Source organism: Saccoglossus kowalevskii, chromosome 3 (assembly GCF_978046115.1).
Source record: "Saccoglossus kowalevskii chromosome 3, keSacKowa6.1, whole genome shotgun sequence".
NCBI lineage: Eukaryota > Metazoa > Hemichordata > Enteropneusta > Harrimaniidae > Saccoglossus > Saccoglossus kowalevskii.
Window position 1 is genome coordinate 31712606 of NC_140643.1, and position 288358 is coordinate 32000963.

At 33.9% G+C, this 288358-nt stretch overlaps 7 protein-coding genes across 8 annotated transcripts; 5 read left to right on the forward strand and 2 right to left on the reverse strand.

The window, feature by feature from the left end:
- Window positions 1-2255: 2255 nt before the first annotated feature.
- On the reverse strand, window positions 2256-133311 carry LOC100370359 (sentrin-specific protease 8-like). Its single transcript, XM_085497056.1, has 6 exons — window positions 133193-133311; window positions 97971-98059; window positions 48868-48976; window positions 18361-18476; window positions 6283-6333; window positions 2256-4124 (listed from the first exon to the last, which is right to left on the reverse strand). The coding sequence occupies exons 1-6, from the start codon at window positions 133309-133311 to the stop codon at window positions 3961-3963; spliced, it is 648 nt and encodes a 215-aa protein (XP_085353182.1). The 3' UTR covers window positions 2256-3960.
- LOC144361748 (uncharacterized) lies at window positions 101842-102542 on the forward strand. The gene has a single exon (XM_078013549.2). The coding sequence runs from the start codon at window positions 101868-101870 to the stop codon at window positions 102279-102281; it is 414 nt and encodes a 137-aa protein (XP_077869675.1). The 5' UTR covers window positions 101842-101867; the 3' UTR covers window positions 102282-102542.
- Window positions 133312-141719: 8408 nt separating the features above from the next.
- Window positions 141720-169418, forward strand: LOC100369915 (histamine H1 receptor-like). The gene is made up of 2 exons (XM_002734496.3): window positions 141720-141880; window positions 164991-169418. Exon 2 carries the CDS (start codon window positions 165085-165087, stop codon window positions 166900-166902), a length of 1818 nt encoding a protein of 605 aa, XP_002734542.2. The 5' UTR covers window positions 141720-141880; window positions 164991-165084; the 3' UTR covers window positions 166903-169418.
- A 57513-nt stretch (window positions 169419-226931) lies between these two features.
- Window positions 226932-229684, forward strand: LOC100369095 (kelch-like protein 26). Its single transcript, XM_002737993.3, has 2 exons — window positions 226932-227777; window positions 228475-229684. Exons 1-2 carry the CDS (start codon window positions 226938-226940, stop codon window positions 229399-229401), a joined length of 1767 nt encoding a protein of 588 aa, XP_002738039.2. The 5' UTR covers window positions 226932-226937; the 3' UTR covers window positions 229402-229684.
- Window positions 229685-235140: 5456 nt separating this feature from the next.
- Window positions 235141-239715, reverse strand: LOC100368950 (uncharacterized). 2 transcript variants are annotated; one of them, XM_085497057.1, is made up of 5 exons: window positions 239011-239715; window positions 237472-237638; window positions 237209-237292; window positions 236117-236193; window positions 235141-235436 (listed from the first exon to the last, which is right to left on the reverse strand). In XM_085497057.1, the coding sequence occupies exons 1-5, from the start codon at window positions 239579-239581 to the stop codon at window positions 235388-235390; spliced, it is 948 nt and encodes a 315-aa protein (XP_085353183.1). In that variant the 5' UTR covers window positions 239582-239715; the 3' UTR covers window positions 235141-235387. The 2 variants fall into 2 exon arrangements, with proteins under 2 accessions (XP_085353183.1, XP_006820501.1); XM_006820438.3 differs by having other exon boundaries at window positions 238855-239715.
- Window positions 239716-239938: 223 nt separating this feature from the next.
- On the forward strand, window positions 239939-249086 carry LOC100368797 (polynucleotide 5'-hydroxyl-kinase NOL9-like). Its single transcript, XM_078012030.2, has 12 exons — window positions 239939-240150; window positions 240864-241319; window positions 241505-241916; window positions 242874-243091; window positions 243278-243375; window positions 244397-244430; window positions 244874-245004; window positions 245280-245487; window positions 245778-246003; window positions 246502-246574; window positions 248012-248142; window positions 248941-249086. Exons 1-12 carry the CDS (start codon window positions 240059-240061, stop codon window positions 249058-249060), a joined length of 2199 nt encoding a protein of 732 aa, XP_077868156.1. The 5' UTR covers window positions 239939-240058; the 3' UTR covers window positions 249061-249086.
- Window positions 249087-254548: 5462 nt separating this feature from the next.
- On the forward strand, window positions 254549-285580 carry LOC100368642 (uncharacterized). The gene is made up of 6 exons (XM_002737990.4): window positions 254549-255094; window positions 264439-265841; window positions 267841-267924; window positions 275984-276242; window positions 276906-276973; window positions 282255-285580. The coding sequence occupies exons 1-6, from the start codon at window positions 255037-255039 to the stop codon at window positions 282639-282641; spliced, it is 2259 nt and encodes a 752-aa protein (XP_002738036.1). The 5' UTR covers window positions 254549-255036; the 3' UTR covers window positions 282642-285580.
- The last annotated feature ends 2778 nt before the right edge of the window (window positions 285581-288358 follow it).

Below are 288358 nucleotides of genomic sequence, written 5' to 3' on the forward strand. Positions count from 1 at the left end.
TCTTTGATATTTATTCGACATGTTTGCTCTCATGTCGATTTCATGCATTCAAACAACTACTCATTGTCACTGCAGCTCAGTTTCGATGTCGTGTTACTTAACCATAACTGTCAATAACGTAGCAGCTATGGAAATGTGACAAAGATGCGACCCGAGTTAAACTGTTGGAAAGATGAAATATTCAATAAGAGGTGTTTGCAGTTTGCAAATGCTGTCCGGTAGCATTATGGCGGTTAACATGAAATGAAACCTGGATGTGCTGTCATGTATGTGCATCTGTCAGTAAAATACACCTCTACACTAATTTTTTTATTGTATTATATGTCAATGTAACTACAATACAGTATAATGGACAATTCACACACAGAGCTAACTAAAAATATATAACATGTCGGTAGTACAATGCCATCTTCACTGTGAAATATAGGTTTGAACTGAATATAAGCGCCGACGAACCTGTGTCTCATCCTTAAGTGCGCCCGTAAGTGACATACATGCACCCCACACACGTGCAGTCATTGTATAACTATATGCCAATGTTACAAACATGTGCCACTGTTAAGGTAGTCATTGATTGTACATTGAAATACACATTTATACATGTACAATCATTGACAAACGCCAATGTAACCATTCATTGACTCGCAGTACATGCAGTACGCCAAATAAACAGTTGTATGCATTGGCCAATGAAATACTCACGAGATGTGTGGTCATTTTATTTTTTAAAATGCTAATTTAAATGCTGCTAGGCATCAGATAAAGTGCCCTCACCATGTCAGTTAGACGTGGTGTGAGAATCTGCCGAAATAGAGGATACGCTCATTACACACACAAGGTTCAGCGAACATTATTTGCATTATCTATAATACTCGGTATTTATTCGTTGTATTAAAAAATAAAAATATATTCTGATGAATTTCGCAATGAACGACGTAATACACGTATATATCTGTGGATAATGAGTCTAGTAAAATCGCACAGCTGTGCAAAACTGCAAAGTATTTTTCTTTGATTAACTTCTAATTCCATGTTGCAATTGAGATTACAGGCATTGCCATCGGCCGAGAGCTATTAATTCATATGCGTACGAGTCCAATTTCCATGTCCATGTCCAAAAACGTAAGGCACGTAAATCCCACATTAAATAAACATGGCATTCAATAATGGCAATGCCATTATACGCCCAAGGGGTAATAGGCCAAGAAACCTACGACTTACGCGTACATACATATTACACCATATTAATTTGCGTTTTCCTTTCCTCGATGATATCAAATATTCATCAAAGCTAGGTATATAATTTAGTAGAAATACTATAGCTATAAGTATTATTTTCGAAATAGAATAATGGTTGCAGCTAAACGGAAGGTTTTTACCTTTTTTTTTATTAGTGGTATATATTTTAAGAAACTCTTTGATGTTATTTCGTTTGTTACAAGAAAATAAGTAATACTGTACACATACTGTACAGATACGATGACAAAGTTACATACTGCGAGCCGGCATGTATTAATGAAGCACTAAAAGTATTCCTTGTATCATAGCGAAAAAAACTCAAAGGCAGTCTACTCAAACACACGTCACGGTCCAATACAAGTCAGTTCAAAGTAATCAAACGTCATTTCTCTTACTGAACTGCATGTTTTTGATAGAGTGTTTATTCGCACGTGTCCGGCGCCTATGACGTGATGTCAACAATTTCGTCGCGCCAAAGCGGCGGAAATATTCCCACGCAACCATGCAAAAGCACCTAACTTCTTGTACTACTTTTCATTTATCATTGTCTCTAAATGTAATGCTATTTTCTGCACAGGTACGACTGTTTGTCGAGTTTCACTCTATTCAACACAATCTGACATTAATCCAACAATTTCTCTCCACCATATTGGTCGGCATTCCATTCCATCCCTTTTAATCACTACATAGAAATATTACACACAAATCGTAACTAGACCACAGGTCATACAAATGTCATATAGCTTTACACCAGTGTATGTTGACATTAACGCAATATCCCACTCACTGCTCAAAAATACAAGGCAACATTAATCACCGCACAACAATTTACAGTTTATCTGGCACCATCTTGCTATCAACTTTGCAAGGGCCTCTTATATATGCACCTCATAAACTAACTGTATATTATAATGTAGCAAATTAATTTTAAGAGCACAAGCATTCATCAATACAAAAATGTTTTCCACTCAAACAACCAGGTACAGCAAGGGTATAACAATTAACGACTTCATGCATAACTTGCAACACATTTTTTTTATTATGTTCTGGACAATCATTTTATTTTATGCAGTATATAAAAATGCTTCTAGTAATTTTGGTGATGGAGCCAAACAATGCTCAGACATTTTATTTACTGCAAAACCCCATTTCAATTCATATCACACAGAATAAAACCAAGGCTCAAAGGCATGTTGCAACATTTTATGCACACTGCCACTGTTTTAACAATAACAATATTGAGTATTGATTTATCCTTGCAGATTATCAATAGTATGCACCAACTGAGACCCACAGTTTAATTTACAGTTATCTTCATTCCATAGTTATATATTCCAAACACATAGCCAAGCATCTGTGGATAAATAACCTCTCTGCTCAGTTAAATACAATCCTCTGTCTAATTTGCATTTTTTCAAATCGATGATTTAATCAAACGCATCAACAGCTATAACAGGTAGCACCAAACACTATATAGGAATATAAACCCTCAATGCTTTCATAGGTCTGATATCAGATATCAACCAATTACAGATTTAACACAGTTAGCAAGAAATTATGGCATTAATTTGTTAAATAGAGTTGTTTAAATATACTGCATGTCCGCAGTATGTACATGTTACACTATAGAGATTATATGTATATCTTCATATATATTTCAGAATGAGGAAATTAACATTTCCTAGTAACAGCTTTAAGGATATGAATGTGATTGTTCATAATTCTGTTAGAATTAACAATCATTCTTTCCTCATAGTATATTAAAACAGAGAATGTAATTTCCCCTTTCACTTTAAGGACAAGGTTATATAAGTAATATAAACATTTGAGGATTCAATAATGTACATAGAAATGTCAATATTTCATCACAATAGAAATATTTAATATACCAAATAACAACCCACATCGTTATCATGATCCTGACATTCAATATAATACAATTGAACAAGCTCAATTGTAAGCCTTAGTAATAAAAGAATATTATAAAAAAATATTAGCATGCGAATTAGGCAACAAGTCAACACTTTTTTTTAAATGGCTAATCATTTAAAGGCATTTGAGCAGGGTGAAACACAAATCTTTGTGAGATTCTTTTCACTTCCAATTAGCCATGACAGACAATGTAAATACTCTGCATTTACGCTAAAGAGAATACGTCAACATAACTACTCTTATCCATGATGGATGCAGCTCTCAAAAACTCATTTACAGCACTTTAGTCTTAAATACACACTTGAAGTGTGTCTACAAGTGTGTTTCCATCTTCCTCCTGTCAAAGTTATCACACAACATTCAGCAAAGAGTGCTAAAATTATACAAAAAAGGTCATTTCTGCATCATTTAAGTGTTGAGTTTACATAGTAGTGAGCTCTCTTTGCATTTGCATAACACATAATATAACTGATTGTTAGGTTTGAACATGACTTTGAATAATTCATATGAAATCCATTGATTATCATCAAAATGTTTCTATAACACTTTGGCAGCTTTCACAAATAAATGTCTAAAATTTAAATTTATAAATATATAACCAGGCAATATTCATTCTCTGATTGGCTACATTAGGGCATGTGATGTTATTTAATAGCTTTAGCACATAGAAACAAATATGATATTCATAAATGTATTAATGTGACATCTCATCTATCATCAGGAATTTCAGTGAACTAAGCAACACAATCACAACTGTAGTCTAAAATCAGGCACTCATTGTCATCTCATCTATGCTGGGTTACTAAGCGACAGTATAAGAGTTTTAAGCGCATCTCGTTTCCTAGATACAGCCTCCTGAGTTACTGCATCCTTGAGTGATATTTTACAACCTTGGAGTAATTGTTTACAGAGATGTTCAGTAGAACAGATGACAAATAAACCACAGTCATAACCTATAAAAAGTAGATAATTAAACAGTTTCTTATTATAAGCATAAAAACAAAAACACTTCACACAATATCAGGGATACGGTATCCTAGCAATTACGCAATGATGTGACATATTAGACAAGAGAAAGTTCAGCTAAAATCAAGCAGGGGAATCAATGCCCATTATGTGCATTATATCTGAGTAAAGATTCAAGCTGAGTTAAAATACATTAGTTATTTTACAGATGAACCTTTTGATACTTTGTCTTTCCTATCTAACTACAGATAAACTTTTCACTCTATTTCGTCCATGAATTGAGATAAATGTAGAAATTAAATTAAACCAGATGACTAATATCACATGGCTTAGTTACTACACACTGGATTGTGACATTATTTGAAGAAAGAAAAAGGCCCCACATCAATTTAAGCTGGATTGTTGAATTTCATTATTTTTACAGACTTACAGGCACCAAACAATCTATCGATAGCTCCAAAGATACCACAGTTGCCACTTGAGTTGGAAATACTAACTACAATGAAATAATTCATTCAAATAAAAATTAGCAAAATGTAAACATTGGAATATAAATTATAGATATGTGTGAATGTATTTCTTCAGGTGGTCCTCTGTATGCCATCTATCATGAAAAGCATTCTGTGTATATTTAGATACAACTTGAAAGCTGGACAATATTGTATTTGCTATGAATTGCAAGTTGAACTGCTGACCATTCAGATACAATTTAATACATCATGCTTTTTTTCAAGGCGTATAAATAGAACACAAATATACTAACATTACAAACAAGTTTAGGTTTTATATTATTAATGTATCTTATCAGCATGAAAACTTGAATACTACAATGCAGATCAGAAGCTACAGAGTAAGATGCAAGCACACAGCAAATGTGGATTCCAAATGACCTGGATGACACCCAACAAGAATGAAATTTAGATGTATTTTACTATGATGCAATATCTTTATCACTCATATTGACATTTTGAAAGAGCACTTTGAGACGTCAGTTCGACTGGTTGGTCTAAAGTGATGTAATTTTAATTATTGATGAGAAAACTGTCTTGGGAAACATCCTGTCCAATTCAATTATGCTCTCGTTCAATTAACCTAACTGGCTGTGACTTTTCATGTGTATTTTTTATAAAAAGCTGCAAATCTACGCAACTGTATAATATCATCACAGTGGAATTACAAATTCATTGTTATGACTAATATCTGATTAACAAAAAGAATCTCTGTTTTCGGCTTCTTCTATCACCAACTCCCTCCTCCTTGACTCCTTTTTTTTTACCAGTCTGAAGATTGTTTTTTTGTAATTTTCTACAATTTATATTTCAGTGAATATAATATAATAATGCCTCAACCCAATTCAATGTGAACATAATTCAGCAATGTAAAGTTGATTAGAAAAACATACAGTGTACAGTATCTCAAGGATGTGTACACATGTCTGAAATAACACAAGGCAATTACAAAAAGAAACAAATCACCATAAAAATGATTCCTTAATAAGATTCAGATGACAGTAAGTGTGAAGATCAAACAAATCCAGCAAGCCTATGCTAACATTATTGAACTTTTAACTTGAACAGACCAGACTGAGAGCTAGGGGTTTGTTGACAACACTAATATTGACATGTTTGTAATAATGACTGTGTACTGGGCAAACCAACACAGAACATCGGAATAGTGTTTACCTTCAACATATTCATGCCAGTATGAATTCTTTGGACAAATATTTGCGTTAAAAATGCAAAAAAATGTAAATATCACACTTGATCGAGATTGTTGAATTGTGAAAATATTTCAATGTAGACATTGACCGACTGTAAGAGTCTGCAGGCTTCAGAAGAGAACATTTGTATAGGATAAACCCATGCATACATGTACAATAATGAAATTCTATCTCAATCTCTCTAAAAAGAATATAACCATGAGTGAACATTTAATCAAAACTCAACGGATTGGCATTATAATACTTACTACAGAGGACATTAATCACAAGTAATACTTGAGATACAATGAGGAAGAGATGGACTACAATAAACTAAGTTTAGGCATTCTATGCCTACCTACAATTAATTTACATTCAGTAAATGGTTAGACTTAGGAAAATGGTATATTTATATATACTACTGAAAATCAAAACAGCTCACTTACTGTTTTTCTGTTGTGGGCTGTCTGCAGTTACAAACTTCACTTCTGTCTTGGCTGTAGAGTGAAAACAGACAATAACAAAGATGCTTACATCAATATTAACTTGTAAGATTTATTTATCAGTCAATAGTAGAACAAGCCATGCATGGCACAGTCCCCGTTAGTTATCAAATTTAAGATATAAAGTTTTGTTTATAGTAATATAGCTGGAATATAAACATGTCAGGAATATGATGATTGTTTAACATTTAAATGATTGACATTTGTATCTGATCGTCAAACGAGTATTGAGAGATATGGCTCTAGAACAACATTAATTAAAACAAAATCTGCCATTATGAATATGTGTATAATGAATATATGAAATTTGAACATAGTCAGTCAAAGCATGTCAGAGATATGGCTCTAGAAGCCCATTCATTAAAACAAAATGGCCACTAGTCAGCCATTCAGAATCCGATCTAAAAAATAAAACAATTTTTTTAGCACAAAAATAGCCACCATTAGGCCACTTTAAAAATGATCGTCAAACCAATATATCCGTATATCTGTGACATGATGTGTAATGAATAATTAAAATTTGAACATAATCAGTCAAAACAAGTCAGACATATGGGTCTGGAAACCCATTCATTAAACCAAAATGGCCACCGAACAGCCATTTTGAGTCTGATCTGAAAAATAAAATGACGTGCATCAGTAACCCGTAATGTCTAATGTATGTACCAAGTTTGAACAAAATCCACCCATAAGTGCCAGAAATGCTTGATATTTGATGATTTTTTAGCACAAAAATGACAACCATTCGGCCATTTTGAATAGGATCGTCAAACCAATATATCTGTCTGTCAAGGTCCTATAATGTCCAACGTATATACAAGGTTTGAACAAAATCCATATGTAAACAGCCGGGAAATGCTTGATTTTGATGATTTTTAGCACAAAAATGGCCGCCATTCAGCCATCTTGAATCAGAACGTGAAACAAATTGACGTGCATATGTATGATATCATGTATGATGTATGTGTGAAGTTTGATTGTGATTGGTCCAGGCATTTCTAAGATACAGGTCCGGACGCACGCACAGACGCATGCATGCACGCACAGACACACGGAGGTCAAAACATAAGTCCCCGTTTTCGGACTTCGTCCGAACGGGGACTAATAAGTGGTTTCAAAAGATGCACAATTTGTCAAAATCATTGAAGCGACAGAAACATATTTTAATAATTAATTGAGTGCTGAACTGAATTGATGTCATTTTCTTGATTGTATCATAAGAAAAAACTTAAAATGTCAGGACATATTAATGTATGTCAGTCATATCTGTTAGAACCCCAAAATAGAAATTAAGATATGTCTGTGTCTAAATACAAGAAACTATATACAATAAACATACATTTTTTACGAGTATTCAGAAGTCACTTCAAATAAATGATGCCTTATTTATGCTGATTGAATTTGCAGCTGGTAATACAAGGTGGTATGCAGGGTTGACAACATTTTAAATAGAAAAAATAAGTTGTTAAACTGGATCTGATAACTACAATGACATGTCTTGTATTTCTACAGAATTTGAACAAAAAAATCAACTTTGACAAAATCTGTCATAAGCACATGCACAAATGAAACAGTATGGCTACCAGTCCGTCAAGAATAAAACTGTACAACAAATTAAAATGCAATAATAACCAACCATGAGCAATGTGCATACCAAGTTGCATGAATTTCCCTAAGGATGTCAGAGAACAGCTCAGTTCATGACAGTAAATAGCTGCCAGTCAATCAAATTTTACTGAATCTCAAAACAGATTGCAATGCATCAATACCAAATACATATTGTTCTAATATTGTTATAACTTTAGCATGTTTGGGATATGCTATCAAATACATGTAGATTAATAGTTCCAATATATATTCATTTTTCATTTCACAAATACATTTGTAAACAGTTGTAGAAAAAGCAAGCATCTAAAGTTTAAAAAAAAAAATTGGAGTGCAACAAGTAGTTTAATAAATTACCGGGTATGTAATTTTATCCATTACTTCTCAATAAAGTCAACCAAATCATCTGTCCCTGTTATTAAACATTTTGAACTATGAAGTTGTCAAATAATCAAAATGAATATATTTGTGCTGCATGTGCTTGTATAGTGCTTGTAATATTGACTTATAAAGGTTAGAGCAATGTAAATTACAATTTTTCTTAATATTCATTTCATATTGGTTTATATGATTATTTGATTTTGTATGTGACAAGTTTGAATGAAATCGATCAATGCATGCACACCTAAAATTTGGTATCAGAATAGCAGGCATACTTAATTTTGGGTCATTTTACAACCAACATGGCCGTCAGGCAGCCATTCACATTTGTAACAAAAAACAAAAACAAATCATAATCCAGCCACAATAGAAAGCAAAATGTGTGGGTGTGCACAACTTTCATAACATGCAAATATTTTAAATTGTACCAGTATTAAAACTGAATGTAAATAATACTAGTACTTTTATTTTAGATATAAGCAAATTCGAATAAATGTATGCATGCTGATTGCATTCACAGCTGGTAGTACTAGCTGGTGGGCAGGGTTACACAGAAGAGCATCTCACAATTATGAAAGGTCAAAGCTTGTTCAACTATGATGAATTGAGCAAGCTGCAAAAGTTAATGTATAGTTTATTCTAAAATTAAACACAATAAGTTAAATTATGGTCCAGAAATGATCAATATCTGACTAAGTGAACATGTATATATGACAGAAATATATTACACAACAGTCATTCTTTAGTCAAAGAAACAGACACCTCCTCCAAGTGAGCCAGATTTGAAATTGTAACAACTACTTCATGTAACCACATTCAATTATATGATGCAAATGAACTAGTAGTACTATTTTTAACTTTCACCCTTCATATTTGTTACAATAATAATATCCTTATCAGACTTCAAATACTGGTAGACTTGCATATATTTAAAAAGATACATTGCTACTGTTGTGTTATATCATATGTGACTGACCCTATTGTATGAAAATAAATGTACAGTTATTCTTCTTTCAGCTTTTACAGGTATAGCATAAAGTACACCAATGTGTTCACAAACTGCATGTCCTCCATGTACTACTACCAGGGGAATGTGAATGTCATCAAAACATGATCAATGTAGGTCTCACTAATGAATGAAATAAACATATGTTCTAGATTTGCTAAAATCAACATCTTTTGTAGTTGGGAGAACTTTCCTGGCAGCCGTCTTGATTGATTATAGCCTACATGGTTTTCAACCTGTCAATGTCATACTATTTTTTTTTTCATGCTGTAATGTGCATATGCTGACAACAGGGTTGTTTCAGGTTTAAAATGCTTTTCACAGCTCAAATTATATTTTGTGTTTTCTTGATAAAAAAAATCCAGGTACCACAGAAAAAAAAATACCATTTTTCTACTGATTAGTTTCATTTTAGTACTGTTCAGAATCATGTCAAAATATCCATATGGGAATAACATTGTCGGCAATGCCAATTCACAGAATTCTATAGCATCTCTGTTCTCTAATTTTAGACAAATATTAAGCAGGAACTAAGTGATGAAATACATACGGAGTAGTATACAAGGGTGGTTTTAGCATTTATCATCACAATTCAACTCTGCATGGTTCTTGTGTGAATTGTGAATGTAGGTTTTTAATATGTCAATGATTTCCTGCCAAAATGATACAACTGAGATATTTAAAATATACATTGTATATGCATGGTAAAATGGACAACTTGTATGATTTGTTGTGCAAAAATGCAAATTAAATAATTAAAGCGGGGGAGTAGTCACCTGCGCATGCGTCAGATGGCGATAGCGCGTGTGCGCAAGTGATGACCCTCCCGCTTTAATATAGATGATTCAACAAATAATGGCTTATACAAACCCCCCCTCTCCCAAAACAAATCACATTGAAAATTTGAAAATTAGATATATTTTTACATACACAATGCAAATTACCCAGAAATACAGAAGCCAGGCCATCAAGAATGTGAAGATTCAAGAGGAAGCATTAACAAAGGCCTTACAATTCAGAATACAGCATGTATATTGAGTATGCAAGATCAATATAAATTAGCTAGTAAGACATAGTATGTCAGATTATCCCTTATGTGATCAAGTCAATGTAAAACTACATGGGGCTGACAAGATTAGAACTTAACAAGGATAATTAGTCAAGTGATTACCAATAATAAAGTGGAAGCATGTCCATTTGTTTCTGTATTACCTGACAAGCATATACAAGTTTATGAATCATGAAAGAAAAGTGGAAATTATCTATTATACAACGTATACAATTTGTCTGTGTTCCAAAATTAGAGTGAAGTATTGTTTGGTTACATTTTTAACGAGTAAATCATTTGTTCACATGATTCACATACACCCTTATTTGCATATTGAGTAACCAGGAGCCAACAAAATGTCAATCATCACTCAAGTCTCACAAATCAGGAAGTTCTTGTATGCATAAAATTAAATCTTTTAATTAATTCTCTGCTTTATATTTTGCTTGAATATACCACACAATGAGCGGTAAGTTTGACATTAGCAGGGGGGAAAATGTTTTTCATTTTGAATTCTGTTTTGAGAAATCAATTCTTCACCATTTGGTGGAAGTTTGTGGCCACGTCCGGCAAAGTACCACACATTCGTCTGCCGACGATCATTTGGGTACAAGAAAACATCTCAGTACCTGTGAATAATAATTTACTCAACATTGTTCAACTCAAACAGCGGAAAGTCTTCAGTATCAAAGTAATTTATATCTAATTTACCGAAACAACAATCTCAACACAACTACAATTATAATGGATTGAAAATTAACATTAAGAGCAAACAGAAATACAAGAGAAAATACTATGGCATTGAATCACTGGCCAGTTGACAAATATGGGCATGTAATTTATTAATTATTCAAGTGGGTGATCTTTGGTACTGACATCACTTCTTACATGATTTTTCAAAGGCTAAAAATTGCATTGAGATATGCAAATTTATAGTGAGTGGAACACAAATCTTATATAATAGCAAATGCTCTGGAGTTTATGTTTTAGTAGGGAAGCAAAGAAAACCGACAGAGACAGCTTGGGTAGACATCTACAAAAATCTACAAGTCAGCAGAATTGTGCAGACTATCCAGTGGTCGCCATAATTATGCTTCTTGTATAAATTGCTGGTGTAAACCAAAGATTATGATATTCTTTTAATTACTAGGCACAACTTATGTCAACGTAACTTTTCTAGAAGGAACAGAGTATATATTATGGAAAACTAAAAGTTGAATATTTTAATTACCATAAATGATATCAAAGATATGAAATAATTTTTTGTCAAAATTTAAGCAAAGCAGATTTTGCAGTCATGACTTTAAAAATCTATTCTCCACTTCACTCCAAATGAGTTGTGCTATAATATTGTGTGTCATCCTGCAATCCATCAGATTGTATTTAGAAGCAAGAAAAGAGAAGTTACAAATGATCATGATCATGATCTTAATGGCTGAATTGAAAAAATGATAATATCTGTAAAACCAGAAACATGTTATTACACACAGCACAAACCATAGGAAGTCTCTCAAAAAAAGAGTCTTGAGTTCAAATTTTTGTTATAACATCTGGCAAATTTATTTTGAAAATATATTATATAACGCCTAAAGGGACTCAACCAGATATCCAAAGATTGTTTATGTAGTCTAAATCTGTGACTACCAAGGGGATACTACTACCAGTATTCACAATACCCATTGGTAATAGTGATAGTTGGATAAGTTCAAATTTTATTTAATATCTTTCAAACAGAAAATTATGTTATCCATAAAAGGCTTTGGTAATGTTTCATGTCCTTGAACTTATTCCAAAGAATGATCAAACCCAAAGATACAAACATCACATTTCCATTGCAACATAACATTCAACAGTGAAAATGTAATATGATCTTCTCAAGTATGATTTGACCATTTCATTATATCAAGGGACTAGGTATTAGTTTACAGGTATCTATCAGCTTTGGAGAAGACATGTTTAGTATATGTATTCCAAAGAGACAAGTTCATCAAATATAACTAAATATCTTATTACCGGTATTTATACAGTACTGTGGCATTCAAGCAAGTGAATATTTTATGATTGCTCAACTACATTTTGTATGTAAAAACCTTTATTAACTTGTTAACCGAAAAAGAAATGTCACGTTATCTTTACGGCATCGGTATTAATAAAGCTGATTAGCTGATTCAAAACTTGACCTAGCTATATAATACAATACATAGTAGTATATGAAATGCAGATTACATGCATGTATACATCATATTGCACATATACAAATTAATGTTGGACCGGGTTAGAAAAAGTAACCATACTGCTCACTACATTATAAAGAGTTTATTTGAAATGCTCGATCTGTTTATATTATCAAGGTGTGTGCATTCAATTTGTTGCAGTTAATCAATTTGGCCAGGGGCTTTAAAATAGTAAATTAACTTTTGTAGCAAATGCACATGAAATGTTTATCTTGTTATGATTTTTCCCCAAGAACTTGGGCACACTCACCCAAATTGCGACCAGTAAATAAGTAAATAATGCACATGCATTTGAAGTTTTGATCTTTTTCACAACATTTTAATCTCCCTGTTTGCCCAGTGGTTAAACAAGTTGGTAATATTGTGTTATTCACCATGGCTAAAACTAAAACTACACTTTCCATGCATGATAGTTGCATCTACAATAATTTCACACAATTTATTTCTAAAAGTGAAAAATTGCATGATATATATGTATCAACAAAATGCCTACACAAAAGAGCTCTTAGGCAGCTGTAAAAATTTACCCTCAATTCATCCAGAATACTATCATTTATGACACACACACAAGAGCATGTACATGAACCAATAATTTATTTGGCAAATAAGACCATCGTACACAAAAGTGAGACAATGCAGACTGATAAGATGGTCCCTGGTGCCGCCCCCAAAATGAAGAACAAAGCAGGTGTAAACTAGCTGGCTTACAGTTTCTAAACTAAAATACAAACTATCGGTAGACTAAGACTGAAAACATGTTGGTTGCTGCAGCATAGCTGCATGATGTTAGTATGGAATGGCAGATTGCAGCATTACTGCAACTGGAAAGTATAGGCAGCGAATGCTGTGGCTACACCATGGTTATGCAGCGGGGGCTGCATGAAGTTAAGAGGTTATGGGTAGAGGCAGCGGGGGCTGCAACTACTGAGTTTAGACATTGACGCAGCGAGGGCTGCCTGTTAAGTCGTTAATGAGGTATTATTAATTACAATAATAAAATTAACAATAATAAAACCCACACAAAATATACCGGTACCTGAGAAAAAATATGAATGATCTTGGGGGGATATGGGCTAATCCCATAAGCGAAGTCCCCGAAATGATGCAATTGTTTCAATTGCAGAATAACCCCCACCTGTACATATCACAGTCAAGCCATTTTTCTCTCACGATGAATATTTTAACGTCAATGTTGAAAGCCTAAAATCTGGTAAATTCGATTTCACAAATAACAAATTGGATATGGATTGTATTTCTACTTTTTATGTCAGACTATGGTATCAATCATGGAGAAATTACTGGGTGTGAGGGCTTGCCTTACTATACCCACTCAATAATTAATTGTCATGTCAGTTGCAAATGACTGATAATAATTTATTTTGACTGCAATACTAAGTATTATTTCTATCAAAGCCCACACAATTTGAAAACAAATTTATGAGTAATGATTTGGCTGATTTTATTTTCACCCGAGAGGCTGGAAGTTTTTATGCCAAAAAAAATTTAGGGTTATAATTTAAAAGCAAAACAATTCTTCCATCCAAGTGAAAATAAATCAGATAGTAAATAAATTTACTATGCACACAAATTCACAAGATCTAAAGACCTCAGATTTACAAGCAGACTTGAATGGAACAGATTAATCCTGAAATTTGCACTAAATACTGTAACAACAATGTTTTCTTGCATGCAATTATGACTAATTACACGCATACAGTGTGTACATACATAAATAAATTCACAACAAGGCAAGCAGTAATTCACACAGCAATAAATCACAAAATAATTATTTGCAATTCCCCCTGGACATTGAAATCACCTTGTTACAGTGTATATATAGCTAAAGAGTAACATGTATTTGTCAATATTACAGGTCATACTACTTGTAATGATATTCCTCAAGCATTACCATAATGTCAGAGTTTTAGATTAGGTTCCATATACAAATCACTTTAATTGAATCAATCAGTGAATGAAACGCCAACAGGAAAGGCTGCAAGAGATGCATGGATTGAAGATTGAATGAACCCATTAGATACAATGGTTAACAGAGTTCCAGTATCAATACTATCATTACGCAGCACCATGCACCTTTTTATCACCCTCTGATTAGCGGATATTCTTTCTACAAATGCCCTTTCCATATTCAATCAAATCATTAAGCATAAATATCTATTCAAGAATATAGCACCAACCAAATATCTGTATATTATTATCAAAATATTTTTTCTAGTAGTATTATCACATATCAAAAATGTATTTTCTGAAATATGCTGTTCAGTGATACAATATCAAATATGATTACATACAGGAAAGAGCATTCTGCAATATTCCAACTTAAATCAGATTTGCATACTACACAATATACAATTTGTGCTAAATAATTCAATAAGAATTTCCACAATCCAGTTGATGTGTTCATTTCATTGAATTGTTCCAATCATGTGACAGAATCTATAAAGCTACTGTCAAAACATGTACATGTATCTATAAATATCAGCACACAAATATGGTTACAATGTAACATTTAATGGATACTTTTGAATGCTGCTCAAAAATTATTGGGATACAGTCAATACAAATATACCTTGGCTAATATAAAATATATATATCTTACAGTCTATTTGTTTTTAAAGAAACTGCTATAATTCATATGAGAAACATAATGCTTTTATGCAAATGAAAAATAATAGGTATAAAAGTGGCATAATCATTTTCTGCTGTAAATGCACTTTAGTTTTTAAGTTAGTCAGCCATTGGATGTAATACATCTTAAAAAAGGTGCTGAACCTGCCACTTTGATAAGAATGGACGTACAATACAATAAAAGACTACAATAAAATTGAGAGCAATCAAGTAATTGCATTTTATAGTTCCTATGAAATATCAAGTTTAAGAAATATATATGGCCTGAAAACTGCATTTATTTAAAACAAAATGGCCACCAGTCAGCCATTTTGAAACAAACCATAAAACAATATACAACATGCATCAAGGTCTCATAATATTCAATGTATATACCAAGTTTGAATGAAATCTGTCCATGTACAGCTGATATACAAATCCAGAATTGCGTAAATGCTTATTTTGATAAATTTTTAACATCAAAATGGCAACCATTCGGTCATCATGAATCCAATCAATATGCATATGTGCAATATGATGTATATATGCAAGCCATGTCAAATTTGAACATGACCTGTCAAGGTATGTCAGAGATATAGGTATGAAACAACATTTGTGACCACATAAATGACCATTATTCATCAATTTTGAAACTGATCTGAAAACCAAACAGACATGTCATGCATTAGGGTCTCTCATTGTCTGAACAGAGACTAAATATAATACATACAATAAAATTTTAGGGATAAATTTATTTTTGTAACTTGTATATCAATTATAGAGCACAGTTAAAATATACAATTTTAATAGACTAAGTATCAATCGATTAATTTTAAGAGCTGTATATTTTGCTACATTTTGTACCATAGATGCAATCCTGAAATATAGTGTTTATAACATCACTAGCAACTAGCAAATTACTACATCTATTGAATAGTTAGATGTCTAAACTAGACAAAGTGGTTTTAATTTCTAATCAGAAGTCTAAACCCGGAATAAATAATGGAATCATCCACCAGGTGCACTGCACCTACATGTATGGGGCTCATAAAAGATTCCAGGATAATCAGTTCAGTGCCGACAAACAACAGCTCCCCAAGAGCAAAGTACAGGAGTCTGAGGGGGCTGGCAAGTAGTGCAAGTAATTGGGAGTGACTAATAAAAAAGTAGACTAGTTTGGAAAGTAGTCTTTCTAGTTTATGATGTCACTAGCCAATGACTACCGCTAGTACTAATGGATTAAACAAGACATACCGGTAGCGTGTGAATTTTAGAAGCGAAGCTGCAGGCACCATGTTTGAGATCATGCACAAAGTAAAACACCATATGGATTATCAAGAGTGAAGATTTACACTACTACAGGTAGATAGGAATGAGGTAGATAGTAGTATAAACAGGGAGCATGTCTGCTTATAGTGACTATAGATGCATTTGTCAAGTTTCTACCTCAAACCCCACGTTTCATGTTTATATGTTCATATGTGCCTGTAGTTTTGATTACGATATGCCTACACACTGAGTAGAATCAAAGTGAAAAGCCATAACTTGAACGATGAATGAATTAAGTAGGACTCTTAGACTTGTATTTATCATTCAGGATTATTGATTGGCGATCAAAGCCACTTTGTCTAGTTAGGACAAATACACAATGTATCTAACTATCCAATGGTATAAGTAATTGGCAGTAACTAATAAACAAGACTAGCATGGAAAATAGTCATATCATACACATTAATAAGTAAAATAACGTATTAAATTTTGTCATGCTGGTTTCTAGTTCCATCTAATGTTTCATTTTATGCTTATGTATATTGACACAAACGACCTCAATGATGATATTCTAGAACCTACATACAATCCATGTATATAACAAGTTATTAATTTAAAGTGATTCAAAATCTGGAATTAATTCTATTATATAAATTAAGGTACCATATTTGTTCTATTACATGCTTGCGTAAATATATTGTATTTTTATTTAAACACTTCAAACAACAAGAAGGCAAAAATACGTTGTTTTACTGGTGCTTCTATAATAGTTTAATCCTAATCTGGTCAAATCAATGTAAAAGTACGTTGGGCTGACAGAATAAGGGTTAATAGAGCAAACGCACATGTCAGAAACAGCCAAGTCAAACTTTGTCATGACTAATAGACAGTGACATATCAACTGGTGTGGGGTCAAAGGTCGGATTTCAATTATGAATATTTCATAAAAGATACAACCTATACAAATGTGGAATTAATTTTAATTTAGTTCAAATGACTGAAATGAGTGATGAGGCACTTACATTTACGCAGGTAATATCTATCTGCTGTCACAATACAGCTACAATGTAGCAAATGCTACTGTAAGTGTAAAAATTTATTTATACAAACAAACCTGTATACACAGATTATCATTTTGTATTATAATTATCAAATTGAAATTGATGCCATTAGTCATTTGGACTGTATGGCTTGTAGTACATATAAATGTACATGCAGTGACATGTTGGATGTGAATGTGTTGAATGTAGCTCTCTTGCACAAATTAATTATAGTAAGAAATCAATGTTAAAACATACATTTTATAACACTTTGTTAACTAAGAGACACATAAGCACAGTTGGTATGCTGTAAAACACCTAGAACATTATGTTTCAATAATGATACAATGCAATCAGAAATTTGAAAACATCAAGAGATTACAGATTGTGCAACTCTAATCTGAAATAGGTCAGTTAGGAATACCAATTCCATTAGAAGTCTGACCTGATGAAACCTTTCTGTCAAACACATTTACCAGACCCATAAGAATAATCAAGATTCTTTTCAGGTGAAAACACTGAAAATTGTCTCTATTATGACAAAGTTTCTACAAATTCATATATTGAGAATGAGAGAAAGAATATATTGAGAATTTGCAAAATTGCAAAACAGATTTAATTTAAAAGCATTCAAGCTACCATTGGGACTACAAAACTGAGTCATAAGCTGATAATCATTGAACAGTCACATATACTAAATCACACAGTATCATGGATTACTACTACAAGACTACACTGCATCTAATGTATTGTTTTACACTGCTAATAACCCTGAAGATTCACTAACACACTTCAAGTATATTTCTACGTTACCTTTGACATAAGTAGCTAATTTAGTGCTCAACGCCGACACACTCTGAGAGTAGTAACTGCCTGCAGAGTCATAGTGACTGAATGATTCATTTTCTCTGTCAAATACCAAGAGAGTCCTGGAAAAGAAAGAAAGTATTAAAGTAAAATAACAATTTGGGAACACATTCTGTGATGAAAAGAATCCTCATTAGCTGTAGGCTAATAGGTTTTATCATACTGTAAAGCACACATAATCTATTTGGCTTAAAAGGTAAAATAATAAATATCGGTAAATAATTTTAAAATTGCATATCTTCAAACTCCAAATAATCAACAAACTCGTATTTTATAAATTTGTAGATTTATAAATAAATTCGAATCAACACAAATTAAACAAATTGAAGTGATAGGACTTTTCATACAACAAATATACCATCAAAATCATCAGGCATGAAGGCTGCTGAGTTCAATCTAATGACAGGTTATGTGCAAAGATTGTCAATATCTAAACTGAGCTGGAAAAGTCAATCACCCATATCTCAGTTTTAACACTGAGCTCAAATCCTCAAATCCGGCACAAAAAAGATCAATCTCTTCACGAGTGATTGTGCCAGACACTAAAATAAGGGAAGCCTAAGTCACTGAAGATTCATTCATCTATGGATGTGACTTGAGAGAAATCATGGATTGAGGTTTGCAGGTGTTTGTGTTTGACCGAGCTGGTTGACACCACTATAGTGCATTAAATAGCCATGAAAACTACTATATATCATTAATTATACAAATTACCAAATGTCATTACCCACTCATTCAATATATCCAGTTTTATAAAGTGGTCACCCAGGGGATTTTCCTGCATGTATACTTATTGATAATTTAATTTCTTATAGTAATTTTTATTGGTAATCATAACAAGGTAAATAATATCACATACAGTTTGTATGCTTCACAGTATGTGATAAAGTAAAAGAACATAAAAAAAGATATTAGCTGACAGCTGATGCAGTCACAGTGGTGCACATTACTACTTACACTAGTATCCTCAAAAGGAAACAAAATATATACTGATTGCCAAGGTGATTGTTTTACAGTTATCATTGGAGATCAGCGATGATTGTGATTGGATTCCCCTCATTACATGGCAAATGGCCTGAGGTAGGATGTTTTTTTCAAGACTAATGTCTCTTAGTTTCATTTTACCACTCATCCAGAACTAAAGTGAAGTTGAGCCTCACTGACAGACTGTGCTGAACTTCATTCCAATTTACATTCTAAGAATGTATATAATGATAACAAAAGTCCTCCTTTAAAAAACATAGCAAAACTACCGGTACTATAAACCTCATTTTGATAAATGTAAGGGAATTAACTTTAACTGATATATTAAATTTTGATATTTTTCACTTGGTTTTAACTTCACTGATTGTCCAGTGTAACAATCAGTTCTATTTTACTGTAACATTAATTTTCATGTGGATTTATTTAATAGCAGATTTCACTTATCAACAGAAATAGTGTAATTGAATCACAGGGAATAATTAATACTTACAAATAAGACTATGGACTTGAAATTGTATGAATGTGACATTATTTAAATATGCAAGACACACAATTAGACAAAGATAAAATTTGTTTTTCAAACACCTAAGATTTCCTTCATTCTCATTTTTTGTTTTTCGTCATGTTTCAAATAAATAGTTTCTAATATGGTCAAATTTTTTTATAAATATACATTAATCAGGTATTTAAGTGGGAGGGTTGTAACCTGCACACGGTGGGAATTGAGTCCCAAGCGATGATAACAACACATGCAAAGGCTCATATGGGTAGACGCTTGTTGGTAAACAATGATACGCTACATGTATGGCCATCTGACGCATAATTGTCATGATAACAATGCAAATTAATTGTGCTGATTAATTCAAAGCTAATTTTATATGGACAATCTCACAAAATTTTCTGGCACAGGAATATTCATTCATACTATACAATACAGTTTATAAAAAATGTACATGTACCATCTATTCAACATTTGCATAGACAGGAGGCAAAAATGTGCAGAATGTTGCAAGAAAATGCGGGTGACAAATATGGCATTTTTAAAGACAAGGTCAAATCATGCATTTTCACAGAAAAAGTAACGATTGGACATTTTAGGTCACATACATGTAACACCAATATCAAACAACAGTGACATGGTGTAGTGAATAAAAGTAGAATAAAATGTTTTTTTGTTTCTTTTCAAAGGTACAAATGTACATAATCATTCAGTTTATTTCAGCTGGCATTCTATTTTTCAGTCTGTAATAGGAACCCAACATTTTGACATACTTTAAAATTGCATTGAACTGTATGTGCAAAGAATGCAATAAGGAGTTGTTATGGTAATCAGTGTCACTCTATTACCAAGTAATACTAATTTTTATTACTAAAAATGTCTAATACAGTTGACATACATGTAACGCAGTTTACATTTTCTACTGGGAATTAATGCTGATCTCATTTGCAATCCACCAGTTAACAGAGTTTTCAGTTTAACAATCTGTTCATTGGACAAACTGATAAGATAGAACTCAGTACCTGACATGAATCACCAATCAATTAATTGATTAAATTCTACAAAAAAAAAACTCATCTGCCCTGAATAGCTAATAATAAGTGTGTGTTGGTGACGTATTTTATGAACTATACATTACTATGTGAATATCATGCTGACAAAATACCAGTACAGAACAACTCTCTGAAATAATAATATTTGCAGTATTTTAATTTTAGTTGAACATTGCCATAGTGATCTTGTTGAAAAAGTAGATGTTTTGCTATTTAACTGTTATCTTGAATAGAACATAGAACAACTATTACTTGTCTTCATTGATGGTTATTAGATGCATAATGAGTTCTTGTTTCAGTGAACTTGTAAACTGTTATTTTAAGTTAAAATAACTTTGCACCTTGACTATTAAAGACTGTTAAGCTTTAATAAAGGTGCAATATCTGAAAAAAAATAGATTTTAATTTACAAAAGTTTAGGGGAAGTGGGAATGAACCAACAACATCTACCACAGCAAGTCGAGCCTCTAATGACTGAGCTATTGACTGTGACTTGTGATTGAGGGAGGGGGGGGGGGTATAAACATGTACATGAGAATGGTCATTTCATTGTCACATGGTATGCATTGAATCATCTATGAGCAAATGGCAAAGATAGATCTGTGTTTATTTATAACCTCTGTTCAGTAACATGCCTGGAGCAATGTAATCTTTCAATTTTATCGTTTTTAGTGATACAAGTTTGAAACACTCACTCAATACTTGCAATTTACTCAACTCTGACTAAAACTGTAGTTTTATATCTGGAAACCCACATGGTGTTTTTAATACATAATAAAAACTATTCGTCGGTCCGCAAGTCTGTGATGGGTAACTTTTTACTCAGACAGGATAAAATCCCAAATTCCAAATTTGTGTGATGGGCTGCTATAAGAGAAAACAATTTTGAACTGTATTATTTACAAATACAAACGCATCATTATTTTTTGTAAATTCGCCTTTCAATCATTGATAAAAACATTTCCACATGCATTAGAATTAGAGTAGAGCCTCATTATAGGGAAGCTCTCATTCTAGTCTCAATGCACATAATGTGATTGTCAAGACTTCTTGTTTACATGATCAGGTGACATCTGAGAAAACAAATTTCAACTGTGTTCCAATTGAGTTGTGCCTCATAGCAGCGATGTTACACCGTTATTTGGGGGATTGAGCCTTCACCAAAAAGAACAAGTCATGCATGACACAGTCCCCGTTAGTTATCAAATTTAAGATATATAGTTTTGTAATATAGCTGGAATATGATTTTTTAACATTAAAATGATTGACATTTGTATCTGATTGTCAAACAAGTACTTGTCCATATTGAGAGATATTGCTCTGGAACAGCATTCAAAATCAGCCATTTTGAATACATGTATATATATATAACATGATGTATAATGAATATATAAAATTTGAATATAATCAGTCAAAGCATTTAAGAAATATGGCTCTAGAAGCCCAATCATTAAAACAAAATGCCCGCTAGTCAGCTATTTTGAATCCAATCTGAAAATTAAAATGATGTGCATCAGGAACCTGCAATGTCTAATGTATGTTATAAATGCAAGAAATGCTTGATATTTGAGGATTTTTTTAGCACAAAAATAGCCACCATTTGGGCACTTTGAAAAGGATCGTCAAACCAATATATTCGTATATCTACATGTATGACATGATGTATAATGAATATTACAAATTTGAACATAATCAGACAAAACAAGTAAGACATATGGGTCTGGGAACCCATTCATTTAAACAAAATGGACAGACAGCCATTTTGAATCTGATCTGAAAAATAAAATGATGTGCATCAGGAACCCGTAATGTCTAATGTATCTACCAAGTTTGAACGAAATCTATCCAGAAATGCCAGAAATGCTTGATATTTGATACTTTTTTAGCACAAAAATGGAATCGTCAAACCAATATATCTGTATATCTATGACATGATCTATAATGAATATTTAAAATTTGAACATAATCAGTCAAAGCAAGTCAGAGATATGGCACTAGAACCACATTCATTAAAACAAAATGGCCGCCACTCAGCCATTTTGAATCTTATCTGAAAAACAAAATGTCTAACGTATATACCAATTTGAACAAAATCCATCTGTAAACAGCCAAAAAATGCTTGAATTTTACGATTTTTAGTACAAAAAATGGCCGCCATTCGGCCATCTTGAATCAGATCATGAAACAAATTGCCGTGCATATGTATAATATCATGTATGATGTATGTGTGAAGTTTGATTGTGATTGGTCCAGGCATTTCTAAGATACAGGCATGGACGCACGGACGGACACACGTAGGTCAAAACATAAGTCCCCGGGGACTAACAATGAAAGGAAGGTAGCTAATAATGTATACGATAAGACCAAGAGAAATCAAACAAATGTAGCATCATGGAAATTGTAATTTGCATGGCTAATTATGAATGATGTGCGGGTAGGCAGGAGGTTTACTGTATAATATGTATGTCAAGCAGCCAATTGTCCTTTCACACCTCAAAAATTATCAATAAAATTCAAGGAAATAGTACAGTTAAACATTGGCAACGTGTCTGTGTTTTATTTTGTATTAACATGTCATTATTAATGATATAGTCTCTGTTCGAATTAGAGAAAATGTTATTCATGGCAAAAATAGTTAGTAATTAAGAGTGAATAATTGGTTGGTCTAGTTTAAACAAAAATTAGATTAATTATATGACTTGATGGTCAGAAATTAAACGGGATATGATATTCATGCACTTTTTGTATCTAAACTTAATTTCTTTTGTCAAGCTTGTGTACATAGATACAGTAGTATGGCCAATAAGCAAGATTGCAGGCAGTCAACCATCTTTGATCCAATTGTGAAACTAATTTTATCCTAACATGTATAATTTGAAGAGAAAAAAAAACATGTCAATGATACATTTTGAAAAAACAAGATGGACGCCAGTTGGTCATTTTTGATTAGAACACAAAACGAATCACCATGGACATGTATCTCAACATATATAATGTTTAATAGTATCAATTTTCAATGAAAACCGACAAACCCTGTCCAAGTTACCACATTTTCCAAAAAAACATGATTTTTGATTTGATTATGGAACAACCTGACATGAACATGTATTCCAATATGTATGATGTAAATATATGTGCCAAATATGCATGAAAATTGTCCAAAAGCCTTCAAAACAGCAAGATGATTATGAAACAAACTGACATGAACATTTAATCTAAAATGTACAATGTATACATATATTAACAAATTTGAATGAAAATGACAAACTATGCCCATGATACAACATTTCCAAATGGCAGACTTGGCCATATTGTTGTTGATCCGATCACAAAACGAATCATCGCAGACATGTATCCAAACATGTATAATGTATCTACCAAATTTGAACAAAAACTGACAAAGCATGCATATGATACCACATGTTCAAACAAGCAGCCTGTCGGCTGAGATAGCTCCGCTGTTAGCAATGCACATTTCAATTAAAGAACTGAAGACATCATTAGAAAATGAACAATATGAATAGTATCAAAGCAATCGGACTTACAGTTTTTAACAAGAAGTCGAAAATATCACTTTTTACCAAAAATTACAAAAATATTCACCAAAATAAATTAATTAGAGAATTGAAGATATCATCACAAAACGAACAAATCTGAGAGAGGTCCACATGTAGTACCTATATATGTAATATCAAAGCAATCGGACTTACAGTTTTCAACAAGAAGTCGAAAATATCACTTTTTACCAAAAATGACAAAAATATTCACCAAAATTAGAGAATTGAAGATATCATCACGAAATAAACAAATCTGAGAGAGGTCCACATGTAGTACCTATATATGTAATATCAAAGCAATTGGACTTGCGGTTTTTAACAAGAAGTCGAAAATATCACTTTTCACCAAAAAATGACAAAAATATTCACCAAAATTAGAGAATTAAAGATATCATTACAAAATGAACAAATCTGAGAGAGGTCCACATGTAGTACCTATATATGTAATATCAAAGCATTTGCACTTGCGGTTTTTAACAAGAAGTCGAAAATATCAGTTTTTACCAAAAATGACAAAAATATTCACCAAAATTAGAGAATTAAAGATATCATTACAAAATGAACAAATCTGAGAGAGGTCCACATGTAGTACCTATATATGTAATATCAAAGCAATTGCACTTGCGGTTTTTAACAAGAAGTCGAAAATATCAGTTTTTACCAAAAATGACAAAAATATTCACCAAAATTAGAAAATTAAAGATATCATTACAAAATGAACAAAACTGAGAGAGGTCCACATGTAGTACCTATATATGTAATATCAAAGCAATTGCACTTGCGGTTTTTAACAAGAAGTTGAAAATATCAGTTTTTACCAAAAATGACAAAAATATTCACCAAAATTAGAGAATTGAAGATATCATCACGAAATGAACAAATCTGAGAGAGGTCCACATGTAGTACCTATATATGTAGTATCAAAGCAATTGAACTTGCGGTTTTTAACAAGAAGTCGAAAATATCAGTTTTTACCAAAAATGACAAAAATATTCACCAAAATTAAAGAATTAAAGATATCATTACAAAATTAACAAATCTGAGAGAGGTCCACATGTAGTACCTATAAATGTAATATCAAAGCAATTGCACTTGCGGTTTTTAACAAGAAGTCGAAAATATCAGTTTTTACCAAAAATGACAAAAATATTCACCAAAATTAGAGAATTAAAGATATCAACATGAAATGAACAAACCTAAGAGAGGTCTACCCAAGGTACATATACACCAAGTATCAAAGCATTTAGGCTTGTAGTTTTCAAGAAGAAGTCGAAAAACTAAAACATTGACACGGACGACGACGACGGACGACGACGACGACGGACAATCACTCATATGATAAGCTCCGCTCGACAAAGTCGACAGCGGAGCTAAAAACGAAATGGCTGCCAGTCAGCTGTCTTGGATTGAATCAATAAATCACTGAATATACACATGTCCCAGATAAAATACAAGGCACAAGCAAAGAATGAACAGATTTGGTCCACAGGGTTCTCAAATACAACTCCGGATGTATGGACGCAGACGAAATTATAAGTTCCTGTTTCAAACTTTGTTCCAACAAGGACTAAATACAAAAACAAGCAGCCTGTCGGTTGAGATAGCTCCGCTGTTAGCAATGCACATTGCAATTAAAGAACAGAAGATATCATTAGAAAATGAACAATATGTATAGTATCAAAGCAACAGGACTTGCTTTTTTCAACAAAAATTCAAAAATATCACTTTTCACCAAAAATAATCATCAAAATTAGATAATTGAAGATATCACCACGAAATTAACAAATCTGAGAGAGGTCCACATGTAGTACCTATACATTTTGTACATGTAATTTCAAAGCAATTGGACATGCGGTTTTTAACAAGAAGTCGAAAATATCACTTTTTACCAAAAATGACAAAAATATTCACCAAAATTAGAGAATTAAAGATATCATTACAAAATAAACAAATCTGAGAGAGGTCCACATGTATTACCTATACCATACTCGACCGCGTTAGCGCCCATGCCCGGGCAAGCGCCCACCCCCCACTTTTGCGCAATTTTTATATTCGGGGTCACATTCGGCAAAGCGCCCACCCCTTCAAAATGCAATTAATTTAAAACTTGGTCTTGCGTAACGAATCTTGGTAATCGTTTTTATATGATACAGCGTGGATATCGACCGTTGTGAACATGTGAATGCGAAGAACACGGTAACTGTGCGTAAACTATGCTTCGACAATGACCTGTTAATACAAGTAAAATGCGGTAAATATTTCATGCCATATTCAGTTTACCTCTCAAAAATGGCTAGTTACTAGTTTTTTGGAAAAACTATGTCGTTTATTCGCCGAAATCAATTCCAACAGATCGTACTTCGACATCGATAATTCACTTCCGCATTGCGTTACCGGAAAGTCTTCGGGAATTTACGAAGAATTGCGTCAGTACAACACAGCATTGTGATTGGTTAATAACCAACTTGACCCATTAGGTCAAAGGACGCCACTGCAGGTGAAATCTGCAAATGCATCATGGCGGAAAGTGATTTTCATCGAGAGTTTGCGTACGATCCAACACCTTCGTCAGTGGAGATAATATGACAATTTTGACTTCGACTGTGTTCCAACAGACTCAAATGTTTTTAATTTCGTAAATTCTGGTGGTACGTAATTAATATTGTAATAAAATGTGCATATTTTTTGTGATCATTTCTGTTTCTTCATTGTGAAAATCAATGACGACTCAACTAATTTCGTAATTTGATTTCCCTCAAAGACGTAATCTGTTACTTGATGAATCAAATCGAGGGGGGTGCTCAGGTAAGCGCCCACCCCTAACAAATCGTGATTTTCTGAGTTGAGGCCCCTGGGCGCTAACGTGGTCGAGTACGGTATATGTAATTTCAAAGCAATTGAACTTGCGGTTTTTAACAAGAAGTCGAAAATATCACTTTTTACCAAAAATGACAAAAATATTCACCAAAATTAGAGAATTGAAGATATCATTATGAAATGAACAAATCTGAGAGAGGTCTAACCAAGGTACATATACACAAAGTATCAAAGCATTCAGGCTTGTAGTTTTCAAGAAGAAGTCGAAAATATAAAACATTGACATGGACGACGGAGACGGGCGACAGACAGACAATCACTAATATGATAAGCTCTGCTCGACAAAGTTGACAGCGGAGCTAAAAAAACAAGACTGGTAACTTTCTACCAGGACAGGCAACTTTAGTTACTAGTCCTGCTGTCTGGCAATAATTATGCCCAATTTCATACATTGTATTGTAATAATACATATATCTTGACTTCTGATGTACATTTTCAATAATTTTATTGAAAAACTATAAAAATGCGTCGTCGCCTGAAATGTCACAAACTGTTTGTTGCAGTTTTCAGTAATTTCATGCATAAAGATAAAGCTAACCGTACAAGATGATCCACAAGAAAATCCCTCGCAAAATGTGAAAGTAAAGATACATTCGGGGATTAGGTAAAGTCAATGCGGTCAGGACTATTGGGAGACAAGGCGGATGTTATCACTGTCTCTATGGGAAGATCAATTTTTCATAACCAACCTTCTATAAACTGAACGTTGACGATTTCACAGGTATAATCATAACAGTAAATGATCAATTTTGATGTACAAACATGATTGGCATTAGTGAACAATTTCTCTTTAAATCAAGTGAATTCAATATAATTTACATTGGATACATATTATATGCAAGCTGGTTTCTAACACACACACACGTTTTAATTGTGTTTAAATTTTGATCCACATGAGACTGGACATGGTACATGTTTAGATGCATTCTCTAAGTGGACAAGAAAAGGAAGTATTAAACAAGTCAAAAAAATTACCATCTACTAAAATATGTTGATTGATGTATAACATGCAAAAATTATTGTAGACAAAGCAAGTGAACTACAAACTGCACATTCCATCTTGAAATACATTGAAGTCAACAAAGCCATGTACTGTTATAAATTATTTATCAGGCTGAATATTTATAAACTGAAATCGCAGTTACATGCATGTATTAGCTTGCACAGTGTGCAAGGTGTTCTAATTTATGCCCAAGCCAATCCAATCCAATCATCTCACTTGAATGAGAATGATTCAAAAAGCTTATAAATATTAATAAATACAAACATGTAGATTTGTTGACTCCAGTGTAGTTAAAGTATGTGTAAAAGTCTTGCAAGTTTTTTTTTACTAGACTATTTGGGTTTAAGAAGAAGTCAGAGTTTTGATTGACTGGTTTGGTACCTTTTTTGGATTTAAGTTGAACAGGTAGTAGTAACTAAGACATTCTGAATTTGTTGTAGTAGCACTATATTGGCCACCTATGTTTCATAAATAAAAACATTAACAACAACGCATCTCTTTTCTGTTTTTTTTGTTGTTTTTTTTCGAACAATTGGAAAAAAAAAACTTTTTTATAAGCCACTGATTGTAAGTTTGTCATTATAATGGTTTTCCTTGCGGTCCTGTTCTGGTTTGTCTCTACATCAAAGGAAGTATATTAACATTAACAATAACGCATTTCTTTTCTGTTTTTTTTTTTTTTTTCGAACAATTGGAAAAAAAAATACTTTTTTATAAGCACTGAATACAATGCATTGATCTGAAATTAGTTTTTTAGCATCTATATGTACATTTGTTTATGAAACTCTTTGTGATTGGTCATGTACATGTTTTGGCTGCCATCTTTGATTTCTTTTAAAGACAAAGTGTTTTTGTTTTGTTTTTACTGATGCCACATTCATCCAATTATCAAACTCCTTCAGACAGCAAACAAACAGCTTTAATTTTATCTCAGTCTTAATTTTCATTGAACTAACTCCTTGCAAGTTATTTGTATCACAATTTAGCATACTTAAGATTTTAAAAAGGAAGAATGACCACTGATTGTAAGTTTGTCATTATAATGGTTTTCCTTGCGGTCCTGTTCTGGTTTGTCTCTACATCAAAGGAAGTATATGAAGAATATTATTATTTTTTTGGTAGAACATAGCTAATTTGCATACAAATAAAATTAAAATAAAGTAATTTGCATAAAATAAAAGTTTCACCAAAAATATTGAAAACGCATTTTATTTTGGTCATATGTCTTAGCATAGAAATGACAGTATATTGATAGGCCATAGAGTCAAAGTAACCAATTGGAATACAGATATGCGTGTATTGGCAATACTTTAGGGTATACTAACTGGAAAAAATTGAGTGAAATTACTAATGAGAATAAATAGTCCTCATAAAACTAGCACACACACTCACCCAAATTTAACATAGGCCATAAAATGAATTGATTTCTATGTGGGCAATTCAATTCTTAGTGACACACTTGATTTTTTTAATTGAGATAACTTGCCAACTCAAACTCAAACGCCATCATGTGTCAAGCTTTTAGTTCAGCTTTGTAGAAGATGACTGTGTGGTTTTAAAGGAAACTTGAAGGGTCAAATAAAACAGGGCAAGTGACAATAGCTTCATTATATTCTCATACACTGTATCAGTATTCTTTGCTATTAGAGTAATCGTTTCCTAAAGAGTCCCATTAGCTGTGTAAATGCATGATTTAGCCTTGCATGTCCTTAGTCTTTATTAAATGCCATAATATTTCCAGTCAAAATGTTGCTATTTTTATATACTTTTCAATAATTCCTTTGTTAATTTTGAACCACATGGACATCATTTTCATAAGGGCTACGGGTCTTGACCAGCTTTTTTGAAAAATATTAAGGTTTATTTTGCGAAAGGCGACAATTTACTTATTAAAAGCTGGAAAAGTTGGAAAGTATCTATCTACATCTAATGTATGAAAATCACACTGCAAGTACAACTCATGTAATAAAACACCTAATAATTTCATTATTAAAGTTCTAATTCACACATGCCTACTTTAATTAAGAACATAATTTGGCCACTGCTTCAATTAACATTTCAGCACGTTTTTTATACCACGTGGGAAATGCCAGCATGCAGAGAAAATATTAAATAACTTCATAGACTCGGTATAATACACCAAGAATGCAATGTGATTGAGATGCCATTCATAATGCAATCATGAATTCCTACAATCAAGGAACATCATGAACAACATACTTTTTCTCTCAGTGAAGTAAGATTGGACGAAACCTTTATAGATCTGGAATCATCAAAGCCACAATTCCCGACTCATATACTGATTTATGAACCACTCCAGAAAAGAATTGCAATTCCATCAGCACAGTTATATGTAGTAGGTATAGGGGCAATTATCACAGAATAACACAATGAGAATATTGCCACTTCTTTCTATCATCCAAATCCTTTTACCATAAATGATTACAGGCTCCAACAGAATTCTAATATCAAAAATATGGTACAAATGGATTGTATTTTGATGGAAAATAAAGATCAAGTACTAAACAATACAGACAATATTGTATTTTTCCACAGGGGCATAAAGCCCTTAAAAGACAAAATGTAATATTCCTGAATTTTTTTTAGCATCAACTTCTATAAAATTCAAATTCACAGGAAAATGAATTTAAAGAACCAGACTATAAGAAAAACGAGGCTAAAAATTTGAAGGCGTACCTGCCATAAGACGTGTATTATTTCAAATTTATCTTAGCTTTTAACGATTTTTATCTAGAAAGAAAACACATTGGATAACATCAGATAATTCCCCTAAGAGATTACAAACTACAGTTATATGAGACTGTATAATGACCAACGGATTAGAGTGATGTGAACAAAGGCATAATGGTTAACAAGAACGGGTAACAATTTTTCTTCTTACATTATATACAATTTAAATATGAATCACTGTAGCTATAAACAAATTAAATAAAATGAATTGTGGAAGGATTTTACTCAAAATAGCATTTCAAATATTAAAAAGAACTAGCACTGCTATGTTTTGCACTGTTTGCCAATGGAAAGGCTTAATATAAATGAGATGCTCATTTTATTGTATATTTTCTATTGTGCCCTAACAGATGCACTTGAAATATAGCTTACCGTATTTGTAAACAGTCAGTGTATACTGTGGAACAGTAATGTTTGCCAAATGATTGGCCCTTTTATTGCTAACTAACATATCACAGGCACAAAGCTTTCCCCTAATTTGTATGAAACTATTCTTTTAACAACACAAGTAAAATGTTCTATAGTAGTAATGGTCAATCAATTGTGCCATTGATATGCATTTTGAAATAGAACAAATCCTTCATGTTATAATGATTAATATGAATTGATTTAAACCAAAAACTAATTAGCTCTGTAGATTATCCAAGAGAACATATGTGTAAATTTAATTTTTTAACAAAATCCATTGAATGCTTCTTCAGTGGAACAGACACACAGATACTATTAAAAGAATAAACACATGTGACATACTTGAATGGGTCAGGTTATATGCAAATTAATAACTAATTAATATACACATATTTATTCCAAAACCTAAATCTTAGTTTGCACAGTACACAACAACTGAAATGAGTCACTATGTGCCAATTTTTTCCATAAATAATTGTCGAATGGTATACAGTTGTTATATTCATGTGACATGTAAGAGCAATACATACAAAATATATTATATAAATATAGATAACAGATACAATATTACAGTGAAGAAATATATTCTCTTCTTTCAGAAAATGGCCTTTTTGAACTACAATGGAAAATGAAGTGGTGCAACATATAGAAGTGTATAACTTAGATAAAAGTAGCAGGTGTCTGCTCACTTTCAGCTGGTGTATATTATAGTATACATATTTGATTTCACTAAAGACTGCACATAGGTTGGTAATTAAATGAGCAGATACGTGATATATCAGGTCTTGCGTGTACACAATAAGAGAGGCAAATAGAAATGCTAGAAAGTATCCTATGTGAACTGAATTCAATATTTTTTGATACATGTATTTACTGAACAACCAACATACCAGTAACTATTTAAGTCTCAACTTCGATACATAAATTGATTAAAACTAATTTTTTTTTAATGTATTTTTTGCGCCAAGTGACAGTTCTGAACATTGAATGTCACTGTTGTCTCTCCTGACTGTTTTTGTATGAGCAAATTGCAAGTGCTAGTGCTGACACATAGTGCATTTTTGCCATACATGTATTCATGTTTGGGACTACATGACAGGGCTGTGCAGCCATCTCCCTATCAAATGGCAATTTTAATGTGCAATCCTGGCGTCAACCAGGCTTTGGCGAACACAAGCACCTGCTGAACTTAACTTAAGGTTCCCCCAAATGTGCATTCGTTAGTCAATGAATTTCAGCCAGTGGAATAGGGCTTTCAATTGAGTTTGTGGCATACTCACCCAAGGTAGGGGTCGACCCTTTTGATGTTCAGCCTACTGTAGGATTTGAACTTGGGTCTACCGATCTTGAGTCTGATGCGACAACCACTAATGGCACTATGCTACCAGTGAATCAAAACTAATGAAGAATCGTGTTTTAATGATCCATTTGAAACAAAATAAACAAGATTCTCTGTATGCAAATTAGGTAATTAATATGCAGAATATTATAAAGCTTTATGAATGTATGTAGAAAAATATCAGTTAATGCTAGGTGAATTATTGGATTCCAGTTTTATTCAGTAATATATTCTGATATATTCTATCTTCAGGCAATGTTGCTTACACATACAACTTACAAGACAAAGACAGTAGGAGATACATATAAACGCCCCATCCCCCCAAGTTTCCCCCTCTCGTAAGTCAGAGAAATGAACATAGCATATTAAACTATTACAACCTTATCCATTAAGAACCTAGAATAAATAACAAATGTATGGATGGATAATAAACTAAATGTACTGTACAAATCTCATTGTTCCGTTATAGAATAACGTGACATGTATGAAAGTTTCTAAAAAAAATAGTTCAGCAACATATCTAAGCAAACTTTGGCAAGAAAAATACTAGCCAATATGCTCCCAAATTGTTATTATATGTACTGTATTAATCTCAATGTTCCTTGTCAATAGTTTTAAATAATAGTGCAGTAATATATTTAAAGGAAAGCAAAAGTCTAGCTTTTGTTACTCTGTACATGAAATTTGAGATCTATGAATGAATTCTGGCGATAAAAACAACTTGTATGTGCTGCGGAATGTCGTATAAACATTTTGTAGCGGGTATAAAACAGCCTGTGATGTAGAAGACATTAATCATGAACATGATGTCACAGCCATGTCACTATTGTACATATATTTTGGGCGGTAAAACTGTGGTGAACCCAAATAATAGCAAGTGTGATAGTTCAAATGATGTTGAATTTGATATGTCTACATTATTTGGAATAAAGCCATATCAATTTGAGCCCAATTACTGTGCAGCCAAAATAGATGTAAATTCTGCCAAAGATGTCAGTACAAGCAAGAAACTACAAGTGGTTTGCTGTTCCAAAGTAAGCGATTTTGGGAAGACTAGACTCCATGGAATGGTGTTCACTTGCAAACTGTACATCGATGCATACTCAGTCCAAGTATATTTGTTGCAAAGAAATGTCAGGATTGGACGATATACATTTGTATAAATGGTAACCTTATATTTATTGCTATGTTATTCATATAAAATGGTCTATTTTATATTTTATTTGTACTAGTAGTTTTTCAATTACGTGGCTTTCTAGCTTATATAACTGAATGTTGATTGGAATTACATTGAAGTAAAACACATGTAGCTTCTGTGCTTATAGATGAATGCCGACCCTGGAAGTATACCTGATCCATGATATCAGAAGAGACTAACTTTAACTAATCCTAAATAGGTTAGATAACCATGAAAGAATGATAAAATAATTATTTACATTATTCTAAAGGATACAATTTTTATTTTTACGTGTAGATTTTGTAACAAGACTATATTTATTTATTTTCAGGGCTTATCGGCTTTATCACTTACTGGGTTCACAACAAACTTGAATGAAATGTACAAAGGGTGATAACGTCATATGCAATTTTAGCAATTGGTTTTCCAAACGGACAGCATAGTTTTTTAAAAGTTTTTTTTTTCTTTTTCTTTTTCTGTACACATAATTTATTGTGACTTAAAATAAATTGTTAAATAAAGACTTCATAAAGAGATATCCGTGTACCATGTTTCAATAGTCAATTTGGTATAATATATGTATAGAAATATTGCAAAACTAATAATGAATGTAAGGTGTAACTGTGAGCGTCTCCTGACAAGTGACAAGTAGGACAAAACAACCAGCATCCAGATCAGTCGTATTCCACCAGAATTGTTTTGTTATGAGTATGTTGCATCTCTTCCTAAGGTATATGGTTGTAATGCATAATTATTTAGTGTAAACTCCTACGTTACTAGTACAGCTTATTAATATTTATCTACTATAAATAGCTTGTACATGTATGTTGCAAGTAGGCATATTTATATTTATTTACCAATAACAAATTACCGGTAGTTAGTACATTTTTTTGAAAAGGGCATAGCATGGCACATGGGAGTTATGTTTATTGCTGGAATTCATTCAGAGATCTCAAATTCCATGCACAGTTTAGCAAAAGCCAGATCTCTGCTTTCCATGAAGCAAAATATAATCTTAGCCTAATTTGAAATAGGCTGGAAACACTGCACTTGTCACTTGCTTGTTTTATACTCATAACATATCGGTTTACTACACATCTAATTGACAGATCTTGGAAAGCATATTACTAACATCTGGTTCTTATTATCAGCAGTATAAACATCATTCTGTGTACATCTAAAAATATTTCATTTCAGTCAAGTTTTACCCCAAATCTTGAAAACTTTGCTTGCTAGTTACAGCAAAATTGAACTTGGCTGACATTTCAAAGTGATTGATAAGATTCTGAAATTTCAAAAAAATCAGATACAAATTATTGTAATCACATGAAGAAGACAATTTTAAGTGAAATTTAATAAATATCTTAAAAATTATACATCAAAGATGTACATGTACCATAATAACACTTGGTGGTGATCGCAAACTGGTTAATATAATATCCAAGTTTGTTGAATTTGGGATAAAAACTGTTTGTAAAAAATGTTTTACAGTGTAGTTAACAACGACAACATCAACAAGAATGACGGATATTTTCAGTGATAAACATTGCCTTTCATCTACAATGATACAGACAAAGTAAAAAAAAGAGTCTAAGGGTAGGCCAGGTGACATGCCAGGTGATAAATAATAATTATACTAGCAAACACCAGTCATTGAATATGACACAGTCCCCGTAAAATTTTTGAAAGTTCTCTTTGTGCTCGTCATATTAAAGTGGAGGGGTTGCCAGGAGCGTGTCCTTGAAACTTGAGTCCAAAGTGGAGTATACAACAGATTGTTTATTTAAAGTCATCAAATTCAAACATGTGTTGCATGATGACTCTCCTGTTTAAGACATAGCAAAGAAAAACATAGATCACACAAGTGAAAGCATGTCCAAGTTATCACATTTTAAACAAACAAGATGGCTGCCAATCGGCCATATTTGATCAAATTGCAAATTGAATTGACATATACATGTATCCATTTATGACATGCTAAATATCAATGAAAATGATACATGGGTGACAGAGATATTATAGTAATATGGCCAAAAATAAAAACAGCCGATATTCGGCCATCTTTGATCTGATTATGAAACAAAGTGACATGTATGATGTATGTGCCAAATTACGAATGAAAATGGTACATGAATCTTAGAAATATAGCAGTAAGGCCAAAAAGTCAGATGGCTGTCAATCAGCCATCCTTGACCAGATTTTAAATCAAACTGTCATGGACATGTATCCTAACATGTATAAAGTATGTGCCAAATTTGAATGAAAACTGACAAAGCATGTCCAAGATACCACATTTAAATTCAAAGAAAGCTTAGAAAGAACTCCCATGTGCTGAGAGTATTGGAGACACATTAAATATAATTTGAAATTACTTAGCTGAAAACTAATTATGCAAATCAGAAAATTAATATGAACAGATTTGAGTGTAAAACTAATGAGGTCTGCGCAATGTAACAAAAAATCTATGTACCAAGTTTAATTGAAATGTGATTAGAACCAAAAAATTATGAATTATTATGCTAATTAGGGAATTAATATGAACAGATTTAGAACTAATTAGGTTTGTACATTGTCCTAGAGCATCTTTGTACTAAGTTTCATTGAAATGGAATAATTAGTACTTTAGATATCAGTGTGAAAGCTTAAAATTGGTTAATTATGCAAATTAGGTAATTAATATGTACAGATTTTAACCCACAATTATCCAGGTCTGTCTATTGTTCTACAGCATCCATGTACAAACATTCATTGATATGTGATGATTAGTACCTGAGATATCAGTGTGAAAGTTGGAAATTGGTTAATTATGCAAATTAGGTGATTAATATGCACAAATATTTACTGAAAACTAATTGTGTCTTTGCATAATTCTAGATTCATTGAAATGTAATGATTAGTACTTTAGATATCAGTAGAAAAGCTGAAAAATAATTATGCAAATTAGGTAATTAATATGCACAATTATTTACCCTAAAACTAATCAGGTCTCTGCATAGTCCTAAAGGATCTATGTACCAAGTTTCATTGAAATGCGATGATTAGTACGTGAGATACCCGTGAAAAAGCTGAAAATTAACTAATTATGCAAATTAGGTGATTAATATGCACAAATATTTATTCAAAACAATCAATCTCTGCATAGTCCTTGAGTATGCAAGTACCAAGTTTCATTGAAATGTAATACTCACTACTTATATCAAAAGCTGAAATTTAATTAATTATGCAAATTAGGTAATTATATGTATTGATATTACCATGAAAACTATCAGGTCTGTGCAGTGTCATATGACATCTACATGTATGTACCAAGTTTCATTGAAATGTGATGATTAGTACTTGAGATAGTGGAAAAACCGAAAATTGAAAATCTTTTATCCAATTGCGAAATTGTCATGGACTACCGGTAACATGTATCATGTATCCTAACATGTATAATCTATATACTATAAAGTTTGAATGAAAATTGACAAAGCATGTCCAAAATACAACATTTTCAAAAAACAAGATGGCTGCCAGTGGGCCATTTTGAATTGAATTGCTAAACCACTGCATGTGCATATGTCCCACATAAAAAACTAGGCACATGCAAAGAATGAACAGAATCGGTCCAAAGGATTCTGAAATATGACTCCGGACGGATGAACGGGCGGAGCCAGAATTCGGGACCGAAGTCCCTGTAAACTGTAAAAATGAATTAAGTACTAAATACAAAACATACCAATGCTGGTAGAGCCAAATAACTAAATTACCGTTAAAGTCCTAATATAAACCGCATACGTAATAGTAACGATGAATGATGAAAAGTTTTTTACCAATTTCACGTGCTTACCACTAAGCTTTTTGTATGTCAAATATGATAAATACGGTTTTAATTTGGAGTACATGTATCTTTTCAATTCATATTTCAAACAGGAGGTACAACATGCAGGCAGCTCACTCAGGTGCAAGGTTATTCACAAGTGTATGTTTGGGAAAGGTATTGTTGGAATGATAATGGCAGGCAACAATTTGTAAATAGTTTTGAAACAGGTGCCACCCAGTGTCTATTAGTTGAAGCACGTAATTACATTCAATTTAGTGATGATTATAACATATCAATAGGATATATTACAAGTGCACTAAAGTTGGGTGGTGCTGATACATGTGTGGCCCAAAGAGAAAAAAGAACACACACAGTCAGCAAAAATCCCTGTGGTTTAATTTAACATGACGGGTAAACTTTGTATGTCACCAACACATTTGTTGACATTGGACGACACTTTAGTGAGTCGATGACACACGTAGAATTTTGGAAATGAATGTAAATGTTCCCACAATGCAAAATTTCTTTTTAGATTTTGAGCTGTTGCACTCATTAAATTATTACCAGAAGCTGAGAAAAATGTAAAATGATAAGAATATTACAAAAATCACACAAATATATGAGAAAGTATGCACCCTGGCAGTACAGGATCACATAGACTTTTGCTATGCAACCTACATAATCTTGTGATAACCTCATAATATTATACATCAACTTTTACCATGCTTATGCCTAACTGTTTTTGAAGTTTGGTTATAAGTGCTTTCAATTTGGGTGGTACATGTATAAGTGAAAAATTATCACTTATAGTGAATTTGTACACTCAAAAAAACTAAAATGTGTGAGCTTTCAGGGGTCATGCATAAATGCATATTTGATAATAATTTCTGGGATATGTATAATGTAGGGCTAGTAAACCTATTTATGGTGTTTTACAAATCATTAATAAAGGGGAATGCACTACTACAGAAGAGCTCAAATGCACAAATGATGCAATGTGATAAAACTACTAACTGTGAAAATCTTAATTAAAATACATCCATCTTTTGCAAAACTATAATTTAGTTTACACAATTTTATTTCAATTAAGCTATATATACTGGTAATGGCTTGTAAGATATATTGGTTGAACAATTAAGAGATTGATGGATGGAAAGAGACAGTATTACCCAGTATATGTACTTACTTATACTGCTTTATGCTCTGCACATACTAAGACCCAAAAGTGGGAAGTTAGACAAAGAACAGTCATGTAAGGTGCAATACTTTGAATTTGAATAATGAGAAATAGCAATTGACTAAATTCAGTAGCATATCTAACCTAATACAGCCGCCCCCAAGAATGTCAAATGCATCATGACTTTTTGATCAAACCTAACACAACTCCCTGAAATGTCCAACCTAGCCTATGTACATGACATACATGTATAATGATATGACAGCTGCCCCAAGATATCAAACCTAACATGACTTTCTGAAATGTCAAGCATAAAATAACTCTCCATGAAATGTCCAAACTAACATGACTCCATGAAATGTTTAACCTAACACGACTCCATGAAATGTCTAACTCCCTGAAATGTCTAACCTAAACATGACTCCATGAAACGTCAAACCTAACACAACTCCATGAAATGTGAAACCTAACAAGACAGATGTTGAAACTGAGATGTTGAGATGTTGAAACTAAAATGGATCTCACTTTCTGACATATCAAACCTAACATGGCTGATATTATAATCATGATGTAAATGACGACAATGTAAAGCATATACACATGTTGTTGTAAGTGAATTTCCATATATTGAATTTTATTTAACAAAAAGATATATATTAAATTCATAGTTTAACATAATATGATCATTAAATACCCAAAACATATGGCGATTTTTGCAACACAGTGTATGGTTGTCAACATAAAAGATCAACTGGACTACCATACTCATGTAAACCATTTCAATATTGTGACCCTGTATTGTTATTGTGCCAAGGATAAATGTCAGCCCATCATTTTGAATCAACTTATAAATTTAATGACCTGCATATTTAGTACATGATGTATATGGTTCTAATGTAACTTTGTATAACAAGGGACCTTACAGAGTGGAAAATGCTCCACTATCTATACAATGTATATAGATTGTTTTCATGACAACAAAGTTGATCATGCTGTTTATGAGGACAGATTAGGTAAAGGATATTTGGTTATAGTTGTTACTGGCCATATCATCAGCCAGCTATTTTTTTCATAATGGCCGACTGGCAGCCATTTAGTAGGTCAAAAATACTTATTTTGTTTACAAAGTTCATTCAGACTTGCTACAGAGGCAATCTATTATTTCAAAAAACATCCTAGTAGATTTTTGTTGAAATTAAGTACAATATGTCTGACTGGCAGTCGGCCATTTTGAATCAGATTGTCAATCCAATACATCTGTATATTTATGACATGATATATAATGAATATATAAAATTTGAACATAATCAGTCAAAGCATGTCAGAGATGTGGCACTAGAACCGCCTTCATTAAACCAAAATTTGTAATCTGATCTGAAAAACAAAAATGAGGTGCATCAAGGTCCTATAATGTCCGTACCAAGTTTGAACAAAATCCACCTGTAAACAGCTGAGATCTGGTTCCGGAATTCCAGAAATGCTTGATTTTCATCACTTTTTACGGGAAAAAAAAATATTCATTAAAATTAGAGAATTGAAACTATCATCATGAAATGAACAAATCTGAGAGAGGTCAACATATACTGGTAGTACCTATATATGTAATATCAAAGCAATCAGACTTGCGGTTTTCAACAAGAAGACGAAAATATCACTTTTTACCAAAAATTACAAAAATATTCATCAAAATTGGAGAATTAAAGATATCATCATGAAATGCACAAATCCGAGATAGGTCCACATGTAGTACCTATATATGTAATATCAAAGCAATTGGACTTGCGGTTTTTAACAAGAAGTCGAAAATATCACTTTTTACCAAAATGACAAAAATATTCACCAAAATTAGAGAATTTGAGATTTTGACATGAAATGAACAAATCTGAGAAAGAACCATCCAAGGTATTTGCCTATCAAACATTCTGACTTGTGGTTTTGAAGAAGTTGAAATTGTAAAGTTGACGATGACGGACAATCAGTAATATGAACAGCTCCACTGTGTCGACTTTGTCAACAGCGGAGCTAAAAATATTGTTTATGTAAATGTTTATAGACCTGTGATAGGCAAAAAGTATAGCAACAGCTCAGGTAAATTATGAAGTTGTCAGGAAAATACTAATAATATAACACTGCAAAACCAGACCAAATTAGACAACATACCAGACATTTAGATCATTGTTTTTCATATCACTTTTTACGTTGTAAGCATCTAGAGCAAAAAAAACATGATTGTTTGTATATCTATTTGGAGTTGGGTTAATATATTATTTAGATACTACTACTAGGTATTGTAATACCGGTAGTTATACAGTAGAAGCATTTCTGAATCAGCAAATGGATTATCAGGGCTTTGTGAAAAGTTTGACTAGATGCATTGTTGACTTTTTATTCCAACTACAAGTGTAAAGTAAGATCTAACCAAAACACCACATAATCTTAATAGTGCATGGGTAAATAGTCTACAAAGAATGAGTTCAAATTATTGATGACAATAATAGTCAGTTTAGAATTTTAATGAACAAGTCAAGTCATGACTGAGATCTGGTTGCGAAATTGCAGAAATACTAGATTTCTACACTGAATTCATAACATTAAAATGGCTGTCTTTCGGCCATCCCGAATCAGAGCGTGAAATAAATGGATGTGCATATTAATCAGCAAACAAAATGTGTAAGGTTATTCCAAGAAAAATGCCTGAGAAACACTGTGGGCAATTTCAAGTAATAACATTTACCAATCTTTACTACATTATAGGGCAAAAAGTCAGCTATACTGGATTGGAGCTATAAGTTCACATCATGTGTATAATTAAGTTTATTCCCCTCACAGTTTTTCACAAGGACTAGTCGATCTGCAAAGAAAGCTGACAGTGAAATGAAGCCAAGTCACCCAGTGATGTAAACCAGATTGAAATCTAAAACGCTGTAATGCAATTCTTCATTAGCTATACTTACCTTGCAGCATTTTACATCATAAGAGTCCCCTAGAGAATGTTTTTTGTCAAATGAATCCCCAGAACACTGAAAAGCAAGTACTCAAGCCAACGCAATTAGCACATCAAAATATTATCGAACTGAGATATTAGAGTAGTCAATTGCAATTTAATGATACTTAAAAATATTTTGTAAAATGTCCTAAAAGGAAATCATCATTACCTTAGTCACATATAGCTACAATGCCTCTTTATGATTTGAAATCTACTCAGTTGTTGCTGGTATAAGTGAAACTTAACAGAATGTATAATGTCTTAACATTGGAATTTGTATTGTTTAGCATATTAACACAGTAAAACACATTGGTATTGAGAAATCATGTGTTATACAATATACTTAATGCTACATTTTTTGAAGAAGGAAAAGACATTTTTGTGTTATTGCAAAAGATTAGCCAATTTCAGAAGAAATAACAATGACATTCCCAAAATTTTGAGGGAAACATTTCTCTATAGCTTTGGTGTAGTTAAATAGACAGTTAAAAATAGCATTTTTTACCAAAAATGACAAATATATTTACTAAAACTCAAAAATCAATCATAGTTTGCATCAGAGTCATGATCAGTACATTGTTTTTGCACTTGGAAATTGGCCATTTGAAAATTGCAGTGTTCACAATGACAATATTTTGCGAAAGTCATTGGGAGTTTGTCAAGGACTCCAGGAAAATATTTACTGCCATAAAATTTCATGATTTAACCCGACTCACAGAATTCACATAAATTTGTTTCTTGTGAAATTAAAATAGTTAAATTAGAGTAATATTGCTCATTAGGCAGTACGGTTGATAAGAAGCTTGTAGCATAAGTAGTCTTACAGGTTCAGCAGGGAATGTAGTTAATGAACAGTACAGAGTCACGAGACTCTTTGTGTTGTATTGTGGGCATACGTTTATGTAAAATGAGTAAATTCTATCACTCAAATTGTGGATTTGGCCTCAAAAGGTAATCAACGACGACATTTCTAGAATATTTATGGCAACTATGAATGAAAGATTATTTGAGAAACCACACATGTCGTTCACATTCATAAAATGCTTATAACATTGATTCCATACTAAAAAGAAACTAATTATAATCGATAAGAATAAGACTTTGAATTATTGCCAGAACATGTTGTTTGACAATAATTTTTTCCCTAAAGCATCATTAGTTTATAATAGTGCAATTCGTTTTATGATATTTTATTACTGTAATCTGAACAAAATTCATAATTATTTTAGTGCACATTCATTGGCCATTCAACATTCATAATTTATACCTTTCTTTTAACGATAATGATAAATGAATTTTTTTTTGGTTTTTGATTCATTATTTTCAATCCCGGGCTGTCATTAAAAGAAGCATCAGAAAAAGACTGTTTTTTGTACTCACAAGGTAAACATAACGCAACTATTACAACCTTGCCCTTCGAGAATCTAGGTATTAAATAAAAATTCAGGATGAAAACAAACTTGACTGGTTGTTACGAGTTTATCACACTAGTGATTATCTGACTTTGAGGACAAAATTTTGTACTTTAATACTACATGTTCAATATTCAATATCAAAGTCGTTTTTTGAATAATATAGTGAATTTCATAGAAATTCGCATATAATTTTGCGAAGAAAAACACAGGTAAAAATGATAAACAAACAGCATATTCAGTTACTGCACAGTCTATGTAACAGGTCTTGGAAAATACATTACTGACATCTGGTCTCATGACCAGCAGTGCAGTGCATTTCTGCAATTGTTTGTATAAAGTCTAAAAAAAATTAGCAAAATTTGTACATGTATGTATATATTTTAGAAATTGTACATTATATATTGTAAATATTATACATTATATAAAAGTTTCACCAAAATTAAACTTAGTGGACATTATACAATGATTGATAAGGTCAGTTTGAAGAAGAAGACAATTTTAAGAGAAATTCCACAAATATTTCAAAGAATATACTTGGAACAAGTACAAAATCAAACTTGGCTGAGATCCCACACTGGTATATACAATATCCTAGTTAGAAAGACATTTATTTGGTTTATAATTATTTGAGTAAATATTGTAACCCCCAAAAAAAGATTTAACAGGGCAGGCATTTCCCCCTCATATAACTTTCCTTATAAGAAAATGATCTGATAAGAATTGGTTGAGATATTGAAACCACAGGAAATGATAAGGCTACGAAGCCGACAAAAAAAATGGCAAGGATGGGGACAGACATTTTCTCCTTATATACCTCTGCCTTCACCTAATGATACGGGCAAGATAATAAAATAGGAATTAAGCAGAGCTATAGCGTAATTTAACTCTCTCACTATAAATGACCATTAATTGAAATTCTGACTCCAGACTGTCTAGTACACAAAGTAATCGCCCTTCCAAGACAGTAAAAGTCAAATCAAAACCTAGGAATTGTTAGCTTAATTGGTAACCTTTACATAGTCTAGTCGCTTGAAACAGGATCTAGAAATGTTGCAGTTTAGATGAGAAAATAATAATCCTAGGCGTGTTATTTTTTGGATAGAAAAATAGAGGGCTGCAAAGTACAATATGGGTCATCAAAAGAAAATGGCACAAAACTATGGTGCTGAAATATTGATTTTAAAATTCACTCACTGTAACAACAATCTGATGAAGGCTAATTCATACATGCAGAGACTGGATTTAGTTAAAATATGTTATTAATCTTGCTATTAATATTAAGCATAATGATACTGCATAATTATATCCACAGTACGACAAAGTGTCGCGACAGATTCACATTATATTGACAGCCTAATTATTAAAGACTGCAGGCCCCTGCTGCTCATAAATTTGTTTTTTAATTCTCGCAAGATACTTAGATTTGTATAATTACACATGTCTAGCTGGAAAAACTGGTTTATTCATCAGACATAGATCCTATGAATTTTAACCTGTTGATATTTGAAGCGCCCTCAATTGGCAGGATCTGTTACTTCTGAGTACCAGCTGAATGAATATTCAGTAACCCCTTATCACCTGAGGTCGTGATGTGATGTAAGAATTTTGTAGGAATTGTCATACCAATAAGATTAGTGACAGCTAAGTCACAGGGTTCAATAGTTTATGACATTTCTCATCGAACACAACAGTAGATTTGCATAATTAGCTACGTCAAAGTTAGACAAACTGGGTGAAGACTAACGTATGAAAATAAAACATGCAGGTATAAGACACACAGCCCAGTAAGTATGTGATAACCATGTAGTAACCTTTATCACTAAGGTTACACCCATTACCAGGCGCCTGCAAAATCTTGCATGTACCCCCCCCCCCCCTTCCCCGGCAGGCGTTGAACCACACTGATGGAAATGCCTCGCTACTGCAATGAGAAATTAGAGAAATTAGAGACATGATTAAACAAAATAATTAATAAATTGAGTAAAGCAATTAATTAATGCTCTATCTGCAATATAATACAACTTGCACATATCAATCAATGAACAGAGAAATTTGTCAGCATATTAAAAAGTTTTGTCACCTTGAAAAGTCTTTTTACAATCATGAACAGACTCAAAGAGCAGGCTTGTCAGACGAGCTTGTTTTTGAACTTGGCAGCTCTATTATAAATTTCCAAGCTCTGAACCCAGCAGTCTGCCTTAGTTTCAAACACTGGAATACAGTACATAAACCAAATCATGGCATGGCATGTGAGGAGAGTTCGCAATTCTTAAGATCCTTGAGATATTAGGAAATGAACATGTTGCGTAATTTTGAATAGCCTGCTACCAGCACTTGATCAATGGCCACAACATCGCCAATGAGTTACCTATAGAGCCCTCTGTTCATGAATTAGTGTAAGGAAACCTATAATAGTTACTAGTCACCATAGTGTGCATGTGGAATGAACATTTGATTTTAGTTGTCCCTGATCCAAGGCTTCCATCAGCAATAACAAAGTGCATGATCATCAACACTACCACTAACATCACCACCACCACCACCACCACTCCAGTTTGATCATTTTACCTCTAGTTTTTATAACTCTACTAGTGGTGATAGGGCCACAAAATGACTGTATTATACTGGAATTCAGTCAACCTTTTGGCTGGAAGAAGGCTTACTTGCAGCTCCCTGCATCTTCAGCCTGAGGCCAAGGCAGCCAATATCTTAGATGCCAAAGCTGACAATCTATATGGTGTTTTAATGTTTGGCACCTTAGCACATTAATTACCTTGATTAGTTTGTCATCAGCTAGTGGGGGTTGACTATCTGTATTTCTCAACCCACAAGGCAGACTCCTTGAATAAATGTGCATGATCGGCATTTCTCGATTTTGAATGCATTGTGTAGCAGCAGCAGTATTGAGCAGAGGAAGCAATAAAAGTTTCAACTTTTTATTGCATGAATTGAAGGCAGATGACAGAGTGAAATGTATTGCACTGAGACTCAAGTCTGGATATACATGTATAAATAATATAACAGATTTAACTGCATCAACACCAATAGCCACCAATCTATCACTTGGAGTCGAGAGGGTAGATATCTAAAGACTGAAGTAGCATTGTTGTCTTCAACCTTGGAGATCCCTTGGTAGCATTGCTTTGATTGCAAGCTCAGGTGATATAGTGATGTGATATAGTGGTGATGTGATATGATGTGATATAGTTGTGATGTGATGTGATATAGTTGTAATGTGATGTGATGTGATATAGATGTGATATAGATGTGATATAGACGTGATATAGATGTGATGTGATGTGATGTGCTGTGCTGTGCTTTTCCAATGTGACCTTAACAATTTCAACACAAGGTCGCTGAGAAGCCAGGGTAACCAGGGAAACAGGTAGCATGGCATGTTGTTGCTGAGTATTGATTTGAGTGATTAATGATCTTGTCACATTATGCTGCAAGATAACCAAGGCTTCCATGCAATTTACAGTGGACGCTAAAATATACTGAACTCAAAAATAAACTCAATTCCCTTTGAAACACTGTTAACATTTCTTGGAATATTCTTAGTGGTATTTGTTTTTGCACTTTCAATTTCAACTAGCTGACACTACTGACACAACCATAATCATGAGGGGTGCTGAGTGGTAAAAATTACAATAAGGAAATCCTAAACACTGTATAGTTTTGTTTTGGTTTTTTACCCATGTAGTACACATGTTATGTTGCGAAAGACTATTTAAATATGGTTGTAGACATGGCTGAGTAACACAAAATGTTGTGAATGGTCTTGTTCATACAAAAATTACAACTGTGGAATAGCCCTGTTTATCTCCGAATCAGTTGCAGAGACTGCTCTGTGGATGATTAATTTTTTGGGTGAGGTTTCTCTGTAATGGGACAATCTTTCACTTCCACCACCACGTAATGTTGTCTGGTCGACAGAAACATAAATGAGTTTTACCAAGGTACTGAAGAATTACAGCCGTTGACAAGTTTTTTGTACATGTACATATCAATAGGGCATGCATTTAACTACTCTGCTTTAAACACAGTGAGTGAACAAAACCATTTTGAAATAGTAGATTTTGATTACGATTCAAAATGAAATAAGATTTTGACTAATATCACTAACATTATCATTGTCAAAAATAAAGGATGATGCAACTATAGCCAACCAAATTTTGGTTCAAAATTTGATTAATCAGTCTAGATAACCAGTAACACACAGCTTTCTATAACAATGCTTGTGAACACCAGTCAGCATATGATAAAACAGGTTCAGTGAAATAAAACAGGAGGCGCCTTATAGTCTGTCCTTATAGTTCCCTTATAACCAACCACGGGCTATAACGGAACTAAACAATTATTACAACACTTTTTACAAGTATTTTTGCAGCAATATAATCCAATGTTGATATCTGACATACATGCTTCAGTTCATGCATGAAAGATTCCATGGTAACAAAATTACCATGTAATAGGAAAAAAAATTGTTTATGAGGCTACATTACAACCGACTACAGCTTTATGGCTGGTGCATGACAATTAGCGTTGTGGAATTAAGGCAATTTTACTGTTCATAAAACCAACATTGTTACCTACTTGCAAAATTGTATATTTGTTCTCATGAACCAACAGACTCAATTTAAACTACAGCATCAAACACTATTCAATGTTGCTGATTGTATGTACCTTCCATCCAAAACCTTGCCCAATTGGCAAATTTTCAGCAGGGAGAAATCTTTTGGGTACAAAATTTATTTACTAGTATCAGAAAACATATAGTGCAAATCAGAGTTTCAGAAATGTGCCGTATTAATCATAAATCATAATCAGTATTCTAATTTTAATAAGAGTAATTTTTGGACATTTAAATACATTCTGGCATTCAATTTCACAGTCATATTCAGAAATATGATATGAAACTGTGACAAGTGTGAAAGGGTAAACTCTGTTTTACAATAAGCTGTTATCACCAGGATACGTGTTAAATACTTCCTCGATTATCAGTTTATCTCTCCAAAATCCCAATTTCCTGTTTCTTTAAAAAACATTGCGCCGTTTTTTTTCATTAAAATCAAAGGTAAAAGATCGTACTGCAATACTTATAAATCACTTCCATGTTGTGTTGCGTTGTGCCATCTGGCTGTATTTGGAAATTCCCAAGTACGTTCAGCTGGCACCACTAAGCAATCTGATTGGTTGATAAGGTCTATCAGGTCTATTTGTGCACGAGTGTTTGCATGCGGCCAAAAACATTAGCTAATAGGTTGAATTTAAAATGCATTTCATGATAAAAAAAAAATATTTTGTACATGTATGCTATTATAACCACAACTGAGTAATAATCAATGTTTTAACAACTCAAAGAGAAATTAGAAATATTTGAATATATGGAAATTATGTGCAAATGATATGGAAATTATACTCACCAATGAGACCCCCCAGCAGACTCGCGTGATTCATTATCATTGACAGCCAAGAAAATCAATTTCTTACTTTCTAGATTCAATGGCTCCAAAAATATTCCAATATCTGAAACTAAAAACAAACAAGTCAATGACAAAGCCCATGTTTTTGGGGTCAAAAAGGTTCACTTTTACCCTTTGACCGATTTTCATAAAATTCACTACAGAGGTATATCGTTAAATTGTACAGATGCACGTCAATTCGTTTTTTGATCTGTGCATGTTATTAAGTATGTTTTGGGGTTGAAAAGTGTCATTTCCGCCTTTTCTAAACCAAAAAAGACATTTTGTTTCCCAATGATTTTTCTCTAAATATACTACATTGTATCTCCCACAGATTAATTTTCAATCTCCTCAACTGAATAGTTATAAAATTAATATAAAGAAAAATTGTTTAATAGTATATAATGGAGTTGACAAGAGTTGTGTGTGAAAACTTTAAGTTAGTTTAAATAGTTTTTAATAGAGTTAATCTGGGTCCTACTACAGTACAAGGATTGCTGCCGCTGCCCCGCGCGTTAGGTATTCCCCCTGTTCGCCTCCGCGCGTGCCCGGACACTCCCTCGTGTGTCCGGGCGTTAAATAGTAGGACCGGTTAAGGGTGATTTATTAGCAGAATCAAAATTTTTGTTAAATAATGCCATTTTTTGGTATTTATTGCTTGATGTTTTTCTTATTGAACTTGGAATTCCAGTGACTGCGACAATCACTGATAAGTTTTCAAATCTTGTCATAATTTTGCAATAGACATATTGCAAAGCCCATCACAAAGTGTTTGGTAAGGTAAAAAAAAAACATCAGATGGTTTAGGACAGATTTTCTGATTGTTCCACAAAGAAGAACCTACCGGGTATATGCCACCTTTGACCTAAATCCTAAAACTAACCAGAACCATCACAAACCACTAGTAAACAATGCTCTCACTGAATTATTAAATTAAAATATAAAAGCATTTTAGTAAAATTCATAATTAAGAAAGGAAAGCAAGAAATAGCAAACATTTTCCATATAATTTATCTTCAGACTTTGGGATGTTGTAAATTTTGAAAAAAAAATCTAAATTTACAAATAACAAAACACGAACATACGGTAAGCTAAGACTTAAAGTCAATTTCAGATGCAGAAAAAAATTCACAATGTTTGAACATCACTTGGATGACAGCCTTGGTGATATACGAGTGTTAAGCTTGGTAACTTTACTGGACAGTGTAATTGATTATAAACAAACCCAAATACAAAAAAATTAGGTCAATAATTAAACCTGCGGCATCCACCAATTTAAAGAAAATTTTGATATTTTTTCATTGAAAAATAATTTTGAAATTTCCATCAGAAATTTAATGTAGCAGATTAGGGAAATTGCAAATCCTAACCCTAGCTTAAAATCATCATGAATTTGTATCATCTAAACTTGCTGAATAACAAGTTATATATTATTTTATTATCAAATGTTATCACCTGATTTTCCAAATCATTTGCTAATTATCATTTGAACTTTGAGAACAAACTTCTTTCATTAATTAAAAATTGGAATTCAACCAATGATAAATGTTCAAAATAGAATGTAAAGTTAAAGTTCGTGTTCTTGTAATATTTGATGTTGACACTTGTGAAACTGGTGACTGGGGTTCAAAGTGGTTCAAGGTTTCATTGCTAAAACTAAATTGAAGTAAAGTAAAGTAGAAGATAATCAATTAACATAATGGAAGTTACACTCACTTTGTTCAATTAGAAAGACCATTTTAAGGTCAAAGACATTAGGTGAAATGGATGAATTTGTCAAACTGAGTTCATCACATTGAAGGAATACATATTTTATACTGTAAACTAGAATATTGGAAATCACATGAAGCAAAAAAATATGTCAGACTCAATGTAAACTGTTCTATAATTTTACGCTAAAAATCACTGTGACTCTTCCAGTGAAAAGTTCACTGCTACAAAATATCCCACCCTGAAATTAATGAAAATATGTTGACAATTTTTTAATGGCAAACAGCTGGTGGAGAAATAAGTTAATGAATTAAGAAGTCAAGAAAAATTAGTTCTAGACAGGGAGTCACCATGTCTTTTAAATTAAGTCGCCACAAACGAGTTCAAACTTTCAAATGTTAGGAATTATTAGTATGCCAGAGAAATGGACATAGATAAATTTTTACTGCTCTTTCCAATCTTAGAGTTGGTACAATGTACATCATGAATTAGTGGTAGCTAAATTAGCTAATCTTGAATTTGCAAAAATATAGGGTAGCTAAATGTAAATTAGCAACATCTTGAATTTAGCAAAATTACAGGAGAGCTAATTTTTTAGAAATAGCCAAAATACCAGGTAGTTAAATTAGCAACATCTTGAATTAGAAAAAATACAGGGTAGCTAAATTAGCAACATCTTGAATTGACAAAAATACAGGGTAGCTAAAAATTAGCAACATCTTGAATAAGCAAAATTACAGGGGAGCTAATTTTTTAGAAATAGCAAAAATACAGGGTAGCTAAATTAGCAACATCTTGAGATAGCAAAAATACAGGGTAGCTAAATTATCTACATTTTGAATTGGTAAAAATTGTTAGACAGAATGGAGAATATTTATAAAACATTTGAGCACAGTCCCTCTATCCCCGGTCTGGAAACGACTAGCATTCTTTTGTCTCAAACCACGTTGCGGGTAAACAAACAGTTCACACCCAGGCCGAGGGATTCAGGAAGTCTGACATTCAGAATATTCATTAAAATCAGCAAATTTGCCGTCATGCAAAGCAATACCTCATTGTATGACTTCACTTTGACGTCAATTTCGGGCAACTACAACGTAAACAAAACCTGTAAACAAAATTAGTACTATAAAAAACCAGCGTACCAACTTCATAAACATTCAGTTTCTGCCATGTAAAGATTAATATCAGGTATGATGTTCATCTTCTAGTTTTTATAGGGAAAAAACTTCGCGTACTAACATACTAACATCGCTAAACAAATCTTGTCAAAATGTTCATGTTAGCGTGGTCGATCGAAAAACCTGTGATATTTCTGATTCTTGGGGTTCCTAACAATTCAAGTCAACTATACAACAACTATTGATTTTATTCGATGCAAAAGTATAAAACAATGCTTCAATATTTGTATATAAATTATTTTTTAGCACTGAATAGCGTACCTTGTCATTTCAAAAATGTTGCATTTACATTTATGATCAAAAATGCGATTTAACATTAATAAAATGCGGTGTGCAAAATAACAAATCAGTCCACCAATTTTTAATGATATGTTTCGACCATAAAATATCAAAATCAAAGACAAATAATTGTTTCGCTTCGAGAAGTACCTGGTAAATAAAATGGAGTTCATTTCAATCACCCTAAAATCAAACACAAAGAATTTCTGGGTAAAGGTATGAAATTGTGTTGCGAAAATGTGTCACTGCTGGTAAAATAGATGAATTAATGAACAAATCGCCGGCTAAAATATACCTTATACAAATATCCTGATTAAAATATTATGTGAAAAAGCTCAAATTCTGGAATAAACAACTAAGTTGTAAAAAAACACATAGTATATATAATGACGATGTCAAAATAGTGACCGACTGTTTACTGATCACGTGCCATTGTTTCGCACATACCCGCAACGCGCCTTTGCCAGGAAAGGAGGTCAATTCACACCTAATACAATGACCATTTCCAGACCGGGGATAGAGGGACTGTGATTTGAGTGAGCTATTTTATATTTAAACATTTGCTGTACACTGATAGAAATGTTATTTCTAAAGATGCAATAAAACATAACAAATCACTGAAAATGACACAGTTCCCATTACATTTTTGAAAGTTCTCTTTGTGCTCGTCATATTAAAGCGGTAGGGTTGTTGCGAGCGTGTCCTTGAAACTTGAATTCCAAGTTAATTACAAGTTTATTTACATCAAAACACATGTTCTGTGTAGTAGTAATATGGCCAAAAATAAAAACAGCAGTTATTCAGCCATCTTTGATCTGAAAAAAAATGGACAAACGGATAGACTCAGGAACTCACGAACGGTCGGGACATGTATCCTAACATGTATAATCTATGTACTAAGTTTGAATGAAAACTGACAAAGCATGTCCAAAATACAACATTTAAAAATAAAAACAAGATGGATGCCAGTCGGCCATTTTGAATCGAATCGCTAAACCACTGCATGTGCATATGTCCCACATAAAGTACTAGGCACATGCAAAGAATGAACGGGATCGGTCCAAGGGATTCTGAGATATGACACTGGACGGACGCACAGACGCACGGACAGACGGAGACCGAATTATAAGTCCCCTTTTTCGGACTTCGTGCGATCGGGGACTAATAATTATTATTATTATTAAAACTCTGACTAATGTCAAAGATACTAAATTGGTAACTGGACTTTCACTATAATCATATTCACTCTTAAAACACATGCACTTGTATGATACAAGCGTGTCATTTGCAAAGTCAAAATAAATCATATCCTAATGAATAATATTATAGTAAATGCAATTTTTGTTACATGTGCACTTATGACGTGTGTGTTTATAGTGATAAGCTTATTGTACAATATTTTGAAAAAGATTTGTACTTTGTTACTTGATTGTAAAAGAGCAAGTTTCTAGACTGTAAAGAAACAAGTTACAAAAAACAGACATGGCTACAATATTCTATTACTGTAAAATATATTATTTTAGCTGGGATTAATTTTGCTGAAAAGACTTTTTTGGGTGTTTTGTAATGGAATTTATTTTCACTGATTTTTGACATGTCAAATGTAAAATACACATGTATAGGAAAAAAGGTATATTTACTGGATTTTATTTTCACTCAATCATTCCTTCAGCGAAAATAGCAAAAATTAATTCCAAGCGAAAATAAAGTATTTTACAGTATGAGCCTAATTGCATGTAATCCGGCATGAACTCATCTACAGTTCCAATATTCCAATATACGATATTAAATCAACATTATGACAATTTTATATAAAATGGTGTGAACACACTTGAAACATAATGAAATTTAAAACCATGATGAATTATCTTTGTGACACATATTCCAATTGACAATAGTATTAGTAAGAAGTAGTGACATGATACGAGTCAACAGACCCGTAATGAGATATCACAGCTGTCTTCCAATATCGCAGTATTTTAAAGTTGCATCAGAGCTGTATTAACATTTTCATGACCCTCCATACATGAATATAATGTCACAAAAAAAATGACAAGTCATGAATGCTAGCTTGAACATGAACAACCAACCTCATAAGTAAGTAAGTACATTCTGCTTTTTTCATAAAATCACTCACACTGCCACTATATAGCCAACATGTATACATGTAGTTTTAAAATAAATGTTTCACTGGACATGCATGCATGCAGTAGCCATGTCAAGTATGTGCCTGCTGATGTACATGTGCAGTAAATTTAGAGTCTAGATGAAAAAAATGGATTCATAACGTCGCTTCTTCAATAAGTGAAGATAAACATTAGGGTTGTCACAATAACAAAATCAGTAACTGAAATTAACCATGATGTGGCTATAGATACATTTAATAATTAACAGTTGAAATATTTGATTGAATCACAGAAAAGTCATGACATTGACATTGGCAAGTTGGTAGAAGAGGGGGGGAGGGGGGTCAATGTCAAATTGAAAATTATTTTATTTTACATATCAATTCCAGCAGTAGGTATTATTAGTTTCAGCATTATAGAATTCATCCATTGTACTTGAGAATTAACTTAGAAATAAATCCTTACCAACAATCCTTTAAACTCCTTAAATCTGATAGTCTCCTTTATAGCTTGATAGAAAACGCAGGTGTATACAGAGATTTTCCATTTTGAACTGATCCTCAATAAGAAATCAAGGAACCATATATACATGTACATGGTTCTATTCCATCATGCACCACTTTTAATTATTACCTGCAGATACTTGTTTTCAATTTTTTGCTGTTTGTTTGCTACAGGGTGTTTTATGCTATTGTTTACCTAACACAGAGTGTTTTTTTTTTTGTTTTTTTTTACATTGTCATGAAACTGCTATCAAGTGTTATTTTTATTTCCCATTAAATAAGCTGCACATAATACACATAGCACAAAATGTGTCTAGAACATTTAAATAAATTTACTTTATAAATCAAGAGGTGTTAACCTCGGGGTATATACTGTATACCTTTTGTAGTCAAAAGGTTAGTCATAGAAAGTCTTAGGTTAGCCTATACTTTTGATTCTATGGGGTGCTTGAAGTGGAGCAAATGATCAGCCAAATCAAATAGTAATAGCAATAGATTTGAAAAAAATACCTGTACACATGAAAACAGTGTGTCTTACCTGTCATGGTTATTGAGATCATGGAGGTAAAAAGAGATACCTCCATGTTGAGATTGAATAGGAAGAGAATTTGAATTACCCCCCCGGTATTGGCGATCTGCTCCGCTAGGATCGCCCTTATAATCACTTTTGTCATTTAGTGTGTATGATTTCTTCTGTGATTTTTTTGGCTTGGCCGATTTCTTTCAAACTTGGCAGGTAGGTCACACCTTCACCCTAGTTATTAGGAAAAATCCGCAAAAAAATTTTGGCCCACCGTTGCCATAGCAACAGCCAAAAAACTGATTTTTGGATAGCTTCGCTCCAAATGTATCTCCTCCTACAAATTTAGGATACAACACTTCAGACATAGCTCATTCTACTCAGCTTGAGTGTGGACACAAAGTTACTATTTGAATTTTTGATATCTTTTTTCATTACCGAGAAATTTGACCCAAAAGTTAGGGTAACGTTTCACCAGCAACGGTTTTTAACTCCTCTGTGATTTTTCGGCTCGGCTGATTTTGTTCATACTTCACAGGTATGTTGTACCGTCACTAATTGGAAAAAAATCCTGGCCCACCACTGCCATTGCAACATCCAAAAACTGATTTTTGAATACTTTCGCCCCAAATGTATTACCTTCTACCAGTTTTGTAATAGCAGTGTTCAAATGACCATGCTTTTTATTTTGGCCATGTTGCCCACTGGTAGGAGATCACCAGCGCCGACATTGTTACACTGTATCAACGTAATCCCAATGCAACTTTGAATGACTGTAAATGCTGCCTTCATTCTAGAAAATCCTATCGCAAAACAGTTGAAAATAATAAATGTAACAGCAGAATACGTCCTAGAACAGTCACTCTACTAGTAGAATGACTGTGGTCCTAGTAATAAACTACATTTGTAAGTGACTTCTAAAGACTGAATGGTGTTTGCGAACTTTGTATACGGGCCCATTTAGTTATAAACTGACGTTAGCTTCACGTTTATGTCACACCATGGAAACAGCCAAAAACATATTGCTTGTTTTTGAGCGGAGCGGATCGCCAACCAGCCTACCGGCTTCTTTCTGTTTGTAATTGCCATTAACTTAACAAAACAGTATGCAAAGTTATGTTAAACGATTGGAACCTTATTTTGTACACAAAGAATGGGTACACATGCAGTTTAAATTTAAATTTACGGTAACTAATTTAAATTATGTACATTAAGAATTTCGAGTGCCTTCTATATCGATATAAATTTTTAAGTTAAGCAGAATAAAAACAAATTGAATCATATATAACACAGTTACATGTAATTGCACCATACTTAATTAAAACTGCCCTACTCAAAATTCACTAGTAACAATATGCTAATTTTACTATTTGTATGTATAAAATTACTTTAGAGGTAAACTTCTCCCAAAAAATAAAACTACGTGTACTACTGGTAATATTTCTTCTACACACAACTATCCATTAAACTAATAATGTCATGTGAATTTCTCCCTCACTTTGCCAGTAATTTTTTCGGATATTCAAATTATCAGTGTAATTATTGAATTTAAAGATCGAAGCACACTGTAAATTATTTTGCTAATAATATTAAAATATTGATGTTAGTATAAAAATTGTACTATTTATATTATTAGTAATATTATTAAGATCTTATAATTATCAATAACTATTTCACACGTTTGGCACACAATAACATTTTGCCATGTATCAATCAGCTGATTATAAATTAATTGCATCATATAAATCATAGTTAATACTTGAAAACAAATTATGCTAATGAATAATAAATAAACACAGTCCCTGTGGGTATCAAAATGATCTTTTATGAATTACGTGTAAATACCAGAAATCCCAAAGAAAAGAATGGACTATGTGTGAAAAGAAAACAATTTCATGCAATTACCTAATTATTTAATTGTGCCAATTGAAGTTGGCATGGTTCTTGCTGGTGATGTGTCAGAATTACACTGACATTTGTATGACAAATTATGTCAAAGATACAGCATTGGGACATCATTTCTTTAAAACAACATGACCATTAATCAGCGATATTGACACTGATCTACCAAATTTGAATGAACTACGTCTATGTACGATCAAGATCCAATTCTGGAATGGCAGAAATACTTGATTTAGACACATTTTTAGCACTGAAATGGCCATCATTCGGTCATCTTGATTTGGATCATGGAACCAATTCATGTCTATATGAAATATATGATGTGTGAGGTACATGTCACAGATATGGCCCTGGAACAGTATTTAAATAAAAATGATGTGCATAAAAAAAACATTAAAATATTCAAAATAAACATACCATGATATAATAAAATATGTCCATGCAAGACTAAGATCTGGTTCTGGAATAGTAGAAATGCCTGATTTTGATGGATTGTTATCACTAAAATGATTGATTCAGCCATCTTGAATTGGATAATGATACAAATGCAGGTGCATACATGTATGTATGATATGTAATGTGTGTGTGAACATTTGATGCAATCGAACATAGGATATGTTATCAGCCAATGCAATTCTGAGATACATGTACTGGTAGACAGATGCTCAGATTTGAAACTATATCAAAAACCCAGTTTTCAAATGACGGCCATACAAGAACAAAGAAGAGGATGTCACAGTATTTGTAAACATTTCTACATCAGTCAGGCATCAAATTGTTAAAGTTCACTTACTCAGTTAATCCTTCAATCTGTATGCTAAGTTCAGTCTGTGCAGCACAATTAGGTACCAAGGAAAGATGATTAAAATTATGTGGTTTATCAGGTAAGGCAGTCTGTACATGATCAGATTTCCAGTCAAAGTGCCCTAGTTAGTTTCTTTGATTTCTCTATCCAAGTGTACTTTATTTATTTATAGTGCTAGATTAAATTACTAGAATTCCAAGTAATTAAATTTCCAGTTCCACCTGCAATTTCCTTACTGTTTAACATGGAATATATACTCCCAAATATTGTGGGGCAAAAGAACAGGAAATATAATTAGGATAAGAAGATTACTTGATACGTAAAATCAACTGAGTGATGATGATAAGCAAATCAAACATATGCAATCAGTCAAACTTCAGTTGAATATAAAAATGAGGTTGCGATTCTTTGCTAGGTAAAAACATAGCAGTCAGCTATTTACATAATGTATTAAATATAACCAGTTATTTTATAGTTAGTATTCAGTTGAATAGAAATGAGAACAATGAGACTTTGTTAAGTGAAATATACAGTCAGTTATCTACATGAGGCCTCGCCAAAATAAAAAAAAAAATGATCAAATTGTTATACAATTGAACCGCATGACTATTTGCCAGGTAATATTATCTTGAATAAACTTTTTGAATGCCATAATGTTGGTATTTAGACCATTTTGCAAATTTCTTTATAATTTCTTAATTTTGCATGAAATTTTTCTAAAAAAACATGGAAAGATATGTATAGGTTTATGTTGAGAAACTAATAGTGTGGCTTTCAAAAGGTTAATTATTAGCTTTAGTTAGATGTGTATACTGTAAACTGTTATAAATTTTCACAATTATTATATATTTTCAAATGAAATGTTAAAATTTTAATGATTTGATTATTTTTGGAAATAAATGGCTGCCAACACAGTTAAATTCTTATTATCAGCCAACATCAATAGAATAGTTGACATGATAATAAATATGTTGGTTTTTGGGGACATAAATGGCTGGCTCCTACGTGCACTGACGCCATCTTGTTTATTTTTTTAGTCCACTGAGTGTAGGGTTTTGATATGATTGCAAACTCATGGGTTCTTCTGTACTGGGTTATTGATGCAATTGTCTAATGCTGGATTACTAGCCGTTTCACGTAAATGATGTGCCCTACGACAATTGTGGTTTATGAGGTTATTTGAGTATTGCATGTTCCAGTCAATTTAAAGACTCTAAGATCTATAGATTAGTAGTGCAGTGTACATTGTATCAATCTGCTATGTAGCAGAAGTGACAATTTTATTACATACATCTTTAAAAAGGATAGGATGCAATGTTATCTGTGATATATGATTAACTTGGTTCTGACATGTATGAGGAAATGACATCTTGGTTTATGTGCCTAATGTGTATGGGGAATTCAATGTTGAGATCTTTCTGAGTTGCAAATTTATTTCGTGGTGCTCGTCTTTGGATCTACGTTAACAAAATTGGTCAAGGTGTACAAATGAAAATAAAATCATGGCTGCTAGTTTGGTCATTTTTTCACAATAAAATCAGATGTGCATTATAGCAAGAATAAAATCAGCCCGGGACATGCCTGAGAAACACTGATTTCAAATGTTGCTGTTTGGCGTTTTTTGTACAAAAATTGTTATCAGTCGGTCAAAGGTCAACTGAACAAAAAAACCAAATCAATGTGCACATTCTCCATACAACTTCAAACCAACCTTCAACATAATCAGTCAAGGTATGTCAAAGAAATGTATGCACAGATGGATGGTCAGAACCCAAAACATAAGTAATCATTTTGAATTTCGCCAAATGAAGATAACTAGATATTGTACAATAAATGAATAATTATGAAATTAGATTTTATTCTATCCAAAGTAAATTATGCATATCAAGCGTCTGAAGAGCCAACATTAGAAGACTATTCACTAGCAACAGAGATACTGTCACGAACATGTACTGTACATTTGTGATATAAGTGAAGTTATATGACATTATCCAAAATTAATAAGGAAATTAATATTTGGGAAATGTTAGAACCAGCTTTTGAGTCAGAAAATTAGATTATTGCAACAGCGACAGTAAAATTACTGTTAACTCAATACAGAGTTGCAATGATTCATGGGAAAAGCTTTGTTGGTTTTGTAGAGCTATTCCATAGGAGTACGGAACTGATTAAAATGAACATCACATACCACACTGGAACTGTAGTGAATTGAAGATTCCAATCTAGGAGTGCACGATCTCTAGGTATGGGATTTCACACTCACTGTCAAATACTCCCAACACCTAATACCAGATAGGCAAATACTATCACTATGGTGCAGTTAATTAAATAGAAAATACATTACCTGAATATTGGCTGAATTAAAAGATAAAGTTGACATGTTTCATTAGACAGTACAGCACAAGAAATCATCAATCCACACAAATGATGATTGCACTATAGAACATGACTGAATTAATCAATGCAACCTACTGTGTTCCAGGGGAAAATGTAGGACAAGAAATTTGTATTTTTTCCTTTCCTTTGGTTAATTTTGAGATTGTTCTCCAACTGTGATCAGAATTTGTGATGATTTTGATTAATATTACATTAAAATACCATAAGCATATACAATAACTACTTTTTGAATATTGAAGTTTATTGAAGTTAGTCCAATAGGTGTATACTCACATCAGTTTGTCGCTCAGTGATTTTTCTAGCTAGATTTAATGTTTCCCTCTTGTTGTATTATCTTAATAATTTGTAATATTATTGGTAGTATCAAATATTAGTTTAAATGTTTTTGTATTATTAAAGTGACAATGATTTCAAAGTCAAGCATATGAGTGGCTAAAAAAATAAGAAAGTTTACAGAGACCAGAAAATACCCATGCATAACGTTTGAAAGTATCGTAGGCTTTTTTATGAAACTTACCATGATTATAATTTTTGTTTAATATTAATGTATGTATGTATGTATGTATTGAACATAAATTGTATAAATACAAAATAGTGCAAATGAATGTATTAAAAGAAATTGAACGTGAAAGCATGATGTAGTTACTGTAATGTACTTTATTTTCGCTTGGAATTAATTTTTGCTATTTTCGCTGAGAGGATGATTCCGTGAAAATAAAATCCAGCGAATATACTTTTTTTCCTATATTTCACATTAAACTCATCAAAAATCAGTGAAAATATATTCCATACGAAACGCCCAAAAAGCCCTTTCAGTGAAAATTAATTCCAGCGAAAATAAAGTATTCCACAGTATTTGAAATTGCAAGTTAATATCTTGCCAAATCTTCTAATTTTCCATATTTTGGCCACTTTTTAATACAATACAAAATAGCAAACACAAGTATAACAAAAAATGAAAATGTGCTCACTTTTTTTGATTTGCATATTTGCATTCATGTATATGGGCAAAAACCAAACTCAACCTACTGGAACATTGAATCGGACAACTTCTGATTTAACTAACCAAGGTTTTAGAATAAGAGGTATTAATTTACACAAACAAAATTATAATCATCTTTCAGAGTTGTAGTTTATGAACACAACCATTAGCTAATCGTCTTTTATTATTAGTATGCATTTTCATTATAAAATTTGCATGACTGCATAAATTTCTACATGCTTATACACGATATCTTAGCATGCTACTAGCATGAGAGAAACTCAAAATAATTAAATTAGCTGGGCATGCACATAGCAATGTGCATGGTTTTAGCATAGCCATGCACATGGTTAAATAGGTCATTGCCATGCACATGGTTACATGATGTAGGTCATATTGCCATGCACATGCTTAGGTCATATTTCCATGACCTTGGTCAGGTCATGTTACATGTACTAGTACATTACATGAACACACCAAAAACATCAAAATTAACGTAGGTCATGGGGGCAATGAATACCTCAATTTGAATGTGTTTTAAACAATCAGATTTTTACTTCACAATTTCAACCAGTCCAATGCAATTTGAAATTGGGTGGGTGTCTGTAGAATACCAATAAGCTCCAATTTATATTTGCTGGAAAATTACTCCCACTCAAATTATCTTTCTAATACTGACAATTAATGCAAATGGATATCTGTATGACTACATTGGTTAACACTAGATTCAGTAGATAAATGCAGGGTACATGTAGTTGACACATCCATCTGTTTTAAATTCATGACAGATCAACACACATACAGTTTTAGATTTGATGGTGTCTTCATGATGTACATGAACAGAATGAATTTCAAGCTGTTACACATTTTTGACAAAAACTGAACAAATTGCCTTACCAGCATGACACAAAAAATGTATGCATGTATTCATGTATCATGCCCAATATTTTCGAGTGCATGCATAGTGAATATCACAATGGAAGCAATCTTTATTAATTGTACTGGAATTTGATGTTGTAGGATCAATTACTTTACTCATTTTGGCACTGCACCTGAGCTAACTATGATCATTTTAAATTTTCTAAGTTAGCACCAATTTATTGTTTATTGACTTTTAAATAATCTGAAAAACTATATTAATTTCAAAACCTGCCATTTAGGCTTACAATGGTGTATTTAGAGTTTGCTCTCTGTTTGATACAGATAAATTAATGTGGAAATCTAAGCAGAAAAAAGACATGTCATACAGTTAAATGTTTGATTCACATTCCACAGTAAGAATTGACTGGTTACTATCACATGTACCACCATGCAAGTACTCACACTTGTATGCATTTGACATATAACTATTTCACAAAAACGTTAATTTAAAATTAATTTACCTATGCTATAAATACAACTGTGTGGCAGTAATAATAGTTATTGAATTTGCTTTGAGGAAATGCTATGATCATAACATTGCTTCTGCTAACACAAAAAAAATGCACAAGATTGAGATACCTTCAGCAATCATGATTTCATTAGCATTCTGTAATTAACACACTTAAACAGAATTATAGTTCTACAACTATGTGTTTTTACAGTATTCAGTGCATGACACTTGCATGGCTTCCTCACTTTTTATGTGTGTTGGCGTAGTTTTATTTTAGGGGAAGTCTGAGGCGTGGGTACAATTCAGAACCTTTTTTTTCCAATTTTACTTGAAAATGATCATTATTTTAATAATAATAATGAAAATTTGTTTACAAATGTTCATTTAAGGACAATAGAAACCCAAAACTTAAATGTATAATATGTTTCACAGGCACTTTAATTTTAACCATGTTGGACGTAGCACCTGGCAGTTCAATACTGTTAAGCATGCAAGATTATAACCATGCAACATGGTTATATTTTCATTGAGCATGTAGTGCTATAACATGAGCATGTGTGAATTCCACAAGCCAAGTTCTTTTTGAACTTTGCATTTCACATGGCTATAAGAACTGTGTATTAAGCAGGCTATAGGATTTAGGTGTTTAAACATTAACAAAAATTACTGTCATTCAGAGTAGTCTATGGTACAGCCATTTGCCAATCAACAACATGTACTTGTATTTCATAGATCTAAACTTCATTTAAGGTAGAGATGCAGTTTACCTGACAGGTATTTTAATTAGTTAATTAAGAAACCAAGATGACCTCCCTTGTCCACAAAACTATACATTTTCGGAAGACTTATTGTATGAATTTTAAAGTTTTGTTAGTATTTTATTTTTATGGACACTGTAGTTTGAAATATGCACACAAATGTGCTTTTTTGGTCAAAAGTGATTTAAAAAAAATTAGCTTCTAAACCATGCTTCTGTTTCCTGGTTTATGTGTACATCTGTTTACTATGAAGAAAATGCCGTCTTGAAAACTGTCTACCAGTTGTCAATTTTGTAAGGCAGCAGCTCAAATTTCACTATTTCAAGTTTATGCATAAATTAACACCCAGGCTAGTTGTCTGTACGATTGCTGTAACACTATTCAACTAAATACAATGCCCCGACGGCGTTTTGAAGATAAACACATTGTCAATCATTTGTGAAAATTTCAAAACAAAAGATCAAAGCGTCTACGAGCTATTTTTTTTTAAGTTCTGGAATGTGCACTAAAAAGAAGCTGAGATAATTGCTAATTTGCATAACAATTCACTCAGTAAGAAGTTTGCTAATGCTCATAATTAAAATGGCTGTTACAGTTTCAAATTTAAATGACAATATTGTATTATCGTTTTGTAAAAAGTTAAATACAGTGCATAATATGGAGATCCCGTCATTTCTTTTTTCCACCATGTTTTTTTTTTATTATTTATGTACAGCCTTGGTAAATCTTGCTAAGCATTCAAAAGGGATAATTTTGCACCAGTTATCTATATTTTAAAATCGTTTTTTGAGTATGTTCCACTATTCACAATTCTACAAAATTTCAACAGTCCATAGCCAAGACTTTTTGGATAATAAAAAGCAAACAAAAAAATTTCACTCTCAAGTGCCCACGAACCTGCATCTTTACCTTAAACAATGGTCTAGATGCCTAACAAATTTTATTTTAGTGCCCTTTGATATTCCCTGTATTATATATATGCTAAGGCAATTTTATCTAATTTAGCATTGAAAATGGGTTGCTAGAAAGCTTTAGCTCTCAACTGCAAAACATAAGCTTTATAATATCATGTATACTAGTTAATGCACACTTGATGATGAAGTATGTAGTGGGCACTTAATCTGTTACTCCAATTATGCCTGCACTTGAACTTCAAGGGTCAACATACAAGCTTAGTATATTTATGAACAAATTTGTTGTCATTCACATTTTTTAATTTGTGTGCTTACTGGATATAAAGTGATTTTGATTTAAATTTCAATGACAAATTCATTATTGTGTTGTGATGGAAATATAAGTTATAGCCAAAATATTGACTTAATATGTTTTAACCAATATTTTGGTTTATTCTTTTAAACAAAATCATTCAAAGATACACATGTACAGGTTTTGCATTCAATGATTATCCTGGTCTGGACAATACTTCCCACTGACATGTGAAATACCAACATTGTAATAATATCATTGAGCAAAATATTCAATTTTAAAATACTGATGCCTCATTATTGTCTTTGAAAAATGATTCAAGAAATTAATTTAAAAAAAAAATACATGATGTTAGAAAAAAGAGCAAATTTGAAAACATGAATGTACATGTATGTTTCACTATTTTCACTTTAATGAGAGCTGTCAAATTGCCCATTGACCCTAAGGGACTTTTATACCTTATTTCATCTATATTCTGCATTGGATATCACAAACTGTGCCAAAAATTAATTTAAAATAATGAGAGGTGTATAAATCAAATTTACTATAATACTGCCTCAAATATCTAATACTCCTGTAAAGGTTATTTGTATACAAGTATTAAACTTACACTTTAACTTGTCCCTGATACATATTGTAAGTATCAGTTCAACAAGTTCAACTGTGATTGTGATCTCTCTCTATCTTACTATTATAGCCCCAAGCAAAAAGATTTTTACATTTATTTCAATGATACATGTGCAAAATAAACATTTACCCCATAATCAAGTACACAGCCGATGGCTATAATTGCACCCTCCTATCCAAATGTAAAATAGTGCCAGAGGGGAAGCGTACAATAGAATTATAAGACTATATACCAGATATAGCGATCAAGTAAACAAGCAATGTTTCTTTTATGAAACCACTGCCTTAGATACAGTCATACCACAGTGATCGAAGCATGAAAGGGGAAGAATCAATCTTAGGGAAGAGTTGTAACATACATGTATACGAGAAAACAATATCTTTTCAGTTCTGTAATTGAGTATGGAGAGACAAAAAGTTGACAGCAGGCAAATATAAAAAATAGGTATGTCAAGTTACTATACCATCTGTTCGCTCACCAGGGCAGTAAGACATCAGGAATGCTACCAAGTTGAACCACTGAAGCCGAGTGCACTGTACTAATAAGCCAGGCGACATTAATCAATATTATTTTAACTGTTGTAAATTCAACAAGTAAATTCACAGTTGAGTTAACAACAAAGAATAGATGCATTAGAGTAACACTGCCAGAAAGATAAACCCGTTTTTAAAATCTTATGATGTAACAGTTTCAATCTTCACATATTTTTCAAAAACTGAACAACCAGTCAGTGAAATGAAAAATCTCATTTGTAAACTGCTTCAGATCTGAATCAAGTAAGCTATAAATCAAATTTCTATTTATTAACACTAGTACATTGATTTGGCTATAATATAATTTCCTAAGTGCCTTAGGCTGTTGGCCTCAAACATTTTGATTACTTGAACAAAAAAAATGCACATTTAAATTAATACATACATTGTATTATACAACAATTCCAAGTACAACAAATCTTAGCTTCAATGCCTTCCAGTTTATCCTCTTTATTTCTTGTGTTAAAGTGCATTCCTATTCCAATCAAAGAAAGCTTAGAAAGAACTCCCGTGTGCTGAGAGTATTAGAGACACATTAAAATTAATTCAAAATTACTTGTACTTGAGATATTGATGGAAAAGCTGAAAACTAATTATGCAAATCAGAAAATTAAAATGTCGAGTGTAAAACTAATAAGGTCTGCAAAATGTAACATACCATTTATCTATTTATATGAACAGATTTTAACCCAAAACTGATCATATTTGTACATTGTCCTAGAGCATCTATGTTGAAAGTTGAAATGTGATAATTAGTACTTGAGATATCAGTGCGAAAGTTGAAAATTTATTAATTATGCAAATTAGGTGATTAATATGCATAAATATATAATACCAACAACTAATTGGTTCTCTGCATAGTTTAGATTCATTTAAAGGTGATGATTAGTACTTGAGATATCAGTGAAAAAAATGAAAATTAAATAATTATGCAAATAAGTTAATTATTATGCACAATTATTTACCCCAAAACAAATCAGATCTCTGCATAGTCCTAGAGGATCTATGTACCAAGTTTCATTGAAATGTCATGATTAGTACTTGAGATATATGTGAAAATTAGGTTATTAATATGCACAAATATTTATCCCAAAACAATCGATCTCTGTATAGCTAGAGCTTGAGTATCCATGTACCATGTTTCATTGAAATGTAATGCTTACTACTTGAAATATCAAAAGCTGAAAATTAATTTATTATGCAAATTAGGTAATTAATATGTACTGATATTACTCTAAAAACTACTAGATCTTCGCAGTGTCCTGTGACATCTAGGTACCAAGTTTCATTGAAATGTGATGATTAGTAGTTGAGATATCAGTGGGAAAGCCAAAATATTACTAATCATTATGCGAATTAGGTAATTAATATGCACAGATTTTCATCCAAAACTAACCAACCTGGCATTAGTTCAGAGCATCTATGAACCAAGTTTCATCAAAATCCAATGAGTGGTTCTTTAGATATCAGTGGAACAGTCATGGAGCAGCTAAAAATAAGCTAAGTATCATGCAAATTAGGTAATTAATACGCACAGATTTTTACTAAAAACTAATCAAATCTGAGCATAAGTTCAGAGCATCTATGTACTAAGTTTCATCAAAATTCAATGAATTGTTCTTTAGATATCAGTGGAACAGACGGACACACACATACAGACAAGGTAACTGCAAAGACACACAGGAGTCAATAATATTAGAAGTCATTTCAAAAGATATAGTAGCCCCCCATCAATAATTTACTACACTGAAAATTTAATTTAATGCAGATTAGGTAATCAGTGAGCACAAAATTTAATGGTAAACCGAACATGTGTCTGGCTTATCCCAGAGCATCTATGTACCAAGTTCCATTGAATCTGAGAAGTGGTTGGGATACTGGTAGAAAAGCTAATATGCAAATTAGGTCATTAATGTACATTGTATGGATTTCAACCAAAAACTAATCAGGGCTGCACACTATCCCAGAGTATCTATGTATCAAGTTTTATTGAAATTTGCTGAATGGTTCTTAAGAAAAAGTGAAAAAAATTAAAATTGGCTAATTAATATGACTAATTATTTAGATAATTAATATGCACAGATTTCAACTAAAAACTAAATCAGGTTTATGCATTATCTTAGAGGATTTATTTCTCAAGTTTCAATGAATCTGTTTAATGGTACATGTGAAGCAAGTGAAAGTGCTTTAAATTGGCTAATTTATATCCAAATTAGGTAATTAACATGGGCAGGATTTCAACCAAAAATTAATCGGATATTTTCCCAGAGCATCTTTTTATCAAGTTTTTATTGAAATTAGTTTAATAGTACACAAGAAAAAAATAAAAATGCCTAAAATTTGATAATTAATATGTAAATTAGGTCACTAATATGCACAAATTTCAGCCAGAAACTAATCAGGTATGAGCATTATCCCATTACCGACTCCCATTATGGCCACCAGTCAGCCATTTTGAATCCGATCTGAAAAATAAAATGTTGTGCATCAGAAACCCGTAATGTCTAATTTATGTACTAAGTTTGAACGAAATCCATTCATAAATGCCAGAAATGCTTGATATTCGATGATTTTTTTAGCACAAAAATGGCCACCACTCGGCTATTTTGAATAGGATTGTCAAAGCAATTTATCTATAAATCTATGACATGATGTATAATGAATATTAAAAATTTGAACATAATCAGTCAAAGCAAGTCAGAGATATGGGTCTAGAAGCCCATTCATTAAAACAAAATGGCCACAGTCAGCCATTTTGAATCAGATCTGAAAAATAATATGTCTAACATATGTACTAAGTTTGAACGAAATCCATCCAGAAATGCTTGATATTTGATGATTTTGTAGCACAAAAATGGCCACCATTTGGCCATTTTTAATAGGATCACCAAACTAATACATACAGATGTATATCTATGACATGATGTATAATGAATATTTAAAATTGGAACATAATCAGTCAAAGCAAGTCAGAAATATGGCACTAGAACCACATTCTTTAAAACATAATGGCCGCCCGCCAGTGGGCCATTTTGAATCTCATCTGAAAAACAAAATAACGGGCATCAAGCTTCTATAATGTCCAATGTATATACTAAGTTTGAACAAAATCCGTCTTTAAAGAGCTGAGAAATGCTTAATTTTGATGATTTTTCAGTACAAAAATGGCTGCCATTCGGCCATCTTGAATCAGATCGTGAAACAAATTGATGTGAATATGTATAATGTCATGTATGGTGTATGTGTAAAGTTTGATTGTGATTGGTCCAGGCATTTCTAAGATACAGGTCCGGACGCACACAGAGGTCAAAACTGCATTCAAACAGAGACTAATAATGTCTAATGTTCGTACCAAGTTTTGATTGCAATCCATCCACACACTACCGAGATACAGTTCTGCAATGGCAGTAATGCTTGATTTCAGTAATTTTTTTAGCATAAAAATGGCCACCATTCAGCCATCAAATACAGGTGCATGCATGCAAGCATGGAGGTACAATGTAAAAACATAAACGCTATAGATTTTGTATAGGGATCTACAGGAAATACTTGGTACGGAAGTTTTTCCAGTAACTATGGTACATGTATAACTGAACTACATGTACACTGCTGCAACTCTGAGGGATTGTGCCATGGCATTTGCTGGTTCCTTGCTGAAATACTTCTGTGTGATCTGTAAGTGTGAACATGGAACAGTTATGAGGTCATTGACACATCACTGTTGGGAATCACTGATGATACATGTAGTAAGTAATGGGGTGACCTCCTTGGTTACTGTATGAGCTGTGGCCTCTACATGTAGCTATGTAATTGTTGTTCTGTTTGATAAAAAGCTTTCTGAGCACTGATATAATTATCAGAAAAGGTATACATTTTCAGATCTTTTTAACGCAGGGACAATTTGTCCCAGGCCCAAGCTAGACAGCTTTGTTTGCTTTGACAAGTGTGATGGCAATCCCGACAAGATCTGTCACACCATTGCTGTTAAACTTTTTCAGAGCCCTAGACAGTGTGCTGCCTACTGTATTGTATTCCTTCATGTTCATGCACTCCAGATTTATGTTTTAAAGAGCACACCAAGTGACAATTTAACCTGCCTAGTTCAGAGATGTTGCCTTGCTGCATCCCAAATGACGAGAACTACTCTGTTCACAACATACATGTACATGTATGACAAAAAAGCCTATAGTGCCAAATTGATTGGCATCTCAGAGTTACTGCGAGTATACATCTCATTATCACAACACTTTCTATATGATGCTTCATGGCTTCACAAACATCTGATTCATAGCTATCAGTTACAGTCTATGATGCAGACGTTGACGTTTTCCTCACGTGTGAAGACTATGATAAAGAATTCTTGTGGCATCTGTTGTTACATGCAATATAGTCATGGCCACAGTTATGACAAGCAGAATGGTTCTCTCTACACAAAAACTAATGACAGTACACCTGATGTACAGGTGCATAAAACACGAGCAGACTTGAGCAGGAGTAAAATCACTCATCAAACCAAAATATGAGACTGATTAGTCAACTATCTTGAATAAAGCACTCAACAAAACAACTTCTACTACTTAAGTAATTAATCTTGGTAGATTAGACACAAATATTTCACACAGCGCTAGAGCATATACTACAACAGTTTGGTTAAGCAAATGCTTTTCAGTGACACTTTTCAGTGCATGGTGAAGACTTATTACTAACTATTCAAATTCATGATGGTCAAGAACTTGAAAAATCTAATTTTATTTTGGATTACCCAGCATGCATTGCAGTCACACTTGGTACCATGGGTCAAATTCTTGGGACCAAGCAGAAGATAACACAACTTATTATTTATTAATCAATAAGATAATCACAGATAGTGGTAGAGTCTGGCAAGTGATGACAAACATGATTTTATTGCAAATGTGAATGGCTGAACAGCAGTGTGAAAGATTGGACTGGAGTGTGGATGGCTAACAGGAGCTAGGGAGATTGAATAAAGTGGGAGAGCGAATTTGGAGTGTCGATTGCTGGATGGTGCTAAGATATAATTGCATATGATGGGAATGTGAATTAAATGGTGAACAGGAGACAGATATTGGTTGGTAGATGTGGATGGTTGGATTGGAGGGTGGATGACTAACAGGACCTAGGGAGATTGAATAGGGTGGGAGAGCGAATTTGGAGTGTCGATGGCTAGATGATGCTAAGATATTGAATATGAGTTAAATGGTGTACAGGAGCCAGATATTGGTTAGTGGATGTGGATGGTTGAATTGGAGTGTGGATGGCTGCATGGAAGCTAGGGATATTGAATAGGATGGGAGAGTGAGAGTGGGGACAGGATAATGGTTGGAATATGGACTGTGAATGTGGACAGCAGTGTAGATGGATGGATTGTGGGTGGCTTGATGGTAGCTAGAGAGATTAAATAGGGAAAACAGGAGAGGAGTGTGGTACAGCTTGAAATGGGCTGTGAATAGTTAGACAGCAGTGTGGCTGATTGGATGGAAGTGGTATTGAATGGAATGATAATGTGAAATGGTGTACATGAGTGTGATAAAGGTTGGAATGGGCTATATAGGTATGGTTCAGGTTGGATGGAAGCTAGGGGTATTGAATGGGATGGTAGTATGAAATGGTGTACAGGAGTGAGATAAAGGTTGGAATGGGCTATATAGGTATGGTTCAGGTTGGATGGAAGCTAGGGGTATTGAATGGGATGGTAGTATGAAATGGTGTACAGGAGTGTGATAAAGGTTGGAATGGGCTATATAGGTATGGTTCAGGTTGGATGGAAGCTAGGGGTATTGAATGGGATGGTAGTATGAAATGGTGTACAGGAGTGTGATAAAGGTTGGAATGGGCTATATAGGTATGGTTCAGGTTGGATGGAAGCTAGGGGTATTGAATGGGATGGTAGTATGAAATGGTGTACAGGAGTGTGATAAAGGTTGGAATGGGCTATATAGGTATGGTTCAGGTTGGATTGAAGCTAGGGGTATTGAATGGGATGGTAGTATGAAATGGTGTACAGGAGTGAGATAAAGGTTGGAATGGGCTATATAGGTATGGTTCAGGTTGGATGGAAGCTAGGGGTATTGAATGGGATGGTAGTATGAAATGGTGTACAGGAGTGAGATAAAGGTTGGAATGGGCTATATAGGTATGGTTCAGGTTGGATGGAAGCTAGGGGTATTGAATGGGATGGTAGTATGAAATGGTGTACAGGAGTGTGATAAAGGTTGGAATGGGCTATATAGGTATGGTTCAGGTTGGATGGAAGCTAGGGGTATTGAATGGGATGGTAGTATGAAATGGTGTACAGGAGTGTGATAAAGGTTGGAATGGGCTATATAGGTATGGTTCAGGTTGGATGGAAGCTAGGGGTATTGAATGGGATGGTAGTATGAAATGGTGTACAGGAGTGTGATAAAGGTTGGAATGGGCTATATAGGTATGGTTCAGGTTGGATGGAAGCTAGGGGTATTGAATGGGATGGTAGTATGGAATGGTGTACAGGGGTGAGATAAAGGTTGGAATGGGCTATATAGGTATGGTTCAGGTTGGATGGAAGCTAGGGGTATTGAATGGGATGGTAGTATGGAATGGTGTACAGGGGTGAGATAAAGGTTGGAATGGGCTAGGAATGATTCAATGGTAGCATGGGTGGGTGGATAGATGAAAGGTAGGGATATTGAATAGAATGGTTGTGTGAAATGATGGACAGGAGTGTGATATTGGTTGAAATGGGTTGTGAATAGTTTGACAGCAATATGTATGGATGGTTGGACAGCAGTGTGGATGGTTGGATTGGTGTGTGGATGGAAGCTTGAGATATTGAATAGAATTGAAGAGTGAAATGATGGACAGGAGCCTGATATTGATTGAAATGAGCTGTGAATGGTTGGACAGCAGTGTGGATGGTTAGATTGATGTTTGGGTGGCTGGATATTGAATAGAATTGGAATGTGAAATGGTGGACAAGAATCTGAAAACGGTTGAAATGGGCTGCGGGTGGTTGATATGGCAGTGTAGATGGTTGCATGGTTAGATGGGAGCTATGGGAGAATGAATAGTTGGACTGGGGTGTGGTTGGCTGGATGGCAGTGCTTGTGGATGGTTGGACTAGGGACAATGTGGTTTGCTGGATGGAAGCTAGGGATATTGAATAGGATGGGAGAGTGGAATGGTGGTCAGAAGCCTGATAATAGTGGAAATGGGCTGTGAATGGTTGGACAGTAGTGTAGATGGTTGGATTGGTGTGAAGCAAGGGATATTGAAAAGGATAGGAATGTGAAATAATGGACAGGAGCCTGATAATGGTTGAAATAGACCGTTAGTGGTTGGACAGCACTGTGGATGGTTGGACGGTTGTACGGTACAAGCTCAGATAGTGTTCTGCTATGAGTTTTAGGGATATGTAATATTTATTATTAGTGTTGTAGGAATAAATGACAAAGTTTGTAGTCAGTAATTCTGAAAGATAGTGAGGAACGAAATGCTATGCAGCAACAAATTGAAACTCATTTCATATTAAATGTTATCTCTACTATATCATACATATTTTATACATTCGGCATTCATAGCGTAGTCCTTCAATCACTAAGCAACTGTGAAACTACTGAGTCAATACTATATAAATATATCAAAGAAAGCTTAGAAAGAACTCCCGTGTGCTGAGAGTATTGGAGACACATTAAAAATTAATTCAAAATTACTTGTACATGAGATATTGATGGAAAAGCTGAAAACTAATTATGTAAATCGAGTAACTAATATGAACAGAACAGAACAACAAAATTATGAATTATTATGCTAGAGAATTAATATGAACAAATTTTAACCCAAAATTAATCAGGCCTGTCTATTGTCCTAGAGCATTTATGTATCAAATTTTATTCAAATGTGATAATCAGTAATTGAGATATCAGTGTTAATTAATTATGCTAATTAGGTGATTAATAACCATAAATATTTACCAAAAACTAATTGGGTCTCTCTTTAAAAGTTTCATTAAAATCCAATTTGTGGTTCTTTATATATCAGTGGAACATTATGCAAATTAAGTAATTAATATCCAATTAAAACTAATCAGGTCTCTGCATAGTCCTAGAAGATCTATATAGCAAGTCTCATTGAAATTTGATGATTAGTACTTGAAATATCAGGCAAAAAGCTGAAAATTATAACTAATTATGCTAATAAGGTAATTAATATGCACAAATATTTACCAAAAAATTAATCAGAGGCCTGCACAGCCCTTAAGCAACTATGTACCAAGTGTCATTGAAATGTGATGATTACTACATGAAATATCAAAAGCTGAAAATTAATTAATTATGCAAATTAGGTAATTACTATGTACTGATATTACCCTAAAAACTATCAGGTCTGTGCAGTGTCCTATGACATCTATGTACCAAGTGTCATTGAAATGTGATGATTACAACTTGAAATATCAAAAGCTGAAAATTAATTAATTATGCAAATTAGGTAATTAATATGTACTGATATTACCCTAAAAACTATCAGGTCTGTGCAGTGTCCTATGACATCTATGTACCAAGTGTCATTGAAATGTGATGATTACAACTTGAAATATCAAAAGCTGAAAATTAATTAATTATGCAAATTAGGTAATTAATATGTACTCATAATACCCTAAAAACTATCAGGTCTGTGCAGTGTACTATGACGTCTATGTACCAAGTTTCATTGAAATGTGATGATTACTACTTGAAATATCAAAAGCTGAAATTTAATTAATTATGCAAATTAGGTAATTAATATCTACTGATATTACCCTAAAAACTATCAGGTCTGTGCAGTGTCCTATGATATCTATGTACCAAGTTTCATTGAAATGTGATGATTACTACTTGAAATATCAAAAGCTGAAAATTAATTAATTATGCAAATTAGGTAATTAATATGTACTGATATTATCCTAAAAACTATCAGGTTTGTTCAGTGTCCTATGACATCTATGTACCAAGTTTTATTGAAATGTGATGATTAGTACTTGAGATATCAGTGGAAAAGCCAAAAATTGATTAATCATTATGCAAATTAGGTAATTAATATTGCACAGATTTTTACCCAAAACTAATCAAATCTGCGCATTAATTTGGAGCATCTATGTGCCAAGTTTCATCAAAATCCAATGAGTGGTTCTTTAGATATCATTGGAACAGTCATGAAACAGGTAAATATCAGCTAATTATCATGCAAATTAGGTAATTAATATGCATGGATTTTTATCAAATCTGCGCATTGGCCCAAAGCATCTATGCACCAAGTTTCATCAAAAATCAATGTATGGTTCTTGAGATATCAGTGGAACAGACAGACACACACACACACACTAACTGCAAAGACTCCCTTTTTGTGCTTCGCAAACGGGAGTCAAAAAAAGCCATCAGATTTCCTGAGGAGTGAGCAGAGGTAGGTCACTGTTTTGATTAAAGGACTGTGATGGACCATCTCCTGTAACGGGATACATCTATCAGTAGTGTACATCTCAATTGTGGAATAGCCAGGGTTAGGCTTAGGAAATCAGTGTACAATTTACATACCTTGTTTTCACCAAAACAGTATGACTAACACACATACCAATTTTCAAGAAGACGAATTTGAATTTGAAGATCAACAAAGTACAAATTGTCCCCACTCTAATAAATGCCAATCAGTAGTGCAATTCACACCTTGTTTATAACAGAACTATTTAACTATATTACAAGCACAGTGTCAGGATGTAATCACATAACACCGTGGCCACCAATTTCTTGGAATCGAGGTCAGCTTTGACCAACTTCATGACAGGGACGATACTGAAATGAGGCTGCAACCTGTAGGCATCATTTCTGAAGATGTGTCTGGTCAATTGACTCACCTTGAGACAAGTGCCACATGCCATCTAAACAGAACAAAGATTGGCATCGCATGGTATGCAGTATGGTGGAATGTATGTGGGTCATTATGTACATAATAGTGAGCAGAATGAGACAAACGTGCTCGCTGAAAGCTGACCTGTAATGTCAGCAATGCAGACCATGATTGATACGGTAATATTAATAGTGTGCAAATTAAATTGAAACAAGCATTGAGAATGCACAGTCCCCGTTCTGTATTAAATACTAAGTCCATCACTAGTAGAAATTCACAGTTATGGAGATTATTTGTGGTTAGTGATGTACTCTGTTGTTGCAAAAATTTAACGGTTTTAGACAAAATGGCTGTCAATTCGTCAAATTTGATCAAATCAGGAAATAACAAAACTTACAGTGCTATCTGTGAGGATAGTACTTGTGTGCAAATTCAATCTGAATCAGACGATGTACGAGTCAGAAACTGGCACAGACATCGGGGAAAAAATGGCTGCCAGTCGGCCATTTTTGTTTGAATCTCAAAAACAAATTGACATGCACCTGTAACCCAATATGCTAGATCATATGTCCATCTTCAATAAACATTTCCGGACGTCTTTAAAGACTGTGATTAATGATTTTAGAAAAAATGGCCATCAATTCATCAAATTTGATCAAATCACAAAACTTTTGTGCAAACTTTATTCTGAATCAGACGATGCATTAGTCTGGAATCTGCGCAGACATGAATAAAAAACAGAATGTGCACCTGTAACCCAAAATGCACGATCAAGATACAAAGTTTGAATAAAATTGACCTGTCCACGTCCAAGAAACATTTCCAACAGGTTCCAAATATATGAATTTAGCGAATTTTAGTTCAAAAATAGCCACTAGTCGGCCATATTTTATCAAATTGACATAAAAATTGACGTGGATATTTAAGTCATAATACATTCTTTATGTTATGTTTGAACGAGCTTGGTCACAGCATGTCTGAGAAATGGCTCCGGAAGCATGGATTGGCCCCAAATTAAAAGTCTGGATGGACATGGACTAATGGAATGAAATGCCCTGCAGAAATTGAGTGACTAAAGCAATAATAGTAGCAGCAATAAATGCAAAAATCTAATGTTAAACAAATACTGCATACAGAAAACCATAAGAGATGTATAAAACAGTCTTTGCTTGACATGGTAGCCAGAAGCAGACAAATACTAGACTAATGCTTACATGTATTTTACTACACTAGCTAGGCCAAACAATGAATACAGCTATGCTGTAGAATTAGAGATTATGATGTAAAGTTGATATGCATTGCTATGCCATCTGCCATCACCTTTATTATGAAGTGCTCCTACAACACAGATGGTTAAGTGTGATGCACCAATAGTGACATTTGCCTCCAACCAAAGGGCTCGATTTTTGATGATTAGTTCATTGATCATTGAATATAGAAGTTGTTTAACTTGTTCACTCAAAGAATTGAAGAAAGCAGCTGTGAACACAGACCTGATCATGGGCTATTTTTTTGGGTGCAGGTTTGAGTAATTGAGTGTACAAATTTGCAGCATGGTACATGGTAGGCATGTCCTCCATGAAAACATTTTTAGATGAAAGGAGGTACATGTATGTGCGACCTAGAAAATATGCCATATGCAAGTACCAATTTGCGAGTCGCAAGTAGCAAAATATGCCATATGCGAGTGGTAAAAACGGCATATGCGAGTGGTAAAATGTATCATTTGCGAGTAGCAGAAAAGGCCTATGCGAGGGGTCAAATGTGTTGTTTGATAGTGGTAAAACAAAGGCCAGGAAAACATGTGTATGTGAGGGGTGAAATGAATCATTTGTGAGTGGTAAACATTATCCGTTAGAATGCATACGGGATCTCGGTACTACAGGAATGCCAGTTTGATCAACGGCTGGATTTGCTTGTGTATAATAACGTACGTTCAAATGCATTTTATCATAGCAAAATCAAATATTTACCCTGACGGTAAGGGGAATAAAATAATCAAGAGTACAAGCCATGCATGGCACAGTCCCCGTTTAGTTATCAAATTTAAGACATAAAGTTTTGTTTATAGTAATATAGCTGGAATATAAACATGTCAGCAATATGATGATTGTTTAACATTTAAATGATTGACATTTGTATCTGATCGTCAAACGAGTATTGAGAGATATTGCTCTGGAACAGCATTAATTAAAACAAAATCAGCCATTATGAATATATGTATAATGAATATATGAAATTTGAACATAGTCAGTCAAAGCATGTCAGAGATATGGCTCTAAAAGCCCATTCATTAAAACAAAATGGCCACGAGTCAGCCATTCAGAATCCGATCTAAAAAATAAAACAAGTTTTTTAGCACAAAAATAGCCACCATTAGGCCACTTTGAAAAGGATCGTCAAACCAATATATCCGTATATCTGTGACATGATGTATAATGAATATTAAAAATTTGAACATAATCAGTCAAAACAAGTTGGAAATATGGGTCTAGAAGCCCATTCATTAAAACAAAATGGCCACCAGTCGGCCATTTTGAATGTTATCTGAAAAACAAAATTATTTGCATCAAGGTCCCATAATGTCTAATGTATATATCAAGTTTGAACAAAATCCATCTGTAAACAGCCAAGAAATGCTTGATTTTTAGGATTTTTTAGCACAAAAATGGCCGCCATTCGGCCATCTTGAATCAGATTGTGAAACAAAATGATATTCATCAAGGTCCTATAATGTCCAACGTATATACAAGGTTTGAACAAAATCCATCTGTAAACAGCCGGGAAATGCTTGATTTTGATGATTTTTAGTCCAAAAATGGCCGTCATTCGGACATCTTGAATCAGATCGTGAAACAAATTGAGGTGCATATGTATGATATCATGTATGATGTATGTGTGAAGTTTGATTGTGATTGGTCCAGGCATTTCTAAGATACAGGTCCGGACGACCGCACAGACGCACGCACACACGCACGGAGGTCAAAACATAAGTCCCCGTTTTCGGACTTCGTCCGAACGGGGACTAAAAATGACATTTTAAAAAGATAACTTTGTGAAGTACATTACAAACGGCAAGGTGACGAGTGTCATGTTGACTGCAAGGTAAATCATGATAAATTTAAAGCACACGATGCAATCGTCGTTTGGATACAACACAAGTTGCTACTATAATGTATGGTCAAAGATTGACTTCCTTTGTGAAAGCTTAATTTTGAAGTGAATCCCAGTTCTAGTCCCTTGAAAGACACAATGTGACTGGAGATGGTTCATGTCTGATTGTAGTGTTTGAACGTCATGACTAGTGCTGCTCAGTGTGCTCAACCAAATGTATTGCTTTGCAGTACATAGTTGAACTAGATTTCTTCTTTGCTGCCTTTCCCATTGTGGAATGATGAAAAAATAAAAATTACTAGAAAAATGTGCGATGAGGCATGTAGAACAAAGATCTAGCAATGAATGATGAGTGATTACATAAACTGAAATGGAATGCAATGAATGTGCAATTTGATTGACATATAAGAAGGGATATGCATAATGATGTAAACATGGGTAGGCACAGCTGATTGAAATTGAAAGTCAGCTGGGATTAAGCAATGAATGATGAGTGATTAGATAAACTAGCAGTCCCCTGTCTCAGTTTAAATTTGTAATTGTTACATAAATAGCAAAGAAACAATGTGATAAAATTGTAACAGACAAAAAAAAAGTTACCTATAACAGATGATTGATTTATAGGTAGATAGACAAATTGGTGTGATTGAAAGATAAGATTGAAAACAAATCTTGCCTAATGACATCATAAAGTTAATGAAATAATCGTTAATGTGATGAACTAATTTGAACACTGTATAACAGGGACACTTATTGACAGGCTGACATGCCAGATTATTCAACGTACAGATGACTTGGATGGTACATTGTAGTGTGATTACAGAAATAAGTAGAAAAGGGATCAAAGGCTAGACTTTCTAATACAATTAGAAAAATTGCACATAATACATGTATTTGCGCAGTCAAAGAGCGCTTTGCAAAAAACAAATCAGACACAGGAATGAAATAATCTATATACATGTGAGATACAATGTATGAGAGCTAGACCACTTCTAGAAGTAAATGTACATTACAAAACACAATAGGACATTGACCTGCAGCTACATGTATAACACACAAATTATCATCACAAATCATCCAAGTGCAAGCAAGTTCTAAAACTGAATGAATGCATTCACCGAATATTACCTGGGCAGGAAACCAGGTGCCTGAACAAGGCAACAGCATTGGTCCTAAGCCCAACCTGATGTGTGGTATAGTGGTTTAGCACGTCCGCTCAATATTGAGATGGTAGGTTTCAATTGGCTTTTCAAACTAGCGCCAAAAAAAAGTACTTCCCACCCATTTAAGCTGCCATGCAGGCTGGCAACATTTCTACAGTAAAGGAGACATAAATCGTCAGGCCTTGTGTGTGCCAGCTATTTCATTTTCGGACTTCAGCACATGTTAAATCACAAACATTTGCATTTTACACTTTGAGGTATATATTTCTTATGTACTGACCTGTGAAATGCTTCTGAAGTATTCAAATTTGACCTTACTAACTTGATCTTGGTAAATTTAATTTAATTTAATTTATTTTTTATTTAATAGGGGTGTTTAAAATAAGTAAATAAAAGACACCGCAACATTATGTTCAGCACCCTCTGTTTCGTGTCCTTAGCTCAAATGCACATGTGGTTATTACTCATTATTATTATTATTGTTCATTATCACCTTTGTCTAAAGCTTTGAATTAACCAAATAGTTCATAACATTTCATGAACTGTTATGGCAAGACTTTGACTGACCAAATTAAGTGGCTATACAGTAAACAAAAATCAAAGAAAGCTTAAAAAGAACTCCCATGTGCTAAAGGTATTTGAGGCATGAAGTACAAACAAGAAATACTGTATTCACTGGTTTTATTAAAATTTGATGAGTGGGTGGTACCTCATGTTATCTGTGGAGCACATATAAATTGGTTAATTTAATATGCAAATTAGGTAATAAGTAATCACAAAATTTATTTGCTAAGTTTTATTTAATCTGACTAGTTGAGATATTGGTGGGAAAGTTAAATATTGGCTAAGTAATATAAAAATTTAGTCATTAATATACATGGATTTAAACCAAAAAGCATCCATGTACCAAGTTCCATTAAAATCTGTTGAATAATACTTGTGAAACAAATTAAAATGGTTAAAATTGGCTAATTATTATGCAAATTAGGTAATTAATATTCACAGATTCTAACAAAAAACTAATCAGATCTGCGTATTATCCCAGAGCATCTAAGTACTTAAAGTTTTATTGAAATCTGTTGAATGGCTTTCGAGAAAAAAATGAAAAGGCTTAAAATTGGTTAATTAATATGCAAATTAGGTAATTATTATGCACAAATTTCAAACAAAAACTGATCAGATCTGTGCATTATCTGAGAGCATCTAAGTACTAAGTTACATTGAAATCTGTTTAATGGTACACGATCGAGAATGCGTAATATCAGCAAATTCATATGCAAATTAGGTAATTAATATGCACAGATTTCAACCAAAAACTATTCAGTCTGAGCATTATCCAAAAGCATCTATGTACCAAGTTTCATTAAAATCTGATAATGGGTTTTTGAAATAATAGTGAAACAGACATACACACACACATAGATGCACTAACCGCAAAGACTCCCATTGTGTGATTCACACACAGGAGTCAATAAATTTGGCTAAGTCATAGTAAATGCTTTAAATGTCATTATAATTCATAAATTGTAGGCTAGAATGGCATGAAAAATTAGTGACTTCATGACCAGGTTAGCCAAATGTTTGTTCAACCATGTGTAGATACAATTTATATAACAAGATGACTATGATTCAACCATCTTTCATCAAAACAAAGCAGTGGCATGTATACATGTAGATAAGCCATTATATTTTGTAGGTTGTCATACTTTTAAGGTTTTGAATAGAATCTATACTGCTACACAGAGTAACTCTTGAAATATTGCACTGTAAAAACAAAAACTACCACAATTCTGCAATAAAAATGAATTTATAGATTGCATCATCTCTACCCTATTTCATCCTACAACTCAATAGGGCATGTCGGGAGAGCACTCTGGTCGCACACACTAGAGAACAGACAAGAACAAATTTTGTTTTGAATGATTGCATTCAATTGATTTTCACTGAAAACGATAGCCCAATCCATATCCTATACAGTTTATGATCTTGATTGTATTAAGTCTCCAGTTGCTTGCTAGAAGCAACTCAACAAAGCCCCTTCAGCTAGACACTAGTAAATTCACAAGAGCAGTGATAATATGCAGTGGTTGAAATCAAGTCTAAATTACATGCTGTGGGCGATATGCACTTCCACATTTTTGGGGAATTTTTCAGGCTCATGCAGGCCTGTGGGGAATTTTCTAGATAATGATGGTATAACACTGTTGGAACAAATCAAAATTAAATTTAAAACTACACTTTATATAATACTCACTTCAAATTATACAAAGCATATACAATGTGGATGAAGAGGTATAACGGTCGTGAGTTTCTGCTATGTAACATTATAAAATCTCATTAGTTGAATGTGATGAGTGCATGATCTCAGCACACCTCCCTACCCACTACTTTACTACATTTACTACAGAATGAACTTATCACACATGGAATTCAATTTAGAGCGACAAGATAACAGAATGTTTGATGATGAAGAGAAAAATTTGACATGGGATGATAGATGGAGAGGATGATGGACAAATTACAGATGAGAAGATCAGTTAAATGGAATGCCAGGAAATGAATAAAACATATCCAGGTAGTAAAGCATAACTGTGACTCAAAGAATACTGGAAGAAAATTGACAGGATTACCAAAATGTATTGGCAGATGGATAGATAAAAAAGAAAAGCCTGTTGATTGACACATGACTGACAAGAGAATTATCTCAGATAAATAGGTCATACATTTGACATGAAGACATGTGATAAACTTTAAAAAAATGCAATAATGAAAATGTAATTGCAATTTAACATTGATAGTAAAAAACTGAAAGATCAAAGAAACTGCAAGACTACAATTAAACTTGTAATATAAAAATGACACAGTCCCTGTTAAATTTGTGAAAGTTCTCTTTGTGCTTGTCATATTAAAGTGGAGGGGTTGTTGTGAGCATGTCCTTGAAACTTGAGTCCAAAGTGGCATAAACAACAGATTATTTATTTACATCAAATTTGAACACATGCAAAGAAAAACATAGATCACAAGTGAAAGCATGTTATCACATTTTAAGCAAACAAGATGGCCGCCAGTCGGCCATATTTGATGAAATTGCAAATTGAATTGACATGTACACGTATCAATTTATGGCAGGCAAAATATCAATGAAAATGATACATGAGTGACAGAGATATATAGTAATAAGGCCAAAAATAAAAATAGCCGTTATTCATCCATTTTTGATCTGATTATGAAACAAAGTGACATGTATGTGCCAAATTCGAATGCTTGATCCGATTTTGAAACAAATTGTCATGGACATGTATCCTACACATGTATAAAGTATATGCCAAATTTGAATGAAAACTGACTAAGCATGTCTAAGATACCACATTTAAAAAAAAAAACAAGATGCCTGCCAGTCGGCCATCTTTGATCCAATTGCAAAAGAAACTGTCATGGACATATATCCTAACATGTATAATCTATGTACCAATTTTGAATGAAAACTGACAGAGCATGTCCAAAATACAATATTTTCAAAAAACAAGATGGCTGCCAGTCGGCCATTTTGAATCGAATCACTAAACCACTGCATGTGCATATGTCCCACATAAACTACTAGGCACATGCAAAGAATGAATGGAATCGGTCTGACGGATTCTGAAATATGACTCCGGTCGGACGGATGCACAGACAGAAACACGGACGGAGACCGAATTATAAGTCCCCGTTTTCAGACTAATAAAATCTCTTAATTCAAATGTATCATATTATTTGAATTATACAAGGGAGATACATAATATGAACATATATTTATATACCCGTATATGAATATATATTTATACATGTATGTTGCTGGCCACCTAACAAACAGATGATTGCAGATACAGTATTGTTGCAACAGCCTGAAGAAATGATGCATATGATAAGCATACAAATAAATCCTCTCGCATTACCCCGATTGAATTTGAACAGGTCACCAACAATTGTATGGCTGTGAATGACTTAACTTAGTATCTTTAGCATGTGTGATGTTAATAATAATGTTGAAGGAAAGTTTGTTTACACATACATTTGTACAAATGTTACGGGTTGTATTGGGAGGGGGCAAATCTAAAACAAGCAGCAAGTCGGCTGAGATAGCTCCGCTGTTAGCAATGCACATTTCAATTAAAGAACAAAAGATACCATTGGATAATGAACAATATGTAGACTTGCTGTTTTTAACAAGAATTCAAAAATATCACTTTTCACCAAGAATGACAAAAATTATCATCAAAATTAGATATTTGAAGATATCACCACAAAATTAAAAAATTTAAAAGAGGTCCACATGTAAGACCTATATATGTAATATCAAAGCAATTGCACTTGCGGTTTTTAACCATCTTGAATTTTCAAGGCGAATGTTCCGGCGAAGCACTCCACTATCACCTTGAAGTATTTCATTAGGACTACGTGTATGTGACAATGCCCTCACAGTTTAGAATCAGTTTACCAACAGCCAATCGTATTGCTTCTTTCTTCAACGTGCTTGGCCAAGCTATCACAATCTTTGAGGCGGAGCAAGTCACAAGACGCTCCACGTTGCTATTTAAGACGCGCACCACTCCCATGTAAATACATGTGTTTCTATGGGCTCTGTGCGAGCTGCTGTGAAACACCGATCGAAAAGCCGGTGAAAATAGCTAAAATTGAGTAAACAGCACAAACTTAAATCCTGAATAACCATCCCAAAATACCGTTTTCTGAGAATTTATTGGCCTTTGTTTTCACCATGATGGTTGCCAGGTGGTGAAAATGTCTGAGGGGGGGGGGATAAATGTCGCTGCGCACAGTGGAAGCTGTGTTGGCTTGGATGTCAGGCCAATCACGATGGGCCAATACAGCGACGATATCCATACTGATGTTCAGACCAAAGCTATTCAAACTATACTTAGTTCCGAGACTGGTGTGTTCGTTATTAGTCGCACTGGAAATAATAGAGTAGGTGTTATATCTCAAAGCTCATGATGTCACTGCCTGGGGGAAGCCCACCTCTCGTAAACCATACTCACTTCTTCTAAACTAAACCATTGATAAATGACCACCCACTTCTAAACAAAATAACGTGAAATGACACCCAAGTCGAGCGGCACATACCCGTATTGCACTTCTATGCAAGTAGCCCCCCCCCCCCCCCCCCACCTGTCGGGTGTCACTGCAACATATATCGACAGAAATGAAGCCGAAGACATCAGAAATGCAACGCTCCAAGCGCTTTCTGGCATTCATTGTAACAAAGCTTTCTATTGGTCGGTAAATTTTCCATCGCGCAACCACGTGACATACACTTTTATGAATAGAATTACCGCACGGTGTTGTAGTGGGAGGAATATCCGAACGGAACAACACCGTGCAGGCGGACGATGTTTTTAACAAGAAGTCGAAAATATCACTTTGTACCCAAAATGACAAAAATATTCACCAAAATTAGAGAATTGAAGAAATTTGAATTAAACAAATCTGAGAGAGGACCACATGTAGTACCTATATATTTAATATCAAAGAAATTGGACCTGTGGTTTTCAACAAGAAGTCGAAAATATCACTTTTTACCAAAAATGACAAAAATATTCACCAAAATTAGAGAATTAAAGATATCATTACAAAATGAACAAATCTGAGAGAGGTCCACATGTAGTACCTATATATGTAATATCAAAGCAATTGGACTTGTGGTTTTTAACAAGAAGTCAAAAATATCACTTTTTACCAAAAATTACAAAAATATTCACCAAAATTAGAGAATTGAAGATATCATCACGAAATGAACAAATCTGAGAAAGGCTTGTAGTTTTCAAGAAGAAGTTGAAAATGTAAAACATTGACACAGACGACGGACACCAACTACGGACGACGGACAATCACTCATATGATAAGCTCCGCTCGACAAAGTCGACAGCGGAGCTAAAAATCTAACTATTACAACCTTATATAGATTGTATGAATTTGAGTCATAAGCGGAATTGTACAAAAATATACAAGATTATAGATATTAATAAAAATTCAATTAAAAAAATGCTAATTTATCACCTTCATAAACTGAAAAAAAGAAAGATTGCAGCCTTAATAATAAGCTTTACTGTTGATAACGGTTACTAATAACAGTGAACCAGTGAAAATACAAAATCACACATGCAGAAAAAAAATGAGAGTAATGTAAATACTGGTATCATTTTTGAACAAACAAGAACAAGTAATTAATTAATTAATATTCATTATCCTCAATTAATACATGTACTGTATAAATATCAGGATTCATTAAAGAATAATACAGTCATGTATAACATGAATTTTATGAATGTTTCCAAATAATACAACAAATTATTACATATGTACTGCAGTTTATTTTGATTCGTCCCTGAAATCAAAATCGGTATTTCCACAACCCATATGCAAATGAGGTCTGACAGCAAACAAAGTAGTCCCTTCAGGAGTACCGTTTTTCAAAATAAACAATATTTAGAAGTACGATATTTTCCCCTTGGGGTACATGAATAAACTTGCCAAGTGAAACGAAATTTGAACAACTGTTACAGTAATGGTACTTTTAGGCAGTCACTTATTTTGAGTCAAACTAATTTGCATATCACCCATGCAATAATGGGGCTAATCTGCACTGGCTCGGAAGGTTGTAAATGATTAGCTAGTTTGAATTTGCATAACAATACTGACAATGAACGTGCATTCAATGCCACAAGTTTTTTTGTTTTTTTAGCCAATCAGAATTCATCTTCCGAGCCAGTGCAGATCAGCCGCAATAATGTTTTCGGTATTTTCACAATCTATATGCAAATGAACATGGTATTTCCATTGGCTACCAAACTATTTTTATTTTGTAAACACATTTTCGTCTGCTATTTTTATCCGGTTCAAATCGTTCAGCAACATTTTTGGCATGTCAGGTGTACATCACATAAAATACCACGATTGGGAGGAGTTAATGTATGTTGATCACCTGGAAATTGAGTTATATAAAGGGCTCTCGAAAGATCCACCCGTAGTAAAATCAGTGATTACTATAGAGCCGCAACCGTTGAACATCGAGATACCAGGAGGTTTCTGCTGGCGACGTTGCGACGTTACTGAGTTCCAAATTTAGATTATTAACACCACATGAGCAACATTTTAACCGGTAACCAAGACTTATTCAATCCACGACTAGCAAGCAATATCACAAAAGAAATTGTAGCTTGCAGCTCAGCGACGACTGCTGTCGACGAAAGTCATCCCGTCTGTGGAGTACCGCAGTTGCACGGCTTGTTTGCCAATGCACAATTCTGTGGAGGAACTTTCAACTTAAACATAAACTGTGTATCATAATCATCCAGTTCAAGTTCTGGCTCTGTCGTGGCCCCGACTAAACGTCCACGAGTAATTTATTCGGACAGTGATTCAGATTAGACGTATGATTATTTTATTTCCACACAGACAGTGACACGCGTTCTACACTGGCATGCGTTGCTAGGGCGTAACACTGTCTTGGAACATATTAATGGGCAATGGGGTTCCCCGATCTAAATTCCATCCGATTTGTTGCATGTTCTTTCTTTAATATGAAATAATCAAATATGGAACATATGTACGTAATAATAACAGAACCCCACACCCTCCCCGTGGCTTTCGTTCCGTATGGAAGTTATTTTCACTTGAGATGCGGTGTATTCTGCTGTACTTTCACGAGCATCGCTCGTGAAAGTACGGCCGCAGGATACACCGCATCACTCGTGAAAATAACTTCCATACGCAACGAAAGCCACGGGGAGGGTGTGGGGTTCTGTCATAATATCTATTAAGCAAAACTTGAAGAGAAAATTACTGGCCAGCATTTTGGCAGGAAAATTTTTGTGGCAGGGAAAATATCGTAACTGGTTACTGCTCTATCTATTAACATATCTTAGACAGCATATTACTCACATCAGGTACTTTTGATCAACAGTATACACATCTTCATTCTGTGCACTTATTTAAACTTTATATAAATAGTTATTGTTAATGACATAGTCCCCGTTGTAGTTAGGGGAAATATATCAAATATCAAAACTGTACATTTATTCATGACTTTCATTATAACACACTTCCACGTAACTATTTCACTTTTCCTAAACATTATCATCTACTAACTCAAACATGTCTATACCTCCTAAAGGAGACAGTTTGGTACAATCACCGTCCCTCTGGATGGTGGTACAATGGAACAAAATGGTGGAATGACCAGTCAGTACTTAAAATCCATAGCCAGTAGATCCAAATTAAAAAAAGAACACCTTTTCAATTTAATAACACCTATACATCATCTACCCCTGTTTTTATGTTTTATTTTATTTTTAGTAATTAAATTCTCTAATAGTATACTCCATTGTTCATGTACATCTGTTACTCATGAATTCATTTATTTTTTTCTTGTTTTTCTAATCTATTTAGCTCTTCACAACCTATTATACATATATTTGCTTACATACCGTTAACAGAAAAGCTTTCTTTTCTTTTTTTCAGCCATATATTATATTATTATTATGAATATAATTGAATTTTGATGTATTACTATTTCGCATTACGCACATGCTCAACTTGCCCACCCTTTCTGAAACGGTCTAAAGTCGTGAAACATGGTCATTGAACATTGTTTTACTTTTCTGAATAATCCCAGTAAAAAGATCAATTGTCACTATTGTTGATTGTGCTGCATTTATAGCACTAAATGGCAACTATTCGGTCAATCTTGCATTGGGTCACAAAGCATGCATACAATGTTAGCGCGATATGTGATATGTGGAGTTTGAACATGATCATGCATGACAGATGAATGCACAAATAGACTCTATACAAACAGAGACTAAACGAAACACTAATTATTACGACCTATTCAATTTCTTTAAATTATCATGTTTTATGTATTTTGTAAAATTGGTATTTTAAATTTTTATTTTAAACAATGATTGGTTAATTAATATGCAAAAAATTAATTTGAAAACAGATAATTAATATAGATGTACCAGTATATTACCACAACATAGTAAACCCAGATTAATGCAGATACACACAAGATGGTGCACGTATGACATAATCAATACTAGTACATTTTTAAACAGATGAAATTGAAAATCCTTAATACTGTTGTAAGCTTTAGAAATTAGGCTTTAAAGCTATTACAATAAAAACATGCATATATTATATATTTATATAATTGCATTATGACAATTTGAAACCGTGCACTATTGTTCATGAACAGTCGTCAATCAAAAATCGAGAGGAAAGCAGTTTATAAACCACTATACGAGTATATGACCTACAATCATGTATGTTCCTCAATCACACTGCTGGCTACAGTGACCTCAATATGAGGACACCCTCAAGACAACAACTGACAAGCATTCTATTTATTTGTGGGTACTGTCTATCATTCAAGCTTCTAAAAAGGAGACATTTCTAAGATGCAGAATTAGACTAACAAAGATATGTAATGATTTGTGTGAATTTGCAACTGCAACTAACAATCCAATTAGATACTATTCAATGAAGCATGGAGATAATTTGTTTTTAGATAAATATTTCATATTTGATAAATAACAGTAATAATATATTAATTATATTGAAGATCAAATTTTCAATTAATTTCACGATCAAGGTACTATATTTCAATAAAGTGTACAGCAAAATAATAGACTATGGTAAAATATCCTTGAATAATTGAAGGATTTCTAAAAATTATCATGGAAATGCACTGTGCTCGCTTAAAAGCGTGACAGAGCAAGAACTCAATTAAAACTACTATTTATTAATTAATTACGGCTTTGTCTTTGGTTTTTATAAAAAACAGTGTAATAATAAGTTATGACATACACAAGAATTGATGGGACACAATTTAAAAAAACAAACCTCTTGAACTACATTACGAGTACATAATTCTAATCAAAGGTACATGTACGTCAGCAACTCATCGTTCGCTCACATTGTTTCGTACATTTTGTATCTGTTCATCTCTCTCTCCATGAACTGATGTGAGCGTAAATATTTGAGATCGTATCTGATTGGGCGCTATAGAAAAGTTGTGACCAAATCAGATTTGTTATTTCAAAGCAGTTTGAAGTTTGAGCAGTTTGAAACAATTACCGTTTTATACCACCCCCCTCCCACCCCCTCCAAGATGTTTTCAACATCCTCATGAGTGCAGTTTAAGAAAAGTTTTAACGTGAAGATGTGGCATAAGCATCTAATTATGTTCAGTCTGTCACAATTATCTCATCCTATTTGATCTACACCAACCAGTACAGTATCATTGTCTGCCATTATCGGTAGTATGGAAACAGTGTTTTGGTTGATGCCTGTCTGTTGTTGTTGTTACACCAGTCTGATCACAGTCACTTATACAGTTGCAGTGCCAACAATATCACCATGTTTGATAAAAGTCGTACATTTGTATTTATATTTATGTTACAAGTGACTATGGTCTGATGATCGATGAGTTCTGAATTCATCCTGGGGTTGAACATCTCTACCTGTAATCAGAGGATGAGTACATATTTTTTTCACTAGTGTGATACAGATTCAAAGGGCTGATCAAAGCTGCTGGCCAATTGAGCAATCTGATTGGCTGATCATTTCCTTATTTCAACTGTGGTGGCGCAACTAACATACGTCACTTTCTAATAATATACTTCACGGTATTATGTGGTATTATGCGGAAGCAGTAAGCTGAAACATTATACCTTGAAAATTCAAGATACAGCAATTGGACAGTGTGAATTTGAGATAAGCAGAATTCTGCAAAGAAAAGATGAAAATTACCTAGCAAATTATCGAGATTGCATTCTCGAGTTATTAGCAGGGATAAACAGAAATGAGTACTTTTAATGAACAAATGGCTGTCGGTGAATTTTGAACAAATCCTGAAAATTAATGAAAGTGTCTAGGTAAGCCAACAGGTGTTACAAATATTCTAGTTAGAACAGAATTTGAGAAGATAATGCTCTACATATATTATCAGGCCATTTTGGGTTGAATATGGTCATCAACTAGCCATTTTAAGTCTAATCAAAAACAAAATTTGGAGCATACAATGTATAGATATGTATACTATCATGTACCAAGTTTGAAAAAAAATACAATCCATGAACTTTGAGAAAATGTAACAGATGGACGGCATTGATGGAACCTAATCCATAAGCCCATAAAAGCCTAAAAATAGGTCTTTAATTCATTATATAGTAAGCATGTAACTCAGAAAATCCATTACATTCAGCAATAGTCATCTATTAATATCTTCAAAAGACTTAATATATTGTTTATACACAATCTCTTTTAGTGGTATGGTGCTGGCGAAGCAACAAGTTTGGCGAGAATCATATAACTACACATACATGTATTTAACTTATGAACAACAGAATCTCATTGCATGCATGTACATGTAGTTATTTAATCGCAAATAAAATCAGAGATGCAACCATATAGCCTGAAGCATTAAGAACATCCTGTGCAATTCACTGATCATTCACTTGTCTGAAAGTGTTAATCAAAGTTAAACTCTGCAGAGCACCCAAAGGCATGTAAATATGAAATATGCAATCATTGTTGTTTTATAAAAACATATCTGGGAAATGAAAACTTCCAACAGACAGCAACAAATCAATGGCATTAAAGATTGAGCTTATCAGCCAGCAGATACATGTAATCTGTACCAATATATAGCAGGTTTTTGAGGTTTTTCTTTAAAAGGCTAAAATGAGAAAGTATGCAAATTAGCAACTTTATATGCATGAACATGACACCAAAACTAATCATGTCTTTGTATTACTCCTACATGTATGTACTAAACTTGATCAAACTAAATCCACTCAGATTTTGAGATTTTGCAAACTCAGGCAGAAATGAGATAATATGCAAATTGGCTACTTAATATACATAGACATGGCCCCAAAACTAATCATGTCTGCTAATTACTAAATAAATACTAAATAAATGTACTAAATTTGGTAAAAATCCACTCAGAAATTTGAGATTTTGCTTTTAAAATGCTGGAATGAGAAAATATGCAAATTAGCTACTTTATATGCATGCACATGACCTCAAAAATAATCATGTCTTTGTATTACTCCAAAGTACCTATGTACCATATTTGATAAAAATCCGCTCAGTTTTTGAGATTTTGCTTACACAGAGATGGACACACAGACACACCAACTCACGTGTTTTAACAGACAGAATAGTTTAAAATACACGATAGCACAATTGGCCATCGGGTAATCCCTTAGACAAACATTGATACGACATATGCACTACCATATTCACCTACATTTTCAGATGATTATGTATAGGGTAGGTTGTATAGTAACTTTTAGAAAATGTCTGAATTGGAGATCAATTTTCAAAATGTTTTATATGGCAGCAAGCAGACATTCATTTTAAGCGTTGGGCGGGACATGCCCAATGAGCATGCGCAGTTATGACACTAGTTTACATCCCTTTAGTATTTAAACACTCATCTGACAAGTGTTTTATACAAACCATTGAAACACATTACATACAAGCAATGTACCATACAGTAATTCTTTTCATGCATAAAGAAGGACATACATGTAGATCAGATAATTTGGCAGAAAAACAAATGAATTCAAATTCATCAAGGTTCACATGCACTCAAATTGGTCAAGATTAATCTTTCATAAAAACTGGCAATGATATACCAAATATTAAAGACGTAGAAGGTTGTGAACTCTCAAAGGTCTTCTCATTGTCTCCTTAACAAAAGATGAGATTCTTTGTTCTTTCGTACTCTCAAGGTTTTGATAGAAAACTGGTTGCCAACAACTTTATTGTGCTACCTGTAAATCCTTAAAACGTCACAGCTCAGATCAAGGCTGTGATATTTCACTGTCAAAGGACATCAATTTGTATTGTTCGTGGGGACTAATAATACAAGTTGGACAACTCTCTATTGTGTTTTGATCACCCAGACAGTGTGTTTACGGCAATAAACAACGCACCTTTGGATTGAAGACACGGACCTTGCTCTCGTAGCTGAGTTTTATATTACTACATATAACAATAACCAATACAGGATTAGATGATAACACGTAAGAACATGCTAGGCACACAGAACTTTTGTTACTTTATTGTTAGTGTGCATGGACTGATCATCAACCAGCCTTAGTTTGGAGTGTGCTTTAGCTCAACCATATCGTCTCTGGTGAGTGAAATCTATGACAAGATTAAACTGTAAGCCATCATCGTATAAACAGAAATCACAAAAGTAATCCTAGGAAAGTGTAATGTCATTCCCCTGTAATATTCCGATTTTTTTTATAGCTTTTTCTTTCAAATCGAATGTATTGTGTACATAAATTGGAATTAGCAATTTCAGGTGGCAGCTAAGTTCAAGTTTATGAGGTACATGTATCTAATGATAAAAAAACATGCAAATTGAGGTATAATGTCAGCAATAAACCATTGGCTGTGACTTAAATTCCTATATGCTGAGCAGCAGTGTTAATTTTAACATGCCTGCAGGTGTAATCAAGATTCTATTCATGATTTTCTCACTGTATAGACATCAGATTCTTTGCCATTATAAGCAAATTCATAAACCAAAACACATTACACGGATACTGGTGAACTTGTTGATGATGTGCTAGTATAGACAGCAGTAATTAACTGCATGACACTGATGTTTTTCTTAAATTTTATCTGTTGTCACGCAGAACTCACAATGTTCTCTAATTCAATTTCTCAGTATGTAAACTTGTTGAAAGATCCAGATTTAATATTACTATTGTCACGAATAATCCAGGCCCTATCAAAATAAGAATGCTTTGACCACCATTGCCCATCAGTATTTTTGTATAGTTGGCATGGGTCCAACAGGCAGCATGACATTCACAAATAATAACATAGCAGACTGATAAATTACAAAATGTAAGAATGTAGAAGCACCAAATAGTGTCAGGACATTGACAAATAATAAGCACAGGAGTGTGACAAATTATGCGTACATAGAATCATCAAAATAGTGATGTTGACATTAACATCAACCAACAGCACTGCACATGGATGTGAATCTGCAAAGTCGTATTTCAAATTACTGGTGGGCACAGTTTCTAATTATCTAATTTGAATAAACATTTCACAAGAGGGCATACTTTGGTTTGGAGTACCTAAATTGTTTTGTCAGTGTTCAGTGAGTCATACAGCAATGAGTAATTTAAATTCCAAAAACAGTACAGTGCAAACATCAGAAATATATTCATCATCCATACATTGTATTTCAACCAATCCCTTGCAAGACGGCAACAATAAACTCAAATACACCCAAATACTTAATCTACTGACATCTAAGTAATTAACTTCTTTGTAACATGATATATCAGGACATTTTGTCAGATTTGTTACAGTAATCTAGCAGTTATATTCCTAGACAAAATAAGGGGGCGCCATAGGCTCCATGTACTTTTTATACGGACAATTTCACCCTGGGTAATTTTATACATTTCAAAATTAACAAAGCTAGGATATTGTATTAAAGTATATTCAAAAACATATTGAATTACTGTACACCCAAGTTCAATCCATGTGATTTGCAAAATATCTTCACAACATCTGGAGCCTCGAATATGATATTAGTTTTACGTTTCAATACTAGAATTTACACATCATATACCGACAAAATGATTTTAGTTGATAAATAGCTATCATGAAATAAATTGTTTTTGCAGCTCAGAAAATAGACAGTATTCATTCAATAAAATAGTGAGTGTAACAGGACATTTTTAGAGGCTGAAAAAGCTTCACACATGTACATGATATATGTATAGTGTCATGTATGCAAAATTTTTAATATCACAATGTTTAGAAACAAACTTGTAGGATTGATTACATAAATAGCTAATCCAATCCTACATGCAACAACTCATTCAATCACAAAATCTGATGAGATTTTACACTACATATGTACATGTATGTGCACAACAAATTTATGTGAATAACAATGTAAATGTCAAACTGAATTCAGCTATTAATCTGAATTGCGCAAATCAGCTGACACATGATTGTTAGCTGATAAATGTGTGACAATTGTCATCGCAATCAAGTAAACTGCTGTGAACATGCTACTAAAATACATGCATCTATAATCAAGATGTAAAATTATGAATTCAGACAACTTATACATACATGTTCTCCAGTTTACAACATGACACATATTACAGCATAACTGGTATTGACATGATGAATGATGCATAACCAGTTTTAGCATGATGTATAACTGGTTTTATTAGCATATTGCATGACTGGTTTAATGTGATTCATAACTAGTTAAAGCATAATGTATGATGCACACCAGTATTAAATGTGATTTATACAATTTGAAGAGGGACAGCAGTTGGGTATGGATTTGTGGTTAAGGAACCATATGTCCAGAGGGTTACATTCCTTTTTTCTTTATCCTGGATTTTTGAGCGTTTGGGACTTAAGCCTGTAAGTTAGATATCCTTTATCAAGTCATCACTTTAAGGTAATATGCAATATCATGAGTTAACTATTGAAGCTTTATGTACAACAGGTTTTAGTCTGATTTATTAATTTAAAACTGATTTTTACAATAATGTATAATTACATGAAAACCATGATTATTTGTTATGAATTATTCATCATGATTATATTCATCATTATACTAATATTACATCATACTACCTCATCTGTTTTTATTTATGCATCTATGTAAAACCTGTTCTATTTATATATAATGCACAAAGCGGTTATGCAACTCATTATTACAATAACAATGATTTATAATATGCATATAATAGCATATTTACTTTGAGGTTAATTTATCAAATATGATAAAAAAATATGTGCATAGGAACAGGAATTGAATTTAATCATGCATGGTATTTGAAAGTGAATGATGAAAGCACTAGCCAGTGGCAAGATTTACAAATGTCAGAGAGTATTCTTGCATTGCTTCAAAAAGTAGTTGAAAAACCTTTGTTGGAAGCAATCAGTACAAAGGTATAATGTGAAAGAGTGCACATATAAAGCATTACACAACATAAACATATTGATAATTACAGTTTCTATTCTCTGACTAGTTAATGAATTTCTACAAGGTAGAATCATAACAAAACCATTTGTAGGATGGTATTTAAAATACACTATCATATATTGTGTACAAGGGATTCATACAAATGCATGCAATTGAAATTGTAGTAAATTACCAATTTCTGTAATTTATGAAGCAAAAGTGTTATTTTTCCTCAAAGTGACAGAATTCTTTTTAAATTAACCATCTTCATGTTGTGATTATTACTAAATACTGCATACTCCAGTCAATCACATATACCGGTACTTACTAAATAAAATGTTAGACACCATGTGATTTTTTAATTCATTTCCCAAAAGCTTGATTACAGAATACGTTTGTGATAGGGGAAAACACTAAGTATATTATTTTCTAACTTTTTGAACATATAGCAATGTACATGGCAGAAGTGCGTGATTTTGATGAATTTTCACATGAAGATGGCTGCCATTCGGCCATCTTGAATCAGATCGTGAAATGTATTGACATGCAAAGGTATCCCAAGATGTACATGTATGTGTGAAGTTTGAATAACATCAGCCCAGGCATGTATTGAAAATGGTTGACATGTTGAAATGTTGTTTTTTGATGTTTTGGAAAGCAAAAGTGAGATCAACGTACATATGAATATAACAATGTCTTGTCTTAATGCTTACATTGAACAGATTCAGTTAAGATGCATCAGAAAAATGTGACATGTCAGTTGATGACATGTTAAAATTTGGAGATTTAAGGTTTTCTTTGACGAAAATGGTCTCCAAACGGTCATATTACATCAAAATCCAAAAATAACTGAAGAGAACATGCTCTCCATGTTATACCAACAGAGACCTGGTTCTGGAATGATTTTGATGAATTATTTGCATTAAAATGACCACCAATTGGCCATCTTGAATTTGATCACAAAACAAATAATCATGCAATTGTATCCTATAATTTAAAGATATGTGTGAAGTGACAACATGATTAGTCCAGGCATGTCCAAGATACAAAATACTCAAAAGTTCCCATATCTACCTACATTGTGCCTCATATATTGAGGAACTGATTGCAGAACCTATTTTTAAATTATTATTGGTTATTCACATCTCTCAAGCGATCTTATACAATAATCAAATATCTGGTTTATTACATTTACAATATATATTCAGGATATATATTTATTGTCCCATAATTTATGCACTTCAAGTTTTATAGGGATAGTATAAAATTATAAACTCATTTTGTGAAAAATGATATAAATCCTGATACAAAATAAAGAAATAAAATGTTGTACACATATAAATAGAAACTGGGCATCTATTCCAATGGCAGTTATTTTTATGTGAGATATCTGTCGCCACTGTATCTAATTTTCAGCTCAATGAATATCGGTTATTTGCACTAAAATAGTTAATGTATTGAACACTCATGGTTTTGATCACATAAAAACGTATGGTTTGAATTGTGCTATTGTCAAGTACCCTTTACAGCTGAGATAAGTACCAAATATACCGAAAACAAGTTGCTTTACCTTTGTGACATATTACTCAAACACATACACATTAAGGAGTAAAAGTGGTTGTAAAAGTAAGTTAATGTGCTTCACTTTATTCTACAGTATAAAAGAAGCCAATCAAGGCGATCCCATGTCTTAAACTCAGAAATGCATATTGCCTATTGCCTAAACGGTTGATAGAGCATCATGAATATAGACTGAATGTGGTAACACCCCTATTAATCAATGGTACCTTCCATTGCAGAGATGATTGATAGTTGATGGTGGTGAGGAATAAAATGCAGAGCACCTGTGTGTGTTGCTAACATCTATGGTACGTGTTCATTGAACAAGCACTGCAAATCACTCTAGTTGAGCCTACGGATTGTATTACTAAAGTCTTGTGAACGAAAAACAGAAACACCAAAAGGACACTTACCGGAACTGAGTTTTATAAACTGTGTTACATCAGGACTAATAAAACAGACCTCTTCGTTAAAGTCACGGAACTGTTCCTGCTCAAAATACCTGTCAACAAACACATCAGTGAAACCATTATAAGGTAGGTTAATTTAATGCTTTTTTAAAAGCCCCATCAGCAATCCCTGTTGTATTATGTGCATACTCATCAATCTACTGTTTCCATATTTACCTCCAACACTGCCCTTTGAATGACTTCATGGTTATAATACATTGAATATGTCTTAATACACAACATATGTATTGTTTATCAATCTAACAAATTTTGAATTAAGTTAGCATAGCTAATTAAACCTTCAAAAAATGTGTATATTCGATTTTCAAAGTAGTCAATGATATTTGTTTCAGTAGTCATATCACTTCTGTTAAACTAGAATCGATACACTAAAACTTTTTTGATTACCAAATATAAATAAGACGGAATGCATATACAGAGTCATTAAAATGAGCAAACATCCATTATGCCTAAGTGTACATCAGCTCAAAGTTTTTCAATCTAATGTTACAGACAGACATGATAACAATGTGATTAGATAACTTCAATTACCAGTGATTATACAATTTTTCAAGTCATGTCAGTGAGACAAGCAATGTTTGTCTGTCTGTAAATTACCATCCAACCTCTACAATGATCCCCCAAATATGAATTGGTTAAAATCTCAGTAAATAACAATTTTATTCATGCATGTAATCACCCTTTACATTGCATTGTATAGTGTTATTTTTTTAATCCTTTTCCACCCTCCAAAATGAGAATGTTCCAAAAATAACAATGTCACTGTTTCAGATGTCATTGATATTTATATAATATTATGTATTTTCATGACTAGGGTATCAATATGTAATTACCCATATTTATACACAAAATCTTCAACCAAATTAATTTTTTTTTACATATTCTGATAAAACTGGTAATAAAGTATATTGATTGATTAGCGCGTACAAAACTAGTTGTAGTCACCAAGCAATCTCAGCTTCACCAAATATGCTGCGAATCATAAATCTCAAAAACGTTGCAAACAATAATTTTGAATTATTAGTATCTTAATAAGAGTAGATGAGAACTGATTTATTTAGTAGTACTGGGAATATGCATCAAAAAACAAATGAATAAATATATAGTGAATAATCATCCATCCTAATAATATCAGAATAGAACCAATTCATGTTTCATTTGGTTTGTTCAGATGTCTCAGTAGTGCGTCTGCGCTTCACTGCCAGCGCGTGCAATAAAAAAAAAGAAAAATGAAAAGTTTCAGTACACAGCGTAATTACACACAACTGTAGAAGACATGCGAGAGATTGATGTGATTTTCCCTGAAAACATCAAACTGATTAATACTGCACTCTCATTTACTTGTGACCAGTAATTACAAAACTGGATTTATTTATTTTTTAATGTGAGCAAATGCCAAGTTAAAATTAAATGCACAGAGAAACTGGGTGGTAATAATCAGTTGTTTGCATCCAAATGTTAAAGATTGGTATTATTCATCAAGTTATGAATACATGTATACAGTACAAAAAGCAGTACAATTTTTATTATTAATAGGTGTTATGATTAACAAAAAAACACATATGGGCAACTTTATCATAGTAGATTGTGAACCCATGTACAGTTGTAAGGTACAATTCATCAGTCACTTGTTGGTTGTAAACAAATGTCACATTGCACAGTACAGAAAGCAGATACATATAATGAGTTTTGATATTAGAATCCCTGTACTGAGAATGTAACTCAATATTTTATTTTTGTTGTGGCATCAGCAATTTTTCTTTGTTTCTTATAGAAGGCATAGAACAGAATTTGTGCCAAGCTATTTCTTTGAGCAGTTTGAGTACATGATTTCATCTTCATACATGTATCCTGTTTAAAACTATAGGTCAAGTTGATCACACAGGGGAATTAAGCAATTATGGAGTATCAACAGAGTAAGGTATATGTTTAACCCCAATGTATCACTAAAACGCAATACCAACTTAGAATACAGTGCCAAACAACTTTTACTAGCAATACATGTATTAGATCATGACTGTGATTAATCTATTAAAAAATAAAAGTCAACATTTAAAATTAAAGCTGATAAGCATTTGTGCCATATTGGTCAAAAATTAACAAGAAATTAGGGAAAAATGAATAAAGTGCATGTCAATTCACCAACATTTTAGGTAGAACAATTATGGCATCAAAATATTGGATAAGATAAGCATATTGTAATAATTATATTTCCTGTTGAACCACCCAATGAATTTTATGTCAAATCACAGACATACATGTAAATTATTTTTAGAATAGACATAATGTCCCAGGTGATTAACAGTGAAATTAGTGGTTGGCCTTGAAATGCGAAAACCTATAAAATGAAGAGTCCTAAGGGAAATGTGGAATTACAAAAGCTCATCAGCTCATTAATACTTCTAAACTGAAAAATAGAAGACTGTTATGGTTCTTGGTTGCAGAGTGTTTATATCAGAGTATGCCATGGTACTTATTGAATTCTAAGGAATACAGAATAAAATTAATAAACTTTGAGCTAAATTTTCATTCAGCCAAATATTGTTGATAGTTGAACATTTTTCATAGCTGAGTAGTTTGATGCCAATCAGTGGTCAAGGTTTATAGCAAGTGCATTAATAATGCATAAACTATTAACATGAAAGGACCTGCAGCTTGTTTACATCTATGCTGTAAGCTAGCCACATTTTGAATACTGTAAAAGCATCAATGTTCACTAGTATTAATTATAAGTTGTTTTTTTTTATCATATTCACTGGGTTTTAAATTTACAGATTTCCGGTGAAACAATCAGTTAAAATATTGTAATTTTAACATGTGAACATTTAGAATTTAGAAGATTACACTTTTCAGAGACAATACCTAAATTATAAACCTACCAGTAGTAAAAATGAATGCATTCACAGTAACTCTGAGGCTAGACACATGGCATTAGTGATTTTAACATTGTAAGTTGTTTATATCAACTGCCATAAAATAGACATATATTGACTTTTGTATAAGTTTCAAGACATTTTTTTACGTAATCAATAGTCAATCAAAAGTTTATTTAAAGATTAAATTAATATATATTTAACAAAAGAATATGGTGACACAGGAAAATATTAATTAAAATGTCTTCTTGTACATGTGGACACCACCTGTAAACCAACTTTGGTGAAAACCACAGAGGCTACAACATTTTTGTTTTGCATATTTAAATTCAGAATTTTCACCTAAATCCAATTAGAACTTGTTTTTAATCTAAACTTATCCTGTAATTACATTTGAATTAAAAAAGGCATTAATTTTTCTGCAATATACATGTAACATATTTTGTCACCCACTCACTCACTCACTCACTAGTATTACAGGTATTGCAACAATACAGTAAATAATTTGTTCCTTGCTACAAATACTCGAAACCATCGTGGCTACTCTCCCAATAAATAAAATATTCATTCTTTGAATGTTACTACAGTTTTTGATTTTTTAAAATTTAGAATGTTTGTATTTTGAGCCAAAGTGTATTCAATTTTCTGACTCAAAATACATGTAGCAACCAGAATGAGGTAAAGGAAAAAGTAACAAACTCGTGTGGGATACTAAAGCCTGGCGCACACGAGAGCTATCAGCTCAGGCAAAATTCATTCGTGGCTGTTTGCTTAAGCAAATATCTTCCGTGTGCGCGCAACTTTACGCAAGATTTTAGTCACTCGGGGCGAAATGGTGAATATCTATTGTGTTTGATAAATTTCGCCACTCGTGGCAGAATGCTTTCCGTGTGCGGTGAAATGAAAGCTATCTGCTTACGCGTACTCGTAAGTGCGCATGCGTCGCGAATGTTTACATAACAACAAAATGGCTGCGCCCACGGAATGGAGGAGGACCGATTCGTCATCCGAAGATGACGAGATATCGCTGTTGCTTTTGCTGCTTTTGCGCCGTCGGCGTCGGCGATTGAGAGCGGCATGTCGCAGGAGATGGACAAGGTCATGGGTTATGAGAAGGCAAAGCCAAGGAGCCTACTGCAACCTCATACAGGAGTTGAATGCCGAAGATCCTGACAAATTTCGTCAGTACCACCGACTTGATAAACAGTCTTTTCAAGACGTATTAGAAATGGTCAGCCCATTTATCACTAAACAGGACACCACAATGAGATGCTCTATTACTGCAAGTGAGAGGCTGGCTGTTACTTTACGTTTTCTTGCAACAGGTAAAGGGAGAACATCAAATCTCATTATCAAGCCAAAGAAAAAAAAATTGTTTTAAAATTTTCAGTTCAGTAGAGATTTTTATTTTTATTTATTTTTTCCCAACATATTCAGTCTACATATCGCATCTGTGCATTTTAAATGTTAATTTTTGACATGATGAAATTAACTATCAACTTTTGTTGATTTTCTATGAGAAGATATTATAAAGAGATATTTGAACAAAGAATAGCTGTGGCTGCTATAATACAACAAATCTTAACTCATGATTAAAACAAAATGGAAAAAAAAAATTAAGAACATTGAGATGAGACTCAATTTTGCTTTTGAAACCTACTTTGTAACCCTGCAAAAAATTGAGATGCGTAAAAATTTCACAAAATTATTACCGGTATTATCTAATTACATAATATACCTGTTTTATTGAGCTTCTCTGCAATTTCAGATACAGCTTGGTTCCTCTTATCCCTATTCTTGAAATCCTTTGACCTTACATCATACAGACAAGGGTAATCCGGCCAAATGTCAACAAAACTCTCTTCTAAGAGAGCGTCATTCACAAATTCCGAGTCCGTGGGCGCAGCCATTTTGTTGTTATGTAAACATTCGCGACGCATGCGCACTTACGAGTACGCGTAAGCAGATAGCTTTCATTTCACCGCACACGGAAAGCATTCTGCCACGAGTGGCGAAATTTATCAAACACAATAGATATTCACCATTTCGCCACGAGTGACTAAAATCTTGCGTAAAGTTGCGCGCACACGGAAGATTTTTGCTTAAGCAAACAGCCACGAATGAATTTTGCCTGAGCTGATAGCTCTCGTGTGCGCCAGGCTTAAGATTTTGCATTGCCACAATATGGAATAGAATAGAATAGAATATTGCTTTATTAAAATGTTAAAGAAAATTTGACAATTCATTTTTGGTTTCTACACATGTAGAAGGGAATAGAGCTAAACACAACACAAAAAGTATGACAAACAAACAACAAACAAGAAAAAGTAAATTTAATACTGTGTTAATATTATTCGCTCTCTTATATATGCTGTTTTTATATAACTAATTAACCCCAGTAATTGTTGTCTAGTATGGGCATTCATAATAGATAGTATATTGTCATTGTTTTTGATACTGTTAGTATTATCAAACAAGGAATATAATTCCTATCTTTCAGATTCATAAAGTACACATCTGTGATAAAGTATATTTCATCCTCTATGACTTGGCACAAGACTCAGCAAATTATATTTTTCTTACCACCCTAACAGCTTGAACTGTTCAAGGCTTATATCAATATATCCCCCGCCACGGTACAAGTAGCTGGTTGTAGGGATAAAAAACTTGAATATATTGATGCTACAAATGGTGTGTGAATGACACTCAGCTGATTATATCCTTCTAAGTACCCTCCAGTAACAGTGTGAGCTGACCAAAGCTTATTTCAGAATACTAGTAGCTGCATGGTAGTATCATATTATATACAGTAGCCAGTGTTTATAAACCCCGCAGAGATAATGTGCAAACAAACATGGGATAATAAACAAATTCTTATATCGAAAAAACCTACAGTCTGAATGTACATACATCATGATAGTCTGATATCAGTATGATAGATTTTACAGCCAAAATTTAAGCTGATATGATAATCTTACAATAGACCATATTCTGTTTGCAATCCAGAATGTCTGATTGCATCAGAAAATGTATTTTCTAATTATTAGGTACACACTAAAAACTTTAACAATTGCAATGCAAAGTGGAATATCAAATACAAAAACAATAAATGTTTCCTATTTCATAAACAGAGAGCATTTGCATAAGGTAAAATTTTATGGAAGTCACTGTGAGACCTTGTTGTCTTAGCATACCTCAGAGAAATCTGCACTGCTAGTACAATACTTGTGACAATTTTCCCAGGCTTTCCCAGTTGCTTCTAATGTATTTATGAATGGAGGATAACATAAAATAACTAAACTTCAAGTTTTATTGTTGTAAATATTTGGTGTGAAACAAATATAGGCATGTGAAGTAATGTAATGTAACAGTTAAACAAATATTTTGTATTCACAAATATCAGAATCAGTAATTTCTTATCAAAAGCAGAGCATCACACAGCAGTTTTAAAGTTTCCATAACCTCAAAGCCACCAAATCGTTCTGAGCATCTTCAAGATATAGGTCCCATATTAAGAATGGTGACTTTGATTGTTATACAGATCAATGCATACAAAAAAAAGAGAGCAACCAAGCATGGTCCTAGCTTACACTTTTGGGATAAGAATTTCATGAAACATATACTAAATTATTCTTTGTTATTGGGGTACAGGGAAATTGCTATGTCATTGTTTCCATAGAAACAAGCATGAGCACCCTTGATTTTTATTCACTTTTTGCCAATTACGTAATAGACCCTTCAACTCAGCAATATATCAAAAATTTAAAAGGCTTTTAGAATTTTTTATTGGTTAGCCATATGCATACAGAGCTCTACCAATAAAATAAAAATACTTTTAATAGTAATAATAATTTTACTTCAAATTAATATTTCCGATTTGTACTGACAGTCAATTAAATCAAGAGTAAATCAAGTTATACCCAATATTCATGTTTTCATGAAAAACAAATCAGATTGTCATTAAGATTTTGAGAATGAGATACTGAAATATAGCCTTACACAAGGTTGTTGCCATAGTGAAGCTATCATATAGAACTTTCTATTATAATTATCCAGCCATCTGTTAATTTACTCACATGTATGTGCCATCAAAAAAGGGTCATTGTCAAAGACATCTACAATGTAGCTATTTTGAGTACCTGGTAGTTACTTCAGGACAAAGAATACTGAATATTACCTACTATATATCATGTTAATTTATTTGAACCTCAGCTTCTTATAAAAATGATAAATTCAAAAACAAAATCAATTTACTGTATATTATATAAAAACAAAACTGATCCCTGAAGCAAGCTGAATATCAAGGTTGGGTTCAATAACTGACTACATGCACGTGTTCAGTCATTAAGATCATTGCTGTGCGCATGATAGAACATCACTTTGTTCACTACACAACAGGTGTTCATTCAAATATTACAGTATCGAACAATGTTCACGCTTGGCAATTTTGTATTGTCATCCTGTTTTCCAAGGCTACTTTAAAAAAAACAACACCTATTTTAAGTGAGTGTGACACAAGAAGTTCAAGGTGTCTATAAACTTTAAGTACATGTGAAGCAAAAAACAAACACGTCTTGAAAAGAACCTAAAGAACAGGAAATGTTAAAATGTAACTCATTGTTATGTGTTTCCTCTCAAGTTCTCTCTAATTCTTTAACAACAACAAAACAAAAGAAACTCTTAAACACCTCAGCTCCCATATATTTTAGGATTAGTCACCTAATAGTGGTCACCTCGTTGTCACTTTTTAAGTTGGTGCAGGTTTATTTTTGTAATGAATTGCTTTTGACTGACATTTCAAGGCTGATTTGAAAAAACGTTTTCTTGCAAATTGAGTGAAATACACCAATCACTGTCTAGCCATAGGGGTACTATCTAAAGGGTAAGCTCTCTTACCTTTGGATTGCACTATTTGTAAATGGTTAATAATCTTTTTAAATAAACAAATCTGCGTTTTGAAGTCCTAATTCAGTTAACATATTATTTTTTTTTAATTCCAGCAGGTGAAATTTCTCAGTAGGAATTAAATTGGTTTTGTAAGATCAAACAGTTATTCCTGATTAAATTAAAATGTTTTCTATGGATGAAACGAAAGTTAGTTCTCTGGAGGTGTCAGTGCAATATTTTAGTAATTATTCCGCTTTACTCCCACAAATCTATTTCTTAAAGAAAATGACACTGGCATCTCAACTTATTTATTGATGAAAAGAAAATCATTTTGTGGTAGATTTCAAGAATAAAATTAATCAAGGTAGAAACAAGTCATTGAAAATTTTTGAAAGTTCTCTTTGTGCTCGTCATAGGAGATGAGGAGTTGTCGCGAGCGTGTCCTTGAAACTTGAGTTCCAAGTGGCGTATACAACAGATTGTTTATTTACATCAAAACATGTTTTCCGTGTACGGTAGTAGTAATATGGCCAAAAATAAAAACAGCCGTTATTCGGCCATCTTTGATCTGATTATGAAACACACTGATATGTATAATGTATGTGCCAAATACGAATGAAAATTGTACATAAATTGTGGAAATATAGTAGTAAGGCGAAAAAGTCAGATGGCTGTCAATCGGCCATCCTTGACCAGATTTTGAAACAAATTGTCATGGACATGCATCCTAACATGTATAAAGTACATGTACATGTATGTGCCAAATTTGAATGAAAACTGACAGAGCACGTCCAAGATACCGCATAAAAAAACAAAAAACAAGATGCCTGCCAGTCGACTATCTTTGATCCAATTGCGAAATAAATCGTCATGGACAACTGACAAAGCATGTCCAAAATACAACATTTTCAAAAAACAAAATGGCTGCCAGTCGGATATTTTGAATCGAATCGCTAAATCACTGCATGTGCATATGTCGCACATAAGGTACTAGGCACATGCAAAGAATGAACGGAATCGGTCCACAGGATTCTGAAATATGACTGGACAGACTGACACACGGACGGACACATGGGCGGACGGACGGACAGACTCAGGAACTCACGAGGTATGTAAATGTGTCGAAATGGACATAGTGCGAGTGGTTAGTGCTAGTAGCACTAATCCGAAAAACTACTAGATCTAGTGCTAAAATGGCACTAGATCTAGTGCTAAAACGGCACTAGATCTAGTGCTAAAATGTACATAGTGTGAGTGGCATTGATATCGCGTTGTCAACGACGTCAAGACATCCCGTAATTCCCTGAAAATAAATTAATATTTATGTAAAATTGTTATATCTTTCATTCATTGGAAATGTGCTACAGTGGGAAAATTGAGAATGTCATTGTTCACGTTTGTCGTAATAGACCGTTGGAACAATGCGATCGGCCGGGAAACTAGCTGAAACAGTGAAACTGCAGGTCGAACTTCAAAATTTTTACAAATTGTGAATAGATATACTGTATGAAATGATATTGTGAGGAAGTTTGTGTTTTCAACTTTGGCAAATGGAAACTTTATGTAAATGGTGGAATTCAGCGTTGTTTTTTTTTAAAATCAATGATGTGCCGTTTTATTTCTCGTCGGCGCCACACTTATGAAAATAGATGTTCGAAAATGAAATTATGATATCATATGTGAACTAAATAACAAATTGGTATACTCCTAGTCTAAGTCCCGGGTCTCTGTAAAGCTCGGTGGAAGTTGTGTGTACTGCGACCTGTGAATGGGCATATACATATTCACGCAATCCTGTTGTTACATTGTATCATGGAGGAACTAACGGAATATGATGTAACCTCGCCGATTTTTTGATTTTTTAATGTGACCATATTATATATGTCTAGACACTTTCTCTGCTATAATATTTTTTAGGAGCCCTTAGGATTTTTTGTTGTAGACTCTCGAAATCTTGTTCTTGTTACAGTTGCTAATAATTAAAACATGTGAAGTAATAAGTTCGTCTGTTGAATTTCCGGTTGTGAAATACGTATTTAACCCTTCACAGCTAAACAAACCCAGTGTATGGTCGCGTTAAAAAAATGGGACCAAGAAATCGTCCAGGGCGATTTTTCGGCAGTTTTTAAATTTATTTTTTAAAACATTTTGTCGTAATTTATCGGACATTTCAATCGTTCCTGACGCCTTAAGTTTTTATTCAAGAGCCTGTTTATTGTGACTAGCGTAAGCTCCGTTTGGACAAAGAGCTGTTATCACTGTAAACAATGTTAAATTATTCTCCTTATGCTAAGTTCATCTTTGAAAACAACTATTTTTTTATTTAAAAAAATCATGCCATTTTCCCATCAAAATCCAAGCCAAAAGAGCGTACTACAACATCGGCAAATCTCTTCCGCGTTGCGTTCAATAACATTAACATATTTAAATGAGCTATGGTGATTTGAACGCGTTGGCATCATCCAGCATTTTGATTGGTTAATTAGCGATTTGACCTATTAGCTCAACTCACGCAAGAGAAACATGGCGGATACCCTATGGCCCTACCGCATCAAGCGTTTTTTATATGCGATCGGAATCAATCATTTGCTTACGATGAAACTAAGTTGAATTTTATTTGAATCAACGAATTTATTTTTTGTGTGTTATTATAATCACTACTGAGTAATATTCAACGTTTGTGAAACGTAGCATGTCCGGATTGAGCATCTGTGATCGCTTGCTGCTACGCAATGCAGTTGTGTTCCTTTTTATTAGAAACATCGTTTGAAATATACTTTTGTTACCAATAAAATAAAAACAAATGTATTTGAAAAATGACACTGGGCGACACTGTAATGACATTTCAGGTGGTCTACTTTTTATTTCAGCAAGAATTATTAATTATTGTTAATTCTGCAATAGTTTCTTTCATCTTGGGTGGCCGAACTGACGGCCTAGAAAGTCTATGTCGTTGGATACAATGAAAATTTCCTCCCAAAATATTTGATAATTATTTTTTGAAATTTTGAACCCCAAATAAGCGCCCATCACCCATGAAATCCAAAGGGCGATTTTTCGGATGGCCGAATTTACGGCAGAATCCGGTATTATATAAAGAAAGTATTATTATGGACAACTCACGCATATTTCCGATGTTTTATACTGTTTGTAGTTTGCATATGAAAGTGGTTGTTGATGCCCCTCCTATAATTCGACGTCGTTGACAATGCAATAACAATGCCACTCGCACTGTGCACATTTTAGCACTAGATTTAGTGCCATTTTAGCACTAGATCTAGTGCCATTTTAGCGCTAGATCTAGTGCCATTTTAGCACTAGATCTAGTACTTTTTCAGATTAGTGCTACTAGCACTAGCGACTCGCACTACGCCCTTTTCGACACATTTACATACATGAACTCAGACGGTTGGGGGCATGTATCCTAACATGTATGATCTATGTACTAAATTTGAATGAAAACTGACAAAGCATGTCCAAAATACAACATTTTCAAAAAACAAGATGGCTGCCAGTCGGCCATTTTGAATTGAATCGCTAAACCACTGCATGTGCATATGTCCCACATAAAGTACTAGGCACATGCAAAGAATGAACGGAATCGGTCCAAGGGATTCTGAGATATGACTCCGAACGGACGCACAGACGCACGGAGACAGAATTATAAGTCCCCGTTTTCGGACTTCGTCCGAACGGGGACTAACAACCACTACGACTGCTTTGATACTTGAATCATGTAGTACTGAGTAGCATTTTTACCTAAAAGCATTGTTGTCTTTGCAAATACATTTTAAATACATGTATTAGTATCGTACTTCCCTGAAAAAATTACTTCATCAATAATCAGAAAATTTCATCTGTAATTTAGCGAATAAGCCATCAGTAAAATAAGCAAAAACAAGCCAAGCATCGCACAGTCCTCGTTAGTTATCAAATTTAAGATGTACAGTTTTGTTTATAGTAATATATTTGGAACATAAACATGTCAGAGATATGGATCTTGAAGCTGATGCTTGATTATGATTTTTTATTATTAAAATTTGAACATAATCAGTCAAAGCATGTCAGAGATATGGCTCTACAACCACATGCATTAAAACAAAATGGCTGCCAGTCCGCCGTTTTGAAACCAATCTGAAAAACAAAATGACAGGCATCAGGGACCCATGATGACTGATGTATGTACCAAGTTTGAACAAAATCCATCAATAAACAGCTGAGATCTGGTTCCGGAATACCAGGAATGATTGATTTTTCTAGCACAAACAAGCAGCCTATTGGCTGAGATAGTTCCGCTGTTAGCAATGCACACTTCAAATAAAAAACTAACGATATCATTTGAAAATGAACAAATCTGAGAGATGTCTATCTGAGGTACCTATATGTATAGTATTAAAGCAATTATAGTATTAAAGCAATTCGACTTGCTGTTTTCAACAAGAATTCAAAAATATCGTATAGGTGTTGTTGGTATTTAAGGGATTTTTCCACACAAAAACGTCGAATTCGGTCAAATTTTGTTATCGGTTAGCTTATTATAGGGATTCCTTTGAGACAGACAAGACGCAAAAAACTTTAACAAGTGTTTTTTTTAAGAAATGCATCTCAAAGTTTTTTGAGGCATTTTTCTGCCAGAATTAGTGATTTAGTGATTAGTGATCCTTTTTAGCAACTTTTGAGAATTAAACAATGCACTTTGGTGAATTTCAATGGTCATTTTCAGCAATAATAATAAAAACTGTACAGTTTGTAGACCCTTTAGAGACTTAATGGCTCAAACATCCATATGCAGTCATATTATTTTAGCACTAAGTTTGAATGGATCCAGGTATGATGATTTTAATGATTGGACCGTTTTCAAACTTCAAACAAAGACTAATAAAATAAAATTTATGTAAAGACAGGGCTGTCAGACAATGAATGCTCAAAATCAAATTTGCACCAAATTTGCAGTTGTTAGGTAAAAGGAATCAATTTAAGCAATGTCTCAGTTCTAACATAATTAGATTACTTAACCCAATATAAGTGTAAGATGTATAAGAGAATCATGCTTAAATTGGGAGAAAAACTTGTCAGGCAAGAACATACTGAGACACTGTTTGACTGAATGCATGTTAATGTTGGGAGCAATACAAATAAACAAATCTCAACATGTTTCTGTAAGTTTTCATTGTCAGAACCTTCCCATAGGATTGCTCACATCTGTACAATCAGTAGACGTATGTACAAAGTATGAATGCAATTCATCCCCGTTTGAACAAAATCCATCCATGTACAAGATTCAGTGTAAGAATAGTACAATTAATTTGGAGGAATTGTTAGAACAATGATGTATGTGCAAGTTTAATGGTGAGCAAGTTCTCCTGAGACAACATACCACCCTGGGACAACAACTACAATTAATGACTGAATTCTATGGAACCACACCACTCTCAAAGACTAAATCCTGCCAGCATGGGACCACACCACAATCAATGACTGAATTCTATGCAACCCCACCACTCCCAGACTGAACACTCCCAGCATGGGACCACACCAATATCAATGACTGAACCCTATGGGAATGTATGTATGGGGGTCCAAAAACTAACTCTGTGACGCGATTGTTTTAAATGGTAAAAATGGTACGGTAAAAAAAAGTGTGTAAACACTATGTACCAGCAACTTGCCGTACTGTTCGGTGATTGGCAAGCACATGGAAGAAAAATTGTGGGACCAAACAAATGAATGTTGTACGTCTGCTTTGACTTTTTTTTTCTTGATTTTTCAATAATTGATAAAACGGTTACTTTGTACCTTGATTCATCATCCCAGCTTTTCAAAATTTCGGAAAGACCAGTGCTCAAACGCTAACACTACTACCGTTTCGTTAATATTTGCATAATGTTTATAACATGTATATGTATACTACCGGTAATACTCTGTTGTTGGCGATTCTGATAGAACGGGTGACAAGCTTCCTGTCGAAAACAATGCATATTAATCTACCGTCTATTGTCAGCATTATTATCAGTCAAAACTTCGTCTGAGAAATCGTTTTATTTTCTAAGTCTATATTCTATTTTAATAACACAATGACGATGTAAAGAAAGAAAGCAAAGACGCCAATGACAGACGAGGCAAAGAAAAATCTGCAAGGAAGGAAGTGAGTACAGGAAATCTGTTGCTCGTCGACATTGGCCAAATAAACAATGCCATCGTTTCCATTTATGCAGAGAGCGTGCACCCATCTAATTTTCTGTTGACACTGCCGTTTTAGTTTTCTATTTTCAGCAATAGTTTCAATCCATTCACATAGCCTTACTGTACGTTTTTTTTTCTCTTAATATTCTTAATAAAACGATATTGATTGCCTAGAAACAGTTTGACCCGCTACACGCTTTATTTGGGAATTCAAAGTGATGAATATAGTCATAACAAATTATACTTGCAAGTGAAAAAAAAAAAAGAACGTAACATCATGTGAAATGTACTTCGCACTCTACTCGCTTTAAAGCTGCCGCCTATGCTAATGAGCATAGTTGCGGACGAAGCCTTACAACTTCAAGATGGTGTTAATGTTACCAGCTCCCTGATGTTACACCGTAATAAGGCAGCGAACACCAACGTGCATGTGTTCTGTAACCCCTTTCATCCCCTCCGGGGGGTGGTTATATATGTTAATTAATCAATGTTAAATTCTTGCTGATTACCAAACCGTGCGGCATGTCGTCGGTAAATACTTGTTTACCGTAGTTCGCGAGCAGTCGGCGAAATAACCACTATTATTAATGACTGAATCCTATGGAACCACATCACTTTCAAAATCAGAATCTCCTCACCCTAGAATCACAATACTCTGAACCATCTGACCATGAGACCACCACACCACAAGAAACAATATCCTGTGATCGCACAATGCTAAAACTGAAGAAGGAATTGTATTTCGTGATGATTTTATTAGTATTTTAGTTCTATTATATGACATACATATGTATATGAATATGTGGTAAATAATAATAATAATAATAAAGATTAACTCTTCATGTCTGTGAATTACTTTAGTCTGCCATAATTCAGTAATTGTGAATCCATGCGCATCAGACAAAAATCAAAATCGTTAAACCTAAGAGGACTGCTACAATAATGGGAAATGCAGACGACCGACTTCAATAATGGAGAAAAGCACCCGACCAGCTGATCTCACAAGTACACTAACATGTACTGATCACATTTTCTAAGTCTAACTGCAAGAATATAAAAATAGAAATGTCTGATGATGTTCTTGCTGTACGTGGCCCCCTAAGTTGCAATAAATCGAATCAAAATGAAAAATACAACAGATACTGGTACTGTGTTGCCACTACCGGTAACATCGCCAGCCAAATCGGTAGATGCACTGCGTTTTCTAACTCGTTGGCATGTAATCATTCTTCCTTCGTCCATCTTGTCAAAAAGATTGAATTCAGGTTGAATAAAGATGAATTTGCATTTAAAAGTCAGATAGATTGCGAGGAAGCAATTTACGCGAGAAAGGACAAGATCTGGGTCACAAATACCGTACTTCGCATTAAACACGCATCAAAATGAAAAATACAACAGAAAGAAAAAGTATGGAAGAATACTGATAAACACTAGAAATTCTCCTTAGGATACCATATTTGCTATATTAGTAAGACATGAACTTTATAATTCACATAGATACGTCAATGATCGAAATAAGTTATATTTGAATGATTCAGCATAGCATACTACATGTATGAATACACGTTTTGGTTTTGCAAGTGCTTTTAATAGAGAAAATATGGTATACATACCACAATTCACAGAATTCATACCACCAAATGGGTGATACATGTAAACAGTTCTAAAATACCAATAAACTCTGGTATAATCTTATGCAATGCACGCAACTTTTACTCTAATACGTACAGTATGTTTCTAATAGATTAGTATAGCGAAAATATGATACATGTAGTTGAAATAATTTTATCCAGATTGTGGGCATGCCTGACAGTGTCAAATTATTATCCAGGGCTGCCTGTAAACATTCTTTGGATGACTAAGCCCACTAATGTAAATATTTCTGCTTCTCTTCAATTAATATAAACAACAGATATCTTTTGGCTGTTATATCAACCATATTTATTTTGCACAGATAAAGAAAATGATGTTCCCACTTGATAGACATTCCTGAGACACCATAGCAACATTCCAGTATTGTCTTCCAAAATATTAATGCATCATAATACAACACCTACCCATCACAAAGTCAACAAGGTAAAAAGAAAACAATGTCAGGTGTTCTTTAATAAATGTATAATTCAAGCGAGTTTTCCCATCCAATCAGATTACTTGACTTACTAACAGAAGCAGCTCAAAAGGGTTATGAGGTCAATAGGCTTCCTAGTACTAGGAATTCTCATTTCATATACGTATATACTGAACGCTTGCAATTAATACTGAGGCAACTAAAGGTACATTATACACCAAGGTAAGATTTGACTATCTTTATTAGGTTTTTATTATACTACATTTATCAAGTGTTTATAAAATCAGATTATGAAACTAGTACATACTCAGTTTCAAATACATTTTAACAATTTGAATGGTACTAGTATAGGTATAAAAAGTGTTTTTATATTATGCCAGACAAAATATTTCTTGTTTGGAATTGCTGGCACTTGCCAAATCGTATTTTGATATATTTTTTCTGATTTGTATCAAAGAGTCTTTTGACTGTTTGCAGCACTGCAGAACCTTTATAGGCCATGAGTTGTATGTGCATCTTCCCAGCCATATTATTCATAGCTATTGTTCATCATTGATGATTGTCTGCTTTAACATTTGCAATATTTTCTTTGATATTTTATGTTCATCGTTTAAAGGTCATTCAAGATGGGTACAACTTTTGCCAAAAACAAATTCTTCGCTTTCAACTTTTGGGCAAAAAAAAAATCAGATAAACTAAATTTGTTTTCATCTGTCTTAAAAGAGGATTAAGTTCCAATGTAACACATTCTGACTTCTGTGATAATTCACAAAATCAAACTATTTTGGTAACAATCAGTCTCAAGGCAAATATACGAATGAAATAAACAGTTTGAAGTCAAATATTTTAAACAGCCTTCATGGCAGTAAGAAGCTTGTACTCAATTTTGTGTCACTTTTAATGTTCACTTGTGAGAAAAATTACTATTTACCCTGGCAATAAATCATTGGCATATAATAAATTACTTAAATCCTAACTACTATGCCATACTACATTCTTATTACTTCAATATATTTGAATCATCAAAGTAAAACGATACATGATTCCCTATGATGCCTCATTATAAAATAACAATCCTTTATTCCAGTTATCGTACAGAAGGACAGAACTTATAGGATCATAGAATGATAACAGTGATTTGTCTGTTGATTGAACTAAACAGCTCTCAAACTATATTTCCTGTCGTGTGTAGTGACTAGATTGATCACTGATACATGTAGTTGTGAGACCAAATCATATCTACTAAAAACAAGTCGGTCATGATAACTTTAAAGAAAAATATTTTGAATATTCACACCATAAGACACTAATTTGACTAAAGAGGTTCAGCAGGTCATTCAATATGAAGAACAAGCACTGTTTAAATTCAATTCACTATATGCCATGATATAATAGCATAACTAAGATGTTTACTGTCAAGATACATGTATCACACAATATTTAACTAGTTCTAATAGAAGCATATCATGAAACATACCAATAAATATGCTAGTTGCGTGTATTATTATGCAGAATTACATGAAAGGTCTAATGTAAAACAGCTAATTATTATGCAAGGTTCACATATGAACTGTGAAGCTTGCAATGGACAATGGACACAGGGGCAATATCATAACAGAAAAGAATATTTCATCCGGTATGTGTGTATATAAAAAACATTTTTACAACAAATGGCTTCCAGTCAGCCATCTTGTTTGTCAGGTGAGGCCTGCCTATCAGTGAGTGGTACAAGTTGTATTATGCCTTCAGAGACTGATAGAGACTGCTAGGCTGAACTTATAAGCCATTAATTATTGGCAACACACATGAGCTAACCTTCGACAATCCTAGTAATTTCCCTTCTTGTTTTCATTCAGTGTTGCATGACTGAATTCACATTGTGACTGATGGGCCAAGATTAATCTGTACATTCTTCAAATTCAATTTTAACCTTGACAACAATAATCACTAGGCAGTGATGGCATAAGGAAATAGGAGTAGCACAGATCCAACATTCTAGTTAGTAGTCGGCTAATCCATGTTTATAGCTTCCATTACAATCTTGATATTAAAAAATTCCTCATGATTTATTACACCCAATGCCATATATAGTACATTTAATTAACATTAGCATAAGCAAGGTGGCCAAAGTCAACAGTAATGTTACTAGTGACATGAATACTTAATTTCATTAGGTACATGTAATAAGAACACATAAAATAAAACCAACATTGCCACAAGTTGGTCATTTTGAATCAAATTTCAAACCAAGAGGACATGCATCAGTAATTCACCAAGAGTGATGTCAATCCTTAGATTATATGAAATTGGCTAAGGTACACATGTCTGGCAGAGGTCATCAAAATGTAAAACAAATCAAGATGCATATTATTATGTCTCATCTTTGCACTAACCTCTGGTACTTTGAAAAAAAACAGGTAAGGCACGTGTACATTCAAGAAATGGTCAAGAACACATGAAAATAACAGAAACCATGTGATAGAAATGTAAAATAAATTTCATTGAAATTTGAATAAATTAAAGACAACATTCAAGACATTGTGTCTTGCATTTATTAAGAAAATAGGAAAGCTGTATTTGAGAAACAAATAATTAATTCAAAGAAAAAGAAATGACTGCCAGTCTGGTCCAGGCATGTCCAAAAAATGTGAGCAGACAGACTCTAAAACACAAGGCCCCAGTCATTTCAGACTATGTTTGACAAGGACTAAACAAACATGCTATAACAAATGAATAAAAAAGTACAAAAAAAATAAAAACATGATCCAAGGTCTAATGCTACAATTACATTGATGGTGATTTTATGAAACAAGTTTAATTTCACAAGACACAAATTATGTTTTGTAAAAAATTACCTCAATTTGGTCAAAAATTCTCTAAAATTATAGATAAAATATAAGAAAATGAGCGACATTTTGCATGCAAATTTTGGTGGGAAAAAATAATGATGTTCAGTCAGAGAAAATTAAAGAAAATTTGAATTGGCAAAAGTGATATATACCTGTAATAGGATTTACAGTGCGGTGCTAGAAGTGCATTAACTTGCTCATGTCAGAAATGATGCAACTATTAACACACACTGAAAAGTCTGTAAATTGGATCATTATTGGGAAAATCAACAGTGTAATTTCATTGCATTTACTTCAAGTGTTGCTGAATCGAACAATCATCTCCAATAAAGCTGCTGAGACTTGTATAGGGATTATTATAAAAATATATAATAAACATTACATAATACTTTTTTATGTCATTCATAATACAGGGTAAATTTCATCATACCATGTTGTATATAAAAATATGTAGAAAGATATTAATCTAAATTTATTTATATACAATCCAACAATATTTTCTCTTAGTTTGACGTCTTCAGACACAATTACCCAATTAATGCTTCTCTGGTGGTAATCATAGGTGTCTGCTTTACATCAGACTGAGAGAATAAATTATATTTCTATAGTCCAAAACAAATAAAACAGGGAAAACCTGTTAGGCAGAAGGCGCATCTTTCACAGAACCCTCTTTTAGGATACAAGCTATTTTTTACATGCACTTAGGACAGGAAAACATACAGAACTGACAGGTTTACATCCTCTTCCACTGGATGCCATATTCTCAACACTGCGAGCCATATGTGCTCTTTGTTTTCACTGCTGAGCTGTTCTAGTACATGTATGTGATGATTAACTATGTGATATGTATACGCATCAATGTGTCCTGCATGAAATGCAGTTATATAATATTATTATACATCTGTCACCGTAAAGCCATAAGTTACAGCGTGCCATATTTTTGCGGTATTTTACAGGGTATTTTCATCCTACTATATTAGGAAATGCGAGTTCCAAAGTTGGAATGATTACACGCGTAAGCGTTCTCTAATAGTAAACAAACATGGCTGCCATCAGCGTTTGACCGAACTCCACACAAAGAAGTTCGCTGATTCTGTTCTAAACTATTTGGATTTTGGCAGTCCTATGATGTAACCATGGAAGGAAAAGATGTATAATAATAAGGTTATTACGAGAATACTTCAAAGTATGCACTCAGACAGTATGCTGCATGTCGGTCGATACTCCAGCTGTACTGTCTTCTGGCATACTTTGAGGTATTCTCTTAATAACCTCATATCATATTTATCACATGTATCATGCAGTAGTATAAAACCATGTAATATTTTTCCATACTGAGCTGCCAATCTGATTGGTTCTTATACACAGTTTGAAATTGTGAAGTTACCAACTAGTCACCTCCTACGATGTCAAAACATATCTCGTTCAACAACTAGACGAATTATTTTTGTGAAAAATGTTTGAAATATGTTCAATCTGAATGTTCTTGCTATATTTATAATAGTTTCATGCATTCACAAATTCACGTTTTCGTTTAAAATCGTTGTTTCTAATTTTCTAACCTTACAGTGGCAATGCACAGAATTCAATTTCTGAACCGCCACTACTGCTTGTGGATTTACTGTTAAAGATGCATGAAGACTGCTGATAAACTAGCCAACAATTTGCCAATGTATTTCTATAACAGTTAATATTTTGATGGTTCCAAAAATTAATTATTTGTTTTATCACAGCTGATAAACTTGCCGCAACACATGTTCAAGGAATACATTTTGCTGTATGCAAGTGAATAGAATGAGCTTAAAGGATACACGCACACAAATAACAATTCTAATGATAGTTTTTGCTGGTGAAACCTGGATGAACCTGCTGGAAATGTGATAAATATCAAAATTAATACGATATTACATGATCACTCATTGGATGTTCTCTACCAGTATATGGCATCCGACAAACATAAAAAAAGACACATGTGACATAACATTAAATGGGAAATTATTATACATGTATACTGTAAATGCATTAATCATTTACCAGGTTTTATTTTGCTATTTTCGCTGATAAGTAAAATCTGCTAAATTAAATATACGTCAACATGTAAAATAACAATAAAACTCATTGTTTCTTTGACAAATTCATGAAATTAAAACACAGTATTGCTCAAAATATCAAAATAGTGAAATTTATTCACAGCACATGTAAGATATTTTTGAAACATGATTCTGATTAATTATTATAAAAATAATTATTTATTCACAGCACATGTAAGCTATTTTTGAAATGCGATTCAGATCAATTATATTAGTTACATGTATGGATTTGAGTATTCCTCGATCATGCAACAAATGTATGCCACAATGTACCAGCATTAATATGACCTGATTTTAAGTGTCATGAGTGTCACAATACCCATCACACTTGAATATAAGCCTCACTGAATTGTATCAAGCAGTGCCCCCCCCCCAAAAAAAAGTTTCCTAACATCAAGGTCAAAGTAATTACTGGCACTATTCACAAATCCAAATTAGTTTAACATGTTGTAGTGGTATATTGATCAATTAGATGATAGGCATAGTACTAAATTGAGCACAGCCTACAGAGTAAATGAGTTACAGGTGTAATGCCTTGACCTTCAGAAAATGTGCATTTTACTGCCAGCAAGATGATGCAAGTGTGCTAAATTGGAACCATGTACTCTGACATGTTGAGATAAATATCACATACATATAGCCTGTAGCTTGTATAGTTATATTTCATAACTATAACATATGTAAACTTATTATTCATGATTTTCAATATTTGCAAAGCAAGAAAGTAATATATCACAAAGTGTCAGGACATCACATGGCTATATCTAATAGTGTCAGAACAAGGTGAATAAATATCTCATAGCTCAATGTATATCACATGGAAGAGGTATAATCTAGTGCATGAAAACATTTATTGTTTACTTTCTTTAAAAGAAGTAAATTTCTCTACTACTCTAATAATAAATATATTTTCGTACAAAAATGTTGATGAGACTAGCATGTCCACAAGAACTCCTCTTGTCATCTGAATATGCAGTGTTGAGACATTTCTTTTGAAGCGGATTATTCTTGATTTTCATTTTTCTCATGCTTTTCCTCTGAGACTCAAGAAGAAAGGGTCATTCTGAAGCAGCGATCGCCAAAACGACCTCCCATTAAATATGCTTAGGTCCACTTACTGTAATACCTGTGGGTACACGCCCATCAACTACTAATTCCTGGAAGGCTGACAAACTGTAGTCATCACAAAGCATCTAGTTTTTGCAATAAAATAAGATCAAGAAGCAGACTTTCAGACACAATGCATAATCTAGTATCTGGACATGGTGGAGGATAAGCCCATAATAATCAATCATCCCAACTCATTAACCTACTAATATAAACCCATTACAGACATTTAATATTAGACTAAGCAAGAAAGTTATTTATACTAACACTAATTATCTTAACATAAACGTAATGGAGGCCAACATGTCCATTACACCATTATGAATACAAGACTCAGGAAATTCAACACTTTAATTCCAATACCACCAAATGTGGTTGAGAAAATATACATCCAAAAATCTGTCAGAACATTAATCATCAATTATAATACATACTTTCAATTTATAAAGGTTCACCCATGATAGTGCCAGAAGCATTAGTACTGAACTGTAAAAGTAAGACCCAAATGTACAAAATGGTTCATTATCATTCATGTGGCATATTATGGAGGTGGTTTCTTGAATCTGAGTGGAATAAATTACACTGACTGACAAGACCAAGAATATTAGGAGGATGAGCCATGATATTTAACCTCATTCTGAACTTAAAATAGCAACTTGAGTTATAATTTCCCTGAGGCCTGCTGGGACATCCTTCATACTATGAGGTAGTTATCTCATTTGTTCAACAGCAGGGGTGTTATAATCATTATTCTTTTTTTTTTCATCTTTCATTTTTCTTCCAATGATTCTGTAAGTAACTCTAACCTTTGATGCAGACCAAAAGTAGATAATTATAAAATTTCAAAATACAAATGTATGGACATCAGTCTCCTAAATAAATTCATATTCTCTGCTAGCAAAAGAATACAATACAGTATGCACAGAAGCAGTACGGTGATCATATTGACTAATGCATAGCAGCATTAAAATAAATTGTAAATGAATGCAAATTTGTTGACAGAATGAACATAATTGTTTTTGATGCTATATGTATAAATAACGTATATCTTTAATATGAATAATTTCTCAGGTACAAATGTATCAGATATGTGAGCTACAAACTATTTTTTTGGATTTCAAATACAACTAACAAGTTATTTACACAAATGTTAAGTGTATGTACATGTACATGTACCTCTAATAGAACAAATATGGTATATATATATTCAGTTTTATATGTAGAGCTCTGCTAATGAATATTTAAGTTCTAAATTAACAATTGTTCTTAATCAACAAGATTTTATTTACCTCACTTCACAGGGTACTCTGGCTGAAATGTAAGTCTATCTGATGATGATCTTGTTGAATACGTTAAACTAGAATATCAAACTCTTCACTACAGTTAGTTCATTAGGCAGTAAACTCACACAAATCACTGACAACTTTGTAATCTGCACAATAAATAGTAAGATTGAAGAAGTTAAGTGATAGGGGAAGTAATTGCGCCTGACATAGACTAGATAATAAACAAGTACTGATGATCTCTACAGCAATCCATCCTAATACATGGCACAATTCTTCATACATGTACCTGCACGTAGGCTCATAAAATGTTCAAGTTCAAAGTTCAATGCAACAAAACTTAGCTCACCATGCGGTTCTATAGTTCCCCCCTCAAATTCAATATTTTGATCACAAGTTAATATTTTTCACATGCAATACTTGCTCACAATAAAATATAAATAACTTTTCAATTGTACTGAATCTGTCATTTTGTTATCTATTTTGCCATGCACTGCTTTTATTTATTGAGTCTAAATAAGGGTCCCATTTGTTTTACTTCCACAATTACCATATAATATTAACATTGAACATTTGACAGATTTTGATTTTTCAACATTCTCGAAATTAAATACACTGCATTGGTGCTTTGGTGCGGTAAAGAGTAAGAGTTTCTTGAGTGTTCTTATTTGTAGATGACAGAACTCCCAATTATCAGAGAAGAGTTTTAAATATACATAAAGTCAAGTAATATGACATTCAAATTTTAAATATTCATTCATGAACTATTTGATGTGATGCATGTTGAAATCATCCACAAAAATGAGAATATTTTTATAACTATTAATTATGCAAATTAAGCTGATTAATATTCAAGAATTTTTCAGAACCTGAACACTTGTCTCATAACATCTGCATACTAAGTCTGATAAATGGTTCTTGAAATAAGTTTAGAATAGTGTTCAAATAAAATAGTTAATATGTAAAGTAGCTGATTAACAGGCAGATTTGAGTCTACCAATCTATCTACCAATAAACATTACCCGGTAGATACAATGCAAATCAACAACAGCTAGATTTTATTTAATGCCATTTTTTTAATTAGCCTTTTAACGTTTTATTCATTTAAAATATCACATGCATAATGTGCATTATCTCCACAGTGTTAACTACAATTATACGTGCTACCTGACGGTTGTTCAGGGCTTCTGGATTTATATACTGTTTGATAACTACAGATTGTGGTAAAAATGGTTATTGTTTACAAGCTCATGTATCCTGTCCTTTCAAAAGATTTCTAAAAAATTCAAGCAAATTGCTGCAAATATCAAAGGAGCAGAATTGTCACACAGAGTATGTAAAGTGCATGAAATAAAACACCATCATGTTCAAAATAATAAGCACACTTGCACATACAATGATACAGTGGTATGCAGTGTAACTGTTATTTCAGCAAAAATTCTACTTCTAATACACTCAGTCATTTCACTAATTCAAACTGTGGAATTAGGCATGTAATCTGACAATGTTTTCCCTTAGGTTAACATAAAGCAAAAACTTGTGATTATCGCTGAAGTAGCATCAATCCTCAACTATGGCTCAGATTGATACAAAACACAGGCATTAATCTTGTGTTTGCAGACATAAGACTAAGAGAAAATATTGTGGGATTAACATATAATTATCTATAAAGTTCATTTGGTCAACATAGCATATTATCCCATAAAGATTTGAAAAATAACATTTATTATTTTGAGAAATGACTCCAAAATGTATTTCTTCAGTTTACATTGTCTACAAATAACACAGAGATTGATAATATTCAGAGGTGTCATACATTTATTTAAAGACAGGATGTACATGGTCATGGATGGTGACTTTTCGTAAGTTATTTGAAAAATTGATAGATGAGACAAATGGTTAGTCAATTATTTTTTATTGGTTATATGTTGCTTGACCTTCTGAACATACCAGACATACATGAAGTACAAATACCGGTACACTAGGTTTACAGTTGCAACAATTCGCAATAAATGTGAATAAGGGAATGATTTTAATTTTGAGAAAATTGTTAAATCATGGCCTAGAATAAAATCTTCATCTGTAGTCAGATACAGATTCAAACCCACAAATAATAAGATCTTGCAATTATTCCAATTAACTGAAAGTTTCATTGAGTTTCACCCAAGGCAAATGAATGGTTTTTAGAATATCAGTGTAACATGACTGCATAATTAAGCACATCCACATGTACATGTATTAAAATTAATATTATCTTAAGATCACTGTGCATATAATCAATGATTTTAATTTGAATAGATGACTGGCATTTGAAACATCATTTGAACAAGATATGTGGTTAGAGAGATGTACAGACTCAGACATATCGATGACATATCATAACATCCATGTTATGCAATTATGTTTTTTATTACATGTATATAGAGATGATAAAACTAGAATAGATACTTCATAATTTATAGTTGTAATTTCAGAGCTACAGCGTTTGATTTATTATTAAACCAATTTACAATTGCCTTTTAGCACAAAATAAAATAGTTTTTCACATAATATATAATGTAGTTTTGTTACTGAAAAATAACACTATTTCTCAATTTGATTCAAGTCATCAGTTTTCACTAGTACTTTTTCAACATTATTTTTGAAAATTTGATGAATATTTTATGGTAACCAAAGGAAAAAAAATTATCAAATTCATGTGCTGAAAATATGCAGCCATATATAATTAAATAAAAGTCATATTGGACTTGATCAAGCAGATTAATTTGGGTATGCATTTACTGAAAGTTGAATAATAAGCAAGATATTCAATAAAAGTTAATACACTATATTCTCCTCCAACTGAAAGGCTTTCTAATTGGATGACCATTTACTAATGAACACCGTATTTCAGATTTTCCTCTACCTGTACAATTCTAAAGCATTGTATATAATTTTAATGTACCAATATATTTCCATCTTGTATCTGCTTTAAATTATCTTTATAAATATCAACAGAAGAGGACATATGGTACTTTTGTTGGTGAGCAATTCCCATACCAATTTTAAGTAGAAATAGGAATTTATAAAACTCAAAATTTCAGCAGTTGTGTTTGAAACTGTGTTCTTATACAATCTACATATTTATTATAATATTCAATGTTCTGATTGAATAAAATCATAACTACAATGATATACATTCAATGTAATACAATTGCTACCAGCTTTTAGCTACTGTCCTGCTAGTAAAAGTTACACATAAAAGAGCAATTGAACGATACCTAGAAATACTACTTTACAATTAAATTTCTCAATAAGTTTCATTATAGTCTTTGGATTTTTAACTTGGTTGTGATGATAATAAAGTGGCCAGGTATGTCTGTCACCATTTTCGACAGTGGCAGCATTGTCGTCATCGTTACACTTTACACTTCTTGTGATCAGGATAACTCATTAATTTGTATTCAATCTTTCTCAAACTTTACAATATTATCATCCAGTGAACAAACACTGCTGTCATTTATTAGAGAGCATACAGTTATTTATTTAGTTATACTAAATCATGACTTGCTTTAAAATGATGTTAGACCTTTGGCCCATACACCTCTACTAAACTGAAAGTGCAGTGAATCCCCCCCCTACAAACTCCTACTCCAAAGAATTATACCTAATTCTTTTGTTGTTTTTTTTTGATAAATTATTCATTTCAATGAGTTTGAAACCGTTATGATATGAATTTCATCATAAATCACAACACAGTTCACAAATTATGGGCAAGGTAATCAATAATTTTACTATGTTTTTATGTTACTATGTTTTTACTATATCGCTCAAATTTTTCTGTACATTTTTTCTTCAATATTTCTTGAAATAAACCCTAATTTTGGAGCCAAGGGTCAAAATTTTAATCAATATTAATTTTTGGGAACTTTTGAATCTCAAACATTAAAACAATATGTCTTAAATTATATTTTAAAGAATTAATATAAAAGAGGGGTATGAAACTATAAAGATGTGTCAAACTTAATGTCTTCCAGCATCTTTTTTAAGGTGTACTCCACAAATATTCAACATTGCTTAGCTTAAACAATGTACACAATTTTAAAAAGCAACAACACAAATCCCTTTCAGCATTTTGCAAATGAAATCAAGAATTAGGATTCAAAATTGTCTTCTCTTTGTACTCATATTCTTTGTAATTACAATTGCTTCACTTTCTTGGCAGATTTAGTAAAATCTAAATAATCCCTAATGGGCAGATGCATTCCTGGCATGGTTGATATGGTACCATTAATTTAAAATCAGGAGCTTGTCTACTAGATCCTGGGTATCTACAAGGCTTTGATTCAGTTCAACTACATTAACTTTCTAGACATTGACATTAAGTTCTAAAAGACCATTAGACACAGGAGGCCATTACTGTTATGATAATCTAATCATCCTTCACAAGTCGCATACCAAATTTGAACTTAATAATGTCCAAATATAGGAAAATGTTCTCGCAATAAAAGAGATATGATGCATATTTTCATCACATAGTAAATATGTATTTATCGAATTGACCACATTTAATATGAATGATAAATAAATTATAGGTACAGGTACAACTGTATGCCATGGCCATCATGTACACCACATAAACATGAAGTATTGCTCGTCATAACCATCAAGTGGCCATGGTTCATGTAATTTATAATAGTGAATTGAATTATGGGAAAATAAATTCTAGATGCATATACTATTGTTGATCTTGTATATGATTATGGCATAATATCATAATTCAGACATTGTACAAATGTTATTCTACATTTCTTTATTATTGCTTTGGTTTCAAATAAAATGCAATGAAAAATTTACTGGGAATATAATAATTCAAATACTGAGCCGCTTCACAGGTTTTCCACCGGTACTCAACAATGAACAATGTACCAGTGATTAGTACATTTATTGAACAATGTCCATACATTTTTAGTGCATTTTGCACACTAAAAATGTTAAAGATCTACTATCATCATTGTATTTTACATGCAATTGTACACATCACATGGGACCCATATCAAAAGCAGCAACTAGTACAGTGGCACTTAATTTTTAAACTAAATCTAAAAGTACTGCACTTAATGTGTCTATAGATTATTTTAACTGTAGAATGACAATTTAATTTGCATATTAAGGAGTAAAATCCATTTGTTTTATAGTGTTAGCTATGAATATTGCTACACATAAAGTGTAAGATTTGTACATTTTTGATAAAACTATTTCAAGTTTATACTGAACAGTAAAACCAATTTTATGGTAGGAACATTCAGAGTTGTATTGAAATGTGGACCAAAATGACAATACGAAGCTTCAAATGTGAGTCACATGTAACAAACAAATTTAATAAATCTGGACAGCACGACATTCCCATGAGAAAAAGTCTTTAAATTGTTTGTGATGTTTATTCAGGACAATTGTTAAAAGTATAGTCTCAGGTGAACAAGAAAACAGCTGAGGCATTGACCATTCCTATCTTCATCTGGCGCCAGACTAAAATCCATAACATTAAAAGAACAGACAAAATATAAAGATTTTTGCCACTTGGGAAAAATCATGCTTGAATAATGGGCAGCCATAGTACAGAGGCTTCCAATGAAAAATCACCAGATACAAAACTTTTCATTCACTAAGCTGAAAATAGAGTAAACATTGAAATTTATGGCTTTATGTCAAATGATGTATTTCAGCCGTGCAAAGTAGCATGTAACATAAGATTTAATTCTGAGACAGCATTATCCATTGATTTCATTAATCAAGTACACTTTGTACATTTCAAAACAAGCCAGTGACTAGATGGAATATACCAAATCATTCATGTAACCCCAGTGCTATTTGGTAGAATAAATCAGTACATGCTTGTCAAAGTTTGAGAAAACATAAATAAACTAGTCATCATGTGACAGGCTTTAATCAAATCAGTCTGTATTTTTAAAGAAAAAGTTACCGAGTCTGTTTATTTTCAATAAGTATAGGCAATTCCCCACTAATGTAAGTATATTCGAAGTTCTGAGTTTAATGAAGCAATGGGTGGTATTGTTTGCCATAAAATATTTATGACAATTTAATTGGCCATAAACAAACAACAATAATGGTATATTGCATATGTCAACGAGTTGTTTATGTTTGCTATCAAATCATGCCATGAATTAATTTTTGCAAGAATTTTTTTCATCTTGTGATTAAGTGCCCTTGATCGATGATTCAATTGGTAAAGTATCATAATCATTAATTGTGGCAAGTTTTTCTATACTCCTGTCTGCTAGTAAGGCCTACATGTCAGACTGTCACCATGTTTGTTACTCTCATGTGCATATGTTAGGCAAAATTAAAAACAATCTTATTCTTTGCAAAAACTAAATTTTTTATCATCATAAATCTCCTACTTTTTATCAACATCAAACACCATATTGGTTCAAAAAAATGGATAACAGATTACATTTTTGCAACCTAAATGGATTCCATGATCACTCATCCACATTACACCATATTCCTTGAAAACACAAGTTATGCATATGTCCTTACATCCTCCACTGCATATCATACAAATGGGTTTTAGAGAAAAACCTTGAATCAGTTAACTGAAGATAATTAACAAATGGGTAATTGAGTTAACGATTTAGTCTTTTATAGATGTCAAATCTAACCTTGTAAGAATTTTTTTTGATTAGTTGATGAACTGTGGAGATAGTACACTTCTAATACAACCATGATATTGGACTCCTGTATTTGTTCTAATAGTACATGTACATGCAAAGTTTTTATGACTGATGTTAGTGTGGTACACTTTCAATACACTTGCGGGTACATGTGATTTTATTAGATATGTAATTGGTTGGTTAAAGTGTTCTGTCAAGCAAATGGGTAATGTATTCTCTACTTTCAGTTGTGCACAGATTGACTAATAAGAATGTAAACTGTGATATTCCATTTTGCACAATTGCACTGCAGCTTTCAAAATCTAATCATTAGTGTTAATTCTAGCTACCACTGAATATACTAGGTAATGCATTCTAAAACCTAATAGGAGAGATTTAAAAGAACTACATGTATATGCAAACATATTTGCTTCATTAGAAACACAATTACATGCACGTAATTCCAACAGCAGTATATAGCCTAGGTAAGAAAAAGGGCTTATTTAGGCATGTTTGATGAATACCAAATATGCTTGGCAATTTTCATGTAAACAAATGTTTTTACAGAGAACCTATAATATCTTATCATGCAGAGAATATGGTACATGCTCACAATTACCATTTTTTTTGTTTAATTGGAAGTCATAATGTAGTATAGCAATATAAGACCAAAAAAATCAAAATTAGAAGAAAAAGATGTATTAAACATATGAACCCAGACAGAGCAGTGATGTACAGAATATCCACTTTAGTGAATCAGTGAAAATAGGTAAACGCACTGAATTGCAATCATTGAAAATCAAATTTGAGTGACACTAAATGACACCATAGCTTAGAGAGAGTAAATGTTGCTCCACATGTTCAATATTTTAATTGGCTTGATTTTAATTCATGTGTAGTATGTTTTTGACCCTGCAGGTAGTTGCATAGTATAGGAAACTATGAAAGCAATATTGGAATTTCAGATTAATTGGATAAACTACAGGCGACTACAGGTTACATTGAACATGATTGTAGCAGCCATGATACATTATTCAAACATGTACATACAATAATACATTGATCATTTATCAAATAAAACATGATGTAGTTATTAAATAGTGGGAATGATGAGAAGTGCAGTATACATGTAGTAGAACACAACTACATTATGCCTTACCATCCTTAACTAGAACTGTTGAGGGAGCTAGTCAATATTTATGTACTACGCATTGTGTGCCTCCTGGCAATGTGCACGTATTAAGTTCCACTGAGATCAAATGAACTAATCACCCATGCATTCACCTAGTTCAAATCAAATTTAGTACAGAGATCATTTTTGCCTAGATTTGTCAGTTCATGTTATGGTGCAAGATTCAGGAAAACTTAGCTGCCAGGCACTGTTTGCATGTGCATATAGAATGCACACCTAAACATTTTAACCAAAGTACTTCATTTGCTAGTATCACAAAGATCATTTTAAAACAGTACCAGTAATACAAACAAAATTTCAAAAAACGCAGCCAATGACCGTTTAGAGTTTTTCTTGAACCCACAAATAAAGTATTAGAATTCATTCATTTGCTCACATGTCTCACTAAAAAACCCAATAGTTACAAAACCATATTTGACTGATAATTTTTAGTTGTTTAATATTAAGCTATACTAGACAATGTTAATGACATAGTTAATGTCATTGTAAAATAAAATAGATAAATATTTTATATTTAAGAAAACCATGCTTAGATTCATATTGAGGCATCCAATTACTTGTGCATATAAATTTATTCAAAGTTCTATTCTACTTTCTGAAATGAAAAAAAGGCACTTGCATCCCTTGCAAATGGCAAGTAACTAGTCATCGCCATATTGTTCCATTGGGCCGGGAATCCGGCCCTGGATTCACCTGACGTGAAGTGAAGTGATTTTTAAAACATTCCAAATTTTGTTTTTTGAAAACAAGTCAGTAATACTGCAATGACACCATGCCTATTCAGTCTGCCTGCTCAGACTAGGGATGGTTCTATCATTTGTGGCTATTTTTTGTGTAAAGTGATAACAAAAGAAACGATTAAAATTCGTGCAAATTTTGATAGTAAAGGAAAAACCCTACTCCATATATAGAACAACCATGAGCGTAAGCGTTGACATCTAGTAACCAAGGGAAATAGAACATGGAACAAGAATGTGATAGAAAATCAGAATGCAGGAATCATTACTAGTGTACCAGCCTCTTGTGGCTTGGGAACCAACCAAAATATACAATGTATGATCATTAAAAAAGAATATACTGCCTCCTTTGTATGCACGGCTGTGTTTGATTAACATATTTGACCAGTATCTACATTAAAAATTCATATCAGTAGTTTGTATTATAGAGAAAATCTATATAGTGAGTTTTCACAGAAAATTAGATTTTCTACAATTTGGACTCAGTAATATGTACTATACCAAAAATACAAAACTAGACTACCGATAGTTTCAGATAAAAATGTGCTTTTTTTTTTTTATTAATATATTTTCCTTCTATTATCCAGTTATAAGCTAAACCAGTCTACTTCAGGTCAATTCACAGACTCAAGGTCAAGTTCTTTATTCAACTATGGGATTGTAATTACCAATTCACAATTCTTGCTATGTTGTCTGAAACAGGCGACAGCTGTGGCTCGTATACAATCCAGAAGTTAATCATACACCTCGTATGGCACTGATTCATAACATTATGTAAAACACCAAGCACAATTAGTGCAATGATTTTTCCATACCGTTAAATGAATGTGTTCATTGTGTTAAATTTTAAGAATAAAAGCAAGCACTCCCGACCGGGTTCAAGTTGGTTACAGAAAACTTGTGAAGTTAAAGTTAAAATCTGTAGTGAATTTGTTTTCCGGCACGAGTTTTACATGCACAGAGACTTACCAAAAATATAAGCCAGTTTCTTTCAAATAAGCTAAGTTAATCAAGATACAAATATTCGCGAGAAAAGCATTGCAATACGGTATGATGACATTTTTATCTGGAGTGAAATGTACTGCCCTTCAAATGTTCTCAAATAATTCCAATACATTTATTTTATAAGAATTTATACCTGTTTATATTTTACATTACTTAAAGTCATTAAAAATTATGTTTTTTCAGCCAAAAAATGTATGTACAAAAAAAGAATATGATTAATAGTTCCATTTATATAATAAGTTTATAACATGTCCTCACACTCTTTGTATTATCATAGGTTTGTCGTTGATTTACATCTCCAACCTATTAAACAATGGACTGAATTCTTATCAAAACTCGCACAGAATTTATGTTCACTTCGTCTTAAATAATCATGGACAAATAAATACAAGTTGCACCAAAATTCTGGTGTTTATTGAACTGCTATGATTTGTATTTACAAATCAACAAATTTGATATTGAAATGACTCCTGTATAACGTAGCAATTTTTACATTACTGCCATTGACTTTTAGCTTTTTTCTTATTCATCTGATATTTACTTGGCCGCATTTTGCCATTCAGACACTGACAAGTAAGTAAACAGAGTTCACATGGAATTCAAGAGTCACAGCTAGTCCCCAGAGTGAGTATAACATTTTCAAAAAAATTCCCATGGTAATGTGTCTGGTACATGAAATAAAATATTAAATGTGGTTATATTATTGTGCGAGAGAGATGCATGTTCAATGTGATAAAATCATTAACACATGTTTGACAATATCACAATTTGTTTTCTGCCCTTGGGCTGGTGGTCATCACCACCATCACTTGAGAAGACAGCAAATTGTGATATTGCTCTTAATTAAAAAATTATAATTAAAACATTCCAAATACTGAATGACAGGGTGTTGGCCATCACGACTCAAATGTGCTTGAATTTTGTGTAAATAAACAACATCGTTTATATTGAATGATTACCAAAGACTACGATTACATACTATTATTTATATAATATTTTATCCAAATGTGTATGCATTACCATGCATAACACCAAGACATAGGTACGTAGTATACACACAGTCATCACAGACTAAGTTTGCAGTAATAATTAGGTGAAAATTAAATGCGTGCACCAATGCACAGTATCATTATCATGCAAAATAACAACAAAATACAAGGATAATCCCAATATTAATATTGAATACTGAACCAAAGACTCTACAATGTATGACTAAACTAACATTTTACTATAAACTATATTTTATTAATTTTACCGATTACAGAAAATTACGTCAGGGCAAAAACAGGAAAAAAAAAAACTGTGATGAGTGATGTTCCAACAAAATGTGTCATTCAGTAATGAATGTAGATGCCATTCCACACTTATATGACCTCAATTTATATAAGTCAGTGAATACAGCTATTTAAGAGTCAATACACACACGACCTGGAAACACGAGATGTCACATTACGTTAAACGTGATGGCAATGGGTTGGGTTGTAAGCATGGGTAGGCCCAGGGTGAAGACAAACACCATTAAAGCATGTCGGGAGTCAGTTTCACTTGTCATTGCAGTGCAGACGACAGTCTCTGCACTTGTCATTGCAGTGCAGACGACAGTCTCTGCACTTGTCATTGCAGTGCAGACGACAGTCTCTGCACTTGTCATTGCAGTGCAGACGACAGTCTCTGCACTTGTCATTGCAGTGCAGACGACAGTCTCTGCACTTGTCATTGCAGTGCAGACGACAGTCTCTGCACTTGTCATTGCAGTGCAGACGACAGTCTCTGCACTTGTCAATGACGTAAATGTTTGGAACTGCGCATGGGTGGAGCTGCGCATGCACGAGCCTCTGCTTCAAAATATCCGCGTAGACGGGTTGATTCATATTGCTCTGGTGTTTCGATTTTCACAGGATTTAACCCGTTTTAGTTCGAATAAAGGAAATGTAAGTCGATCGATAGTTTCTACCGATATCATGCTTGAGTTGTGTGAAGCGGATCGAAATATAATTTGGAAAATCGTGTTATTTTCTGGAAGTTTCGATGTCATGGTGTCAACGCTTTCCTACCTTGTGTTATTACTAGTATATGAGTAGTAGGGGAATTTACCGGCGACTGAGTAACTATGCCGATCCCACTTTAGGCCATTTTTTATTATCCAGGAAACGTTCCGAGCGCCTGTGGGTTCAACTTGAAGAAAGTTCGTTAAAGATTTGATATGTAAATTTGTAAAATATCCTACGCTATACTCACTCAAATGCAAATCCAATAACCGTGTCGTTCAGCCACCGTGAACCTTCTAGTAGGTTTATGTCAGATTTTCTCAGCAGACTATCATGGAAACTCAAAACAATTTCATCGGTTTCCGCCATGTCAATTCGTTGCGCACGGTGTTTCTGCGCACATAAGGACCTTTATGTTGCCTGTTAAAACAGGGTAGCTAGATTTATGATATTCTTAGGTGGTCGTGTAAAAGGAGAAATTTAACCTACTGAGTTGAGTCTGTTTTGACGAATTCTGCCTAAAATATGCTACGCCAATGTGAAAATTATCAATAAGTCAGTGGAGACTGGTATGTTTTACACGTTATATCTTTTTCTGCTTTTTTTGTTCAATTGCTCTCTGAAATTGTTTATGTTTATTTCCGAGACTAGTGTCACATCCCGGCAACAAACCGCCCAGTGTAGGAAGTACTATGTGCTATCGGTCTGCGTCTGAAAGTAATTTTCTTAGTGCTACAACCTTCATTTTCACTTCCACTTTTTTTTTCAAATATCGAAAACAACTTCACAAATAACCATATTAATGTTTGTATTCGAAACGAGTATAAATTGTTAGTGTTTTTTTTTTAATTTAGGAGCGAATTAAGCCTGAGCGTACATGTCAATGACAGTGCAGTCATGATAGTATTAGTACCAAGAAAATGCACGGGGATGGGTAATGGTTTTTGTTTGTGTAATGAATATATATTACCCCTACAACGTACACTAAATCTTATATCAGGGTTGCTTTAGTGTGTCATATATGCCCACAAATGTGTGTGTGTATATATGTATTTAGCTAACAATACCATGCTTACTGGAGTATACAGCATTAGCAAATGTTTGAATGCCAGTAGGCGACAGTCTCAAGTGTTTGTTCTTAACAATTGTTTTAAACGTGAAAAAACGCTGAAAGCTGCGATAAAGTGTATACTTATTTGTTTACTTCAAATGTTGCGATTATTAATCAATTTGACTGGCGGGTAGTCTCGACAAATCACCAGACCGATTGTGGATTTATTTCGAGTACCCTCGGGGAATTTTCTACTAAGGCAAACACTTTGTCACAATTGCGCCCACGTGATAGTTTAGCATCACACGTAAATGATAGCCGTTCAATCATATACTCGCATAATTGTTGATATTAAAAGAATGCAAATATAATTGGCGACAGTGAATAGAATAAATACAATCTATGGATTCTGGCACCGATGTGTTACAAATAATGTACGAAATATTACTCGACTTTAAGGTATGTGGATTTTCGTTATGAAGTACAGTTCTGCGTTTTCCATCATAGCAGTTGAATAAACACTAGAATTTAGGTGCAACTTTTTGCCAATTTGTATTTATTTGCCCATGGTTATTTTAGACGAGTGCACATAAATTCTGTGCGAGTTTTGATCATTTATTGAGAGAAAAATCACAAAAAAAGTTTATTTTGTTAAATGTGTAAACTGTAGACTTTGGCATCAAAGGTTAAATAGCATCGCCACTAGTGTGCTGTTCCTCCAGAAGAATAAACATTTTTTTTTTCGGTTCTTGTAACCAATCCGTTGCTTGATTGTTTTCTTTCAAAAAATAATACCATGGATTCTAAAGTGCGGTACTTTTAATATGTATTTTTTCAAGCAATTCTCATATTTTTGTGTCAGAGCCGTTCTGTCAAAATATTTGTCTAGCTCCCTGCCTAACTTGAACATGCCAAATACCCGTTAAATACACAAGGAATGTCACCACCCAAATATCACCAGGAGTCATTTAGCATTTGATACGACTTAGTTGTTTAATGACAATCGAGTGAACAGTATAATGTCATATGTAGCACTCGAAATTGTAACGCACTCAAACAAACTAGCGCAATTATTGCTTCAACCAACAAATAAGGGACATGCCGACGGAGAAAAAGAAAAAGAAATGTGGGAAACGAATATTAACTCTTCTTCGTGAACTTAAATCAATAAAGCCCTGTTAAATGATGCGCCACAAAACAACAATATTATTTCGGAAATCCCATTGGTGTGAGCTGAATTTCATTAAACACCATGCCATTTACTAAATATTGAAAACGATACTCCCTATGGGCTCATTTGCATTCAACAACTCTTATCTGACTTAGAACGCCAGTGTAACACTGCAGTTATGCTGGACTAATAACGCATATGCCATCGTACGTTCAGTCGTTTATCACTTATTCATTTGTACATGTCTAAAACATTTCTAAAATAATGGTACTAGAAATAAATGTTTTATCTTTTTCTTTGGTTGTAGTCGATTCTAACTCATTAGTCCCATAGTCTGACTTTCGGTCACATTCGTGTCGGGGACGTACCTGAATGTCAGTCGGAGTCAACATTGTCCTCAAGTTCAAGGCAATCACGCATGAATGCATATCGTGTACATCCCCGATGGTATTCTCATCAAATAATTACTTGCAGTTGTTTTTGTTGTAGACCTTGTTTCCGTTTGCCATAGAAGAGTAAGTACCATGACCTCATTTGACCGGTGGTTTATAATTGGGCTCGCTGACGTCTAGGTAATCTATTACTGCACCAGCGCCATGAATGACATTCCAAACATATACTTTACTACATGTATTAATGTAATTCATACGGTTGTATGCACTGAACACGGGTTAACATTTTTGAAAAATATAATATCCTTTATGATATATTGGCAATTTAGTTATACCTGCTGCATTGTAATTACTAATATTTAATGCAATTATTAATATTCTGAGTGAATACTGAAGTTGATTCCATGTTCAACGCGACCAGTGTATAAGCGATGCATTATATACCAACGTTCTCAGCTCAGCACCATCTAATTCAATATTGTATTCTGTTAAAGTTGAGGGTTACCCTAACAAATATATATTCTCACGGAAATATTCATTATCATAATGTAAGTCGCCATCGACGATCAAATGCTTGTTTGCCATCTCTAATGCCCATGGTTTATTCTCTTTATTCATGTGCGATATCGTCATCATCCACCATCATGATGATGCTTTTACACCCAAATACAACGTCGATTTTACCTAGGTTATCATTATCTCTTCAGGAAGAAACTGAACAATAATAGGTTATACAGACCAAATGAGGAACCAATTCCTCTGAAAAACAAAACAGAAACTAATATTTCTCTCTGCGTTTTCCAGCCTGAGTGACATTGGAAGCATAAAATCCAGGACCGTCAACGGGGTGGATGTTTCGACTTGGGTTTATAAACTCCCTGATTTGTTTTTGAGTATTTTTCGTATCACACCGGGCTATTTAATTAAATGTAAATTTTATATGGAATGAAAACTCGACATACCTCGAGATTCAACACATCGAAGCGCTAGTAATGTGTGAGATGCTACAGTAGGAAACTACAGCTGTCCCACTGATGACATGACACCTTCTAGAAAAGTTTTTCGTAGTATATTCTTGAGCTGAAAAACACGAATTCCATCATTTCAAATCAACGCCCACCCACTCCCTTTCCCTTCGCTCTACAGAACAGCCTGGCTGTTTGATTAAACGGATCTTGGAAGCAACATTTTACCGCCACGGACGGATGCCAGTGGGTTGATGATGGATAACCGACTCGCGTGAAGTCATGTATGCGTTTTTGCACCTCATCGAGTTGTGATTGGTTTGTTGGAGCGCTAGCTGGCTATATGTAACTATACTATCCGATGATCACGACTTTGATGTTGATAGTAAGGAAAAGGTAAACGTTATTTTGCATGTCGGTACATCGTTAGTAACGCCCTATATGCGACAATGAGACAAGAGCAAGAACAACTAAAATTGAAAAAAAAAATCTTGTTTGTGCCAGGCGACGTTTCTGGCCATTGAAATCACTGCTGTCTCCCCTGTCTTATGTGCCAATTGTAAGTGCATGTAGAAGGAAGACAGGGCAGATATAGACGTACAGTCGGCTTCGGGAGTCGAACCTAGAATCTCTCTTATTCGAGGCGAATATGCTAGCCACAGTGCAAAGAAGGAAAAGCACTGTTTATAACTATTGTGATACATTCCATGATCATTCGTGTAAATGTATGGATATCTTTCGCAGTTCTGTCACCACCACACGCATTTATGAACGTGGCCTACTAGTTTCAGTACTTGAGAGCAATGCACCGAGAAATAGAGAGATGCAATAAAAGCAACATGTCGAGGTAGTTCAGCTGGCGTACGGCTGAGTGGTTTTAAAAAATCGATGTAAGTCGTGATACAGATGAAGTGGTTAAATGTATACTATTATATCGCTTTGAGGGAGCTTACGCGGCAAGCCCGTCGCGTTCCGTAGATAAGTCAAGACTTAAAGCACGGTTATGACCTAAATCGTAAGTTAGCGGAGAATCGATGTGCTGTCGGGCTCCCACCGCGTGTCGCGTCGTGATTACCACGTTTTGATTTACTAATCTAGATATCTCGTAAAATGTGTATTACTCTTTTATGTTTTGTGGATATAAATGGAAAAGGCAAGAAGTTGTCGCTGTACGTGTGCAATAGCAGTTTACTAAATGCCAATGCCAATGAAATGTGGCTACTTTGCCAGTATGCCATAGAAGTCAACCATTTCCCTCTAGCCACTCTCGCCGATCACATAAATACTCTCTTTACACGCAAACATGTACACAGTAAGCGACATAAATTAACAATTCAGTTATTGTTGCTAGTCTGTATGGTAATGTCTACGCGACCTGTGACAGAAAATTCAATAGTTTGCCAGCATGCCATAGAAGTCAATCATTTCCCTCTGGCCACTCTCGCCGATCACATAAGTATTCTCTTTACACACAAACATGTAGACAATAAGCGACATAAATTAACAATTCAGTTATTGTTGCTAGTCTGTATGGTATGTGTACGCGACCTGTGACAGAAAATTTACGCCAAGTCGATTTTTAGCCACTTTCCTTATATTTTACATTCATTCGGATTTTCACAACCTGGAGCATACTCAATAAAGGCTCAAAATAATACAGTTAGTTAGACGGGCTTTTATTGCCCAAAATTCCTGACATATATATACAAGAAATGTCCAAGTTGATTGCATCATGAAATGTCGTCACCTTAGGGATATTGAAAGCAATGCCATTTCGTGTGTATTTTATGCAAGTCGTTGGATATTGAAAGTTCACTGACTTCATTGCAGTGCAACATAAATTACATACCATGTTGTACTCACCTGTCGCATATAGTAATAATAGTACATTTACCTCCTTATAATAGTAAATCATACATCATAATAATTATTTGTGCTAACCACACTGTGTTAATTACGGCTTCAGTTGCTAAAATCACGATGTATTCGTAAATACCCTTTTCCCTCATTCTACTTGTCTGTCAAAAGTTACGGAAACGTGTTTTTTTCTACATACCATTGGGGATCATACATTTCGCGGAAAATCATTCTGATATTTTCCGACAGGAATTGTCAAAAGTCGCGGAAATGCGCTTTGGCTTTTCATTAGGGGCGTACATGTACGCGTAGATACCCTTATCCCTCATTCTGCTTATCTGTCAAAAGTTGCGGAAACGTGTTTTTTTCGCATACCACTGGGGGTCATACATTTCACGGGAAATCTTTCTGATATTCTCCGAATGGGATTTACAGGATACTTTTAAAATGCCATCGGTATCTGTCTGAGCCTCTCCCGTGATACATACTTTAAGCTTCGCCGCCAATAGCTGCCATGGGAGTTGGAATTTTACTCGTCCAACTCGTCAGTAAGGTTTTTCTTGGAATGATTATGAAAACTCTACTTTAGCTTCACTTGTTACTGAGTAGGTGACGAGAAAATTTACTGGGAGAAAGGGTAGATGTGAGTTCAATGTTATACACCTTAATCTAAACCACATACGTAGGCCGCTCCCTAAATCATATTGTTCAATGCTTAAACGGCTTATAACTATATTAATAATTAATTATCAAGTATTCGATTAAATAATCATGTCTACTTGGTTAATAATTTTCGTATTAGAAAATACGCTTATAAGGATAATATCTAACAAACCATGTTGCTTGAGGGCGCGCTCAAAAGGTTTACATTTTTAAGACGTTTTCATCTTAACTAAACATTTAATAGGCAATTTATGTGAAATTAAATGTTTTTGTTATACTGAAATGTAACAGTCCTTTAAAATGGCTGACACGTATTATACAGGTAGATCATTACACTCCGGGCAAATATGTTAAACAAACACATTAACAACATATGTCATCACGATTATATTGCATAATTACAATTTAATGTTTCATTTGAGTGGTATTCTTTAACTTGGATTTTCATAATATTTTCAATGTAATTTAAGATTATTTTGTGAGGAAGTGGGGGAATAAGACTGACAGACAGAACACGTGAGTTAAGTAGTCGCCAGCGTTCATACATGAAGCTCAGGCTTCTGGTCTTGTGTTTTTCCGTTTTCGAGGTTCTCTAACTTTCGAATTGGTGCTGCATACTAGTATTTCCTGAAATTTAACGGGATACATGCACTCATATGTACACAGAATATCCGTAACCATCCCATAATCCGAGACAAAGAAAAAAACGAAATAAACAACAAATGTACATTTGCTCGCCATTTTTCTTTTATTGAAATCATACCGCCATTTGCAGCAAGTGATAGTTAGCAAGTAAACGTCATGATTACCTGTTTTTCAATAAATCGAAACCTTGTTAATTTTCCCATTTGAATATAAAACAATATTTGTATTGATTGGTAGGTCTGGGGCTGTTGACGAAAACGGCGACATGTGGCTGGAGAGATCTAAGACCCAGGAATAAACATTATTTTAGTAAATAACAACAATTTCTTTCGGAGATTAATTTTATTATCATTTTTGGGTTAAACGGTCGTACTTCGGTTGTTTCATCTTAGCTCCATCTCCCATGATTGTTGTCGAAACGTGCTTTACTTGGATCAAAACTGCCATTGTTAAATTTCATTTTCTCAGGCGTGATTGTTTTAGAAGGGCAATAGAGTTAGTCCCACGTGTATGTGAGGGTGTGTGATTTCATGTATATTGGTTTTACATGTCTCATAAGTTGGTCTCAAACGTTTATGTCCGATTTCATTGTGTCTTTTAGATTCCCTACGATTTCCCCGTTAAACATATCTGTGTAATATAGTGTAATGACTAATCGTGTTTCAAGAGTCTTAAATGGCCGGCAGATGTTCCCGGCAGAGTTGAATATTTCACCAACCTCATGACGACATGTTTGTGTTTACTGTGTCGGACGAAACGCCTGGGTTTGCTGTGTTCGGCGATGCAGTGAATTAAATACTAGTAACCTGTAGTTTTCTAGTGTATTAAACGACCTTGGATGTTTAACGTGTTTCCTGTTCCGGTCTGATAGTGGGCTGCTCGTTTCACGGCTGTTGGATCGAGTGTATACCAGCAGAAGCGGTGGCATCCTGTATTACAGGTGAATGGATTGCTATAGTCGCCTTTACACATGTCAACGCTCCTTTATGTTTTTAGTTGAGATTTATATGTTTGTTTAACCATTGTGGTGAAAGTGATCTCTTCACCCCATGGTGTAGTCAATATGGGTATTTTTGGTATTAAATTGCCTCGGGTTTATTATTATCTAGAACAACTATAATATATCTGAATAGGCTAAAGTAAAACATATGTGTGGATATTCCTGATGCCAGGCTGTACCTGTTACGTAGTAATTGCTTTTTTTGGACCAATGTCGCTTTTCACAACGTGACGGCGAATGTGTTCCAATTACACAATACTAATCACGGACTGGTAACACAATTATTGAGCGTACATTGCATACCTGTCAATAAACTGCAATGTTACTCACTTGGGATAATAGCCGCTGGTGTATTTCCATGGCAATGCCAGTAACATGTCGCGTAAAATGAAACACGCACATAAAATGCATCAGTTACGGCATTCCCTGACCTTGTGAGAGATCATGTAAATTGTTACTTTTTACCTGAAGGGATATTTTCAGGCAATCTAAGCTCATTTATTTCACTATTATTTAATGAGTTTTAACGTTTTGTTTGAAGCAACCGAAAGCATTAACATGTACAATTTAAGTTTGGGAGTTCAGACACGCAGTTTATTGACCGAATTAATATGGGAATTTGAAGTCCAACAACAGTACTATAGTGTCATAATGGTCTACTCGCCTTACTAATATAGTTAGCATCTTTTTCGAAATCGGCTTATACATTGTTTGCAGAAACCCGATAAAGAAAAACTGTCCTGCTGTTAGTTTGTGTCATCCTTCTAATGACCACTGTAAAAAAAACAAAAGCAAGTGATTGAGTTTATCACACAGACTACTTTATAATTATTATTGAATGTGTGAACGAAAATCAATATAAATATGTTCGTAACAAGTGCTATTATGCCACACGGCTTTTCGTCTCTTCCACTATTGCTCGGTTGACCCATCTCACAGGTGTGCATGAAACCCCGTTATAACAATGGAACAATCCCACTTGTAACCCAGCTCATAGCGATAGCTGCCATATAAGGTATAGTCGCAACTTAACTGATTGTTTCTGTATCCACACATCTGAACGACCCGTGTGAGTCGGAGATGCTATCTTCATACATCGCTACATTACCTGAAATGTGCCCCCAAGGAATACCTGCCTGAATCACAGTAAAAACCGACCACATATTTCTCGGATACTATCTCCGTCGATGTAAGGTCAGTGAACAAATTACCAGATGTCATTTAATTATAAGGTGCGCATACATATTGGGTGGACATTCAAATATTTAGTGGACTGGACCAGACTTGATTTTTTGATAGTATATTTCTACTATTTACTGAAATTGTTCATCTGCCACTGTGACTGATATTATGAAAGTTAAATAGTATGCGATTTGTCATGGTAATTAATTATTTATAGTTTTCATATTTATTCAAATATTGGGATTGTTTGGTGATTGTCACAGATTGGTTATTAAATGGTGATTGCAAGTTAGAAATCCATACAATAATTGATTACTCTCACATTGGTGCTATTTGTGAAACATTTAACTAAACTCTTTCCCCCAGAGTGTGCTCTTTATCTCTGAAGCGATATAAATGAAGAGTCTTCATTCTCAGTATTCATCCCATGTTTTTTTGCTAAAGAGGCAGGGAAGCCATAAATATAAATGTAGAACTGTGTGGCTTTTTCTTTCAAACTCTATTATGCATGGTTTTGTATAACACTTGTTCAACTTGGTCTAACTATACTAACTGAGTATTATTTTCTACACATATTTAAAGTTCTCCGCAAAAACAATCATTAATGTATTCAACATTACAGCCCCAGAGTTTGTACTGACATAACACTATCTTGTCCTAAGCATACACCGTTGGGATGCATGAGTGAAAGTCGTGTAACCCGCAGCCTGACTAAAAAAATGAAAGGTTCTGACCTTGATTAGCTAAAATGTAGTGCTCTTGTTAAATGACTGGCGACACGTCAGACCTGAAATCACACCTCGTAAACATAGTCCATACTAGAGATGTATTTCTGAAACAACACCTCCCGTAGGTGAACAAGACAATAAAGTTCGTATTATATAGCTAACAGAACTATTCAGGCGGCAGAATGTGAATACATGATGATTACAATACACCGAATAGAATCGGCAGGTACAATGGTGTCACATTTTCTTGCACTGAAAATGGATTCACGACATTGTTTGGTGGGTACACATATGCACACGGCTACTATCTACATATACCAGTGGAATTAAATGTTAAAGTTCATATCTGACATTTGCCGTCACAGGTTGAAAATTAAATCTTCCTCATAATCCAGTACTTGGCTGATCTAATCTTGTTCATACGTCGCTCATTTCGTTTGAAATTCTTGGCCTTAACTGCACGGATGTAATTGGGAATTCTGAGAAGTTATTTCTAATCATGCGCTTCACAAGTAAATCGGCCATTAAAGTCCAATTACTCGGCTAATATCATGTGGAATATTAAACCTGTACGTGTGACCATGTACGGAGTTTGAAATTCAAAACAGCTTTCAGGAACCCGGACTGTGTATAATTAGAAACTATTTGCTGCCTTAATATAAAGATTGAATGTATCCCACGAGAGAGTTTTACGTTCTCGTAGTTCTCGCTATCTTGGATAGTTTTTTACGAAGTTACGGTAAATGTAATGTTATTGATCGTAGATACTGACAGTGAATTTCGTGACTATTGCCTGATTAACATTGTAACGTTTCATAGAATTGTCTGAAATCAACATGATAGTTGACATTTTTGTTGTAATATTTTACGGGGTTCAAAGTTTCAGGAATTAGACCATTTTAGAAATAACACGCACTGGAGGTGCCCTTTTTTGAAATTGTAGGTTTTCTCATTTTGTAATAGATTAAATCTAGTACGGTACTAGGTGTCACCCATGACAGATGAGATATTAAATCATTGCATGTAATTGAAGAACGTGGTTGGAATCTGTTTAATTGATCTGTGCGGATTTGAATGACCACAAATTGGAAATATTGGTCACTCGTTTAACCTTTTCAAGACGCGACGTCATTTACTACAGAATTAACTCGCCAGTCGGTGTCGATACATTATCCACCCGTGGTAGCCTCTGGTTATTTAATGGGATTGTGTCTGAAGCACTCTGTTAAAATGCAGAGAATAGTGCAGGCAACTTTACAGCCATACAAATGCCATTAGTAAAATCTAAAGTTGAAAAGTTATGTCCGAAGGCTGAAATTCTGAGTACGTTTAACGTTGTCCACACCCACCGGCATCACAATTGAAGGTTGTTATTTTGATGGGATGTAAGTAATGAAGTGTCAAGTAGCTCGTATAAACAATGCCCACAATACTGATGTACCCTCGGCGTGGGTCCGGTTCTTTGTATTGTTTTGAAATAAATACTCAAGGCACTGTACGTTTAGGGTACATAGAATTGTTTACCAGAGGATAGTATTTCGTACATCTATATACATATATATTAATGTATTGCCTCATATATATATATATCTAGTTAAATTTCAGAGAATGAATGCTTATCGTATATGTTATATGTGACGTAATACAATATAACTGCAGCTACTCTATAATTGACCTGTTAATCATTGTGGGTATAATCACACGTTTGAAATAAACTTTCTGTTAGTATCGATTAGAGTTAGCCTGTCTTTAGCGATTCTGCAAGAAACATAGTATGCTTCTTCGCTAAAACAATAGGTAGGCAAATATATGTGTACGTATATGCACACATTTAGTTTATTATTCAATATTTCAATAAACGAGAAATTGTGATATCATTCGGACACGACGCCAGACACGTGCAATTTCGGGTAGTAATATATATTGCTGTGTCACATAAGGTTACATTTGTTTGCTGTATATCAAGGATTGACTTGCATCGTTCAATATTACGTTGCATATAACTTCGAATATACTATAACACGTTTTCTTTATTGAGTAATCGAGGTGACCTCAATCGATTTAACAAAGACGGAGGAATTTACGTATACACACTTTCAAGCTATTTATTTATTTATTTATTTATTTATTTATTTATTTATTTATTTATTTATTTATTTATTTATTTATTTATTTATTTATTTATCCACGACCCCAAAGTTGTGCAGCACTGTTAAACATGACAAATTAAAGCAGAATTAATAAAATGAGCAATGTCAGTTGTTTTGTGAAGCTGCAACATTACCTGTGCAGAGTAGACCAGTTTGAAGGAAAGTAGAATAGAGAATTGCGAACGCGAATCCAGAGGGACTCTGCCTATATAAAATTACAGTTTGATGTATCCATTGGGAATTGATATACATGGTGATATATTTGTACTTCATAAGTAGAGATTCCCTATCTTGCAGTCTTTGAAAGTGTTGATTATTTAGTTAATTAGTGAATTAGGTTTGTTATACACAATTATTTTATATGAACTATATCCTTATTGTTCGAGGATAGATATAAAATATGTTCACTCAACAAAAAGTCATCTCATTCAGGCTTTTGGGATAGTTTCTTAATCCCTTATTTTCCAAAAAATATTTAATGAACATATTTTTGTTGAAACTCGCCTTTTTGCTGTTCAACATTTTTTGATGTAATGGATATAACTTTTCACTATAGTCTACATAAGCGCTCGCGCATAAAATTGGTTAGTGTTAATATTTGCAGTTGTGGGTGACATCGTACCTTTTAGTGTCATGTGTCACAGTTAACGCGATTTAGTTTCATTGTAATGCTTGTAAAACCACCGTGAGTAAATATGACTTTCTTGCCATGGAATTGGTTCAGCTAATAATTCTGAAACCTAATCTAGAGACCAGTAATTTAAACCAAAATAATTTCTATTTCTCAGAATCGCATTTGCATGACTTGTACATTTCTAGGAATTGCATTTGTTTTTAGCTTTCTTTTTATATATTCTGAAATGCGCTAATTGCATGTTACAATATTGTATATCTCCCATCCAAAAAAATACTCAATTGTGGCTTACTGCTGGGCACCCCTAGTGTTTCCTGTGATACTATTACACGTGTCAGGGCACAATCAATTGTGTAAGTGACCTGTCACGTACGTTTAAACAAAGAGTACACTCGCTATAAGTGTCATGCTGATATATCGATGACGTCATGATGTAACTCATCGTGGTTCCATTAGTATTTTATGACCTATATGGTCAGAGTAGATGTTAACATGGTATTGTTGTAAATGACGTCATAAGACATTCAACACAATTATTCATAATTTTATCTAATTATATCTGATGTGCTTTTCATGCTTGTGTGTGCGTTTAAAGAGTTTCTCATTTTTTGCCATATTTTTAAAATGTGATTACATTGAAATTTGAAACTTAATTTTGTGTGTTTCACTTTTCATAAATTACCCATTCTATTCTATTCTATTCTCCGTACAATTATTGTTACACTTACATCTTTAGATTACCTTGAGGGCAGTCTTATATTAAATTGTGAAAGGGTCGAATAGTTTTCAATTGCTAAGTTATCACAATCAAAGCATTTCAGAATAAACGGCATTCTCTAGTCGGAATACGAAGCACATTGAAAACCCTCCAGAGTCTTTGTTGTAGAAATCTGACATTTGTTAGGACTGTTCATAAATATCTTCGCTAATAAGTACGAGCTAGCCTTATTATTCTATATATCCTGATTTGAAACATGAAGTAGGGCGATACGGCCAATTGCTCAGCTAATTGTCAAAAAGTGGTTTGTATGTTAGTGTTTCTCACTGTTCATCGTTTGCCACAGCACCTCTTAAAATTGACTCTGAAATAACACATCTATGGCTTATCCTTGTTAGATACAAGTTGCCGCAATAAAGCATTCATGATATATTATATAAATATTATACTGGCTAATGTGAATATAATTTGATATAATCCCGTTAACATAATGCTTGCAAAATAAAGAGAGTCGATATGGTTTATTAAAGCAGTAAACAATATTATCATGATGTCATTTAATGTTTATATCATTTTCATCTACACATTTGTGTGCAAGGTATTTAAATATTATTAGATAACATCAAGTTAACGGTCTTTAATCATATTTGATGTTAACACTTATATATATATTTGGCGTAGATGTCAATATGACACACCAGATGATATGATTTTGTAGCTGACAATTACATTTGTGTATGGGGAGTTTGTTAACTCCCCCGTATCCGCGTGATGGTTAGAGCCAATTTGTGCTGTTATATTGTATATATTTTTACCCGTATGTTTATTTTTAAATATTCGTATAATGTACCTTGAACGCCATTGACGTAAATGCATATAATTGTTTGTCATTAAATGGATAACTACCATTCTACAAGCAGATTATATCAAACCACCGCATAACATAGCGCCGACATCACCTGGCGATTACAGAGGTCTACTTCCAATTCTTGCAGTGATAAGAGATAATATCAGATGCCTTATTACAGTAGAAAATACATATTACATGATGCATATCGATGCATTGAGGCTCGTTAGGATATATTTAGTTCCATCACGTAACATAATGATCTTTATCACAGCATGGCACAGTATTTTAGACTGGTAGCAATTAGAACACAGCAAGATTAAACGGTTATATAGAGTACCATTTAATAAAAGACCTACTAGGAATTAAAGTGTCTATCAAGTTACAGAAGAAAAGCGACAAATTATGAAAGTTGTTGCTATAACAACTTTACAAAATGTAACTGAACGAATAATATTTTGAAATCCCTGAAAATAATCGCTTGTCAAGGTTTGTAGCATAATATATACTTGTCTTTTTAACAGCAATCAAATGCATCAACAATCTCCCCATGGAACGGTGGGCGTATGTTAGTTAGATTAGGCTCATAAGTACATATGTTACCATTACATTTGTCGCCATGTTGTCTCGCAACAAAATACGTATATAGATATATATTATATACTGTACTTGTTATATCATCGTACTTTCCATGGTTGCATGCGTAATAATTGATCGTTATCAAAAAACGTATCAGCTTATTATAGATGGGTTTTATGACAGTAGCTACCATAAAGAAAGAGTTGTCACGGATCATAACTCAGCAATACGGTGTGCATCGAATACCCCAGATGCAAATACTATCAGCCACATTACGTTGTTCTGCATGGGGTCTCTCATTTGAACTCTCATTCGAACATTTTAAATATGTCAATAAAGCCAATTTGTTGATGTATAATGAGGCCCCAAATGAATTTTCCCACCCATGTGAGCGATACTTAGGAGATAGATCTGTTTGCCGTGGTAACTGTGTCAAATCAATTCTTTATTATTTTACCTCTTTCTCAATAGGTTTTAATTTATCTTTATATTTTACGTGTATTGTGTATTATTATTCCGATTCTACGCTAGTTTCCGCACGTTCTTATCCATTTCGTTTGTCCCATCACGAATGTAGTTATTATTTGTACTTATTGCGTATTATATCCCCTAAGCCCACTGTAAAAACCCTGACACGAGACAACCGTGACTATTTATTTAATTAATGTCATCAGCGTTGAATCATGGAACATGGTTAAATTCAGTCTCCATGCAAATTAGATAGTAAGTATTCTAACAACACGTATTGTTAGTTCAATGGTTTATACACAGATCGACACGAATATCGACTCCTAATTATGTACATTTAGCTCGATAGTACAGTGTATTTAACGTATTCATGTACTATAAGTGAAATTCTATGGACATTTTCAGTTACATAATATTCTTATTTATTTACCATGTGCTCAGTGTAAATTTTAATTTAAATCTAGCCTAATTTATAGCGCCCTCTGTGGTGTTCATGGGTACGTGAGATCCCGACGATATCTTTGCAATTTTAATGGACTACCCAGTAATTATTCAATGCCCAGGAGTGTGTTGCAGAGTGACGTAATGCACACAAAGAATAATTCAATTGTGAAGCTTTCAGGTTTAGTCAATCATATTTCAATATTGTGCGTTCGTGTTGATCAACCAATCATCGCCTCACCTACTTTGTGGATATAGTTCTAGCCTTGTGATTGAGCATACCTTGTCAGTTCATATCCAGGAAGAGATTCGTTCACGTACGGGATCAGAATGAAATATCACTAAAACTTAGTCAGTAATCCTTCGATCGGTGTTAACAGACACCTTTCACGCCCTACTTCACGCAACATGCTTCCATGCATAACAAGCTCGCTGTGTTACCAAAATATTCATATAAAGAAATGAATAAATATAAAGCAATTCGTAGTTGTATCTTATGCTTTGGCGATATTTACCAATTTTTCAAGCGTAGTTTTAACGTAAATTAATGTAAATATCTTTATCATGCAATTTCACGTTTGCTATGACCCCTTTTAGCGAAGTAATTAGAATGTTGCCCCTTTCTACAATGTTACAATGCGATGGTTTGATTTCATAAGTGATACTTGTATTTCTGCATAATGAATGTCGGGGAATAGAAGAGTTGTGCGCATGTCTTGCACTGATGACATTATGTGAGCATTGCCGTAGTGTGAGTAGCGTACATACATATGTACGTACGTACGTCCAGACTAGTTTGTCTTTGCAGAGATTGTGAAAGATATCAAGAGATTTTGTAAATCGTTGATTGCGAGACTTACTAGAGGCTAAACAATTTCATGCTAATCAAAAGGATCATTCATCAATCAAACTGCGAGTGATTCCAACGCTTCAAGGCGTCTCTCTTGTTATGGTGTCGGTTGGTCTTCGGATAATTACCCTTCAGCCACAATTCTTTGGAAAATACCGCCGTCTTTTTCATATATAATGGTTTCCCAGTAACTGTCTGCTCTGCCTAATGGTGTAGCTGGTCTGGAAAAAAATAATTTGTATCACAATTTTGGATTTTGTAGCTGAATGGTATGTATTAATTCTTCTGCGGTTGAACTATTTTTGTTCACGTTGGTTCTTGTGTTATCAGAGCTCAACTTGTATTTGTTATTCGTATCCGTTATGTCATTCGTTGTTATTTTTAGATAATGTTGCGTTTTACATAACCAGCGCCTGTATTGATAGAGTGAAAAAAGAGAAATGTGATAAATTTTATGCGCGAGGTCCACTCGATTCATGGGCGTTTGTGTTGATATTCATACAACTAACACGCAAGAATGATCGAGATTCTCGTTGCGTTCACCCCACCCTTAGGCGGTACATCATCTAAACGGTGGCTGAAGTGTGTTATCGTCAACACACTGTGACCTTTATAAAGTCATCTTTATCATGTCACTATTCAACCATGGATAAGTCTGGTGGAAACGCGTCTGAATAGAGTATCCTCTATGCTATCACTATCATTTCAGTTTCTGTTAGATCATGTTCTCCAATGTAATGTTGTGGAAAGCAGGAAAATAGCACTTTTAAATCAGACTCAGTGATGTAATCTGTTTACATTGTACCATTTCATGTTAAATTGTCACGGTGACGAGTATTTGTGTTGATTCTGCTCTTGATTGTCCATATTGCATGCTGATTGAACGGTCCATATAATGATATCTACCAGTGTTTGTTCATGGAGTACATGTGGATCAATATACGCATGGAATGTTTTATTAGACGTGGCAAGGGTATATTAACTATTTTATCTGCAGGGTTTTACTTTTCTACGTGCTTGGCTAGTGTAGCTTCTAATAATTAGATACAGCACTCATTTTAGCCAAACGTAAATATGAGTTGATGAAAAACATTCCATGCAAATAAAACCACATGTTATCAATTAGAAAATTGGCTAATCAGAATGTAAACGTTTTTAGCAAAATGCCTTATTTTGTAGCGTCCTAATATAAACACTGAGCTTGTAGTATATTTCAGGGCTGAACATCTCTTTGCATTCCAAATACTAACATGTGAATTGTTTACTTCATTTTACAAATGCATCGTAATAGCAAAATTTTCGTAGATTACCCTATGACGTATGTAATTCCAACTATTAAGTCAGCAGTTTAATCGTCCACAGCGCTCAATGCAAACTACTCCTGTAACAAATATAACAGTGGTAGATGTCTAAGCAAATATCCCATGGCATTAAACGTGACCGCAGGATAACGCATCTATCACATAGTACGCAAGAAATGTATGTAATTGTGTCGAATATTTATCACATAAAGGTGAAAGCCAATCTATTTAGCATAATAGACAATTGATCAATTCCCTTTAGACTTTAACAAAACTACTCATATAAATCTTATCAATCATTCAATCACTGATACTAGCAATATTTTATCATTGATAGCACTAGATATCCATGTCATGTTGTCAAAATAACCACGAACGCCAACATGCGGGTTTTTGTGTCACGTAGCATGTTTGTCATAGTACGTCACGCAATTTGCTGGCTCGTTCGTGCGATATTCACAACAATTATGCTCCAAATATCTAACTCACTACTGTATGCCGGTACATGTGTAATTTTGAACACTGGAATCCTGAAAACGTTGAGTTTATTTGGCTCATTTGATTGCATGCACGATATGTTGACGGCGTGCTTCATAAATCGACTCCGAACGAGTCTAGTGTGACGTAATCGGATATCACGCTCACCAGAAGCCCGCAAATATGAGTGCAGTGATGCTCACATAATACCTTAATTGAGAATCTGAGGTACGTTTCGTTTAAACTCTTTAAAATCCACCGCCCATGCATACTAATCTGCATTGACCGCACTAGACCAGACGACATCAAATTATACAACATCCCTTTGCCACCGCTTAAATGCCGCCCTTTCTGCTTTCATGGGCAATTACAGTCGATTACATTTTACAGAGGACACCCCTTCCTGAGGTGCAGCCTTGTAAACAAAGGTAACCCACAGCGAAAGATCTGTTCCATAGTTTGATAAAACTGTACGTTTCGCGAAAACGCTATCTTTATTTCATCATTTGTTATTTAACATTCAGCCACCCGAAAGGAACAGTACATCAACGTAAGTAAGCCTAGGGGTGGAGAATTGACAAGGTCTTCTGGGCGTGCCCTAAACATTTGTAAGAAGACGGTAATAATATTAGTGATAGTCGGATATTCATGGACGTCTGCTACATACATTTGTTTTCAGACTTTTAGTCTTCGGAATACTATAGAAGCAAGCGACGCATGAAACGTATTCTCTAACATATACACACGGATATATTATTAAATGCAAATAACTGTAACGACTCATATCTGCTTTTATATAACAACAATCGATGTTATTATGCTAGAGTGAGTGTGCGATTGAGATGCATGGGTCGATTATTTGCTTTTTAACGTATGTACAATAAAACCGCATATATCTACGCGTGGTGGTTTTTAGTTATCATATACAATACTGTCTATCCTCAGTATTTACGTAACCTTCTTATATAGATGAATAGTTGTATATCAACAAATCCACATTATTTAGCCTCCTGCCAGGAACAAATATATATATTAGAACATGTTCCAGAGCATGTCTTTCTCTTTGAATAGTTTCTGCGTGAATATGGTACTTTACAGTATACATTGTATTTTATTTTAGAGTTAGACAAAAAGATCTATAAATAACTGCGCGGTTCATTTGAACTTAAGTCTGCGCTAGCTAGTGACAGACACCTTAGGTCTACCTGCTTAAATACACCCTTGTAAGGATTAAAACACATCGATTCCAAGTAGTTGCATTTATTTTGGAGCCATGTTAGTGTATTAGCTCGGAAGCAATAGTTTACGCATGAATTGAATCCACGGTCTAGACTGCGAATCGTGTTCAAAGATGTATCACATATACTAATCAACCACGTGGTTTATTGCCCACGCTGCAATATGTATGATTCCCCACTTATAAGTGGTTGCCAAAGACCTACATTCACATGAACGTCTGGGTCTTCATAAAGATCGATGCTATCATAATGATTATTAACATTCCTATTCAGAAGACTAAAAAACAACAAAATATTAATAGCTTAATTTAAATTCCATTTAATTTGGTATATTGAAATGAAGCTAGGCCTAACGAGTAGCAGGCTCCTTGATCTTGTATGGTCATATCAATAGTGTGTCGTCGTGCAGTAGAAATATCTCAGACCGTTGTGTGTGGTCGTAATTTCCGTAACAACCTCCCACTGTAAAAGTAACCCGTCCCTCGATATATCCCTTTATTGAGGTGTCTGGCGGTGATCCTGATTTCGATTATTATTAACCACGTTTATGGTTAAAGTAACATACATATGTGACCGACATGTCCAGGCATTCACGGAGACATACACGCTTGGAAATGGCAACAATCCCCAGGGACCGACATATCCAAGCATTCACGGAGACATACACGCTTGGAGATGGCAACAATCCCCAGGGACCGACATATCCAAGCATTCACGGAGACATACACGCTTGGAAATGGCAACAATCCCCAGGGACCGACATATCCAGGCATTCACGGAGACATACACGCTTGGAGATGGCAACAATCCCCAGGGACCGACATATCCAAGCATTCACGGAGACATACACGCTTGGAGATGGCAACAATCCCCAGGGACCGACATGTCCAGGCATTCACAGAGACATACACGCTTGGAAATGGCAACAATCCCCAGGGACCGACATGTCCAGTCATTCACGGAGACATACACGCTTGGAGATGGCAACAATCCCCAGGTTGCAAACGTTCTTCACGGCAGGTTGAACAATCAAACTTGCCGTGTCAGACACGCCGCTGTGTTGTGTAGATAAGCAGCGCGACACATCGACAATTTGCTACATTCTTCTTAATTCGAGGTGTTGTTATAGAAAATTTCAATTGATAGTGAAAGTTTTTATGGTTGATACGGAAACCATGCCACATGAGCGCACATCATACATTCATGTGAGAACCGGGATGCCGTCATTCGTTATTATTATTTATTACTCGTTATATTACCGTGGTAACATTCTTAGTCATTGCAAGAATCTGAGAAAAAAAACTTGTAAGCATTAAAACGTATATGTGCACGTCATCCACATAATAACTCCAAAATAGTATTAGTTAGGTAGTCAGTTAATTACTATATCTTATAATTTTTGGGGGGTATACTAAAGTGCACATAAAAACAGAGAGTGTACTAAAAGTATACTTATATTCACATTAAATTCTTACTAGTCATAAACTACCAAAGGTCTGTGTGTCACTGCCAACGACGTCTGTACATATATTGCCTGCTGTTCTTTACAATCAAAGCGCCGCCCAAGGTAGAAGCATATATAATGTATGCTGTCCACGGGGGAGCGTTAATGTCATTTAAGAATTGGTTTCCTTTTTGCCGCAAGGGCTGTCAGATCAGATCATGGGCGCTCTTTATACTTCCTTCGCGGTTAGGTGGGAGTATTGTTTAAAAAGGCTTAAGTGAGTCAATTACTGTTCTAAGCAAAGTACATCAATGTTTCCATGTCAGGGTTTAGGTCAAGAACAACAGATTGCTCATTCAAGCGATGTCTTAAAGACTGGTTGTGATTGGGGTTTAAAAGTTAAAATTTTGATCACGTGAACGGTATGAGCTACAATGTTGCTCTAGGACGGCACTGTACGTAATATATTCTATTCTGTGGAAAGTTCATATTAGGTGAGTATCCCGATCTCATTCTCAGTATGAAGTTAATGATAGTTTAGGCACTTTTCTCTTTCGTGAAATGTATAACATGGCTAAACCTCGTGCTTCATGAAAATCATGCTAGCTGGATTTTTTAATATCACTAGTACCATATGAGAAGTATTTCTGCATTTTGTGCAATTTTCTGTGAACTGATATCTAATTATATCCTCATATTGTATAGTTTTTTAGTTCGATTTATATACATCCAATTAATTAACGGTTGTCCTATTAACCAAATGTATATTCCTAAAATCTGGATGGCTGACATTACTCTATTTTAAAGGTTACACACATTGTATTCCTAAATCATTACAGTTTTATATACCCACGTTTTGATGACCATTTCGAGTATTTTTATATTCCACTTCCGAATCATTCTTTAACCATACAATGTACTCGCGAGCCTAATCAGTTTTCCATTGAGAAATTGAAGATTTTTAAGACCACATAAAAATCTAATCAGTGGACTGCCGTAAAATCACAATTCGGTCTATGTAATTTACGCAGCTCTCATGAACACATGGCCTTTACCTTTATCATCAGTGAAATAAAAAATGAAATACAAAATAGAATACAGGATGTGATATAATATTCGCCATATCTTCAATGTGTGTGTAAACTTGAAGAAAACAATCCGCTATGTGTATCCAGCTACTGGCGGGCAGTTTCATTCCTGTATTTGCACCTGTGCCCCTAGCAATTCGTAATCGTATAGCATAAAGGGCAACTAATATACAAATCCTTACTTCTCATATCAATCTTGATAGCGTTAAGTCTTGACAGCTACTCTATACACGTCTCTATATCCATACATTTACAAGTAACATCCTTAATCGCATTGGTCTCTTTTTTCTGATCTGTGTTCTGTGTGTTCTCTATTACATTTGTAAATAGATGTTTTATCAGAAAACAGATTATCTGACTAAATACTCGATTGGATAGTCGTCTACCTCTATTTGTACGTCGTCGATTGAGCATAGGATATGAACATCAGTGGTCATTTTATATGTCGATTTTTCTGCAGTATTGAGACTTCACTACGTCGTTTGACTTGTGAACATTAAACATCAAATTTACCTACATGACACAATTTACTGTTACACGATGTGTGCATGTGTTATGCTAACTTTTGAGGGTTTACTTTAACGCCATTGTGTGTATTGGATGGTAATACTATTTCCTTTTTTATTTTATTTTACATCAATTGTTTGAATCAAATTACCCGTGTTTATGCGCTCTATTTGCTATGTAAAGAACCATAACGACATACTTACTAAATAGGATAAGTAAGAACTTGTTTTGTCGCCTCTGGTGATATAAATGTAGACAAAGGTCAAGCACCAATAGGGCAGAATCTGCTTCTAATTCACTAGGGATTTCCCGTAGACGATTATCAGTGTTAACGTATTCTCTGCATAGGCACATTGATTACGCATAATAATGTGATGTAATCATTGCTGTGTGTGGCACTGATTCCTTTCTAGCAATTTCGGTTTTATCACGAATTCGCACTATTCAATTATTGTCTGTTCATGAATAGAAACATTTTTTAAGTGTGACTATGTTGTTGTAATAGAAAACGAGAAACGAAATGAGACATTATATATAATATAATATAATATAATATAATATAATATAATATAATATAATATAATATAATATAATATAATATAATATAATATAATATAATATAATATAATATAATATAATATAATATAATATAATATAATATAATATAATATATTATAATTGAATTTTCTTCACATTGCATGTTTTTATTTAACTCTATTCTGTTTTGTATCGCGTGTGCATAATACATATACACCCGGTTTTCCTGAATTGCTGAAATGAGACATGTTGTGTTGTGATAATGTTAGAATCACACATCTAGCCATCGGAATTGCGGACATTACTCTGGCAGATTATCATCACACACTGTCTCGCGCCAATGTTTGGTGCCTGTCTGATGTTGTTAATCGATAACAGAATGCATATAAAGATTGCGATTTGCCTATCGTATGCTTGGCGATAGAACTCATAAAATGTGAACACCTTTAAAAAACGACACTGACCCGTATCAGTACTCGGTATTATTTTGTAAATCACTTTATATCAGCGTGCTTTCTTTGATTTAGCAAACAACACATCACCAAGGATTGACTATTATGATCTATATTATTATTAATTTACCTCATACACAATCTAATTTCCAGATGAAAGCGTGGTGTCAACCTAAACTTTTTACTAGTCATCGTATAAAGTTTGTATTGGTAACAACTTGGATGACAAATAATGATTTACTAAATTAATGTGATTTTCTAAATACTATGGTAGTATCATATGAATACCATCATATCTTATATAAATTATTTAGCTTAATACGCTATTATGTGATATTAAAATAAAAAGTTAGCCTGTCTCCTTTAATATAGTATGATTTGCAAAATATCTCACGGTTTGTGTAATTTAAATGTTTCATATGGCACGACTTTTATATATATATTTCAATTGTCCTTATATGTAAAATATGCGATTGGAATATGTACTCGTGTAAAATGACTTATTGATGGGGACAAGAATGAAATTAAAAAAGAAAGTCCAATATATACAGACACCCCAATTAGTTTGAATAAAACTTATTGGAAACAATGTGTTGCGTGCTAAGAATTAGATTCCCGACCAAATCATTGGTAAATTGAAACGTTATTGTGTCACATGCCAACATAGTCTATTTACATACTTATCAAGGCAGGTAAAAAGTTGAAAAGAAAATACTATTCACAACTCAACAACCAAATTTCGTCTAATTCTGTAAACAACACCAATATATTCAACAAATAATTAACATATAAAGTGATTTTATCAACTACTGTTATGCTAATTTTCTACAGTTAACTATCATTTATTACAGAGTAATAAACAAACACTGCATTGTATTATATTTTGCAACACTGCACTTAACATGATTTCTCAAAAGGAAAAGTAATTAAAAGTGCTGGCATGTTGTTGTTTATGTATGCACATTCCAGTGGGAGCATGCAAAAAGTTGTTCACTGTCGTAGTCACGTGATTTACGACATTTCTATATTAGTAGTTAATCTAAGTGGTATTTACTTCTTCGTAATTGAGTAGAATTTTAATTGTTTTAATTAATAAAACTAAATTAATACAAAAAGCTATAAATAAAGTACAACAGTCTTATATTTTTGATTTGTTAGATTTATTTTATAAGCAATGTGTGTAAATTGATGACTGATTATGCTGACTACTATGCAAATTAGGCTATTGTATATTTCTAGGCAAAACACTATAATTGAACACATGATAATATGGAGTATGTGAATGTAATCTTGTTATTTCGACTGCAATCATCCTCCGCCAATTATAATTCCATGCACGTATCTACAGTCGAGTTCCATTTCACTTCCTGCTGCGCCGCTAACCTGTTCCATATCACACTCAATTCACTTCCCCAGGGCAAAGTGGGATGATTTATAGCTTCTTACACATATAGTTAAGTGAAGTTGTGCAACAAGTGTATCGGTATTATACCTACTAAAACACCAGTGTTAGATTTGTTGAGCGGTAAAGAACTAGTCTTTATATACTTTAGTTCAAGTTCTTATTCACGCCAAAGTTCGAGAATTAAGTTTTGCTGGCGCACGAGTTCCTCGAATAATAGAATGCCGAAGAGTAAATACCTTATCACACGTGTTTAATCGGGCAGTACATATATCGGTAGGAAGACATGCAAAGTGCAATGAAGCTCATACATAAAACCTATATTGCAATCGACTCAATAATCAATACCAAACGAAAGATAAATATTTAAATTATTCAAAAGACATCGGCACCTTCTGTGTGATTGGTTTCTCCAGTCTCTTACTCTCAACGTGAACGAGATCAATCCATATTGAATGGATAGATGGACCTTAAGTGAAATCGACCACAGACAGCGGTGATACATTATTTACGTAACGCCAACTTTGAAAGGCATTTTTGTGCTTAATGCCGACCGCGTAACCAACTAGTGATATGAAGAATTTACATACCCATAAGTCTCAAGGTGACCCCCTATGTCTCCTAATATGGTATTTGTTATTCTATGCACATCAGTAGTTTCGGATGTGTATACGTTTTGAAAATACTGATATATGCTTCCAGCAATTGACTGTACATACGTCTCGGTAATTTGAATATAAAACCTTTATATTGTTCATATATATTCTATTAACTACTAATATAATCAAATTATAGTCTTATCTGTCGCTACAGAAAAAAAAAGATAACTTATGCATTGGCTAAATTTCACAACGTATAATCTCTCGTATGATGTATATTATCTTGTCTCAATTAAATAGTTTATGAATAACTGGCGACATATTATATAACAATACTGTTATTCACGATAATGGAAATATACATGTTTATTTTGACGTAGACACAACATAGATCTGTTTTTTGTCTAACCCACTTTACTATTCCTGCCCATCAGTGTGCCCTCTAACAGTTCTGATTTTGTTAGATCCTGAACCAAAATGAAATCTTCCAAAATCGAGTTGAGTCAGCTTGTTGACTGCTGGAGAAGTTGGTCTTCAAGAAAAAGACGTGACTATATATGTGACTTGAGACACAAGCAAAAATGTTGTAGCACCCGATGTTTGTTTGTATTTACACTTATTTTGTTGATGAAATGTTAATTTAATTTTACCAAATTACAAATCCCATAACTATAATAAGATGGTTTTCAAGATCCATATATCAATGTATGATTTCCTACTGCGTCAGTGGTGCGCAATTGAATAAATACAACATGTTGCATCAGATCAAATCTTTGTGCTTGAGTAGTGCGTTATATCGACTCAGAGAACACACTACTGCCTATACACATACTGTATTTAAATCTGCGTGATGTATCAATCATTATGATGAACGTTTCAAATATGAGGGTAGGAAGAGGAGAATATGCTTTTCACATTACTGTCAGCATGGATTCCTATCAGCCAATTCTATCGTATTGTACATTGTTACGCATCAACATCGTGTTTTACATATCAGAGAAGAATAGGCTCCTTAGAACCATACATTTTGGTGCTTCCTGGGGGGCCTTGTTAGCGATAGCAGTAATAATTTCCAACATTAGTTTCTTGCATTTTCTAGAGAAAATAATTGCACAATACCCTTCTTGGGTAACAAATCCACTATCAGTGAGAATATGTGTTGTTGGATGAGACATTTTGTATTACCTATGTAGATGTTTATCAAATAGAAAATCATCAGTAATCCACTCAACCTTTCTTTGGCTGGCAATCGATCTATTCCACGAGCAATAACGATTATGAATCATTCCTCCATCAATAATAAAAACGCGCTAAGTGAACGATTATGACAATTTTTCCAACACTCACGTTATTCGGCAAATTTAATCAGCGTTTTTTTTTTCTACAGTGATTTGCTACGTATTCTGTCTGCGGCAACACTCTGACTTTGAAAGTTAATATATCATAAAGTATATGACATAGGATATCTATTTATATATATCCTAAATTAATTTTACATTATGGAATTCTATGAAAAGTCTTTCTCCAGAGGTGGTCGCTATAATGGCAATTACTGGCTATTCATGTCATTGTTATTCAAGTCAACTTTAAGTAGGACACATCGAGTTATTGAAACTACAAAGTTACCGATACTCAAATGACATTAAGCGGTATTTTATGAATCATTGTACCGTTAACAAGGCAACGTGGATCGTGCGGACAGTGCCTAAACATACATATAGTTTATACATGAAAACGAACCTTTGTCAACAGATTACCAATCAATGAAATGTGTATACATCTATATATAAATTCTAAACGGTTTTGTGAAATTCAGACCGAGTTTCTATACCAACAGAATCAAATTTGTTGTTTTTGTTGTTTTATTTAATACTAGCATTTGATCCAATTTTGTGACATGTACATCTTTCTATTTATTCAAATAGAAGGTCCTGACGCAATAGAGTTGAATCAAATAAAATAACTATAGCGTTCCCCAATTTACCGATAATTAGGGTAAAATATAACGACTTCAATAGAAAACATTGATGCCACTATATAACAGTCAGTCGTGACTCGATTTAATTATCTCCGAGTCATCTAACATTAGTGTTTACATTTTCTTTAAAACGTTCATATTTAGGATATACTTAGTTTAATGGTTTTCAGATGTATTATTTGGGCGAACGTAGCGGTTGTTATAACGAACATGAAAACAGATTTATGTAGATCGCATGGGAAATGTTTAACAGCCCAAACACGTGTTTAAGAAAGAAGTAAATGTACGTGGAGGTATTTACACGAGATGTTTAAATAGCGTACTGAGACATGTTAGATTTTCTTTATTAATAGTGAATCTTAATGATTTCCTGCAGTGTGATCCACGAGTGTTATGTGCATTGTTACCCGATGCTCACTACCTTGTGCAGACGTTGTAATGATCTTTAATATCTGACCGACGACAGAGTTGTGGCGGATAAGAAGCTTGTCATGGCTTCCGGAGGATCTACGTGCCGCACATAGTGAAGGTCGCTCTTGGATCTGCAGCTATATATATATATATGTCGTGTTTCGTATTCATACTCAATAACCAGTTTAATATAGTATTTAATCATAATTGAATAAGCTGAATAATAGAGATAAAAGCGCTTCAATGTCTAGATATTTCCATTTCCGGGTACCATGTTGTTTTTTATGTTCGCATTCCAATAAAGGTGTACTTGGGGTTGGTCCATTAACTTTCATAAAGTTGTTCACTCCTCACATATGTCTTAGTGAGGGCAATGACTTCAGATCTGTTTTCACCAGGTGGCTGTACTTTTTTTAAATGAAGGGAGAGTACTCTTTATTATTGTTACCTTTATCATGCTGGATTGTAGGTTAATGATGGACCGCATGATGTTTACTGTTGCTGGTTATTCTGTGTGCTAGGGCGAATTCATTATAACATAGGTATTGTGCCAGAGTGTCTGGTTTTAAGTGAACAACTGTGAATAATACTGGGAGCGATACAATACTCGCTGTTGTAGAAATATTATCATGTGAGTATAAGTATTTTCACTGCATATGTAACATTTTCTCCGTATCACGCTAATTGGATTAGTTTGTAATTATAATTATTATAATAGGTATCTCATGTATTAGATGTAATTGGAAAATGTGTTTAATTTTTCACGCGTTTTATTGATGGAATTATGTCTTCGTGTCGAGGTGATTAGCGATGACAATGATGATAGATTTGTCCATGGTTGGATATAATTAAAAACTGGCTGACAGAATGGTCAGTTAACAACATGTCAGTGTTCAGGGCAAACAAAATAATCAAATTAAACTTCTGTACTCCGACAGCAAGTTGTGAAAATGTGTCATCAAGCTCTGAAATCTGTCTGGACTGTGAGTGAATTGAGTCTTAGACGAGTAAAGTATTGTTTAAATCATGGTCTGAGTATTCCCTCTTTTGTGTGACAGTAACAATCGTTCGAACTGTTTCGAAAAGAAAAACGACCGGCAGGGTATAACATTAGGATATTCACATTATTTAAATAACAGAGTTATAATTTTTATTCAGTACACTTAGTATGGGCTAAGATTAAAGCTAATCCAATATGTTTACACATCGGCTAGACCCAGTTACTTTCACGGATGAAGTGACCTGCGTTTAGTACGGACTAAGGGATGACAAAACATACGATGAATATACAAATATCCAGTCCGTTTAATTCCGATTTATCATCACAGTAACCAGCAGGTATACATTTTAACTCTATGATTCTGAAACAATAACAATGCATTTATTAATTTCTTTGCGTGAGAACACTCTCTCTGTACGCTTACGTTGTTTGCGATGTCGGAAATGATATACCGAAATTAATGATTTTAAATATACTAGTAAATGTTTCAACCGAATCACGAATACAATGGTATTTTGTGTCCATGTTATTATATATTAGTGAGCGTTTTGCCCGAGCTAGCCCTTCAACCACACTTCGTTAGCCAGTGCTGTGTGTCTAGACTCGGTCGAGGGCGGTCAGATTTAATCCGTTCCTTGTGGTTTATTGGCCCGTACTGGGCGTTCGCGCTCGTTTTTTCCACATGGGCTAAGGTTTTTGACCTTCCAGTCTGTGCTAAAAAGCTGTGCGAACAGAACTATATTTTATGTAATCCAACTCATCGTTTTGATGTTCCAGTATATGTGAATTAAAATTGAATACTTAATTAACAAAAAATCCCTTCTGTGTAATTTCCACTAAGTGTCACGTACCGAAAATACTGACGAATATATAACGGTGACTTTAAGTATTTCAGTTGACATGTTGTAACTCAAATAATGTATGATTTTCTGTACTGACAACATCCACAATCTGAAAATTAAATGAAACCATTGAGGTTATCATCGTTGTTTGGTGTCGTGTGTTATTTTAGATTTGTTAAATTAATTTGCAAATTTAACGAATCGGATTTAATCAATATACAATTTCTCATTTTACTTCATATTGTGCGCGCTTCTTGTACATCGAGAACTCGCTTTATGTACCGCTATACTATGTTAAACGAACCGTTACTAGTTTGTTTTGTGTGCGAGTTGCTTCAATGACCTTATTTTCTCCATCGATAACCAGTTGAGTCGAAGCATTTACACAAGACATTATTTGATTTGTTTAAAAAACCTGTCAACATACAAGCTGCTCTATGATTGGCTTCACTGTTAGGTGCCAGGGTTGTGTAACCAATCAGGCACTTGCAAATCACTTCGACCTGATTCATGATCGCGGCAATATGGAGTTCATCGCTAGGACATTGCATGTATATGCAATAGCACAATTTCACTGGTTCGTCTTTTATTAGTCTTTAACTTCAAACAAAAATAAAAATTATGACCCAGTAAAATTCAAAAAAATGTAATTTAGCATAACTGTTCATTATTGTGTTCTTCATATAAAGCATTTCAACAATAATGGTCAAGGTTCATCTAGATTAGCTTTAAAAGGCGTAAAGCAATAACATCGAACGTGACGTTCATAAAAAATAATGGAATATATATATAAAAGAATCTATCAAATGCGTGCCAGTGTGAGTACTATCACACAATGGTGTCACTTCAAGTCAACTACCTGGGAAATATGTACATTTGTGTACACTATTGGCTATGAACATACACCCAGGTGATATATTTCCACATTTCGTTAAATCAATTAAACATATTTGTTTATGGGGATATTATTTCATATTTAACGTTACATACTTGACCTCAATGCGAAATGAAATGTGATATTTAATTTTAGTTTTACAGAAATTACATATGGTGGTTCAATATCTGTTTTCGACGTTGACGTGAGCAGCGTTAGCTTGACAATGGTTACAAAAACTGGAGTAATTGTAATCCGATCTTTATAAAACGTAAAAACTATGGCTTATTATATGTGTGCAGAAATATATTTTAAATGATGTGCGTGACGTCACGGACTTGAATTGCGCATGTACATTTTCGTCACGACAAGTGTGTGTTCATTACATACTATTTCAATCAGCCTTTTTGATGACAAACATGTCAATAGTGTAACAGAAAGTGTGTCTGCTTTCGGCGACGAAACACATTCGTGACTTCGAATCTCTCACGCTTGTTGCGTGTTCATTTCAATGTCACTGCAATAATTATTTATAACTATGGTATTTCAAACTTTATTTACCTATGTCTCCAATGAATAATCAATGAGATGTTGGAAGTTGGAAGCATAGTTCCAAAATCTCACATGATATGTTCATATATTTATATATCATTGTTTAGGATTAGAAATGTCCCACTAAATTTGTAATTTGTAGATTACGATCTAGTCCTCCGTTTGTCGGCACGTGTGAACAAGGCTTAAGATTATGTATTCAAACAAAAATTGTGCCACCTAAATTTACTTGGTAAACAGTTTACTCCATCTCAGTGTTTTCTGAAACTGTTTTGAAAATTTTTTTTGTCCGAACTCCCTATTGCATTGGGGTTTATTTTGGCTTGATTGTCATGTTAATTGTTATACTATTTTTAAAACAAACTTTTGTAAAATGATATACTATTTTCCGTTCACTACGATATCCTGCGTTTTTCAAGTGAAACTGTTACGCACTTCGGAATTTTGATTTTTTTTTTTTTTCACAGTGATCATGAATAGACTCATCAATCAATGTATTACATGTAGGCAATCAACATTTTCATTAAGAAAATGAGTTTGAAGAAAATGGTCTATAAAATGGACTTCATCCTTAAAGTGAAATATATTAAAATTAGAGTAGTAGCATTGCCCTTCCCTAGTTTTCACAATTTTTCTTACAATAATTGTCAACTGCTGTTTTCAATCAAACAGGTCATTAACATTTATGCAACTAGTTCACATTGGATGTTTCGTGCATGCACAATTACTGAGATGTGCTTAACGTGTGTCATAACATTACCTTGACATAGGATTTACTGGAAATTTACAGTGTGATGTTTTAACATTATGCTACACCATGCTATTATAATGCATAGGCCTAATTTATATACCTGAATATAATAAAGATTACCAGAGGCGGTTGAATTCAGAGCAGTCTGCAAATATGTATAATACGATTATTATTCTATTATACCACCTTGTATTTTTAATTTCGCCATCGTTCATGAGTTTATCCATAATTTTTAATTATGTTTTTTTTTACAGATGCAGATATGATGTGTCACATCGAATCTTAGAATGATGGCGCCAACTTCGATTTTCCGGACCACGGAGCTTCATTTGTGATATTGTTATTTGAATGGAGAAAACGTTGCTGTATCCTGTAACCATGGAAACTCATGTTACATACGGGTTCGACATTAATAATATTACAAATGGATCAGGATTCAACAATAGTTTTTACTACAACCTTACATCTGGTGAACACGATGATGTCAACAATAATGATAGTAATTTTGTCGATGATGTTGATACTGCTTTTAGGGGGAATATCGCCAGTGACGTCCCTATTGGAATAATATTAAGTATCATCAGCTTGATTACCTTCTTGGGAAATGCGTTGGTCATACATGCTGTACGAACGGAGAAACGACTACAGACTGTGAGCAATTATTTTATTCTCAGCTTAGCAGTAGCTGATATGTTGATTGGAATGGTGATAATGCCATTGAGTACAATGTATTACTTAGCTCATAGATGGCCACTTGGATTAGGCATCTGTCAGATGTGGTTGTCTCTGGACTATGTGTGTTGTACAGCGTCTATACTGAATCTCTTTATTTTGAGTTTAGACCGTTACTGGTCGATTACGTCACCGTTAAAGTACTTGAGGCGACGTACGGGAAAACGCGCCTCGATTTTGATATCAATGGTGTGGGCAGTATCATTGTTATGGGTTATCCCTGTTACTGGATGGCATGCGTTCAGTCGAGGAGGCGAACGCGTCATACTACATGGACATTGTGATGCAGAGTTTCACAGAGATACAATATTCAAAGTTGTTACGGGAGCTGTTAATTTTTACATCCCGATGATTATAATGGTATGTCTCTATGGAAGAATTTTTCACGAAATCAGGAAGCGGTCCAATCTTAATATTGGGCGGTGTACTTATGGACACGGCGTTTCTGTGACGACAGATACTACTTATGCCTATGCCAAGGACTTTAGGAAAACATCAGTTAATGATCACGATTTTCACACAGAGTACGAATTTGACAGTTCACAGAGTAATGAAAGAGATTCAGAAGTGAAAAACTTGGAACAAGAAGCAAGATTTAACTTTACGAATGTAGCTTTGCTCAGGCGACTAAAAAATATCATACGAACAGACAGAAATGCCAACCCAACTGTGGCTCGGAATCTCGACAGTGATCAACCTTCGTCAACTTCAAACGAAGACAAACTGTTACATTCTGAATCTTACGCGGATGATGACACCCTGAGGTTCAATGGGACAACATCCAACACAGATTCGCCAAACGGGCAGATATGTATTTTAAGGCCTCCACCGACACCCCACCTAAATGTAAATAACAGGAGAATAACAAAAACTCCAGAACCTGAAGTAATTTGGAGACGGAGATCGGAGGATGAACTTAAACCTCCTCCAATGCATTTCGGGAAAAATGTCAAAAACCATTCACCAAGCACTCCGATGCAACGTAGCAATGCCAGGAGATCGCCATATCATGTTAGCGCCACACACCTCACTGTGACGTCACCGGGCATGAAAACCCGGAAGCTGGAAGTTACCAGCGGCATTGCACCAAAAAACTCTAAGAAAAACACGTTTAAACTCGGAAAACTTGAACACTTTTTAAAAGCTCCTCGCAAGAAGCGTTTTTCTGCCACTTTAAATAGAGAACGTAAAGCAGCTAAACAATTAGGGGTCATCATGGGATGTTTTATACTCTGCTGGCTTCCCTATTTCATTCTCTTTTTAATAGTTGCACTCTGCAAGGACTGTATACCAGAAAACATTTACTATGCCACTATTTGGTTGGGGTATGTCAATTCAACACTTAATCCTTTCCTGTATCCACTTTGTAACCATAATTTTAGGCGAGCATTTAGGAGAATATTACATTTACAAAATCCCAGAAAAAAGAAGTAGCAAATCAGTGGATATTGCATCGCTACGGGTAATCTATCCGTTGAACTTAAAACTGTTGGCGTTACCATGGATATACAAGATAACAAGTTAGACTTTTAAGAATGTATTAATAAGACGACAGTACCTATTGCAAACACAAGATAAATATTATTAATTTTTATTTCTATCTACAATCGATCTTGTGATTTTATTAAAATAGGATAGGATCCTTTCAAAACCAGATAGTTTTTTTTAATGAACAAAGTGATCACGTCAATCAATGCACATAACATTGTTACGCACTTTATGGTATTTGAAACACAAGGTGGTGTTAACACAGCTAGTTTTACTCCAAATTGTGAGTATTGTGCTTAAAGCGTAAAAGAGTTTATCATCCTTGATGGGTGAGATAATACACTCGCATTCCCGCTGCTACACGTGATATTTTCTAAATTCTAATAATCCTAGTATCTATAGTGGTAACTCGACTGCAACGGCGATTAAACCAGACAAGACAGGGTTCCGATATCTAGTTTTGACATTGAGATTTTCTTCAGTGCTACGTGGTTATGTATGCAAACAATGTTGCTGCAGTTGTGGATTGTGTATCCAGAGAGGGCAATGTCTGCAGCGGTTGCATTGCGAATTTAATAGTGTACCCATATTATGGATGCAACTGTGACGTGTTTCGGATTCAATTTTATAGAAAAATACATAGAAAAAAAAACATATTTATTCATTGCAATGTCTTAAATTATTTTTGTGGAAGAAATGATGCTTTCCAAACCGTCCACAGATTGAATATTAAATGATATTTGACTAGGGGAGTTGTCCTGGTCACTTTTTATCAAGAACAATAGCATAATAAAAAGGAGAAATAGAGTCGGTGTTTGATTGTTGACTGCTATTTACTTACAATGATCAGGGCCCTAAGAAAGCATTCAGACTACCACACTTAAGCAATAAAGTATAAAGTAATAGCTTCAGAAATATTCTTTGAGAAAAAATCTTATACCGGCAATAAAACTTAATGTTTTACTAACGTTTTTGTGTTTAAATTATTGAACACAATTTGGTTAACTCTGGGCTATCTTTCCAAAGCATCGTAAGACCATTTTTGAACAAATACAAACGCTAGTTCCAGTATTTAGTGTGTGGCTGCAGATTCTAACATAGTGTTAATTACACAACATGGACTTGGTTAGTGTGAACATCACATCAATGCTTTGATACATTTAATTAGAAATTACTTTAAAATTACCTTTAAAACATCATAACAATTAGTATCATCTATGTTCTTTGAATTTGGTATTTCGAATTAATATATTACACGTGACGTCATGAAGAGCGTAGTTGACGTCATGCTTAATGCTATGCCACTACTGTAAGTGCAATGAAATACACAACCTTAGGGTACATTGAAAATGGCCGCTAGGAATGACGGATTACTTAAATCTTAAAATCCTTGAACAGGTTTTATTGGACTAGAGAGATTTGTTTTGTTGTTGTTTTTAAATTCTAAACGGGATATTATTTTGGAAGGTTTTGTGGATTGTATTGATGACGTGGTTTAGTTTGCCTGGCATTGTGCACATCATGACTCTATACATTTATGCAAATTTATCTATTTGAGCTCGTTGGTCTTGTAGATGTATGTAATTACCAATTTTCCAGTCATATTCAGAGTCATATGCGCTCTTAATCTCTCACATGACTTGTGATGACATCATTTGTTCATACCAATATCTTAGGCGTTTGAATTTTATTTTTTGTCATATTGAAATATTTTATACGTTTTATTATGGATGATGATATTTTTCGATCTGAATATATATACAATTTTCAAATTTCAAATCAAGAGAATAGAGAGACGGGTTATCAGGAAAATCTCCGATATATATGTGTATATATCCAAATTCACCTGCTTAGGTAGTAATGTGCATTCAGGATAGGCTAGGGTGTCAGGTGATATCGCTTATTATAGCTTTAAAGTCATGGATTACGCATTACATTGCATCAAATCCGCTGCAATCTCCATTTGGCCGCGGGTTTCTATTGTTATAAGGCTTTAGCCACTTTTCTGTATACGCATTGATCTTATTTCAGTTTGCGGCTGCAGATTAAAGCAATAATAACATATACTACTGTTTCATCCATTTCTTATCGATACTCGGGGTGCTCAAAGTCACTAAAAAGAGAAACAATAGATAATGGGTAGCAATACGCTGGTTTATTGAAACTTAGTGTGCAGTCACGTGATCAATGCGATTGGTCATTAATAGTTGTCTGAAGCAATTTATTACCTACGACACAAAGAATATTTGATTGTCATTGTGTAATACGTTGCAAATTGTGTGGCCATAATAGGTAATGTACTTTGTCGAAAACAATATTGCGCATGTCTAGACATGAAGTCGTTGAATAAGATTTCCAGTCTCGAAAATATTTGTATGCAGATAAACAATTTGTCATTTTTATCTATAAAACAATGAAAAATATTCTTCTGTTAGAAAATAAAAAATATATATATGAATAAATATATCATGGTCAGCTTTGATGTTTGTGTGAGTCTCTATGCGATGGTATAACGAATAACATGTATACAGATAATCTTGAATATTCCTCATCAACAAAGGTAAACGTAAGTTAAAATGGGATGGTGCAATTGATAATTGACAGTTTGCATAGAATGATGCTATATAGAGTATACACTATAACACACTGCAGTGTTGGACTATATTCTGATAGATTCCGTATATTCATTGAGGAATGGTAATTGAAAGTTTGCATAAAATGATGCTATAAAGGGTATACACTATAACACACTACAGTGTTGGATTGTATTCTGATAGATTCCGTATATTCATTAAGGAATGATAATTGACAGTTTGCATAGAATGATGATATAAAGGGTATACACTATAACACACTTCAGTGTTGCATTATATTCTGATAGATCACGTATATTCATTGAGGAATGATGAATGACAGTTTGCATAGAATGATGCTATAAAGGGTATACACTATAACACACTGCAGTGTTGAATTATATTCTTATAGATCACGTATATTCATTGAGGAATGATGAATGACAGTTTACATAGAATGATGCTATAAAGGGTATACACTATAACACACTGCGGTGTTGAAATATATTCTGATAGATTCCGTATATTCATTGAGGAATGGTAATTGACAGTTTGCATAAAATGATGCTATAAAGGGTATACACTATAACACACTGCAGTGTTGGACTATATTCTCATAGATCCCGTATATTCATTGAGGAATGGTAATTGACAGTTTGCATAGAATGGTGCTATAAAGGGTATACACTATAACACACTGCAGTGTTGGATTGTATTCTGATAGATCCCGTATATTCATTGATGAATGATGAATGACAGTTTGCATAGAATGATGCTATAAAGGGTATACACTATAACACACTTCAGTGTTGGATTGTATTCTGATAGATCCCGTATATTCATTGATGAATGATGAATGACAGTTTGCATAGAATGGTGCTATAAAGGGTATACACTATAACACACTGCAGTGTTGGACTATATTCTCATAGATCCCGTATATTCATTGAGGAATGGTAATTGACAGTTTGCATAGAATGGTGCTATAAAGGGTATACACTATAACACACTGCAGTGTTGGATTGTATTCTGATAGATCCCGTATATTCATTGAGGAATGGTAATTGACAGTTTGCATAGAATGGTGCTATAAAGGGTATACACTATAACACACTGCAGTGTTGGATTGTATTCTGATAGATCCCGTATATTCATTGATGAATGATGAATGACAGTTTGCATAGAATGATGCTATAAAGGGTATACACTATAACACACTGCAGTGTTGGAGTATATTCTCATAGATCCAGTATATTCATTAAGGAATAATAATTTATAGTTTGCATAGAATGATGCTATAAAGGGTATACATTATAACACACTGCAGTGTTGGATTGTATTCTGATAGATTCCGTATATTCATTGAGGAATGGTAATTGACAGTTTGCATAGAATGGTGCTATAAAGGGTATACACTATAACACACTTCAGTGTTGGATTATATTCTGATAAATCCTGTATATTTATTGAGGAATGATAATTGACAGTTTGCATAGAATGGTGCTATAAAGGGTATACACTATAACACACTTCAGTGTTGGATTATATTCTGATAAATCCTGTATATTTATTGAGGAATGATAATTGACAGTTTGCATAGAATGATGCTATAAAGGGTATACACTATAACACACTTCAGTGTTGGAGTATATTCTCATAGATCCCGTATATTCATTTAGGAATGGTAATTGACAGTTTGCATATAATGATGCTATAAAGGGTATACACTATAACACACTGCAGTGTTGGATTATATTCTGATAGATCACGTATATTCATTGAGGAATGATGAATGACAGTTTGCATAGAATGATGCTATAAAGGATATACATTATAACACACTGCGGTGTTGAATTATATTCTGATAGATTCCGTATATTCATTGAGGAATGGTAATTGACAGTTTGCATAGAATGATGCTATAAAGGGTATACACTATAATACACTGCAGTGTTGGATTATATTCTGATTGATTCCGTATATTCATTGAGGAATGGTAATTGATAGTTTGCATAGAATGATGATATAAGGGGTATACACTATAACACACTAAAGTGTTGGATTATATTCTGATAAATCCTGTATATTTATTGAGGAATGATAATTGACAGTTTGCATAGAATGGTGCTATAAAGGGTATACACTATAACACACTTCAGTGTTGGATTATATTCTGATAAATCCTGTATATTTATTGAGGAATGATAATTGACAGTTTGCATAGAATGATGCTATAAAGGGTATACACTATAACACACTGCAGTGTTGAATTATATTCTGATAGATTCCGTATATTTATTGAGGAATGGTAATTGACAGTTTCCATTGAATGATGCTATAAAGGGTATACACTATAACACACTTCAGTGTTGGACTATATTCTCATAGATCCCGTATATTCATTGAGGAATGGTAATTGACAGTTTGCATTGAATGATGCTATAAAGGGTATACACTATAACACACTTCAGTGTTGGACTATATTCTTATAGATCCCGTATATTCATTGAGGAATGGTAATTGACAGTTTGCATTGAATGATGCTATAAGGGGTATACACTATAACACACTTCAGTGTTGGAGTATATTCTCATAGATCCCGTATATTCATTGAGGAATGGTAATTGACAGTTTGCATAGAATGATGCTATAAAGGGTATACATTATAATACACTGCAGTGTTGGATTATATACTGATAAATCCTGTATATTTATTGAAGAATGATAATTGACAGTTTGCATAGAATGGTGCTATAAAGGGTATACACTATAACACACTGCAGTGTTGAAATATATTCTGATAGATTCCGTATATTCATTGAGGAATGGTAATTGACAGTTTGCATTGAATGATGCTATAAAGGGTATACACTATAACACACTTCAGTGTTGGAGTATATTCTCATAGATCCCGTATATTCATTGAGGAATGGTAATTGACAGTTTGCATAGAATGATGCTATAAAGGGTATACACTATAACACACTTCAGTGTTGGATTATATTCTGATAGATCCCGTAAATTCATTAAGGAATGATAATTTATAGTTTGCATAGAATGGTGCTATAAAGGGTATACACTATAACACACTGCAGTGTTGAATTATATTCTGATAGATCCCGTATATTCATTGATGAAAGAGGAATGACAGTTTGCATAAAACGATGCTATAAAGGGTATACACTATAACACACTGCAGTGTTGAATTATATTCTGATAGATCCCGTATATTCATTGATGAATGATGAATGACAGTTTGCATAGAATGATGCTATAAAAGGTATACACTATAACACACTGCAGTGTTGGATTATATTCTCATAGATCCCGTATATTCATTGAGGAATGGTAATTGACAGTTTGCATAGAATGGTGCCATAAAGGGTATACACTATAACACACTGCAGTGTTGGACTATATTCTCATAGATCCCGTATATTCATTGAGGAATGGTAATTGACAGTTTGCATAGAATGGTGCTATAAAGGGTATACACTATAACACACTGCAGTGTTGGATTGTATTCTGATAGATCCCGTATATTCATTGATGAATGATGAATGACAGTTTGCATAGAATGGTGCTATAAAGGGTATACACTATAACACACTGCAGTGTTGGACTATATTCTCATAGATCCCGTATATTCATTGAGGAATGGTAATTGACAGTTTGCATAGAATGGTGCTATAAAGGGTATACACTATAACACACTGCAGTGTTGGATTGTATTCTGATAGATCCCGTATATTCATTGATGAATGATGAATGACAGTTTGCATAGAATGATGCTATAAAGGGTATACACTATAACACTGCAGTGTTGGATTGTATTCTGATAGATCCCGTATATTCATTGATGAATGATGAATGACAGTTTGCATAGAATGATGCTATAAAGGGTATACACTATAACACACTGCAGTGTTGGAGTATATTCTCATAGATCCAGTATATTCATTAAGGAATAATAATTTATAGTTTGCATAGAATGATGCTATAAAGGGTATACATTATAACACACTGCAGTGTTGGATTGTATTCTGATAGATTCCGTATATTCATTGAGGAATGGTAATTGACAGTTTGCATAGAATGGTGCTATAAAGGGTATACACTATAACACACTTCAGTGTTGGATTATATTCTGATAAATCCTGTATATTTATTGAGGAATGATAATTGACAGTTTGCATAGAATGGTGCTATAAAGGGTATACACTATAACACACTTCAGTGTTGGATTATATTCTGATAAATCCTGTATATTTATTGAGGAATGATAATTGACAGTTTGCATAGAATGATGCTATAAAGGGTATACACTATAACACACTTCAGTGTTGGAGTATATTCTCATAGATCCCGTATATTCATTTAGGAATGGTAATTGACAGTTTGTATAGAATGATGCTATAAAGGGTATACACTATAACACACTTCAGTGTTGGATTATATTCTGATAGATCCCGTAAATTCATTAAGGAATGATAATTTATAGTTTGCATAGAATGGTGCTATAAAGGGTATACACTATAACACACTGCAGTGTTGAATTATATTCTGATAGATCCCGTATATTCATTGATGAAAGAGGAATGACAGTTTGCATAAAACGATGCTATAAAGGGTATACACTATAACACACTGCAGTGTTGAATTATATTCTGATAGATCCCGTATATTGAATGATGAATGACAGTTTGCATAGAATGATGCTATAAAGGGTATACACTATAACACACTGCAGTGTTGGATTATATTCTCATAGATCCCGTATATTCATTGAGGAATGGTAATTGACAGTTTGCATAGAATGGTGCTATAAAGGGTATACACTATAACACACTGCAGTGTTGGACTATAATCTCATAGATCCCGTATATTCATTGAGGAATGGTAATTGACAGTTTGCATAGAATGGTGCTATAAAGGGTATACACTATAACACACTGCAGTGTTGGATTATATTCTGATAGATTCCGTATATTCATTGAGGAATGGTAATTGACAGTTTGCATAGAATGGTGCAATAAAGGGTATACACTATAACACACTGCAGTGTTGGACTATATTCTCATAGATCCCGTATATTCATTGAGGAATGGTAATTGACAGTTTGCATAGAATGGTGCTATAAAGGGTATACACTATAACACACTGCAGTGTTGGATTGTATTCTGATAGATCCCGTATATTCATTGATGAATGATGAATGACAGTTTGCATAGAATGATGCTATAAAGGGTATACACTATAACACTGCAGTGTTGGATTGTATTCTGATAGATCCCGTATATTCATTGATGAATGATGAATGACAGTTTGCATAGAATGATGCTATAAAGGGTATACACTATAACACACTGCAGTGTTGGAGTATATTCTCATAGATCCAGTATATTCATTAAGGAATAATAATTTATAGTTTGCATAGAATGATGCTATAAAGGGTATACATTATAACACACTGCAGTGTTGGATTGTATTCTGATAGATTCCGTATATTCATTGAGGAATGGTAATTGACAGTTTGCATAGAATGGTGCTATAAAGGGTATACACTATAACACACTTCAGTGTTGGATTATATTCTGATAAATCCTGTATATTTATTGAGGAATGATAATTGACAGTTTGCATAGAATGGTGCTATAAAGGGTATACACTATAACACACTTCAGTGTTGGATTATATTCTGATAAATCCTGTATATTTATTGAGGAATGATAATTGACAGTTTGCATAGAATGATGCTATAAAGGGTATACACTATAACACACTTCAGTGTTGGAGTATATTCTCATAGATCCCGTATATTCATTTAGGAATGGTAATTGACAGTTTGCATAGAATGATGCTATAAAGGGTATACACTATAACACACTTCAGTGTTGGATTATATTCTGATAGATCCCGTAAATTCATTAAGGAATGATAATTTATAGTTTGCATAGAATGGTGCTATAAAGGGTATACACTATAACACACTGCAGTGTTGAATTATATTCTGATAGATCCCGTATATTCATTGATGAAAGAAGAATGACAGTTTGCATAAAACGATGCTATAAAGGGTATACACTATAACACACTGCAGTGTTGAATTATATTCTGATAGATCCCGTATATTCATTGATGAATGATGAATGACAGTTTGCATAGAATGATGCTATAAAGGGTATACACTATAACACACTGCAGTGTTGGATTATATTCTCATAGATCCCGTATATTCATTGAGGAATGGTAATTGACAGTTTGCATAGAATGGTGCTATAAAGGGTATACACTATAACACACTGCAGTGTTGGACTATAATCTCATAGATCCCGTATATTCATTGAGGAATGGTAATTGACAGTTTGCATAGAATGGTGCTATAAAGGGTATACACTATAACACACTGCAGTGTTGGATTATATTCTGATAGATTCCGTATATTCATTGAGGAATGGTAATTGACAGTTTGCATAGAATGGTGCAATAAAGGGTATACACTATAACACACTGCAGTGTTGGACTATATTCTCATAGATCCCGTATATTCATTGAGGAATGGTAATTGACAGTTTGCATAGAATGATGCTACAAAGGGTATACACTATAACACACTTCAGTGTTGAATTATATTCTGATAGATCCCGTATATTCATTGAGGAATGGTAATTGACAGTTTGCATTGAATGATGCTATAAAGGGTATACACTATAACACACTTCAGTGTTGGACTATATTCTCATAGATCCCGTATATTCATTGAGGAATGGTAATTGACAGTTTCCATTGAATGATGCTATAAAGGGTATACACTATAACACACTTCAGTGTTGGACTATATTCTCATAGATCCCGTATATTCATTGAGGAATGGTAATTGACAGTTTCCATTGAATGATGCTATAAAGTGTATACACTATAACACACTTCAGTGTTGGACTATATTCTCATAGATCCCGTATATTCATTGAGGAATGGTAATTGACAGTTTGCATTGAATGATGCTATAAGGAGTATACACTATAACACACTTCAGTGTTAGAGTATATTCTCATAGATCCCGTATATTCATTGAGGAATGGTAATTGACAGTTTGCATAGAATGATGCTATAAAGGGTATACATTATAATACACTGCAGTGTTGGATTATATTCTGATAAATCCTGTATATTTATTGAAGAATGATAATTGACAGTTTGCATAGAATGGTGCTATAAAGGGTATACACTATAACACACTGCAGTGTTGAATTATATTCTCATAGATCCCGTATATTCATTGAGGAATGGTAATTGACAGTTTGCATAGAATGATGCTATAAAGGGTATACACTATAACACACTTCAGTGTTGGATTATATTCTGATAGATCCCGTATATTCATTGAGGAATGATAATTTATAGTTTGCATAGAATGGTGCTATAAAGGGTATACACTGCAGTGTTGGATTATATTCTGATAGATCCCGTATATTCATTGAGGAATGGTAATTGACAGTTTGCATAGAATGATGCTATAAAGGTTATACTTTATAACACATTACAGTGTTGAATTATATTCTTATAGATCCCGTATATTCATTGAGAAATGATAATTTATCGTTTGCATAGAATGGTGCTATAAAGGGTATACGCTGCAGTTTTGGATTATATTTTGATAAATCCTGTATATTTATTGAGGAATGATAATTGACAGTTTGCATAGAATGGTGCTATAAAGGGTATACACTATAACACACTGCAGTGTTGAATTATATTCTGATAGATTCCGTATATTCATTGAGGAATGGTAATTGACAGTTTGCATTGAATGATGCTATAAAGGGTATACACTATAACACACTTCAGTGTTGGAGTATATTCCCATAGATCCCGTATATTCATTGAGGAATGGTAATTGACAGTTTGCATAAAATGATGCTATAAAAGGTATACACTATAACACACTGCTGTGTTGAATTATATTCTGATAGATCCCGTATATTCATTGATGGAATGATGATTTATAGTTTGCATAGAATGGTGCTATAAAGGGTTTACACTATAACACACTGCAGTGTTGAATTATATTCTGATAGATTCCGTATATTCATTGAGGAATGGTAATTGACAGTTTGCATAGAATAATGCTATAAAGGGTATACTTTATAACACATTGCAGTGTTGAATTATATTCTTATAGATCCCGTATATTCATTGAGAAATGATAATTTATAGTTTGCATAGAATGGTGCTATAAAGGGTATACACTGCAGTGTTGGATTATATTCTGATAGATCCCGTATATTCGTTGATGAATGATGAATGACAGTTTGCATAGAATGATGCTATAAAGGGTATACATTATAACACACTGCAGTGTTGGATTGTATTCTGATAGATTCCGTATATTCATTGAGGAATGGTAATTGACAGTTTGCATAGAATGGTGCTATAAAGGGTATACACTATAACACACTTCAGTGTTGGATTATATTCTGATAAATCCTGTATATTTATTGAGGAATGATAATTGACAGTTTGCATAGAATGGTGCTATAAAGGGTATACACTATAACACACTTCAGTGTTGGATTATATTCTGATAAATCCTGTATATTTATTGAGGAATGATAATTGACAGTTTGCATAGAATGATGCTATAAAGGGTATACACTATAACACACTGCAGTGTTGAATTATATTCTGATAGATTCCGTATATTCATTGAGGAATGGTAATTGACAGTTTGCATTGAATGATGCTATAAAGGGTATACACTATAACACACTTCAGTGGTGGACTATATTCTCATAGATCCCGTATATTCATTGAGGAATGGTAATTGACAGTTTGCATTGAATGATGCTTTAAAGGGTATACACTATAACACACTTCAGTGTTGGACTATATTCTCATAGATCCCGTATATTCATTGAGGAATGGTAATTGACAGTTTGCATAGAATGATGCCATAAAGGGTATACATTATAATACACTGCAGTGTTGGATTATATTCTCATAGATCCCGTATATTCATTGAGGAATGGTAATTGACAGTTTGCATAGAATGATGCTATAAAGGGTATACACTATAACACACTGCAGTGTTGGATTATATTCTGATAGATTCCGTATATTCATTGAGGAAAGGTAATTGATAGTTTGCATAGAATGGTGCTATAAAGGGTATACACTATAACACACTGCAGTGTTGGATTATATTCTGATAGATCACGTATATTCATTGAGGAATGATGAATGACAGTTTGCATAGAATGATGCTATAAAGGGTATACATTATAACACACTGCGGTGTTGAAATATATTCTGATAGATTCCGTATATTCATTGAGGAATGGTAATTGACAGTTTGCATAAAATGATGCTATAAAGGGTATACACTATAACACACTGCTGTGTTGAATTATATTCTGATAGATCCCGTAAATTCATTAAGGAATGATAATTTATAGTTTGCATAGAATGGTGCTATAAAGGGTATACACTATAACACACTGCAGTGTTGGATTATATTCTGATAGATCCCGTATATTCATTGATGAAAGAGGAATGACAGTTTGCATAAAACGATCCTATAAAGGGTATACACTATAACACACTTCAGTGTTGGATTGTATTCTGATAGATTCCGTATATTCATTGAGGAATGATAATTGATAGTTTGCATAGAATGATGCTATAAAGCGTATACACTATAACACACTGCAGTGTTGGATTATATTCTGATAGATCACGTATATTCATTGAGGAATGATGAATGACAGTTTGCATAGAATGATGCTATAAAGGGTATACATTATAACACACTGCGGTGTTGAAATATATTCTGATAGATTCCGTATATTCATTGAGGAATGGTAATTGACAGTTTGCATAAAATGATGCTATAAAGGGTATACACTATAACACACTGCTGTGTTGAATTATATTCTGATAGATCCCGTATATTCATTGAGGAATGATGATTTATAGTTTGCATAGAATGGTGCTATAAAGGGTTTACACTATAACACACTGCAGTGTTGAATTATATTCTGATAGATTCCGTATATTCATTGAGGAATGGTAATTGACAGTTTGCATAGAATGATGCTATAAAGGGTATACTTTATAACACATTGCAGTGTTGAATTATATTCTTATAGATCCCGTATATTCATTGAGGAATGATAATTTATAGTTTGCATAGAATGGTGCTATAAAGGGTATACACTGCAGTGTTGGATTATATTCTGATAGATCCCGTATATTCATTGAGGAATGGTAATTGACAATTTGCATAGAATGATGCTATAAAGGGTATACACTATAACACACTGCAGTGTTGGATTATATTCTGATAGATCACGTATATTCATTGAGGAATGATGAATGACAGTTTGCATAGAATGATGCTATAAAGGGTATACATTATAACACACTGCGGTGTTGAATTATATTCTGATAGATCCCGTATATTCATTGAGGAATGATAATTTATAGTTTGCATAGAATGGTGCTATAAAGGGTATACACTGCAGTGTTGGATAATATTCTGATAGATCCCGTATATTCATTGAGGAATGGTAATTGACAGTTTGCATAGAATGATGCTATAAAGGGTATACATTATAATACACTGCAGTGTTGGATTATATTCTGATAAATCCTGTATATTTATTGAGGAATGATAATTGACAGTTTGCATAGAATGGTGCTATAAAGGGTATACACTATAACACACTGCAGTGTTGAATTATATTCTGATAGATTCCGTATATTCATTGAGGAATGGTAATTGACAGTTTGCATTGAATGATGCTATAAAGGGTATACACTATAACACACTGCTGTGTTGAATTATATTCTGATAGATTCCGTATATTCATTGAGGAATGGTAATTGACAGTTTGCATAAAATGATGCTATAAAGGGTATACACTGTAACACACTGCTGTGTTGAATTATATTCTGATAGATCCCGTATATTCATTGATGGAATGATGATTTATAGTTTGCATAGAATGGTGCTATAAAGGGTTTACACTATAACACACTCCAGTGTTGAAGTATATTCTGATAGATTCCGTATATTCATTGAGGAATGGTAATTGACAGTTTGCATAGAATGATGCTATAAAGGGTATACTTTATAACATATTGCAGTGTTGAATTATATTCTTATAGATCCCGTATATTCATTGAGAAATGATAATTTATAGTTTGCATAGAATGGTGCTATAAAGGGTATACACTGCAGTGTTGGATTATATTCTGATAGATCCCGTATATTCCTTGATGAATGATGAATGACAGTTTGCATAAAACGATGCTATAAAGGGTATACACTATAACACACTGCAGTGTTGAATTATATTCTGATAGATCCCGTATATTCATTGATGAATGATGAATGACAGTTTGCATAGAATGATGCTATAATGGGTATACACTATAACACACTGCAGTGTTGGATTATATTCTCATAGATCCCGTATATTCATTAAGGAATGATAATTTATAGTTTGCATAGAATGGTGCTATAAAGGGTATACACTATAACACACTGCAGTGTTGGATTGTATTCTGATAGATTCCGTATATTCATTGAGGAATGGTAATTGACAGTTTGCATAGAATGGTGCTATAAAGGGTATACACTATAACACACTTCAGTGTTGGATTATATTCTGATAAATCCTGTATATTTATTGAGGAATGATAATTGACAGTTTGCATAGAATGGTGCTATAAAGGGTATACATTATAATACACTGCAGTGTTGGATTATATTCTCATAGATCCCGTATATTCATTGAGGAATGGTAATTGACAGTTTGCATAGAATGATGCTATAAAGGGTATACACTATAACACACTGCAGTGTTGGATTATATTCTGATAGATTCCGTATATTCATTGAGGAATGGTAATTGATAGTTTGCATAGAATGGTGCTATAAAGGGTATACACTATAACACACTGCAGTGTTGGATTATATTCTGATAGATCCCGTAAATTCATTAAGGAATGATAATTTATAGTTTGCATAGAATGGTGCTATAAAGGGTATACACTGCAGTGTTGGATTATATTCTGATAGATCCCGTATATTCATTGATGAAAGAGGAATGACAGTTTGCATAAAACGATGCTATAAAGGGTATACACTATAACACACTGCAGTGTTGAATTATATTCTGATAGATCGCGTATATTCATTGATGAATGATGAATGACAGTTTGCATAGAATGAAGCTATAAAGGGTATACACTATAACACACTGCAGTGTTGGATTATATTCTCATAGATCCCGTATATTCATTGAGGAATGGTAATTGACAGTTTGCATAGAATGGTGCTATAAAGGGTTTACACTATAACACACTCCAGTGTTGAAGTATATTCTGATAGATTCCGTATATTCATTGAGGAATGGTAATTGACAGTTTGCATAGAATGATGCTATAAAGGGTATACTTTATAACACATTGCAGTGTTGAATTATATTCTTATAGATCCCGTATATTCATTGAGAAATGATAATTTATAGTTTGCATAGAATGGTGCTATAAAGGGTATACACTGCAGTGTTGGATTATATTCTGATAGATCCCGTATATTCCTTGATGAATGATGAATGACAGTTTGCATAAAACGATGCTATAAAGGGTATACACTATAACACACTGCAGTGTTGAATTATATTCTGATAGATCCCGTATATTCATTGATGAATGATGAATGACAGTTTGCATAGAATGATGCTATAATGGATATACACTATAACACACTGCAGTGTTGGATTATATTCTCATAGATCCCGTATATTCATTAAGGAATGATAATTTATAGTTTGCATAGAATGGTGCTATAAAGGGTATACACTATAACACACTGCAGTGTTGGATTGTATTCTGATAGATTCCGTATATTCATTGAGGAATGGTAATTGACAGTTTGCATAGAATGGTGCTATAAAGGGTATACACTATAACACACTTCAGTGTTGGATTATATTCTGATAAATCCTGTATATTTATTGAGGAATGATAATTGACAGTTTGCATAGAATGGTGCTATAAAGGGTATACATTATAATACACTGCAGTGTTGGATTATATTCTCATAGATCCCGTATATTCATTGAGGAATGGTAATTGACAGTTTGCATAGAATGATGCTATAAAGGGTATACACTATAACACACTGCAGTGTTGGATTATATTCTGATAGATTCCGTATATTCATTGAGGAATGGTAATTGATAGTTTGCATAGAATGGTGCTATAAAGGGTATACACTATAACACACTGCAGTGTTGGATTATATTCTGATAGATCCCGTAAATTCATTAAGGAATGATAATTTATAGTTTGCATAGAATGGTGCTATAAAGGGTATACACTGCAGTGTTGGATTATATTCTGATAGATCCCGTATATACATTGATGAAAGAGGAATGACAGTTTGCATAAAACGATGCTATAAAGGGTATACACTATAACACACTGCAGTGTTGAATTATATTCTGATAGATCGCGTATATTCATTGATGAATGATGAATGACAGTTTGCATAGAATGATGCTATAAAGGGTATACACTATAACACACTGCAGTGTTGGATTATATTCTCATAGATCCCGTATATTCATTGAGGAATGGTAATTGACAGTTTGCATAGAATGATGCTATAAAGGGTATACACTATACCACACTGCAGTGTTGGATTATATTCTGATAGATTCCGTATATTCATTGAGGAATGGTAATTGACAGTTTGCATAGAATAATGCTATAAAGGGAATACACTATAACACACTGCAGTGTTGGATTATATTCTGATAGATCCCGTATATTCATTGAGGAATGATAATTGACAGTTTGCATAGAATGATGCTATAAATGGAATACACTATAACACACTGCAGTGTTGGATTATATTCTGATAGATCACGTATATTCATTGAGGAATGATGAATGACAGTTTGCATAGAATGATGCTATAAAGGGTATACATTATAACACACTGCAGTGTTGAATTATATTCTGATAGATCCCGTATATTCATTGATGAATGATGAATGACAGTTTGCATAGAATGATGCTATAAATGGTATACACTATAACACACTGCAGTGTTGGATTATATTCTGATAGATTCCGTATATTCATTGAGGAATGGTAATTGATAGTTTGCATAGAATGATGCTATAAAGGGTATACACTATAACACACTGCAGTGTTGAAATATATTCTGATAGATTCCGTATATTCATTGAGGAATGGTAATTGACAGTTTGCATAGAATGATGCTATAAAGGGTAACTTTATAACACATTGCAGTGTTGAATTATATTCTTATAGATCCCGTATATTCATTGAGAAATGATAATTTATAGTTTGCATAGAATGGTGCTATAAAGGGTATACACTGCAGTGTTAGATTATATTCTGATAGATCCCGTATATTCCTTGATGAATGATGAATGACAGTTTGCATAAAACGATGCTATAAAGGGTATACACTATAACACACTGCAGTGTTGAATTATATTCTGATAGATCCCGTATATTCATTGATGAATGATGAATGACAGTTTGCAAAGAATGATGCTATAAAGGGTATACACTATAACACACTGCAGTGTTGGATTATATTCTCATAGATCCCGTATATTCATTGAGGAATGGTAATTGACAGTTTGCATAGAATGGTGCTATAAAGGGTATACACTATAACACACTGCAGTGTTGGACTATATTCTCATAGATCCCGTATATTCATTGAGGAATGGTAATTGACAGTTTGCATAGAATGATGCTATAAAGGGTATACACTAAAACACACTGCAGTGTTGGATTATATTCTGATAGATTCCGTATATTCATTGAGGAATGGTAATTGACAGTTTGCATAGAATAATGCTATAAAGGGTATACACTATAACACACTGCAGTGTTGGATTATATTCTGATAGATCCCGTATATTCATTGAGGAATGGTAATTGACAGTTTGCATAGAATGATGCTATAAATGGAATACACTATAACACACTGCAGTGTTGGATTATATTCTGATAGATCACGTATATTCATTGAGGAATGATGAATGACAGTTTGCATAGAATGATGCTATAAAGGGTATACATTATAACACACTGCAGTGTTGAATTATATTCTGATAGATCCCGTATATTCATTGATGAATGATGAATGACAGTTTGCATAGAATGATGCTATAAAGGGTATACACTATAACACACTGCAGTGTTGGATTATATTCTGATAGATCCCGTATATTCATTGAGGAATGGTAATTGACAGTTTGCATAGAATGATGCTATAAAGGGTATACACTATAACACACTGCAGTGTTGGATTATATTCTGATAGATCACGTATATTCATTGAGGAATGATGAATGACAGTTTGCATAGAATGATGCTATAAAGGGTATACATTATAACACACTGCGGTGTTGAATTATATTCTGACAGATCCCGTATATTCATTGAGGAATGATAATTTATAGTTTGCATAGAATGGTGCTATAAAGGGTATACACTGCAGTGTTGGATAATATTCTGATAGATCCCGTATATTCATTGAGGAATGGTAATTGACAGTTTGCATAGAATGATGCTATAAAGGGTATACATTATAATACACTGCAGTGTTGGATTATATTCTGATAAATCCTGTATATTTATTGAGGAATGATAATTGACAGTTTGCATAGAATGGTGCTATAAAGGGTATACACTATAACACACTGCAGTGTTGAATTATACTCTGATAGATTCCGTATATTCATTGAGGAATGGTAATTGACAGTTTGCATTGAATGATGCTATAAAGGGTATACACTATAACACACTGCTGTGTTGAATTATATTCTGATAGATTCCGTATATTCATTGAGGAATGGTAATTGACAGTTTGCATAAAATGATGCTATAAAGGGTATACACTGTAACACACTGCTGTGTTGAATTATATTCTGATAGATCCCGTATATTCATTGATGGAATGATGATTTATAGTTTGCATAGAATGGTGCTATAAAGGGTTTACACTATAACACACTCCAGTGTTGAAGTATATTCTGATAGATTCCGTATATTCATTGAGGAATGGTAATTGACAGTTTGCATAGAATGATGCTATAAAGGGTATACTTTATAAAACATTGCAGTGTTGAATTATATTCTTATAGATCCCGTATATTCATTGAGAAATGATAATTTATAGTTTGCATAGAATGGTGCTATAAAGGGTATACACTGCAGTGTTGGATTATATTCTGATAGATCCCGTATATTCCTTGATGAATGATGAATGACAGTTTGCATAAAACGATGCTATAAAGGGTATACACTATAACACACTGCAGTGTTGAATTATATTCTGATAGATCCCGTATATTCATTGATGAATGATGAATGACAGTTTGCATAGAATGATGCTATAATGGGTATACACTATAACACACTGCAGTGTTGGATTATATTCTCATAGATCCCGTATATTCATTAAGGAATGATAATTTATAGTTTGCATAGAATGGTGCTATAAAGGGTATACACTATAACACACTGCAGTGTTGGATTGTATTCTGATAGATTCCGTATATTCATTGAGGAATGGTAATTGACAGTTTGCATAGAATGGTGCTATAAAGGGTATACACTATAACACACTGCAGTGTTGGATTATATTCTGATAAATCCTGTATATTTATTGAGGAATGATAATTGACAGTTTGCATAGAATGGTGCTATAAAGGGTATACATTATAATACACTGCAGTGTTGGATTATATTCTCATAGATCCCGTATATTCATTGAGGAATGGTAATTGACAGTTTGCATAGAATGATGCTATAAAGGGTATACACTATAACACACTGCAGTGTTGGATTATATTCTGATAGATTCCGTATATTCATTGAGGAATGGTAATTGATAGTTTGCATAGAATGGTGCTATAAAGGGTATACACTATAACACACTGCAGTGTTGGATTATATTCTGATAGATCCCGTAAATTCATTAAGGAATGATAATTTATAGTTTGCATAGAATGGTGCTATAAAGGGTATACACTGCAGTGTTGGATTATATTCTGATAGATCCCGTATATTCATTGATGAAAGAGGAATGACAGTTTGCATAAAACGATGCTATAAAGGGTATACACTATAACACACTGCAGTGTTGAATTATATTCTGATAGATCGCGTATATTCATTGATGAATGATGAATGACAGTTTGCATAGAATGATGCTATAAAGGGTATACACTATAACACACTGCAGCGTTGGATTATATTCTCATAGATCCCGTATATTCATTGAGGAATGGTAATTGACAGTTTGCATAGAATGGTGCTATAAAGTGTATACACTATAACACACTGCAGTGTTGGACTATATTCTCATAGATCCCGTATATTCATTGAGGAATGGTAATTGACAGTTTGCATAGAATGATGCTATAAAGGGTATACACTATACCACACTGCAGTGTTGGATTATATTCTGATAGATTCCGTATATTCATTGAGGAATGGTAATTGACAGTTTGCATAGAATAATGCTATAAAGGGAATACACTATAACACACTGCAGTGTTGGATTATATTCTGATAGATCCCGTATATTCATTGAGGAATGGTAATTGACAGTTTGCATAGAATGATGCTATAAATGGAATACACTATAACACACTGCAGTGTTGGATTATATTCTGATAGATCACGTATATTCATTGAGGAATGATGAATGACAGTTTGCATAGAATGATGCTATAAAGGGTATACATTATAACACACTGCAGTGTTGAATTATATTCTGATAGATCCCGTATATTCATTGATGAATGATGAATGACAGTTTGCATAGAATGATGCTATAAAGGGTATACATTATAACACACTGCGGTGTTGAAATATATTCTGATAGATTCCGTATATTCATTGAGGAATGGTAATTGACAGTTTGCATAAAATGATGCTATAAAGGGTATACACTATAACACACTGCTGTGTTGAATTATATTCTGATAGATCCCGTAAATTCATTAAGGAATGATAATTTATAGTTTGCATAGAATGGTGCTATAAAGGGTATACACTATAACACACTGCAGTGTTGGAATATATTCTGATAGATCCCGTATATTCATTGATGAAAGAGGAATGACAGTTTGCATAAAACGATCCTATAAAGGGTATACACTATAACACACTTCAGTGTTGGATTGTATTCTGATAGATTCCGTATATTCATTGAGGAATGATAATTGATAGTTTGCATAGAATGATGCTATAAAGCGTATACACTATAACACACTGCAGTGTTGGATTATATTCTGATAGATCACGTATATTCATTGAGGAATGATGAATGACAGTTTGCATAGAATGATGCTATAAAGGGTATACATTATAACACACTGCGGTGTTGAAATATATTCTGATAGATTCCGTATATTCATTGAGGAATGGTAATTGACAGTTTGCATAAAATGATGCTATAAAGGGTATACACTATAACACACTGCTGTGTTGAATTATATTCTGATAGATCCCGTATATTCATTGAGGAATGATGATTTATAGTTTGCATAGAATGGTGCTATAAAGGGTTTACACTATAACACACTGCAGTGTTGAATTATATTCTGATAGATTCCGTATATTCATTGAGGAATGGTAATTGACAGTTTGCATAGAATGATGCTATAAAGGGTATACTTTATAACACATTGCAGTGTTGAATTATATTCTTATAGATCCCGTATATTCATTGAGGAATGATAATTTATAGTTTGCATAGAATGGTGATATAAAGGGTATACACTGCAGTGTTGGATTATATTCTGATAGATCCCGTATATTCATTGAGGAATGGTAATTGACAATTTGCATAGAATGATGCTATAAAGGGTATACACTATAACACACTGCAGTGTTGGATTATATTCTGATAGATCACGTATATTCATTGAGGAATGATGAATGACAGTTTGCATAGAATGATGCTATAAAGGGTATACATTATAACACACTGCGGTGCTGAATTATATTCTGATAGATCCCGTATATTCATTGAGGAATGATAATTTATAGTTTGCATAGAATGGTGCTATAAAGGGTATACACTGCAGTGTTGGATAATATTCTGATAGATCCCGTATATTCATTGAGGAATGGTAATTGACAGTTTGCATAGAATGATGCTATAAAGGGTATACATTATAATACACTGCAGTGTTGGATTATATTCTGATAAATCCTGTATATTTATTGAGGAATGATAATTGACAGTTTGCATAGAATGGTGCTATAAAGGGTATACACTATAACACACTGCAGTGTTGAATTATATTCTGATAGATTCCGTATATTCATTGAGGAATGGTAATTGACAGTTTGCATTGAATGATGCTATAAAGGGTATACACTATAACACACTGCTGTGTTGAATTATATTCTGATAGATTCCGTATATTCATTGAGGAATGGTAATTGACAGTTTGCATAAAATGATGCTATAAAGGGTATACACTGTAACACACTGCTGTGTTGAATTATATTCTGATAGATCCCGTATATTCATTGATGGAATGATGATTTATAGTTTGCATAGAATGGTGCTATAAAGGGTTTACACTATAACACACTCCAGTGTTGAAGTATATTCTGATAGATTCCGTATATTCATTGAGGAATGGTAATTGACAGTTTGCATAGAATGATGCTATAAAGGGTATACTTTATAACACATTGCAGTGTTGAATTATATTCTTATAGATCCCGTATATTCATTGAGAAATGATAATTTATAGTTTGCATAGAATGGTGCTATAAAGGGTATACACTGCAGTGTTGGATTATATTCTGATAGATCCCGTATATTCCTTGATGAATGATGAATGACAGTTTGCATAAAACGATGCTATAAAGGGTATACACTATAACACACTGCAGTGTTGAATTATATTCTGATAGATCCCGTATATTCATTGATGAATGATGAATGACAGTTTGCATAGAATGATGCTATAATGGGTATACACTATAACACACTGCAGTGTTGGATTATATTCTCATAGATCCCGTATATTCATTAAGGAATGATAATTTATAGTTTGCATAGAATGGTGCTATAAAGGGTATACACTATAACACACTGCAGTGTTGGATTGTATTCTGATAGATTCCGTATATTCATTGAGGAATGGTAATTGACAGTTTGCATAGAATGGTGCTATAAAGGGTATACACTATAACACACTTCAGTGTTGGATTATATTCTGATAAATCCTGTATATTTATTGAGGAATGATAATTGACAGTTTGCATAGAATGGTGCTATAAAGGGTATACATTATAATACACTGCAGTGTTGGATTATATTCTCATAGATCCCGTATATTCATTGAGGAATGGTAATTGACAGTTTGCATAGAATGATGCTATAAAGGGTATACACTATAACACACTGCAGTGTTGGATTATATTCTGATAGATTCCGTATATTCATTGAGGAATGGTAATTGATAGTTTGCATAGAATGGTGCTATAAAGGGTATACACTATAACACACTGCAGTGTTGGATTATATTCTGATAGATCCCGTAAATTCATTAAGGAATGATAATTTATAGTTTGCATAGAATGGTGCTATAAAGGGTATACACTGCAGTGTTGGATTATATTCTGATAGATCCCGTATATTCATTGATGAAAGAGGAATGACAGTTTGCATAAAACGATGCTATAAAGGGTATACACTATAACACACTGCAGTGTTGAATTATATTCTGATAGATCGCGTATATTCATTGATGAATGATGAATGACAGTTTGCATAGAATGAAGCTATAAAGGGTATACACTATAACACACTGCAGTGTTGGATTATATTCTCATAGATCCCGTATATTCATTGAGGAATGGTAATTGACAGTTTGCATAGAATGGTGCTATAAAGGGTTTACACTATAACACACTCCAGTGTTGAAGTATATTCTGATAGATTCCGTATATTCATTGAGGAATGGTAATTGACAGTTTGCATAGAATGATGCTATAAAGGGTATACTTTATAACACATTGCAGTGTTGAATTATATTCTTATAGATCCCGTATATTCATTGAGAAATGATAATTTATAGTTTGCATAGAATGGTGCTATAAAGGGTATACACTGCAGTGTTGGATTATATTCTGATAGATCCCGTATATTCCTTGATGAATGATGAATGACAGTTTGCATAAAACGATGCTATAAAGGGTATACACTATAACACACTGCAGTGTTGAATTATATTCTGATAGATCCCGTATATTCATTGATGAATGATGAATGACAGTTTGCATAGAATGATGCTATAATGGGTATACACTATAACACACTGCAGTGTTGGATTATATTCTCATAGATCCCGTATATTCATTAAGGAATGATAATTTATAGTTTGCATAGAATGGTGCTATAAAGGGTACACACTATAACACACTGCAGTGTTGGATTGTATTCTGATAGATTCCGTATATTCATTGAGGAATGGTAATTGACAGTTTGCATAGAATGGTGCTATAAAGGGTATACACTATAACACACTTCAGTGTTGGATTATATTCTGATAAATCCTGTATATTTATTGAGGAATGATAATTGACAGTTTGCATAGAATGGTGCTATAAAGGGTATACATTATAATACACTGCAGTGTTGGATTATATTCTCATAGATCCCGTATATTCATTGAGGAATGGTAATTGACAGTTTGCATAGAATGATGCTATAAAGGGTATACACTATAACACACTGCAGTGTTGGATTATATTCTGATAAATTCCGTATATTCATTGAGGAATGGTAATTGATAGTTTGCATAGAATGGTGCTATAAAGGGTATACACTATAACACACTGCAGTGTTGGATTATATTCTGATAGATCCCGTAAATTCATTAAGGAATGATAATTTATAGTTTGCATAGAATGGTGCTATAAAGGGTATACACTGCAGTGTTGGATTATATTCTGATAGATCCCGTATATACATTGATGAAAGAGGAATGACAGTTTGCATAAAACGATGCTATAAAGGGTATACACTATAACACACTGCAGTGTTGAATTATATTCTGATAGATCGCGTATATTCATTGATGAATGATGAATGACAGTTTGCATAGAATGATGCTATAAAGGGTATACACTATAACACACTGCAGTGTTGGATTATATTCTCATAGATCCCGTATATTCATTGAGGAATGGTAATTGACAGTTTGCATAGAATGATGCTATAAAGGGTATACACTATACCACACTGCAGTGTTGGATTATCTTCTGATAGATTCCGTATATTCATTGAGGAATGGTAATTGACAGTTTGCATAGAATAATTCTATAAAGGGAATACACTATAACACACTGCAGTGTTGGATTATATTCTGATAGATCCCGTATATTCATTGAGGAATGATAATTGACAGTTTGCATAGAATGATGCTATAAATGGAATACACTATAACACACTGCAGTGTTGGATTATATTCTGATAGATCACGTATATTCATTGAGGAATGATGAATGACAGTTTGCATAGAATGATGCTATAAAGGGTATACATTATAACACACTGCAGTGTTGAATTATATTCTGATAGATCCCGTATATTCATTGATGAATGATGAATGACAGTTTGCATAGAATGATGCTATAAAGGGTATACACTATAACACACTGCAGTGTTGGATTATATTCTGATAGATTCCGTATATTCATTGAGGAATGGTAATTGATAGTTTGCATAGAATGATGCTATAAAGGGTATACACTATAACACACTGCAGTGTTGAAATATATTCTGATAGATTCCGTATATTCATTGAGGAATGGTAATTGACAGTTTGCATAGAATGATGCTATAAAGGGTAACTTTATAACACATTGCAGTGTTGAATTATATTCTTATAGATCCCGTATATTCATTGAGAAATGATAATTTATAGTTTGCATAGAATGGTTCTATAAAGGGTATACACTGCAGTGTTAGATTATATTCTGATAGATCCCGTATATTCCTTGATGAATGATGAATGACAGTTTGCATAAAACGATGCTATAAAGGGTATACACTATAACACACTGCAGTGTTGAATTATATTCTGATAGATCCCGTATATTCATTGATGAATGATGAATGACAGTTTGCAAAGAATGATGCTATAAAGGGTATACACTATAACACACTGCAGTGTTGGATTATATTCTCATAGATCCCGTATATTCATTGAGGAATGGTAATTGACAGTTTGCATAGAATGGTGCTATAAAGGGTATACACTATAACACACTGCAGTGTTGGACTATATTCTCATAGATCCCGTATATTCATTGAGGAATGGTAATTGACAGTTTGCATAGAATGATGCTATAAAGGGTATACACTAAAACACACTGCAGTGTTGGATTATATTCTGATAGATTCCGTATATTCATTGAGGAATGGTAATTGACAGTTTGCATAGAATAATGCTATAAAGGGTATACACTATAACACACTGCAGTGTTGGATTATATTCTGATAGATCCCGTATATTCATTGAGGAATGGTAATTGACAGTTTGCATAGAATGATGCTATAAATGGAATACACTATAACACACTGCAGTGTTGGATTATATTCTGATAGATCACGTATATTCATTGAGGAATGATGAATGACAGTTTGCATAGAATGATGCTATAAAGGGTATACATTATAACACACTGCAGTGTTGAATTATATTCTGATAGATCCCGTATATTCATTGATGAATGATGAATGACAGTTTGCATAGAATGATGCTATAAAGGGTATACACTATAACACACTGCAGTGTTGGATTATATTCTGATAGATCCCGTATATTCATTGAGGAATGGTAATTTATAGTTTGCATAGAATGGTGCTATAAAGGGTATACACTGCAGTGTTAGATTATATTCTGATAGATCCCGTATATTCCTTGATGAATGATGAATGACAGTTTGCATAAAACGATGCTATAAAGGGTATACACTATAACACACTGCAGTGTTGAATTATATTCTGATAGATCCCGTATATTCATTGATGAATGATGAATGACAGTTTGCATAGAATGATGCTATAAAGGGTATACACTATAACACACTGCAGTGTTGGATTATATTCTCATAGATCCCGTATATTCATTGAGGAATGGTAATTGACAGTTTGCATAGAATGGTGCTATAAAGGGTATACACTATAACACACTGCAGTGTTGGACTATATTCTCATAGATCCCGTATATTCATTGAGGAATGGTAATTGACAGTTTGCATAGAATGATGCTATAAAGGGTATACACTATAACACACTGCAGTGTTGGATTATATTCTGATAGATTCCGTATATTCATTGAGGAATGGTAATTGACAGTTTGCATAGAATAATGCTATAAAGGGTATACACTATAACACACTGCAGTGTTGGATTATATTCTGATAGATCCCGTATATTCATTGAGGAATGGTAATTGACAGTTTGCATAGAATGATGCTATAAATGGAATACACTATAACACACTGCAGTGTTGGATTATATTCTGATAGATCACGTATATTCATTGAGGAATGATGAATGACAGTTTGCATAGAATGATGCTATAAAGGGTATACATTATAACACACTGCAGTGTTGAATTATATTCTGATAGATCCCGTATATTCATTGATGAATGATGAATGACAGTTTGCATAGAATGATGCTATAAAGGGTATACACTATAACACACTGCAGTGTTGGATTATATTCTGATAGATTCCGTATATTCATTGAGGAATGATGAATGACAGTTTGCATAGAATGATGCTATAAAGGGTATACATTATAACACACTGCAGTGTTGAATTATATTCTGATAGATCCCGTATATTCATTGATGAATGATGAATGACAGTTTGCATAGAATGATGCTATAAAGGGTATACACTATAACACACTGCAGTGTTGGATTATATTCTGATAGATTCCGTATATTCATTGAGGAATGGTAATTGATAGTTTGCATAGAATGATGCTATAAAGGGTATACACTATAACACACTGCAGTGTTGAATTATATTCTGATAGATTCCGTATATTCATTGAGGAATGGTAATTGACAGTTTGCATAGAATGATGCTATAAAGGGTAACTTTATAACACATTGCAGTGTTGAATTATATTCTTATAGATCCCGTATATTCATTGAGAAATGATAATTTATAGTTTGCATAGAATGGTGCTATAAAGGGTATACACTGCAGTGTTAGATTATATTCTGATAGATCCCGTATATTCCTTGATGAATGATGAATGACAGTTTGCATAAAACGATGCTATAAAGGGTATACACTATAACACACTGCAGTGTTGAATTATATTCTGATAGATCCCGTATATTCATTGATGAATGATGAATGACAGTTTGCATAGAATGATGCTATAAAGGGTATACACTATAACACACTTCAGTGTTGGATTATATTCTCATAAATCCTGTATATTTATTGAGGAATGATAATTGACAGTTTGCATAGAATGGTGCTATAAAGGGTATACACTATAACACACTGCAGTGTTGAATTATATTCTGATAGATTCCGTATATTCATTGAGGAATGGTAATTGACAGTTTGCATTGAATGATGCAATAAAGGGTATACACTATAACACACTTCAGTGTTGGACTATATTCTCATAGATCCCGTATATTCATTGAGGAATGGTAATTGACAGTTTGCATTGAATGATGCTATAAAGGGTATACACTATAACACACTTCAGTGTTGGACTATATTCTCATAGATCCCGTATATTCATTGAAGAATGGTAATTGACAGTTTGCATAGAATGATGCTATAAAGGGTATACATTATAATACACTGCAGTGTTGGATTATATTCTGATAAATCCTGTATATTTATTGAGGAATGATAATTGACAGTTTGCACAGAATGGTGCTATAAAGGGTATACACTATAACACACTGCAGTGTTGAATTATATTCTGATAGATTCCGTATATTCATTGAGGAATGGTAATTGACAGTTTGCATTGAATGATGCTATAAAGGGTATACACTATAACACACTTCAGTGTTGGAGTATATTCTCATAGATCCCGTATATTCATTGAGGAATGGTAATTGACAGTTTGCATAGAATGATGCTATAAAGGGTATACACTATAACACACTGCAGTGTTGGATTATATTCTGATAGATCCCGTAAATTCATTTAGGAATGATCATTTATAGTTTGCATAGAATGGTGCTATAAAGGGTATACACTATAACACACTGCAGTGTTGGATTATATTCTGATAGATCCCGTATATTCATTGATGAAAGAGGAATGACAGTTTGCATAAAACGATGCTATAAAGGGTATACACTATAACACACTGCAGTGTTGAATTATATTCTGATAGATTCCGTATATTCATTGAGGAATGGTAATTGACAGTTTGCATAGAATGGTGCTATAAAGGGTTTACACTATAACACACTGCAGTGTTGAATTATATTCTGATAGATTCCGTATATTCATTGAGGAATGGTAATTGACAGTTTGCATAGAATGATGCTATAAAGGGTATACACTATAACACACTGCAGTGTTGGATTGTATTCTGATAGATTCCGTATATTCATTGAGGAATGGTAATTGACAGTTTGCATAGAATGATGCTATAAAGGGTATACACTATAACACACTGCAGTGTTGGATTATATTCTGATAAATCCTGTATATTCATTGAGGAATGATGAATGACAGTTTGCATAGAATGATGCTATAAAGGGTATACACTATAACACACTGCAGTGTTGGATTGTATTCTGATAGATTCCGTATATTCATTGAGGAATGGTAATTGACAGTTTGCATAGAATGATGCTATAAAGGGTATACACTATAACACACTGCAGTGTTGGATTATATTCTGATAAATCCTGTATATTCATTGAGGAATGATGAATGACAGTTTGCATAGAATGATGCTATAAAGGGTATACATTATAACACACTGCGGTGTTGAAATATATTCTGATAGATTCCGTATATTCATTGAGGAATGGTAATTGACAGTTTGCATAGAATGGTGCTATAAAGGGTATACACTATAACACACTGCAGTGTTGGATTATATTCTCATAGATCCCGTATATTCATTAAGGAATGATAATTTATAGTTTGCATAGAATGGTGCTATAAAGGGTATACACTATAACACACTGCAGTGTCGGATTGTATTCTGATAGATTCCGTATATTCATTGAGGAATGGTAATTGACAGTTTGCATAGAATGGTGCTATAAAGGGTATACACTATAACACACTTCAGTGTTGGATTATATTCTGATAAATCCTGTATATTTATTGAGGAATGATAATTGACAGTTTGCATAGTATGGTGCTATAAAGGGTATACATTATAATACACTGCAGTGTTGGATTATATTCTCATAGATCCCGTATATTCATTGAGGAATGGTAATTGACAGTTTGCATAGAATGATGCTATAAAGGGTATACACTATAACACACTGCAGTGTTGGATTATATTCTGATAGATTCCGTATATTCATTGAGGAATGGTAATTGATAGTTTGCATAGAATGGTGCTATAAAGGGTATACACTATAACACACTGCAGTGTTGGATTATATTCTGATAGATCCCGTAAATTCATTAAGGAATGATAATTTATAGTTTGCATAGAATGGTGCTATAAAGGGTATACACTGCAGTGTTGAATTATATTCTGATAGATCGCGTATATTCATTGATGAATGATGAATGACAGTTTGCATAGAATGATGCTATAAAGGGTATACACTATAACACACTGCAGTGTTGGATTATATTCTCATAGATCCCGTATATTCATTGAGGAATGGTAATTGACAGTTTGCATAGAATGGTGCTATAAAGGGTATACACTATAACACACTGCAGTGTTGGACTATATTCTCATAGATCCCGTATATTCATTGAGGAATGGTAATTGACAGTTTGCATAGAATAATGCTATAAAGGGTATACACTATAACACACTGCAGTGTTGGATTATATTCTGATAGATTCCGTATATTCATTGAGGAATGGTAATTGATAGTTTGAATAGAATGATGCTATAAAGGGTATACACTATAACACACTGCAGTGTTGAATTATATTCTGATAGATTCCGTATATTCATTGAGGAATGGTAATTGACAGTTTGCATAGAATGATGCTATAAAGGGTAACTTTATAACACATTGCAGTGTTGAATTATATTCTTATAGATCCCGTATATTCATTGAGAAATGATAATTTATAGTTTGCATAGAATGGTGCTATAAAGGGTATACACTGCAGTGTTAGATTATATTCTGATAGATCCCGTATATTCCTTGATGAATGATGAATGACAGTTTGCATAAAACGATGCTATAAAGGGTATACACTATAACACACTGCAGTGTTGAATTATATTCTGATAGATCCCGTATATTCATTGATGAATGATGAATGACAGTTTGCATAAAATGATGCTATAAAGGGTATACACTATAACACACTGCAGTGTTGGATTATATTCTCATAGATCCCGTATATTCATTGAGGAATGGTAATTGACAGTTTGCATAGAATGGTGCTATAAAGGGTATACACTATAACACACTGCAGTGTTGGACTATATTCTCATAGATCCCGTATATTCATTGAGGAATGGTAATTGACAGTTTGCATAGAATGATGCTATAAAGGGTATACACTATAACACACTGCAGTGTTGGATTATATTCTGATAGATTCCGTATATTCATTGAGGAATGGTAATTGACAGTTTGCATAGAATAATGCTATAAAGGGTATACACTATAACACACTGCAGTGTTGGATTATATTCTGATAGATCCCGTATATTCATTGAGGAATGGTAATTGACAGTTTGCATAGAATGATGCTATAAATGGAATACACTATAACACACTGCAGTGTTGGATTATATTCTGATAGATCACGTATATTCATTGAGGAATGATGAATGACAGTTTGCATAGAATGATGCTATAAAGGGTATACATTATAACACACTGCAGTGTTGAATTATATTCTGATAGATCCCGTATATTCATTGATGAATGATGAATGACAGTTTGCATAGAATGATGCTATAAAGGGTATACACTATAACACACTGCAGTGTTGGATTATATTCTGATAGATTCCGTATATTCATTGAGGAATGGTAATTGATAGTTTGCATAGAATGATGCTATAAAGGGTATACACTATAACACACTGCAGTGTTGAATTACATTCTGATAGATTCCGTATATTCATTGAGGAATGGTAATTGACAGTTTGCATAGAATGATGCTATAAAGGGTAACTTTATAACACATTGCAGTGTTGAATTATATTCTTATAGATCCCGTATATTCATTGAGAAATGATAATTTATAGTTTGCATAGAATGGTGCTATAAAGGGTATACACTGCAGTGTTAGATTATATTCTGATAGATCCCGTATATTCCTTGATGAATGATGAATGACAGTTTGCATAAAACGATGCTATAAAGGGTATACACTATAACACACTGCAGTGTTGAATTATATTCTGATAGATCCCGTATATTCATTGATGAATGATGAATGACAGTTTGCATAGAATGATGCTATAAAGGGTATACACTATAACACACTGCAGTGTTGGATTATATTCTGATAGATCCCGTATATTCATTGATGAATGATGAATGACAGTTTGCATAGAATGATGCTGTAAAGGGTATACACTATAACACACTGCAGTGTTGGATTATATTCTGATAGATCACGTATATTCATTGAGGAATGATGAATGACAGTTTGCATAGAATGATGCTATAAAGGGTATACATTATATCACACTGCAGTGTTGAATTATATTCTGATAGATCCCGTATATTCATTGAGGAATGGTAATTGACAGTTTGCATAGAATGATGCTATAAATGGAATACACTATAACACACTGCAGTGTTGGATTATATTCTGATAGATCACGTATATTCATTGAGGAATGATGAATGACAGTTTGCATAGAATGATGCTATAAAGGGTATACATTATATCACACTGCAGTGTTGAATTATATTCTGATAGATCCCGTATATTCATTGATGAATGATGAATGACAGTTTGCATAGAATGATGCTATAAAGGGTATACACTATAACACACTGCAGTGTTGGATTATATTCTGATAGATTCCGTATATTCATTGAGGAATGGTAATTGATAGTTTGAATAGAATGATGCTATAAAGGGTATACACTATAACACACTGCAGTGTTGAATTATATTCTGATAGATTCCGTATATTCATTGAGGAATGGTAATTGACAGTTTGCATAGAATGATGCTATAAAGGGTAACTTTATAACACATTGCAGTGTTGAATTATATTCTTATAGATCCCGTATATTCATTGAGAAATGATAATTTATAGTTTGCATAGAATGGTGCTATAAAGGGTATACACTGCAGTGTTAGATTATATTCTGATAGATCCCGTATATTCCTTGATGAATGATGAATGACAGTTTGCATAAAACGATGCTATAAAGGGTATACACTATAACACACTGCAGTGTTGAATTATATTCTGATAGATCCCGTATATTCATTGATGAATGATGAATGACAGTTTGCATAAAATGATGCTATAAAGGGTATACACTATAACACACTGCAGTGTTGGATTATATTCTCATAGATCCCGTATATTCATTGAGGAATGGTAATTGACAGTTTGCATAGAATGGTGCTATAAAGGGTATACACTATAACACACTGCAGTGTTGGACTATATTCTCATAGATCCCGTATATTCATTGAGGAATGGTAATTGACAGTTTGCATAGAATGATGCTATAAAGGGTATACACTATAACACACTGCAGTGTTGGATTATATTCTGATAGATTCCGTATATTCATTGAGGAATGGTAATTGACAGTTTGCATAGAATAATGCTATAAAGGGTATACACAATAACACACTGCAGTGTTGGATTATATTCTGATAGATCCCGTATATTCATTGAGGAATGGTAATTGACAGTTTGCATAGAATGATGCTATAAAGGGTATACATTATAATACACTGCAGTGTTGGATTATATTCTGATAAATCCTGTATATTTATTGAGGAATGATAATTGACAGTTTGCATAGAATGGTGCTATAAAGGGTATACACTATAACACACTGCAGTGTTGAATTATATTCTGATAGATTCCGTATATTCATTGAGGAATGGTAATTGACAGTTTGCATTGAATGATGCTATAAAGGGTATACACTATAACACACTTCAGTGTTGGAGTATATTCTCATAGATCCCGTATATTCATTGAGGAATGGTAATTGACAGTTTGCATAGAATGATGCTATAAAGGGTATACACTATAACACACTGCAGTGTTGGATTATATTCTGATAGATCCCGTAAATTCATTAAGGAATGATCATTTATAGTTTGCATAGAATGGTGCTATAAAGGGTATACACTATAACATACTGCAGTGTTGGATTATATTCTGATAGATCCCGTATATTCATTGATGAAAGAGGAATGACAGTTTGCATAAAACGATGCTATAAAGGGTATACACTATAACACACTGCAGTGTTGAATTATATTCTGATAGATTCCGTATATTCATTGAGGAATGGTAATTGACAGTTTGCATAGAATGGTGCTATAAAGGGTATACACTATAACACACTGCAGTGTTGGATTATATTCTGATAGATCCCGTATATTCATTGATGAAAGAGGAATGACAGTTTGCATAAAACGATGCTATAAAGGGTATACACTATAACACACTGCAGTGTTGAATTATATTCTGATAGATTCCGTATATTCATTGAGGAATGGTAATTGACAGTTTGCATAGAATGGTGCTATAAAGGGTTTACACTATAACACACTGCAGTGTTGAATTATATTCTGATAGATTCCGTATATTCATTGAGGAATGGTAATTGACAGTTTGCATAGAATGATGCTATAAAGGGTATACACTATAACACACTGCAGTGTTGGATTGTATTCTGATAGATTCCGTATATTCATTGAGGAATGGTAATTGACAGTTTGCATAGAATGATGCTATAAAGGGTATACACTATAACACACTGCAGTGTTGGATTATATTCTGATAAATCCTGTATATTCATTGAGGAATGATGAATGACAGTTTGCATAGAATGATGCTATAAAGGGTATACATTATAACACACTGCGGTGTTGAAATATATTCTGATAGATTCCGTATATTCATTGAGGAATGGTAATTGACAGTTTGCATAGAATGGTGCTATAAAGGGTATACACTATAACACACTGCAGTGTTGGATTATATTCTGATAGATCCATTATATTCATTGAGGAATGGTAATTGACAGTTTGCATAAAATGATGCTATAAAGGGTATACACTATAACACACTGCTGTGTTGAATTATATTCTGATAGATCCCGTATATTCATTGAGGAATGATGATTTATAGTTTGCATAGAATGGTGCTATAAAGGGTTTACACTATAACACACTGCAGTGTTGAATTATATTCTGATAGATTCCGTATATTCATTGAGGAATGGTAATTGACAGTTTGCAAAGAATGATGCTATAAAGGGTATACTTTATAACACATTGCAGTGTTGAATTATATTCTTATAGATCCCGTATATTCATTGAGGAATGATAATTTATAGTTTGCATAGAATGGTGCTATAAAGGGTATACACTGCAGTGTTGGATTATATTCTGATAGATCCCGTATATTCCTTGATGAATGATGAATGACAGTTTGCATAGAATGATGCTATAAAGGGTATACACTATAACACACTGCAGTGTTGGATTATATTCTGATAGATCCCGTATATTCATTGAGGAATGATAATTTATAGTTTGCATAGAATGGTGCTATAAAGGGTATCCACTGCAGTGTTGGATTATATTCTGATAGATCCCGTATATTCATTGAGGAATGGTAATTGACAGTTTGCATAGAATGATGCTATAAAGGGTATACACTATAACACACTTCAGTGTTGCATTATATTCTGATAAATCCTGTATATTTATTGAGGAATGATAATTGACAGTTTGCATAGAATGATGCTATAAAGGGTATACACTATAACACACTTCAGTGTTGGACTATATTCTCATAGATCCCGTATATTCATTGAGGAATGGTAATTGACAGTTTGCATTGAATGATGCTATAAAGGGTATACACTATAACACACTTCAGTGTTGGACTATATTCTCATAGATCCCGTATATTCATTGAGGAATGGTAATTGACAGTTTGCTTAGAATGATGCTATAAAGGGTATACACTATAACACACTGCAGTGTTGGATTATATTCTGATAGATCCCATATATTCATTGATGAAAGAGGAATGACAGTTTGCATAAAACGATGCTATAAAGGGTATACACTATAACACACTGCAGTGTTGAATTATATTCTGATAGATCCCGTATATTCATTGATGAATGATGAATGACAGTTTGCATAGAATGATGCTATAAAGGGTATACACTATAACACACTGCCGTGTTGGATTATATTCTGCTAGATCCCGTAAATTCATTAAGGAATGATAATTTATAGTTTGCATAGAATGGTGCTATAAAGGGTATACACTCTAACACACTGCAGTGTTGGATTATATTCTGATAGATCCCGTATATTCATTGATGAAAGAGGAATGACAGTTTGCATAAAACGATGCTATAAAGGGTATACACTATAACACACTGCAGTGTTGAATTATATTCTGATAGATCCCGTATATTCATTGATGAATGATGAATGACAGTTTGCATAGAATGATGCTATAAAGGGTATACACTATAACACACTGCAGTGTTGGATTATATTCTGATAGATTCCGTATATTCATTGAGGAATGGTAATTGACAGTTTGCATAGAATAATGCTATAAAGGGTATACACTATAACACACTGCAGTGTTGAATTATATTCTGATAACCTAAGATCCCGTATATTCGTTGAGGAATGGTGATTGATAGTTTGCATCTTTGAAGAAACGTGACTGATAGTTGGAACCAATCCAATATCACCATTGATGAATGGAGAGTCTGTGTATTAATGACATTCACTTTGAATATACCATCCGTATGATTGTATACCCTCTTTTCAATTATGATTTATAATTAACTAAAAATGGTGCTTTTGCCACAACAGTATTCGTTAGATGAAAAATCATAAACACTAATACACTAACAAACTGTATCCATGCGTATTTGAGAATATTTGCAATGGGAGTGTTGAGATTTATTTGGGTTACCCTAACAACTGTTGGAATTAGCCGTGGTGTTTGTGTAGTGTTTCACTGGATGTCTTTATATATGTGTTGAAAAAATAAAATGAATATAATAGAACGTCGAAAACAACAACTAATTAATTTGGTAACATTGTTTCTATAAGATTGCATTAGTTGTAATGTCAACCAACCAGTATTTTTACTGGCAATATGCAAATTAGTATGTTTTCGTGACGTAATTGCATATCACATGATAATGCGTGAAATGTGTGGGTCTGCAACACAAATCGAATTATTTGTTTTTGAAATTCTTCTTTATAATTCAATGTCGAAGACGTTGCCATGGCGTTCTGTCATACACTCAATCTTTCTAATTGTTTTGAATACAATTTGCGTAAAAGCCAATGTATTCACAATGAGCTACTTTACATCACTAATACTATCATCGTTTCTTGTATAAAACAAATGTGAATTCTGACAATTCCTGTAAAAGCCAATAGATACTATTCGCATTAATTTGTGCACTCTATATACTACTATAGCCCGTGATGAATGCTCATTGCCCATCAAACATGTTTAAATAAAAATGATTACAAATATTTAGTAGTTGGATGTGATTCTACCTGCTTTGTTGCAAACAAGACTGAAATGTTTCTACACTGAAGATTTCAGATTGACAGGATATATTGGGGGGTATATCAAAATATCGACGAATTCATGGAAATACATTCTACTTTCTTGATGGTAAATTTTTTCTAAATACAAAAAAGCTAAATACTAAAATTTTTACTTTTTACTTTTCAATATATATATATATATATATATATTGATGATGCACTTCGATCTACATTCCTAAATTTAGTGATTATTTTTCAATGATTTATCTAGCTGACTTGAAACATTGAGAATTCAGAATCTACCATTCAACATATTGGTATTTTACTATTATCGATTTATACACATTTACAGTGAAATGTTATCTCCCTAACTCTTAACCCAAGGGTGTTGCTGAAAACGACTAACCTTAAATATGATTGTTGACAGCTATGAGTATGTAGTTTAATATGGTAACAGTGTTACATTGAAGATCTCAGATGGCATCAGTATATCTTGTCTGATGGAGACCTCAGATTTCTCACTCATAATGATATACGGCGAGTTCTACATATGGATGTGATCACTTTTTTCAAGACACCTGACACGACCTAGTGGTTGTATACATTGTGGTTCGTATGTATTTTTTTCTCTGATTTGTAATGTTTATGTATTGTTTTGATTGTTGTATTTTCTCTATGCGACTTTTGTTCAATGGTCTACGCACGGTTGTGTAAGTTTATTTCGACTTCAATGATGTTATCATGTATATGTATCATAGATATCGTGTATGATGCTTTATTGGAGCTAATGGTGGCTCATGTTTAGGTACACCTGCCAAGAATTTTGAAGAGTTATTATTGTAAAAAGAAATAGTATGTAAAGAAGGCGTGTTGGCAGGACCAGCAGTGTGGGCAGTGAGCTTGTTTTGAGAAGGGTACATTAACTATCAGTTACTGTGGTGGCAGGTGAGAATTTAGCACAGTTTAGAATAACATCAATTTTGTAGATAGATTTAGTCGAGTATAATCAGACTGTCGACCTAGAGTTAGTGTTATAATATGAACCCAGGCGGAGAGAAGCTTGAGACGGGTCGTCCTTCGGATATTTGGGGCGTATATATTCAATTTTGCTGAAATGCTAAATGTAAAGTTAATCTGCCCAAGTTGGCTAAACTAAGATAGTTTAATGTTTTGTACTACAAAATGTGAATCCTAAGAAACAGGTAAGTTTAGATATTATATTTGAATTGAATTGCTTACTTATTTCGACTCAAAGAAAGATGAAGGTGCTGTGTGTATGTGCAGATGGGATATGGAGAATACAGGTGAATACAGGTTAAACCATTATTTGGGGGATAATTTTAAAACAAGTCTATGGATTGGTCAACTATTTTGTTTTCCTATCGATTTGTTAAATGTTTATGTATCTTGCCAATAATTAATAGACTTGAATGTGCGAATAGACTTAAATGTTTAGTCTGGAGCAGACTGGGGAAGTCGTATTTTGTGTATTGTATATTTGCAAACATAATCAATGCGATAATATGTTTAGAATAACGTCCGACCCGAGATAAAATTGTATCACCGATACAATTTGCATAATGAAGTCGATGTAAATAGGTCGTATCAAAATAATGATCAACACATGATCTAACACGAAAGTCATCATAGAATAGAATAGCCCAAAAGGCAATCACTGACATCGAGTTCAACATAGTTCAGCAAGCAATGTGCGTGTCAGATCGATTATAGTGTATTGTATATCTTCAAACTTGTACAATGTGTATAGTGGATCATATTTCTGCAGACGCAATGTGATTCAACATAGTGTGTTGCGATTCTCCAAAATTGCGTCTCATTTCATTTAATACCTGGTATTACACAGATTTTCTCAGGTCTACTGTACTATTATGTCACTCATTTAAAGTGTCTACATTATATATTCAAATCAACTATTTAATATACAACAAAATAGTGAAATATTAAATAATTTACGCCTGGTGATAAAATACATCGTCATTCAAAGTGGGGTTCCAATCCGAGCATATTCGGAAGATTATAGATGTGTAGCACGTATTTTATAAACGAAAAACAGACGGAGTAAACACATGAACAAAATTAAATGTAGCAGTGATGTTTACACAACCTGTGTGCAATGCAATGTGTGCACAGCTGGGTCATAAGAAACCAGCAGAATAGACGCATTCAACTCATCCAGGGAAACTAGCAAAGCACTTTGTTACTTTTGTGTTGTCGATCACTCAACATAGACATGTGTGTGATATAAGGTTAACATGTGGATTACTTCATCCATCGACTACAAATACCACATTTGACAATAACTGGCGGTGTCTGACTTTTATAGTATTTGAATAGGCAATAGGCACCAATGTCAACGTATGTCGTCTTTCACAAATTAAACCTGCACCACGTTTCACAGAAATTACTCTCACATATACAAACATATAAACATGATTAGAACGGGATTCGAGTTCGCAACTCTGCAAATGGGTCCCTGCTACCAATGGTAAATTATAAATATAGAAAAAAATATATATATGGTCTAAAAGTTCAAAAATGTGTGAAATGCAGTACAAAATGTCGACTGGAAGGAATATGGTTTTCAAAGGCTTATATAAATGTGTGAAATTGGAACCTCAAATAAATGTCTTTAATCTGTTTTTGTTTTCTCTGAAATGTTGCACGTCTCCGGTGTATTCTGACATGTATAATCCGACTGCGGCTTCTTTGTAGTTGATCAAAAGTGTCCTATGATCCGTTCAAGGAGCAGGTGTGCGAATATTTATGAATTGCTACAGCGACACAACGTGATATTGGATTAGTGATATTGATATTGAACCACACATTACAATTGTCGCCTATGTGCAATTAGTTTTCTTGTGCCATGTGTATAGGGTTACAGTAGTGCAGTTTATGATTAATATGTACGCCAGCAAAATTTATGTTATTGTCATTGTCAAGCTCAAGGTTTTCTAAATATAATCCCTGTTAGAAGTTGATTTACACATGATTAAACATTACTTAAGGAAGTAACATTAATTCATGTCAAGGCAATTCGAATAAAATTCCTTGAACCTTAAGGATCTTTAAAAATAAAGCATTACAGCTAGTGAAACAGGGTGATAAATTGCCAATTAACTCAATTTTAGGAAGTAGCGTCATTTCCGTTTTTGAACGGAAGTGGTAGATCATTTTTTTTTATTGTTTTAAACATAGTTTGTTATTTCCAGGCGAATCTTGAAATGACAAGGATATGTGTTAATTTTGGGTGTTTTCCTGCGTGCGCTAATTGTTGAGCCATTGTGTATGGCCATCAAATCTCATCATATCAGTCGCGATCAGAAATTGATTTACAAAATATAATTGAAGTTGTAAAATGAAATATTGCCCGTGGATCAATGAGTGTATAGCGCCATAGTCTTACGTTAACTTGTCTGAGTGGCTTGGTATCCCAAGTACATTGCACACTTGATTCCAAACACTTGTGTGTGTTGACGCGGCCATTTGATGCAATATCGAGCAACAATTGACCTTTCGCATTTTGATTGTGAGTGATGGCAGTGTGTATAACCCTTTTTGCGAAGACCGACAATGTTTAGAGATAGACCATTAGTACACCTCGGGGTGGTTAGGTTACAAATTATGCTTCTGTTTGTTTATCGTGTTAGATTGTGCTCATATTTTCTTCTTTACGAGCAGTGTCAACAAAGCGACATGTTTAATGAAGTTTCCTAGCTCCAGGAAATTAATTATTTTTTGGACAAGTTTTCCTACTTTTGACAGTTTTTCTGGTGCATATCATTTTATTTTATTTTTATTCTAATTTAGTCCCCTCTTTATCGGTAATGGCCTTAGGTGGACTTACGACTCGTTGTCAACGCGTACATGTATTCTCGGAGGCGGACATCTGCGCATTTTTACCGCCTGGCAACCATCACGGTGAAAACAAAGACCAATAACTCTGTACTTTGGGAGAGTTGTTGAGACTCTTTTGAATAGTTTAGTTTAGTTTGTGTTGAATCCTCGACATTAGCTCAGATTAGCTGTTTTATCGGCTCTTCTACCAGTGTTCCATGGCGCAGCTCGCGCAGAGCCCATAAAAATACATGGTAGAGTGATGCGCGTCTTAGCAACGTAGAACGCGATGTGACGTAGCTCCGCCCCGAGAATACTCGGTATGTCGATATATTGGTAAAGCTTTTAAGACATTGCCGGCGAATGGACCTGGCCATGCGCTGATGGTACCACCAAATTTAACAGTGTAATGAACAAACTAGCTGTACGAGTTATGGTGGTCCATCATCAATGAAGCCCTAATAGACCTAATTCCTCACTATTTATATTCGGATTACATTCATTGGAATTACTATAATTTACTTCATGAAGATACAGAATTCATCAATTTCTCCAATCAGGTTCGCTTACACAATAGAACCAACCCATCAGCCTGGTTGCCTTAATCTGATCCAAGTGAATTCAATATATAACTGATGATTCTCTTTACCGAGCAGTCGGGAAACATATGGATCGAAATGACGTGACAATGTGCGCCGTCATACTCTGACGATGTTTAAATTTAAAAGCCGGTTGAACACAATTTCCGCTTAGAATGGAAAGTCAAGGAAATGGAAAATCGCTGGCGTAGATATTGAAACAAGGAGAGCCTTGGAAGAGAATTGACGCGGATCGCGCAGCGCCGTGTAGATAAATCGGAAATTACGGGCCGCCGGGACTGCTTGCGGTGGCAACATACTAATGATATTCATAACAATACCTATATAAATATTTATAATTCTTCTGTTAAGATTTTTTTCTATTAACGTACTTGGATCATCATGTAAACGTGAAAGCCAGTCGTATCACAACAATGGGGGGACGCAAAATAAATAATTAATTAATATTGTATTATTGCAATGTACCTTAGGTGCCTCCAGTTGATCTACCTGTTCTAACTCTTATATTACACTAGGTTTATGATGGGAACAAGTAAGCACTGATTCACATCCTGGATCAGTATAGATAAAAACATTTGAGTACTGAATACGCCTATGAAAACCCCGTTTCCTGAGAATGAATACGGTGCTGATGAGCAAGTACAATATTTTAGAGATTTGGACAAGTAAAATTAGAATTTTTATTTTGAAGACTGTCTCTATTTTTAATCTTATTTGAGAAACATTTTTGGGTGGGAAGAGTAGCAAAATTAAGGTCAAGAGCACATCCGAGGTCGTTTATGTCATCATGCGTGATATCTTGCACGTACGTAGTGCTATTTTAAATATCAAATGACATAAATAATATCATACATACTTACATCGCCAAGTTGATCTTTTTATATATATATATTCATTTATTTATTTCATTTATTGCAATTACGTCATATACATCAACATTCTCGGTGCGTCATATTTAGTGCGGACAATCCAGCGAGATGATCGCAATTTTTATTGCTGTATCCTCGGGGGCGGAGCTACGTCACGGACGTTCTACGTTGCTAAGACGCGCACCACTGTACCACGTATTTCTATGGGCTTTGCGTGCGCTGCTGTGGAACGCCAGTGGAGCCGGTGAAAACTCGAGAAAACAACACAAACTCAACTTTGAAGTAATCCTGAACAACCAAATTCATATATGTTACACACGTAGGGCTAATCTTGTTACACTGTTCAAGGGACTCTCATCAACCATCGCAAAGTACCGTTTTCTGCGAGTTTTTGGTCTTTGTTTTCACCGCGAGGGTTGCCAGGCGGTAGAAAATGCCCGGATGTCCGCCCCCGAGGATTTATTATTTATAGATACGCCGATACGTTGCCGCCTTGAGTGTGGAAATATTGTCATAGCCTGCAGCTACAGCCAATATAACTAGATGTTACAGATGCGGATATTCATAACTTCTCTCACTTTAGTGCATTTTCTCGTTAAAATTAAAGGTCAATCACCATTGTTGAGAACATTAAACAAGAATACAATCCTATTAATAATTTGGAATTTAAGATAACTTCTAATTTATAATTCTGGTCAAGGATGCGCTGTCCAAGCAGATTTATGCACCCCAGGTTTGATCAAAGCGGCCGACATCTTGGTTTGTAGACAGTATGACGTGTTAAATGGTTCGTGTACGATGAAGACAGATTTAGCAAATTGACTGCTTGTCATGGGGAGGAGGTGGCAAGCGATTCAATTATATAATTTAGCTTCACAAACAAAGTAAAGACAACAAAGTAAGACCCACTTAATAGCATGAATCCTAATACACAGTTGACATAACATGTTATACAAACCGTGGTAAGAGTGTAAAATATACTCGAGGTTAATAAACGTTTCAAAAATTAGTTTTTTTAAAAAATAATTTGAGATATTTGGTTTTGTGGTGCCATACTCTCGTGTGTGTCTGTAACGTACCCAATACTTATATTTACTGTGATTGTTCAAGTCAAGATTACTATCTAAACATAACATATAACCTGCTTTTAAAGGGCATGTAAATACGTACTACTAGTATGCTCTACTCTAAAAAGACTAGCATGATTAATATATGGCAGCAAGATAGAAAAAAACAGAGTAGCCATCCATTTTCTTTAGGTATTTTAATAAAACAATCATTTTCCATAAGAACGTACAATAAATTCAACTGTATGTTCTTATTTCTAGAGAAACCAATTCATTACACAATTTGTTTTGATATACTACTATGATTCTACAATATTGGCTCTATTTCACACGACCTTTACTTGACAAATACCTGCGAATTATAATAATCTTTGGATTGGGGTGAACACATTGCATTGTAATAGGTGATTTTCCGTACAATTGCGAGATCTCGCGAGATGCATGAAAGACGCGCGTCGAACGTCTGCCGCAAAAATCGAACGATTTGATTTTGAACTAGAATTTCTTTATTTCGTAGCTTACATTGACCGGCCGATCTTCGACAGAGGAATATTGCTTCTGAATACCCTTACTTAATCAAAATTGCCTATCATCAAATGTGGACAGCACATTATTAAACATGGAAATGTCCCCCAAAATACTTCGCGTTAGTCGAATCCCACGCGATATTTGACGCGACTACGACGCTATGACCTTTGTTTGTCCTGTTTGTACGTTCGATTTCACGCATATCGCGTGATTCTCGCAGTGTACGGAAAATGGTCTATTTTAAGATTGTATTGGATACTGATGACAATGACTTCTTGTGACATGCCGCTGATTACGGTGCCTTAAAGGCCTCGGTGTGGTTATCTTCTGCTGACAGTGCCCCAATCATAATGACACGGTGTCTATTTCACAGTGATAATGACTAATAATAATAAGTCATTATATTGACTATAATGACCCTACTTTGTTGTCACAGTGATAATGACCACGACCCAGAGTTGATATTGCAATGTAATGACAGAGCGTCAATGTCATCATGATGATACTAACTCGAACATGTTACCTAGTGTCCATATCACAATTAATTACACAAATAAATAAATAAATAAATAAATAAATAAATAAATAAATAAATAAATAAATAAATAAATAAATAAATAAATAAATAAATAAATAAATAAATAAATACCAGGTGTTGGTATCACGACGATGATGAACCTGATAATGACACAATGTTCATATCACGGTAATAATGAGCAAACCATAACAACCAGAAGTCTATGTTATGATAGTTATGACTCGACCACAAAGACCCAATGTTGGTACCACGGTGATAATGTGTGTTTTTTTTATCGTAAGATAATTCTCATATCATTTGCATAATGCAATATACCTTGGCGACGCTAGCATAATATTTAATGCATCCAACATTTCATTTGCGGACTTCACAAAAATATATTATCTATTACCTTTGTAAAAGAATTTATACCCAATAAAATACAATATAATCGATCATTGTCAAGACAGGAGATCATAAACGGTGCTGTTTCGTACATTTATAGAAAACAAAATTTAGAAATTACAGTACTTGACGCAACTTTCATAGTTCGGTTCAAATTCTCAAATCCAAACACGAGAGCTCCTTATAAGTATTCATAAGTTTATTGCTGTTAAGCGGGGCCCACCAGAAATAACTTTACACGTAATATGTAAATATGTGCAACGGAAACAAAGTCTGAAACGCGTATATATTTATGCCAACCCACTCATGATCGGTTGAACGTGATTGGCTATTACGAACTCCAATGGCGTGTTGTAAGTCAATGTATTCGTCGTGAATCTTTCACATCCGGGCTTGCTCCCTCGTGTCGGTCAAGATCTGAATAGCTGTTCAACATTCGCTACTTGGTTGGCATAGTTAATACTTTGTTTCTTCACATAGTTAAAGCGGGGGAGTCGTCACCTGCGCATGCGTCAGATGTCTATAGCGTGTCAATGTTTACAAACAAGCGTCTACCCATGAGCCTTTGCGTTTTTAGCGTTTGTTGTTATCGTCGCTTGGGACTCAATTCCCGCGCCTGCGCAGGTGACGACCCTCCCGCTTTAAACTACAGATATACTTACTTTAATCTATCAAACAAAATAGTAATGATAGCAAGGAATCTATGTGTTCGTGATTTCAATATTTCATAAATAACAGTGGAGCAGAACATGAACGGTGTGTACGGTGTCTTTCGGTGATGACGTCATTGTGATTATTGACATCCGTCGAGTGACGTGTATGTGTCCAAGTAATTACGACTCTCCGTAACAGCTCACGCTATCTGAGTATAAATAAATAAATGCATTGAGGCCGATGAATGTTGTAGTCAATTACTGAATTGTAGCACTGAACCCCTTTAAAAGTGTAAATATTTTAAATTCGGTGATACAAACATACAACTTGTTTTTTATTTTATTCGAAAATATTTTTTTCTCCATGAAGAATGGCTTTTTTCTCCACAAAAACACAATTTAATGACGCCATTCAAGAATACCAGATGCGTTTGTAGTCAAACAATTAAATAATATTCAACCAGTGTAACCCCCACATTACATATATCGCAATGGATGTAAATATTAAACAAGTGTAATTACCACATTACATATATCGCAGTGCGTCTAAACATTTAACTAGTGTAACAACCACACTACATATATTGCACTGCATGTAAATATTCAACTTGTGTAACAACCATACTACATGTATCGCAATGGATGTAAATATTAAACCAGTGTAACCAGCACACCACATATTACGCAATGGATGTAAATATTCAACTAGTGGCATTTTTTCTCCACAAAAACACAGTTTAATGAAGTCATTCAAAAATACCAGATGCGTTTGTTGTCAAACAAATAAATAATATTCAACCAGTGTAACTACCACATTACATATATCGCAATGGGTGTAAATATTAAACTAGTGTAATTACCACATTACATATATCGCAGTGCATCTAAATATTAAACTAGTGTAATTACCACATTACATATATCGCAGTGCATCTAAATATTTAACTAGTGTAATTACCACACTACATATATCGCAATGAATGTAAATATTCAACTAGTGTAACAACCACACTACATATATCGCAATGCATGTAAATATTCAACAAGTGTAACTACCACACTACATATATCACAATGGATGTAAATATTAAACCAATGTAACCAGCATACTACATATATCGCAATGGATGTAAATATTAAACCAGTGTAACCAGCACATTACATATATCGCAATGCATGTAAATATTTAACTAGTGTAATTACCACATTACATATATCGTAATGCATGTAAATTTTCAACTAGTGTAACTACCACATTACATATATCGCAGTGCATCTAAATATTTAACTAGTGTAATTACCACACTACATATATCGCAATGAATGTAAATATTCAACTAGTGTAACAACCACACTACATATATCGCAATGCATGTAAATATTCAACAAGTGTAACTACCACACTACATATATCACAATGGATGTAAATATTAAACCAATGTAACCAGCATACTACATATATCGCAATGGATGTAAATATTAAACCAGTGTAACCAGCACATTACATATATCGCAATGCATGTAAATATTTAACTAGTGTAACAACCACACTACATATATCGTAATGCATGTAAATATTTAACTAGTGCAATTACCCTTCATTCAGGATTTTGTTGATGCTGGAATTTTGTTTGTTAAACAAATGTATGAGGAAACTGGGAAACTACGGTCATGGGAGGAGATTCAGAGTAAAGGAGTACCTGGGTCATGCTTTCTAAAATGGTATGGCCTGATACAGTGCATACCTCACAAACTAAACAACTCTGATTTTGACGAGAATGTTAACCCTTTGGATAAACCAGTTAGACTTAAACACGGCAGTACATCGGTTGAGTTACAAAATTGTACTACAAAAACTGTAGCTAAGAGTATTGTTAACAACAAATTTATCTCGCCGAGATCTGAGACCTATTTTACTGTATTATTGAATATTTCACACTTGATGTCTTGGTTGCCAATCTACCAGTTACCCTTTCGTACTACAATTGATACTCGCCTCAGAGAATTTCAACTCAAAATAATCCATAATATTCTGACCACAAACAAAACATTATTTATCGCAATGCATGTAAATATTTAACTAGTGCAATTACCACATTACATATATCGCAATGCATGTAAATTTTCAACTAGTGTAACTACCACATTACATATATCGCAATGCATGTAAATATTAAACTAGTGTAATTACCACATTACATATATCACAATGCATGTAAATATTCAACTAGTGTAACCAGCACACTACATATATCGCAATGGGTGCAGCCTCCACTTCACAGGGTGAGTGAGCAGTGATGCAGGCTCCACTTCACAGGGTGAGTGAGCAGTGATGCAGGCTGCATCTCATTGGGTGTGTGAGCAGTGACCAGTGACGTAGGCTGCACTTCACAGGGTAAGTGAGCAGTGCTGCAGGCTGCACCTTACTTGGTGAGTGAGCAGTTATGCAGCTTCCACTTCACAGGGTAATTGAGCAGTGATGCAGCTTCCACTTCACTGGGTGAGTGAGCAGTGATGTAGGCTCCACTTCACAGGGTGAGTGAGCAGTGATGCAGGCTGCATCTCATTGGGTGTGTGAGCAGTGATGTAGGCTGCACTTCACAGGGTAAATGAGCAGTGATGCAGTCTGAACTTCATAATAGGGTGAGTGAGCAGTGATGCAGGCTGCACCTCACTGGGCGAGGGAGCAGTGATGCAGGCCCCACTTCAAAGAGTAAATGAGCAGTAATGCAGGCTGCATCTCACTGGGTGAGTGAGCAGTGATGTAGGCTCCACCTCACTGGGTAAATTAGCAGTGATGCAGGCTCCACTTCACAGGGTAAGTGAGCAGTGATGCAGGCTGCACCTCACTGAGCGAGTGAGCAGTGATGCAGGCCCCACTTCAAAGAGTAAATGAGCAGTAATGCAGGCTGCATCTCACTGGGTGAGTGAGCAGTGATGTAGGCTCCACCTCACTGGGTAAATTAGCAGTGATGCAGGCTCCACTTCACAGGGTAAGTGAGCAGTGATGCAGGCTGCACCTCACTGAGCAAGTGAGCAGTGATGCAGGCCCCACTTCAAAGAGTAAATGAGCAGTAATGCAGGCTGCATCTCACTGGGTGAGTGAGCAGTGATGTAGGCTCCACCTCACTGGGTGAGTGAGCAGTGATGCAGCCTCCACTTCACAGGGTAAGTTAGTAGTGATGCAGGCTGCATCTCACTGGGTGATTGAGCAGTGATGCAGGATCCACCTCACTGGGTGAGTGAGCAGGAATGCAGCCTCCACTTCACACGGCAAGTGAGTAGTGATGCGGGCTGCACTTCACTGGGTGAGTGAGCAGTGATGCACCTTCCACTTCACAGGGTAAGTGAGCAGTGCTGTAGGCTGCATCTCACTGGGTGAGTGAGCAGTGATGCAGCTTTCACTTCACAGGGTAAGTGAGCAGTGGTGCAGCCTCCACTTCACAGGGTGAGTGAGCAGTGATCCAGGCTCCACTTCACAGGGTGAGTGAGCAGTGATGCAGGCTGCATCTCATTGGGTGTGTGAGCAGTGACGTAGGCTGCACTTCACAGGGTAAGTGATCAGTGCTGCAGGCTGCACCTTACTTGGTGAGTGAGCAGTTATGCAGCTTCCACTTCACAGGGTAATTGAGCAGTGATGCAGCTTCCACTTCACTGGGTGAGTGAGCAGTGATGCTGGCTGCATCTCATTGGGTGTGTGAGCAGTGATGTAGGCTGCACTTCACAGGGTAATTTAGCAGTGATGCAGCCTCCACTTCACTGGGTGAGTGAGCAGTGATGCAGCTTCCACTTCACAGGGTAAGTGGGCAGTGCTGTAGGCTGCATCTCACTGGGTGAGTGAGCAGTGATGCAGCTTCCACTTCACTGGGTGAGTGAGCAGTGATGCAGGCTGCACTTCACAGGGTAAATGAGCAGTGATGCAGTCTGCACTTCATAGGGTGAGTGAGCAGTGATGCAGGCTGCACCTCACTGGGTGAGTGAGCAGTGGTGCAGGCCCCACTTCAAAGAGTAAATGAGCAGTAATGCAGGCTGCATCTCACTGGGTGAGTGAGCAGTGATGTAGGCTCCACCTCACTGGGTAAATTAGCAGTGATGCAGGCTCCACTTCACAGAGTAAGTGAGCAGTGATGCAGGCTGCATCTCACTGGGTGAGTTAGCAGTGATGCAGGCTGCATCTCACTGGGTGAGTGAGCAGTGATGTCGGCTCCACCTCACTGGGTGAGTGAGCAGTGATGCAGCCTCCACTTCACAGGGTAAGTGAGTAGTGATGCAGGCTGCACCTCACTGGGTGAGTGAGCAGTGATGCAGGCTGCATCTCACTGGGTGAATGAGCAGTGATGCAGGCTCCACCTCACTGGGTGAGTGAGCAGTGATGCAGCCTCCACTTCACAGGGTAAGTGAGCTGTTATGCAGGCTCCACTTCACAGGGTAAATGAGCAGTGATGCTGGCTGCATCTCACTGGGTGAGTGAGCAGTGATACAGGCGCCACTTCACAGGGTAAATGAGCAGTGATGCTGGCTGCATCTCACTGGGTGAGTGAGCAGTGATGCAGGTTCCACCTCACTGGGTAAGGGAGCAGTGATGCAGCTTCCACTTAACTGGGTGAGTGAGCAGTGATGCAGGCTGCACTTCACAGGGTAAATGAGCAGTGATGCAGTCTGCACTTCATAGGGTGAGTGAGCAGTGATGCAGGCTGCACCTCACTGGGCGAGTGAGCAGTGATGCAGGCCCCACTTCACAGGGTAAGTGAACAGTGACGCAGGCTAAATCTCACTGCGTGAGTGAACAGTGATGCAAGCTGCATCTCACTTGGTGAGTCAGCAGTGATGCAGGCTCCACCTTACTTGGTGAGTGAGCAGTGATGCAGCCTCCAATTCACAGGGTAAGTGAGCAGTGATGCAGACTCCACCTCACTGGGTAGGTAAGCAGTGATGCAGACTGCATCTCACTGGGTGAGTGAGCAGTGATACAGACTGCATCTCACTGGGTAGGTAAGCAGTGATGCAGGCTGCACTTCACAGGGTAAGTGAGCAGTGATACAGGCTGCACTTCACAGGGTAAGTGAGCATTGATACAGGCTCCACTTCACAGGGTAAGTGAGCAGTGATACAGGCTCCACTTCACAGGGTAAGTGAGCAGTGACGTAGACTGCACCTCACTGCACCAAAGCTAGGAGGAAACTGATAGAAAACTGTCACTGAGCTCGTACTTCTCAAAGCTCTATTACTAAGCAACGTTAGCTTTAATTTATTTCAATTGAATCCTGAATGATTGGCTGCAAGTATTGATATATCAACACGTGTATTGTCATGACTTGCTCGTATCGTCTGACTTGTTTATTACATTGCTGCAAGCGATTTCAATGGAGATCGAAACGTACTATCTGTACGTATATGTATATTCTTCGTGATTACACTTTTGGAAATTAGAAATAGGACATCACACTTGCTTTAGGCCTCAAGTGGATGTCACAAATCCATATTCCAAAGAAAATCCTATCGTTGTTATATCTTATATTGAATTCAGCTGAGAAAGAGTCCAATAAAAATACTTACAAGTTGCATTTTAAAAGATCGATATGCTGTGGCTGTTGATCAATAGTGGGATTTTAGTTTTCTGAGATGTCATGTAAATTGTTTTTAGTGAGACAAATATCACAAAATAAGGTCACAAATAGTCGAATGTGCTCTATTCATTACTTGAAAAATGGTCGATATTTAATTACGATTAAAAATCATCGTGTCAGGGACTGGTTGGGGGCATTATGCTGCATGTAGCAAGATTTTAACGCAGCGAGTTTTTATGAAGGACATGTATATTATTTCTTAATGTCACATGATATCAATATTGTATATTTATTTACCGTGCATAATATAATGGACTCGGTTTGCCCGGGGTAGTTCATATTTACCCACACCTGATTGATACTTTGCCCTCAAGCGAAGGATGTTCGATAGCATGCGCATTCTGGACACCAGAGGGCGGTATGCTCTGGTTTAACTCGTGCGGGCAAGGTGCGTTTTCTGAGTTTAAATTGTAACTGAGAAGCAACAAATGCCAAACAACGCCAAAATACCATATACATTATGTAATTCATGTGACTACGCGCAGATTCTTTTACATACATGTACTTTAACGTTGTGGGGTCTTATGTTACTATTGGCAGTATGTTAAAGACATCTCCTGACCTAAGGAAAAATAGATATACAGAATAGATATTTATCAAAGATTATTAAGGTAGAATGCTACTCATGCGTTTTCAATATTTGCGCATATTTTAGCGCATATAGGTGAGACAAGATTCCGTTTCGAGTCAAATTCAGTCTATAATTAATCGTTATAGTAATAATCAACAGTATGTAGATTTTTTAATTCACGGTCCATCTTCATTCAAAAAATATGTATAAAATGGTAATTTAGCAGCAGCTCCCGTAGATAGTCATTAAAAACCTATTTTTATTTTTGTATTACTTATAGACATGAAGAAGTACATTGTTAAACACTTTATGTCATGCTTTCACCCTATGTCACCGACTGAAATTATGAGATATTGAGATATATCGTTACCACAGGGACAGCCAGTGAACTGCCCTAAAACGGAGAGAATATGCTTATATTCATCATTCCATTTTGTGCATGGATTTTTCCCCATACATTATTTTTATTTTTTATCTAATTTTCTTCGTCCTTGAGACATGAACTGTAGCATATGTAAAAAATAAAGAAGATTAAATTATTTTCACTACTGAATAGCATTCCACCTTAAAGCTGACCTCATAGTGGCTTGTAATTAGTGATAAATTACTTCATTTTACTTCACTTTGGTGATACACTAGTATGAAAGTACATTATTTGTTGCCGTCAACCGGATCATGTAGAAGAAGATATTTGATTGGAAGTAATTTTTGTATTTTAGAGATAGTTTGTTGCTATATTATTGTACTCTCGACACAACAAAACAAAACGTTCTACTGTTATTCAATCGGACAATAGAAACCTTTCGTTTCAGTTTGAATTGTGAAACGTAAAAATACTAATAAAGATGAAAGGAATTGTTGGAACACACTCTACCATTATCTACAAAAGTTTTCTCAGCATGAAATTCTTTGTGAAAAGATTGTGCGAAATAATGTTTTGAATTTTCTAGTTTGCCATATTCAACTGTAATTCTGGATTTAGGGTTAACCAAAAAAATGTTTTCTAGCAGTATAGATGGGGCTTTCATATACGTAGCCAATCTGATTAAAATCTGATGCAGTGTACGGGCCAAAATAATTAAAGCCCGTACACTACATCAGATTTTAATCAGATTGATACGTAGCATGTACATTTTGATTCATATAAAACTAATAATAAATGCTGCTCTTCGGGTTGGTTAAACGACATTAACATAAAACAAGGTTTTGTCTATATATAGCTTAAGCATGTAAATAACACTGGATTCTCGCAGGGTAAAAAAGGAAAGCAAATTATGAATTCTAGTGCAGGAATCGTTAGCCAAATCGTTCGCTCTAATTGGCTCCTACGGTCACAATGTACGCACCCAATAGTCAGCATGAACACTGCATTTTGGCAGCTATTAAATCACACATTTAATCACACACAGCTGTGTGTGTTTTGTACATTAGTCTAGTTTCATTTGTGGATTTCGGTCATAATGTACATGACATGTCCCACATTACGTAATATAGGCGGAAATGGATGTTCTGTCGACGTCTGTCTCTGGAGGGCGCTTCTGATATACCGAGGTGACATGACATGATATATAATAAATGTGAAGCAGTTAGTCTAGATACTAAGTGGTATAGTTAATAATAAATGTGAAGCAGTTAGTCTAGATACTAAGTGGTATAGTTAATAATAAATGTGAAGCAGTTAGTCTAGATACGAAGTGGTATAGTTAATAATAAATGTGAAGCAGTTAGTCTAGATACTAAGTGGTATAGTTAATAATAAATGTGAAGTAGTTAGTCTAGATACTAAGTGGTATAGTTAATAATAAATGTGAAGTAGTTAGTCTAGATACTAAGTAGTATAGTTAATAATAAATGTGAAGTAGTTAGTCTAGATACTAAGTGGGATAGTTAATAATAAATGTGAAGTAGTTAGTCTAGATACTAAGTGGTATAGTTAATAATAAATGTGAAGCAGTTAGTCTAGATACTAAGTGGTATAGTTAATAATAAATGTGAAGCAGTTAGTCTAGATACTAAGTGGTATAGTTAATAATAAATGTGAAGTAGTTTGTCTAGATACTAAGTGGTATAGTTAATAATAAATGTGAAGCAGTTAGTCTAGATACTAAGTGGTATAGTTAATAATAAATGTGAAGCAGTTAGTCTAGATACTAAGTGGTATAGTTAATAATAAATGTGAAGTAGTTAGTCTAGATACTAAGTGGTATAGTTAATAATAAATGTGAAATAGTTAGTCTAGATACTAAGTGGTATAGTTAATAATAAATGTGAAGCAGTTAGTCTAGATACTAAGTGGTATAGTTAATAATAAATGTGAAGCAGTTAGTCTAGATACTAAGTGGTATAGTTAATAATAAATGTGAAGCAGTTAGTCTAGATACTAAGTGGTATAGTTAATAATAAATGTGAAGCAGTTAGTCTAGATACTAAGTGGTATAGTTAATAATAAATGTGAAGCAGTTAGTCTAGATACTAAGTGGTATAGTTAATAATAAATGTGAAGTAGTTAGTCTAGATACTAAGTGGTATAGTTAATAATAAATGTGAAGCAGTTAGTCTAGATACTAAGTGGTATAGTTAATAATAAATGTGAAGCAGTTAGTCTAGATACTAAGTGGTATAGTTAATAATAAATGTGAAGCAGTTAGTCTAGATACTAAGTGGTATAGTTAATAATAAATGTGAAGTAGTTAGTCTAGATACTAAGTGGTATAGTTAATAATAAATGTGAAGCAGTTAGTCTAGATACTAAGTGGTATAGTTAATAATAAATGTGAAGCAGTTAGTCTAGATACTAAGTGGTATAGTTAATAATAAATGTGAAGCAGTTAGTCTAGATACTAAGTGGTATAGTTAATAATAAATGTGAAGTAGTTAGTCTAGATACTAAGTGGTATAGTTAATAATAAATGTGAAGCAGTTAGTCTAGATACTAAGTGGTATAGTTAATAATAAATGTGAAGCAGTTAGTCTAGATACTAAGTGGTATAGTTAATAATAAATGTGAAGCAGTTAGTCTAGATACTAAGTGGTATAGTTAATAATAAATGTGAAGCAGTTAGTCTAGATACTAAGTGGTATAGTTAATAATAAATGTGAAGCAGTTAGTCTAGATACTAAGTGGTATAGTTAATAATAAATGTGAAGTAGTTAGTCTAGATACTAAGTGGTATAGTTAATAATAAATATGAAGCAGTTAGTCTAGATACTAAGTGGTATAGTTAATAATAAATGTGAAGCAGTTAGTCTAGATACTAAGTGGTATAGTTAATAATAAATGTGAAGCAGTTAGTCTAGATACTAAGTGGTATAGTTAATAATAAATGTGAAGTAGTTAGTCTAGATACTAAGTGGTATAGTTAATAATAAATGTGAAGCAGTTAGTCTAGATACTAAGTGGTATAGTTAATAATAAATGTGAAGCAGTTAGTCTAGATACTAAGTGGTATAGTTAATAATAAATGTGAAGCAGTTAGTCTAGATACTAAGTGGTATAGTTAATAATAAATGTGAAGCAGTTAGTCTAGATACTAAGTGGTATAGTTAATAATAAATGTGAAGCAGTTAGTCTAGATACTAAGTGGTATAGTTAATAATAAATGTGAAGTAGTTAGTCTAGATACTAAGTGGTATAGTTAATAATAAATGTGAAGCAGTTAGTCTAGATACTAAGTGGTATAGTTAATAATAAATGTGAAGCAGTTAGTCTAGATACTAAGTGGTATAGTTAATAATAAATGTGAAGCAGTTAGTCTAGATACTAAGTGGTATAGTTAATAATAAATGTGAAGCAGTTAGTCTAGATACTAAGTGGTATAGTTAATAATAAATGTGAAGTAGTTAGTCTAGATACTAAGTGGTATAGTTAATAATAAATATGAAGCAGTTAGTCTAGATACTAAGTGGTATAGTTAATAATAAATGTGAAGCAGTTAGTCTAGATACTAAGTGGTATAGTTAATAATAAATGTGAAGCAGTTAGTCTAGATACTAAGTGGTATAGTTAATAATAAATGTGAAGCAGTTAGTCTAGATACTAAGTGGTATAGTTAATAATAAATGTGAAGTAGTTAGTCTAGATACTAAGTGGTATAGTTAATAATAAATGTGAAGCAGTTAGTCTAGATACTAAGTGGTATAGTTAATAATAAATGTGAAGCAGTTAGTCTAGATACTAAGTGGTATAGTTGATAATAAATGTGAAGTAGTTAGTCTAGATACTAAGTGGTATAGTTAATAACAAATGTGAAGTAGTTAGTCTAGATACTAAGTGGTATAGTTAATAACAAATGTGAAGTAGTTAGTCTAGATACTAAGTGGTATAGTTAATAATAAATGTGAAGTAGTTAGTCTAGATACTAAGTGGTATAGTTAATAATAAATGTGAAGTAGTTAGTCTAGATACTAAGTGGTATAGTTAATAACAAATGTGAAGTAGTTAGTCTAGATACTAAGTGGTATAGTTAATAATAAATGTGAAGCAGTTAGTCTAGATTATAAGTGGTATAGTTAATAATAAATGTGAAGTAATTAGTCTAGATACTAAGTGGTATAGTTAATAATAAATGTGAAGCAGTTAGTCTAGATACTAAGTGGTATAGTTAATAATAAATGTGAAGTAGTTAGCGTACATATTAAGTCTGCGGTATAATTACTTAATTTACCGAACGTTAAAAGATTCGATCACGTCTTTACATGATTCAATAGTTACTTTAATAGTTAGTCTAATAGTTATTATAAGAGAATTGTAAATTAGTGCATCATATTCAAGATAAACAAATAGAGAAAAGAAAATGAGAGTAGTCAAATCACTTAAAATTAAAAAAGCCTGTGGTGACGAAAAAATAATAAATGAAATTATAAATAATTTCAAGTCACAGATTTTCAATTGAATGGAAACATTACCATGACAACACTCCGTGTCGCCAACGTATATGTAAGTTGGTGATGAAACACACTATATCAATATCTATGAAGTCAACATATTTTCAAATATAGGGAAAAATTGATAAACAAATGTAAACATGTTTACTTACTAAGGGTTATTAACACTCATATTGTTATTAACTTCGCTAAATTTATTTATCTGATTATGGATATTTTTCTGTAGTGTAGAAACCATACTGCTGTACTATTATTCAGTGTAGTGCGAATTAATAATAAGTATATTATTGTTTTTGAATGCGACAGTCTGCGCATTGCCACTCCTCAGATAAACCGAGACATATTATATTAATTCAGTTGTGTATCATTGTATTATTAGTGCAGTTTTGGGGTGAAGCCCGCCAATCTCTTCATGTGATGTTTACGAGGTTATCTCAATGATTAGGGTCAATACGAATAATGTCATTATTGGTGTATTCTATGCCCAACATTTGATGTTGAAAGGAGCCTTTTATTTTACCATATTCTAGGTTGATAATGTTAATTTTGCTAATCTTAATGAAATGAAAAAAACATTGTTTTAAATAATATTTTGCTGTACTTTTTTTTCACAGATTTACAGAGGTCATGGCAGCGTGGTTTCACTCTGTTTATTTACATACGTGGTGTTTATCGGGCCTGTATTGTCGGGACAAAATGCCATGTATCTTGCATATTACCCCAATTTGAAAGTGTATATTCGTCCTGAGTCGTGGTGGCCTCGATTAGAACGAATGTTCAAAATATTTTAACCTCAAAATACGAGCTAAATAATAATTGTTTGAAAAGTGTGTTATATTATCTAGAGTATATAACAGTGATTATTTATTCATAGTTCGAGGATGGTTTCCAATTAACTTGCTAAAGTCATGTGTAAAAATTATGACAACAATTCCATGATTGAATTTTTTTCAGGAAATTGATTTAGGTGTGACGATACGTGATTTTTCCCGTGTATTTTTTTTTTCAAATTGGCCATCACCCCGAGTTTCTAATGGTCAACCCATACTAGTATAGTCGTACTCGACTGAACATATGACCCTGTGTATCAAACAAGTTGCCAGGTCTGGGAATCATGGGTATTTCAAAATGGCGGCTATTGAGTGACGCTTTCGCAACTGGTCGGGGTCACTGTGTCTGGAGAAGATCATCGAACAAATTAGGCGAGTGGGGTGTTATTCTTTTTTTCTCTAGTTCTATGGATATGAGAATAAGATTTCTGTTATTTTCTTCACATGACGAAACCACTGTGGTTCGATGTTGTAGCTGTAAGTGTTCTAACAGTAACCATGCAACTGAACTGAATCACGACCATCACGACCAGGAAAGGGGTGGGGGGGCAGTCAGCTGGTGTGTGTACCACAGGCGCTCTGTACTTTCGTTATTAATAAAAACGATAAATATATAGATAGATTTGTATAGGGGTGGGATTCCACCAAAAAGGTACCTGTGGTGTGTTCAAAATAGCTATTAGTAGACGTTTCGAGCAATGGCTTATTTTCAATAACGTACAGATAATAATAATAATATACTAGTTTATTACATCTTTAGAAATACAAGTTTCAATCAGTATGTAGCAATAACATTTAATAAAAAAAGAAATAAAACATAAATATGAAATAAAAGCATAATGTAAGTTGACATATTTTGTTCATTGAATGTGTGAAAGTAGTGAGAATATAGGTTAATGTTATTAGCCTGCATCAAGTATTTAAATTTGTCAATATTTTTAATATTTTGTGATGGAAAGTTAATTTAGAAAAATAGGGCGTAAAATGTTGTGTTTAGAATATGCTATTAGAAAATATATTTCATCTTCTGCAAAGCTACTATCACACTCTTTACATTAAGTTCTGTTCATGATTGTTGTTGAGACATTCTCAAACAAATTAGTTTGATTTTTGTCCAGTTCAACAAGATCACTTGCTCAATTTAAAATGTAAGATGAGATTCAGACATGTAGATATGTCCCTTGATCATCTTTTTATTGAGTTAATTGAAAACAAATCACTGGCCAGTCCCTAATGTTTGTAATTAAACAAATCTGTATGCACCACCAGCGATAGTCTACAGTTCCTCCACCCATGTAGCTCTCTTTTTTAAATCTCCATGCTCTATCATGATGGAGGGACTGTGCTTTGACTTGTCTAACAGCAAATTGAAGTGAGCCCTCACACATCAAAGATGTCAAGTTTCAGAGAAAACAAAAATAAGGCGATTGAATAGAAATGTACTGATATGCTTATTATAAAGATTGACATGACAATGTCAATAATAAAATAATGGTCATAAAATAACAACAGAATTGTCAGTGGTTTTACATGAAAAAATAAAATAGTAAACTTAAAATGAAAAGAAATGCATAATCCCATAGATTGAGGTGTAAAATATCATCTGAAACTGAGACTGATGGAGGATTCCTCAAGCCATTATAGGTAGTACTGGTAATCAAGTAAGAATGTGGGTAGTGTTTAAGTTACGAAATGTGTTTTTTAAACAACCAAAGTGTTTTGTGTGAAAATTACAACCACTTTACCGGTAATTACAATGGCTAATGATTTAAATTTGTATTTCAACAATTGACCTGTTCAGATATCATAATTATTAATAATTAGTCCAACTAATAAAGTTTTTATGGTATGTTCTAAGGTTCCCTGTCATTTTGTTTAAATTGATTATCTGATTCTCAATTCCATAAATTTTGTACACAGTTAATATCTTGTATATGTACCTTCAATTTTAGGTGAATATCACCATGGCAACCAGTCTGAGCCATAGACCCCCACTGCAAAATCTGCAAAGTATGTACGATGAGAAAACACTATGTGACATCACCGTGGTTGTATGTGGCAGGGAATTTCAGGCGCATAAGGTTATCCTAGCCGCATGTAGCGATTACTTCAAACTGATGTTTACAAGTGAAATGCAGGAACAGTCATTGGCAAAAGTGGAACTGAAATGTGAACTGTTAACGAGTGATTCTTTTGATATATTACTGAAATATACATACTCTGGTAACCTTGTGCTGAGTAGTGACAACGTTTTTGATGTCATAACAGCAGCTGACCATTTGCAAATCGTCAGTGCTGTTGAAACTTGCTGCCAGTTCATTATCAAGTCATGTCTAGAAATATTTGACATAAAAGTGGGAGACTGCCTCGCTGTGGCAACTTATGCTGATAAGTACAGTCAGCTGGAATACCTTGGTAAAACATTGAATAAGACATTGGCCAAAAACTTTGTCAAAGTGATGGCATACCCTGACACATGTGAGCAGTTAAGTTATGAAAGATTGTGTTCATTACTAGAACTAGACTCGTTATGCGCTTCGTCGGAATTGCAGATATTGCAAACATTATTAAAGTGGTTGCGACATAATTGGGAACATCGCATGCAGTTTGCTGCTGATCTTTTGGGTAAAGTTCGGTTCGGACTGATTGATAAGTATGATTTAGTGGAACTGTTAGAAGTGGATGATATTCAGCAGATTCCTGAATGCAAGGAGTTGTATTATAAAGCTATGGTGTATCATGCATTACCAGATAGAAACAGAGAACCATGTGATCTCATTAATCAACCCAGAGCTTCATGTTTGGTAAGTCCGGTTATGTATACTTAGTTCTGTAAAATTGTTTTTGTCTTATAATAAATTTTTTTTAAAGTTGCTTTATAATTTTGTTATTAATGTTTCATCTTGTATGCTAAGGACAATATGGTAGTAATAAATCATAGTATAAAATATCCCAATTAGGAGGTGTGCCTCCTGTCACCATTATATACTAATACATGTATTATACATCTGTCACCGTAAGGCAATAAGTTACAGCGTGCCATAATTTTGCAGTATTTTACAGGGTATTTGCATCCTACCATATTAGAAAATGCGAATTCCAAATATGGAACAATTACGCATGTAAGCGTCCTCTAATAATAAAAATAAACAAGGCTGCCACCAGGGTTCGACACTCAAAACAAAAAAAGTTTGCTGATTCTGTTCTAAACTTTTTCGATTTCGGCATTCTCATGACGTATCCTTGGAAGAAAAAGATGCTGTGCGTCAGTCGATACTCCTGTTGTATTGCCTTTGTACATACTTTGAGGTATCCTCGTAATAACCTCATTTCAGTTATCTGTGGAGGCTTTCATCTAATGATGTGGTAAAATAATTTTGATCTTTCACCTCAAGGCGACGTCTCATTTCCAGTTCAACAATATTGGGGATAACTCTCCATATTTGTTATAAGACTTATAGACTCTTGCTTATATATAAGTATTCATGTTTGTGTTTGCAGGCACTGGTATCAATTAATACTGTAGTGATGCAGTATTACGACAGGAACACAATGAGATGGGTTACATTGCCTAAATTTGTGAATAATTCTACAGGAAGACAGATAACTGGATTCAATGCACCAGCTGTTGTGGCACATGGCAACTTTATTTATGTAGCAGGGGGAAATATCCAGGGACCAACTTGTAATCTCAGTCGTTATGATATTGGTAGAAATGCTTGGGATAAATTGGCTCCAATGAAAAGTTGTCGATTTGCATTCAGTCTGTGTATCTTTGATGGATACATGTACGCTGTTGGTGGTTATAGCGATTCAGGTTACCTGGCCCATAACAATGCTGAAAGATTTAACTTCATTACTGGACACTGGCAATACATCGGACAACTCAACACGCCTAGATTCCATGTTGCAGTCACACCCTACCAAGGCTTTTTATACGCAGTAGGTGGACAGAAGGATAAATTCACAGCCTTGAAATCTGTACAGAGATTTGACCCAGCAAAGAACACTTGGGAGACGTTAAACCCTACAATACATGCTCACACCCAAGCGAGTCTTATGGAGATTGACGGAAAACTATACGTTAGTGGAGGTAAAACTAATGGTCCTGACAGAAGCAGCGATTTAATCAACAGTCAGACTGTGGAGGTCTATGACGGGAAAACAGATTGTTGGCGTGATGTACCACAAGATTTAATTCCACCTGGTAATATTCCTGCTGTAAACATAGGATCTGATGTGTATATTGTATTAAATGGCTATACTTACAAAACAGGTATACAAACAACTCCAGATCAGGTGTACTATGTTGATCTTGATGACTGGGCTAATGTTGTCAATTTTATCAGAGGCTTGTCAATTACGTGTGTTCCAATAAACGTTGAAAGGTTGATTGATTTAAATGATGTTAAAGACAGCAAAGTGTAATCTCAGTACAGCTGGTATTTTGGATACACATGTATCTTATTTGCTCTATTAGGAAGCATGTCTCGAACAGAAGCACACACTAAAAAAATACATTTATTGTGACCATGGACACAAATGTCATTTATGAAAGTGCTTGAGCTACTAATAGAACAAATACGACTCATGTGTCCAGAAAGTAGAGTACTGGTCACCATCCATATACTGTGCAGTATACTACAACATGTACATGTTTGTGTATAAGGCCAAAAAATAAAATTGTTGCCCTCAACGACCGACCGAAAAATATGAAATATTGGATCGTAAATATTAAAAACTCACCATTTTAAGAAGTAACAAGCAGCCTATCGGCTGAGATAGCTCCGCTGTTAGCAATGCACATTTCAATTAAAGAACTGAAGACATCATTAGAAAATGAACAATATGAATAGTATCAAAGCAATCGGACTTACAGTTTTTAACAAGAAGTCGAAAATATCACTTTTTACCAAAAATTACAAAAATATTCACCAAAATAAATTAATTAGAGAATTGAAGATATCATCACAAAATGAACAAATCTGAGAGAGGTCCACATGTAGTACCTATATATGTAATATCAAAGCAATCGGACTTACAGTTTTCAACAAGAAGTCGAAAATATCACTTTTTAGCAAAAATGGCAAAAATATTCACCAAAATTAGAGAACTGAAGATATCATCACAAAATAAACAAATCTGAGAAAGGTTTACATGTAGTATCTATATATGTAATATCAAAGCAATTGAACTATTGATTTTTAACAAGAAGTCGAAAATATCACTTTTTACCAAAAATTACAAAAATATTCCCCCAAATTAGAGAATTGAAGATATCATCACAAAATGAACAAATCTGAGAAAAGTCCACGTGTAGTACCTATATATGTAATATCAAAGCAATCGGACTTGCGGTTTTTAACAAGAAGTCGAAAATATCACTTTTTACCAAAAATGACAAAAATATTCACCAAAATTAGAGAATTGAAGATATCATCACGAAATGAACAAATCTGAGAGAGGTCCACATGTAGTACCTATATATGTAGTATCAAAGCAATTGGACTTGCGGTTTTTAACAAGAAGTCGAAAATATCACTTTTTACCAAAAATGACAAAAATATTCACCAAAATTAGAGAATTAAAGATATCATTACAAAATGAACAAATCTGAGAAAGGTCCACATGTAGTACCTATATATGTAATATCAAAGTAATTGCACTTGCGGTTTTTAACAAGAAGTCGAAAATATCACTTTTTACCAAAAATGACAAAAATATTCACCAAAATTAGAGAATTGAAGATATCAACATGAAATGAACAAACCTAAGAGATGTCTAACCAAGGTACATATACACCAAGTATCAAAGCATTCAGGCTTGTAGTTTTCAAGAAGAAGTCGAAAAAGTAAAACATTGACACGGACGACGACGACGGACGACGACGGACAATCACTCATATGATAAGCTCCGCTCGACAAAGTCAACAGCGGAGCTAAAAAAGTGTTTCCTCTAAAAATTAACGATACTGGACCGTTGTTTGATCCCCAGGGTCCCCGGGGAATTAGTGGCAACTTTGAACCTCGGGTTGATCTGTATTTCTTTGAAAAAAAAAAATCCGGCTGACCGACTTGAGGGCAACATAAGTTTTTTTTTTTTGGCCTAATGGTTAGCTCGTGTCTGATTAAATCATGAAAAAGATGCTCTTAGAAAGCACAGATTTTGTAGATACTCCAAACTACCTTATTTTCACAAGAGACAAATTTTTGTGAGTCAGTGAAAATTTTGGAGCAGTGAAAATTTCTCTAGGTCGTACGATATGGAGTTTCAACGACGTTCACAAAATATATTGCCTTCACAAATGCCATAAAATCCTGAAATTGTAAAATTTTCTAGTGATTTACAGTATGTAATACATTATTTGTCATCAGCATGCCATGCTTGAAAGATACTTGTCACAGATTTATTAAGAAAGTACCGAGTATGGATAGCATGATGACTGACAGAGATGGGGGCCAAATTAATGTCTGCATTTGAAGTTTTGACGATTTTAATGGGTGTATATATTTTATTATAAGCATGTACAAAATGAGATAATTTATTACATAACCTAAACAGACAAAGGCATTGTTTTTCCTTGCCATAATTATGCATAACTACATGTATGCCTGTAACTTCATGCTGGAATCCTAATAAATAAGATTTTAAAGTTCACAACTGACTGATTTTTTTTGCATGGTAAAAGTGAGCATGAAAGTCATGAAATATGGTGCAATAATATACCTAAAATTTTTTGCATGAAAATACTGATCAAATATGTTAATAGGTTATCATAATTAAAAACAATTAATGAAAACATATCGGTTTTATACTGCACTTATCTAATTGATAGAATATATCACCATGGAGACCCTATTACTAACATCTGGTTCAAATGCCGTACAATGATCAGGTACAATAGTCATAGAATCATCATCCACTCCCACGGTTTTGTATCCTTTAACCCTTTCTCCATGATTATGTAGAGGCAATGAGCTGGACGATTATACTTTGAAAATTAAAGATGCAGTCGGATGCAAACATTTACTAGCAATACATACTTCTGCTTCTATATGCAAGGAACAGCCTGACATGTAGCGCCCTCGCCGGCCGGCGTCAGACCTAACTAATGCCTGACAGAATAGTGTATGTCTCGTTGGCAAGATCAATACTGCAAATTTGCAAAGTTCACACCTTTTTTTGCAATGAGTTTCAATGAATATTCATTTTGGTGATCATGGTAACAGACTGTTTTCAACAAGATGATAAACATTGGGTGGAAATTTGCCAGCGCCTTATCACACATTATGTCAACAAACTAATCTCTGTCGTGAATGGTTACTCTTTGATGGCTTTCACTATCTGATGTGCCTGCAATTTTATTGGTGTTGACAAAAAATCGTTGGGGGGAGTGAAACACTGCATCATTTTGTCAGGCGTGTGTTGGGTTTGGAGCACCGCGGAGGGCTAATGCAAGGAGCTGATTGCACTCTACAATTTTTCTCAATTGTTGGAACTTGTATCACAGCCAGAAATGAATTGTTGCATTTCATAGATATGCTGGTATTTAAGGCAATGCCTTCAATTGTAAATAGCCTGTGGTTAGTTTTTTTGTTGAAATGATAGCGCCCTCTAGTGAAATAAACAAAAGTCATTCAGATCATCAGATGAACTGTTGGTGGCAGCATTGCAACTGGAATTAAAACGTCGGATACAAATGCATTGTTTTCACAGAAGACTTTAATTAATTTTATCTTGAAAAAACACAATAGATAACATTACCAATGTCACTGTATAATGTAAAACAAAATGTGTAGCAGTTTTAAAAGGCATATTGATTCTAAAACTGTCGCAGAGACATAGAAAAATAAATCCTTCATATGTAAATAATGTTCATTCTTAGTACTTTCAGACAACATTCCTCAGTTGTAGAAAAACCAAATTGTACTATTACCTTGTTTACACAGCAGCATTTTAGCAGATCCAAAGAGCTTGAGCTGGCAAAAATGACCATGTAAACGCATTTACTGGCTCCAATAAACCCTTAGGGTTGAACTCTGATAAGACAAAGCCCCAAAATGACCCGACCAAACGAGAACGCCCAGGAGCAATATTTTGGCCCCGATAGAATGCTACTGTGTAAATCTAGCAAATGCGTCCTAATTTACTAATCTATACTAATATGATATTATAAACAGACGTTTCACTACATACATTCCTTGCTTGATTAACAGAACTAAAGTGCCAACAATCCCATTGTAAAAATAGATTTTCCAAGAATCAGCTATTCCATGAATTGATGAATTTAACAAATTTGCTAAAATAACATACTTGCTAAAAATATGCATTTCACATTGAATACACAACTGTTGATCTGAGACCAGTACTGCACCAACATCAAATTATCAACAAGACCATAGACTCTATAACAAGACCTGCAATCCTCAATTTTAAAGGGCGGCAGTCGTCGTGCCGCGGCCTGTTCGATATGGGATTCATAGCGACGAATGCAACGCGTGTAAAATACATTGTTTATTTACATGAAATTTGAACACGCGCTGCGCGACGACCACCGCGCTTTAAAAAGGTAAATAATTGAACATTCAATAAGTACCAGAAAGAAGATTGCTACTCTACAGTCACAGTATATTCACTGAAATTATCATACTGCAGCACTCCTGACTCATGATTCCAGAATAACATTTTTGAATAAATGTGGGTCTTGTATTCATTATACTTGGAAGGAACTGGTTACAAGTGAATCACACAAATACAGACTATGGATCACCTATGTAAACTGACAGGCCTTGTATCATCAAGTACATGTACCATTGATAGATAGCTGCAAGTCGAAACCGATATCTAATACTTGTCTAATCTGAGACGTCAACTTACTATAGAGCCTATGATCTGAATCAACAAAACCAATTTACAGTAAAGGTCACTGATACAAAAGTTTGAAATCTACATTACAGGCTAACCATAATGCATGCATAATGAAACACATCATGTAATACAGGTATACATGGCATATGAATTTCACGTAAAAATCAGTTATTTATATGTACTAACCCTCCATGTATCTATTTACAAAATTACTGCAGTTTTATACGAGATTGGTAAAATGTTCTTATAAACTTTTCAAATATTAGCACAAAATATACAATTGCATTGTGTGGTTTATAATAAATATTATGATATACAATCAGAACAAAGGCAGCATTCATTGTTCTATTTTAATTAGGGTAGAGAAAAGACACTAGAGACCAGAGTTGCCTGTCTCTGTATTCTCTAGTATCTTGTGGCAGACCCAGATATAGAACCATGGCTTGTATATCGTTGTAACTAAGAAATGTGACAAAGATCTTGTTTTGTAACCTATAGATTCAGCTGAAGTAAAGCTGGATTCAACACATTTGCTCGAATTTCATTTCAAAGAGACAATAGAAACAGAATTATAAACTTTATCAAGTCAATAAGAGCACTAAGAAAAATCAAATTAATTTCAATGAATGCTACATGTGACTGTTTACCACATGGCCTGTACATGATATGTGCACATGTATTACTAACCCCCAAACTGGCATTAATCTACACTGCGCATCATTGCACTCAATATTATGGTAATGAGAAAGGAAAATAAGTTAAAGAGCTGTGGAGAAATAGATGATTTCCCGGTTATGTGAGATCTTTTGTGAAAGACGTGTATCAAACGTCTGACGTGAAAATCAAATGATTTGATTTTTAATTTTTGTTTTTATAGTTCAATGTAAAAAAGCCAATCATTCAAAAACAAATATAGCATTAAGATATTCCTACTTCATTTGAATAGACTATTATCAAATAAATATTGTACCATATTATTATTTTGTGTTTCCCTAATTCCACACGATATTTGACGTCACTATGATGCTATAACCATTGTTTGTCTTGTTATTTCATTTGATTTCACACCTAAAGGAGGGTCTCACAGTGAATGGAAAATAGTCTATTGATGTAAAATGATCAAGGAAGAAAATAACGTTTTGGTCATCATCAAAAGGTCGATTCATTTCTAATATTCATTTTCTGTATTAGAGCTACTACATGGCAGGTTAATAAACGATGTATCAAAATGAGATGCATTCCCAAACAGGGCCTACAATGCTAGGTTTTAAACAAAGCACCTGTTAGCACATGCATAAATACCATTAATGCTAATACATTTATTTACATGAATAAAATTCATAATTAGCAGTAAATTCATCGGGAAATGTACAGTTTTTTGTTTTGGAAAACAGTAATGTGTTATAAGCACTAGATGCATCTCGTGGAAGCCAACTTAATTTTTATAATCAAACAAAGCTCACATAGTGTGCATTACACACAGGAGCCAATGAAATGATAGGCACCATAATTAATGATATTCAGCAACAGATTTGACAGCGATGGGTCATTTGAAAACCATCTCTAATAAATCCAACCTTCTCTTAATCTCTTTTCTGATGGAAAGAATCCAGTCAAGGAAAATATCTAGAAATAAAAAAAACACACATTTTTCCATCCAATCCCTCCCAGAATGGATCTTAGACATAAATATAGAGCGTAAACTGTAGAATACACAATTACCAAATACACCACTTATTGAAAAACTTTTGTTATTATTTGAAACTTGTTCTATACTTTTATTTACAAACAAAAATAATTATTATGATTACCGGTAATAATATTATAACCACCACATATTTTTTGTTTGTGACGGATATTTTGGAACCAATTGAAGGTAGTTCATTCTCATCTGATGCCTAAATTAGAATATTGACAGCAATATTTTGTTATTTTGGAGCTTCTGTCATTGTAAAGGCTATAATGCTTTGAAATATTGATAACAAAAATGCACCAAAAGATCATTCTGTGTGATGTCTTGGATCAAGCACTCTGATTTCCAATAGACAAACAAGATACATGTATTCAGTAGTATAAACAATGGACAGCTAACTTTGATTTATGACACTCCCACCGTCATCATGTATCTTGTTAATAAATTATTGTGTGAATCTACAAATATACAAGAAAACTGGATCATATAGCAGGCCTTGGTTTATGCTATCTTACAAAAAACAAGTGGGCTAAAAATTGATTCACATCAAGGGTTAGACACATTGTAAAAAACAAAGGATACATTTGTCTTGAAAGCTGATAAATTGGCTGCATATTCTTGTTCAGTTCTTCACATTTGGCTATTAAAGTGTACATTGACTGGAAATGAACACAATTATAAACGCAATCAGATTCTGGCCACAAAATTGCAAGAGTTGATAGTGAATCAAACAACTGACGATATCCAAGTTTTTTGTAGAAATTTTTATTTCATGTGGGGTCACTACACTTTATCAGTATGCATGTGACGCAGTATGGTCTTAATAGACCTTTGACAGACCTGTATCATTGCGCACTAAATTTTCATACTTAAGTTCTTTGTCGGGAGGTATTTTCAAAATAAATTTCATTTTCTTATTCATTTTTGTATTATATTATATATATAGTTTGAGATTATTTATTATTTTTTTTTAAATTACACAATGTAGGCATTACTTTTTTTTTTATAGTGACACAACTGTTTACTTGTTTTACATATATAGTCTTGTACATAATCAGAAAACAAAATATACCATAGTAAACAAGTATCAATTTTGTTTTAATGTAAAAGTTTTACATTGATGCATGTCTACAAATAAAATAATCCATACACAGTGACTGTCATTCTTGTAAAATCCAACATTGAAAAGCAGCAAATTTTGCAACCATTGACTTAACTCTGCTTCTGTAGATGTGAAATTATGGCAAGTCATGTCACTTTTGCTATTTATTTTGCGGCATGTTTAATTTTTTACAAAATGTGAGTCATTTTCATAAGAGGTTGGGAATTCTGAAAGACATTGTTCGTTACATTTGAGTATTGAGATGACTTTATTGCTAGAGCTGCCCTTCATTGCTGCATCTTTAGTTCTGACAATATTATGGTCAAATCATCTACAATTTGAACTGTTTCATTTCCAATGCAGGTAAGTTTTGTATAATAATCAGCAGTGTTGATGATTAGTGATTGACATGGACTTCATATGCGTGACCAGTTCACAGGATCATATAACCCAAATTGATAAGATTGGAAAATCGTGTCACTGCTGGAATCAAACATCCCACCAAGGGAGTCAAGATACATTTGTAGATTGTATCAGATTAAACAGACTGATTAGGATTCAATATGACTCACCTTAACAGAATTGTCCACTGCTTCTCCCATTCCATTCACTGAATCTCTATGAGTTTGTATGTAACCAACACTAATAGCAGACATCTGAAATAGAAAGAAACAGAACCTGTTTTTGGTGCCTATCTAGCTTGACTTGTGGAATAAATCTACCAATTACTGATGTTATTTCTGTGCTAGACAATATTGTAATATGACAATCTGAGTTGTTGGTAAAATAAAAAGTCAATAAAACAGATAAACCAAAGATGAATATGTTCACTTACATTGTGTAAAGTTCCTTTTAGATTTCCCATCATTAAATCCAAATTATCAGCAACTTTTTTCGCCTGTTTTTCTAAATCTTCAAGAATGTGTGGATCAATTTTAGGAATTGTACTTTCATCTTTAGCTATTTTTTGAACTCTTCTTGAGCATTCTGAAAGATTTGAATCTGGCAAAACAAAAATAACTTAATATATCTAAATGCACTGTAAACACTTACCTCAATTAGAAGCACATAAAAGCAAAAAAATGTTTGTTTTGGTTGAATCTTATGACAAGTACACAAAAGTGACTTCTGAAATATTTTTTTGATAGGGATTCCTCATATGTGCTTCTAATTCAAAAAACAAAATAACTTTCTTCACATTCATAAAACACTGCGAGTTACAATTCCACACCATGCAAAAGCTAGCAATAAGACAAAAACAACTATAAATTTCAAACCTGAGAACTATTAAGATTCGGAATATACACAAAATCAATGCATCACAGTTATCACATTATGTTAAATATACCCTGTCCTATATTTTACACATATAAATCCTATTGTTTGTTCACCTGAAATTTGCAACATTCGTTGCACAGCAACTGTGGCACTTTAAACAGTAAACTCCCATGTTAAGGTATAAGACTTTGATGCAAAGACAATCATGCACACTACATGTATATATAATCAGAATGAATATTTAATTAATTCTCTGTACATGGTGTGGAGTATTCTCCCATCATGCTAAGGAATTCCATATACAGTACTATCAACACAACAATTTTTATAAATATTTATAAATTGGCAGCTGAATCCATCCAGCCAATCAATCAAGGGCATAGTGCAATGACATCATTTGAAAACCATTCGTTCCAGTTATTGAATTGTGGAATTTATAAAAATATTTATAAATAGAATGGGTTTGTTTTGTAGAAAGTACACTAGAATAATCTTAGCAAGATACAAGAGAATTGCATTTGCAGGAAACAAGGAGGTTGTATAAGTGTTAGTGCAGTGCTGACAACAATACCCAAAATTAGAAAGTAAGAAGCATGCAGATATAAAAGTATCTTTGTTAATAGATAAGGCAAACAAGTTTAATTACTAAAAAAGTATGAATATAGAAAAACGTGGGCAAGGTACTAAAAAGCATGATATGTTATAGAGCAAGGTTTAGAAGGGTCTCAATGAAAATGTCAGAATGGACAAATGTCCAAGTGTTGATTTGTTTTCTGTTCAGAAGTTACATTGTTATTTGTTTAGTCTCACTAATCAGTGTTGTTGTTGAGAGAACACAACAAAGCATTAAGAAAGCCATCACTACAGTCTCTACTAAAACATGGCAACTAAAACTACAGCTTACAGGTATTCAATGGTATCACACATTACTAAGGCTTACCACTGGACTTCAGACTTGTTGTAGGGCTAAAACTCTGTCGGATTTTCTCTTCTAAATTATCTGCTATAAATGAGACCATGTCACCCTCACGAATAACAGTACCATGCAAAGGTAGTGACCCTGATGTAGACCCATGAGGGTCTGCTCTCCACTCACCACCTTCACTCTCTTCATTTCGGGGTTTAATTCCTGATAAATCCTTTGGTCTCACAGCAGGTACAGTTTGATTTGAAACCAATGTTTTCTCTGCCTCCCCATCTGCAGCTCCCATCTGGTCGGTGTGTTGCTTACTGCATGTTTCCTCTTCATTCTCTGGTGTAATTTGAACCTGATCGTGCTTCGTCTCGTGTTGTTCACAATTTGTTTCGGTTTGTTGTTCAATAGCTTTTGCCAGATTATCCTCATTATCATCCACATTGTTTAGTACGTGCACTTCCGTACAAGCAATGGGCGGAGCCTTTCCGTTATGTTGTGAGTTTAACAAGTTAATTTTGTCAGGATTAGCGAGCACATTTTCTGACGATGTTTTACAAACGTTATTCACAGTCGCCGCACAGTCATTTTCTACAGAATCAACTTGTTGTTCTATGATGAGTTCATCGTCACCGGTGACACTTCCGCCACGTTCGCAGGATTCCGACCCATCAACATCGTCATAGTTCTCAGCACCGATCAGCAAATGACCATTCAATAAATGTTCGCCATTCGATTCTGTAGTTTCATCCATTCCATCAGTGGGACACACAATAACCCCCACTTTCTCCTTTTGTTAACGATCAATGTTCACACCATGTAAAGACTAAAGAACAACATTTCTGGTAAAAAAAAATCATACATACAACATTATTTTCGGTCATCAGTCGCCATCTTTAGAATTTGTACGCATGCGCATTTGAAGTTCATCACCGCGGAATAATCCGTGATATATTTATAAAAAATAAATGATAAGCTGAAGATGTCATGTCATTGAAAATTTGAAACACAACAAATTTTAGTATTAATTTGCGAAAAATAATCATGCTCGTTTGTTGCATTACCAAACTTACGTTTACATGGGACTATTTTGTTTGATAATTTTACATCGGAAATGCGAGATAACACATGCTGAGGTGTTGTCGGGCTCACGTGTACAACAGTTAGTACATATGCCTGCAAAGTTACATGTATGTGAGAGTAGTCTGCTCACGATTATTTTGTAAATACCATGGGTAGAAAATCCAGAAAGGCACACAGAGGTAAAAAGATGACATTGGTAAAACGTAGTGAAAAGAAGGCGAAGATGGGCGATCCGAAAACGTAGGTGTTTTAAAGATGCATGGTTATTTATAAGAGATTAGGGATCGACCATTGGAAATCATGGGGGTGGCTGAAAGATTTGTTTGAACAAAAAGTTGCAAGCTAGACACCGAAAGAAAAAGAATGCATGCAAGGTGTTGCAGGGAAAAAAACTGAAATAAAATAAAAATATTTAGATAAGACATGCAAAAACATAGCTGTGGGTCTGAAGCTCTTCTTGTGTTAGTATATGTGATGGTATTTTTGTCATTTATGATATATTTTGTGTCATTAAATTTGTTAATTTCAGACGTTAGGATTCTTATTTTTATTTCCTAATATCACACAATCAAAACTATCACCAATTAATAATATTGAACACTTACCAGCATGAAAACCATGACAAAAATGATCCGTTTGAAGTTGATTTTGTTGACATTTATTTGCAATACTGTATAATATATGTATCAAAAATGACTAAAATATATCATCACAAAAACTAAAGACCAACACAAGAAGCACTATGAACCCACAGCTAGGGTCTCATGTTTACAAATTTGCTTATTAATTTCCTCATTTTAACCTAATTTGAAAACTGCTTTATAGATTGGTAAGAATGGTTATATTCCCCGATGCTCTTCAAATTTGTTGTGGGGATGTTGTTTATAAATAAATAAACCAGTTTGGTTACACTTACAGTAATAACAATTTTCATCTTCTACTTTAATATATAGGAATGGTAACCATGGGGATGGACCAAGTCAAACCAAAAAACAAAAGATTGAAAGTAAGAAAATGAATACTGAAGACAATGCTCACGTTTTCACTGTTGAAATGTTTCCAAAAAGTATAAAAGACAAAAGATCAAAAGACAAAGAACGAGTACATTTATCAGATATGGAATATAAAATGAGTAAAGAAGGAAGGGGAGCAGAAAAGAAGTTATCAGAGTCTGTCAGAAGAGGTGTTAGCTTAGAGCGTAGTGAGAAAAGGAAAAAGAGAAGAATTGACAATGAAGATGGATCTCAGTTAATGAGCAGTAGCAATGATGAGAAAGGAGATACATTCATTGAAACATCACTTGAAAAGCACTCTAGGACAGATATACATGTACACAGTGTAAATGTTGATTCCATGCCATGGAAACAAGATGAAACGAAAAGAGGAGAAATAAACCTGAGTGGTCTGAAGTAAGTATTTTGATGTAGAAAGAACTATTGATTGGAATTTATCTTGGAGATGTGGAACTATATGGCTATGTATCCTGAACTACATTTATTAGGTATTTTAGATTTTGTGTGAGCCTTAATAGAAACAAACTAATTTATCTCATATGTAATTAAATAGTTTTATTGATAATTAATTCGTGTTTCAGGTTTTTTAGTACAGGAATTTCAACTGAGTGCCTTGCAGTCATGCAGGACCCGTCTGAAATGCACTTTCATGGTAAAGTGTCTATGCAGGTCGTTTCTGGTTCAATAAGTGTGCTAGGACATTGCATATCAGCTGGCAGCAAAGAGTTCTCACTATACTCACCATATTGTACATCAGCTATGTCAGTTAAAACTACGAAGACTTTTACCAATGACGGCTTTTCTGACAGCAAGTTGAGGAAAACATTAGAAGATATTTTAGTACATGCCGACTCTAATACATTGAGCAATGTGTTAAAGAAAATGACTTCACATACAGTAGTTATACTATTTAAAAAATTAGTATGTCCTGCAACAAATTATGTCACCAGTTTTGACTTCTACAATGAACTATTCACAAGACCCATCTCTGAGGTAAGTTTGGCAAAATTTATCATCATTCTTTCTTTAATACTTTCGTTTTAAGATTTGGTACTGTAAAGCTTTACTAGATTTTCTGTTATTTTGGGTCAAACAGACAGAACATATCAGTGCTTCTAGATTTAATTCTGTCACAAATTTTAATCAAGAATGTTTGTATAAATGAGGTTTGAAATGTACTTATTTTATGAAATCATAACCATTTCTAGAAATAATGTGTGAAATGGTGACACAAATTGAAAGTATCACAATAGTGTATATCCGTATTTACCCTTCTCACCACCAGTTCCCTCTTTTTATCAAAAATTCTCAAATAGTCCTATTTATAGTCTTAAAGCATTTCTTCAGAAGATTACGACAGAAATAGCCAGGTTTTTTGAGTTAAAAATGAAAATTGATTCAACTTTTGTCTGTTAGCTCCAAAATTAGATTTCATTATCAGAAATATTAAAGAAAATAAGAAAAAAGTGCTGAAAAATTTGTTGGTGAAAAGGATAATGTGTTTGTAAACTACCAGTAAATAAGCCATATTTAATGATTTATACAATAAATGCTATTTTTCTCTTGAAAATACAAGTGCATGTGTACTTCTTGTGGAAATTTGCGTCTGAAAAAGCAAATACTGTTACAGTAGTTCTTTTCTCTATTTCCAAAATTTGTCTGTCAAAATTATTAGACAAGTTAGCTGTAAGGTTCCTAATGAAGTTTAGCTGGCAATGTTAATGTTTTTGTGTTTTGAACAATATGGCGGTGACAGTAATACTAGAAAGAAGAAGAAATACTGATAAAACGTCAATTTTATTTTAAACTTGTCTATAGGACCTGGAAGTGTGTTCTCCAGTAACATTTCCTTCATTTAATGCCACGTAAATATAAGAATGAGTAAACTCACTGTATATTTATCCCACATGAAATTATGCCGACATATGTTTTTATATATTGCTTTTACAGGTAGATTATAATAAAGAATTCGATGTAGCATCATCTATTGGTTTGCATGTGGTGACAGATCCAGGAAAACCATTGTTTTATTTACAGTCTGAATTGAAAGACATTACAAGAACTCTTCTCAAGTCAACAGTGACTCGCCCAGTAGTGCTAGTTTGTGGTGGAAAAAATGTTGGTAAATCTACATACTGTCGGTATCTCATTAACTCCTTCCTAAACAAGTAAGTATTTCCGATTTAAAACAAAAAAAAATCATTTGGATTAATTCTTAAGACAAAATATAACACGGGTGTGCATTCTGTGACAAGTGATCAAATGCAATATGGTCGCAACATCTTTTTTAACAACATCACATGTATCGGGGTACATGCACATGCTCAAACTTTGACCAATTTGTTTCATTTCAGAGAAAACAGCATTGACTACCTGGAATGTGATGTAGGACAAACTGAATTCACTCCCTCATCGATTATTTCTCTCACAGAAGTCAAAGAACCATTACTTGGTAAGCTAGTTAATAGTTGCCTGTATTAACAGTGTTATGGACCTAATATTTTTAGTCCCCGAAAACGGGGACTTATGGTTTGCCCTGTGTGCGTCCGTGATCACCTGTATCTCGAACATGCATGGACCGATTAAGTTCAAACTTCACTTATACATCACACATTATATGGGACATATGCACATGCATTTTTTTCATGATCCGATTACCGATGGCCGAATAGCGGCCATTTTAAGGCCGAAAATGCATCAAAATCACACATTTTCACCATTCAGGACCCGGATCTCAGTTATGCTTGGACGGATTTTGTTCAAATTTGGTACATACATTAAACATATTAGGACCTTGATGCACGTCATTTTTTTTTTTTGGATCGGGTTTGAAATGACTGGCGGCCATTTTGTTTTAAAGAATTCAGTTCTGGATTCGTATCTGAGACATGCCTGGATTGATCGAGTTCAAACTTCACACACACAAGGTACATCATGTCACAAATATGTATGGGATTTGTTTCATAATCTCATTAACGATAGCCAAATGGCGGTCGCTTTAAGGCTGAAAGTGGTCTGAGATTTCGGTCATGATCTGCTTTGAATGTATATGTCACTCAAATATGAACGGAATGGGGACGTGCCATTGACAATGACTTGTTATCAAGATAATTTGGGTAATGCTAAATAGTTTTAAGAAAATTTTATCTTCTTGGTTCAGAAATAAATGTGATATATCGCATATATCGCACAACATGATTAAATACTTTTATACTGTTTACATTATAGAGAATAATGTAATGTGATAGAAAAGTTTATGAAATGGGGAACTTCAGGATTTTCTTGATAAATAAAAACAAATTCACTATGTGCTTATAATATAATATAATATAATATAATATAATATAATATAATATAATATAATATAATATAATATAATATAATATAATATAATATAATATAATATAATATAATATAATATAATATAATATAATATAATATAATATAATATAATATAATATATATATTTATAGGACCTCCCTTTACGCATTTGAGAGAACCCACCATGTAAGTAATTTTTTCCTTTTCTTTTATTCTAGACATTAATTATTGTGTCAGCATAAACTTTGTAATGATTGTTGTAAAATCTGCTTTTTATTTCAATCCTAAATTTGCTGCTGTGTGAGATATTGATCTCTTTTCACTGTATTTGTTTGAACGATATTTGATGCATTAAATGCCAAATTTAGTCACTTTTTCAAAATAATTCTGTGTAATTTCATTCTTTTTTCTTTTTTTAAATGTATCGATATTCAAGACCTGAAATCAGTGAGAAATTATGAATATTTGGTTCAAAATTAACCAACAGAAACAATTTGTAAACTAATAGAAAACACTTGTTTCCATGAAGGGAATGGGTTTATTGTGCTGTGAGTATAAGAAGGTTGTATTAGTATTTGTACATAAAAAGGTTGTCATACTATTTGTGTATAAATATTTTTTTATTTCAGAATGAGTTTTTTTGGGGACTTGTCTCCTAAAGACGATCCTGAGAGATATATACATACAGTTAGATATGTTTATAATCAATGCAAGAAATCACAGCGACCAGTGGTGGTTAATACAATGGGATGGAATAAAGGTAATTTATACAATCAATATTGTAGCAGTATGTATGTATGTATTTATGTGAAATAAAATATATAAATATTGCTCAATAAAATATAGTTTTAATGTTGTACTGAACAATAATATTGCATTTGTATATTTTCGTAAAGCAAGATTAAATATTTTTTCTTGGTGAATCACAAACACAATGTGCATTGCCTATCATGATTGCACTGAGTGGACCTGCTGCTGCTTTGTCTTTGAACTTGATTTGGTTCAGGATATATATTCACATATTTCTGTTCTCAGCAATGGGTTTGTCCTTATTACTGGATGTTATCAGAGTAATCAAGCCAACACATATTATACAATTTGATACAAATGTGACATCGAAAAATTTACCACTCTTGAATGATGAATATTTAAATGATAATGAAGGCTGGTGTATCCCGATGACTGCTGAAGATGATGCAGCAGAATTACTGGTTGCCAAGGTAACAGCAGATTATGGTTATAGGTATGTATTATATTATGCACCACTAGATGTGCAGAAACATGTACTTGGTTATAAATGTGTCTGGTGCATACACCAACAGAAAATAATATGTATGTTTATTACTTCATTTTCAAGAAAAGGCAATGCATGGTTTAGAGTAGGAATATCTTGAGAAAAGGAGAACCACATCAGGACAAATGATCTTGTCTTTGGCATAATACTGCCCTCATAAATCATAAATTGTTTAATTAATTAATTTTTTGTACTTTCTGTAGTATCACTCATAACACATACATCTTTGTACATTTCAGTGCTAAATTTAAAGCTTCCAATTTCCGAGACATGGCGTTACTGTCCTATCTAAGTCAGCTACAACCCGACGTAAATCAACATAAACGTCTACATCATTTAACTCCATATATGGTACCATGGAACTCAGTTGGTGTTCATACGACGCATTATCATGTCCCTCCAAGTCAAATTATGTATGCCCTTAATGCGTCAGTTGTTGCGCTTTGCACTGCCGACAAATCACAGGTAAGTGATGTGTCTGTGTGTTGTCTGGTGTGTTGTGTCTGTGTGTCTGTGTGTTGTCTGATGTGGTGCGGTGTGTCTGTGTGTTGTTGATTCATGAAATCAGCAATAACCTTTATTAGCTATCTGTAGAATGAATGAATCAAAAATTGATAGCCATCTTGATTTCAATGAAAACTAGAAACCAATGACAGATGAAGTGTATCAACATTTGAGACAATATTTTATTTGAGGTTCTGTTGTAACAATTGACTGTAACATTTGATGAATAAGGATATAAAACTGTATTACGTTTGAATTGTGTGAATAAATGTTGGTAAATATGACAAATGACATTGTGTGTTACACATATTCTTACGTAAATTACAGTGTCTATAGATGTGATTCAGGATACAACAAATGTGATTTTGGGTTTATATGTGCTTCTTGGTGGAGATGCGCTTGTAATAGAGCAAATACAGTAGCTGTTACTACAGTAATTTTATTTCTATTTATTTTTAGATGGTACATAAGAATGATACAAACGTTCCTTCTTTCTTTGAGTTCACTCCAATATCTAGATGTGTTGGTTTGGGTGAGTTAATCAGTACTTTGTTTTCTCTGATAAGAACATGCAGTGTTATATTGTTATATTTATTAGAAACAGGCAGAATCTTGGATCCTGAATCCATATTGTATGATATATAATATGGTATGATATGATATGATATGATATGATATGATATGATATGATATATATGATACGATACGATACGATACGATATGATACAATACGATAAGTATTATTGTGTACATGCAGGGGGCGCTGTGATATTACAGTGAAGGGCAGAAAGCTGTAACTTAGTTTATAAACATATTTATAGAAATTTGTAAATATAGAATCACCTTTATTCAAATTTAATAGTGTTTAGTAATTACTTAGCTCAGCATTGTTTACAGCCATAGTGTATGCACAGGCCTTCACGTGGTATAGCTACCACAACTGCCAACTTGAATTAAGTAATGAAGTAACTCATTAATATTTATAAGAATTCATGATGATATTACAGCCATTTTGATTTATAGAAATTATATGTAATAAACATTTATAATGTCCCCAGTTTTATGGCATTCACTGTATGCATGTTAAATGTATGCATATGGATTGCTTTTCTGATATTATTTTTTTTTTTTTTAAACTGTTTTTGTGCCCAGCGACAGTTCAGGACATTGAATGTCACTGTTGTCTCTCCTGGCTTTTTTTTTATGCGCAAATTGCAAGTGCTGACACATAGTGCATTTTCCCACAGAAGCCATATTCATGTTTAGGACTACATGACAGGGCTGTGTGGCCATCTCTGTATCAAATGGCAATTTAAATGTGCTATCCTGCCGTCAACCAGGCTCGGTCGAACACAGCACCTGCGGACCTTAACCAAGGTTCCCCTCTATTAGTAGGGAAGTCGCATTCATTAGTGAATAATATTATTTGCTATGGAGGTAAATGTTGTATCCTGGCATTGTTGTAACTGAACAGTGTGTATGTGTAGATTGCAAGATGTATTTTTTTCACTGAAATGACAAGTGATTACTATGTAATCAAAGTTATCTGTTATAATTTCAGCTTTTTGTGTTTTTAGCTTTAGGGTGAGCAGAAATGATTCTTTAGTGAGAATAATCTCAAGTGACTTTGTATTCAAACACATGATATATTTAACTCACTTTATTTTTGAGGTGCTACCGGTAGTTAATTCCCACTGTATTTTTTGTAGTACTTGTATACCATGACAAAAGGTCTTCTCAATTGATCAGTGTAAATTTTTCCCACATTTTCTTGTATCTTTCTATGATTTCTTTTTGGTATTTGGCCTAAATAAAAAAAATTATTAATAGAAAAATAATGCAGATTTATTTTATGAAAAGTATCTTGATGTTGGCATATATATTGTGCATTTAAGTTTGTGTTGGTATCATCTAGCTTCTTAGTACATAAGTTCTTTTGTGTATTTTTCAATTGTTTAATTTTTCATAGGTGTTATCAGAGGAATTGACCCCAAAAGGAAGTTGTTTTATATGTTGACTCCAGTGTCATCTGTGGAACTAGGTCATGTGACTACATTTTTGAAAGGTGATATGACTCTACCAAATGATGTACTGTTACAGGTATGAACAATATGTCCATAATGTACATCATAAAAAAATACAGTCTAGTAATACAGCTAGGTAATAGGGTTTATATAGTCTAGGGATTCTACTTTCTAACCTTCAATCAAAATGGGTTCCTGTTTTGAAATGAAAAGGTGTTAATTGTGATAAAGATTGTAATATACACGAGTATGCAAATATAATTCCTGAGTTGGATCTCTATTTCTATTCCCCTAATGGACATCTTTCTATTTGCTTGTGTGTTTACACATCTTTGCATTAAGACTAGTACAGCCCAAATATGGACAAATGCATAGTGGAGATCAATATGATTGTGTGCTCTCTGAGTGTATACATTTACTTTGCGATATGCCTTAGGATTATACGTCTTCCCAATCCAACCACTTGGTGTGAGAAGCCAAGAACTGAGCCAGTTAGTGAAAATGATTGAAACTTTCTCTGTATGAACTTTGAAAAACGTCGGCCATCTTGGAAATACATTTGTAACATGCAATTGTATCATATTTTGAATTTAAATATCCTATTAAGGTAGGCTTTACCCTTGATATAGATTTAGAGATTTGGTGACTAATACCATGGAGGTAAAAGACAGATACCTCCATGCTAATAGCATATTGAATAAAAGATTCTGCATAAATTGTCTACAACTGTGAATGACAAGACAACAACAAGCCCCACATACAGATACATTTGTATATGATAAATGTGTGAAATATTATTGTAAGGAAAGTTTTATTGTATTTTAAAAACACTCAGTGCAACCTGCCAATGCATCTCTATATTTTTATTTGACAGGAATCTTATGATACTGATGTACCATACGTCATATCAAAATTCTCTTACTCTGTTACTGGATCGGGTGCAGTGAAGATACGAAGAAATTTATTAAGGAAAACAAGTCAAGTTAAAAAATGAATAAAGTCGAATTCTTTAATGTGTAATATTAATTCACAAAATAATGTAAAAAAAAATGTTAATAATCACTTAACTTGAGGGGGGGGCATGCATATAAACATACATCAATCTACTATGTTTGAAAACAATTGAAGCAATGACTTCTATTCTATTCAACTAATTAGTCAACATTTGATTGTAGTCAACCAATAGAAACTGTATTTCTAAGGATGCAAAAAGATTTATTCTTATTAAATTAGTAATTGTTGATTCAAAAATGTAATGGGGACATTACTTTTAGAACTTTAATAATCCTGGTTTGCCACTGTCTCCCCCGCCCCCCACGCTTTTCCCCCAAATGTTATTATTAATATAAAATATTCAGAGTGGCCATTTTTCTAATGTAGATGAATTCTAAATTTACTCACTTAAAATATTTCATTTTCTCTTGAAATTAATTTTCACTGGAGGAATGAATTAATGAAAATAAAATTCAGTAAACCTTTTCCCCTATATTTTACATTCAACGTTCAGGTATATCCTTTCCAACATTGTAGCTGCAATAATGGCAGTTCCCATGGGATGTATTTAGGTAAATAAATAGGCAAGCAGGATCTTCTATACATGTAGCTAGACAGTAAATTGATTACTTATGTACAGTATTATGATTTTAGGGAAGTATACTCATCAGGGAATTAAACAAGGCTCACTCCACCCACTCACATGGGTTTCATTACCTGTACTGGTAATTCCATTTGATTGCTTGTCTAATCTTGCACTTCCACAACACTCATGGTCAGGCTCATTCATTGGTCAGCTTTGGTAGTGATATGTGGCGCCACCATAGGTACATTATTTAAAAACTTTTGTTTTTTTTTGTATGGCTGACATTTGAAATTTGATCTTTACATTGCCAGGGTCTGCTTAGGTAACTCCACTGAATCTACTGTTGAGGTCATAAGAAATATGCAGTTTTACACCGAGGCTGGTGATCCAAAAATATAGGACTGATAGGTTTGTTGTTTGCCCTTTTCCCTGCGTGGTACAGTTTGAACATACCGATTTGAGTCAAATATCCACTTGTGACATCAGGTCAAAGGTCAGCCAACTACATGTAGGCTCATTGTTGGAATGTAAATAAAAAAAAAAGATGTGTGGTAATATAGACCATAAACTGATGTCTGGGTGGACCACAGAGATCAAGTAGAGGTCAAATTTGTTAGCACGTGTCCATGTCACTATATATTCAATATCATATTTATCCTTCATTGATGTTCTTTCTCAACTTTTGAATTATTACCAGTCCGTAATCTATCCATGCAGATTGAATTGCCTAACCCCTAATATAAGGTCTCTAATGCTTTAAGACTAGTACAGAAATAAATAATTGCCATGTTTCACAGGTCACCATCAGATATAAAGAGTGAGTTGGAGGGTTTAGTGCTGCAACAAGATAACATATTTTATGAGTTGGGAAAATGTACTGAATTATAAATCACAGATTAACTGCACAAAAAGTAGTATAAAGGTGATGGAAGTTTTTTATGCATATCATGAATGTCATTATTGATTCAATTGAATTGCTTATGATTTAATTACCCCGTTAAAACTTTTGCATCAAAAAACACAAGTTTGTTGAACTCTTGCCAGGGCAAATATTTTATTACGGAAATAATGAAAACTTCAGTTGCTAAAGGGTGAAAAATATAATTTAAAAGGAGTTTTATGTTTGTTTCAATAGTTGAATGAACTTTTACACAGATACATGTATGTGAAGCTGTCCCATTAGATAATGATTAAATAGCCAAACATTTGTATACCTTGCTATTTTACCTCTGGATGTTTCCATGGCAACCAATTATTCAATTATCACTTCACAAGATAATTATGTCAAATCAGGTTTTTCATATTTCAAATAGTGCATAACATCACGTTTTGAATTATATACGTCTAATGAACTTGGTCACAAAATAATAATTTTGGCAAGACTTGAAATATTTTCTCAAGTCGTTGCAGACACAGTATTTGCTCTATTAGTAGCACATTAGCTTGTATGAATAACATGTGTCCAAAATAAATAATATTTGTTAGGATTCAGTAAACAAGAAATTTTCAATTTTAGTGAGCATCTATTTAAGATGCCCCTGTAATAGAGCAAATATGGTATGTACATGGTTTTGTATTTTTTCAGAATTCATTATTTTGATCAATGTACATGTATTTGAAGAAAGACAGCATACTTCATTGGCCTTGATGAATGATAGTGTAAATTTTCAAAATCTGGAAAGTTTTCATACCATCAGAATGGCACAACATGCAATTAAAGATGTTGCATTTGTCAAAGCCCTGTCTGGGAGTCTTGCTTTCTTGTCTCTTACCAACTTAACTCAGGTTATAAAATAAGAAATGCTTTAACTTTTCAGCTGTGCCAAGCTGTGTGTTGTAAGCAGCTGTTTCTGTCTCATCATCATTGCTGACTGGAGTTCAGTAACCAAACACTGAATCTACAGACTTGGGTTTCGCCCTGTTGCTATTGGTAACACCCTCCATCTGTCATCTTCTGAAGTGGTATGGAAAGCATCAAAAAATTGAATTCCCGTGGAATGCTGCATCAGGGCAAAAGAGAATTCCTTAGGATTAAGCATTATGTATTATGACAATTATATAACTGGCAATTTAAGTACAATACTGCTGTTTTGAGGAAAGATTTGAATGGAGGATGGGTGGTGGCTGTGTATGTCACATTTTATAAATAGTTGTTTATATTGTGGGTGATTTGAACTGGATGAAATAGTTTCATCAGGGGTTGATCATTAGAAACTATGGGGTGTAAATTTGGAGTAAAAATTAAAAAATATAACCTACGAACATTTGATAGAAGCATGAGAATTTACACCACCATCTTCATGAAAAAAATCTAAGTGACAGCAAATTTGTACATATTTATCTCCCCCCTAGAATTTCTTATGGTCATCTCGTTAGTGTGATTAATGTGATTAATTCATTCATACTTTACTATGATTTCATTTCTTTGCACACAAAAAAACTTCATTATCAATACGTATATACGGTAACACTATTGTGTTGTAAAAAAAACACTGCTATAACAAAAATCAATTCAACCCAGCCTACACTTAACAATAAACTTTGACATTATTAATTTTTGAATTGAACATAATCAAACGATAATTAATCTACATAATAAGAGCAAGAAATAAGACACAGTTTATTAACACTATTTACAGTGAACTGTGAAGAGATAACCTAAATGAAAGCCGAAGGTCATGTACTTGGTTAAATCACTCACCATGCTATCTTAATTCATAAACAGATCGCATTACTTACATTCTTATGCTGAATCTTTATCAGAGAACACACATTTTCAGACCTTTAAAAATGTTTCTCCAAGCAGTAAATGACCTTTTTGGTATAGTTACAACAATGATTGTCTATCATTATAAAATCAATTTGATTTTCTATATAGTATTTACATTCAGTTTGGTCAAGGGTCTGCATGTACTGAATAATTTGGTGCTTTATTTTATAGCATGGGGTACAGACATCATTCCAAACAAAGTCTATTTACCCCTCTGATTTGAACTTTGTTACCCTTTTATTTAAATCTCTAATTATTTGTATTTTTTACTATCACTTTGTAAATATTGTTGATTTACTTTCATTACCGGTACTTTCCCATTTTCTTTTAGTGGATTTTTAAACTATGTCAGCTCATTACCCTGACATCTTTGAGTGATTGCTCGGCAAGATATTGTATTAGTGTGAAACAACTTTTGCTGACATTCCACCTAAAAAAAAAAAATTATATATAGATTCAGTAATTTGAGTAAGAATAATATTTTTGGTTGAGGTTCAGGTATGACTGCATTTTCAATCACAGTAAAATGTTTATGGCACTGTAGACATTGTCAATGAATACAAATCATTAGAGATTTTTGTGGTGGCTATACACATGTTCAACATTATATCCTGTGAATAATTTGACACTAATTATTGCTTTATCTCAAATTAATTTTCATTGCAAATTAATTTTCATTGTACATCAAATGACTTTTTTTTAACCACAGTTTGTACCATTGTCTGTGCTGAAGTATTGTTTTTCTGTTATTGGCTTCATCGGTTCTAAGCAACATTAGTACTACTGTGAAATACTTGGCAAGAGTTCCTTTTGTACCCCCCATCCCTAACCCTAACTCTAACACTCACTCCTAGTTACCCAATTCATTTGTATATGCCCCCTCTAAATAACTATAGATGTCCTTAGGAGGGGCATGAACAATTAAATGGGGGGGGGGGTTCTGGAGGGTAGGGTTAGGGATGGAGGGTACAAAAGAAACTCTTTCCAAATACTTTTATTTAGCTGGAATTATTTTTCACTGAAAAGTCTTCTTGGGTGTTTTGTACAGAGTTTAATTTCACTGATTTTGAATGAGTTGAATGTAAAACATAGGAAATAAGGCTGGATTTTTTTTCACTGAATCATCCCTTCAGCAAAAATAAATTACAAGTGAAAATTAAGTTTTGTACTGTATAAGAAGCACCAAACTTGATTATTTTTTGTTACAATTTCAACATGTATAGTTAAAATGGATTTTTTACTCATAAAAAAAGCATTCCCTTCATTTTTATAAATTTCACAACTCAAACTGAGATGAGAGGTTTCTATTGGCCAATTGAAGTACATTTGTTGCACTAAGTATAGTTACTTGTACATTTTCATTCATGGATTGGGTAAAGTTTTGTTTATGCAATTTCAGAAATGTTATTTGAAGTGTTGTCATGGCAACAATGTTAAAAAAGTAATCTATTTATCAGAATTTGTTGATAAAAGTAGTATACATATGTTGTACATATCCCCTCAACCTTCATATGTATGGTTATACTGGTGTTTACATCAACAAACAACGGCTCATTTTACTTCTGTAGACACTGACTTCCTTTTTGTTACCATGGTAACATGTCATCGTGCAGGAATATATTTATCTTCATTATACTTGCATTGGAAATTTGAATGAATAATAAGTTTGAGGTGGGAAAATTAATATCAAAAAAGTAACTATGGTGTTGGAGCTTTTCCAAATTTGAACTCATTGTTATTTCAAGAAATACTTCAGTCACATTGACCTCCCTTCAATGGCCAATCACATTCTAGCTTGTATAAACTCTTCTTCGACTGTGTGTAGTGCATTATGGTCAGAGATAGTTCCTGAAATACAGCTGTGGCGTGAACAATACTGTTTTGAAATTATTTGATATTTCATTGCTCTAGTGGATTACTATAACAGTTTTTTAATGAAGTTCTGTGCATGTGGAAAGGGGAAAGGCGACAGTCTATCGTTACCATAGAAACAGTGATGAGTTGTTCCATCCTTTTCATCACATGCAGTTTCACGTGATCCAAATAAATACATAAACCGTCATCTCTTATCAAGTCGTCCGGGATCCCGGAGTCAAATTCGTTATAGTTATTCGTCGCCGAAGTTTGGCACGGACGGTTGAAGTTGAATAAGATCTGAAAATAGCACTCAATTTTTATTGAATGAGGAAACGAAAGCAAAATTTCTTTGCATGTAACGAGTTGATGTAGTGAGAGTTGCACTGAAAGCGGGTGTAGGAAAGTGAAATTTGACTCCTCGTACATCCATGTGCGCATGTGAAGTCTCGGCTCATTTCGGGCGTGGACGCTCTTGGTGTCAACAGTGTGCTGTAATCTTTCACATATTTCTATTTCTGAAATAACGGTTCTGCAGTGGAATAATTTTAGAGAGTTTATAAGACGTAGCATTTGATTGTGTGAACCAAACTGGTGTTGTCTCCGATTAGGATTGACGTGTTGACTTAGAGTATTTCGTGCATCCATCTGATCTGACATTGGCTTGCCCGCCCTGTGAAGTCAGAGCGTCGCGCTGGAGAAAGAGAAGTGGTGTCGGGCAGTGAACTCTCCACTTCTTGAATGACAGCAAACAAAAACTGTGCATTATGAAGTTTGTACACATTATATCACTCCTCCTAGGGATATCATTGTTCCCTTTCATAGGTAAGATTTATTGATTTGTTGAGATATTTTTTGTGGTTGTAGAAAGTAACTTGTCAAAGCGTTTCGTTGTGACTGGTTACTGTTCACGGATAGCCGTGTTTAACAAGATGCGCACAGCATGCGGAGAAATCAGCTCTGAACAAAACATCGCTCGCCTTCCTTTCACTGTCATTTACATGAATGAACATTTTCTTACCTAAAGATAAAGTGACTGGCGATCCAAAACGTGATTACTAGAGATTGTAAATAAGCCGTTTTTGGCGGACAAAGGAAACGTTCACGAATCATTTGTTTTAATATAACTGTTTAACATTACTTGCAAAAAAAGTCTTACAAAATGCCCGAAGGAAAGGCGTGGATTTGTTTCTATTTGGTGTGTGTGGGAGGAAGGTTGCTTACAGTTGTTCAGCGCTATATTGTTGATTGGAAACTATTTAATTTTTAGTTTTGCATAAGTGCCAGTAGACTCATAAATATTATGCTGGTGAGGTCATAGACATTTGTAGAGAAGTACAAACACATGGTTCGAATTCGTCATATTTGCTGTTGTGCTAAGTTGTCATTGATCTGAAATATTACAGACTGTTTAAGTTTGTCACGTTTAGGGAATGCGCTGATCATGATTTCCTAATAAAAATGCTATATCATGTCAGAAGCAAAATGTGGAAAATACCAATAAATATATATAATTATTTTGAGACAAATAACATATTTTATTTGATATGTATATATGTAAATTGAGACTAAAATATCTGAAAAAACAGTACATTGCTTTAGATTAAACAAGTGATACTTGTTCAGATCATAATCCTGCTGGTCTTTGACCCATGACTTTCCTGTATCTGTTAAAGGGACTAATCATTTCTTAGTTTTGATGATGAAAATAAGATACACTACCTAGAATTTATACAAGACCTCTTGTATATAATGCAAAAAAATGCTTCAAAATTAATCCAGGGAGATTTAGCTCAGACAAGTGAATTGAGAGCACATTTCTTGCATTTGAAGATGTCACATTACCCATAATGCATAACTGAAAAAAGTGTGGGTCATGTAGGAATAGACTTTTTATGAGATTACTGTTATAAAGTTTTTACTCTACACTTTTATCTAAATGTTAACCTGTATTCTAGTCAAAATTTAGAATTAAGACCCCCCCCCCTCTATGCTTGCTGAAGATAAAAATGGATCTTGGAGCTCTGTCGTTTCAGTTGTGTATAAGATATTCTCATATCACTCAAACAATATAACCTAAAAAAATTGTAATTTAACTTGTATTAATTTTAAAAATCTTTTCTATGAGCTGGTTAATTGACAAACTGGAATTTAATTTCTTATCTCATAACTTGCCCACCAGTCAGTAAATCCATCTGAAAGTTGACCACACCCTGTTTAATAGCAAAGTTTCCATGCTGGGCTCTTTATAGCATGCTGGGATAGCTTTTATAAAATCACTCCTGCTTACATGAACACCTGGCAGATCCTGAGTGGAAATGTTTAAGATTTGTCAAGTTAAAACTGATTTGAATCACAACAAAGCTTAGTATCATATTTTCTCTATTAGAGGTGCATTTATTTTTTGGCTGATTTGAAAGTAAACCAATTTTATACTCGTAATCCATTTAAAAGAGTGCGTATTTTTATGAATATCTCATTTAATTGATCATTAGGATGTCATAATAAGACAGCAGAAGTAATTTTTTATAAATAATGCATTGCTTCCTGCTGCCATATTTTCATGAGCGAAGTAAATGAACATACAGTATGGATACATAGCGCATCACAAGTGATAATAACTTCCATACTGTGTAAATTCTGGGCGAGGCCATGGTGTTAGTTTATTATTATGTGTTCCTTGACTTGGCGAAAATGCTATGAGTGAGAGTGCAAGGGCAGTGATCTATTCAAAAGTTTGTCTATTTTATTCATATGCAAATACAGGCAGACGTGAACCAATTGCAGTGTTTGCCGTTGTATTCGTGAGGAAGATGTCGCCAGGCAAATGGAGCAAACAGAACAAAACAATTTATAATATATCTCGTGAAAATCATTTTGATATCAAAGAATAAATGGTCTTTTAAATGACACCAAAACTCTGAATCAAAAGAGTGATTGTCGCAGTGATTTTCAGAATTTTTTTTTTGCTTTTGATCTGGGTTTTTCAAAGCTGTATGATTTGCTTTAATGTGTTGGTCTATATAGAAACAAAAACTTTGATTTCTTGTTCATATTCTGGAAGATTAATCCTAGTCAAGACCTATCAGCCTGACCCTGGCATCGACTTTGTTTTCACTTTGAGTTGTATGCTTATTGACTCTGAGTACGCCTCAGTTTGAATTTGCTGTGAAAATCACCATATGCGATAATGCAACTTTGGAAGTCTTATTATTCAAATTACATAATCATAACATTTAACTAAGGGTCAAAAATGTATCTTTGCAGTTCAAGTTATCCAACAAATGCCAAGAAAACTCATCTTCAAACGGAACTACATGTATTTTATCACATTTGCATATCACCTGTAGACAATACCAATGTTATTCTATGGCAAATGACTGTGTGCACATGTAATGATAGTTGAATTTTATAATAAAAACAGTCTATTACTTGTATTATGCAGTAAACCTTTTTAAACTGAGCACTTGTGGAGGTATTCAGTTTAGGCTGAAAAAAAATATCTCTGTTTCTCGTTTCCGCGCACATTATTTTGAACTTATGCGCCTAGTACTTTTTTTTACTTCTAAAGCATTCCAAAATGCGCTTGTACTCGCCCTTGTCTCAAATTTCTCCCATTTTAGCCTAGTATTCAAAAAAAAAATAATCTCCTCCATGAAACGAGAAACAGAGGTTTTTTTTTTTAAATATTTTTAAAAAGTTTGACTAGATAATATGCAAGATTTAGACAGGATTTCAGTTTATATACCATTTAGGTTTATATTTAAAATGATGCAGATATTTTAAAAATCTGGTATTCTTTGCCCAGTTATTAAGAAATGTATGCTAGAGATGCAGTACAAAATAATTATTTGAATGGAAAAATGTCCAAAAACCTTTTAGCAATAAGTTTGCCTTCATGTAGTGATGCAAGTTGTTATCACAGATCTACCAGTGTATACATTGGTTTAAAAATCAGTGTTAATTGACCACACAGTTAGATGCTGATTGTCTTAATATTATTGTGGTAGATTCCTAATATAAACGAATCCTGTTGAGCCTGCAATGTCTTGATAATATGAAGGTCAGAATTCCATTGATGCAACATCCTAAATATTATTTAGTCCTTTGTACCACAGAACTTTGTTTCTTGATAATTCTTTGTCATGCCATTTTCAGTTTGAGATTTTCCCCAAGAAATCCATCAAAATGATTGGCATAGCTAAGAACAATGCAAATAGTTTTATTCGTGGTCATCACTCAATTTCAGGGTGTGCTTATGTAAACAGCATCTCATGGCATCGCATCTTGTGTTGAAGTAGGCCGTAAATAAGATTTCTTCTCCTTTCTCTAATCTGATATAAAACTGGTTGGGTGGAGATATTATCGGTATAAATGGTGGAATTTCTTACTGGATTATTGTGCTCACTTGTTAACGTTTTATCTGAGCCAATATGAATATTTAATGTTTCATCTCAACCAGAAACTTTGTTCAGGCCTCTATGGAGGGATGGATGGATGGATGGTTCTTGTACAATTGTTATTCAGTCATTTAGCAAGATGGCTTGCAACTTGGCAAAACATTTAGATTTTTGCCCAATGTATGTTTTTATATTAGACAAAGGTAATCCATAGTTACAATAATAATAATCTTTTATTATATCGTTATGAATGACAGTTCATCTTATGTTAAAGTAATAAAGTATTAAAGAGTAGAATATGAGACAATAAAGACAGCAAATCTATGAGTGAATATTTTATTTTATACTAAATAAGGTTTTTTGCAATGAACTACCTGTCTGATTAGGTGCATGTCTTGAGTATTCATTATTGTAATGAACTTGTTTGTCTTAGAAAGGTATTAGAATGCATAAAGTGTTAGAACGAAAGGTAGTAATGTATTATTAGTCCCCGTTCGGACGAAGTCCGAGAACGGGGACTTATAATTCGGCCTCCGTCCGTGCAGAGTCATATCTCAGAATCCCTTGGACCGATTCCATTCATTCTTTGCATGTGCCTAGTACTTTATGTGGGACATATGCACATGCAGTGGTTTAGCGATTGGATTCAAAATGGCCGACTGGCAGCCTTCTTGTTTTTTGAAAACGTATCTTGGACGTGCTCTGTCAGTTTTCATTCAAATTTGGCACATACATGTGGTCATCTCTCTGTCAAATGGCAATTTTAATGCGCTATCCTGGCGTCAACCAGGCTCGGTCGGACCTTACCCAAGATTCCCCCAAAGTCGCATTCGTTAAGTGAATGAATCTCGGCCAGTGGAATTAGCCTTCTCATTGAGTCTGTGGCACACTCACCAAGGGTAGGGGTCGACCCTTTGATGTTTAGCCTAAGGTAGGATTTGAACTTGGGTCTACCGATCATGAGTTTGATGCGACAACCACTATGCTACCAGTGACCGGTATACATGTACTTTATACATGTTAGAATGCATGTCCATGACAATTTGTTTCAAAATCTGGTCAAGGATGGCCGATTGACAGCCATCTGACTTTTTGGCCTTACTACTATATTTCCACAATTTATTTACCATTTTCATTCGTATTTGGCACATACATCATACATATTGGTGTGTTTCATAATTTTGGCCATATTACTACTACACGGAACACATGTTTTGATGTAAATAAACAATCTGTTGAATACGCCACTTGGAACTCAAGTTTCAAGGACAGGCTCGCGACAACCCCTCTGCTTTAATATGACAAGAACAAAGAATTTAACTGGGACTGTGTCATTTTCAATGACTTGTTTTTATTAAATTTTCTGGATGCATTGCATTGCACTACCAGTCTACTGTGTATCAGATCAAAATTGTATACAGAGGTGGAAGGGTTCACGATGTTAGAAATTGATTTCTGTCTTTGTTTGTTTTTTTGCATGGATAAATAAAGCAGGTAATGAGTAATTATGCTATGAAAAGTTTGGGAACAACATTACACCGACTCAAACAATTGTTTTATAAGGACAACGGTATTTATTGTTTTTGACATTCTTATTTAGGCTGGACGGCTGAATTGGAAAAATCATACCTCAACTTTCAACTTTAAAGTAAACTATGCCCTCTTGCAAAAATGACAGCTGTGACCTAAAGGTTAAGTAATTTAAGTTCAAGTTGAAATCAGTCGTATTTATTCCTGAATAAATGTCACAAAATTGACTTGAAAATTTGGTGTTCTGCAGTAATATTTACTGTTTACTTTACCTACTACATTTGTATCTATCCCCCTCCCATGTGTAAACACCTAAGTCTAGATTTGTCTTAGTCCTGCATGTTTAGAGTTGTGTTAAGATGTAGTATACCTCACCAACTAAATATAATATCAATATTGTTGTAACAACATGAAAATGTAAATTGGGGAAATTGAGAGAAGTACAACAAACACAGTAGTTTATATTTAGCCAAACACCTTAGAATGAGGACTAGCACTTCATGGCTTATACAATGTAACTCAAAGAATTATATATGTGACATCTGGTGAACAACCCTCCACGATAAACAAATGACCAAGCTACGGTATCTTTCTGTGCTTTTGTATATTTCATGGAATTTAAAAAAAATTCAATATATGATCAGAATTTTTTTTATACAAATTTACTATCGATAGGCTTATGTGTATTAACACTGGGTTGTAAATTGTTGGCTATACGTGTACATACCTTCGAACTTAATATTTTTCACCTGTTTTTGAGGAAATAAAATATTGTTTGAAATATCATTGTTTATTCAAATCTTATCACAGGCACTTTCAAGAAAGCTGGCATGTTTTACTTTGCAATTCAACATTTCAAAAATGAAAATCTTGAGAGACCGAAAGTGTCTGACCTTACTTGTTTGAGAGTTTCATGTTTTTCTCCCAGTTTCTAAAAAATAAAACATCTGTTGTTCAAATTATTGTATTTTTAATTCCAAGTGGTATCATTTTCATGAGCATAACCATGTTTTAGTTTGGCAAGTAAATATTTTGAAATCATAATTCTGACACTTTTGAACTGAACATGAATGTGTGAGCTGGACTAGGACTGCCTGTAAGTACTATTGTTCATGTAATTATTTGTCTTAATAGTCGCTGTTTTCAAGAATGTTCACATGAATAAGTTTAGTAAATCTCCGAAACTGTCTTGAAACATTTGAAAATCACCCAGTATATGTCGGTAGCAGCTGACCAGATTTGTTTTTAATAGTCAAATTTTTTGCTTGTTGTTGAGAAACTAAATATTCTATTGTTCAAATTCTCACATGCATCTTGCTTGAAACATGCCATTTTCAAGAACATGGAGTTTTATGGTTTGTCAAGTCACCTTTTAAAAGAAGTAGTTCTGTAAATTTTAAACTGACTAACTCGTTAACGTATATCAGCATATTCATAACTGTCTCCTTGGTGATATCACAGTGAAAACTCACACATTTTGCATGATTTTTTGAGTTTTGTTGGCAGTGCAAATAAACAGATGTAGGATTAAAATTGTTTACTGGGTATTAGATTGGAAGGTTATTGGCAGATCATAACCCAGGTTAAAACAAGCAAAACAATTCTGTAGGTGTCTCTTTCTGACGTCTATAGTTCATCCTATCTTTGATCATCTATAGCAGCACAATTGACCTTAAGAACATACTTTGTTTGTGGACTTTTGTTTTTGTTGTAACTAAAGCCAAGTAAAAATGACTGTTCTATAGTTAAGTTTAATAGTTTAAATTCTACACAAAGTATATGTTTACCACCCTAACATCATTGCATGTCAGTGGTTGAATATGTGTAATAGATTATTAATTTTATTGTTTTGGCAATGTGAATAGAATAAGAAGGGCCAATCCAAATCACTCATTAGGAGAACAAGATAAAAAGGTCATGTACTAAAAATAGGATAATTTGCTGCTGGCAGCTGATTATTCCACCACTTCATACTACCATATGTTCAGTTGAAATAGTAAATAAGACGAATCTGTTGGATATCTTTGAATATTTCACAATATATTATTGAAGGTTGAATAAATAAGTCTGTGATCATGTATATTCTCATTGTTAACAAACTTATTTTGTTTGCTACATCCTTTTTGTAGTACTTACATTTATAAATATGTCAATGTCTTGAGTCATTTCTCATACATACATACATTAAGTTATTAAGTTTAAGCTTAATACAAAGACCAAGTAGAATGCACATAAATTTTCATTACCATTTGATCAAAAATTTTTGGTCCTCAAATTTGATAAAATCTTATAATTAAACGTGTCCATAACTGTTTCGAACATAAACAAGCCAATTTCTTTAAAACTTTGTACAAGGATCATGCATATTGAGTGGCAGGTGTATGTAATTTGTAGAATGTCACCTCATGGCTGTGCTGTCAATTGGATATGCACAATTTTGTTGAATCAAACTATTTTCTTGTCTGCTAGGTGGGCAGGCATTACTTGGTTGGACTGTATACCACAATGTACTTATAGGACAGTATGTGCTGTTTCAACTGTCAAGTTGCTTGTATTGGTGCATCCATTGGGACAAACTACTCCCTTATTTTGAAATTAGATTCAAGCATCTCAATTTTTATGAAGAATTTCCCAATTTGACGTTTTATGAATATAGGCAATCATATGCCTATCAACAACTCATAAAATGTTTTGTGACTAATATTCTTGTTATAATAGTGTGTAAACTAGCTCTAGTACGTGCTGTCTAGATACTACTTTTACACTGTCACCATGTCTGCTGAACAGCTGATCTGGCCATTTACACTGTTTACGATGACACAACAACTGAAAGGTCATGCTATTGCCTCGCGGCAAGTCATTTCCTTTGCTTGCTGTTAACTGTTATTTGAAAACAAAGTGTCTAACTGGGCTGTCAACTGCGAAGGTTTTCTCAGGGTCAGATTTGTTCATTTCGTGACTGTAGCGAAAGTCTGCATTCAAATATCAGGAATTGAATTTTAGTAAAAACTGCTGTTAACATCTTCTAGAAAACTACTATTCAGTGCTTTGATATTGCCATATGGTCGCAGTTGTTTACCAGTACATTTTGTTGCTGAAGATAAAATATAAGCTTTGTCCTCTAGCTACTGTTAGTAAATATGTATTAGTTCTATTAGTAGTGCATGTACTAACAGAGGTGTTTCTCTGGTAAAAATGCGTAATATTTTAATGATTCACTATACAGCAAATGTGATTTTTGGTTTAAAGTTTAGGCTTCTATTTGAGATGCATTTCTAATACAGCAAATAACAGTACATGTATGTCTTCAATTATTCTAATAAAACTGTACAAAATGACAGTCAGTCTCCAAAACAAAACAAGTACACCACAGTGCACAGTCATATCAGTATGAAAGAGATGTACATGATGTCAGGCATGTTCAAAAAAGGCAATAGCTTGACCGTTCAGTTATGTTGTAACCAGTGTAAATTAATGACCAGATTAGCTGTTCAGCAGACATGGTGACAGTGTGTAAGTAAGTGAGCACATCCTGCCCACATGTGCACCCACAATTATAATCAAATTGTTGCTATTTGAGTTCTACATCATCAGTGACATTGATGTCGTCTGAGATCATCTGTTTAACAGTATTATCATATGCCAACACCAAGCTCATTAAATTTTCCAAACTGACTATGTCAAACTAAAACCATCAAAAATATCCACCTACTGTAAAATACTTTATTTTAGCTGGAATTAATTTTCGCTGAAAAGACTTTTTGGGTGTTTTGTATGGAATTTATTTCACTGACTTTTGATGAGCTGAATGTAAAATATAGGAAAAAAAGTATATTTGCTGGATTTTATTTTCACTGAATTATTCCTTCAGCGAAAATAAATTCCAAGTGAAAATAAAGTATTTAACAGTAACAGGCTGCTTGTATTTCCTTCAAGATCCTCTTTAAACAAATTAAACATAGTAGACATAACAGTTAATGATGCAATGAAATACAATCCAGGAACTAGCTACTGAGATAAGAGGAAGTATTGAGAATGTCATGTATTAACTTGTATTACTAGTCCGGGTTACATGTTGTAGTTCATTGAGGCTTTGTACAATTATGCTAGTAGTTTTAACTTCCTCAAACTGTTACTCTGTTATAAAAATATGAAAATTTAGACCCTCCCAATGAATTATAAAGACAGTAAACATAGGATTTGTTATTGGATTCATATTTGTACTTGTGTTTTTTCTAGGAAATGCTGATGGTGAAACAACACCCTTAGTTTCTGTAGATAATACGGGGACACAAAACAGTCAGTTAAATACTGTTGGTGTAGAGTTATCTCCCTCTGTACGTTATGTGATGACAACACAACAACTTGCTGATGTACCTACTGAAGCTGAGCAGTCTACAGCAGCTGATCATACCGTGTTAACTCGTAACACAGTGAACCCTACCGTTGGTGATCAAACTGTACTTGGAACTCGCAACACAATGAGCCCTCCTGTTGGTTATCAGACTATGCTTGGAACTCGTAACACAATGAGCCCTACTTTTGGTGATCAGACTATACATGGGACTGATTCTCATTTGACTGCTGAGCAGACAAATGTAGACTCTGGTATTGCAGCAACTATCAATATTGTAAGTACTGTTCCAAGGGACAATACAACATCCCTATATACAAATACAAATAGAGGTGTAACTTCCACCAAGTATGCCCCAGTGACCCCAGATATCAATACAACCCAAGCTGCTGTAGTTACAACCGAGTCATCTATAATTAAAACAGTCCAGTCAGATGTAGATACAACCCAGTCAGCCATAAATACAACCCAGTCAGATGGAGATACAACCCAGTTGGGTGTTGATACAACCCAGTCAGCCATAAATACAACCCAGTTGGTTGTTGATACAACCCAGTCAGCCATAAATACAACCCAGTTGGCTGCAGGTACAACCCAGTCAGCCACAAATACAACCCAGTCGGCTGCAGATACAATGCAGTCAGCCATAAATACAACCCAGTTGGCTGCAGATACCACCCAGTTGGCTGCAGATACAACCCAGTCAGCCATAAATACAACCCAGTTGGCTGCAGATAGCACCCAGTTGGCTACAGATACAACCCAGTCAGCCATAAATACAACCCAGTTGGCTGCAGATACAACCCAGTCAGCCATAAATACAACCCTAGCAGCTATAGTTGCATCTCAATTTCCCAAAACAACAATCCAGGCAATTGTAGATAGAAGCCAGTTACCCATCAATACAACCCAAGTAGCTGTAATTACAACTAAAACACCAGTAAATACAACCCAGTCACACATAGATATACCCCAGACAGCTGTAGATACAACACAAGCATCTGTAAATACAACACAAGTAGCTGTGGATACAACACAAACAGCTGTAAATACAACACAAGCAGCTGCAGATACAACCCATGCCAACAATGGTCTGACTGTGTCAGATGTAGTACCTGATACAACCAAGGCAGCCCAAGGCACAATCACAGAGGGAGCAAAGAAAACTTCAATAATCCCAGAAGCACAGAGTACAGCCACCCCTGAGTCATCGCAAAAATTTGCATCAACTTCCCAAACTACACAAAAATCAACCAAAGATATTTTAACTCCAAGTCCAACCCAGGAAGTAAGTGTTACTTATTTTGCAGTCATTGCTTTGTCCTTTCCATAACAATTAACTAACCAGCTTATAACTAACATGATGGTAAGTGATATATAGAATACCGGTAGTGTAGTTTTAATAATGCTTAGCTATACTAAACAATGCAAATAACAAACTGTAAGCTGGACGGAGGGTAACATTTATGTCATAGTCAATGTTAACAAGATGGTTCAGGACTGTGTAGAATTGTCTGCTGTCATCATATTTTACAATATCAGCCTTTACTGGGTAATCTGAGAAGTCTTTATGACAAATATCAATAATTCATAATAGATAAAAGCAGTTTTAAAAACAATGGAGACCGACAGTAATTCTTAGAAAATATGAATGCATAAAACATAAACCCAATTTGGATTTCTCCAACTTCTATAAGGCATGCCTAGGCCAATTTTAATAAAACTTGACATTGACATCACTGATGAAGATTATTTTAATTTGCATATTGATCCAAAGTGGCCAACAGGCAGCCATTTTGTTTATAAACTGGTTTGAAACAGGGTTTTGGCGTTCTCTTCTTCTGTACATCTGTTTGTCTTTTCCTTCAAAGACAAGTTGTAATGAGATACATATGCACATTGATTTATTTTTTGTTAGCTCCGCTGTCGACTTTGTCGAGCGGAGTTTATCATATGAGTGATTGTCTGTCGTCGTCGTCCGTGTCAATGTTTTACTTTTTCGACTTCTTTTTGAAAACTACAAGCCTGAATGCTTTGATACTTGGTGTATATTTACCTTGGGTAGACCTCTTTTAGGTTTGTTCATTTCATGTGTTGATATCTTCAATTCTCTAATTTTGGTGAATATTTTTGTCATTTTTGGTAAAAAATGATATTTTTGACTTCTTGTTAAAAACTGCAAGTCCAATTGCTTTTGATACTAGATATATAGGTACTAAATGTGGACCTCTCTCAGATTTGTTCATTTCGTGATGATATCTTCAATTCTCTAATTTTGGTGAATATTTTTGTCATTTTTGGTAAAAAGTGATATTTTCGACTTCTTGTTAAAAACTGTAAGTCCGATTGCTTTGATATTACATATATAGGTACTACATGTGGACCTTTCTCAGATTTGTTCATTTCGTGATGATATCTTCGATTCTCTAATTTTGGTGAATATTTTTGTCATTTTTGGTAGAAAGTGATATTTTCGACTTCTTGTTAAAAACTGTAAGTCAGATTGCTTTGATACTATACATATTGTTCATTTTCTAATGATGTCTTTAGTTCTTTAATTGAAATGTGCATTACTAACAGCAGAGCTTTCTCAGCCGATAGGCTGCTTGTTTTGTAAACCTTTGATTGACTGGAGACCATTTTTGTTCCCAACATTTTTTCAGTCATACCTGGGCCAATTTCATTCAAACTTAGTTTGGTTTGGTTTCATTTTGTATCAGCAATTTTGTCAAATTTTCTGCTCATTTCTCTAAAACACTATAGCAGATTATGTTTAAATACAATACAATACAATACAATACAAAGGCAAAACAGTGGGTTGCATGTTCTTTTCAGTTATTTTTGGATTTCATTGTAATTAAACCAATTGGTGGCGATTTTCACCATAATGAACTAAAATCACATAGTTTTAATGTCATCAACTATTTCTCATGCATTCTTCAGCATGCACATCTCACATGATGGGTTACTAATGCATGTCAGTTTGTTTTTGAGATTTGATTCAAAATGGCCGACTGGTGGCCATGTTATTTTTGACCATTTTTCTCTACCTTGATGAATTTGTTCAAGACATACCGGTACTTGTATTTTGCATCTTCAAATGTTAATTCTGCAAAATATAGGGACAATGTTTTCTTTTCTTGAAATTTGCATGCACTGCATGATTAATATGATGTTTTTAATAATTAAATACTTGAATTAAATATTGAACTGCCTCATTAATTCTGATTGTACTTTTGTTTCAAAATGACAGTAAATTAATTATAGGCATAATTCTGTTTGAATAGATATTGGTACCTCCAAGTATTGACAAAGATGATCTAACAACAGAGCAGAAAGAAGGTACAGTTACTGTTGGATTAGAAACTACAGTGAGTACAGTGTTTAGTTATTTTACACAGTAAAATTGAGATGGTTCTTCATGTGTCCCCATGACAGAGGTGTGTAAATTGGGCTTAGTTCAATGATCCACCATAAAATAAATACAATTTTGGGTTTATTTCAAATGTCATGCATAGACGGATTTTGTTCAAACTTTGTAAATGCATTGAATTTTTCGTTTTTATTGAATACAGTTCCAGAGCCATATCCCTGATGTGCTCTGTCTGTTCATATTCAAACTCTCAGGGAGTATATAATGCAATTACTTTTTAGCTCCACTGTTGACTTGCGTTGAGCTCATTAGTTCCTGTTTCAGGCATAGCCTGAAAGGCGGCCTATTAATTCTTATTTCCGCTTTCTGTCTGTGACGTCTCTAACATTTTCTCAGAAATTCTGCAGCAGATATCGATGAAACTTGGCAGGTTGATGAATAAGTCTCTGCCAAATATGCAGATCTGAAAATCCTAAGTTGGTCTTTTTGACTCCAGTGACCCTGTCTGTATGTATGTATGTATGTACATTGTATGTATGCATGTCACTTTTTTTGTTCCACCGTTATCTCAAGAACCACTAATCAAATTTTGGTGAAACTTGGTACATAGATGCTCTGGGATAATTCGCAGAGTTGATTAGGTTTTGGTAAAAATCTATGAATATTAATTACCTAATTTGCATGATAATTAACTGATTTTAAACTGTTCTATGACAGTTCCACACTGATATTTGAATAACCACTCGTTGGATTTTGATGAAACTTGGCACATGGATGCTCTGAACTAATGCGCAGATTTGATTAGTTTTGGGTAAAAATCTGTTTATATTACATGTAATTACCTAATTTGCATAATGATTAATCAATTTTTGGCTTTTCCACTGATATCTCAAGTACTAATCATAACATTTCAATAAAACTTAGTACATAGATGTCATATGACACTGCACAGACCTGATAGTTTTTTTGGGTAATATCAGTACATAGTAATTACCTAATTTGCATAATTAATTAATTTTCAGCTTTTGATATTTCAAGTAGTAATGATCACGTTTCATTAAAACTTGGTACATAGTTACTTGAGAACTGTGCAGAGACCTAATTAGTTTTTGGGTAAATATTTGTGCATATTAATCACCTTATTAGCATAATTAGTTAATTTTCAGCTTTTCACCTGATATCTCAAGTACTAATTATCACATTTCAATGAGATTTGCGACATAGATCTTCTAGGACTATGTAGAGACCTAATTAATTTTGGGATAAATAATTACCTAATTTGCATAATTAGTTAATTTTTTGCTGTTCTATGGCTGTTGCACTGATGTCTAAAAAACCACTCATTCGATTTTAATGAAACTTTTAAAGAGTACCCATCACATTTCAATGAACCTAGGACTATACACCATATTAGTTTTTGGTAAATATATATGCTTCTTAATCACCTAATTAACATAATTAATTAATACTGATATCTCAAGTATTGATCATCACATTTGAAAAAAACTTGGTACATAAATGCTCTAGGACAATAGGCAGCCTTTATTAATTTTGGTTTAAAATCTGTTCATATTAATTCTCTAATTAATAATTTTTTGGTTCTAATCACATTTTAATGAAACTTAAATCTTAAATTTGTTCATATTAGTTACCTTATTTGCATAATTAGTTTTCTGCGTTTCCATCAATATCTCAAGTTCAAGTAATTTTGAATTAATTTTTAGTGTGTCTCCAATACTCTCAGCACACGGGAGTTCTTTCTAAGTTTTCTTTGATTCATAATTTTCATCCAAAACTACCTCTCCCAACACCACTGTGAGAACAACCGAGTATGCTCAGAATAAATAATTAGCTAGCTAATGCTAGGGTTTTCAGTGATGTCATGACATGGTCATGACCTTGATCTGAATTAGTGACAGATGGGTCGTACCATTACCAATCTCAGTAGAAAATGAAGAGGGGTGTCAGTTTTTAGTTATCAGGCAGACCTCTCTCAGATTTGTTCATTTCGTGATATCTTCAATTTTCTAATTTTGATGAACATTTTTTGTAAAAAGTGATATTTTCAACTTCTTGTTAAAAACTGCAAGTCTGATTGCTTTGATATTACCGGATTTTGTCGTGCAATTTCACTGCTGGTGGGCGCTTATTTTAGGGTTCAAAATTTTATAAAAAATCTTCTATTTTCATTGAAAAATTTAACTATGCCGACTACATGGCCGGCAGTTGGGTCACCCAAGATGAAAGAAACTATTGCAGAAGCTAATCTAAAATTTGATACATTTTTTTTCTGAATTAAAAAGTAGACTGCCTAAAATTTCATTACAATGTCACCCAGTGTCATTTTTCTCCAAAAAATCACATTAACGGACTTGGTCCATCAAATATTTTTTTTTTTCATCGGTAACAAAAGTACTGGTATATTCTAAACGAAATTTCAATTAAAAACGAACATAATTGCATTGCGTAGCAGCAAATGATCATAGTTGCGCAATCCAGTCTTTCTGTGTTTCAGCTGTGATTTGTTGATCATTACTCAGTAGTGATTATAATAACATACAGAAAATAAATTTGTTGAATTGTTATGAAATGCATATAAATTCAACTCGGTCAACTCAATGATTCCGGTTGCATATACTAATCATCGCATTTCAATGAAACTTGGTACATAGATCCTTTAGGACTATGCAGAGACCTGATTAGTTTTAGGGTAAATAATTGTGCATATTAATTAACTAATTTGCATAATTACCAAGTCTGGTACGGCAAACTCCAATTTTTTTCTTGAAAACTGGGAATAACTTGCGTGGCTGTGGCTGGCGTGGTGGTTGATTTGGTGACGATCACAGGGAGCCCAGGAACTATAATCAACTGTAGTACGCAGTGTCTATGAGCGGGGGGGGGGGGGGGGGGGGGGTGGGGGGGGGGGGTTATCGGCTGGTATCTAGTGTAAGAAATATTTCTTACACTAGATACCAGCCGATACCCCCCCCCCCCCCCCCCCTCATAGAGACTGCATATTACAGTTGATTATAGTTCCTGGGCTCCCTGTGGTGACGATATAAAATAGTTTCGATAGAATTTATCTGACCAGCAGCGACAGGAGCATGGAACGAATGAAAAAAATGATGCCCAATCATTTGTATTTATGGCAAAAACAATAAAGAAAAACACGTTTCTCTATAGATTTTTACAGCTTGGGTACTTGGGCATTGTTTTAATTGCGCTAGACGTCTGAAAGTACAGCTTTGGTTTATATATTCCCTGTTTCATAATCAAGCCAGCTTATAATGATATGTTAATGATATTCACGTACTTCACTGTCCAGGCAAACGGGGTCAAACTATAGTCCCACCCCTATATAACCAAATACGAAACGATACCGAAAAAGTAACAATTACATGTATTAAAAATAATTTCCTGTGACCAATCGGAGAGACTAAATCATTTACGAAAGCCCAGGCCTGTTACAAGGCATTTTCTAATTGGTACAAGTCCAGATTATTTTCAATTCTCACAAATAGCTAATTTAAATATTTGGGTCAGGCGGGTCACGTCGACTTCGCTTTGCTGTAAGACAAGTTGATCGCGCAAGTTTGTGGAACTAATCCATTCGACTTCAATTTTGATTATTTTCGGCAAGAGAGTCCTCTCCAAACTAATGCCAGTTATTTTGTCACTTCCCTGAACATTTTGTCTCGAATCACCCCAAAACGAACGTCTCAAATGAAATGCCAAAAATAACCCAAAATCACGATCAGCGAGAGTGGGCTGCGTAATCATTACATTCTCACAGTCGGAGCTAAGTCACGATCCCTCAAACGTTGCCAGAACCGGATTAACACCTCTGTTTCCCCCCACGCTAACCAAATTTCCCCCACGCTAAGGAAAAAATCTTTTGTTTTCTATTGACTTCCTGTTCCGGTCCGTCTGTGTATTTTCAATACCTCCGATTTTCCGATAAAGGCGTTCTAAAATCGTGACGTTTTTTACTTGGTTATAAAGACAACATTGGCAATGAATATCTCAACGTGTCCTTCGGTGTTTCGGCAAAAAACATAGTTACTACTAAATAGTTTGTGAATTGGTCGATTGTGTGTCAGAAATTTAAAATAGACAAGTTGACAGTCACATTCACGCTCTCAGTGTATTTCTTTCGTCTGTCATTCTTCCGTTCTCAATTATACTGGACATCAGGCAAGCTATGGGGATAATCTTTATTTGTCTCACACCTTCTGTGGGGCAATAAACAATGCAGGGTGGAAGTGAGGCACGACAAGCTTGTGTCTGCCTGATTGTAAACAACCGGGCGGCTGGCGCTTATTTCTGGTTTCTTATTGACAAAACCACTCAAATCTTGGTGGCTCTTAATGGAGGGTCAAATGTAACAAATTTTCACTGAGTGGCTCTTAATTGAGGGTGGCGCTTATTTGCGGATTTTTACGGTAATCACATTTCAATTAAACTTAGAAACATAGATTTTCTGTTACATTGCGCAGACCTCATTAGTTTTACACTCAAATCTGTTCATATTAATTTTCTGATTTGCATAATTAGTTTTCAGCTAAGTAATTTCGAATTATATTTAATGTGTCTCCAATACTCTCAGCACATGGGAGTTCTTTCTAAGCTTTCTTTGACTTTATAATAGCTTTGATGAATATATAGGTACTGGTACATGTGGACGACTCTCAGATTTGTTCATTTCCAGATGATATCTTTGATTTCTCTAATTTTGATGAATATTTTAATTTGTCATCTGAAAGTGATCTGAATGTTTGGCCTTACTACTATATTTGCAAGATTTACAGTACAGTTCTCGCGGAAGCTTTGGCTTCACTTCGGTATCAGCTTTGCTTCAGCATCGCATCATTATGGCACTGTTATGGCTTCAGCGTCGCTTCAATGTCGCGACATAAAAAGTTGAGGCGGTCATCGCTTCGCTTCATTGTGGCCTCATCGCTTCATCAAACAAAAAAGTACAGAACTCATTTCGCCCAACCTATCGCCCGCTTTCGCTTTTCAGTCGCTCGCTTTTGCGACCGCTTGTTGAATTTCTGCTTTATTTTCGACTGCAAAAATTCATACTACTGACAATTTTCTGGTTTTCATAGATCACAGTTACTAGTTTACGGTTACATAGATGTTGAACCGTCAAAAGTTCAAATACTTTTTGTTTTAACTATCTATAATTATATGCACGCAATCTGACCTTTTTACCTTGATTTGGCTGGGATTGACTATTTTATTTTAAACAACTTATTCTGACGTGACGCACTGCTACAAAATGTATTTCAACAGAAGTACAACATGGTTGTCTGGGTTTCTTTTCTTGACTGTGTTGAGTTTACGATATGTATAATTATTGTTATTTCCCCCAAGGAGAAGACAAGCCGAAGGACCATGAAGCTAAATAGAAGTCCCACGCATGGACTGAGTGAAAGAAAATATTTCTAAGGCTAAAATAAAACCTAATTAAGAGATATTATATCTCTTTGTGTATTTGTCAATTTTGCATATATTTAGTATGACAGTATGTTCGTAAATATCTGGAAAAATCTCGTCTTTAGTTAATAATTTTATTTGTTTGAAATGTCTACCGACAGTGTCCCAATAATTTGTTTGGAATATCCCCGTCCGTCATTCAACACAACCAGCATTTATTTATCATAATTCAAGGGGATCATGTCTCGTAATTTGTGGGCTGTAAAACCAAATAATTAAACAAGTACTACCGGGAGGTATTTATTATATCTATATTTTTGTTTTACCTCGCGAAACTACAACACGGCAGAGAGTTGTCGCGGTGAAACAGTCGCCTTGAAATCGATGGAACTTCAATTATCCATTTCTCACCTTGAAATAAAATTTTAAGAAATCGAAGAGCATCGGGGGGAATATTATTAACCAGTCTTACCAATCGCTAGCTTTATTTCATTCAAATCCATCAAATTCACGAGTTTTTCGACATTTGTTGGCAACTTCCGTGCTAAAAATGGTTGAAAGTGTGGGTGTGGTTCTCTCGCAAAGTCTCGTTGATAATACGGACAAATATGGTTCTGTGACCCAGGTTGTGTACTCCGATCAGGTGACTCTCGGCCAATCAATGATGTTGTAACAAAGCATATTTGATGCTAATTTAAGGGTCGTCGTACCATCCAATCTCCTGCGTCGATTCACATACTTAGTTTGTTTGTGCTGTGACAGGCTTCACAATTATTTACTAAAAAACATCGGTATTATTTTGACAAACGGCCGGGATTTGACCTCGGTTCAAAAAAAGAAAATAAAACTGGGCTGAGATACAAATCAGTATTGCAAGTTGGGAAATAAGGTAACCCAGATTGGGGTCGATGATATTCAGTATCTAATGCCTTCCGTGTGTATCATGAGTTTCAAATTGTTCATCGACTGGGCACTGGACACGTGTTTTTCTGAAGCCCAATAAATTATTTCTGCATGTCAAGTGCTATTCAATTTTTTACAGGGCATGTGGCTCGTTTTTATTCGTAAATATTTTTTGTGAGAATACATTTAAAGTACGTATAGGTCAAGCTTAGGTCACTGATTGTGACTTAATTTTGAAAGTGGATGTAAAATTTTACCAGACCGACTCCACCACAACCATCCAATCATAGTTAGAAATGTACGCACTTGTTTTGGAACTTTGTATCAAGATGGCAGGCGACAACGCCGACGCACCAGGCGGCGTACGTGTGTTTTGCATGTATTAGTAGTCCGGGCATGGGATCAGACTCTGCTAAAACTAAACGAAACACAGAAAAATACCACTGAAATAAGGAATCTGAATCTGTACTCTTACCAGCAAATAAAATGAACGAAAATAAGGTAATTTTATAACAAGAACAGTTTCATTTCGTATAGCAAATTGCGTTCTATCCGAACGACAATTGCATCATGTGAATCAAATTTATCACGATTTTCCTTGCAGTCAATATGACACTTGTCACCTTGCAGATTGCAATGAACTTCACAAAGTTTTTGGTACCCAATACTCGCAACATTAAATAATTAAACAAGATATCTTTTTAAAATGTCTTTTTACTCTTGGTCATATTATTTTATTCCCCTTACCGCCTTGAATTTCAAATCGATTACATATCGAACTTCTGTACATGTGTTTTTCTCTACTGCCTTCCCGTGTGAAAATAATGAGGTCATACTCATGTCGCAATACTTTGAAGCTGATGCCATGTTGATGCCATGAGACTGCGAAGCTGAGGCCACGATGATGCCACAGAATAAGCGAGGCGAACACAGCTTCAATTTTCAATGACGCGAATCTGATGCCGCAATGCTGAGGCGACAATGAAGTCATGCGTAGGCGACAATGATGCCACTAAAGCCAAAGCTTTTGCGAGAACTGTACTGTATGTACCATTTTCATTCGTATTTGGCACATACATCATACATGTCACTTTATTTCATAATCAGATCAAAGATGTCCGAATAATGGCAGTTTTTATTTTTGGCCATATTACTGTCTCTGTCACCCATATATCATTTTCATTGATATTTAGTATGTCATAAATGGATACATGTACATGTCAATGCAATTTGATCAAATATGGCTTACTGGCGGCCATCTTGTTCGTTTAAAAGTGATAACTTGGACATGCTTTCACTTGTGATCTATGTTTTTCTTTGCTATGTCTATGTCCGGAGGGGTCGTCACGCAACTCAAGTTTCAAGGACACATTCGCGACAACCCCTCCACTTTAATATGACGAGCACAAAGAGAACTTTCAAAAAGTTTAACGGGGACTGTGTCATTTTCAATGACTTGTCTAATGATATCTTCAGTTGTTTAATTGAAATGTGCATTGTTAACAGCGGAGCCATCTCAGCCGACAGGCTGCATTTTTTTTTTTTGTATTTTGATGTCAAGTCAAGGCTTGTTACACACTGATGGTATTTATTTGTGGGAATTAACACCACAACTGGAATGAAAATTTGTGCAGGATTATATAAACACACTGAATATTTGTTGTAAATTACCATGGACATGGATTCAACAGTTCGTATTATTTTCTCAGCTAAAACATTGGGAAGAAAAGCTTTGGGAAGATTTTGTTGAATTAATTAAGGAGTTAATTGTAACTGCTCGTGGTAAACCTCGTGAACGAAGTGAAGAAGTTGACCTGACTACAGATATTGGTACAGATATTCCCACAGCAACAGATGTAACTTCTGGTACTAATGCCATTGTCGGCACTCCAGAGGTAATATTCATTGGAGATCCTAGTGTTGAAGGGGAAAACTTGCTTGTTTCCTTCATAGCAGATGATGGCACAGGTAATTACATGTTCTATATCAGCTAGTAGTTAAATGTAAATTTTTGTTTTGCGATCAGTTGATGATGGCCTACTGGTGGCCATTATGCTTTTGAAAATTGAATTCCAAATTGAATCCATTGGTCATTATGCCCCTGTAAATACAAATGACCACCAGCTGTCCATACTAGTTGTCCATATTGAATCCAGTGGTCATTATGCCCCTGTAAGTACAAATGACCACCAGCTGTCCATACTAGTTGTCCATATTGAATCCAGGGGTCATTATGCTCCTGTACATACAAATGACCACCAGTTCTCCATATTGAATCCAGGGGTCATTATGCTCCTGTACATACAAATGACCACCAGTTCTCCATATTGAATCCAGGGGTCATTATGCCCCTATACACACAAATGAACACCAGTTCTCCATATTGAATCCAGGGGTCATTATGCCCCTATACACACAAATGACCACCAGTTCTCCATATTGAATCCAGGGGTCATTATGCCCCTATACACACAAATGACCACCAGTTCTCCATATTGAATCCAGTGGTCATTATGCTCCTGTACATACAAATGACCACGAGTTGTTCACACCTGTTGTCCATATTAAATCCAGTGGTCAATATGCTCCTGTACATAAGTTTCGAATCCTTTCATTTTTCTGTTATTTCAGGTACATATATTGGCTCAAAGGAACTTGCTGATTGGATACGAGACAATGAAGATTATCTTGAGGCACAGGTGATTATAATGCATTATATATAGTGTTTTTTTTTCTTAGCTCCCATGTGTTCGAAGAGAGATCATGTGACAGATAGAGGGGAACATTACATCTTTTGGGGAAAAATAAAGTTTCAAAATTTGTTGCATCGTCATTGCTTTCATTGACACTTGAATGAAGAAACATAATATAAGAAATGGTCACAAAAAATGTGCACATACTATTACATTTCATAGCATTTAATTACAATATTAATTACTACATGTTCTAATTCAAAATGGCCAAATGGCGGCCATTTTTGTGCTAAAAAATCATCAAATAACCAGCATTTCTGGCATTTATGGATGGATTTTGTTCAAACGTGGTACATACATTAGAAATTATGGGTTCCTGATGCACTGCATTTTATTTTTCAGATCAAATTCAAAATGGCTGACTGGCGGCCATTTTGTTTAAATGAATACTCTTCTAGAGCCATATCTCTGACACGCTTGGACTGATTATGTTCAAATTCTATATATTCATTATACATTATGTTATAGATGTATTCAAAATGGCCGATTTTGTTTTAATTAATGTTGTTCCAGAGCAATATCTCTCAATATGGAAAGTACTTGTTTGATGATCAGGTACAAGGTGTCAATCATTTTTAATGTTGAAAAATCAGCATCATATGACATGTTTTTATTCCAACTATATTACTATAAACAAAACTATATATCTTAAATTTGATAACTATCAGGGATTGTGTCATGCATAGCTTGTTAATATTGTAATCAAATGTGCACATATTTTGTGACTATTTCTGTTTCTTTATTTCTTTATTATGAAGGTGCAACTAATTCTGCCCCCAAAAGATGTAATATTCTTCTCTATCTGTCACATAGTGAACTAAAATTGTCATTTGCACACGTTTTCGAAAGAGCTGCTCGAGGAAGTGCCCTCCCCTCAAATAGATTTTTGGAGCTGAGTACCCCAAGTTGAGTACAGTATATGCACACTACATCAATAAAATGCTGTCTGTGTGCAAATTCCTTCCGCATTTATTTGGGCCATAGAGTTGATTGACTGGGGAGCTAGGCAGATTTCCAGTAGATATATTTATTAAGACAGCTGATATGATATTATAACCAAGTATTAAATATTAATAACTCTCTTCTAAGTGATGCTGTGCTAAATAAATCAAACCGATAACACTAAATGATACAATACAGTGGAATCACAACTAACAAACACCACCCAAGCTCACATTCTAATAACTATTACAACTTTTATGGGTGCATAGATAAGACAGATATATAACAATTTAGAGAAACAGTTCACTGGAAAACAGAAATAACTAATGATAATAAAAATTAAAAATGGTCAGAAAGGAAGAATAAATTAAGAACCTACAGAAATATTAAATGGAACATTAAACTAAAATAATACCCCACCGAAATAAAAAACATTGAATTACATGAACAATCAAGTGCCAGATTTTGATAAGGCAATCATTGTTTGAAGATTTGTGAATAGCAAAGAAAATGACCATATGAAGATGCGTTTAAATTCATTCCTGGCTTTATGAATCAAGATGATAAAACTAAATTTATTTTGATAATGAATGAAAATGACATAATTACTGAAAAAGCTAAAATTATGAAATACAAGTTTTCTACAAGACATCAACATCAAATCATTATATAGAGAGAACAGATTACATTTTTTTTTTCACTTTACTTGTATTTCAATTTACTTGTATTTCCATTTTTGTTTGTGTTGTAACACTTATTTTGTTCTTGGTATGTAACTTTAGTGACCTTATTGCTGATCTCTCCAGAGACAGTGTTGTGACATCTATTCTGTTGTTAATAATACTCCTGACATGTGTTATACATTATTTCCATACCTATATAGTTTGATATAATATGCCTGGTAGTTACAGTCCAATCTCTTGTATATACTTTCCTCATCTAGATCCTTATTAAAACTTGCACGTACTTGATTAGACTTGTCAATTATAGCCAAGAATATATATCTATCTAACTATTAATGAAACTCGATGTATGTTTAAATATAGAGTTTAATATTCCTGCAGAGACGAAGCTATGACATATCACAACATACTGTGTCACTAACATTACCTCTCTACAGCTGATCTATGTACTAGGCCAGATTTCAAATCAACTCAAATCAAACTCGGATTGTTTCCCAATTTCTTCCTTGGAGGTTGATTCAATAGAATAATCTTGATCTTGTATTGGTTCACATAAGAACATGTGGACCTGGTTAAATTTCTGTCTGAAGTATAGTGTTTCTGCCTACAGTCGTTTTAATTACCCACTGACCGATTTGGAAAGAGTTGCCTGTTGAGTAAGGGTATCAGTTAAAGATAGACATTAGTCGCTGAATAAAATGTCAGATATGCCAGTGTAAATGAAATTAAGTGGTAGTATAATTAAGTAGCCACAGCACGTCTGTAACTTCCAACAGTAGAAATGCAAATTTACTGCCCCTCCACCTGTCATCCACTAAAAGATTTGTTATGGAAGTACATCAGCTGGTTATTCACATTTGACTAAATTTAGATGTCTTCTACAGTGATAACAAGAAGTCCACCATTTTTAAGGAATGACTGTTAAAACTTCTTTGTTGTCTTCATGTTATTCATAATGGTATCTCAACAAGTAAATTGTGGACATGGATTGAGTTACTGTGAAATGCTTTATTTTCGCTTTCAATTTATTTTCGCTGAAGGAATGATTCAGTGAAGATAAAATCTAGCGAATATACATTTTTCCTATATTTTACGTTCAACCGGTCAGAAATCAGTGAAAATAAATTCTATACAAAACACCCAAAAAGTCTTATCAGTGAAAATTACTGTAAAACTTTAGAATTTTGACCACTCTAAAAATTCATCCGAGCTTTCATGTCCCAAAAATCTTGGTAATTCGCACAAACCCTGTTAGATTACGGGTTCCTGTACTAGTTGAGTAGGAGCGAGGTCAGGTTTGCTCCCGTGTAATTTGCATGAATTAAAATAACATTTACGTCGCATGTATTTATCGTTATCTCTATAAAATTTATTATTTAATAAAAAAACATCAGAGTTTGTATTTGCTTTTAAAAAGGTCAATCCAAAATAAAACCGGACGCAACATTTTTGCCAGTCATTGAGATAACAATTTGCATATAAAACAAAGGACAGCCCCCATTTTGTGAATTGCTTGGATGCTTAACTTGTTTTTTTAATGAATATTTTTGTCATTTTTGGTAACAAGTGATATTTTTGAATTCTTGTTGAAAACAGCAAGTCCGATTGTTTGATAATATACATATTGTTCATTTTCTAATGATATCTTCAGTCCTTTAATTGAAATGTGTATTGTTAACAGCGGAACTATCTCAGCCGACAGGCTGCTTGTTTAAACACTCTGTGTGGAATAAGTAAGATTTAGTAAATAAATAGAAAACTAAGCTTGCAAGCTCTCAACTTTAACACCGGCAAAATCACAATTTCACCGCAGTGATTTTCCAAAAGACCGGTAATACCAGTCTCACACATTTGGGACGGAGTGGTACACATTCACTCGAACATCCCTAACCCGTCCAATGACAATCATTTAGAGAGTAGACTACACCTCACACACATTTGGTCCTACTACTAGATACGCATACGCGTGTAACTGTCCGCATACGCATACGCGTGTAACTGTCCGCATACGCATACGCGTGTAACTGTCCGCATACGCGTGGAACTGTTCGCATACGCATACGCGTGGAACTGTTCGCATACGCATACGCGTGGAACTGTTCGCATACGCATACGCGTGGAACTGTTCGCATACGCATACGCGTGGAACTGTTCGCATACGCATACGCGTGTTACTATACGCATACGCGTGGAACTGTCCGCATACGCATACGCGTGTAACTGTCCGCATACGCATACACGTGTAACTGTCTGCATAGCACGCACATGCAACGGTGAACACACACACGCACACACACGCAAGGGCGAACAGGGCAGCGGGATATGTATAATATTCGTTTATGCTCAAAATTGGCGAATTCGAGCAGCTATCAACACTTTTTATGATCGACGCCCAGGCATTCCGACAAGTCGCCCCCCACGCGTGCCCAGACAGTCCCAAGCGTGTCCGCACGTCTAGTAGTAGGACCCAACACAACGTACATGCTGTCACCGACATCCTTGCCGACATCTTGGATGGCACTGATGATGACTTAGAGCCTTGGTTCGAGGGGTTCACTGACATCCAGTAATGACTTCCGCAGTATATTTTGCTGCACAAATCAAACTGCCCGTTTCAGGGCCACCACATCCTCCAAAAAGAGATACCATTACAATCAAAGTTTATTGTTTTGAATAAAATATTTTCAATGATTTACATCATTATGAATTCCTACCAACAATAAAAGTTTTATTTATTTATTAACACAATAACTGCAGATACTGTAACGACAGTGGCACTCTATCAATAACTGTAAGACTACTGTAAAAAAGAACATTTACAAATTTTATTGATCGTCCAACATGTCTATAATTTAGTAAATTTTATTTATACCTGCTTGTTTTTATTTCACTCTTGTGCAAATTAGGTCATGTAGGTCGTGACCTAGCTGAACACTTACTGTGCGTTATTTCAGACAAATTTGTCCGTACTATCGTTGTTTATTCCACTTTTTAAAAAACCCCAAAAGTTTCCCATGTTATTCCAAAATGACCAATATTCCCTCCAAAATTGTGTTCACTTTATAATTTTTGGGTTGTTTCGTAACTCTAAAAAATTTGACTTTCAGAAAAAAACAAGAATATTTAAAACTCGTCGAAGTTTTAGAGTTTACATGGTAATTCCAGCTAAAACAATTTAAAGTATTTTACAGTAATCATTTCAATTTCATGTGGTGTAAAACATTAATGATTTTATATAGTAGACATTTATTTTTCCTGAAATTTAAAATTCTTGCATGTACACGAGTATACAGGGGATCTTTCCTTAGTGCAGTCCCTGTAATATAAGATTTAAATAAGAGTTGTTATCCTTATTTGTTCAAAAACAAACTAAAATTACATCAAGAGTTTAATAAGTCTGATATTGTAGGGTCAGGAATTTGAGATCCTATTTATCCACACAGTATCAGTTTCACAATGTTTATATGCTAAATCTATCTTCAGAGTCGTTCTTTATGTGAATATTTCTAACTCTGTCAGGGTTGGGGTGCATGCATTAGTGATGATTTCTGAGTGAATTTCCTTTTTGTTAATTTTTCATAATTCTGTGTTTTTTTCGTCAGCTTGGAGTCAGAATATCATCAATCAGGGAAGGTTTACCTCCTGAGAAAAGAGTCGATCCTGTAAAAGCAACTGGTGATGATGAATCTTACTTTAGCAAAAATGCAGCCCTATTTATAGCACTAATAGTGATAGCTTGCATATGCCTTATTATTATTATTGTTGGTTTGGTATATATTTTATGTGCTAGACAACGCCATGAAGGCCAGCATTATCTTCATGCGCGAGACACAGAAGCTGGTGGAATTGATAATCCAGCCATGACAGAAAAGGTGAACGGAGCTCAGCCTATGCTACACAGTGCTGTAGATGATACTGAAATTGTACCTTATGATAATTTTACACCAGAGGAGCTAAACTTTGATGATGTGGAAGATACGCACTTGTAATGTACAAGTTACTTCAGGCGGGTGAGGGCACATCTCATAGGATGTTCATGCACTATTTTTCGCCACAGCTATATACTAATAAATTATGGGGAAATCAAAATTTTTGAATTTTGTTTCATCACTTTTCCAATTTTGAAATCTCCTCACTCATCTGGCGTAACATTTTTTGTTGATGTGGGTATAAGGTAAAGATATCTGTCAAATGAAATACTGGTAATACAGCTGTATTGTACTAATACATAAAACATTATTGTGTCGTATAATTTAAAAGCATCAAATGTTGCATTCTCTTAGGACATAGGTGTGTCCTTTCACAGTAGCATGCTGTATATGTGTAATTGCAATCAGAGCACACATTCTGATAAAACTAGCCTATCACAAAACTTGTAATAAAATTAACTGTAATTTATAAATAATAAGGAAATGTTGTATTCTGACCCTAACATTATGACCATTATTTGATTTTACAGATTAAGTTAACATTTTGGAGAAAAAACTAATCACAATAATCCTTGATCGTAACATTGGAGGCTTCAACTACAGTAGTATATGACTTGTGCAGACATTTGTTGTGAAGACTACAAGTAATAGGATTTGATTTTGTCTAAATATATTACATTATGATTTAAATTAATAGATTGACATTATCCTTCACTTATGGGCATAAGGGTAATAATAATTGTTTTTGTTTTTTTGTCAACTTGCAAAGTTTCAGGTTTGTTGACAACACTTGGAGACTAGATGTTTTTATTGTTCTGAAAGTTGATGCCAAGCAATAGTTAGCTTATTAATTCACTTTCTCTGCATTATAAACAAGTTTATAGTTTGCATCATAGTGATACTTAGAATTAAAGTTTAAATCAGACTTCAAAAAAAACATTTATTGTAAATACAGGTTTATGCTATGGTAGCATAAAAAGAACCTTCTAGAAAAATAAAATCGTTTGTATTTGTTTGTATTTTCAGTAAAGTTTTGTAGCAATTGCAATATTCAATGAATACAACTTGCATTAACATAAATTTACTTGGTTTTGAGCTTTAATGAATGGTAATTTTTCCCAAACAAAAACCAAAATATTAAATAGTGTCAGTGTGTAAGTGGAGTCAACTATTTGGAATTGTCTTTATGATGTAGCTAAATTTATGATGATTTTTAACAACCAAAAGTGCCTGTAATTTATTACCACATTTATTTAAAACATTCAATATGTTTTTAATAAACTCAGGACTGTTTATACGACGTAACATCGATCTATCTTCACTGCATTTATAAACTTTTCACTTGTGAACCCAGTGTTAAAGGTCAACCCAGGTCAAATGAATGTTCGGTGTTGCATATTGGTTTGGTCTATAAATCAGTTTCTGGGTAAATACTACAAGTGCTTTCGTGTGTATTCTTCAAGAATTTACCAGGCACTGTGAAATTAAATTGTTAGACATAAAACTATGCAGATGAGAAGTCAACACAACTGAAGTCTAGAATTGGTTGTTATATTATATTAAATATATTTTTTAACATTTACATATTCATTATAGTTAGGTTAGCCTCAGGCTCTTGCCAGATTTGTTCTATTGTATCTGAAAACCACTAGACTCAAAAACTGGAGTGTTTTCCTGTCACTGATTCAGTATGGTGGTATCTCTTGTAATATGAAGTGTAGTAAATCTGAATGCATAAAATGATCCAGTATATGAAATGTGACACATTTTGTTTTGAGCAGTTCATTTAATCTGAATCCTTCTTTGAATTCAGAACTAAGTATTTTGCATGTATTTTTTCTGTGGATTCTCACATTACAACTGACAGACAGGTATTGCATCTTGATTTTTAATTTCTTTGGGGAAAAAAATTCAGAGTACAAGTCTAACTTGTTTGTTTGCACTAATCATTCCTTTGCATTCACTTTATTTGTTTTTATTTTTGACTTTTAATAAGATATGTTGTGAAAAGAAAAAAAAAATTAAAATGAGGCATTTGTATATTCAATGAAGATTTTCTACATGCAGAATATTAAACTGGGACTGGAGTATCCTATTTCCCATATTTGTTTGATATTATTAGTTTTGAATGTGTTATTTTTATCTTAGTAATGAGTTTAGACAATCCTCCAATTACTTCTATGTTAGTTATGTTGAATATTTCTTGAAATAGTTGCCTCTCAGTATTGTATAACCTTTGGCCTATGAGGGGGTGCTGTTTATATTTCAACTGTAAACACTTTACCAGTTTAGGATGAAAATTGGATCTTATGACTTCATAATTCTGTGAAAGGAGTTTAACACATTGATAGCCATTTGCCAAATGCCCCAAAGGGTATTTGATGTTGTCAATGTGGCTACCATTGTGTAAGATTCCCATTGAAACTTTTTAGATTTTATTTTATTTGCAAGATTTAAATATACAAAATTCATTTTTTTCACCAGTGTAGGTTTTAGAAAATGAGATAAATCACAATTGTCAGTTCACATACATTTTTGTACTGTATCACACTGGAATAAAAGGATCATTGTATTTGTTAAAGTGGGTGTTATTTTGTCATTTTAAAGGTGGCTTAACAAATAATTTTCCTTACTTTGGCTGTACATGTAACTGTTAAAATTCATCATTTTGTTTACAAAAACATTTTGTTGTTGGCAATTCTATAACTGTAATTGATAATGTTCATATGTGACAACTGGTTTCTTTTCATCTGTTCAGCATTACATTTACCATGTAAGGTTAAGCACTATTATAGTATCTCTGCATGTAATTTGAAGGAAAATGATAATTTAAAACTAGGCTTTTTTAATATTTCGTCAACATTGATTAAATTATTTTTTACACTAGCGAAATGCGAAAAAAATTTACAGTTGTGGTATTTTTTCTTTCTTAACCACATCCTGTTGTATTAAACTTTTATTGGGGTTAAAGTTACAATAAAAATATCTGTGGTGCGCTATGTAGAACATTTTCATTTTGTTGTGTGTGAGAGAAGCAAGTGTAAATATTTCATACACTCTTGATCTGTAATGTGCGGCATATTTCTTGTGTATAGCACTTCATAGTTGGTCTGTTAGCTTGTTATATCATCATAAATGGGTAAGGGTATTAAAGCTTGGCTATACTACAGCTTTTTCAGCAACAGTGTCCGCATTTCAGTCCAGATAGTTCCCATCATGTTGATACATTGTAATCTAACCATGGTAGGTCCATGATTTAACCATGTGGTTTACATCTACAACAAAAGTGTTACCACTGTAGCACCAATAGATTTTTGAGATAACTGAACTTATGTAAACATACTGTTGATTAACCTATGATTAAAACTCGCAATGAATATTTGTAAAAGCCATTAATTTCAAAACTTAAAGAGTTTCAGTAGTTGATGGTATTTGCAAGTTTATGTTGTAAGTAATCCTTTCACAGCTAAGTCACTTGAGTATGCATTGACGTTTACATGTTTGGTGTATTCAACAGACTTTATCTAAGTCAAGGCTGCAATGTGGACACTGATGTTGAAAGAGCTGTAAACAAGTTTCACTAGTAATGATTCTGAACTAATGAACATAATTTGCATTCTTTGGAAAGAGTTCTTTTTGCGCCCTCACAATTTAATTGTACAATGTATATGTCCTTCCTAGGCACACACTTAGTTACTAAGTATATATAATTGTATCCAGAGGGGAATTGTACAATTGAGTTAGAGGGTGGGGTGCAAAAGAATCTCTTTCCCTTTGGATTGTATTCAGTTAGCTGCACAGCCAAATCAATATACAACTTATGTTGCAAGATATCGCATATTACCAGCTAAGAAATTTTTGCATATTGTGAAACGTAATTGCTCCTTATTTAACTAGTATAAACAAGTTGTGGGAAAGGTTCGGGTTGAGTGGCCTCTTGACCACTACCTTCCAACCAAAATGCATGAGGGCGTTAAGGTTTTGTCAATAGTTACCATACTTTTCTAGCTTATTTCTGGTATAAGGAAGTATTTGTACCAACTGGTTAAGAAGTGACTAGACACAGGAGTGGTTAGTATTGTCCGGTTCCATGGGTGCAGATATCACAGGATTAGACTACTAATTCCATGATGAAGTCACTTTGAAGTTAAAGTTCTTCTCCTTCAATTTGTCGGCGCCAACAATTAAAAAAATGTAATGAAAAACATACTGACATTACTATCTCGTACTACTAGTTGCCTGACTTGTCGTTGAATGTATACTTTGGGAGAAGACTAAACTCTAAGGTAGGATTTAATCTTTTCAACACCAGTTCCCTCTTTTCAGCACAAATTCACAAAATAGTTCCATTTATAGTGTGCACTTTCCTTCCGAAGATTGGGACAAAAATAGCCAAATTTTGTTAGTACAAACTGAAAATTAGAACAAATTTTGTCTAGTGACTTTAAAATTAAGGTTCATTTCCAGAAACATTTGAGAAAGACTGACAAATTTGGGCAAAAATGTCTGGTGTTGAAAAGGTTAACAATATTACTCCGCAATTCACAACTCTTGTCAGATGTGTTCTAAATGGACAGTAAAACCAATAAAACTTAAGGTACATCAAGAGATCACTGCTCTAACAGAGAAAGCTTATTCACGACATGTGTTAAGGAGAGTAGCTTTTCTTGTCCAAAATCTAAAGAACAGTATTACATGCAGACTTGTCATGTGTGACTTGTGCGTGTCCTCAGAACGTACAAACAGACATCAGTGTTGTGGCAGTGTGTGCCCACTCAATCATCAGATTTACTTTTGAGGTACCAATACATACCTCTCAGTAGGCAAACAGGCTATTGGCATGTGGAGTCAACTTTCTTAAGTTTTATTTAAAGGACTTTTAAATTAACTTTACCACACCACACCAAAATCTACTCAAAATACAGAACAAATATTGGGAAAACTTAAGAATTATGATGGTTGAAATAATGTCAATCCGATGTGCATTTATAAATGTACAGCAGCTGTCCAAGTCTTCAAGGCATATACTGTTGCTATAGATGTGTACATGGTTGCTAGGGACACGCCCACAAAGTAATCTGAAAAAATTAATGCATGTATATGCTATACAGCGGCCACAGGTTTGAGATTGCCTGAGAACAATGTACTGATATGGTGTAGATATTCCACAGACATGCTGTTCTATGCAGTTGATAAGGACATGCCCACTAGAAAGCTGTTGTCATAACTTTACTGAATATGTCAAACAGCTAAGACAACATCAAAGGAGTTCATACATGTATAAAGGATGTTTTTTGTTATTTTCCCTGCAGATTTTGTATTTCAAAAGATAGACCCTCAGAATCTAGCATTGCAGGTGTTGATTGGATTTGAAGGTAGTGTGTGTATGAATAAACAGGTGATGAGAGGATTGGAGGTAGTATGGATTGACAGGTATTGAGAGGATTGGAGGTAGTGTATGGATTGAGAGGATTGGAGGTAGTATGGATTGACAGGTATTGAGAGGATTGGAGGTAGTGTATGGATTGACAGGTATTGAGAGGATTGGAGGTAGTATGGATTGACAGGTATTGAGAGGATTGGAGGTAGTATGGATTGACAGGTGTTGAGTCAACTAGACTAAGAGTTATTTAATCTATGACAAGCATTGAGTGGAAGGTCGGTAGAATGTATGGATTGATAGGCATTAAGTGGAATGAAATGTACATGTATGGATTGACAGGTGTGGACTGGGAGGTAGTACGTAATACGTGTATGGATTAACAGATGTTATGACC

Coding starts and splice junctions, on each gene's coding strand:
- LOC144361748 (XM_078013549.2), top strand. CDS start 101,868: ATGGCTGCGCCCACGGAATGGAGGAGGACCGATTCGTCATCCGAAGAT.
- LOC100370359 (XM_085497056.1), bottom strand. CDS start 133,311: ATGGCGGAAACCGATGAAATTGTTTTGAGTTTCCATGATAGTCTGCTG. Junction 6,334..18,360: donor ATTAGCTACTTATGTCAAAG/GTAACGTAGAAA, acceptor TTCACTCTACAG/CCAAGACAGAAGTGAAGTTT. Junction 4,125..6,282: donor CAGCCCACAACAGAAAAACA/GTAAGTGAGCTG, acceptor TACTTTTTATAG/GTTATGACTGTGGTTTATTT.
- LOC100369915 (XM_002734496.3), top strand. CDS start 165,085: ATGGAGAAAACGTTGCTGTATCCTGTAACCATGGAAACTCATGTTACA.
- LOC100369095 (XM_002737993.3), top strand. CDS start 226,938: ATGGCAACCAGTCTGAGCCATAGACCCCCACTGCAAAATCTGCAAAGT. Junction 227,778..228,474: donor AACCCAGAGCTTCATGTTTG/GTAAGTCCGGTT, acceptor TTGTGTTTGCAG/GCACTGGTATCAATTAATAC.
- LOC100368950 (XM_006820438.3), bottom strand. CDS start 239,581: ATGGATGAAACTACAGAATCGAATGGCGAACATTTATTGAATGGTCAT. Junction 237,639..238,854: donor AACAAGTCTGAAGTCCAGTG/GTAAGCCTTAGT, acceptor TTGTTTTGCCAG/ATTCAAATCTTTCAGAATGC. Junction 237,293..237,471: donor TAAAAGGAACTTTACACAAT/GTAAGTGAACAT, acceptor TTTCTATTTCAG/ATGTCTGCTATTAGTGTTGG.
- LOC100368797 (XM_078012030.2), top strand. CDS start 240,059: ATGGGTAGAAAATCCAGAAAGGCACACAGAGGTAAAAAGATGACATTG. Junction 245,488..245,777: donor ACAGCAGATTATGGTTATAG/GTATGTATTATA, acceptor TGTACATTTCAG/TGCTAAATTTAAAGCTTCCA. Junction 248,143..248,940: donor CAAATGATGTACTGTTACAG/GTATGAACAATA, acceptor TTTATTTGACAG/GAATCTTATGATACTGATGT.
- LOC100368642 (XM_002737990.4), top strand. CDS start 255,037: ATGAAGTTTGTACACATTATATCACTCCTCCTAGGGATATCATTGTTC. Junction 265,842..267,840: donor CTCCAAGTCCAACCCAGGAA/GTAAGTGTTACT, acceptor CTGTTTGAATAG/ATATTGGTACCTCCAAGTAT. Junction 276,974..282,254: donor AAGATTATCTTGAGGCACAG/GTGATTATAATG, acceptor TTTTTTCGTCAG/CTTGGAGTCAGAATATCATC.